Source organism: Poecile atricapillus, chromosome 23 (genome assembly GCF_030490865.1).
Source record: "Poecile atricapillus isolate bPoeAtr1 chromosome 23, bPoeAtr1.hap1, whole genome shotgun sequence".
NCBI classification, from domain to species: Eukaryota; Metazoa; Chordata; class Aves; order Passeriformes; family Paridae; genus Poecile; species Poecile atricapillus.
In genome coordinates this window covers 1,251,615-1,466,155 of record NC_081271.1, presented here as the reverse complement: position 1 = coordinate 1,466,155, position 214,541 = coordinate 1,251,615, and the positions used below count along the sequence as shown (strand labels likewise).

The 214,541-nt window shown below is 53.2% G+C and overlaps 12 protein-coding genes and 2 long non-coding RNA genes across 21 annotated transcripts; 8 read left to right on the top strand and 6 right to left on the bottom strand.

The window, feature by feature from the left end:
* Window positions 1-26,154: 26,154 nt before the first annotated feature.
* OPTC (opticin) lies at window positions 26,155-32,159 on the bottom strand. Its single transcript, XM_058856046.1, has 6 exons — window positions 31,938-32,159; window positions 31,469-31,607; window positions 29,271-29,429; window positions 28,052-28,254; window positions 26,828-26,923; window positions 26,155-26,439 (listed from the first exon to the last, which is right to left on the bottom strand). The coding sequence occupies exons 1-6, from the start codon at window positions 32,157-32,159 to the stop codon at window positions 26,269-26,271; spliced, it is 990 nt and encodes a 329-aa protein (XP_058712029.1). The 3' UTR covers window positions 26,155-26,268.
* Window positions 32,160-36,906: 4,747 nt separating this feature from the next.
* PRELP (proline and arginine rich end leucine rich repeat protein) lies at window positions 36,907-45,661 on the bottom strand. Its single transcript, XM_058856038.1, has 3 exons — window positions 45,504-45,661; window positions 39,749-40,700; window positions 36,907-38,780 (listed from the first exon to the last, which is right to left on the bottom strand). Exons 2-3 carry the CDS (start codon window positions 40,683-40,685, stop codon window positions 38,602-38,604), a joined length of 1,116 nt encoding a protein of 371 aa, XP_058712021.1. The 5' UTR covers window positions 40,686-40,700; window positions 45,504-45,661; the 3' UTR covers window positions 36,907-38,601.
* Window positions 45,662-57,406: 11,745 nt separating this feature from the next.
* FMOD (fibromodulin) lies at window positions 57,407-74,632 on the top strand. 3 transcript variants are annotated; one of them, XM_058856112.1, is made up of 3 exons: window positions 57,407-57,461; window positions 70,314-71,324; window positions 73,324-74,632. In XM_058856112.1, exons 2-3 carry the CDS (start codon window positions 70,328-70,330, stop codon window positions 73,473-73,475), a joined length of 1,149 nt encoding a protein of 382 aa, XP_058712095.1. In that variant the 5' UTR covers window positions 57,407-57,461; window positions 70,314-70,327; the 3' UTR covers window positions 73,476-74,632. The 3 variants fall into 3 exon arrangements, with proteins under 3 accessions (XP_058712095.1, XP_058712094.1, XP_058712093.1); XM_058856111.1 differs by lacking the exon at window positions 57,407-57,461 and adding an exon at window positions 57,534-58,824; XM_058856110.1 differs by lacking the exon at window positions 57,407-57,461 and adding an exon at window positions 67,207-67,335 and having other exon boundaries at window positions 73,324-74,631.
* LOC131587836 (uncharacterized) lies at window positions 58,835-63,260 on the top strand. The gene is made up of 2 exons (XM_058856113.1): window positions 58,835-59,673; window positions 60,006-63,260. Exon 2 carries the CDS (start codon window positions 62,186-62,188, stop codon window positions 63,101-63,103), a length of 918 nt encoding a protein of 305 aa, XP_058712096.1. The 5' UTR covers window positions 58,835-59,673; window positions 60,006-62,185; the 3' UTR covers window positions 63,104-63,260.
* A 6,956-nt stretch (window positions 74,633-81,588) lies between the features above and the next one.
* BTG2 (BTG anti-proliferation factor 2) lies at window positions 81,589-87,527 on the bottom strand. Its single transcript, XM_058856003.1, has 2 exons — window positions 87,290-87,527; window positions 81,589-84,029 (listed from the first exon to the last, which is right to left on the bottom strand). Exons 1-2 carry the CDS (start codon window positions 87,447-87,449, stop codon window positions 83,692-83,694), a joined length of 498 nt encoding a protein of 165 aa, XP_058711986.1. The 5' UTR covers window positions 87,450-87,527; the 3' UTR covers window positions 81,589-83,691.
* LOC131587771 (uncharacterized) lies at window positions 85,027-87,296 on the top strand. Of its 2 annotated transcripts, none has more exons than XM_058856002.1 (2): window positions 85,027-87,123; window positions 87,206-87,296. In XM_058856002.1, the coding sequence occupies exon 1, from the start codon at window positions 85,911-85,913 to the stop codon at window positions 86,865-86,867; it is 957 nt and encodes a 318-aa protein (XP_058711985.1). In that variant the 5' UTR covers window positions 85,027-85,910; the 3' UTR covers window positions 86,868-87,123; window positions 87,206-87,296. The 2 variants fall into 2 exon arrangements, with proteins under 2 accessions (XP_058711985.1, XP_058711984.1); XM_058856001.1 differs by having other exon boundaries at window positions 87,165-87,276.
* Window positions 87,528-99,678: 12,151 nt separating the features above from the next.
* Window positions 99,679-114,741, top strand: LOC131587781 (acidic mammalian chitinase-like). Of its 5 annotated transcripts, none has more exons than XM_058856012.1 (11): window positions 99,685-99,789; window positions 101,178-102,403; window positions 112,482-112,683; window positions 112,896-112,952; window positions 113,055-113,220; window positions 113,310-113,434; window positions 113,583-113,688; window positions 113,769-113,954; window positions 114,055-114,174; window positions 114,263-114,404; window positions 114,545-114,741. In XM_058856012.1, the coding sequence occupies exons 2-10, from the start codon at window positions 102,133-102,135 to the stop codon at window positions 114,395-114,397; spliced, it is 1,368 nt and encodes a 455-aa protein (XP_058711995.1). In that variant the 5' UTR covers window positions 99,685-99,789; window positions 101,178-102,132; the 3' UTR covers window positions 114,398-114,404; window positions 114,545-114,741. The 5 variants fall into 5 exon arrangements, 2 of the variants coding, with proteins under 2 accessions (XP_058711995.1, XP_058711996.1); XM_058856013.1 differs by lacking the exons at window positions 99,685-99,789; window positions 101,178-102,403 and adding exons at window positions 111,517-111,615; window positions 112,088-112,117; XR_009279425.1 differs by lacking the exons at window positions 112,482-112,683; window positions 112,896-112,952; window positions 113,055-113,220; ... (4 more) ...; window positions 114,263-114,404; window positions 114,545-114,741 and adding exons at window positions 102,667-102,842; window positions 103,271-103,456 and having other exon boundaries at window positions 99,691-99,789.
* LOC131587782 (acidic mammalian chitinase-like) lies at window positions 103,544-107,035 on the bottom strand. Its single transcript, XM_058856014.1, has 11 exons — window positions 106,935-107,035; window positions 106,433-106,462; window positions 105,867-106,068; window positions 105,668-105,724; window positions 105,404-105,569; window positions 105,190-105,314; window positions 104,927-105,050; window positions 104,632-104,817; window positions 104,278-104,397; window positions 104,048-104,189; window positions 103,544-103,779 (listed from the first exon to the last, which is right to left on the bottom strand). Exons 1-11 carry the CDS (start codon window positions 106,957-106,959, stop codon window positions 103,544-103,546), a joined length of 1,413 nt encoding a protein of 470 aa, XP_058711997.1. The 5' UTR covers window positions 106,960-107,035.
* Window positions 114,742-115,045: 304 nt separating the features above from the next.
* On the top strand, window positions 115,046-117,439 carry CIMAP3 (ciliary microtubule associated protein 3). The gene is made up of 6 exons (XM_058856015.1): window positions 115,046-115,186; window positions 115,480-115,622; window positions 115,877-115,975; window positions 116,118-116,251; window positions 116,664-116,790; window positions 117,331-117,439. Exons 1-6 carry the CDS (start codon window positions 115,162-115,164, stop codon window positions 117,397-117,399), a joined length of 597 nt encoding a protein of 198 aa, XP_058711998.1. The 5' UTR covers window positions 115,046-115,161; the 3' UTR covers window positions 117,400-117,439.
* A 1,983-nt stretch (window positions 117,440-119,422) lies between these two features.
* On the bottom strand, window positions 119,423-126,054 carry TAF8 (TATA-box binding protein associated factor 8). The gene is made up of 8 exons (XM_058856117.1): window positions 125,994-126,054; window positions 124,782-124,938; window positions 124,054-124,152; window positions 123,729-123,791; window positions 123,237-123,361; window positions 122,295-122,442; window positions 121,587-121,729; window positions 119,423-121,085 (listed from the first exon to the last, which is right to left on the bottom strand). Exons 1-8 carry the CDS (start codon window positions 126,051-126,053, stop codon window positions 120,942-120,944), a joined length of 939 nt encoding a protein of 312 aa, XP_058712100.1. The 5' UTR covers window position 126,054; the 3' UTR covers window positions 119,423-120,941.
* A 2,520-nt stretch (window positions 126,055-128,574) lies between these two features.
* LOC131587568 (uncharacterized) lies at window positions 128,575-189,718 on the top strand. Its single transcript, XM_058855568.1, has 78 exons — window positions 128,575-128,686; window positions 131,709-131,888; window positions 132,907-133,086; window positions 133,449-133,631; window positions 134,116-134,304; window positions 135,306-135,485; window positions 136,125-136,324; window positions 136,581-136,727; window positions 137,498-137,549; window positions 138,787-138,969; window positions 139,813-140,004; window positions 140,661-140,760; window positions 142,643-142,725; window positions 143,193-143,387; window positions 144,445-144,504; window positions 144,607-144,735; window positions 144,819-145,028; window positions 145,282-145,369; window positions 146,026-146,110; window positions 148,046-148,295; window positions 151,207-151,398; window positions 151,907-152,098; window positions 152,309-152,405; window positions 152,574-152,659; window positions 152,923-153,117; window positions 154,051-154,110; window positions 154,210-154,236; window positions 154,343-154,406; window positions 154,566-154,676; window positions 154,898-155,089; window positions 155,325-155,420; window positions 155,684-155,779; window positions 156,585-156,795; window positions 159,282-159,561; window positions 160,274-160,453; window positions 160,998-161,180; window positions 161,312-161,491; window positions 161,632-161,814; window positions 162,309-162,491; window positions 162,623-162,802; window positions 162,943-163,125; window positions 163,376-163,594; window positions 164,704-164,811; window positions 165,252-165,446; window positions 165,801-165,980; window positions 166,075-166,266; window positions 166,382-166,481; window positions 166,646-166,731; window positions 167,242-167,592; window positions 167,893-168,075; window positions 168,423-168,602; window positions 168,695-168,877; window positions 169,010-169,192; window positions 170,055-170,249; window positions 170,794-170,976; window positions 171,180-171,371; window positions 171,609-171,708; window positions 172,231-172,316; window positions 173,243-173,422; window positions 173,841-173,888; window positions 174,097-174,279; window positions 174,516-174,698; window positions 174,898-175,077; window positions 175,496-175,525; window positions 175,671-175,746; window positions 176,002-176,081; window positions 178,029-178,298; window positions 179,072-179,263; window positions 179,474-179,570; window positions 180,178-180,263; window positions 180,603-180,809; window positions 181,325-181,519; window positions 182,053-182,241; window positions 182,749-182,940; window positions 183,757-183,783; window positions 184,459-184,525; window positions 185,996-186,093; window positions 187,889-189,718. The coding sequence occupies exons 1-77, from the start codon at window positions 128,617-128,619 to the stop codon at window positions 186,084-186,086; spliced, it is 11,616 nt and encodes a 3,871-aa protein (XP_058711551.1). The 5' UTR covers window positions 128,575-128,616; the 3' UTR covers window positions 186,087-186,093; window positions 187,889-189,718.
* Window positions 189,719-194,311: 4,593 nt separating this feature from the next.
* LOC131587757 (uncharacterized) lies at window positions 194,312-204,490 on the bottom strand. Its single transcript, XR_009279418.1, has 3 exons — window positions 202,870-204,490; window positions 200,264-200,369; window positions 194,312-195,368 (listed from the first exon to the last, which is right to left on the bottom strand). It is a non-coding gene; the product is annotated as an uncharacterized LOC131587757 (long non-coding RNA).
* Window positions 200,951-202,863, top strand: LOC131587756 (involucrin-like). The gene is made up of 2 exons (XM_058855986.1): window positions 200,951-202,275; window positions 202,361-202,863. Exons 1-2 carry the CDS (start codon window positions 201,183-201,185, stop codon window positions 202,411-202,413), a joined length of 1,146 nt encoding a protein of 381 aa, XP_058711969.1. The 5' UTR covers window positions 200,951-201,182; the 3' UTR covers window positions 202,414-202,863.
* Window positions 202,959-205,651, top strand: LOC131587758 (uncharacterized). The gene is made up of 2 exons (XR_009279419.1): window positions 202,959-203,094; window positions 204,498-205,651. It is a non-coding gene; the product is annotated as an uncharacterized LOC131587758 (long non-coding RNA).
* Window positions 205,652-214,541: the final 8,890 nt, after the last annotated feature.

Below are 214,541 nucleotides of genomic sequence, written 5' to 3'. Positions count from 1 at the left end.
TGGTGACCTGCGGCAAAATTTGGGTTTTTTTGTGGGGTTATGGCGGTTTTGGGGTGTGACCCACCCTGGGTGCAGCTGTCCCCTCACGGGACAGCATCACTTTGGGGTCACTGTCACCCTGAGAGCCACGAGGGTCCAGCACGACCACCCCCCCCAATCCCAGATCCCACCTTTTTTATTTTTCACCCCCTTTTTTATTTTTACAGGAACCCGCATCAAATTCCTCATGGAATCCTTCCCAAAGCACGGGAACGCGGTGGCCTCGGGGCCAGCGGGGCTGGGAGGGGGCACCTTAAATCCCCTCCCCGAGGCCCAGTTTGGGCTCGCAGCGGTTCCAGTTAAACCAGTGGAACGCCCGTGCGGGCACAGCCCCTCATTAGCGCTCCCGGACGGATTTTTCCCCCCTCGAGGGCCCGCACCTCCAGAATTCCACATTCCCGAGCGCTCCCCGGCCGCCGTGGGGCTGCACAGGAGCCGGGCTTGGAAACAGAACCCGACCCTGGGAATTCCTCTTTGCCATTTTCCAGCAAAATCCCTCCCTCAGCTCACCGGGATGGACATTCCCGCTCAGCTGAGCTGATCCAGGGTTTTTTTTGGGAGCAGGGAATGTTGTTTGAAGTCACCTGAGTGACATCAGAGCTGCCCAGGTTGGGTTTGATTCCATCTCCGCGTCCTTTGGAGCACGATCTGGCCCAGACCTTTGCTTTAAGAAGAGGGAAATGCCCTGGACTGGGAATTCCACCTCAATTCCTCCTTGGCATCTTCCTGGGGAGTTCACAGGGTTATTCCTCCTGAAAATAAAATATTTCAGGGCTGGAGATTCTCGTGACGAGACAAACATTGAGTCTCAAAAAACAACCCCTGACCTCTTCCTCTGGACGGCTCCGCGCTTCCCCGACACAAAAAAAAACGGGATAAAACACACGGATTTTATCCCTCCAGCAAAATCAGCCAGCCCTGACCAGACTGGTTCCCCGTGAGCGCAGAACAGCTTGGAAAAGAGGTGTTGGAGCAGCTGGCAGGCGCCACTTCCAACGGGCCGGGATGCAAAACTGCTATTGAGACATAATGGCCTTTTCCAACAGGTTCTGGGAGCTTGGAAGGAATCTCTGACCATCTGGATTCGGGCTCCTGGAAGGAAATCAGCCTTCCTGCCTCAGGGAAGCCGTGTGAGCAGGGCAGTGCCGGGGATTTGCAGCCTCCTCGGGCTCCTGGGTTTGGGTTGAAACGGAGGAAAAGCAGGTTGGAGGGAGCAGCCAAAATCCGTGTGGGAAATGTGATTCCCACGCGGTGACGGGAGGCGATTCCAGCTCAGAGCCACGAGCGGCCCCGGAGCCTCTTCCAGGCCGTGTTTAAGGAGAAGCACATGGAGGGACATGGCCGAGCCAGCAGCGAGTTGCAGAGCGCAAAAATTCCTTCATGGAATATTTTGGGAGCCTTTGTGTGTCTCTGCTGGTGCCACCCCTGGTGCCACCCTCCCCGGGGTGGTGACAGAGGTGTCCCCACCCTGCGCCCGGAGCAGGAAGGAGAAGGATGATCCCCCCAGGGGAGTCCCTGCAGGGCTGTGCTGCGCCTTCCTCCTCCTCATCCTCCTCGGATCAGGGCTGGATTGGTATTTATTGTTATCTGTTGGTATTTATTGGTGTTTATTCCCTTTTCTTCACGGCTCTGGCCATGGATGCGGGGATCAAATCCCCTTTCCCAGCCGGGAACTCTCTCCTGGATGCAGGAGGGATTCCTGGCTGGATTCTCCTTGTTCCTTATCCTTGTTCCTTGCACCCAGAACCTGCTGCGGGCTCCCCTGGATCCCCACCACACCCCAAATAAAGAAATAAAAGTCCTCTCCCTTCCCATTCCATGGAAAATCAGCCAGACTCCCCCAGTGACCGGCAGCACCCGAGTTCTCCACCAGGGACCTAAATCCCGATGGGAATCTCTGCTTTTATCCCGATTTTTGCCACCTTCTTTCTTCTCCCAGCGCTTTTCTGGAAGGCAATGCCAGGCCTCGAGGAGACCCGGCAGCACCAAGGTAAAATAAATAACCCCAAAATAGAAAAAAAGTCTCCACCAGGCTCTTCCCTAAGAAAAAATAAAAATAATAAAAAAAAAATAAAAATCCCACTTCCCTGATGATTTCACTTTAAACCCAGCCTCTAATATTTGGATTAATTTGCCTTTAATGCCTCCCAGGCTGGGAACTTGTAGGTGGAGTTTTTTTAGCCCGAAAAATGAATTAAATCAGCCGAGTTGTATCAGCCAAGTTACAAACCCATCAAAACCCGGGGCCAGATCCTGATCTCATCCCCGGAGGGGGCGGAGGGGGTAAATCCAGCGCCGCTGGAAGACGCGGGGAAGGTTTTTTTTTTTGTCACGGAGCTCCGGATTGGACCCCCCGGGTTTCTCATGGAAACACTGAGTGACTTTTGAGCACAAGGCAGAGTCAGGCGTCTGTAAAATCTCTCTCCATTCAAGGGCTAAATATAGGGGGAGAGAGCGCCAGCGCTGTGGCTCGCGGTGCTCGGGGATAAATAAACCCTGGAAAAGCTCTGCCGGGAATGCCGGGGGTCCTGGGGGGGCTGCGGAGCTGGGGATGCTCCCGCAGCTGCGGGAAAAGGGATTTAAAGGATTTTTGGCTCCCTCTTTTCCCCTCTCCCTGCTCATCCCTGAGCTGCAGCACCCAGAGGTGCCCGTTCAAGGCTGGGATTCCTGCCTGGAATTCGGGATGCCGATGGGAAATGTCCCATCCCGGTCCCAGGAGCATCCGCAGCGATTCCCTGCTCTGCTCCCGGCTTTCCCCTCGCTCCAAAGCCTTTGGAGGCCTCAAAAAAAAAAATTCCGGCAGCCACGGAACTGCTAATTACCCATCACCGCACTAATGAACCTCTCCTAGCCCATTTCTGCTCCAAATTACTCCAACAGCCCCGTTAATTCCTAATTAAGCAGCTCCTTCATCAAGGGGCTTGACTGGAGAAAAGGCAGAGGAGGAATTTGGGGATTGGGAGGGATTTTTTCTTTATGGCTGTAACTGGATGATGGAATTGTTTGCTCACCTACGGAATTCATCCCTAAAGTGCCTGGGAGCCTTTTCCTTCCCCATCCCTGCACATTCCCGCTTGGAAGCACGGCAGGGTTGATAAATCTGTTATTAAACCCTCAAAATTCGCGACAGCTCAGGAGGAGCTGGGCTGCTCCTTCCCGAGCATCCCTGGGTGGAAATAAAGGGAATTTCCAGGATGCTGGATCCGTGCTTTTCCATGGATCCCTCCCGAGCAATTCCCAGGGAAACAACTCCAGGGAAAACCCCCCGAGATCCTCCTCTCCCTCCCTCCCGAAATGAACATTTTTCCCTCCAGTTCCGACCTCGTTTCATTCCTCACATCAAGGAGGAACCTCGTACTCGGTGTTTGCAGCGCGCTAACAGCTCGGGGACCTTGGTGGGCCCGAGGAAAGTCCCCGCTGCCGGCGGTGACAGCGCGGTGGGCGGTGCTGAAAGGGAGGGGAGCGAAGTGACAGAGAGGGAAAAACGCTCTGCCCGTCACTCCCGAGCTGTCAGCCCCGAGCTGGCGAGGCGGGGGAGCTCCCCAGACCCACTTTGGGGCCGCTCTTCCCTCCAGGGAAAGGTGCTGGAAGAGCTGGAGATGCCCTCGGTGCCACCTGGATGCCCCACGGAGCGCGGGGCTGGAATCCCGGGATGCGACAGCAAGGGCAGGGATGACCCCAGCCGGGCCACTTTTGTCCCCTGCACAGAGTTGTGGGGTCGGGAGCGGCTTCCCCAGAGGAGCAGATTCCCAAGACGCTCCCGAAATCCAAAATTTGGAGGCCAAAGCAGCGGTGAAAACCCCAGGGAGGGGCAGCTCCTCGTGGTGTCCCAGCAAAGCCACACGGAGCCTCCAGACGTTCCTGTCCTCCAGGATCCTCCGGATTCCTGCTTCTGGAAAGGTCGATTTTCCCCCCAACCCCACCTTCAGGTGCTTGGGGGACGCTGGGTGACAATAATGGGACATCACCGGCGTTGGTGCCACAGGGCAGCACCCAAAAGAGGAGTGAAATATCCAAAAGAGGAGTGAAATACCCAAAAGAGGGGTGAAATACCCAAAAAAGGGGTGAAATATCCAAAAGAGGAGTGAAATACCCAAAAGAGGAGTGAAATACCCAAAAGAGGAGTGAAATACCCAAAAGAGGAGTGAAATACCCCAAAGAGGGGTGAAATACCCCAAAGAGGGGTGAAATACCCAAAAGAGGAGTGAAATACCATAAAAAGGGGTGAAATACCCAAAAAAAGGAGCAAAATACCCTAAAAATGAGTGAAATAAACTAAAAAGGAGTTGAATACCCTAAAAAGGAGTGAAATAAACTAAAAAGGAGCTAAATACCCTAAAAAGGAAGGAAATACCCTAAAAAGGAAGGAAATACCCTAAAAAGGAGTGAAATAAACTAAAAAGGAGTGAAATAAACTAAAAAGGAATGAAATACCCAAAAAAGGTGTGAAAATGTGTGGAAAAATCTCGGGTGCAAAGGTGACCTCTTCCATCAAAACAGGGAGAAAGAGGGAAGAGGGGAAAACCAGACATCTTCCCAAATCCATCCCTGGAAAAACCAACCAGGAGCGGCTCCTTTATTGGAATAATCCCCATCAATAATGCATCGCTGAGGAGCTGCAGATGAACGCAATTAAAAGAAAAAAAAAAAAAAAGCAGCGCATTCCCCGAGCAAAAAAAAATAAAAAAATGAAATTATTCCTCGCAGCTTCCCCGAGATTTATGGAAATGAAGCGGTTCCTGGAGCTCGGCAGAGCCGGGGAGCCCGGGTGGAAGGCAGTGGGGGGAAAAAAAAAAGGCAGGAAAAAAATGAAAAATGGAAAAAAATGTAGGGATTTATAAATATTTTACAGGCGAGGAGGAGTGGGGAGCCATGGATATAGATGGGACTGCGGGCGGCTGTGGTGGGAGGAAGGAATTAATCACAAAAACGGAGGAGAAACTTTCCTCCAGGAGCACGTGGCGGCACCCACGGCTCCCGAGGGAAAAGTTTGGGGTTTGCTCTGGGAGGTTCAGGATTCCACCGTCCTGGAGAGGTTCTCCATCCTGGCCTGGGATTCTGGGGACACTTCGGGCTGCAGGAATCACCTCGGATGTGGGGTCTGGCACAGGGTCTGGCACAGATGTCCCCTCCCTCCCTCCCTCCCTCCCTCCTCCGGTGCCAGTGTCGCGCATCAGCGGTGACGCCAGCAGCTCCTGTCCCCGCTGGCTGCTGAGACAGCCGATCCCAGCTCCCGGCTCTGACGTGGGAATCTTCCTTTCCAGTGCCACCCAGCTGCTTTTCCCGGATTTTTCCCCCCCTCCTCGGCGCAGGAGGTGACAGGCGGTGATGGAGCACCGGGAGGCCCCGGGCCTGGCACCGGGAGGCCTCCCCAGGAGTAATTAAGCTAATGAGGGCCACGGGCTGGGCTGGCAGCGTCCCTGGCAGCTGGCGGTGAACCCGGGTCAGCAGTGACACATCTCATCCATAAAGGATGGCGATGGATGAGCTCCCGGGAAAAAATCCAAGCAAGGAAGGGCAGGAGGGGAGGGAGAATCTGTCCCCAAAGCCCGGGAAGGGGACGCTGCAGCCCGGGGGATGGGGGTGAAGGGGCTCTGCAGGATTGGGGGGTGAAGGGGCAAAGATCCGGGGTGGGTGTTGGAGGTGGGGATGGAAATTTGAGTTCAGGTGTGCTCCGGGATCCAAACCTGAGTCTGGGTGTGCTCCCAGAGCCAAAACCCTGTCCAGGTGTGCTCCAGGATCCAAACCTGAGTCTGGGTGTGCTCCCAGAGCCAAAACCCTGTCCAGGTGTGCTCCAGGATCCAAACCTGAGTCCAGGTGTGCTCCAGGATCCAAACCTGAGTCCAGGTTTGGGATCAGCTCCACTGGCTGATCCCAGAGGACATTTGGTGATGGAAGCGCTCCTGGGATGCTGTGCAGGGGGATGGGAAAGGGCAGCTGGGCCGATCGGGATGGGAGAGCCTGGAGCCTCTTCCAGGGGGCTCCAGGAGAGCTGGGATGAGGACTGGAGGGACTGGAATGGGATATTGGGAAGGAATTCCTCCCTGTGAGGGTGGGGAGGGGCTGGGATGGAATTCCCAGAGCAGCTGCGGCTGTCCCTGGATCCCTGGAAGTGCCCAAGGCCAGGCTGGAGCATCCTGGGACGGTGGGAGGTGTCCCTGCCATGGCAGGGGTGGCTCTGGGCGATCTTTCCCGTCCATTCCCGGATTCCAAGGGCCGGTGCAGCATTCCCCAGGTGGGGAATCTCTGGGATCCCCGGATCTCCTGGGTTTGCAGGGAGGGACCCACAAGGGGCAGCGCGGCCTCCGGGGAGCCGCAGCCTCCGCGCCCCTCCCGCGGCTCACGGAGCCGGTTCTGCTCCGCAGAGATGGAATTGGCTGCGGATCCCAACCCTGGGAACAGACTCTCCTTCCAGGCAGGAGCTGTGGGCAGCGCCGCGAGCAGACGGGGAGGAGGAGCAGCAGCAGCAGGAGGAGGAGGAGGAGGAGGAGGAGGAGGAGGAGGAGGAGGAGGAGGAGGAGGAGAAGGCTTCGTGCGGTCCCTCGGGGCACCACGGCAGCAGGTGCGGGCTCAGCTCTGCCCAGCAAAGCCCGGCAGGGAGGAACCCAGGCAGGCAGCAGGGGCAGGAGGCAGAGATTCCCTGTGGGAATGGGGCTGGGAGGGATTGAACCCCCCAGCGCTGCCCGGCTCGCAGCCCCTGTCCTTTGTGATGAGTATCCTTCCTCCCATTCTTCCCGAAATCCCAGCCGGGATTGGGATCGAGGCTTTCCAGCACAGATCCTGGAGGAGACCGAGCAGCCGCAGCTCGGAGGATCAGTGTCAGGCCTGGGGACACATCAGTGTCTGGTGTGGGGACACATCAGTGTCCAGTGTGGGGACACATCCGTGTCTGGTGTGGGGACACATCAGTGTCCAGCCTGGGGTCACATCAGTGTCCAGCCTGGGGACACATCAGTGTCCGGGCTGGGGACACATCAGTGTCCAGTGTGGGGTCACATCAGTGTCCAGCCTGGGGACACATCAGTGTCCGGTGTGGGGTCACATCAGTGTCTGGGCTGGGGACACATCAGTGTCCAGTGTGGGGACACATCAGTGTCCAGTGTGGGGACACATCAGTGTCCAGCCTGAGGTCACATCAGTGTCCAGTGTGGGGTCACATCAGTGTCCGGGCTGGGGTCACATCAGTGTCCAGTGTGGGGACACATCAGTGTCCAGTGTGGGGACACATCAGTGTCCAGTGTGGGGACACATCAGTGTCCAGCCTGGGGACACATCAGTGTCCGGCCTGGGGTCACATCAGTGTCCAGCCTGGGGTCACATCATCTGCTCTCTGTCCCAGCAGCCCCGCAGTGCCGGGAGCCAGGATCCTCATTCCAGCGGTGTTTTCGGAGGGAAGGGGAGCCTGGGGAAGGTCCCGAGGTCCCGAGGCTCTCATCCTCCCTCCCTCCCTGGCAGGAGCCGCTCTCAGGAAGGAGAAGTTCGCTCCTTCCCTCTCGCTCGCACTCAGATTTTCCAGTGACCCAGCGCTGATGGAAACTCGGCCTCTCTCTGGCCCTTCCTTCTCCAGGGTGTTCGGGGGTTGGTTTATTTTAATTTCCAGCTGTTCCCCCAGCCCTGGCTGAGCCTTGGAGGACAAAGCATCGCCTCTGGCACAGTGTGGGGCTCATCATCCAAAAGGGACAGCCCTGTCCCCCCCAGGTGACACTCTGATAACACAGCGGGAAATTCAGATGTTTGAGCGTATTTTGGGGGTCTGGAGGCAGCTGTAAAAACGTTCCCACCCATGGAGAGCCTCGCTGGAGTTCCCCAGCAGAGCTGGGCACCCCTCAGCTCCCGGCCACCTTCACCACTCCTTTCCTGGCAGCAAAACCACTCCAGCGAGGCTGGAACCCTGCTGGATTCTGGCTGGATCCCTGCAGGATCCCTGCTGGATTCTGGCTGGATCCCTGCTGGATTCCTGCTGGATCCCTGCTGGATCCCTGCTGCATCCCTGCTGGATCCCGGCTGGATCCTGCCCGATTCCCAGCCAGCCTCGCTGTCACAAACCCCTGGTGACATCTCCGGCTCGAGCAGGGGTTTAATCAACTCCTCAATTAATCATTAGAGAGCCGCAGGTTGGAATCCGCAGCCCGCGCTCCAGCTCGGGCACCGCCAGCCAAAGAGAGCTCTCCCAGCCCTCATTCCCTAAATCTGCTCCTAATTAGGAGTGGACTATCCCCGCAATTAATTTCTGGAGTTGTTCATTAGCGCCTGGATACCCAGGTCTGTTTGGGAGAGGAGGCAGCAGGGTAATTAATCAGGTTAACTAATGAGGGGAGCGTCCAGCCCCGTGGCAAAGTCCCCGTACCTGGCCGGGGGACAGCTGGTGGCTTCCAGTGGAAAGTTGGCTTTGGGACAAGCGGGATTTGGGCATTTTTTCCCGGCTCTGGCGGTGCTGCGGAGCCGCTGCTCGTGGGCGCTGGCAGCCCCAGGGGCTGTGGCTTGGCGTGACACCCGTGTCCCCGCTCGCCCCGTGTCCCCGCCTGCCCGCTCCTTGTCACCGAGCCCCGAGGGAGCCGCGGCTGGAGCTGGGGGCTCTGATTCTCTGATTCTCTGATTCTCTGATTCTCTGATTCCTCCCCACGAGCTTTTGGGACACCAGGATCCCGTTTCCCTCATTTTTTCCCCCCCCCACGATTTTTCCCCTGTGCCCTGGGAAATCCACCCAGGGAAGGACAGGGAATGTTCCCCACCCCGTGGCACCGCCACCACGCTCGGGGCAAACTCAGGAGGAGCTCAACCCTTTCCCAAACCTCCTTAAATCCATCTGAGCGCTCCCGTGCCTCAGTTTCCCACCCCCGCAGGCTGCACGAGGCTCGGGGCACCCGCTGAGCCCGAAAGCGCCGGGTGCTATAATTAGGATTTAGGGAAGTGAGAGTCTTTCTGTGCCTCAGCATTTTCATTTTCCCTCAGCGTGGAAAAAAAAAAGAAATAACACCCCCCACACACCCAGACCCCCCCAGGAAATCACCGGTGAAATCATCTGGGTGAAGTGAAGGGTCATTCCCAAGGGTTTGGAGCAGCTTCCAGAAGGTCAGGGGGGCTCTCGGGGCTGTTTTGGCAGCAGTTTGAGCAGGATTGGGCTGGTTTGGGGAGGCACAAAGCTCCTGCTTTTGCCAGGTCGTGGTGAGGGTCCCAAAAAACCGCGAGGGTTTTGCTGCTGAGGCGATCTCAAATAGAGATATCGGGGGAAAGGGAAAAATTTAGGAAAAAGTTAGGGGGAAAAAATGGGGGAAAACCGGTGTGAAGTGAGGGAGGGGCAGAGCAGCGTTCTGGGCTGATGGCTGGTGAAGTTACACGAAAAACTGGAGCAGAGCAGAGCCTGGAAGGCAGATCAATGCAAACAGCACGAGGAGAAACTGGGACGCGGCTCCTAAGCCGGAATGTTTATGGCTGGATGGCAGCGGGGCCGCCGTGACTCACGCTGGCATCGGCCAACTGGTCCCAGCTCTCCCGGGGACTGGTGCGGCTCCAGGCTGCGTGATCAGACCCCAGGGATGCGCTCTGTGACGGGACCCCGCTCTCAGAGGGGACAGAGTTCCGCCTGAGCCGGCGCCATCCTCACAAAATCCCGTTTTCCCAGCAATATCCAGATTTTCCAGCCGGGTTGGGGGTTCAGAAATTTCCCTGGGGCAGGAGGGCCCTGCAGGCCATCCCTGAATCCCGCGGCAGCTGCCAAGGAGGGATTTCCTGCCCTCCTGAGGAGGGTGAGGATAACCCTGGAGGGCTCGGAGAGGGAGAAATCCCCTAAAGATCCCTGGGGCAGGAGGATGGGGGAAGTGAGAGGGATAAACGAGAGGAAATCCATGGATAACGGCACAGCTGGGCATGGACAGGCAGGAGAGGGCAGTGATGGATTTGGAGGGTGCCACAGGACGGGCAGAAGGTGCCAATGTCCCCGAAGAGCCGAGGATAATGACAATTGTCGCGCATTCACAGTGATAATTGTCAACATGTTAATTGTTGGCGATAATAAGCGATAATCATGAGTTGGGGTAATTAACAAACTCCGGGGTTCAGGGAATAAAGTCGGTCCAGACCTTCCCGCTGCTTCCGCTGGCCCGGGGCCACTGCCAGCCTTGGGGCCACCACGACATCATCCTGCTTTGCCAGCAGTGGCCGTGCCAGGCTGCTCGGGATGCCACGGAGCGCCGGGGGTGGCAGCGTCTCCAGTGGCGCTCCGTGCCCTGCTCGGGTGTCACCCGTGTGTCCCCCCAGGAGATCCCGCTGGGAATGGGGATTTAAGGACATCCTCTCCCCATTCCTGCCTCTCTGGAGTTCCGGAGCTCGCCCAGCCCGGCTGTGACCGTGCCCTGACCGAGGAGCAGCCAGGCTGGGGCAGAATCTGTCCCAAAACTCCGCTCCAGAGCCCAAAGTGATCCCGGGGGATTTCTCCTCCCTTTCCTCCACTTCAGTTTCCCGCTGTGGCTGCTCCTCCTGGGATCCCTGAGAGAAGGGGGAACACCCACCCATCACTCCCCTCCTCCAGCGGGACCCCCCAGTTGTCCCCCGCCACCCGGAGCCCCCCAAATCCAGCCTCTTGCGCCTCTTGGCAGCAGGTGCCCGCTCCTCCCGGATTAATCCCGCTCCCCGCCACGGGCCAAGGGCTCCGACAGGAATAAACACATCCCAAATGCCTTTCCATAAGGGGAGCGAACCTGCTGGCCGAGGTGCCGCTGTCCCGGCTCCTTTCCAGCCCGGCGGTCACCGCGGGCCAGCCAGGGAGAGGCTGCGGCGAAAATCCCGCATTTTGGGATGTGCCCGAAGCCACCCCACGGCAGCACCTCCGCTGCTCACCCCAAACCCGGGAAGGACGCGCTGGGGACAGCCCTGAACGCGGAGGGGCTGTTAATTAATGAATGAGTGTTAATTAGCGCTAAGGGAGGGGAGGAACTGGCAGTGCCCCCACTGCAGGAGCACCCCGGCCCCACGGTGAGGACAAGGCAGGGGGTGGCTGTGCCCTCCGCGGGTGTCACCGCGGGTCCCGGGTGCCACCTCACCCATCAGCCGGGATTCCCCTGCTCCCAGCAGCTTTTCCCAATCCCGTCTGTTTTCCCATCCCGCCGCGGAGATGGCTCCTTATATAAACCCTGCTAAGTAGGGCGGCCTTTTCTGTCCCCTGCTGCCATCGCTGCTGCTGGCTCCGGGTCACCGCGCTGTCCCCTCTGCCCGCCTGGCACCGGCGCTGGAGCGGGGCTGCCCTAGCGCCCAGACCCATGGATTTGGGGTGGCAGCGGAGACAGGATGAATTTGGGGTAGCAGTGGGGACAGGATGGATTTGGGGTGTTTTTGGGGACAGGATGGATTTGGGGTGGTTTGGGGGACAGGATGGATTTGGGGTGGCAGTGGGGACAGGATGGATTTTGGGGTGTTTTTGGGGACAAGATGGATTTGGGGTGGTTTTGGGGACAGGATGGATTTGGGGTGGCAGTGGGGACAGGATGGATTTGGGGTGGCAGCGGAGACAGGATGGATTTGGGGTGTTTTTGGGGACAAGATGGATTTGGGGTAGCAGTGGGGACAGGATGGATTTGGGTGGTTTTGAGGACAGGATGGATTTGGGGTGGCAGTGGGGTCAGGATGGATTTGGGGTGGTTTTGAGGACAGGATGGATTTGGGGTGGCAGTGGGGTCAGGATGGATTTGGGGTGGCAGTGGGGTCAGGATGGATTTGGGGTGGCAGTGGGGACAGGATGGATTTGGGGTGGCTTTGGGGACAGGATGGATTTGGGATGGCAGTGGGGTCAGGATGGATTTGGGGTGGTTTTGAGGACAGGATGGATTTGGGGTGGCAGTGGGGTCAGGATGGATTTGGGGTGGTTTTGAGGACAGGATGGATTTGGGGTGGCAGTGGGGTCAGGATGGATTTGGAGTCACTCCAGGTTCATCCAATGGGACCCTGGAGAGCCCTGGCGTGGCTTTGGGGCAGGAATATGGGATTGGGAATTCAGCGGAGTGGCTGAGCCCATGCTGTGCCCTCCCCTGGCAGGGGACAGGGGACCCTGAGCAGGACTTGGTGACACTGCCACACTTGGCTACCTTTTGACTGTCTGTACTCAGCAAGGAGGGTCCCACCCCCAGACATCTCCCTGCCCCATAACATCCCAAATTCCCGATCTTTTATGCTCCCTGTGCCCTCCCCGCTGCCCCCAGCCCTGTCACACATCCCTGCCACCAGCAGCTCGAAGCAGGGTAAATTTTTGATGAAGCAGGGATTAAATATTCGTGGCTGCCGCTGGAGCTTTCAATAATTCAGCAGGGAAGGGCAGGCGAGGCCGGGGCGGCTGCGGCCGCGTGGCACCGGAGGACACGGCGGCCACGTGGAGCAGGGATGTGCCGGGATGGGCTGGGAATCCTGGGCAGAGGGAAAAACCTCCAGGAATGGAGCTGCTTCTCTGGAAATCCATTGGAATTCCCTGGAAGGCTCAGGCAGGGAGAGAGAGGTGACCGGAGCCAGGGGAGCCTGGCTGGGATGGAGGGAGTGCTGGGACACGCTGCAGATCCAATCTGCTCCCTGATTTCCATCCTCACCCGCTTCCCTCTGTGCCTTGGATTTGCTGCTGAGGCTGTGGAGTTGGTGCCAGAGAGACCAAATCCCGAGGTTTGGTTGGAGTGGGAACTGGGGACACTGGGAACTGGGGACAGCGGGAACTGGGGATACTGGGAGCTGGGACACTGGGAGCTGGGGACACTGGGAATTGGGGATACTGGGAATTGGGACACCGGGACCTGGGGACACTGGGATCTGGGGACACCAGGAACTAGGGATACTGGGAGCTGGGACACTGGGAATTTGCGACACTGGGAATTGGGACACTGGGATCTGGGGACACCAGGAACTGGGGATACTGGGAGCTGGGACACTGGGAATTGGGACATCGGGAGATGGGGACATGGGAGCTGGAACGCTGGGAGTTGGGATGCTGGGAACTGGGGACACCGGGAACTGGGGTCACCGGGAACTGGGGACACTGGGAACTGGGGATACTGGGATCTGGGACACTGGGAATTGGGACACTGGGAACTGGGGACACTGGGAACTAGGGATACTGGGATCTGGGGACATGGGAGCCGGGACTCTGGGAGCCCGCAGACAGGAGCACAAAACTTTCTTCCCTCTGAAGAAAGGGAGGCCGGGATCAGCCCGTCTCTCCCGTTGCTGTGGCAACCCGCAAGCATCCATCGGGAGAATCACACAGGGCCCTCATCCTGCTCCACCCGGGACCGGCTTTTCCCTGCCCCATCCCTTCCCAGCAATTCCAGGGTGTCAAATCCCGCTGGGAACTCCAGGAGAGGCCAAGGAGTGTCCCAAACACTCTCCTGTTGCTGGGAGAGCCAGGGAAACGCTCCTGGGGGACAGGGATGCTCTTTCCATTTCCATTTTTAATGTGAGGGGTTTCCACCCCCCCGTCACTCTGCAGGAACTTGGCGGCATCGCCGTGGTGGGAATGAAAATCCATTTCCAGCACTTGATTATTTTTATTAATAATAATTTTAAAAATTGGCTGGAAAAGGTGTTGCTGACCTTGGCACAAGGAGTGTGCAGGGATTCAGCGCCGGGTGGGGTAAATGGGATTTTTGGCCTCATCCCAAGTCACCAGCTCCTCCTGGAGCCGGTCATTAATCCCAGGAAGTGCCCTGTGATAGGGTCAGTGAGGATTTATGAATCCGGGCTCCCATCCCCACCATCCTGGGCCAAATCCTGAAGTGATTCCAGGCAGAGCTTGGCTGAGGGAGGCGCGGGGCCCGGCTGGGGCTGAGCGGGCTGTGGGTGCTGGGGGATGCAGGAATTGTTGGGATGTGGGGAGGGATTTGGGTTCTGCAGGATTTGGATCCTGTGGAATTTGGGTTCTGCAGGATGTTTATGCCATGGGATTTGGGTTCTGCAGGATGTGGATCCTGTGGGATTTGGGTTCTGCAGGATTTGGATCCCATGGGATTTGGGTTCTGCAGGATTTGGATCCCATGGGATTTGGACACTGCAGGATTTTGATCCCGTGGGATTTGGGTTCTGCAGGATTTGGATCCCACGGGATTTGGGTCCTGCAGGATGTGGATTCTGTGGAATTTGGACACTGCAGGATGTGGATCCCGTGGGATTTGGGTTCTGCAGGATTTGGATCCCGTGGGATTTGGACACTGCAGGATGTGGATCCCATGGGATTTGGATGCTGCAGGATGTGGATCCCATGGGATTTGGGTTCTGCAGGATGTTTATGCCATGGGATTTGGGTTCTGCAGGATGTGGATCCCATGGGATTTGGACACTGCAGGATGTGGATCCTGTGGGTTTGGGAGCTGCAGGATTTGGGTGCTACAGGATGTGGGTGCTGCGGGCACTGGCGAGGCCAGTGGATAATCACCCCTGCTGGATCCAAGGATAACATTTCCTTGTGGATTTGGACCATTCCAGAGCCAGGAAAACCCCTGTGGGGGGATCACACCCCTGAGCAGTGCAGCACAGCACCCCAAAAACACGGACCCGCCTGGAAAACCCTCACAGCTTCCCAAATTCCCCTCATCCCTGCAAGGAATCCTCTGCATTCCCTCGGTTCTCCCCCTCCCATCACCTTTATCCCACAGTTTTTCCCAGCTGGAAAAGGCAGCCCCTCCTTTTCCCTGCTCCTGCCCAGCTCTTTTCCACGATCCCGCTCCTTAAAAGCGAAATAAACCCCATTTATCACCGTAACGATTTTAATTTCCCGGCTCTCCGGTGATTTATGGAGCTGCTTCCCGGAGCTGATGAAAGTTCAGGAATGGGCTGGGGGTGGCGAGGGACACTCAGGGACACCGTGGGCTCCTGGAGAGTCCCGTGGCAGCACGAGCCGGGAAAAGGCTTAAAATAAACCGGGGTTGAGAGGGAAGGGGCATTCCGCCATCCCACAGCACGGAATCAACCCTGGATGCGGGAAAATCACGGGATGTGGGAGCAGCCGGTGCCACCCGGACTGTCCCCTGGGGTTGGCGGTGTCACCCGGCCCCGCTGGCGCTCGGGGCGGCGGTGACAAAGCGACCTCAGAAAATCGGAGGGGTTTGAGGCCAGAAATCCAGGTGGGAACCGCTCCAAGGAATGCGACCCTGCCCTGGGCGTCCCCATCATGGCCAGAGGGGATGTGGGGCTTAAAAACCAGCGGGATTTGGGTCAGGGAATCCCGGCGGCTCCGTGCCACTCCCCTCAGCCTCCTGGGCCACTGGGAACCTTTGGAAAAGCCCCTTTGGAGACAATTCCCAACCCAGACCCTTCCCAGTATTCCCGTCCCCAGATCCAGCTGCCTGGATCTTTTCGCCTGCATTCATTTGCTCACATCTCTCTCTTTTTCTTTATTTTATTCCCCTTTTATTCCTTATTTTATTCCTCTTTCCCCCCTCATTTTATTCCTCTATTTTCCCTTATTTTATTCCCTTTTTTCCCCTCATTTTATTCCCCTTTTTTCCCTCATTTTATTCCCCTTTTCCCCTTATTTTATTCCCCTTTCCCCCCTTATTTTATTCCCCTTTCCCCCCTCATTTTATTCCACTTTTTCCCCTTATTTTATTTCCCTTTCCCCCCTTATTTTATTCCCCTTTTCCCCCTCATTCTATTCCCCCTTTTTCCTTATTTTATTCCCCTTTTTCCCCCTGTTTGTCCCAAGTCGCAGCTCGATTTCAGGAGTTACAGAATTTCGGGATCGAAGGCATCTCCCGGGAATCTCCGTGTCCCCAGGGAGGGTGACTCCCAGAGGAGGGGGGTGGATTTTCATCCCTCAGCATTCCCACTTTTACCCCCGCAAACCAAGGGCGGAGATTTCGGCTGTGGATGTCCCAGCCAGGACGCGTCCCTGTGGAATTTGGGGCCATCCCCATCCCCCAGCGCTCCCGAGATGCCCCCAGGGGATTTTGGGATCTGATGTTGGGAATTCTTGGGGAATTGCCACCTCTGGAGCATCCCGCTGCTCCTGTCACCCCTTTTAAGGCCGTCGCTGCTGTCCCCATGGAGCAGGGCTGGGAGCGGCTCCAGGAGAGGCTGGAATTGTGTTCCCGTTGCTCCGGGATATCCAGGATTGTGCCTTTCCCTGCCAGCTTCCAGCCGGGATCGCCCCTCCCGAGCACCTCTAGCTGTCCCCGGTCAAGCCAAAGATGCCCCAGAGCAAAGATCCCCAAAAAATCCGTGTCCAAACATCCCTTCCCCTCTCCCTGGGTGCTCCCAGAAAATTCCCAGCTGGAAAAGCAGCGCCTGATCCCATTTCTCCTCGGGCAGGGTGTTCCCACAACCCCAATTCCTGGAATTCTGAGGCTGCGCGAGGACCTTCGGAATTTAAACCACATCTCCACCTCTTCGGCCCTGTCTCTTCCAAAAAAAATCCCTTAAATCCCTGGATTTCAAGGTCTCTGATGCCCGGGCTCCAGCGTTGGGATCCGGGATGGCTCCCAGCGTCCCTGGGATCCTAAACCCACCAATATTTGCCACCATTTGTTCTCCATCCCCTCACCCCTCCCATCCCAAAGAACTCAGGAATCTCCTCCCATTTAAATCCACAAATTCCCTGATTTTTCCCCCCCAAAAAATCAGCTTTGCCGATTTTGGGGAATTTTTTTTAACTTTTTATTTTTTATTTTTTTTTGAGGAAGGGTTGGTTCCTTCCCTCTCCCTCTCTCCCTGTTCCTGCTGGGGATGGAAAGTTTTGCTCCAGCTCACCCTTGTGACTGGAAAAAGAGCCAGAGCAGCCACGGAACAAGGGGATGGTTCTTCTTTCCCGATTTTTTTTTTTTTTTCTTTTTTTTTTTTCCGTGGCAAAGTTCTCGGGGAAAGAGGTTTTGCAAGGAGGCAAAAGGGAGTGAAATCCCTGGGGAGATCCCTGGAAAAAAACAAAGCAGGATCCAGAAAGGATGAGGATGAAAATGTGGAGGGGATTTAGGGGGGAAAAGGGTTTGGGATGGGGACAGAACGGTCACGGAGAGGAGCAGGATCCCAGAGCCGCTGCCTTTCCCAGGAAAATCTGGGAATGTGTTTGGGAATGATCTCAGGGGTTTGGTGAAATTCCTGGAAGGGTTGGAGGAATCCCTGGGGGTTTGGTTGTGGAAATGGGGCAGGGAATGGGATGGGATCCATGGGATGGGATGGGATCCATGGGATGGGATTTGGGATGGGATTTGGGATGGGATCAATGGGATGGGATGGGATTTGGGGTGGATGGGATTTGGGGTGGATGGGATGGGATTTGGGATGGGATGGGATCCATGGGATGGGATGGGATGGGATCCATGGGATGGGATCAATGGGATTTGGGATGGGATGGGATGGAATGGGATGGGATGGGATTTGGGATGGGATTTGGGATGGGATGGGATTTGGGATGGGATGGGATTTGGGGTGGATGGGATTTGGGGTGGATGGGATGGGATTTGGGATGGGATGGGATTTGGGATGGGATGGGATCCATGGGATGGGATGGGATGGGATCCATGGGATGGGATCAATGGGATTTGGGATGGGATGGGATGGAATGGGATGGGATGGGATTTGGGATGGGATTTGGGATGGGATGGGATTTGGGATGGGATGGGATTTGGGGTGGATGGGATTTGGGGTGGATGGGATGGGATTTGGGATGGGATGGGATTTGGGATGGGATGGGATCCATGGGATGGGATGGGATGGGATCCATGGGATGGGATCAATGGGATGGGATGGGATGGGATTTGGGGTGGATGGGATGGGATTTGGGATGGGATGGGATTTGGGATGGGATGGGATCCATGGGATGGGATCAATGGGATTTGGGATGGGATGGGATGGAAAACTCTCCTGGAAAAGGAAGGGGAGGGAAAAAGGGACATAGCTGGAAAATCCCAGAGCCCAGGATGGAAGGAGTTAATCCCAGCCTGCCTGAGATCCTCCCCAGCCATTCCCAGCAGGATTTCAGCCCCTTCCAAGGGGATTTTGCAACACCCAGAGCAAAATGAGAAAGTAATTTTGGGAGCTGAGGAAAGGATTCTGCTCCATTATGGAAGTACTCACCCGGGATCTTCTGGAAATTTGGGAAGATTTCCCTTCCCCAAAAACCCCTAAAAAATCCACTGGAAAGCAGGAATCTGTGGAAATCAATGTTTTTTCCTCATAAATATTGTGGGGTTTCAGCAAATCCCCATTTTCCAGAAATAAGCCAATTTGGTTTTCTATTCCAATCACTAAAATCTGGTTTCCCCTGGATCTGTTCTCATTCCCACTGTTTGATTTTCCCCCCAAAAGTTCCTGGCCTTCCTTGAGCTTTATCAGGCCATTCCCAATTTCTGAAAGCACTTCCAGCACTTCCAGTTGCAAAATTTTGGGATTCAAGGTGTTTTTTTTTGTAGTTGGAGGCTCCTGAGGAAAACCCTGGAGGAACAAAACCATCCCTCTCCAGACCCCGCAGCTCCTACTTGATTTAAGGAAAAATTCACATTTTATTTCAGGAAAAAAATTCCCTATTTTTCACCTGAAAAGTTCTGGCACCATTCCATACCCCCAGCTCCATCTGCTCCCAGTGCAGGGAAGAGCAGGAAGAGCTCAGATCGATGGGACCACGATTATTAATTGATTTTGATTTTTTTTCCTCACTTAATGGCACCAGAGATCCCCTCCCTCCTGTTCCTGCCACTCTCAATCCCTGCAGGAAAAATCGGGATGGGCCAGAGCAGGAATTTCCCCCCATAATCTCAATTTTTCCCATTTTCTTCCTGTTTTAGGGCGGGATAAACAAATCCCATGAATCTCAACCCCTCTCCACGTGGAGACAGCATCCAGCACATTCCCAAATTCCCATTAATTTGGGATTCCAAGCCAAATTTCCCAAAGCGTGGCTCTGCTGATGGCAAACGGGGAGAGCGGGATGCGGTCGAAGCTGATCCATGGCGCCGCCATCGTTTCTCCCCCTAACGGGGATTTCATCCCAATTCCCGGAATTTATTGATTTGGATTTCATCAGGGATGTGGGACTGCGCCAACACGGCCGCGGTGACAAGGACAAAACCCAGCGGGGGGGACAGCCCCGGGTGACATCGGGGGTGGCAGAGAGGGACACGCCCAAGGCTGAACTTCCCTCAAATCCTGGGATCAGCACCAGCTCCTGATGGAATTTTTTTGGGGGGAAAAAATGGCTTTAATTGTGGAGATAATTGTGGGGAGTGCCAGCCAGGGATCCATCAGAAGTTCCTTGTTCGTGGAGTCCTTCCCAAAATCCATCCCTCTCCCAAAAAACCAGCACCTGCAGGAATCACTTCTGGCAGCTTAAACGCCAAATAAATCGATTTAAAGAGAAATAAATCCAGGTGCAGGAGGTGCTGGAGCGGCACATTCCCGGCCTTTCCCGCTCCAGCAGGAATTCAGCGGGATCGATCCAGCCGGGGATCAATAACTCATGAGCACAGACATCGATTTCCCGGCATTTCCTCCGGGGGTTGGAGCCGTGTGAGCTGAATCCGGGCACGGCCGGGCGGGGAAGGGCAGGATGGGCCATTCCAGGGATTCTCCAAACCATTCCAAGGGTTCTCCAAACCATTCCAGGGATTCTCCAAACCATTCCAGGGATTCTCCAAACCATTCCAAGGATTCATCAAACCATTCCAGGGATCCATCAAACCATTCCAGGGATTCTTCAAACCATTCCAGGGATTCTCTGAACCGTTCCAGGGATCCTTCAAACCATTCCAGGGATTCTCCAAATCATTCCAGGGATCCTCCAAACCATTCCAGGGATTCTTTGAACTATTCCAGGGATTCATCAAACTATTCCAGGGATTCTCCAAACCATTCCAGGGATTCTCCAAACCATTCCAGGGATTCTTCAAACCATTCCAGGGATTCTCCAAACCATTCCAGGGATTCTTCAAACCATTCCAGGGATTCTCCAAACCATTCCAGGGATTCTCCAAACCATTCCAGGGATTCTCCGAACCGTTCCAGGGATTCTTCAAACCATTCCAGGGGTTCTTCAAACCATTCCAGGGATCCATCAAACCATTCCAGGGATCCATCAAACCATTCCAGGGATCCTCCAAACCATTCCAGGGGTTCTTCAAACCATTCCAGGGATTCTTCAAACTATTCCAGGGATCCTTCAAACCATTCCAGGGATCCATCAAACTATTCCAGCGATTCATCAAATTATTCCAAGGATTCATCAAACTATTCCAGGGATTCTTCAAACCATTCCAAGGGTTCTCCAATTCATTCCAGGGATTCTTCAAACCATTCCAGGGATTTATCGAACCATTCCAGGGATTCTTCAAACCATTCCAGGGATTCTTCAAGCCATTCCAGGGATTCTCCAAACTATTCCAAGGATTCATCAAACTATTCCAGGGATTCTTCAAACCATTCCAGGGATCCTTCAAACTATTCCAAAGGTTCTCTGAGCCATTCCAAGGGTTCTCTGAGCCATTTCAAGGGTCTTTTAGCCATTCCAAGGGTTCTCTGAGCCATTCCAAGGGTTCTCTGAGCCATTCCAAGGGTTCCCCAAACCATTCCAAGGATCTTCCAGGTCTAATTAGCCTCTTGTCAAAGCCAGCTAACGAGCTGCTGGAGCTCGGCTCATCCCACTTTTCCTTCTCCAAGAGGTGTCCCAGTGTCCATCCGTGGTGTCCCCTTGTCCCCTTTGGCAAACCCCGGAGCCTCTGGATGAGGACAGGCTGGGGTAGTTTAGAGTCACTGATTTCCATTTCCACACACCAAATAATGTGGTGGTTTTTAGCAATAGCTAAAAAATCACCAGAATATTTACTCATCTCTCTCTGTGAGGCTGGGATTGGGAGAAGGGCAAAAAAAGGGCTCAAAACTTAAAAAGAATAAAGAAAATTTATTAACAGAACTACAAGAAACCAGAATAAAACTTCCAGAAACCTTTTCTCCCCTCCCACCCAACCTTTCCCTTGTCCAGCTGACAGCACAAGGACAAAACCTGGGATGTTAAATCAGCCCCAGCTACCCAAGAGTCTTTCCACCGGTCTTTGTAGTGAGAGAGGAGCTTTCTCTTGTCGTTCCATGGAGAGTTTCCCACAAGAAAAAACAGTTTCCTCGTGGTTTTTCATTCCCATGATGGCAGCAGCCAGGAAAAAATCTCTGCCATGGGGTTCTCCTCACATTTCACACCGCGCTGAGGTGCGTCCGTGAATCCATGGGGTGTAATTTTAAGGATGACACCGGGAGGGAGGGGACACGAGGAGGAGGAGGAGGAGGAGGAGGAAGGAGTGATCCCTGGGATGTGCTGTGATGCTCACCCAGCTCCTCAGGGATGCTTAATGAAGATAAAAACCCCGCATCACCTCACGGCCCCGAGCCCGCAGGGACAGCGACAACGGGGCCACGGCGCCATCACCAGCGGCCACAACAAGCGGGTCACACATTCCCAGGGGATAAAATCAATGTCCTGCAGGGCCCGGATGGAAAGATGCAGGAATTCCAATCCCCTCACCCTGCTCTGGGTGCACAAAGGAACATCATCCTCCCCCCCAAAAAAAAACCAAACAGGGAAAGAGGAATTCTCGGGGCTGGCAGTGATCCCCAAATCCTCACAGGGCAGGGCCAGGAAAAGCCGAACCTCCCGGTGCAGCTGGAAGCAGCGGGGAGGGAAAGGCAGGAATAATTCCTCGAGCAGCAATTTGGGCTCAGCGTTCCCACAATTTTCCCTGTGGGGAAGCCTTTTCCCGAGGCCTGGAGAAAACAGATTTCTCCTCAGCTGAACGCCAGGTCCTTTCCCTGCAATCCTCCAACTCCAGCATTTCTCTGATCATAAATTAGCGATCCTTGCACTCGGCTCGCTCGGAGCTGTTTCTCTCTTCCCCCTCTCCAGGTTTTCCACATCCTACAGAGAGGGAAGATCCAGGCTCCGCGTGGTTATTTTAAAAGACGCCCATCAATCAGAGCTCCCCTCCTCCCGTCCGGATCCTCGGCTCCCCGACACGCTGCTGCCCCCCAGACCCCTCCTGAGCACAGCATCCCCCCCAAAACCAACCCAAATCCCGCTTGGAAGAGCTCGGATTCACCTCAAAAATTAAAAAAAAAAAAAATAAAAATTAAAAAATCTAAAAGCAAAAAATGGGGGAACGCTGAATTCCCGGTTGGGGAGGGCCTCGTGCCCATCAGGATGCTGGATGTGCTCCTTGGAAAAGCCGGGATTGAGGCATGGAAGAGCCATTCCCACCGGCGTTCTCCTCCATTTCGTCATTTCTCCACCATCAGATGGGAAAGGATCCCCCTGGGAATGGGAGCTGGAGAGAATTTTCCCTGCTCCAGGACTCCCTGGGGTGGGATCCAGGAGCTCTTGGGTTGGGAGCAGCAGCAGGGTGGGAGAACATTCTGGATTTTGGGGAGCCGCGCTGCTGTCACCCCCCAAGGAGGTGACAGTGCCACTCCTGGCTGCCACAGGGCCACCACCTCCCCCTCCCGGGCATCCTCTGTCCCATCCCTCATCCCTGGATCCCCTTCCCACAAATCCAGGCCCCTCGGAGCCGTTCCCTGCGCAGGAACCGGGTTCATCCAAGGCCCCCCTTCCCGGGAATTCACGCTTCCCATCCCGGAGCCTTTCCCAGGCTTTCTCAGGGCTCCTGTTGACAGGACCTAACGAGTCGCTGCTAAAAATAGCGGTGTCGTGGTCACATCTCCCACCCCGGAGCCGCTCCGGGCTCGGGATCCCAATCCAAGAGAAAGCCAGGAAAGCCCCGGGATGCTGCAGGAACCCCCAGTCCCTTGGGAGTGCTGCAGGGAGGGGGCTGAGCCGGAGAAATCTGAATTTCTACTGATTATTTTTACACAATTCGAGGGGGAGGGGGATGTGAAATAAAAAAAAAACAACAAGGAATGTGTTTGCTGCCTTTTGCTGCGTTTTGCTGTGTTTTGCTGTGTTTTTCCCTCTTTTTTTTTTTTTTTTTTTTTTTTTTTTTTTTGGGGGGTTTATTGTTTGCTTGTTTTTCCAGTGGTGAAGGGGAAAACGAGGAGAAGAAAAGCTGAGGCTGTTCCCCCCATCCTGTTCCCATTCCCATTCCCATTGTTGAGTTTCCCCGGAGGGACCCCAGAGCTGTCCACACCTCAGGGATAATTCATGGGCCGCCCTTTCATCCCCAGCTCCCACCTAATCAATCCCAGCCCTGGGATATTCTGGGGGGAAAAAAGGGAAAATGTCCGGAATTGGAGCAGCACCATCAATAATCAGAATAATTTCTTAATTCCCAGGGGGAGTTAATGACTCCAGCAGCGACCCCAAAATCCCCATTGGGATTGAGGCAGGAAAATGAGGTTTTGGTCATTCTGGAGGATCTTCCCAGCTTTTCCTGGAGGCTGAAAATTCCATCCTCGTTCCCTGATTCCTGTTTCACATCCCTGAGCCCGCCCTGGCTGAGGAGCTGCAGAGGGACACAGGGGACAGCTCTGTCCCTGCGTGGTGGCCAAAGGACACCGGCTGCTCCCGCTGGGGGGAAAAGGGAGCGGAAATTTGGGTGAGGAACGGGAATTGGGAATGTTGGACTTGGAAACTCCTGGGCAGAAGAGGACGGAGGGAACTCCTGGACACACAAAAGGTCCCCCGGGGGCGTCACAGAGTCCCCAAGGGTGTCACACTGTCCCCGGGGGTGTCACACGCTGTCCCTGGGGTTGTCACTCGCTGTCCCAGCTCCTCCGAGCCCCCCAGGGGCAGGGCCGTGCTGGTGCCGCATCCCCCGGGAGCCCGAGAGGGAGCGGGTCCCGCTCTCCGGGGCTCGGGAAATGTGAAGAATTCCCGGTCTGTGCTTGGGTGCCGGGGCTGGGAGCGGAGCGGGGCGGGCGGGATGGAGGAGGAGGAGGAGGAGGAGGAGGAGGAGGAGGAGGAGGAGGAGGAAGAGGAGGAGGAGGAGGAAGAGGAGGAGGAGGAGGAGGAGGGGGAGAGGGCCCATATGGAGCGGGCGGGAGCTGCAGGATGCGGAGCTGGCGGGGCTCGGGAGCGCTGCGAGCCCGCGCTGCCACAGCCCAGCGATCAATATGTGACAATATGCGACAATCCAGCCCCGCCGGGGGAAGGTGACCTTGAGCAGCACAGCGAGGAGGGAGGCAGAGCCAGGAATTCCACACGGGAATGCTCCCGGGAGAGGGAGGAGGGATGGAGGGGAGGACAGGGATGCACCGGGGGAGGGCTCTGTGCCCTCCTGGCTGCTCCAGGACAGGGTCCCGGGGCTCGAGGACAGCAAGGGGACAGCCCCTGCCCGCTGGAGTGGCAGGAGGGGGTGGCCGTTCCCAGCGGGGACACGAGGGCGAGATCAATAACTGCCCCAATAATCAATAACCAGCCACTCCTGGGGTCCCGCCAGGGTCCCTCCTCCCTGGGGTGACAGGGACACCAAAGCCACCCAAGGCACCCGCCCTGAATCTCAGCTCTGCCCCAGCAGAGCCCCCCAGAGCCGCTCCCTACTCTCGGAAAAATTGGGATTTCTGTAAATGCCATCCCCTCCTGCCGCAGCCCAGCCTCCTCTGAACCTTCCCCGCTAATTCCCGGGCTATTCCCAATCCCGGCGGGCATTCCCGGGAGACCCAAAGCCGCCAGCAGGGAGAGCGCGGTCCGGAGGGAAGGTCCGGCATTCCCGACACTCTGCCTTTGCCCTCTAGCGGGACGAAGGCGAAGGACCTGGCTGGGAAAATTCGGCCAGTTCCATCCTGCTGGAGCCTGATTTGCAGAAATCCCAACTTTTCCAAAAGAAATGAGTAGCTCTGAGGGGGATTTGCTGGAGGAGAGATGAGGTTTGGGGGCGTTGTGTTGCTTTGGGCGGCTTTGGGGTCCCCTCACCCCCAGGGAGGAGGGAACAGGATGGGACAGGGGCGTTCCCACCTTTTCCAGAGCTCTGAAGGGGTAGAAGTGGGGCTGGATTTGGGGATTTGGGGGCTCCATCCCATGGGAACAGCGGGATAAAGGCTGGTGGGAAGGTGTTGGAAGGGTGGATGGGGATGGAGGAGGATGCGGGGACAGAGCTGAGCTGTCTCAGGGGTGACACAACAACAGCGGCAACAAATCCCGTAACTTTGGATAAAACAGCTCCAAATTCCCATTTCCCAAGGATTTTGGGTCAACAATCCATGCCTGAGCTGGGTTTTGCATGGAAAAATAAAGGTGCCGCGCTCCTCTCCGTGCTGCGCCACGGGCTCCGGGTCCCCATGGATGAGGGAGGAGCTGGATCCTCTTCCCAGGTTTTCTCCAGCCGCCTTCGGATGCCTCCCCGGGCTCCGAGGATGTGGGCTGAGCTCCGTGGTTTCAGTTCAGGGGTTTGGATTCTCCGGGGATGTGTCATCCCCCTCGCGGTGTTCCTTACACGTGGATAAAAATATAGGGGATGAATACATCGCATCGAAAATATCCCACACCACTGGGCAGCTCCTCTCGGCTGCTGGAAGCTGGGATGATCCCAGAGATTTTAACTCCATCCCAGTGATTTTCCTGCTGCTCCTGGCGGGGCTGTTGGACGTGAGGATTTCCAGGTTTCTCCGTGGTTTCAAATCCATGGATTCTGTTCTAAATCCAGGGATACCCTCCCAAATCCAGGGATGCTCTCCCAAATCCAGGGATGCCCTCCCAAAATCCAGGGGTGCCCTCCCAAATCCAGGGGTGCCCTCCCAAATCCAGGGGTGCTGGAGATCCCACCCAATGCCAGGACAGCTCCCAGTCCCTGTTCCCGGGACTGCAGTGAGTCTGGGATGAGGGGATGGAGGATTCCCGTTTCCCTGTGCAGGGATTTCCTGTTTTATCCTCTCTGGGAGCACACAGGGACTGTCCAGCTGTGCCCAGAGGTCACATCTGGATGTGAAACACCCCCTGGAGCAGCACAGCTGGACCTGGGGAAGGATCACACCTGAGATGGCCGGAGTGTCACCTCCCTGGAGCAACGCCAGGACACCCTGAACAGGATCTCAGGATCTTCCCGAGGCTCTGGGAGGGAATGGAGGGAGAAACAGGACTCAGGGAAATCCCATCTTTGCAAATTCAAGCCAATTTGGGTCTGGCTGAGGACTTCACTCTCACTACCAAGAACAAGACTTTGTGTGCACTTAAAAATCTTCATTTTATTTTTATTTCATTACTCCCCGCTGCATTTGCCCCAGCACCGAGCTCACCCTGGGGTGAGACACCCCCACGTTATCCACATTTCCCAGGGAGCAGCGGGGGCCGAGCGCTCTGGGACGGGATCTGGGAATATTTTCCTGCATTTCCAGCTCGGGGGCTCAGGAGAAGCGCCCGGTGGGCAGGCGGGGCAGGCAGAAGAAGGCGTTGGGGAAGAGGCTGAGGTTGATGGGGTTCCCGTCCAGGCGGATGTCCTCGAGCGCCCGGCGGATCTGGCCCTGGTCCTGGCTGTCACAGAACGTGTCCTCGTGCATCGTCTGGATGTTGTTGTTCTGGAACATGGAAAGGGGCGAGGACGAGTCAGAGGGAGCAGGAGCAGGAGCAGGACAATGAGGATGAGGAGCAGAACCAGCACCAGGACTAGGACCCCAATCAGGATCAGGACCATGAGGATGAGGAGGAGGAGAAGGAGGAGGAGGAGAGGATGGAGAAGGCGGGATCTGCTAAACTCAGATAAATCTCATCCCACTTGGAGATGCAGGGAAAGGGACAAATCTGAGTCAAAGGGATGAGGAGGAAGAGCAGTTCCAGGCCTAGGCCCAGGATCAGGATCAGGGCCAGTACCAGGACAAGGAAGAGGAGGATGAGGAGGGGGAGGAGGAGGATGAGGAGGATGAGGAGGGCTGGGCTCCGCTCAGGCACAGACAAACCCCGTCCCACCTGGAGGTGCAGTGAGCGCAGGCTCTCGGGAAGGGGCACCGGGATAAAATCCAGCTGGTTATCGGAGAGATGGAGGAACTGCAGCTGCTTCAGATCCTGTGGGGAGAGGGCAGAGATGAACCTGCTAAGGATGAACCCCGAGAGATGAACCCTGAGAGATGAACCCCAAGAGATGAACCCCGAGAGATGAACCCTGAGAGATGAACCCCAAGAGGTGAACCCCAATAGACACAAACCCCTAGAGATGAACCAATGAACCTCCCTAGAGATGAACCCTCCTAGACATGAAGCCCCCTAGAGATGGAACCCATTAGAGATGAACCCCTAAAGGTGAACCCCAAGAGAAATGAACTCCTAGAGATGAACCTCTTAGGGGTGAAGCCCCTAGAGATGGACCAATGAACCTCCTAGAGCTGACCCATCTCGAGCTGACCTCTCTTGAGCTGACCCCCTAGGGCTGACCCCTCTAGAGCTGATCCCTTTAGAACTGAACCCCCAGATCTGACCCCTCTAGAGATGAAACAATGAACCCCCCAGAGATGAACCAATGAACCCCCAAGAGCTGACCCCTCTAGACCTGACCCCTCTAGACCTGACCCCACAGACCTAACCCCATAGACCTGACCCCTCCAGACCTGACCCCCTAGAGCTGACCCCGTAGACCTGACCCCATAGACCTGACCCCCCAGAGCTGACCCCATAGACCTGACCCCCCTAGACCTGACCCCCCTAGACCTGATCCTGTAGACCTGACCCCATAGACCTGTCCCCGTAGACCTGACCCCTCCAGACCTGACCCCCTAGAGCTGACCCCGTAGACCTGACCCCCCAGAGCTGACCCCATAGACCTGACCCCATAGACCTGACCCCCAGAGCTGACCCCATAGACCTGACCCCATAGACCCGACCCCATAGACCTGACCCCATAGACCTGACCCCTTTAGACCTGACCCCATAGACCTGACCCCCCAGAGCTGACCCCCCAGAGCTGACCCCATAGACCTGACCCCATAGACCTGACCCCCCAGAGCTGACCCCATAGACCTGACCCCATAGACCTGACCCCTCTAGATTTGACCCCCCAGAGCTGACCCCCCAGAGCTGACCCCCCAGAGCTGACCCCATAGACCTGACTCCCCAGAGCTGACCCCCCAGAGCTGACCCCCCATCTCCCACCCCTGTGCACCCCCAGTGTCCCCCGGTCCTGGCGGTTGCCGGACGCACACGGAAGGCCTCGGGGCGCAGCCCGGCGCTGGGGATGCGGTTGAGGCGAGCGTCCAGGCGGACGATGCTGCGGGGCAGCTCGGGCAGCGCTGTCAGGCGGTTCTCGGGCAGCAGCAGCTCCTGCAGGCTGGGCAGCAGCCGGAACGCGTCCACGTCCGCCCACGAGATGGAATTGCTGCTCAGGTCGATGCGCTTCAGCTTCTCTGAGGGGAGCAGGGAAAGAGGGATAAAGCCAGGGCCGTTTATTCCCCTCATTCCCCGTCCAAATCCTGTTCATTTCCCTCCTCCCAAAGATGATTTTTATGCATTTTTCATATATTTGTAGCTCTGTAGGCTGATATTATCCAGCTCCTTAACCAACTCTGGAATTTTTTCCACCCTCTCTCTCAGGTTCTGGAACAATAAGCTGACCTTCCAAACATGTCACTGAAATGTTCAATAATACTGAATTATATTCATATATATTTATATATATATAAATAAAATATATTTTTAATGTAATATTATATTATTGTAATATTATATTATATTATATCAATGTGATATTATATTATATTATATTATATTATATTATATTATATTATATTATATTATATCAATGTGATATTATATTATATTATATTATATTATATTATATTATATTATATTATATTATATTATATTATATTATATTATATTATATTATATTATATTATATTATATTATATTATATTATATTATATTATATTATATTATATTTATTCTATATTATTAGATGTTTATATTTAAATTATTTATATATAAAAAGAATATATATGATAATATGTACGGTATATATAATATTATATATATTTTATATATATAAAATATATATTTGAATATATCTATTCAATAATACTGAATAATATTCAACAAACAATATTCCTGAGATATTGTTTGGTGTTATTCCAAGGAGGGGACCTACAATAAGAAAGTGGGGCAGGATGGAGTTGATGAGAGACTGGAATGACCGAATCCTATTGCATGCACCTATTAAACATCCCAACCAATTAACCTGATAAAACAGCAGAAATTCAAATGCACTGTCAGACAGGTAATAATTAACCTGATAAAACTGCAGAAACCCAATCCCAGCTGTGCCCATCACCACCAACTTCCCATCAAATCCTGATTTTTAACTGCTCTACCCTAACTCTGCCGGGAGGGATTTTTCCTGTGGGTGCCGCTGATCCCAACGCACCGAGGCCGGAGAAGTCCCGGGCACGGATGGCGGCGATGCGGTTGAAGCGGGCGTACAGGTACGCGGTGTCCGGGGGCAGCGCCGGGATCTGCTCCAGGTCGGCGTCGTCGCAGTACACCGAGGTGCCGAGGCACAGGCACAGCAGGCAGCTGGGCAGCCCTGGGGGTGCAGAGACAGCCTGGGCGTGGAAACCACCCCTGAGCCCATAAAATACCCCACAACAGCGGGATCTTCCCACCCTGCCATGGGGACATGGATCTGTGACCCCCAGAGCTGTCACAGCCCCCTGACCCCATAAAATACCCCACAACAGTGGGATGTGTCCACCCTGCCATGGGGACACGGATCTGTGACCCCCAGAGCTGTCACAACCCCCCGACCCCATAAAATACCCCGCAACAGTGGGATCTGCCCACCCTCCTGTGGAATTGTGATCCCCAGAGTTGTCACAGCCCCCCGACCCCATAAAATACCCCACAACAGTGGGATGTGTCCACCCTGACATGGGGACACGGATCTGTGACCCCCAGAGCTGTCACAACCCCCCGACCCCATAAAATACCCCACAACAGCGGGATCTGCCCACCCTGCCATGGGGACATGGATCTGTGACCCCCAGAGCTGTCACAGCCCCCTGACCCCATAAAATACCCCACAACAGCGGGATCTGCTCACCCTGCTGTGGGTCTGTGACCCCCAGAGCTGTCACAGCCCCCTGACCCCATAAAATACCCCACAACAGTGGGATGTGCCCACCCTGCCATGGGGACACAGACTTTGTGACCCCCAGAGCTGTCACAGCCTCCTGACCCCATAAAATACCCCACAACAGTGGGATCTGCCCACCCTGCCATGGGGACATGGATCTGTGACCCCCAGAGCTGTCATAGCCCTCTGACCCCATAAAACACCCCACAACAGTGGGATGTGTCCACCCTGCTGTGGGTCGGTGATCCCCAGAGCTGTCACAGCCTCCTGACCCCATAAAATACCCCACAACAGCAGGATGTGCCCACCCTCCTGTGGGTCGGTGATCCCCAGAGCTGTCACAGCCTCCTGACCCCATAAAATACCCCACAACAGTGGGATGTGTCCACCCTGCCATGGGGACACGGATCTGTGACCCCCAGAGCTGTCACAACCCCCCGACCCCATAAAACACCCCACAACAGTGGGATGTGTCCACCCTGCCATGGGGACATGGATCTGTGACCCCCAGAGCTGTCACAACCCCCCGACCCCATAAAATACCCCACAACAGTGGGATCTGCCCACCCTCCTGTGGATTTGTGATCCCCAGAGCTGTCACAGCCCCCCGACCCCATAAAACACCCCACAACAGTGGGATTTTCCCACCCTGCTGTGGGTTTGTGACCCCCAGAGCTGTCACAGCCCCCTGACCCCATAAAATACCCCACAACAGCGGGATCTGCTCACCCTGCTGTGGGTCTGTGACCCCCAGAGCTGTCACAACCTCCTGACCCCATAAAATACCCCACAACAGCGGGATCTGCCCACCATCACCCAGGCAAGGGCCAGAAACTCCCAGCCAAAAATTCCTGTTCATAAACGAAGTGCCCAAATCCCTCCTGCAGGAGGAGGGGAGATCAAAGCCCCCAAATTCAGCTTTTTACACCCAAATCTCTCCTGGCCCCCTTCCATTTTCCCACTGGAGGAAGCAGAACTCAAGAAAATTATTTTGGATCAAGAAAAATCTGTCCCAGCCGCCCCAAAGGCCCCAGCATGGGGGGCAGGAGGGGTAAAACCGAGCCCAACCCCTGGACCTGATCCCCCTCCTCTCCCCCAGCTCCATCCCGGTCCCCCCCAGCTTCCCCATCCCTTCCAGGGGGGGTTCAAAACAGCTCAGCACCGATTTCCTTTCTCCTCCCACTTAATTTGTCCCGGTCTGGAGCGACAGAAAAGGGATAAAGATATTTATCCTCGCTCCAGGATTTTAATTGTCGCTAATTTAATTGCCACTGTGGCAAAGCCTCTGCTCATTAAAGCATCGCTGCTTTGCTGGAGTTGGTTTTTTCCCAGAAATTTCTCTCTCTGTCGCCCTCCTGCCTCGCTGTGTGAGCAGACTCAACCCCAAAACCCTGCAAAGAGCTGCTGGCAGCACAAGAATTCCCTTTTTTTTTCCCCAAAAAACTCCACCCCTGTGACGTGGGGATTCATCCCGAGGGAACGCAACTCACCCTGCCCGGGGATGGGCGCTGGGGGCGCGGGGCCAGCGCCGCTCGGGGGCTGCGGTTTTGGGGTTCCAGCTGTGGTTTCACCCAGCTCTGGGTGGGTTTTGGGGTCCTTGGGGCGAGGAGCCAAGGTGCCAACCTCGATCTGCAAACACAGCTGGGTGTGAGGGTGGGTGACGTCCCGCCCCGGGGTCACAGGTTGGGGTTAGGAATTCCTTCTTGGAAAGCTCTCCAAGCTCTCCAAGGAGCCCTCCTGGCCCAGAGGGATGAAGGAATCCTCACATCCAGGCGCTGGCAGGGGGACAACGAGCTGGCAGAGGTTTGGCTCGGGTAAAACCTTCCCCAGCACCGGGAGAGCTGCCAGGGCTGCTGCTGCTGCTGCCAGAGGCTGCTCGGTCCTGCGGTGCCACATCCATCCCTGGCACCAAATCCCTGTCCCGGGATGCACCCAGGGGCTCTCCTGCGTCCTCCTCACCTTCGGGACAAGGTCCCCGTAGTCGTAGAGCTCCTCGTAGTTGCTCAGGTCCAGGATCTCCCCGTAGTTATCCAAGGTCAGGTCGTAGTTGTCCAAATCCGGGTTTTCATAGAGGGTCAGGTCAGCCTTGGGCTTCTCCGCCTTCCTCCTCTCCTTGGCTGGGACAGCCCAAAGTGTCCCCAGGCACAGGCTGGCCACTCCCAGCCAGCCCAGGGGACACATCCTGCGCCCGGCCAGGGACACCGCGCCGAGGGATGGGGTCTGGAACGGGCACCGAGAGCTGGATGGATGCGGGGGGGACAGGGAACCCCCAGCCCGGGGGGACAGACAGCCCCCAGCCCCGGGGAGGGACAGACAGCCCCCAGCCCCGGGGGGGACAGACAGCCCCCATCCCCGGGGAGGAACAGACAGCCCCCAGCCCCACAGGGGACAGACAGCCCCCAGCCCCGGGGATGGACAGACAGCCCCCAGCCCCCCAGGGGACAGACAGCCCCCAGCCCCCCAGGGGACAGACAGCCCCCAGCCCCACAGGGGACAGACAGCCCCCAGCCCCGGGGGGGACAGACAGCCCCCATCCCCGGGGGGGACAGACAGCCCCCAGCCCCGGGAGGGACAGACAGCCCCCAGCCCCGGGGAGGGACAGACAGCCCCCAGCCCCACAGGGGACAGACAGCCCCCAGCCCGGGGGGACAGACAGCCCCCAGCCCGGGGGGACAGACAGCCCCCAGCCCCACAGGGGACAGACAGCCCCCAGCCCCGGGGACGTTCGGTGACCCTTTTCAGCCCATTTCACACTCGGCTGTGCAGGAGAGGCCCTGCCGGTGTTTCCCGGCTTTCCCAGCCCCGGGGAGTGCGGAGGGGTCGGGGGGTGATGAGGGGGTCGGGGAGTGAGGAGGGGGTCGGGGGGTGATGAGGGGGTCGGGGCACTCGTGGCGATGGGTGGAACCGGTCCCTGGCCCAGCAGCAGCCGAGGGGAACCAGCCCCTCCCTGGAACTGCTGCTCCCCCCTTCTGCTCCCACATCCAGGTCTCGGAATCCCGGGATTCTGCTTCTCCAACATCCTGGGGAACCAGAGGCCGCAGGATCCGTGCGGGGAGCCCCCCAATCCTCGCAGCTCCACATCCAGACCCTCCAGGGCCCATTCCCACAGAATTCCCTCACTCGGGGCTTCCCTCCCATGGGACACCCACGGCAGAGTAGGGGGAGGCTCCCATCCCCTTCAGCCTCTCCCAGCCCAAATCCCAAACCCCAAATCCCAAATCCACCACCCAGCCCAGAGGTTTTTCACTCCGTCCTGAGGATGCTGCTCCCAAATTCTTGCTGTTTTCCCCCAGATCCGCCCATTCCCAGTGCGCTGAGCCCCCCGGCACCCCCCAAACCCTCCCAATCCCCAGCTACCCCAGCCCGGGGGGCTCTGGAGGAACCAAAGGGAGCCGGCACCGACGTACCCTCTGTCCTTCCTCCTCCTCCTCCTCCTCGGTGTGGAGAGCCCCGCTCGGTGGCAGGGGCTGGGGGAGATGCTGGGGAAGGGCTGCCGGGCTTTTAAAGCACGGACAGGAGGAGGAGGAGGAGGAGGAGGAGGAGGAGGAGGAGGGGGGCTGCTCTGGGGGTCCGGCCGAGGGGACAGGCAGGATGCGGCCAATCAAACCGGCGGTCCCCTGCTGCGACCTTCCATTGTCGCCAGGGCCAGCCGGCCCCGGTGGTGGCTCTGCTCCAGCCCGGGCTGGGGCTCAGAGGGGCGGCAGAGGAGGGGGACGAGCGCTGATGGCTCCCTGGTGTCCCCAGGGGCAGGGGGACACGGCTCTGGGCAGGGGGACAAAGCCAGAGAGCGACCCCGGGCTGGATCCGGCCCCGGGGACACCCCAAAGCACCAGGGGGACCCCAATGACCGGCCCAGGGTTTGGGGGGCTGCACAGACCCCCCACCCCCGGCCAGGGCTCATCTCGAGGGGCCACCCCCCTCCTGGGGGATGTCACCGCGGGGCTGGGACACCCCAGGAGGGGCAGAGCCAGCACGGCAGCCCCTCCTGGGCAGCCTCGTGCCCACCCACGGCCGCGAAAATGTTCCTGTCGCCAGCGGCGCATCGCCCCCCACGCACCACCCACCCTCCCGGAGCACCCATCTGCTCGAGGGGCGGCCGGGGACACCCCCGCAGCCCCCCCAGCCCCCCGTGGGCACCGGCGGCATCCGCAGCGCCCCCAGCCCACTCCGTGCTCCCCCCCAGCCCCGGCCAGGACAGCCCCGCTCAGCACGGAGCGGCCGCTAATCTTCATTAAGCCCCTCATTAGGCGGCTCGGTGGCCACCGTGACGGAGGCGATGTGGCAGCTCGGGGGGCGACAGCGCTGCCAGGGGAAAGGGGCTGGGCCAGGGTCCCCAGGACAGCGGAGTCCCCAGGGCTGAAGGGTCCCCGAGGGGTGAAGGGTCCCCAGGACAGCGGGGTCCCCCAGGACAGTGGGGTCCCCAGGGCTGAAGGGTCCCCGAGGGGTGAAGGGTCCCCAGGACTGCAGAGTCCCCCAGGACAGTGGGGTCCCCAGGACTGCAGGGTCCCCAGGGTTATGGGGTCTTTGGGGTCTTTGCTTTTCTGTGCTGGCCCCGTGGATGATGTCCTGTCCTTGTCCCCACAAGCAGCAGCCTCCCCTTGTCCCCCCTCAGCGTTCCCTGCATGGTCGGTGTCCCCTGGAAGGTCCCCGCGCCTGTCACCGTCCCAAAAGTCCCTGAGCGCCCAGCATCCCCCAAAGGGTGGGTGCCGAGCCTCTCAGAGCGAGGGGTCCCTGCTCGGCACCCACAAATGGGGTTGGGGCGTCACCAGCTGCGAGGGGGGATTGACCGGAGCCAGAATTCCCCCTGATCCCAACCCCTGGGGGATCCAGAACCTTTCCAGCACTGGGAACAGCAGCTGAGGAGCCCCCACCCCGCTAATGTGGGGTTAACCCCACTAATCCCAGCCTTCCCCGTCACCCCACAGGAGCAGCTTCCCAAACTCTCAGCCCCAATCCCGAGTTGGGGTACCGAGGGTTTGCAGGGAGCAGGTTTGGGGTGCTCAGATCCCGTGGGAGAAGGGTCTGACATCCTGAGGGAGGGAAAAAAGCCCCGCCGCGAGTGGGGGATTCACGCTCCGGTTACGAAACACCGGGGCTGGGAGGGGCGGCCCCACAGCCGCACCCAAAGCCGCTCAGCCCCTCCCGGCAGCATCCCCACGCCTCATCCCACATCCTCACACCTTCCCCCGCAGCCGTCCTCCCTCTCCACTCGGGATTCGCGTGGGGGCAGCGGCAGCAGGAGCGGCTTTGGGGACGCTGAGGGGACGCGCAGGAGGAGAAGCCGCTGCCGCCACCCACCCGGCTCGTGTGGGAACACGCGCAGCCCGAGCCCGGATCCCCGCGGCTGCCGGGGCTGGGAGAGCGCCGTGGAGGTGGGATGTGACCCCAGGGATGGGGCCCTGCATCCCAGATTTTACAGGGAAGGGTGTGGACGCTGGGACGGGGCTGTGGATGCAGGATTTTGGGATGTTATCCCAGGGATGTGTCCCTGCATCCTAGATTTTACAGGGAAGGATGTGAATGCTGGAACGGGGATGTTATCCCATGGATGTGGATGCTGGGATGGAGCTGTTATCCCGTGGATGTGGATGCAGGATTTTGGGATGTTATCCCGTGGATGTGGATGCAGGATTTTGGGATGTTATCCCATGGATGTGGCTGCAGGATTTTGGGATGTTATCCCGTGGATGTGGATGCAGGATTTTGGGATGTTATCCTGTGGATGTGGATGCAGGATTTTGGGATGTTATCCCATAGATGTGGCTGCAGGATTTTGGGATGTTATCCCATGGATGTGGATGCAGGATTTTGGGATGTTATCCCATGGATGTGGATGCAGGATTTTGGGATGTTATCCCATAGATGTGGCTGCAGGATTTTGGGATGTTATCCCATGGATGTGGATGCAGGATTTTGGGATGTTATCCCATAGATGTGGATACAGGATTTTGGGATGTTATCCTGTGGATGTGGATGCAGGATTTTGGGATGTTATCCCGTGGATGTGGCTGCAGGATTTTGGGATGTTATCCCATGGATGTGGCTGCAGGATTTTGGGATGTTATCCTGTGGATGTGGATGCAGGATTTTGGGATGTTATCCCACGGATGTGGATGCAGGATTTTGGGATGTTATCCCATGGGTGTGGATGCAGGATTTTGGGATGTTATCCCATGGATGTGGCTGCAGGATTTTGGGATGTTATCCTCTGGATGTGGATGCAGGATTTTGGGATGTTGTCCCGTGGATGTGGATGCAGGATTTTGGGATGTTATCCCATGGATGTGGATGCAGGATTTTGGGATGTTATCCCATGGATGTGGATGCAGGATTTTGGGATGTTATCCCATGGATGTGGCTGCAGGATTTTGGGATGTTATCCCGTAGAGCCCTGTGACGGGTCCTGGCAGCTGCTGGGGCTGGGAGAGCGGCTTTGGAGATTTCCACGCTGCTCCCACCGGGAAAATCCCCCCGGGGAGGTTTGTAGGGATTCCCCTGGTGCCACGGGAGCAGCTCATGGCTGTCACCTGTCCCGACGCTCAGTGTCACCTTCTGCCGGGGTGACAGCAGCGTGTGACACTGCCTTTGACTCCAGGGCTGAGAGCCCAACCCCTCAAACCCTGGTTTGGGGTCAAGACACCTTAAATCCCACTCCATCACCACCTTCCACCCCCCCAGGCTGCTCCAGCCTGGCCCCAGACACTTCCAGGGATCCAAGGACAGCCACGGATTCTCTGGGAATTCCATCCCAGCCCCTCTCCACCCTCCCAGCCGAGAATTCCTTCCCAAATTCAGCATCACTGCAGCCAAAACCCCAAACCCACCAGCCCCCAAAAATATTGGGAGAGCTGTCCCCAGGCAAGGAAATTTTGCTGCTGGACGAAGCAGCGCCTGAGGAAGGCGAGGATGGATCAGGGAGAGCTCGGGGTCCCTTGTGAATGATTTTATTTCCACTGCTGCAGGGAGTGGGAGTGCAAATCCCATAAAGTTGCCGGGTTGGGAGGCACACGTGGCTCTAGGAATATCTGTACATTCTACCAGTCTATATACACATCAGATATAAATATAGATAAATCCTATTTATCGAGGGCTCCGTCCGGGTTTAGGGCTGGAACCTGTCCCACCCAACTGCAGGGAGAGCTGGAAAAGGGATTTGATAGTCGGGAAAAACCTCCTTAATTAGCAGGAGGTTTTAATTAAGGGGGAAAGGGGAGCATCCCTGTGCCATCCGCAGGGAGAAGGACACGGTGCCCGTCCGTGGCCATCCCGGGAAGGGTCAGTTCTGCTGGCTGGACACAAAGGAGCTTTCTTTGGTTTATTTAATGCTCGTTGCAGTGGGATTTTGATTTTTTTTCTTTTTTTCCCTCTCTAATGCTCGGCCTTTAAATCCAAATCCTGAGACTCAGGAAGAAGAGAAGAAAATAATCCCCCCTAAACCCGGACACCCTATAAATGCAGGTACAGCTATGGAAGGGGGAAGCGATACATGTGAGGACGAGGAAGAGAAGGGATAAAAATAGCTCTTCCAAAGGATAATTCTTCCCTTTTCTTTCCCCTTCCTTTTATTTCTAATTAAAAAAAAAAAAAAAGAAAGGGCAAAACCCAGTCATGTGTGATTGGCTCCAGAGAGAAACTGAGCCGTGGATGTGGCCCTGAATCCTCAGATCTCAGAGGGAAGAGTGAAGGATTTTGGGATGGGGCTGTGACCCCATGGATGTGTCCCTGCATCCTCCGATTTTACAGGGAGGGATTCAGGATTTGGGGATGGGGCTGTGACCCCATGGATGTGGCCCTATATCCCAGATTTCACAGGGAAGGATTCAGGATGCTGGGATGGGGCTGTGACCCCATGGATGTGGCCCTATATCCCAGATTTCACAGGGAAGGATTCAGGATGCTGGGATGGGGCTGTGGCCCCATGGATGTGGCCCTATATCCCAGATTTCACAGGGAAAGGTGCAGGATTTGGGGATGGGGCTGTGACCCCATGGATCGGTGCTGGGATGGGGGATTTGAAGCCGGGAAGGGGCGGGTCTTTCCCAGGGGATGTGGGGAGGTGCGGCCCACGCAGGGCGCAGGATCCAGGGGCAGGACACCCTCCCTGCTCCATCCCGGCAAATCCACAGCTCCAGGAGGGATTTAGATCCTCCTCCTCCAAGGAAATGTGGAGACAAAGCTCTCCAGAAGGGCCCAGGTGACAGGAGTGTCCCCATCCCCTGGCACGGCCAGATCGACCATCCTCGCTCCACTTCCACGGATCCCACCCAGCCCAGCCTCCAAAATCCAGCGGGAATCATTCCCCAGGAACAGGGACACGCTCCAAGCCCAGCTCCTCCAGCAGCTCCATCCAGAGCGAACCCGACGCGCCCAGAACTCTGCTGGGTGCCAAGGGACGGACGGAGCCGGCTCGGGGGCTCGGGGACAAGGACAGGAGCTGGGGTGGCAGCCGGGACACGGCGCTGTCCTGCAGAGAGCGGTCCCCAAGGCTGTGCCTGCAGGGGAGGAGAGGGAGGAGCGGGGAGAGGGATGCGGAGGGAGAGGGGGGAGAGGGAGGAGAGAGGGTCCCACGTGTCAAACGCCGCCGGGGGGTGAAATGTCCGAGCAAAGCCGGGCCTGGGAGAGGCTAAAACACCACGGACTGCAGCAGGCGGAAACACAGCATCAGGTCCAGAGGGATGGGCGGCTTCAGGAGGTTCCCGTCCAGCCGCAGGTAGCGGAGCCGCGGGACGCTGTCCAGGTCGGAGGGAGAGAAATCCTGGATGGACACCAGCGAGGTGGGGCAGATCTGCGTGCCGTTGATTTCTGTGGGGAGAGGAGGAAGAGCGGGATGCAGGTTAGGGAAAAGGGAATGTGGGAAGGAGGAAAAAGAGGGTTTGGGAAAAGGGAATGTGGACAGGAGGAAAAGCGGGATGTAGGTTAGGGAAAAGGGAATGTAGGAAGGAGGAAAAAGAAGGTTTGGGAAAAGGGAATGTGGACAGGAGGAAGAGCGGGATGTAGGCTATGGAAAAGGCAATGTGGGCAGGAGGAAGAACAGGATGCAGGTTAGGGAAAAGGGAATGTGGACAGGGGTAAGAATGGGACGTAGGTTAGGGAAAAAGGAATGTGGGAAGGAGGAAAAAGAGGATTTGGGAAAAGGGAATGTGGACAGGAGGGATAGAGGGATGTGGGTTAGGGAAAAGGGAATGTGGACAGGAGGAAGAATAGAGGGATGCAGGTTAGGGAAAAGGGAATGTGGGAAGGAGGAAAAAGAGGGTTTGGGAAAAGGGAATGTGGACAGGAGGAAAAGCGGGATGTAGGCTATGGAAAAGGGAATGTGGGCAGGAGGAAGAACAGGATGCAGGTTAGGGAAAAGGGAATGTGGGAAGGAGGAACAGGGGGTTAGGGAAAAGGGAATGTGGACAGGAGGAAAAGCGGGATGTAGGTTAGGGAAAAGGGAATGTGGACAGGAGGAAGAACAGGATGCAGGTTAGGGAAAAGGGAATGTGGGAAGGAGGAAAAAGAGGATTTGGGAAAAGGGAATGTGGACAGGAGGAAGAGCAGGATGTAGGTTAGGGAAAGGGGAATGTGGGCAGGAGGAAGAACGGGTTAGGGAAAGGGGAATGTGGACGGGAGGAAGAATAGAGGGATGCAGGTTAGGGAAAAGGGGATGTGGACAGGAGGGATAGAGGGATGTAGGTTAGGGAAAGGGAATGTGGACAGGAGGGATAGAGGGATGTAGGTTAGGGAAAAGGGGATGTGGACACGTGCCCCAGCCAGCCCCTGGGACTCACTCTCGATGGAGTTGTTGTTCAGGTAGAGGTGCTCCAGCTTGGAGCTGATGAAGGGCACGTTGGTGAGCTTGTTGTGGGCCAGGTGCAGCACCAGCAGGTTGGTGAGGTTGAAGGAATTTTTGGGCAGCCCCTTATCCGAGATCTGGTTGTAGTTGAGCCGGATGAAGGCCAGGTTGGGAAACTCCTTGAAATAATCGCTGGGGATGTCCTCAATGTTGTTCCTGTCCAGGAAGAGCTGGTGGATGGCGCTGGGCACGCCGGGGGGCATCTTCCTCAGGATGTTGTGGGCCAGGTTGAGCTGCATGAGGTTCTTGAGCCCCTTGAAGGTGTTCTTGTTGAAGACACCATCGCTCAGCTTGTTGTGGTGCAGGTCCAGCAGCACCAGGTTCTCCAGCTTGTTGAAAACACCGCTGGGGATCTTGGAGATCTGGTTCCTGCTGAGCCGCAGCTGCTCCAGGTTGGGCGGCAGGAAGGCGGGCACCTCCTTCAGCTGGTTCCTCTCCATGTAGAGGAAGATGAGGTTTTCCAGCTTCTCCAGCACCTTCCTGTCCACCTTGCGGATGCGGTTGTTGTCCAGGTTGACCCATTTGAGGCCGGTGGCGTTGCGGAAGGACTCCTCGGGCAGGTCGGCGATGAAGTTGTTCTGCAGGTACAGGTAGTGGATGCGGGGCGGGATCACCGGCACCGTGCGCAGGTTGCGGCTGTCGCAGTACAGCGCCGACGGGAAGTCCGGAGGGCAGTAGCATTCCCGGGGGCAGTCGGGGAAGATGGACGGGGGGCCCGGAGGGAGGGGAGGGGGCAGCTCGGTGGGCTCGGCCGGCTCCTCGAAGGGCGCGGGTGGCCGGGTGGGTCTGCGCGGGGGTTTCCGCCGCTGCCCGCCGGCCGCCGGCACCAGAGCGAGCACGAGGGGGAGAAGGAAGGCCAGGGCCACCTTCATGGTCCAGGTGTTTTCCTGCGGGGACACAAGGAGAGGGGGCTCACCAGGCTTTTCCCAGCGGGATTCATCACCCGGGCAGGATCAGAGCTGAGCCGGATGCCGGGCAAGGCAGAGGGAGGGTGGGAAGGAGCACGGAGAGAGGGGAGAGGGAGGAAGATGAGGAAAACCAGAGGAAGAAGGGAAATGGAAGTGAAAGTGAAAAAGGGAAAGTGCTGCTGAGATGGGAGAAGCCTTTGGTGCCCCTGGGGCTGCTGGTGCCAATTTTGGAGGGAAATCCGGCACTTCCAGCTCTCCCATCCAGCACAGCAGAGTGCGATTCGCTGCCCACCCTCCTTTTCCAGCCCATTTCCAGCTCTCCTCACACATGGAACCCCCAATTTCCATCATCCCTGGAGAGGGAAAAGCCTCCACCCAACGTGGAGCAGGCCACACCAACCCCCAGCAGGATCCACATCCCACCCTGGATGTGCCACCCTCTTCCAGCCCCACCTCTGCCAGCCCCAGCTCCCTTCAGAGCGATCCCACACTTTCCTGGGGCTCCCAGGAATTGATTTTCTCCAGGAAAAGATCCCGTTTTCGCCCCCCCCTGCAGGCCCAGCCTGTTCCTCCCGGCTCCATCTGGCTCTGGTTAACCCCGCACGCCTCCCGAGCCGGCTGCTTTCCATCAGGGCTCTGGCATCTCGCTGGGGGAAGGGAGGAGCAGCGAAGGAGCCAGCGGAGCCCGGAGCTGCCGGATCCTGAGCCCAGCAGAGCTGCAGCAGGTCCTGGCTGGGGATGGATGTGATCCTGTCCCCGCATTCTGGATTCAGTGTCTGGAAAACGGGAAAATGGGATCTGCCGTTTGTGCAGTGCCCTTCCCATTCCTCCAGCATCCCGCTCCTTCCCCGGACACAGCACATGGATCTTCATCCATGTTGTTCCAGAGCTTTCCAGGGGGTCCCAGAACTTTCCATGGGGTCCCAGAGCTTTCCAGGGGGTCCCAGAACTTTCCAGGGGGTTCCTCTGCTCCAGAACCTGGATTTTAGCCCCCACAAGCACCCAAGGGAGTATTGGGGGCTGAGAATATTCCAGCTGGGAGATGATATTCCAGCTGGGAGGTGATCTTCCATCCAGGACACAACATTCCAGCTGGGACACGCTGTGATCCAGGTGTTGGACCCACTCAGGCCACCCAGCAATGTCCCAGCAGGGTGGGGGCCAGGGCAGCGCTGTCACCCCGCTGAGGCTGCCCTGTCACCTCCACGTGAGGATTTGACATCCCAGATGTTTGGGGACTCGGCACAGAGCGGGAACAGCCACCAGAGCCAGGAATCCCGGCTGGAGAGTGACAAAATCCTGTGGAATTTTGTCACTCGGCTCCAGTGGCGGGAGGCCGACCCCGCCCCACATCCGTGTGGGGACTGTCCCAGCTCGGTGGCACTGCCACCACCCTTCCCCGGGGCGGGTCCTGGGGAAAGCAGGACCCACTTCCAAGCAAACTGCAGGAAAGCGGTGACATTCCCCAAAAAACAGGGATGCGACGAGCCCGAGGCCACCACAAGCGTCACAATCGCCTCCGAGCCGCTGGGAGATTCCAAGCCAGCTCCCCCTGGATCTGGAAAAGCTGGAAATCTGTTCTCCATCCAGCCGGATTTACTGGCGTGAATGCTGGGAGCAGAATTCCCGATCCCCCTGATCCGACCGGAGCCCCAGCACGGCCCCTGCCCTGCCAACCTCCCCTCCCGAGCTTTCCCCTCGCTCCCGAAGGACGGGACAGCTCCGATTCCAGCTGCCCACAAGGAATCCGTGCCACTGGAACAAAGTTAAGTCATGGAGCAACGGAGGAATTCAGGAAACCGACGGCCTGGCATGGAAAAAAGGCTCAATTCATGGATAAAACCAGTCCTGACACCTCCGGAGCCGCTGAGCTCGGCTTGGCTGCAAGACCAAGGCACCCAACAGGTCCCGGGGTTTTTCCCAGAAGGAGCCAGCTGCTCCTTCAGCCGTCCCAGTCAGAACGGACAATAAAAGAAAATAAATTAAAAATCGCCGCAGCAGCTGGAAATTCCAGCCCCGAACGCCGCTGGGGTTTGCTTTGCTCATAGTTTCTCTTCCCTGCATCCCAGTAACCCCCAGCTCCCAGCGGAGCTGGCTGCCAGCCCCGGGATGGGAGCCAAGGGCAGGGAGAAGCCGCCACCCCGGGCGAGTGGGAGCGGCACAAAGGTCGCCCCGGTGCGGGGGATTCGTCACGGGCTGAAGCCCCCGCGCTGTCCCTCGGGTGCCTCCTGCAGCGGTGAGGGGAGAGGGAGCAGCTGGACGCGGATATTTGTCCAAGATCCCGCTCCCGCAGAGGGATAAAGGGAATTTGAACTCTGGGAGAGGCAGGAAAAGCTTGGATGGCTGGAGTAGGGCCCCTTTCCAGCCCGTTGTTAGCTCCTCTCGTACATTCCCGCAATTCCCAGCATCCCTGGTGGGGGAAAAGCCTCCTTCCAGCCTGGGAGCGGGAATGTCGGAGCAGAACAAGGAGAGCAAGATAAAAATAACCACGAGGATCGGGCAAAGCTCCTTCCTTGGCCTCCCTGGCGTCCAACCCCGCTCGTGTCTCTGCGAGAGCCTGGCCCAACGCGGAGCTCGTTATCCAGCGGCTCTGGAGCGCTGGGAATCGTGGAAAAGGGGGAGGGCAGCCAGGCTGTCACCCGGGCGTCGCCGGAGTCCCTTGGGAAGCGCAGCCCTGATGCAACAACCCCGCGGTTCTCGCCCTTTCCCAGCGAGCAGCGGAGCCGGGCTGGAGCCGGGACTCGGTCCTGCCGCATTCCCGCTGGGAAAGGCGCTGTGTCCATGCAGGGATGGGGGACACCCGCCAGGGCTCAGCCAGGACAGGGCGACAACAGCACGGGGCTCCTGATCCAAAGGTTCATCCCGTCCTGTGCTCCCGGGTTCCCTCAGTCCCGGGGATCCTTCCCAAGGGTTCATCCCTTCCTCTGTTCCCGGGTTCCCTCAGTTCCCGGGATCATTCCCGAGGGTTCATCCCATCCTCTGTTCCCGGGTTCCCTCAGTCCCCGGGATCATTCCCGAGGGTTCATCCCGTCCTCTGTTCCCTCATTCCCCGGGATCCATCCCGAGGGTTCATCCCGTCCTCTGTTCCCTCATTCCCGCGGCAGCGCCCGTGGGAAGGCGGCCCTGGCAGGGAGCACCTTCCCGCTGCTTTCTGGGTGTCAGCAATTCCTCCCTCCCTGCGTGTCCCGACCCTTCCCAGCGCCGCTCCCGGCTGGGATCCGGCTGCCACACGCACTGGGAATGGCTGGACAGGGACAAAAGCGGATCCTGGCAGGAGCCGCTGCCAAAGCGCCGCCGGCCCGGACCCCACACACGCCCCGCTCCCCCCTCCAGCCGCCGCCTCGCCCCGCTCCGCTTCTCCCTCAGGCTGGGAAGCGGCTCCGAAGCCTCATTCCCTCCTCTCCAGCCTCTTCCAAGGGCAGGAGAAACCTCCCAAGGCTGCGCTTTGATCTCTTCCCGGCTGGAAGCGCGGATCCCTCATTCCCCGGGGATACCATTCCCACATTCCGGCTGTCCCGGGAAAGGCGCTGCGCTTCCCGGGAGGCAGCTCTGGGATGCTCTGGGCGCCACAGGAGGCAGGGCCGGGATCGCGGGATCCCAGGATCCCAGGATCGCGGGATCCCAGGGAAGTTTCCAAGCCCTCGCGTGCCGCGCTCCAGGGGGATGAATTCCCATGTTTCCCTTTGGAGCTGCTTTTCCCTAAACCTCTCCATCCGGCGGGGAAGGGCAGCTTTGGGATGAGCCTCTTCCAAGCAACAAAACCCGTTTTTTCTGGGATTTCGGTGAACATCGCTTCCCTCTCCTTCCTCCCATCGTCTCCTGGCGGAGCGGGGACAAAGAACCGGCTCCGAACGGGACCCCCGCGGGGGGCGCGGGGAGGGGGCTGCACCTCCCCGCCCACCTGGAGCTGAGCTGGCTCCGGGCAGGAAAAGTGGGATTACGAGTCCTGGGAATGTGCGGTGCGATCCAGGCAGGAAAACAGGGCTTTACCACCTACATTTTGGGCAGAAAAGCAGCCCGTTGGAGGCGGCCCTGGAGTTGTCGGGCTGCTCGCTCCCACCTCGCTCGGGTCCCTTCCGAAATTCCTTGTTCCCAATCCGGCACGGGGAGATGGGATCAGCCACCCAGAGCCCCCCCAAAGCCCGGTCCGGCTGCTCAGCCCCTGTTCCGGACAGAACAAGGTGCCTCGATGTCCCCGAAGGCTCCTGGTGGCGTTCCTGGCTCCGGAGGGGTCCCTCCTCCTCCTCTCTCCCTTTCCTCGCTTGTTTTCCCTCCCGCTCTCCAGGGCGGAGGATTGTCCTGGCCACGGCCGGGGCTCTGCGACCCCCGCGGCTCCCCCAATTCCGACCCCCTCCACCCCCAGTTTGGGCTCTGCAGCCCCCGCGGCCCCCCCAGTTTGGCTGCAGAGACAAAGATCCTGGGGTTGGGGGTGTGGGGGACACACAGAGGGCACCTCAGTGTCCCCCAAAACGCGCCTGGCAGTGGCCGCAGCGCTGTCACACCCCCGGGGCTTCCCTGTGACCCCACAGCCCCCCAAATCCCCCCCTCCTCCATCCCGCGGCGAGAGAAACTCCTGGAACCGGAGCAGAGGGAAAGAACAAAGACTCCAGAGCGCTGCAGGACAGAAGAACCAAGAGGAGAGGGGGGAAAAAGAGGAAGAGCAGATGTTTTTGGGGATGGAAGGGAGGCTGGAGAGGGCAGGAGCATCGTGGAGTCCTGGCTGGGAGGTTCAGGCAAGGTGAGAAGAGCCTGGGTGGGGGGAAACACCTGCCCAGAGCTTACCTGTGTGCACCTCTCCCTCCTCCTGCCTCCTATTAATCCCCAAGACAAGTTTCTCTCTGGCTTCTCTCTCCCTCCTCCTCCACCTCCTCCTCCTCCTCCACCGCCTCCTCCTCCTCTTCCTCCTCCTCCTCCCCGCTCCGCCACGAGCGAGCCCGGCCGGGGCGCGGGGGTTTTGTTGCTGGGAGCGGTGGGAGCGAGGGGGGCGGAGGACTGGGAGCACTGGGAGGGAGGGCTGGGAGGGAGGACTGGGAGGGCTGGGAGGGGGGGCTGGGAGCACTGGGAGGGAGGGCTGGGGGCACTGGGAGCACTGGGAGGGAGGGCTGGGAGCACTGGGAGCACTGGGAAGGAGGGCTGGGAGCACTGGGGGCACTGGGAGCACTGGGGGGGAGGGCTGGGAGCACTGGGGGCACTGGGATGGAGCACTGGGTGCACTGGGAGCACTGGGAGCACTGGGAGGGAGCACTGGGAGGGAGCACTGGGGGCACTGGGAGCACTGGGAGTACTGGGAGCACTGGGAAGGAGGGCTGGGAGCGCTGGGAGCACTGGAAGCACTGGGGGCACTGGGAAGGAGAACTGGGAGCACTGGGAAGGAGGGCTGGGAGCACTGGGAGCACTGGGAGCACTGGGAAGGAGAACTGGGAGCACTGGGAAGGAGAACTGGGAGCACTGGGAAGGAGAACTGGGAGCACTGGGAAGGAGGGCTGGGAGCACTGGGAAGGAGAACTGGGAGCACTGGGAAGGAGAACTGGGAGCACTGGGAGGGAGCACTGGGAGCACTGGGAAGGAGCACTGGGGGCACTGGGAAGGAGCACTGGGAGCACTGGGAAGGAGGGCCGGGAGCGAGGCACGGTGACAACAATCACGTCTTTCTCTGGCACCGAGCGCGGCGGGCTCGGCGCACACGCGGATCTGGCGCTCGGCAACAATTCCTCCTCCTCCTCCTCCTCTTCCTCCTCCTCCCGCTGCTGCTGCTGCTGCGGAGGCAGCTCCTTGTTTCAAAACAAAGCTAATTAATCACAGAATAAGCCCTGCCCGCGCCGCCGGCTCCGCTTTCCCAGGAGCGGGCTGGAGTTTTCCAGCGGGTGGGTGTCCCCTGCCGCCACCCCCAGGGACTCCCGGCTGTCCCCACATCCCGATTTCCCGGCCCCGGGCAGATGGAACCTGAAGGATGGGACGCAGGTCTTGGTTTGCTGCCAGCTGGGGATGAGCTTTAGTTTAAACCCTGGTGGCGCTTGGTGTAGACGGGGAGGGGGTGACACGGTGGTGGCACGAGCTGAGTGTCCCCTGCCCTGCAGCCGTTGGATTTTCCTGGCTGGAAAACCGCACCGCACCGAGGGGACACGGCCAGGAAGGCTCGGGGGAGACGTTCCTGCTCCAAAAAGGACATTTTTGTCCACGAGAGGATCAGAGGAACCAGGGATGTGTTGCACGTTCAGAGCTCTGAGAGGTCTCGGGGGTGGGGGCACCCTCCCACAGCCATCCCGATCCCGGAATCTCTGGGATTTGGGGTCCAGGACCCCCTCCTTCCCTCCTCATCATCCCCCTCTCTCCATCTGCAGCAGAACCGGGAAACCTGAGCTGCTCTGGCTCCTCGAAATCCCAACCCCGGCCCTGCCAGGGGCTGCTCCTACAATTCCACACTGGGCTGGCAGCGAAACCGGAGCTTTTCCCAAAATTCCCACTCTCTGAACCGCCCCGTTTTGCCTTAAATGTTTTTATTCCCAACACGGGGCTTTTGTTTTTTACCCCCAGAACCGGGGGATTGCTCCTTGCGGGGTGCCTGGAGCAGGATGATCCCACAGCCTCTCCTGGATCCTGGAATTCCAGCCAGGAAAAGGCATCGAGAGGACCCACGGAGGAATTCCAGGCTATTTAAAGAAAAAGTCGGGATGGAGACTCGAGTTTGCCAGCTGGAAAAGGACCGGGATCAATAGGGAAAGGAGATGCTGTTTGGAAGGAAATGGTGCTTGAATTTGATACTAATTCCTTTAAAAACTGGTCCAAAAATCCCCAAATCCGTGGAGATTCCATGGATTTTTTATTTTTTATTTTTAATTTTTTTCCTGCTAATTTACAGCTGCTCAGCCGGGCACGGAAAGGGAGAAACTGAGGCACCAAACGGGGCAGCTCCTCGCACGCCAGGCATGGAAAGGTGTCACATCCCAGACCTTTTCCATGCTCTGCCCGACCTCCGGAGCTGCTCCCACCCCAGGAAAGCTCCAAATTCGGGAGGCTCCGACCCCTCCCAGCGGCTGCTCTCAGCCAGGGGACTTTGTTTGTTGAATTTTCTCCCTGCAGGAATTCTTTCCCCGCCACGGCCAAGTTTCGGTTCCACCTTCAAAGGCGCCCATTTACATTTTTCAAACCTCGGACGTGGCTCCGGCCACCGTTTTTTCCCTGTCTGGAGCAAAATCTGGCCCCGTTCTCGCAGGGAAAGGAGGTGCTGGGGGTGGCTGTGGTGTCCCCAAGCTTGGGGACGTTGCAGTTCTGGTGGCCCTGACGGGGATTTCCAGCCATGCTGGAGGTTGATCCCCTTTTCCCACAGGGATTTGGAGCCAAACCCCTCCTGGGTCTGGCAGAGGTGGGAGAGGGAATGTCCGGAGTGTGGAAATGCCGGGGGATGGGGCCAGGACAGCGGGGACAGCCGGGGGGACCAAGGACAGGAGGAGGGACAGAGGTGGGAATGGGAACATGGAGGAATTTGGATCCTGGTGGATCCCAGTGTGTCCCTCCGGGAATGGGGAGTCCTGGTCACTCTGGACATGTTCTGGTCACTCTGGACATGTTCTGGTCACTCTGGACATGTTCTGGTCACTCTGGACATTCTCTGGTCACTCTGGACATGTTCTGGTCACTCTGGACATTCTCTGGTCACTCTGGCCATGTTCTGGTCACTCTGGACACTCCCTGGTCACTCTGGACACTCCCTGGTCACTCTGAACATGTTCTGGTCACTCTGGACATTCCCTGGTCACTCTGGACATGCCCTGGTCACTCTGACCATTCTCTGGTCACTCTGGACATGTTCTGGTCACTCTGGAAATTATCTGGTCACTCTGGACATTCCCTGGTCACTCTGGACATCCCCTGGTCACTCTGGCCATGCCCTGATCACTCTGACCATCCCCTGGTCACTCTGGACACTCCCTGGTCACTCTGGACACTCCCTGGTCACTCTGGATATGCTCTGGTCACTCTGGACATGTTCTGGTCACTCTGGCCATGCCCTGGTCACTCTGGCCATGTTCTGGTCACTCTGGATATGTTCTGGTCACTCTGGCCATTCTCTGGTCACTCTGGCCATGTTCTGGTCACTCTGGATATGTTCTGGTCACTCTGGACATGTTCTGGTCACTCTGACCATTCCCTGGTCACTCTGGCCATGCTCTGGTCACTCTGGACATGTTCTGGTCACTCTGACCATTCCTTGGTCACTCTGGCCATGTTCTGGTCACTCTGGCCATGTTCTGGTCACTCCAGCCATGTTCTGGTCACTCTGGCCATGTTCTTGTCACTCTGGCCATCCCAAGTTTAGGAAAGCCGGACAAGAGGCAGCAGAGTTGCAGGGCAGGGTGGGAGCAGGGAATTCCCATCACAACCTGTGACTCCATCATTCCAGCTGGGAATTTTATTGGATTAAAAATGTTGCTTTGGCCCCAGGGAGATGATTCCTGGTGTTATCCCTGTCCCAAACCAAGCCTCCACTCAGTGTCATGAAGATCTTCCTGGATCTTTCCGAGGGCCAGATCTTCAAAATTCCCTTTGGAGAGCTCAAAAAAAAAAAAAAAGTATTTCAGAAAAGCAGTGAGAAAAAAAAAACAAAAAAAACCCAAACCAAACCAAACCAAAAAAAATCAGCCAAAACACCAGGAAAAACTGGAAAATGTCAAATTTGGAGAGTTTGGCAGCAAAACCTCCGAGCCTCAGAAGGGAAGGGAGGGCAGGGATCACCCCAAAAGGACGTCTGGCAGTTTGGGATGGCTCCATTCCCGCAGGATGCGGTGGGAAGGGGCCGTGCCGCCCTTCCCGGGGCTCTGCCGGGCGTTCCCGGTGGTGCCAGGCTGGAAAATCCCGGTCAGCTTCCCCCAGAGGCCGCGGGGAGCGGGGCAGAGGCTCCTGCCCAGCCCCGGCAGCCCCCGCACGGCAGGGCCGGGACGGCGTCACCGGGAACCCGGGAGAAGCTCTTGGCTCCGGGAAAAGCTCTGGAGCTGGGAGTGAGCGAAGGGGAAAAGAATTCCGGGATGTAAGGCACGGATGGGGCCGTGGGGAGCCCCGTGAAGGGAGGGGAACAAATCCCTTCCCACCTTTCCATCCCCAAAACCGCCGGGAATGGGGGGTGGAAGGCGATGGAGCAAATCCGGCTCCAGAGGCGCTGGGATTTGGGAATTCAGCTCGGGCTCGGAGTCACTTTGGTTATCCCAGCACAGGGATCCACACAGAGGAGGAGGAGGAGGAATTCTGGGCAGATTCCAGCCATCCCAAATATCCATCCCTTCTTCCCTGGCCTCTCCATGAATCTCTGAGCATCCCTGAGCCTGGAGCAGATCCCTGAGCCTGGAGCAGATCCCTGAGCCCGGGGCAGGATTCCCGAGCCTGGGGCAGGATTCCCGAGCCCAGGGCAGATCCCTGAGTCCGGGGCAGGATTCCCAAGCCTGGAGTAGATCCCTCAGCCTGGAGAAGATCCCTGAAGCAGGAGCAGATCCCTGAGCCCAGGGCAGGATCCCCGAGCCTGGAGCAGATCCCTGAGCCTGGAGCAGAACCCTGGGCCCAGGGCAGGATCCTCGAGCCTGGAACAGATCCCTGAGCCTGGAGCAGAACCCTGAGCCCAGAGCAGGATCCCTGAGGATCAGGACGTGCAGTTTCCCAGCACAGCTGGCCTGAGGCCGGGCCAGGCTGCACAGAACAAGCTCTGCTCACTTCCAAGCGGGAAAAGCAGCCAAAGGAGCTGATCCCGGTCCCGGCCAGGTGTTTAAAGGAAAGAGGGAAAACAAGGAATAGCCCTGGATGGAGCTCAGCTGCTGCTCTGGGTGTTAAATCCATGGGCAGATCTCCCGGGAGAAGAGGCTGGGAGTGCGAGCCAGGGAGTCGTGGGGACAGGGGAGGGCTGGGAATGGGAGGGGAAGGTTTGGGAATGAGCCCTTCCTGAATCCCAAATCCCTGTGAACCCCAGCCCCTCCTGAACCCCAAACCCATCCCCACCGCCCCCGTGGCCGCTTTAAGCGCAGGGCGGGATCCGGAGCTCAGCAAAGCTCGCATTTCTGCCGGATTAAATCATCCCGCTCGCGGCTCCCAGGGACACGAGGCCAGAATCCCGAGCTTTTTCCTCATTTTTATCCCTGCAAAGCCGAGCAGCTGCTCTGGAGCTCCTGGAGAGGGGACGGGGACATCGGGGCCACCGTGCTGGGGCTCTCCCCTGGGATCCTTCCTTCCTTTGGAATTCCCTTTATTCAGGCTTTGCCTGAAAACGGAGCAACACTTTCGGGGGGACAGGATTTGGCCAAATATCCTGAAATCCCTAAGAATTCCAGTGAAATCTCATCCTTAAAAGCATCCTCCATACCCCACCAAGGGCTTTACTGAATTCCAGCATCTCTGTATCCCCGAATTCCCACACCCCTGTATTCCTGCATTCCCTGTATCCCTGCATCCCCGAATTCCCACATCCCTGTATTCCTACATTCCCTGTATTCCTGTATCCCCGCATTCCCGCTCCCTCCGGCCCCTCCCGCGGCTCCATCCCTCTCCCGGGGCTCCATCCCTCTCCCGGTGCTCCATCCCTCTCCCGGGGCTCCTTCCCGCTCTCCCTGCACATTCCGGACCCTCCTCTCCCCCCTCTTTAATAACGCCTTTAATTCTCTTAATTACTGCCGTTAATCACCGCAGCTCCTGCCCCTCCCAGCGGGTTCCAGCTCCCACCCAAGGGAGCCGAGGCCGGCGCTGGAGCCTCCGCAATCCTGGATCCCTGCCCTTCCCAGGACATCCATCACTCCCTGCTCGCAGCTCAAGCCTGCGGCATTCCTAGAGGAAAAAAAAAACAAACCGGGATTTATTCCCCACAAAGCCACGGAATCCCTGAGTTCCGTGCCTGTCCCTCGGATTCCGAGGGTGCCAGGGTGTCCCCGCAGGTGACAAACGGGGACCAGGGCAATTAATCACGGCAAAATCAGAATTTAAAGCACTCCTGAGGCAGCAGAATTCCCAGGTTTTATTCCCAGGTTGCATTCCCAGGTTCCTACGAGGCACCGGGGCAGCAGCAACGACTTCGCCGCCTTTAATCAAATCCCTTCATTAGGTTGTTTAATTAGCGAGGGAGCTCTGGGAGCGCTCCCAGAAGGAATTTCTGGCAGGGCAATTAAAGCCCAATTAACCCAGCTTTAATCTTGTGGATCCCACTTCAACCTTCCCCGTTTCCCCCTTGAAATCTTTCCCGGTGACCCTCGGCCGCCCCACGCCAGGGGACGCTTCCCTGGAAGTGCCCGAAGGGTTGGGAATGATCCAGGCACCCCCTGGAGCATCCCAGTATTGCCCCGCTTCTCCCATTCCAGGGAATTCCTGCAGCTGATCCTGCAGGGATTGGGAAGTGCTGAGCCCCGCCGGGTTTGTGGGGAGCAGGAAAAGGATCAGGGGAAGACGGGAAAGGCTCCTCATCCCAAAAAACCCCAAATTAATTTGGGTTTGCCCAGCAGGGAGCAGGTTCCGTATTCCAGCTTCCACCAGGAGCTGCAGCTGATTAATTCCATGATTTTTATTTATTTCCCACCTCTTTGCACCCCAGCACGGTGACAACAACCCGGGAGCGGGGACTGTGACCCACCCTCCACCCCCGAGGTGGCCCCGGGGCTGGGCTGGGAGCCCTGGGACAGCACCAGGAACATTTTTATCCCGGGAATTGCAATCCCAGCTGGCACCCGCGGGATCGCGAGGCTGCGGCCAGACACCGGGGTCAGCTCGGGGGGCTCCTGCCAGCGCCGGGTTTGGGCAGAGCTCAGCCCTCTCCGAGCTGCCAAAATCCTTGGAAAAGCTGGGATTAGAGCTGACAGAGCCCCTTCCCGAAAAAGGGGGACCTCTCTCAGCTTTGCCGCTGTTCCAGGGTCCCTTCCAGATGGATTTGCTTCTCATTTTACGAACTTCTGGGCCTTCGTGCTTTCTGCGGGTTTTTCTAACCCCTCTGTCCTCTCTGGAATTTGCAAATCCTCCCGGTTCTGGGGATAAACGCCCGGTTCGGGGGATAAACACCCGGTTCTGGGGATAAATACACGGTTCCCGGGACAACGGCAGGGCCCGGCTCCCGTCCAGGCTGTCCCGGAGCTGCCCCTGCCCCGACACCTCCTCCCTGCCTCCTCCTCCTCCTCCTCCTCCCTCCCTCCCCGTCCCCGTGACGGCTCCAGTGAAAGGAATCTGGAAAGCTCCCGGCTGTTCCCAAATGTCAGGTGGAGGTGGAGGCGCAGGAAGTGTTTTCATCCCCGAGGCATCCGCGCCGCTGCTTCCAGATGCTCCGGGAGCTGCTCCCGCGGCCTCCCAGGATCAATCCCTCCTGCCTGGGGATGCTCCAAGCCCTTTCCCGCAGCTCCCAGAGCGGTGAAAGGGATGGAGCAGCTGGAAAAGCATCGCAGGTTCCCGTTCCTTGGAAAAGCACCCAAGGCTGCCCGGAACAAGGAATGTTCTGGGAGGGAAGGGGCGGCACCAGCAGCCTGGATGGATGGAAATCTGCAGCCAGGTCCCTCTGGAAAGGGGATCCAGAGGGGCTGTGGGGCTGGGGGAGGAAAGGAGAGGAGAAGGGAGAAGGCAGCAGGTGCCCCCTGGTTATTTTCCAGCACTGGGGCTTTGCTGGAGCTGGAGGAATCCACCCCGCTGGAAGAGCCTTGTTTTTGTCGGAGGAAATGAGACGGCGCTGCTTTAAAAGGAAATCAAAACACATCGAATGAAGAGACAGCGGGACACAGGCCTGGAAAAAAGCGGAGCCGTCCAAACGTGTCTCGCCAGCAGCCCGGACACTGCCAGGAGCCCGGCGGCTGCACGGCCACGGTGCCCTCAGCCAGGCCCAGATCCCAACAGGAATATCCCAAAGATCTCCGTCCATAGGGATTCACCTCCCTCCCTGCTCCTCTGTGCCCCTTCTGCCCTGGGGGGGTGGCAGGGAGTGCTGGGGGAGATGGAGGGAGGGAGGGATGATGGATGATGGATGATGGATGGATGATGGATGGATGGATGATGGATGATGGATGGATGATGGATGGATGATGGATGGATGGATGATGGATGGATGATGGATGATGGATGATGGATGGATGGTGGATGATGGATGATGGATGGATGGATGGATGGATGGATGGATGGATGATGGATGATGGATGATGGATGGATGGATGGATGATGGATGATGGATGGATGGATGATGGATGGATGATGGATGATGGATGGATGATGGATGGATGATGGATGATGGATGATGGATGGATGGATGGATGGATGATGGATGGACGGATGATGGATGATGGATGATGGATGATGGATGATGGATGATGGATGGATGATGGATGGATGGATGGATGATGGATGATGGATGGATGGATGGATGGATGATGGATGATGGATGATGGATGACGGATGGATGATGGATGAATAATGGATGGATGATGGATGGATGATGGATGATGGATGGATGGATGGATGGATGGATGGATGGATGGATGGATGATGGATGGATGATGGATGATGGATGATGGATGGATGATGGATGATGGATGATGGATGGATGATGGATGATGGATGGATGATGGATGATGGATGGATGATGGATGATGGATGGATGGATGATGGATGATGGATGGATGATGGATGGATGATGGATGGATGGATGGATGGATGGATGGATGGATGGATGGATGGATGATGGATGATGGATGGATGATGGATGGATGGATGATGGATGGATGATGGATGGATGGATGGATGGATGATGGATGATGGATGGATGGATGGATGGATGATGGATGGATGGATGATGGATGGATGATGGATGATGGATGGACGATGGATGGATGATGGATGATGGATGGATGATGGATGGATGGATGGATGGATGATGGATGGATGATGGATGACGGATGGCTGATGGATGATGGATGATGGATGGATGGATGGATGGATGATGGATGGATGGATGGATGGATGATGGATGATGGATGGATGATGGATGGATGGATGGATGGATGGATGATGGATGGATGATGGATGATGGATGGATGGATGATGGATGATGGATGGATGGATGGGTGGATGATGGATGGATGATGGATGATGGATGGATGATGGATGGATGATGGATGGATGATGGATGGATGATGGATGATGGATGATGGATGGATGATGGATGGATGATGGATGGATGATGGATGGATGATGGATGATGGATGGATGATGGATGATGGATGGATGATGGATGGATGGATGATGGATGGATGATGGATGGATGGATGATGGATGGATGATGGATGATGGATGATGGATGGATGATGGATGGATGATGGATGGATGATGGATGATGGATGATGGATGGATGATGGATGATGGATGGATGGATGATGGATGGATGATGGATGATGGATGGATGATGGATGGATGGATGATGGATGGATGATGGATGGATGGATGATGGATGATGGATGATGGATGGATGGATGATGGATGATGGATGATGGATGGATGGATGGATGATGGATGATGGATGATGGATGGATGATGGATGGATGGATGATGGATGGATGATGGATGGATGATGGATGATGGATGGATGATGGATGGATGATGGATGATGGATGATGGATGGATGATGGATGGATGATGGATGATGGATGGATGATGGATGGATGGATGATGGATGGATGACGGATGATGGATGATGGATGGATGATGGATGATGGATGGATGGATGGATGGATGGATGGATGGATGGATGGATGGATGGATGAGTGACCACATCAGCAGACCCAGCTCCAAGGAAAATCACTGATGCTCCCCACCCAACTTCCCTGATATTTCCAGCAAGGAACAATTCCGTACCTGCCTGGAGCTCTGGCTCTTGGAAGCTCCCCCAGGGCTCTGTGGTTTCCTGCAGGATTGGGAATGCCCATGGATACAGCCCAGCAGGGAAAGCTGGACGTGTCTGAGCCCTCCTGGGGCAGGAACCAAACTCCTCCCGGGGCTGAGGAAGCTGAAGCTGGAGCAAGAGAAGGAACCAAAGGAGGTTTCCATGATCCAGCCCTGGCTGTCCCTGGGAGCTGCACCCCAGGCTCCAGGACACAGGAGGGGCTGGGAGCTGGAATTTCAGCCTGGAATTCCCTAAAATCCTGGGCTGTGCTGTGCCTTTGTTATTCCTGTGCCCATTCCTACATTCCAGCATCCACCTCCAGCAGCACTGAGAGTGGAGGAAACCTTTGAAGGTTCTCCTCAGAGGCGACCTGCTGGGATTTCTGGAGCTGCAGAGCTCCCAGACAACCTCGCTTGGAAGCGTTTAATTGGGAGGGATGGGCAGGAACGAGGAGGGACCCCGGGAAAGGGAGGGAAAGGCTGGATAAGAGCTGGACGCACAGGGATTTGGGATTTTGGGTTGTCCCAGTGATGCTCCAGCACCGCAAATCCCCCGGGATCATGTTCAGGAAGAGTTGGGAGAAGGAGGGCAGGAAGAGAAACCTGGAAGGAGATTCCAAATAATTCCCTCAGCCGTTTTCCCAACAAAAAGCTCCTTCAGCCGCTCGCGAGTGGCCACAGCCAAGGGCAACATTTGCGCCCCTGGAGCTGCAGGAAACGCGGAGATTTTCCAGCACATTCCCTGCCCTGCTCGGGAGGAGAGGCAGCGACCGGGGGCTGCTGGGACTGGGAAAAGCTTTCCCTGGATCAGCGGGATCAGTGCCAGCTCCAAAAGCCACCCCGTAAAGATCTGGGAGGTGTTTTCCAAGAGAATGGGATTCTTTCTCCTGGCTCTGGAACAACCCCGGAATCCCACGGGACATCCCCGCCGGGAGTGGGGGCACGGCTGGGGGTCCCCACCCTGGGGCCCACTACGAGGAGAGTGTGAAATCTGCTTCCCGAATCCTGCAGGGCCCTGGCAGAGCTGGAATTGGGGTGCCCGGGGGGTCCCCCGGCACCCATGGATCTGGGGGGACAGCGGGGTCCCCCATGCACCGGCCACGTCACTGCGCGGCTGCTTCCTGGCCGAGGGGGCGCGTAATTAGTACCAGACCTCGTTAGGCTGTTCGCTAATTAACCCCGAGTCTCTGCATGGGCTCCTCATGGATTTGGGGGGGGCAGAGCCAAGGAAAATGCTGGGAAACCCCCCCGGGATCATCCCTGGCACCATCCAGGGGTGAAACTTTTATGGAGTCCAAGGGAAAAACCCCTCCCCCCCCTCCCGAGCGGCAGCGAGAGGAGAATCCAAAATCCTGCCAGGATTTTGGGGGGGTGACGATTCCCAATCCAACACCCCGGTGTTTGCTCCTGGCTCCCAGTTAAACACCCCTGGATGGAGACATTTACCCAGGATCTCCCGGTATTGCACAGCCGCGGCCGGGAAAGGTCGGGAAAAGCAAAACGCCGCTGTGATTTCCCAGAGGAGAAGCTCGAGGATCCTGCGGGGCTTTCCTCGGGCAGCTCCACAGCAAAGGGGAATTTTCCTCCTTTAAAACACCCGGAGGAAAAAAAAAAAAACCAACCCAAAAACATCGCCAGAGGGAAGGAGGGGGATGCTTTTCTGGAATATCCCGGAGCCATCAGCGGGGCTGGGATGCTCCTGGAGCATCGCCGGGAGCCGCTGGCATCATCCCCATCCATCCCCATCCCTCGGCAGCCCTCGGGGGCGTTCCGTGAGAGGATTAATTAAATTCTACACCCGGCGCGGGGCTGGGTGTGATGGTGAATTATTCATCCCTCCAATAACGCGGCTGATTTATTAATGAAAAGGTCAGGCTCGCTGGAAGCGGAGAATCGTTGGAAAAGCGCTTTGGGATTGGGAGGATTCGCTGCTGGAGCGGGCGGCGGGGACGGGGGTGAGGCGGTGGGAGCTGCGCTGTTCCTCGCAGCCCGAATCATCGCGGAGCCGCACGTTCCGCTGGAAAAGTGGGAATATCGGGGAGAGGGAGAGGGAGGAGAGAGAGGAGCCGCTGCCTCCTCCCGGCGGGAGAACCTGGGGAGCCGAGCAGACCCAGAGCTTCCACATCAGCAGGGAAGCGATCCCTCCCCGCGGCGCCGGCAGGGAGCAGCGGGAGCTCCCAGATTCCATCAGGAATTAGGGAAATCCCGGGAACAGGAGAGGTTTTCCCTGAGGTTATTCCTGGGGGCTCGCAGCCCACCCACCGCTGAGCCCCGCGGTTGGGTTGGCTCCGATTTGGGCGCCCCCTTCCCTTTCCTCGGCTTTCCAGAGGGAGAAAATCAGCCAGGGTGGCCTTTCCTGGGAATTCTAGGAACATTCCCAGCTTTTTCACACCCCAGAGTTGTCCCGTGGCCCTGACGCGGAGCTGTGTCCGCGGAGGGACAGCAAAGGGAGCGCTCAGAGCATCCCAAATCCAGGTTCTGTCCTTCCCTCATTCCCAGGACAGCAAAAGGAGGGCTCAGAGCATCCCAAATCCAGGTTCAGCCCTTCCCTCATTCCCGAGACAGCAAAGAGAGCGCTCAGAGCATCCCAAATCCAGGGTCTGTCCTCCCCTCATTCCCGAGACAGCAAAGGGAGCGCTCAGAGCATCCCAAATCCAGAGCCACGGCCCGGCTCCAGCCCTTCCCGCATTCCCGGCGCAGCTGGGGCCGCGTGTCTGGCTCCGAGGGTTCCCTCCGGCTTTGAAGGGAGAGATAAAACCGAGCCCGGGAGCCAGGGAGCAGCTCCCGGACACAATGTGCTCCATTGTGCAATTCCAGAGGGAAGGATGGAGAGGGGGAAAGGGGGGAGACACCCCCCGAGGGGCTCTGGGGGCTGGGCAGGAGCCGAGGCACAAACCCTGAGCAGGTGGAGGGGTCAAGGCCGCCTTGGTGCAGCTCTTTTGGGGGAGAAAAGGGATTTTTCCAGATGTTTCTGCAGGTGGGATGAGGCCGGGAAGAGGCTGCGGGAAGGGATTTGCCATGGATCCCTTGGAGGGGACACTCACACAGAGCCAGCGGGGCCGGAGAGGGGGCTCAGCCCCACAAAAGGCTTTTCCCAGCCCCCGAGGGCAGCGGGAGCCAGCGGGGCGAGCCGAGAGCCGTCCCCGCTCCGATGAGCCCTGGGAGAGGCGGAAATCCAGGGAAAACAGGGCTGGAATTTAACAAAAGCCAAATCCTGCTGACACAAAACGGGGTGTGAGCGGAGCGCGGCTGATCCCGGGATGGAGGATGAGGGATGAGGGAGCAGAGCTGTGCCCGCCTGTGGCTGAGGGCAGGGGGCAGGGGGATGTTCCTCTGGGATAATCCCACCCTGTGCCACCCTCAGAGGGGACCCGGCCGCGGGGACAGCCCCGCAGAAGGGGCTGAACCCCGGCCTGGCCGCCCCCCATCGCCCCCTCCTCTCCTGCTCCATCTCCCGAGCAGCTTCCAGCTCCTCATCTCCCTCTTTTCCACCCGGCAGGGACGAGCCCCGGCCACCGCAGAGCTCTGCCCGCTGTGACACCCCCTCGCAGCCCCCCAGAGCCTCCTCCCGGAGCTGGAGGTGCTGGCAGCAGCTCAGCCGGCAGCGGGGGTTGTTTTCCCCCCGCCGGCAGCCGGGAGATTTCCGAGCATCCGCATCCAGGGAAGGATCCGCTTTGATCAGCGCTAATTATTGCTCACGGGCTGACAGCCCCCGCCCCGGCTCTGCGGCACCCGGGCCGCCCCCAGCCCGGCTGCGGAGCCCACGGAGCCCCGCTCCAGCCTCTCCCAGCTCCCACCTTCCCAGGGAATAATCCCACAAATCCCAGAGCCCACCCCCGGCCCGGCTGTGGAGCCCAAGGACCCCCAGGAGCCCATCCCAGCTCCCACCTTCCCAGGGAATAATCCCACAAATCCCAGAGTTCACCCCCGGCCCGGCTGCTCCCGGCTCCGTGGGGCTTTGGGAATGAAGGGATGATCCCACATATCCCAGTTCCCACTCCCGGCCTGTCTGCAGAGCCCACGGACCCCCAAGAGCCCATCCCAGCTCCCACCTTCCCAGGGAATGATCCCACAAATCCCAGTTCCCACTCCCAGCCCGGCTGGGGAGCCCACGGACCCCCAGGAGCCCATCCCAGCTTTGCAGGGATCCAGGGAATGACCCCACAAATCCCAGTTCCCAATCCCAGCCCGGCTGGGGAGCCCACGGACCCCCAAGAGCCCATCCCAGCTCCACCGGGTCCAGGGAATGATCCCACAAATCCTAAAAGCCACCCCCGCTCCGGCTGTGGCTGCCCACAGAGCCCAAATCCAGCCTCTCCCAGCTCCACGGGGCCCAAGGAATGATCCCACAAATCCCAGTTCCCACTCACAGCCTGTCTGCAGAGCCCACGGACCCCCAAGAGCCCATCTCAGCTCCACCGGGTCCAGGGAATGATCCCACAAATCCCAGCTCCCACTCTCCAGGGGGGAAAGGGGAGCAGGGCCGCACCCCAGAGCCCGGGATGTGGCACAGAGGGACCCCCAAACCCCAGCGGACGCATCCACCCCTTCCCAGACGCTCTTTTCATCCCCAAAATCGCTGCCAGGACCCCCCAGTCCCCCCCAAATCCTCAGTTCAGCTGCACAGCAGCAGCAGCAGCGCCGCCCACGCCCGGCTCCTTCCTCCTCCTGTTTATCTCCAAGGAGTTTTATTTTTTTTTTACATTTATTTTCTTTTCTTCTTCAAACATCCCCCAAATCCTCTGCCTTTCTCCCTGAGGACTGCTCGGGAGAAGCTGGAGCAGGGCGGGGAGGGCAGAGGTGGCCGCGGTGCCCCGGAGAGGCTCCGGGATTGGGAATTTTTGGGGTGCCAGGTGGCAGGAGCAGGCAGGAATGCTGATGGCTTTCCCAGGCAGCTGATGTTTCTCTTTTCCCTTTATTTTTCTGGGTTTTTTTTTGTTTCTTTTTTGTTCATATTTTAGATGCTTTGCAGAGACAAACAGCCCATTTGGGAGGGCAGCTCCGGGCCATGAACTTCCCGGAGCCGGGGGAATGCAGGATCCAGGAAGGGCAGCTGATAATTAATTAACCTCTATACGGAATTAATTTATCCTACATGGATTTACGTTTGTCCTATATGGATTTACATTTGTCCTACAGGGATTTTATTTGTCTTATATGGATTTATTTCTCCTAGATGGATTTATTTGTCCTAGATGGATTTATTTGTCCTAGAGGGATTTTATTTGTCTTATATGGATTTATTTTTCCTACATGGATTAATTTGTCCTAAGAGGGATTTTATTTGTCCTATAGGAATTAATATTTATCCTATAGGGATTTTATTTGTCCTATAGGGATTTACCTATGTCCTATAGGGTTTTTATTCATCCTATAGGTATTTATTTGTCCTGTAGAAATTTCTATTTGTCCTATAGGGATTTTATTAGTTTTATATGGATTAATTTTTCCTAGATGGATTTATTTCTCCTAGAGGGATTTTATTTGTCTTAGAGGGATTTTATTTCTCTTATAGGGATTTTATTTGTCCTGTAAGTATTTGTTTGTCCCACAGGGATTTCTATTTGTCCTATAGGGATTTAATTTGTCCTATAGGGATTTTATTTGTCCTATAAAGATTAAATTTGTCCTATAGGGATTTAATTTGCCCTGGATGGATTTATTTGTCCCACAGGGATTTATTTCTCCTATAGGGATTTTCCTTCCTGTGCTCCCACGAGGGACAGGGAGGTGCTGCCACGTCCCAGCCAGGGATGGAGCTCAAGGTTGGGACATCCATCCCAGGGATGGGATGGGATCAGCACCCCAATCCTGCTGGGATGAGATCAGCATCCAGATCCTGATGGGATGGGATCAGCACCCCAGTCCTGCCGGGATGGGATGGGATCAGCATCCCAACCCTGCTGGGGTTGTCCCTGGCACTCCTGGAGAAGCTCCACAGCCCTGGACACATCCACATCCCAACCCCGGGCACCGGGAAGGGATTTGTGATCCCAGATGGGACTCGGTGCAGCTCCCTCCCGTCCTCCCGGCGGGATTTGCCCCTGGATAATTCCCGGCAGGCTCCTTTGGAAAGCCCAGAGCTCCCAGATGTGTTTGGCTGCGTCTCCATGGATGTGTCGGAGCAGTCCAGGGACAGGAGGGAACTTCAGGACGAGGAAACGCTTCAGAGTTTCCAGCTCTGCTCCAAATTAATCCCTTAACCTTTTCCAAGCCCTTTTTTCCAGTGGCTGCGAGGAGCTCTGACCGTCCTTGTGCCGAGCCAGCCTCTCCCGGCACAGCCTGGGAGCGGGGATTTAGGGAATCCAGAGCCTGGGATTTGCAGGGAAGGGGATGGAGCCCACACACAGAGGCCAGAGGGGATCCAGAGGCGCTTCCGTGGGGCTGGGAATTTGGGATGAGGACAAAGATTCCATGGGGCTGGGAATTTGTGATGGGGCCAAGAATTCCATGGGGCTGGGAGTTTGGGATGGGGCAAGGATTCCATGGGGCTGTGAGTTTGGGATGGGCTGCAAGAATTCCATGGGGCTGGGAGTTTGGGATGGGGCCAAGAATTCCATGGGGCTGGGAATTTGGGATGGGGCAAGGATTCCATGGGGCTGGGAGTTTGGGATGAGGACAAGAATTCCATGGGGCTGGGAGTTTGGGGTAGGTTTCAAGGATTCCATGAGGCTGGGAGATGTCAGGACCGAGCCCACCCCACAATAACCCGCAGACCCAGAGACACCAGGCAGGAATCACGTGAGATTCCAAGCCTGGAATCACGGCAGGATGGGGGAAACGCTGGCCCAGCCTTTCCCAGCCTTTCCCAGCATTTCCCAGCATTTCCTGGCCTTTCCCAGCATTTCCCAGCATTTCCCGGCCTTTCCCAGCCTTTCCCAGCCTTTCCCAGCCTTTCCCAGCATTTCCCGGCCTTTCCCAGCCTTTCCCAGCCTTTCCCAGCCTTTTCCAGCATTTCCCAGCCTTTCCCAGCCTTTCCCAGCATTTCCCAGCATTTCCCAGCATTTCCCAGCCTTTCCCAGCCTTTCCCAGCCTTTCCCAGCCTTTCCCAGCCTTTCCCAGCCTTTCCCAGCCTTTCCCAGCATTTCCCAGCCTTTCCCAGCATTTCCCAGGAAGGGACAGTGCGGGATTTGCTGTCCCCCCTCAGCACGGTCAGCTCGCCCCATGCCAGGGAAGCTGTGGAGCAGCTCCCATGGAAATCTGGTGATTCCAGGAGCTCCGGGAGCAGCCGGCGCTGCCAGGCGGGACCGGAGCAGCCTCGCTCAGAGTTTCCAGCAGCTTCGGCTGTTGCTCCGTCTCCGGGTGACCGAGTCCCTCCAGATTCCCTCAAATCTCCATCCAAGAATGTTGTTTGGGCTGAAGAATGCGTGGCTTGGGAAGGAGAAAAGGGAAAAGGGAGGCTCGGGGTGAGCGGGGAGGTCGAGGCAGGGTTGGCTCGGCTCTGCCCCGCTGACCTTCCCGCCCCTGCCAGATGTGGGGCCGGGTCCTTCCACCCCAAAGGGATCCCGTGATCCCTGAATCCCTCGGGATTCCCTTTCCCTGCCCTTCTGCCCGCTCCTGTGGCGGCCCTGGGGGCGCAGAGCCCTCGGAGCAGGAGCGGCAGCGCCCGGGGGGATGAGAATCCACAGGGATTCCCCAAACAGAGAATTCCAAGGGGACCTGCAGAGAATTCCCCCAGGGAATGTCTGGAGGAAGAGGAGGAAGAGGCAAAGAGGAGGAAGAGGAGGAAGAGGAGGAAGAGGAGGAAGAGGAGGAAGAGGAGGAAGAGGAGGAAGAGGAGGAAGAGGAGGAAGAGGAGGAAGAGGAGGAAGAGGAGGAAGAGGAGGAAGAGGAGGAAGAGGAGGAAGAGGAGGAAGAGGAGGAAGAGGAGGGTTCCCTGCATGGATGAACAATCCAGAGGTACCTGGAGAGAGGAAGAGGAGGAAGAGGATGAAAATGAGGATTCCCTGCATGGATGGAGCAGTGCAGAGCCCCAGAAGTTTCCCTGCATTTCACCGAGTCTGGAGAGAGCCAGGAGCAGCAGGAAAAGGAATTCCAGGTTGCAAACACCCAGGAAAGCCACACAAACCTGGGAGCCGCTCCGGAAATTCCAGAGCCTTGGAGCACAGAAGGGTCTGGGGTCGTGGTTTCACTGCTCCCTCCCCACTCAGGTGATGCCCAAAGCTTTCCCCACACCTGCCTGAGCAAGGCTGGAGGTGCCAGCGGATTCCTTGGCTCCTCTTTGGGAATCTCGAGACTGGAATCTCATAAAAAACAGTTGGGAGCTGCAAATCCTCAGGGATTTGCCTTTAGGGACGAGGTCCGGGGGGGACCCGCAGGACACACACGTTCAATCCCTGGAATTGGTGACTCCCTCCTGGGATAGGAACACCAGGGAAAAACAGGAGTGGGAGCACAGCAAGGCTGAAACTCCTTGGAAGTGTGGAAGGAGCAGAAATTTCCATGAATAAAAAACCAGGAAGCTGCCGAAGGAGCCGAGAGTGACAGCGGCTGTGGCTGGATGCTCCGGGTGGGTTTAATCCTCCCTCCCTCCATCCAGGCAGGATTCAGCCTCGGCAGGAGCAGCAGGGAAATGTTTTGTTGCTTTGTTTTGTTGGGAAGCATCCAGTCCCTGCATCCTGATAAATCCGTGTCCATCCGTGGGGAAGCTCCCAGCTCCCGGCACTGGCGGCTTAAAGGCAAAGCCGGGCCAGACTCGGTGCTTCCAGATACGAAGCTCCAAGGGATTTGATGAAAACAGCTGGAAAAAATCCATCCCAAACAATCCCTGCTCGGTTTGGGTTGGAAAACCAAAGCAAACCAGGATGAGACGCAGACTGGGATCATGGAATGACCGCTCCGGATGGGATTGCACAGTGATAATGGACTGCGGGATTCCAGGAATCCAGGACAGCACATTCCCGGCTCCTGTCACCAGCTCCAGGCTTCCTCCGAGCAGCCAGCAGCAGGGAATTGCTGGTTTTGGGGGGAAAAACGTGGAAAAATTTCATGGAAGTCACTTGGGAAGCGTGAGAAGCTGGGAGGAAAGGAGAGGGAGCAACGAGGTCCTATCAACATCATCCTCGTGCCAGGGGAGCCCTGCCAGGAACTCAGGGACACGGGGGAGAACTGGAGCATGAGATTCCAGCCTTGGATGGAGAAAAAAGGGGAAAAGCCTCGTGGGGTTCTTTAGCTGGAAAATTCTCACTTCCCTGAGATAATCCCAGTCTGGTGGGGATGATTGGACAGAAAGTTCTGGATCCTGTGGGGAACACACGGACTGGGCTCCAGCACTGGAATCACGCTGATATTCCCTGGTTTGGGCTGGAAAAGGGGATGGGACAGCAGGGATGGCACCACTCGGAGCAGGGAGGGCTCCTCAGCACTCCCAGGGCACCACTGGAAGCCACCACAGAACATTCCTGCTCCAAAGGGAGCAGATCCCAGATCCTTTAAACTTCCAGAGGCTGGAGAGGCTGGAATTCCTTATCCAGCCTAGCTGGGGGCTGTCTGCTTCTCCAGAAAAGCCTCCAGGCCCGAAATCCTTGGAGCTGTTGGCCAGAGGTGCTCCAACACCAGCAGATGGTCCTGGCTGCCACTGCCCTCGCACCAATTCCTCGGGAATTCAGCTCCCTGGGGGTAGGATCCATCCTCTCCATCCTCTCCATCATCCCAAAGCCTCCAGCCCCTCCCTTCCACGTGGGATTCTTTCTCCAGCTGCCACCACAACGCTCAGAGGGGAGGAAAAAAATCCCCCCACGTCCCTTCCCTGGGGTTTTCCTCCCTTTCCCTGCCCTCTTTTTCCACTTTCCCCACATTCCCCCCTCGTTGCAGACGGGCTGTGCTTTCCAGGCGCATTTCCCTTCCCAAATATTCGGGATTTCTGGCCGAGTCCCCGGTGTACAGCGTGTCCCTCCAACACCGAACTCCCCGCACATCCCTGCTCCTCCTCCTCCTCCTCCTGTTCCCGGCGGGAGCGCCCAGGATCCTTGCCGGGCTCCCCCGGGGAGGATGTTTGGGCTGGGAATTTTCTATGGAAAAGAAGGAGAAATGGAGCCCCGAGGGGGGAGCTGGCACCTGCTGAGCTCGGCTAAATAATTCCAGGCTCCTGGGAGGATCCGGGAGCGCGGCTGGAGCTGGGCGAGGGACGCTCAGGGCTCCTCCTTTCCTTTCCTTGTGGGAGGAAATGCTTGGAGAGGCCGGGAAGAGCCGGCTCCAAAGTGCTCCGGGAGCCAGGATGGGGATGAGGGGACAGGGATGGGGGAAATGGCACTGGGATGAGCCTTGGGACACTGGGATGAGCCTTGGGACACTGGGATGAGCCCCAAATTCTCTTCACAACCCTCAGGATGCGCTCCCTGTCCTTATCCCCCCATTCCTACCCTGGCTGAGCCTCGGGGGGATGGATGAGACCCCCAAAATCCTGGGGGATGGATGAGATCCCAAATTACAGGGGATGGATGAGATCCCCAAAATCCTGGGGGATGGATGAGATCCCCAAAATCCCAGGGGATGGATGAGATCCCAAATTCCAGGGGATGGATAAAACCCCCCAATCCCAAGGGATGGATGAGATCCCTCAATTCCAGGGGATGGATGAGATCCCAAATTCCAGGGGATGGGTAAAACCCCCCAATCCCAAGGGATGGATGAGATCCCCAAAATCCCAGGGGATGGGTGAGATCCCAAATTCCAAGGGATGGATGAGATCCCAGATTCCAGGGTATGAGTGAGATCCCAGATTCCAGGGGATGGATGAGATCCCCAAAATCCTGGGGGATGGATGGGATCCCAAATTCCAAGGGATGGATGGGATCCCCAATTCCAGGGGATGGATGAGATCCCCAAAATCCCAGGGGATGGGTGAAATCCCCAATTCCAGGGGATGGATGAGATCCCAAATTCCAGGGGATGGATGAGATCCCCAAAATCCTGGGGGATGGATGGGATCCCAAATTCCAAGGGATGGATGAGATCCCAGATTCCAGGGTATGAGTGAGATCCCAGATTCCAGGGGATGGATGAGATCCCCAAAATCTCAGGGGGAAGGATGGGACCCCCCCAGTCCCATGTGGATTTTCCCAGCCTGCAGAAATGCCAGCTTGGCATCCCTGCGCTGCCAAAATTCAGAGACAAATTCCCGCTGTCACAGTGGCCCCTTTGGTAGGGAATTTATTTACCTTGGATGCTGCTGCCTTATCGTTCATGGAAATGTTTATCCCAAATATTTAACGGCAGCACTGCACAAACCGAGGCTTCCTGGGGAACAGTCGGAGCAGGGCCGACGTCTCCCCTCCTGGTAGTGCAAAAATTCAGGATAATTCCTTGTTTTCCCCAAAAAATCCTGTCCTCAGCACCTCCAAAACCCGATATTCCCTGATCTGGCCAAAGGCCTCCTCAGGGCTCCCTGATGAGAAACGCAGCCCTGAAAAACAACATCCCAATCCCGCTAAATCGTTAACCAGAGGGAGCCTGGAAAGTGCCAACACTCCTGAGAGAAAAGACGGGAGAGAGAGAGAGAGGGAGAGGGAGGAAAGAAATCGCAGGTTATTTATAACGCCAGGCAGCACCAGGGGCTCTCCAGTCTCTCCTGCAAAGCTGCGGCTGGGAGGTCACTCCCCGAAATCCCCGTGCCCTGCCAGCGCAGGATTTGCTCCGGGATCTGGGGCGGGCACCCGGCGCTGCGGCTCGGGAGCGACCCTCCCATGCTGCCGGTGCCACGGCACAGCCCGCAGCAGCCTTTGCACAGGAGCAGCGCACCCCGGTGAGTCCGGGACTTCTTTTCCTTCTTTTATTATTATTATTATTATTTATTTGCGGGGTGGGTTTTTGGTTTTTTTTTTTTTGTTTTTTTTTTTTTTTTTTTGTATTTTTTTTTGTTTGAAGCCTGATTTCCATCCCCGCGCCCCGGCAGCGCCAGAGGTGGCACAGCTGGAGAGACGGAGCTGCCAGGGAGGCGCTTCCCCTCCTGCCCACCTCTCCTGGTGCCGTCTCCCTTCCCACCCACTTCTCCTGGTGCCCATCTCTCCTGCTGCCCAATTCCTCTCTCCTGCCCACTTCTCCTGGTGCCATCTCCCTTCCCACCCACTTTTCCTGCTGCTCTCCCCTCCTGCCCACTTCTCCTGGTGTCCCTCTCCCCTCCTGCCCACTTCTCCTGGTGTCCCTCTCCCCTCCTGCCCACTTCTCCTGGTGTCCCTCTCCCCTCCTGCCCACTTCTCCTGGCGTCCCTCTCCCCTCCTGCCCACTTCTCCTGGTGTCCCTCTCCCCTCCTGCCCACTTCTCCTGGCGTCCCTCTCCCCTCCTGCCCACTTCTCCTGGTGTCCCTCTCCCCTCCTGCCCACTTCTGATCTCCCTCTCCCCTCCTGCCCACTTCTCCTTTCCCTCTTTTCCTGCTGCTCCTCTCCCATCCCACCCATCTCCCGGTCCCAGCTCCCCTCTTGTCCATCTCCCGCCCCTCTGTCACATCCATGCCCGCTTTTCTGGGATCTGGACGCGCTTCCCGATGTCCATCCAGGCTGGGCAGTGCTTCCCACCCCATCCCATCCATGGATCCCATGGATCCCATCCCATGGGTCCCATCCCATGGATCCCACCCCATCCCATGGATCCCATCCCATGGATCCCATCCCATGGATCCCATCCCACCCCATCCCATGGATCCCATCCCACGGATCCCATCCCATGGATCCCATCCCATGGATCCCACACCATGGATCCCACACCATCCCATGGATCCCACCCCATCCCATGGATCCCATCCCATCCATGGATCCCATCCCATGGATCCCATGGATCCCATCTCATGGATCCCATCCCATCCCATCCCGGTTCCATGCCCACAATCCTCACCCCAAATCCTTGGAATGAGGAGCTGACCCCATTGCAGCCCCCGGCACAGGACAGGGACACCAGGAGGGGACAGGGACACCAGGAGGGGACAGGGACACCAGGGTCCCACCCCACAGCCAGCGACAAAGCCCCCAGTGAGGGGAGGAGAACCCCACAAGCAGTGGGGGCACACTGGGGACAGATTTTGGGGTCACCAGCGGGTTGAAGGGGGGCACTGGGAAAGGGGAAGACACGCCAGGGATGGGTCCTGATCCCAGGGATGGGTCCTGATCCCAGGGATGGGGTTTTTACCCCCAGAGATGGGGTTTGCCCCCAGGGATGGGGTTTTTTTCCCTCAGGAATGGGGTTTTTCCCCCCAAGGATGGGTTTTTTACCCCCAGGGATGGGGTTTTGCCCCAAAGGGGCCCCCGAGAAGGGGCTGCCAAGAGGGTGGAGACGCTGCAGGCTCTGGTATGAGAGCAGGCACAGAGCCCTGGAGCAGGAGGAGGAGGAGGAGGAGAAACTCCTCTGCCCCTGCCAAGCTCTCCGTGGCACCCAGCATCCCTCAGGATCCCATCCCGAGCACACGGAGTGGGAAACAAGGAAAAAAGGAGGAATCCAGGCCTTGCCAAGCCTGCCCCAATCCCTCTTTTCTCCCGTGCCAGGCTGGCAGGGCAGGGCACTCCGTGCCCTCTGTGTGTGCCCAGCCGGGTGTCCCCTCCCCGCTGCAGGTGGGGACACGGCCAGGAGCCACCAGGTGACCTCAGGGCCACCCCTGGCACGACAAAAAGGGGACACTGGTCCCTGCTGGTCGCTGCTGTCCCTGCCGGAGCAGAGCTGGCACTGACACCCTCCCAGCCACGTAGGATCCTCTCCCGCTCCCAGCAGCGAAATTCCTGGAGGGATTTCAAGCTGCCTGGCTGCAGGAACACCCCGTGAGCTCGTTTATCCCGGGATGAGGAGTCAGGATGACTCCAGAGCTGGAATCCTCCCGCTGCAGCCCCACCTGGGCATGGCAGGGGAGCAGGGATGGGTTTGCCTCATTCCCTGCTCTCCTCTGGATCCGTCAGCAGGAGATGGCCCCTCTCTCCCCGGGCACACCCAGGGTGCTGCCCCTTCCCGTGCCTGGGGAAATGGAAGCTTGGGAGAGGTTTCAGCTCCAAAATCAGGCAGAATTTGTTTACCGGGATCTGCATCCTGCGTTTCTGTGGGGGAAGGGAGAGCTGGATGAAACCCACAGCGATTCCTGTCACCAGCGAGCGGAGCATAAATAGCTCCTTCAAAAGGCGCCTCGAGCTCCTTCAAAAGACGCCTCGAGCTCCCAAAATCACCCTGATCTGGCAGCTTCCCTTCTCAGCCAGAGAATTCAAATCCCTCCTCCAAGGGAATCCAAATTCCTTCTCCTCCTTCCCACACGGAGCCGACCCCAGGCACCTCGTGTGACCTCACACAAACCCCTGTGTCCCCAGCCTCCATCCCCTGCAATCGAAATTTCCTCAGAAATTAGGATGGAATTAGCCAGAAATCAGGATCTCACAAGAACATCTCCAGTGGCGTGGAGATGCCTCCTAAATTTCCAGTGGGATGGAGATTCCTCCCAAATTTCTACTGGGATGGAGATTCCTCACAAATCTCCACTGGGATGGAGATTCCTCCCAAATCTCCACTGGTTCCTCACAAATCTCCACTGGTTCCTCCCAGATCTCCACCAGGGAGGGAGGTTTCTCCCACATCTCCACTGGGCTGGAGTTTTCTCCAAGGTGAAAAGGGGGAAGATCAGATGACTCCACACAGGGGAAGTGTCCAGAGCCGGGGATTTTTGGGTGGGATTCCCTCATCTCCTACTTCTCCAGCTCTGCCACCATCTCCCCAGCCTGGCCCAGCTCATCCTCCCCCGGCTTTGTCCCCTGGCAGGTCCCTGCAGCGCCATGCCTTGGGCCACCACCCTCATCCTCATCCTGGCCGGGCTCTGCAGCTCGGCCCTGGGCCAGTACAACGAGGAGGAGGACCTGGCGTGGCTCCAGTACTACCTGCGGCAGTCCCGCGTCTCCTCCTACAACTACGTGCCCTACTACGAGGAGGAGAGCCCCGCGTACGCCTACTCCTACCCCTCCGCCACCGACAGCGAGCCCGAGCCCGAGCCGGAGCCGCAGCAAGCCGCGCCCTGGCGGTGTCCCCAGGAGTGTGACTGTCCCCCCAACTTCTCCTCGGCCATGTACTGTGACACGCGGAACCTGCGGTACCTCCCGTTCGTGCCCTCGCGGATGAAATACGTCTATTTCCAGAATAACCTGATCACCTCCATCCAGGAGGGAGCCTTCGACAACGCCACGGAGCTGGAGTGGCTGGCGCTGCACAACAACCAGATCAGCAGCGAAAAGATGGGGAAAAGGGTTTTTGGGAAGCTGCAGCGCCTGGAGAGGCTCTACATGAACAACAACAACCTGACCAGGCTGCCCGCGCCGCTGCCGCGCTCGCTGCGCGAGCTCCACCTCTCCTACAACCACATCTCCAAGGTGCCTTCCAACGCTCTGGAGGGGCTGGAGAACCTCACGGCGCTGTACCTCAGCCACAACTTCATCTTCGAGCTGGGTGCCTCCCTCAAGGGGCTCAAGTCGTTGATCCTGGCCGACCTGAGCTACAACAACCTCAGGAAGGTCCCCGACGGGCTCCCGGCGTCCCTGGAGCAGCTGTACCTGGAGTACAACTACATCAACGCCATCCCCGACGATTATTTCCAGGTGTCCCCCAGGCTGCTCTACGTGAGGATGTCCCACAACAGCCTGACCAACCAAGGGCTCTCCAGCAACACCTTCAACAGCAGCAGCATCCTGGAGCTGGACCTCTCCTACAACCGGCTCCAGAAGATCCCGCGGGTCAACACCAACCTGGAGAACCTCTACCTGCAGGGGAACCAGATCAACGGTGAGCAGCGGTGAAAAACCCCCCGGGAAACGGCCTGGGGTGGTGGTTTGAGCAGGGATTTGGGATTTGTGAGGGTTCTGGGCAGCCCTGAGCAAGGCAGGGGTGGGAGATGTCCTGTCCCAGCCCGGGGTGCTCCTGTGGGATCCCTGCGCTGGATTTGGGGGGATTTCTCAGGAGCCTGAGCATCTCCTGGGGTTGGAGATGGTGGAAAGCAGGGGATGAACCATCTGGGGAGGGGTCTGTGGGGTCAGGAGGGGTCACGGTAGTGGGGCCACAGAGCTGGGGGGTCCCCACAGCCACGCTGGGGACACAGAACACCCTGGGCAGGGCCAGCACAGGGGACAGGGACATTCCCCAGGGCCAGCACAGGGGACAGGGACATTCCCCAGGGCCAGCACAGGGGACAGGGACATTCCCCAGGGCCAGCACAGGGACATCCCCCGATACCCAGAGCCAACCCCTCTGTCCCCTCCACAGCCCCATCCGTGTCCCCAAAGCCCCCCACGTGTCCCAGCCTGCAGCTGAGGGGTTTGTCCTTCCCTTGGGAGCTCTCAGCGCTCCGATCCCGATCTCCTGCCAGGCCTGACGTTCCCTCCTCTCCATACACAAATAAATAAAGGGAACAGATTGTTCTGGGGCTGCTATTTATAAAAACGGGCTGGAAAAATAAACCCCCGAAAAAAAGCTCCTGGAAAAAGCCGGCCTTGATCCCCTCACCTGCCAGGACCTGGGGGCAGGACTGAGCTGGAATGGAGAGGTTGGGATGGGGATGGGAATGAGGATGGGGATGGGGATGGGGATGGGGATGGGGATGGGGATGGGGATGGGGATGGAGATGGAGATGGAGATGGAGATGGAGATGGAGATGGAGATGGAGATGGAGATGGAGATGGAGATGGAGATGGAGATGGAGATGGAGATGGTGATGGTGATGGAGATGGAGATGGAGATGGGGGTGTTAGTGCAGCCATCAGCTGTTGCAGGGAAAACACAGAACCCCGCAGCGGGGAGCTGCCAGCAGCACAGACACGGGAACAGATTCCCAAATGTTTGCTTTCCAAAGCCGGAGCTGCCGCCGTCTGCCCACAAACGCCGCGGAGCCACCGCCAGCTCCTCCTCCTCCTCCTCCTCCTCCTCCTCCTCCTCCTCCTCCTCCTCCTCCTCCTCTGCGGGTCCCGCTGACCTTCACAGCACCCCCAGGAGCAGGGATGCTGCTCCAGGAGCTCGGCTCCAACCCCTTTGGAGCATCCAGACCGCGGTGGTGCCGCTCCGCCCCACCGAGGGTCCCCTCTGTGGCTGCAGCCCCCCCAAATCCCAGCCTGGCTCCCCCAGCATCCCGCTGCCTTTTCCAGCAGCAGCCCGGCCTGGAGCTCTGCTGCCCTCTAGGCTCAAATCCTGCACGGAAAAGAAAGAAAAAAAAAGTATTTTGGAGTTTGTTCCATCTCCCGCTCCCAAACGCAGCCGGGGCCGGGATGGAATTTCCCTGCCCGGCGCTGGCAGCAGAGGAGCGGGGAGGGGACGGCTGGGATGGGGACAGGGACATCCCTGCTCCTGGACACGCTGGCCGGGGGTCCTACGGCGGCCAGGGGGGTCGGGGGATGGAGGCTGCAGCCCAGGAAGCCTCCAAGAGAGGCAAATCCTGATGGAAAGCAACGTTTTCTGTCCGACTCCACCCTCCTAGCGCTCCATCCAGGCCGGGCAGGGAAGTTTCCAAACCCTGGGATAGGCACAAACCCTCCTCCTCCTCCTGGCTGTGGCCAGGAGCACCAGGAACCCTTTTAGCTTGCGAGGCTGAGTCCAAATCCGCAGGAAAAATCAGCGAATTTGGGCTGCTCCCATCTTTTTTTGCCCCGTCTGCCTCCACATGAAGCGACTCTCGGAGGTCGATCCCTCGGACAGAGAATTTCCCACTAAAAGGGAAGGTTTCCCACTAAAAGGGAAGGTTTCCCACTAAAAGGGAGGCTGCGGGAGATTCAGCTTCATCTCCTCTCCTTCCCAGAGTTCTCCATCAGCAGTTTCTGCTCCGTGGTGGATGTCATGAACTACTCCCGGCTCCAGGTGCTGCGGCTCGACGGCAACGAGATCAAGAGGAACGCGGTGCCCCCGGACGCGCCGCTGTGCCTGCGCCGGGCCACCGTCATCGAGATCTGACCCGGCCCTGCCACCCTCAGGACTCGTGTCCCTCATTCCCAGGGATTCCCTCCTTCCCGCTTTTCCATCCGACTCGGCTTGGCAGCAGCGCAATCACAGCGCGCTCCCGGTTTTCCCCAAATTCTCCCTTTTTCCGCCCAGATCCCAGCTCGGAGCCCTCTCGGAGCCCGCCACGGAGCGCTGTGCCCGCTGTGGCACCCCAGGATTGGGGTGGGACGCAGCAGGGATGGGGCTCATCCCACCTTGGAAATCCGGGAATCCCAGTCCCGATCCCAAAAGCGGATCTGAACCCCCTGGGCCAGCGGTCCCTGGAGCATCCAAGGGGTCGGGAGCTGCAGGAGTGAAGGGTTAAAGATCTCCAGGCTGGAGGGTCCCTCAGTGTGGGATGGGGAGGAGCAAATCCATCCTTTCCCTTTCTTTTTTCCCCCCTTTTCCATCAACCTGCTCCAGAATTAACGGAGAGAAACCCTAAAGGAGAGAAACCTTCCCTGGGGTCAGAGGGAAACCCCCCGAGGAACAGCCTGGGCATGGGGGGGGTCCCAAATCTTCCTCCCAAACGCCTGGATCAGGGCAGGATGAGGAAAATCCTGGTGCTGTCACTCCCCCCCGCCCGGAGCTGTCCTGGAAAATCCTGGAGTTGTCACCCCTGGAGTTGTCACCCCCAGCTGCCTGGGCACCCCTCCCTGAGCTCCCTCCCTGCCCAGGCCCCCGGGGTACCCCAATCAAACCCCCAAAACTAATCACAGAGCCACCTCGGAATTCACCAAAAAATCCCAAAATCCCCAACTGGGACCCTCAGCCGGCTGAGTTTGAGGAGGGAAGGGGCAGCTGAGCTTTGGGGGTGACCTGTCCAGGCGGTCACCCGCGCCCTCCGCGTTGTTCCTGCATGCAAAACATTAAAAAAAACCACCCCAAAATCCCATCATTTCACCAGCATGAACTGTCAACCCCCAAACCATCAATAAAACCCTTCCAGTACCTGCAGCCAGCGCGTCCCGGGAGCCCTCCGAGCCCTGCAGCCTCTCCTCTTCTCCAGGATGGTTTTCCAGCCATAATCCAGGCTGGAATTGCCGTCTAGTGGCTGTCCCGGGCATGGCACGGAGCTCTCCCGAGGAGCTGCTGCTCCACCGCATTTCCCGGGGAAATAGCGGGGAAAATATCCATGGAAAGGGGTCAGGGGGAGTGGGAGGGATCGCGGCACCCACGGGGATTTTTTTCCGGGTGTTTTCCTGGTCCCGCAGTCTCCGGCCCTGAGGATTTTTAACGGCTCAGCTGGGGGATGTTTAAAAAAATAAGGATGAAAAATCGGAATTTCACATGGAGGGGAGCAGAAAGTGCTGGGAGCAGCCAGGGAAGCAGAGGCTGCAGGATTCTGTGGGATGTGGGAGCTGGGATTCCCAAAAACCCCAATCCCTGGTCAGGGGCAGCCCCAAAGCTCCAGGCGAGGCTCCTGCAGGAGAGGCAGGAAGATCGCGCTCCATCCCGATCCTTCCCCACATCTCAGGGTGGCACAGGGACATCCCGACCTCATCCCGACCTCCCAAACCTCATCCCAGAGATCCAAACCCTCCCGGGGTCACCTGGATGGGATGCAGGAGTTGGGATTCCAAAAAAACCGCAATCCCTGGCCGGGACCAGCCCCAAAGCTCCAGCCAGAAATCCCAGCCAGGATAGGCTGGAAAATCCCACTCCATCCCCTTGGGGCACCCCTTCCCCATCCCAGGGTGGCACAGGGACATTCTCATCCTCATCCCAGCCCCCCAAACCCTCCCGGAGGCACCAGGACAGGCTTTGGGATCCCAGCACACCGCAGGGATGGCGCTGGCTGTCCCCGAGGGTCCCCTCCAGGCTGTCCCTGCCCCAGGGGAATTTCCTGCCCCAGGAATTCGGGAGCTGCTCCCAGGGGCAGGATTTGCTGGATCCCATCTCCTCTCATCCCCGGCTTGGGGGGATGATCCACACTCCTTCCCAAATCCCTGCAAAGCCAAAGGGGCTGAGGAGGGGATTTAGGGAACACAAATCCCAAAACTTCCGAGGGATCTGGGAAGGACGGTCCAGAGGGGGCAACCAAAGGAGTCGGGGAGGTTTTTGGGAGCCCAAATCCCATCATTTCTGAGGGATCTGGGAAGGACGGTCCAGAGGGAACAACCAGAGGAGTTGGGAAGGTTTTAGGGAGCCCAAATCCCATCATTTCAGAGGGAAAAGCTCCTGAGCTCCTCCAGCAGCTGCTGGAGCCGGGCAGGGCCGGGGATTCCTGGTTCCCAGCAGCTGGGGGGAAGGGGAGGGGGCAGAGGGTCAGGGCACCCCCCCTGCCCCGCTTCCCCCCCTCCCCAAAATCCAGGGACAGCCCCCATTGGTCCCGCAGGCGCCCAATCTCTGCCTTGTTGTGGTGGGAACAGCAGGGAACGGGGGCTTGGCTCCCCCTCCTCACCCCCTTCCTCCTCCTCCTGTTGCCGGGAGGAGCTGCGGGGTCCGGGGGGCCCCTGGATCCCACCGAGGAGGAGGAGGAGGAGGAGGAGGAGGGGAGAGTGCAGGGCTTTGTCCAGACCCACAGAGCAGGAAAAAGGAGGGGGAAACCCCAAACCAACCCAAAGAACCCCCCTGGAGGGGTTTTGGGGGCACTGCTGCAGGGGGCACCGGCAGCTGCAGCCCCCCAAAATCCCAGCGGGGCTCTGGGGTTCTCCCAAGGATTCTCCTGGGATGCCAAAACCCAGCAGCTCCCACTGGGGACCAGCAGGATTTCTCCAGGACCCCCCAGGTTTTTCCCTGAAAACCCCGAATTCCACCTCCACTCCTTTCCACATTTTCCCTTCCCAATTCTCCTCATCCCCTCGCTTTTTTTTCTTCTTTCTTTTTTTTTCCCTCCCCTTTTGCAGCCTCCCTCCCTCAGCTCCAACACTTCCCAGACTGTTTGTAAACATTCCCTTTAGGATGTTTCCCTCAGGAAACGCAAATTTCTGGTGGAAAACAACCCCTCCAAATATTTCCTTTCGGAGAAGCGCAAAAAAAAAAAAAAGAACACAAAAAAATCCTCAAAACCAAAATAAAAAGCAGCGAGGCAGCGGGTGCTGGGCTCATCCCAGCGCTTCCAGAGGGATCCAGGATGGGAAAAACCCTCTCCAGGAATGGGGACAGGAGCTGGGGACAGGTCCCAGAGTGGTGGTGGCACTCAGGGAGGTGTCACCGGTGTCACACCCTCGATTGCTCGATTCTTCTCGGATTTAACCCAAAACTGGCCGGAGGAGGCTCGGGGACAAAGGGAGAAGGGGTGGGCAGCTCCCGCCGCCGCAATTAAAGATGATAATTAATAATAATCAACTGTCGGGGTCTGGCCGCAGCAGCTGGGAAGAGATAAGGAAAAAATAGGAAAATTCCCGGGAGGGGGAATCCCACCCCTGGAATGGGCTGAGGATCGGGGGGATGAGGGCTCCTGATCCCACAGCTCCAAAATGCGGCTGGAATTTGGGATTTGGGGGGGTTTGGGGTCTCTCCACCCGCTCCCCTCAGATCCCAAACACTTTTTGGGGACCATGGGGTGCGTCCTGCTCCCCGCGCACCCCGCGGGCGGCGTTTTGGGAACGGGAGGCAGAGATTTGGGCAGGAAATTCCCGATCTGTTCAGCTCCCATTCTTGCGTCCCCCTTTTGTTCCCCCGGCCATCTGTCCCGCTCGCCCCACGCTCCCTCTGCACGTGCCATAAATATCAAACCGGGCTTTGTCTCGGCCCCAAAAGGCAGCGTGGGCCCCCCTAAACCCCCTTAAAGCTGCTGGGGGCCGCGGGAGGGGTCTCTGGTTTGGGGGGCACGGGCTCAGCATCGCCCTTCTCCCCCCTCCTGCTGCCCCAGGAGGTTTTGGGGTGGTTCTGACACCAGGGGGTCCGTGAGAACGGCCTTGGGATGCGGCTGAAGCCCATTTAAAAAGGGAGAAATGGGAATTCTCAGCCCGAATGTCGGGGCAGAGCTTCACTCTACACCCCAAGATCTGCTGGTGGCCCAGAGGGGAATTTGTGGGGTAGATCCTCTGTGGGATCTCCCCCCAAAAGGGGAGCAGAACTCCCAAAAAATCCAACAAATCTGCCATAAATCGAGGCAAAAGCCCTCCCAGAGACAGGGGATTTGGTTTCGAGGCAGGAGGGACAATCTCTGGGAAGGGGGGATGAGTTTGGAGGGAGCCCCTCTGCCGCGTCTCATCCCAATCCAGGTTTTTAATCCCAATAAAGCGGCACCGGAGCCAGGCGGGGCAGCTGCTCCGCTCCAGCCTCGCCCTTCCCTGTTTTATCCGGTGCCACGACGGGAACAGCTCCCGGCTCAAAGGGCATTGTCCGGGGGAAAGGAGCCTCGCCCTCCGGGAGCCGCAGGCTCGGGGATGTTGTTCCCTCCAGGCCGGTCCCGGTGACATTTCCTCGATGTCCCTGTCGGGACGGGCACGGTGACATTTCCTCGATGTCCCCTCTCGGGCCAGTCCCAGTGACATTTCCTCGATGTCCCCTCTCGGGACGGGCACGGTGACATTTCCTCGATGTCCCTCTCGGGCCAGTCCCAGTGACATTTCCTCGATGTCCCTCTCGGGCCAGTCCCAGTGACATTTCCTCGATGTCCCTCTCGGGAGGTCCGGCGGTCACACGGGGGTTGTGTCCCCAAGGGGAGCTGCCCCATCCCCGCTGTGCCAGGCACAGGGATCCCCACGGGGATCTTCGGGTGCCCCAAAACATCCCCAACGCCATCCTGGGGTCACCCCAAATCCTCCTCCCTTTGCCTGGTCAGAGCTGGCCAGGCTGGCAGGGATTTTTTAGGGATGCTCCGGAGTTTTAGGGCAGAAGGGACACAGAGCACCTCAAATGGCACCTGTGGAGTTTGGATGTGGCCCACGGGACCCTCTTGGGTGTCACCAGCGTGGGACATGGCAGAGGGGGGAGCTCCATGAGCCCTCTGGTGCTTCCAGAGGTGGGAATGTTCTCCATGGGACACGCTGGGCTCACCCCAGGGGAAGGAGAGGCCGAGGAGAGCAGCGGCTCCAAGCCCTGGACAAACCCCGGCAGCTGCTGGGGGGGCCGGGCCGGGACTGCCCCGGGCTCTGCGTTCCCATCCCAGACACGGCTCCAGGGAAAGGGAACTGCCCCAGACAGGGAACGCAGCCTCCGGCTGTCCCTCCCCATCCCACTGCTCCGGGCTCTGCCAGGGATGGGGACACGGCTCCTCTGGGGACAGGGGACACGGCTCCCCTTGGGGACAGGGGACACGGCATTCCTTGGGGACAGGGGACACAGCTTCCCTTGGGAATAGAGACACAGCTTCCCTTGGGGACAGGGGATGCAGCATTCCTTGGGACAGGGGACACAGAATTCCTTGGGGGACAGGGGATACAGCATTTCCTGGGAACAGGGGATACGATGTCCCTTTGAGATGTGGGAATGATGTCCCTTGAGATCGGGGACACGGAATTCCTTTGAGATGCGGGAACCGCCTCCCTTGGGGACAGAGCCCCGGGGTGCCGCTGTCCCTCCGAGGCCACCCAACACCGGCAGCTCCGCCACCTCCCGGGGCTGAGCACGGGATGCGAGCCCTCAACAATTCCCGTTTTAAATGAAGATTAAATTAAGATTAAATTCAGATTCAAAGCCCTGCGCACCCCCGGGCCCGGCGGGCTCTGCCCTGCCCCGGCTCCCAGCCCTTCCCTGACGAACAAAAGGTGCAAAGTTCAGCGGGGTGTGAAAGGAGAAACAAAACCGCGGCCCCGGCGCTGCCCCCGCCCCCGCAGACAGATGGGGACAGTCGGGGAATTGTCGCTTGTCCCCGCACGGCACCAACAAATCCCCTTTATCCCCCAAGGGGCAGAAATGGGAGCGTTGGAGCTGGCCCAGGCGGGAGCAGCTGCTGCGGAGGGGCCGGGATGGGGATGGGATCCATGGGATGGGGATGGGATCCATGGGATGGGATCCATGGGATGGGGATGGGATCCATGGGATGGGATCCATGGGATGGGAATGGGATCCATGGGATGGGAATGGGATGGGGTGGGATGGGATGGAAATGGGGTGGGATCCATGGGATCCATGGGATGGGAATGGGATCCATGGGATCCATGGGATGGGGATGGAATCCATGTGATGGGAAGGGGATGGGGATGAGAATGGGGTGGGATGGGATCCATGGGATCCACAGGATGGGGATGGGATCCATGGGATGGGATGGGATGGGATGGGATGGGATGGGATGGGATGGGATGGGATGGGATGGGATGGGATGGGGATGGGGATGGGATCCATGGGATGGGATCCATGGGATGGTGTGGGATGTGATGGGATCCATGGGATGGGAATGGGGTGATATGGGGATGGGGTTGGGGTGTCCCTGTCCCAATTCCAACTTGTCCCCATTCCAGGTGGATTTTGTTGCCTCCAGTCTTTGCTGAGCACTCCAGGGGTATCCACATCCCCCACATTCCCTGAGGGAATTCCGTGGATCCCAGAAAGGCTGGAAAGGGCTGGCAGGGATGAAACCCCGAGCTCACGCAGCTCCCAGCCCAGGAACCGCCATCCTACCAGCACAAAAACAACGGGGAAATTAAAAATAGCACCTCCGTCAGCGCCCCAGCGGCAGGGAGGGCTCGGCCTCCCAACCCTCCCCACCTAAATCCGTATTTTTATCCGGCCTGGGAGCGACCCAAATTTCAGCAGCAGCCCCAAATGCCAGCCACGGGTCAGGGCACGCCGGGCTGGCCTGGGAACGGGCTGGGAGCCCGGAATGCAGCTCCGGGCTGGAGATGGGAAGGCAGAGGGAGGAAAAGGCTGGAGGAGCCTCTGGAGCCGCGGATTCCTCCTGGTGAGTCCGCAGGTGAGCGGTGCCCAGCCCTGCCCCGGCAGCAGCGATAATTTGGGTGTGTTGGTGGCAACTGAGGGGGAAATAAATGAGGAGAGGCTTTGAGGCAGCGCCCAAATCCACCCACAAATGGTTGGGAGGAGGGGAGGAGCTGCTGGGTGCCCTGCAGGGGGAGAGGGGACTCAGGGCTGTGCCCCCCCAGGGTATCCCCACTCACACAGAGCCTGGCAGCTCAATCAAACCCTCCTAAATTCCATAAAAAATGGAGTTTTGGGTCAAAATAAACACAAGCTGAGCCAAGGCCTTTAAGGGAAGTTTGGTGGTAGAGGGAAGCGTGGCAGGGAGCTTGGCAGGTCAATCAAACCCTCCTGAATTCCATAAAAAATGGAGTTTTGGGTTCAAGATAAGCCCAAGCTGGTTGAGTCAAGGTTTTTAAAGTTCTGGTGGCAGGGAGGGGTCCCCAGCCTGGGAAGGGGCGACAGCTCCGAGTTTTTTCAGCCCCTCCAGAACAGGATCGGCCGTGACTCAGCCCCGGCTGCTTCAGTGGTGATGACACCGAGCATCCTCCCCATCCCCATCCCCATCCCCATCCCTGCCCCAAGATTCCAGCCCCGAGCTGATCCCTCACCCTCCTGCAAGGACAGAACGGCCAGGGAAGCTTCACCGGGAGCCACCCTTAATCCCCCACTTCCCAAAATTCCCATCAAATATTCCCAGGATTGGGGAGGGGAGATCCAGCAGGGTTTTAAACACCGGGCAGGACACGAGATTTCCACGCTGAGTCCCGAGGAGGAGGAGGAGGAGGAGGAGGAAGGGCAGGACACCCACAGCCTCTCCTGAGTCATTCCCAGCCGGAATTCCTGGAGTTTGGAGGGCCAGGAAGTTTTTTTGCTGGAGCTGGGTGACGCAGCCGGAAATCTGCAGTCACCCCCACAACATTCCCAGGGCGGGGTTTGGGCTGAAATCCCAAATCCCAAATCCCAAATCTCCTCCCTGAGCTCCCAGGAATGAGGCAGGCCGGGTTACAATGCTACATTTTTATTAAAGTAACAAAAAAAAGCACGGGGGGGGTCTGTACACTCCGGGTATAAAACGCTACTGTACATCAGGAACCAGCTGCTCCCTCCTCCAATTCCTCACAGAATTCCCACCATTTTCACCCAAAAAAAAAAAAAAAGGGAAAAAAAACAAAAAGGGGAAAAAAAGGAAAAAAAAAAAAGGGGGAAAAAAGGGAAAAAAAAAAAAAAAAAGCAGGTCCCGTTCAACAGTCCAGCTTGGTTAAAAATAAAAATAAAATATTAATAATGACAGAAACCCCCTCAAAGACACTGTCTCAAAATCCACATCACATCAGGCTTGGAGGCAAAAGGCAGCAAGAGCACGGGAATTCACAGCTTTTGTGTCACCAGCTACGAGAGAGAAGTGGATTCTACCCAAATTTGGTTGGTTTTGAGGCTTTAAAAAACAAAACAAAATAAAAAAGACACCTTGGAGACGAGGCTCCTCCACCCCCGGGGTGAGGAGAGCGAGGCTGTTTTGGTTCTGGGGTGTTCCTTTGGTGGGAAACTCCTGGAAAATTCCTCTGGGGAGAAGGAGGGAATAAAAGAATAAAACTTGGAGGCTGCTTTGATCCTGCCCGAATTCTGCTCCTCCTGGGGCAGCTCCCAGGGTGGGCTCTCCACATCAGGCAGCTTCAAGTGAGGAATCCCAACAAAAAAAGCAGAGATGACTTTTCCTGGAAAAGGAAATTTGCTTTTTTTTGGTCGTTGCCAGGCACTCCCCTGTGGGTGAGGTCACCTATTGCACAAGAAAAGCCCCCCCAGTGCTTCAGTTCCGCTTTGCTGACGTGAGAAATTCGAGTGAAAAGGGAAGTGATGCAAGCCCAGACTCTGCTCTGATCTCCTCAGGCACAAACAGCGACCTGACACTTAAAAAAGAATAAAGGATTTGAGGATCGAGGCTGATTTTCCAGTTCTGGACTTGATGGAGCTTGCAAAAAAAAAATAAAAAAATCTGAATTTTCCAAGTCAAGGCTGGGTTGCTGGGCTGGATTATTTAATGTATTAAAGCTGGGAGCTTCCTTCCTCTCCCACAGCACCCAGGATTTGGAAATATATTGCACAAATGTCTGAGAACTTGAACAACTCTGCCTTTGCCACGTCAGGAAAAGGGGAAGTTTCAGCTGAGAGGAAAATCCAGGAAGTTTTGCTACAACCGAGCACATCCACGCCCCAATCCTCCCCCAGGATCCCTGGGGAGCAGCAGGGGGTGGGAAAGAGGCAGTGGATGTGGGATATCCCAGGAAAGGCTCCTTCCCAGCAGGCTGGTGGAGTTCAGGGCCTTTAGCCCCTCTAAATTCGGGGTTTAAAGGCCAAATCCCCAAAAAAACAGCTGGGCAGAGCCTTTCTGAATGCTGGGAGCACACAGGAAAGGGGCAGAGCACAGGAGCAGGAATTAAACTGCACCAAAAGCTCTGTCCCAAAGAGATGGGACCCAAATCCCTTTCCCAAGGGGGCAGGGGAAGTGCTGGGGCTTCAAAAAGCAACATCAGGACCCCAAAACATCCCACAGAGAGCGGGGAGAGCCCCCCAAAAACTCCAGGTTTGAGGAGAAAAGGCAGCAAAAAGGGGGTGTCAGACACCGAGCTCGGCAGGACAAGGGACAGGGGACACGAGGCAGCCCTGGGGACACGGAGAGGTCACCAGGGCTGAGCCCCTCGGAGCAGCAATGTCCCCTCAGTGCCACCACGAGCCACCCTGGGGACACCACCAGGGCATCTCTGCCGAGCTCCACACCCCAGTGAGCCCATCCAGGGGGTGGGAGAGGGGCAGAGCACACCCAGGAGGGGCACCCTGGTGTCCCCAAGCTCAGCCAGCCCCGAGGTGACACCAAATCCCAGCACAGAGAGGTCAGGCCAGCAGCTCCAGCACCACTGGAGATGCAGGAACAGCCCTGGAAAGCAGGGTGGGGACGAGGTGACATCTCAGCCACTTCCCAGCCTGGCTTCACCCCCTCATCCCCCACTCCGAGATGCTCCAAGGTGAGCAAAGCCATCCCCAAAACTGCCATCCAACACTTCATTAGGTAGATCTCAGCTTCACAATAATAATAATAATAATTATTATTAAAAAAAAAAGAAAACTCACAAGCTTGCAACAGCTTTAGAAAAGGCACCTGGGGCGCCGCCTCGGCTCAGAGCGACACCCGATATTTTAATTTTGGATTTTCTGGAGGGTTTTTTTTAAAAAATATAAATAGCTCTTCATCTTAAAAATAGATCCTCAGCTTGAGGTATTACAGTAGCCTGTGTCTTGGCAGTGTAAGGACAAGGAGGAGATTTTTTTTTTTTTTGTTTTGTCGTGTTTTTTTGGGGTTTTGTTTGGTTTTTTTTTTGTTTTTTTAGCTGGAGACAGTCATGATGTAATTTTTGGAAGGGCTGGCACGGCCCAGCATCATCTGGTTCTTGCAGGTGAGCATCCCTCCGTAGGAGCTGGGGGGTTTGGTGGCCTCGTACAAAACGCAGATGGATCCGTCCTCTCCGATGCGATAGGAGACCTCGTAGGGATCCACCCAGAGCGTCAGCTCGCTGGGCAGGAGCTGGTAGAGCTGGGGGAGGCTCAGTCCGATCTGCCTCGCTGCCTTGCTGATGATGGGGTCCATCCTGTGGTTGATGCGGATGCAGCGGTAGCCGGAGCCTTTGAAGGGTTTTTCGGGGAACCAGTGGTGTTTGTAGTGCTCTGGGAGGGAATGGGGGACGGCATTGTTAGAGATTTTATATTTATAGATAAATATTTGTATTATATATATTATAATATATTATATTTATATATTATTATTTATATATTATTATTTATATATTATTATTTATAATATATATAATATATAATATAATATAATATATAATATAATAATATTATATTAAATATATAAATAAATATTAAAAATAATATTAAATATTGAGTTTTATTAATTTATTATATTAATAAAATTTTATTTTATTAATATAATTAAATTTTATTAAATTATATATATAATTAAATTTTATATATATAATATATATTATATATTATATATAATTAAATTTTATTAAATAATATTAAATATTATATATAAAATAATAATATAATAGATAATATAATATAATAGATAATATAATATAATAGATAATATAATATAATAGATAATATAATATATTATATTTATTTATTAGATATAAATAAAATATATTTTATTTATATATATTTATTTATATATAATATTATATATTTTATTTATATATAATATTATATAAAATATATAATATATATATTTTATAATATATTTTATATTGTTGGCTTTTTTCAAATATTAAAATGAATGTTATGTGGATAAGAATGAGAAATTTTTGTTGTGTTAATATGGTTTTCTTTATTTCTGTTATTGATGAAATTTAGAAATAAATTATTATATTTAATAATAAATATAATATTATTAATATATATTATGTATTATATATATTAATAATATATTAAGAATATACAGAATATAATATATATTATATAATATAATAAAATAAATAATATATTATATATTATTAATAATTAATTATATTAACAATTATAATTAATAATATTAATATAATATATCAATAATATATAATATAATGTATATAATATAATAAATAATATATATTATATATATTATATATATTATTATTAATACATTATTATACACTATTACAATAAAAGTGGTATATATATAATAATACATATATTTTAGGCCATGGCATAGTATTAAAATAAAAATTGCTTTTGTTTGTATAAACCAAAGACTGAGGGAAAAAAAAAAAATAGCTGGAGAACTCCTGCATTTGTAAAATATCTTATCCAGATGAAGACAGCAGTGAGCAGAACTCTGGGGGAGCGGGAATTTATTGCATTTCTGGTATCAGGGAATGTAAATCTCGATGGAACCAAGAGGATTGATCTATTGGGAAGGGGGCAAGAGAAAACTAAAGAGAAGAACCCCAAAGATCCACAGAAGAATGTCTGAATATGCGTGAGAATTTATGGATATGGATGAGAATTTATGGATATGAATGAGAATTTATGGATATGGATGAGAATTTATGGATATGGATGAGAATTTATGGATATGTAGCAGGGTTCTGTTTTTAAGGGACAATCCTTTGTCAGTGAGGTGAATGCAGAGACACCCGGCCATATCTGTATACTTTATTTTTTTTCTCCTAATTGTTTTTTTTATTAAACTTTTAAACTCTATAAAAATGATGTGAACCTCGTTTTTCACAGCAGTGAGCGGGGGGTAGCTCGGGAATGGATCTTTCCCGGGTGGGAAGTGGAGTTTAGGGCATTTAGCCACTATGGAATTTCAGGTTTAAAGGTGAAATCCTACCCAACGCCCTGTGGAGGGTTTGTCAGGAGATCAGTGGTGTCTGCAGGGCTCTGGGAGGGAACAGAAGCGAGCAGGGATATCCCTCAGGCAGATATCCCTCATTTGGGATTTAAACCCCACCAAATTTAGGGTTTAAAGGCCAAATCCCAACCACCGCCAGGGCAGAGCGTCCCTGAACGCCGGCAGCAGGAATTAAACCACACAAAAAGTTCTGTAGCGAGGAGATGGGACCCGAATCCCTCTCCCAGAGGGGATGGGGAGGTGCTGCCAGCCCTCATCCCGCTCCCGAGGCTGCTGGAACCGAGTGCATCCCAAAAATCCGCGGCAGGACAACGCCAGGGGCTGCCCGGGGCAGATACGGTATCGGACACCCCAAAGCTGCCCCACGGCACCCGAGCTCGGGAGAACTTTGGGGCTCCTTATCACAAAGCGGCCACCCCTCCCTGCGGCTGATAACAGCCCCGGGATGGGAGGGACCCCCCAAAAACCCGCCGGGGGGAGAGCCAGGCCCCGCTGGCACCGGGATGGAGCTCGGGATCACCCCTGGGGTCTGCAGGGCCACACTGAAGCTGCCAGGACCCCGCGGGGACACCCGGGGACACAAAGGGACAGACAGGGAGCTGGCACAGCCCCGAGGTGGGAGCGAGCCCGGGGGACACTGCGGAGCAGCGGGGGGACACCAAGGAGGGACAGCCGGAGGGGACACCAGGTCCTGGAAGGGACACGGGGAGCACCAAGGAGGGACACCAGGTCCCGGGAGTGATACTGGTGGGGACACCAGGTCCTGGAAGGGACACGGGGAGCACCAAGGAGGGACACCAGGTCCCGGGAGTGATACTGGTGGGGACACCAGGTCCTGGAAGGGACACGGGGAGCACCAAGGAGGGACACCAGGTCCCGGGAGTGATACTGGAGGGGACAGCAGGTCCTGGAAGGGACACGGGGAGCACCAAGGAGGGACACCAGGTCCCGGGAGTGATACTGGAGGGGACACCAGGTCCCGGGAGCGAAACGGGAGGGGACACCAGGTCCTGGAAGGGGCACGGAGGGTAACAAGGAGGGACACCAGGTCCCATGAGCGACACGGGAGAGGACACCAGGTCCCGGGAGCGACACTGTTGGGAACAGCAGGTCCTATAAGGGACACGGAGGGCACTCGGGAGGGACACCAGGTCCCATGAGCGACACGGGAGGGGACAGCACGTCCTGGAAGGGACACGGAGGGCACTCGGGAGGGACACCAGGTCCCGGGATCAAGACGGGAGCGACACCAGGTCCTCGGACCAACAGCGAGGGACACTTGAGAGGGACAGCAGGTCCTGGAAGGAGCACAGAGGGCATCTGAAAGGACACCAGGTCCTCGGATCACCATGGGGGGCACTCGAAGGGACACCAGGTCCTGGAAGGCACACGGGGGGCACTCGGGAGGGACACCAGGTCCTGGAAGGCACACTGGGGGCACTCGGGAGGGACACCAGGTCCTGGAAGGCACACGGGGGGCACTCGGGAGGGACACCAGTGGGCGCCTGGTCCCGAGGGCTACAAGAAGAGTCCGGCCACCAGCGGGCTCCTGTCGCCACGCTTCTCCTCGCCCAAAGCTCACCTGTGAGCGCCTCCCGCAGCGCCCCGCTGAAGACCTGTAGCTGCTGCTCGCTGACGCAGCCCCGCGTCCGCAGCAGGCCGGACACGAAGCCCACGGCGGCGGCGATCTCGGGCACCATGTCGGCCCGGGGGCCGCGGCGGTGGCTGTGGCGGTGGCTCATCCCGGCGGGGACGGGGGGACACCCGCGACCTCTCGGCGGCTCCGCGGCGCTCGCTCTGCGCCCCCGCCTGCGCGCACGCTTTATATGGAGCGGATGGGAGTGACGTCACGGCGCGGCCGCCGCCTTCCATTGGCTGGGCCGTATGCAAATGAGGGAATGCAAATGAGGGAATGCTAATAGCGGCTGAGCTCAGCGCGGTGACGTCACAGCGCGCGCGCGGGGGGGGGGCGGTTACCGGGGGAGGTTCGGGGTGACCTGGGGGGGGACAGGGACAGATGGACACAGGGACAGGGACATGGGGACACAGGGACAGGGGGACACAGGGACAGATGGACACAGGGACAGGGACATGGGGACACAGGGACATGGGGACACAGGGACAGGGACAGATGGACACAGGGACAGGGGGACACAGGGACAGGGGGACACAGGGACAGATGGACACAGGGACATGGAGACACAGGGACAGGGACATGGGGACACAGGGACAGGGGGACAGGGACAGATGGACACAGGGACAGGGGGACACAGGGACAGGGACATGGGGACACAGGGACAGATGGACACAGGGACAGATGGACACAGGGACAGGAGGACAGGGACAGGGGGACAGGGACAGATGGACACAGGGACATGGAGACACAGGGACAGGGGGACAGGGACAGATGGACACAGGGACATGGAGACACAGGGACAGGGGGACAGGGACAGATGGACACAGGGACATGGAGACAGGGACAGGGACATGAAGACACAGGGACAGGGGGACAGGGACAGATGGACACCGGGACAGGGACACCTCTCACCATCCCAGGCTGCTCCAGCCTGGCCTTGGGCACTGCCAGGGATCCAGAGGCAGCCACAGCTTCTCTGGGAATTCCATCCCAGCCCCTCCCCACCCTCACAGGGGGGAATTCCTGCCCCTTATCCAACCTGAACTTTCCCTCTTTCAGTTTGAAGCCATTGCCCCTTGTCCTGTCACTCCATCCCTCGTCCCAAGTCCCTCCCCAGCTCTCCTGGAAGAGGATCCAAGCTCTCCCATCCAGATCAGCCCTTTGCCACCCCCCTGGAATCCCCCCGCACAGGGGGCTCTTCCCACCAGTGTTTCCATCCCCAAATGTCCCTCCTCCAGACACAGCCCCGGATCCGTCCGTGTCCCTCAGGCAAGGCCAGTCCCTTGGCAGAGATCCCTGGAGAAGGGAGAACCTTCCAAGAGTGTCACACAAGAGGGGTGACAGTGGCACAGCCACCCTGCCTGGGCAGCGCTGGAGGTCAGGGCTGGCACCTCCCAGCCAAAATCCAGGCTGGAGGAAGAGCGGGATGCAGGAGGAGGACGTGTCCCCACCCCGGGGAATCAGGGAGGACAAGCCAAGGCAAGCAGGGATGGAGCAGAACACGGAGTCTCCAGGTGCTTCCAGCCAGCCCAGCGGGAGGGAGAGGAGAAGCCCTGATGCTGTGGGAGATGAAGGAGCACCTGGAAGCCACCACAAGCCCGGAGCTGGCCCAGCTGGCCCTGCCACGCTGCCCAGAGAGCTCCTGCTGAAACTGGCCCCGAGCTAAAGAGCAGTGGGAGGCCGAACTCTTCGCTTTGATCAAGCATGAGAGAGTTCCTATCAGCGCAGGACGGGATCCTGGATGAATATTCCCGGGCAGAGCACCGGGATTGTTCCAAGCCATCGCCTGGCAGCCTCCTCCAGCACCGGGGGAGGACCTAAAGCCACAGCTCTGCTCTGATCCCCAGGAAAACGCCCTCTCCTCCCGTGGCTGGGGCCTCATTTGGCATCTCCACAAGCGCTGGGAGCAGCTGGAATGAGCCAGGGCAGGGAAGGAGCTCCGGAGCTTTGGTTGCCCGCGGAGCTGCCCCGTGGCCGTTCCCACAGAGCTGCTCCCGGTGCTGGCGCAGCATTCCCGGAGCAGGAGGAGCTGGGGCTGCTGGCACAGGACCTGCCAGCACATCCCACCTCTCTGGGGCTCCTCCCGAGCCCCTCGGGGTCCTGTCCCACCGGGAAATGATCCTGGAATTGCTGACCCCTGGGGTCCTGTCCCATGGGAAATGATCACGGACTTGCCCAGCGAGGGGCGGCATCGCCCACTCCTACCCCCAAAAGTGGGGATGGCATTGAGGTTTTCCAGCACCTCCTTCTCCAGGTCTCAAATTCCCAATGATTCCCAGGATTCTGGGGTCTAATAGGATTTTTTGAGGCTTTTTGCTGGCAGCCTGCAGCTGGTTTTATTCCCACGCTGCACTCGGGATTTCACGTGTTAACAACCCCCACCAAGGGCTGTGCAGACCCTGGAACAGGAATTGGGAATGAGACAGGAATCAGGGGAAGGAAAATGGCTCTGGAAAAGGGGAATTCAACAGCTCCAGCCCAAGCAGGGCTCTGCACTGACCCCATTTCATGCCCTGGGCAGCTCTGAAGCGCAGCAGGCCCAGGGCAGGGTCAGGTTTGCGAGGAGACGCAGCCGAGGGGTCCCCAAATCCTCCCCATCTGCTGCCCCATTCATCCCCAGAGCAGAAGAAATCAGGCAAATCTCTTGCCACAAACCAGATTTGCCTTTGTAAGCCTTGAAATAAACCCAAGGATTAAAGTCTAAGGACTTCTTTTCTTTTTTTTAATTTTTTTTTTTCTTCCCAAGTCAGCACCACACATGAAAGAGGCCTGGGAGCCCAGCGTGCTGCAGGGGGAGGGGGTTGGATATTCCAGAGGCCCCTGGAAGAGGCTGGATAAACATCCAGCGTGTCCATGCAAGGCTCCAGAGCTTTGAACACACCTGTGCTGCCGTGCTTGGGGCGTGTGGATCAGCGGGAAAAATGGGAACACAGCAAATCCACCCCGGTGGGGAACATCCCTGAGCAAAAACAGCTGGAAAAACCGAATTAAAAAGTGACCCCATGAGTTTTGGTTTTGACTGAGCTGAGCTTGGCCATCCCAGCTGGGAGCAGGGCTGGTTTCTGCCAGCCTAAGGAATATCGGGATGGAATCCTCCAGCCCTGAGTCACTGGATTGGTGCAGCAGGACTCCTGCAGCCTGGCCTAGAATAGCTCTAATAACCAGGGCTATTAATTGGCCATTAGGGGCTAACTGTGCTCATTAGGCGCTGATGAGGATGAGCCAGCCTGACCCAGCAGGTTCCCCTGGTCCCCCCAGGATGGGGGAAATGGTGGCACCATTCCCCAAATTCACAACTCCCATTTGATTTATTCCTGGTCGCCCCCTTCGCTCCCCATTCCCAGCGTGTTCATCTGCTGGGATGTGGCTCCCAAATCAGCTTGGCCCCGTTAAACCCTTCCAATAGGAGATTTCCTGTGCAGCTCAAGGCCCTCTAAGCGGGTTATGCGTCCCTAATTTCTGGCCCTGGGGTTTTTCAGGCAGAGCTTGAGGCTTAGAGCAGCCTTTCAAAGCACTCGGAGGAGTTACAGAGCAAAGAAACCATCAGAAAATAAAATTCGGTTTAAAAAGAGAACTGAGTTTGAGGCTGTTCTGGCTGGGTTGGTTTTCCACCCTGCATTTAGCTGAGAGCATTTCGATTTCAATTTTAAAAAAAAAACAACCAAACAAAAAACCAACCCAAACTCAATAAATTTCTGCCCAGGGATTGGCCAGGCTGGGGCTGGAACTGGTCTGACAGGAACCAGGAGTTCAGATAACCAAACCCTCCTGTTTATCCAAATGAGGCTCCAAACCAGTCGAGCTGGAAATTTAACAATTAAAAAAAAAAAAAAAAAAAAAAAGGAACATTTGGCATTCAATCAAGGGTTAAAACCCGAGCTGCTCACAGGGACTGAGGCTTTGCAAGTCAGCAGCTCGGGGTGTTTTATGTTCACCTAAGAGGCAGCAGTTCCCACGCCACACTTGGACTCACTGTGGGGTTTTTTTGGGGTGACGACACCCTGAAGTCTGCAGTTTATAGGGCACGAGGCACCAAAACCCCAATTCCAATCTGTCCTGGAGACCCAGCAGAGCCAACTGCCCATTGGCTCTGTCCCAGGCAGGAAAACAACCCCAGAATTAAGAATTAACATCCAAATCCTGCTCATCAGCCACGTCGCTGAATCAGCTCCCCCAGCCGGGTCCCTGTGATATGTGGAATAAAAAGGAACTCTATAACTCACAGAATAATTCATTTATTCAGCACTGAGGTTCATGGGGATATCTCTTCTAAAGGCATGCACAATTTTTAGGTTTGATTTTTTCTTTTTATCTTTTACAAACTAGAGTTACACAATACTCTTAATACATATTAATTTCTTAACCTTGCTCATCTTCATATTACAATTAGCTCTATGCCCTTTTCAGTCTTTTGACCACTTTTTGGGACTTTAAATCTTTTCTTTTGGGTTTAGGGTCTGAGGAATCTCCTTTATCTTGTGGTGCTTTTGTCTTTGCATCTTGTTTGTGTATTTTAGCTCTTTATCTTATTTTGCAGTTTGACTCTTTTCTTGTTTTTGTGGATCTGGGTGTCAGGGTATTTTTTAATTAAGCATTTCTTTATGTTTATTCCTTAATTCTTAATTTCTTTGTTTCACCTGCAGCCACCCCAAGCTTTGGGAAGGATTTGAAGGTTATTTTGGCCAATTTAAACTTCTCGAAGTTTAGAGGGAGGGAAAAAAAAAAATCGCTGGGAACTGTCGAGAGCTGAAAAAATAATGGATGTATTGGCCTGGTTTAAATCTCATTCTGTGGCTGTGGCAGAGGAGGGACAGACAAATGTGTGGACAGTGGCAGCAGCCACCTGCTTGGTGACACCAGTTAAGCACAATCAGTGGGAATTTAAGGGGAAAAAAGCCCAGGGGTAAAGCGGGTTTAAGATGTTTAATCCCAGCTGTAATTGGTAACCCGGGTGTGACCCCAGGAACGGGCTCGGTAAACAACAAGGCAGGGTTTAAAGCCCAGCCTACACTTTAGGCCTTTCAAAATGGGGTTGTGAAATGAGGGAACCGTGTGAAATTGGGGGAGAAGGCGGGACAGGGACACCGTGTCCCCCAGCACGTCTGGTTCCCGGCATCCCAGGGAATTCCAGGGCTTTATCAGCCCCCAGCTCTGCTCCTCCACCCTGCTTTTGGAGGCTTTTGGCAGCCCCACGCTTGGTTTGTCGCCTGTAAATCCTCCTGGGGACCTGGGGATGTGTGGACAGGACATGCCAGGACACATTTGGGGCATGTCCAGGCAGCTTCCCTCATCCTATAAAGGAGCTTTAAATATTCCCCTGGGCTCCCGGCTGGATTTGTGTGGCTGGGGGCTGGATTTCCACACAGCATTTCCACACAGGAGATTTGGGACTGCAAAAAATCCCTCCCTCTGCTCCAATTCCCTTCCTCTGTGCCCCGTTCCCTCCTCTCCGACCCACTGCCAATGTTCCATCTGTTCTGGAGTATTTTGGGAAGCAAACATCGCTTTTTCTGCACCCTCCCGAGGCCTCTGGGTTTTGTTTTCCGCCGCTGCTGAACTCTCAGGGCGCTCACGGGGGTTTCTGCGCGGCCTCAGCTTCCTGCTGACGTCGTGTTGGGCAAGAAGAATTGGGTGAGATCTCGACATTTTTGGAGAGGAAACCTCGGCCTTGCGTTCCTCCCGAAGCTGCCTCGGTGGGGAAGGTGTGGAGATGAGCTCAGAGATGGTTTCCTGTTCTTTTGAGCTGGGTTTCTTGCTCGTTTTCCACATCCTCCCTTGCCAGCGCCTCCACCCAGCCCTGTCCTTGGCACAGGGGACAGAGGGGACACCGAGCAGAGGTGTTTGCACAGCCAGCTCCAGGGAAAGCTGGCAGCTGGGAAACCTGGAGCAGCCCTGTTGGTTTAGGAGATAAAAGCGCTCCCAAGCCCTGGGAACAGAGCAGGGATGGAGGTGAGACGTGCCCTGGCTCTGCCCCACCCCAAACCCCGTGGCCTCGACGATAAAATCTCCCCCAGCCCAGGGTAAACAGCACGTGGGGGCACAGCTGGGCACAGGCAAATTGCCCCTCGGTAATTCCTCCTTATCGGGGTGTGGCTGCCCAGCCAGGCCTTGCTCTTTCCCCTCTGGAAACTCCTGGGATAAACACGGACTCCAGTCAAAACAGCCGCTCCCTCCCGCGCTCACCTGGGGACAGGTGAAGCCACCGCTGGGAGTGACACGAAGCCCGAGACAGGGACAGGAATCCGTGAGGAATTCGGGGCCAACGCGGGTTCAGAATGGAGAAAAGCGAGCCTGGGAGACGCCAAGTCCTGTTTGAAGCCAAAGAAACAATCAGGATGCAGAGCTGGTGGAATGAGAGAGCAAGATTCCTCTGTCTCCCTGAGTTTTTCAGGTCAAACCTCCCTCCTTGGGTTTATCTCACACCTTTCCTTCTAAGGCAGGCTGGAGGGGTGGATTGAAGGATTTCTCCCTTCCCTGCTGACACACAGCTATGAAAAAGGGATTTTTCTTTTCTTAGAAATGAGAAGTTAAAAAAAAAAAAGAAAATAAAAACGAAAAAAAAACCCCAAACCTCTTCGGCCAAAACCACAAGATGGGAATTTATTTTTATTTTTTTTTTTATTTTAAGGTGCTGAGAATGTGCCTGAGCTGCCAAAGTGCAGCTCAGCCAGGCTGGGAAGAGCTGCCAAGGCAGCACATTGCCCGAAATCTGCATTTCTCTGCCCGTTTCTTTGCTTGGGGAGCACGAAGAGAGGGGAACGTGTGGTGCAGCTCCATGGAAACCCCAATCCCCGGCACAAAAACAAGGCCAAGAGCACCAAAGCCTCTGTGGCTGCAGCAGCTGGGAAGGGAATTTCCTGACCCTGCTCAGAGCCGCCGGCTGGGCTTGAATGTGTTTTTTAAAAGGTTGTGAAAAGCAGTTTATTCTCCCTGTTTTGGAGGGGGAGAGCGGGAGACGGGCACCGATTAAAGGGGGTTTGATTGGGGCAGCACAAAGCTGAGCTGCTCCACAGGTCTGGGGGGTTTTGTGGGATCCACAGTGTCCATATGGGATTTTTTTGGGATGTTCTGTGCTTTCCCACAAGGCTGAAGGGATCAAGGCAGTCCCAGGTGTAGCAGGTGCTGATAAGAAGGCTCCAGATTCCAGATTTGGGCCAGTTCATGGCAAACTGACCTATCCAGGGCTGATTCCAGACCTCATTCCCTCCCCAGGTTCAGGATCTGTCCAGATGGATCCACCTTCCCCTTCTCTCCCTGCCCACCAGCTCCTTCCTTACTCCACTTTATTTTCTTCATGCATTTATTTAATTTTATTTAATGCACCCGTTCCCTGTCCATCCCTCTTTCCCAAATTCCTTTATACAATATTTTTAGTGCTGGAGCAGCTCCTCAGGAAGGATTTTTTATGTGGTTCAGCTCAGAGCTGGGCCTGGGTTTGGTATTTGGGATATCTGGAATGGCTTTTTCTTATTGTTTGGGACACTCTTCACTATTTCATCTTTTATTTAAAATAAATAAAATAAATTAATTAATTAGATAAATAACATGAAATAACATCAACCCAAATGCACTTTGCAAATTGAATAATAAGAGAAGCCCCATTTCAGCCTGGCCAGCCCAGAAACTTCTTTTTCCTGGGTCTGTGACACTTCCCCATGCAAAGCCACCCCTCAGCTCAGTTTTTCCCTTTGCCTAAATATTCTGGGATTGCATATGGAAGGTGTTGTGGGGCTGAGCAGCAGCAGGATTGTGCAAGGAACGGTTTTATCTGATTCCAAAATGAAGAGTGGAGGCCCAAAGCTCTGCCCAAGCCACCCCCTCCAAATCCAGGGTAGACTTTTCTCCTGGGGACGGTCCATGGGAGGGAAGGGACACTGGGAGAAGCTCCTGGGAGATCTTCTCAGGCTACACCCACAAATCCTGAAAGAGGCCACGGCTTCCCAGGGCTCCCCGGCCCTGCAAGCAGCAATTAGGGCACAAAGGGAGCCCGGCTGAAGCTGGGAAACACCCAGGCCCAGCTTAAATCCGGGTGGTGCCTCTTCCCAAGCTGATCCCTGCTCCAGGAGATCCCTCCTGGCTTCCTCTGCGGGCTTGCTCCAGGCTCTTCCCAGGGATTCCTCGCCCTTCCCTGGCAAAGCTGGAGGGTTGGGTTTGTTGGGCAGGAACCACATGGATTCACCTTCCTGAGCTTTGGAAAACTCCTTGGAGAAATCCACAGCTCCACCATGTCCTCCCAAAGCTGCTCTGCTGGGAATTCTGAGAGCTGGATGAGCACCGGAGCAAGGACAGGCTGAGCATCACCCTCCAAATGTTTCTGTTTATCTTAAAGACCCTGAGGAGGAAGCTGATGTGGTTTTCTCCCCAAAATCCCACAGGAAAGTTCTGTCACTCAAGAAAATCCGTGAGGCTGGAGCGGGAATGTGGCCTTGGAGCTGGAGCTGGGTGTGAGCAGCCAGGGAGGGAGTTGGGAAGTTGTTAAAGGAGGTGTCATTTACCCAAAAATCTGGGGTTGGATCACATTTGGAGCCCAAATTTCGGGTCAGAGCCACAGGGATCCCTCCCAGGAGCAGCACGTCCACTCCCTGTTGGATTTCAGTGTTCCCAAGGCTTTGGCAGAGGCTCTGGGGGCATTTTTTCCATCCCAAGATGTGCAGCCAGGCTGAAATCCCTTATCCCAGTGACAATCCTCTCATTTTCCTTGGAAAACTCGCTCCACGGGGCTGCTCCAGCTCCATGGCTGCTGAAACACAGCGATCCTCATTTTCCTGGGGCATTTGGAGTTTCACTTCCTACTCTGGAAGCACCTGGGGACTCAGGAAGCTGGAAAAGTGAAATTTTGAGGAGGAGAAGGAGTTGGGAACGTGAGGCCTGGAAAGAGGCTGAGCCTGGCAAGGTCAAACATTGCACAAGAGGAGAAGGGAGGGGGAAATCCATTTTCCCTGGAGCAACAAACCATGGGAAAGCACAGCCCAGGCCTGTTTCCCTCTGATCCCTGCTGAGGAGCTGTTCCCAGTTGGGATCAGGGATGCTGGAGATGGGAATGGCCCAGAGGAGGAAGGAAAATCCCCCATAAATCCCCCGTAAAGTGCTCCAAGGCTCTCCCCTCCCTCCCCAGGATAACCAGATCGGCCTCACGGCCGTGCCCTTGGAACCTGCGGAGGCTGGAAGAGTAAACAGAGCTTAAAAGGGTCTCAGATTCCAACCTCCCACTCCCTCCTCCTCCTCCTCTTCCTCAGGAGAGCTCCTCAGCCGCTCGCTCAAGGCCCGAGGCAAACGAAGGCCTCAGGAGCAGAAAAAACAGCTAAAAATATCTCCCACCCCCTCACCCTGCCGGATCCAGAGCCCAGGAGGGTTTTCCTTGGCCTCTGGCCACGTTTGTCAGCCATAAATGGGATTGTTTTTATTATTTTTTTTATTATTTTTTTCCCCCTCTTTCCGACAAGGCCTCGCTGTGCTCCAAGAGCTCTGCTCCATCAGGAATTCCAGCTCCGAGCTCCCCAAATCTTGCCCCGTTCGAGGCTTTTCTTGCCCCACTGTGAGGGGTGAGGCTCGAATTCAGGGAAGGTTGTGGCTGAGGAAAAAAAGTTGGGAATGGGAATTGCTCCTGCAATTCCACAGGAAGGCCTGAAATGCAGGAGTCAGCTGAGGGAAGAAGGGAATAAGGAATAATCCCAAATTTCCCTTTGGGCTGGTGATGTTTTGGAGTAGAGGAGAGGGTAGAGTAAAAAACAGAGGGATTTTAAGGATTTTTGAAGCCATGAAATTCCCTGATTTTCCCTGGATGTGGAGCAGAGGGTGATGCTCAGAACTCCCTCAGCCCAGGGCTGAGTCCCCCTGCTCCAAGCACAGCCAGAAAGGCTTTTCCTCCCTCCTGATGGAATTTTTCCCAATCCAGCCTGGGGATTTTGCCCTTCCCAGTGCTCAGGTGACTCTGGATCAGGTGCTGACGTTCAGTGACAGCCAGAGGAGAGCTCAGATTTCTCTGGGTGAGGCCGGAGCTGCTCCAGATTTAGAGCTGGGATCAGGATCTGAGTGGTCCCAGGAATTTTGCTGCTGAGCCGAGGTCACTCCTCAGGCAGGGAAGGGACAAAATGCCTTGGAGGAACCTGGAAAAGGCTGGGAAAAACTTTTTTCCGAGGTTTTTTTGGAGCTGCCTTTTGTCTCCCAAGAGCAGGATCTGCAGAGCTGGCAGATCCTTCTGCTGCAAACAAAACACATCAGGGAGGTTTTTCACATTTTTTTGGGGAAGGTTTCTCAGGGGAAGGCTGGAATTTCTCACCCAAAGTGAGGGAAGGAGAACAAAATGATCCTCAGATTGTTCCCTGTGGGGTGACAGCTCTGAGCCCATTTCTTCTCTAGCGTGTCCCACCTGAGCCTGGATCTTTCCTACTCATTCCTCAGGTTTAATTTGCCTCAGAGCTGAAACAAGAGAAAATTCCTTTATTTTTTTAGTAAGAAAGAAAGGAAAAACTGGAAAATTGGAGTTGTTCTCCTCCAGTTCTATCCCAACAGCAGCAGCACAACAACGTCCACTTCAAAGGTGTCACCTGAGCCACACCTGAGCTGAGACCTCAAGCAGGAAAATCATCAGCAGGGCCACCTTGGGCTCTCAAAATGCCCCTGGGGATGCTAAAAATTGCCCCCAATTACTCTGTGGGCTGCTAAAATTCAGCATAATTGCCTTAATTACACCTAATGGCACTTGGGCTATGCAAAGAAAGGCAGCACACGTGGGATAAAAAAGGCTCTGACCACATCTGGCCCAAGGTGAGAAGCTCCTGCTGGCCCCACTCGGCCTCCTGCTCCTTCCCCTGCCCAGCAGGTTCCCAGCTCCCAGATAAAATGAAAGCCCTGGGTGTGATCCTCACTTTTGGGTCTCTCCAGGTTGGGATAAAGGGATTTTCCAGCCAGGCAGCGTCTCCCAGTGTCCCTGTCCTTCAGCTGGGGCTGTCCCAGCTCAGCCAACTCCACCTCCTGGCTCTCTAATCTAAATTTTCCCTGCTGATTTCTTTCTTTTCCACTGATTTCTTTATTTACTTCTGATTTATTCATTTTTAAGAGCAGGGCCTGCCTTATCTCCCTGCCACCCACATGAAAGGAGGGACTTTGCAGCCAGGTCAGGGCGTGTGTGCAGGGAAAGGTGTTTCACTGTGGATTTGGGGTTTTCCCAGGAGCTGAGGAGGAGTCAGGTGGGGATTTGTCTGGCTTAGAGGCTTGTTGGAAAGTGTTCAGATTGCCAAATATTTGTGCTTTTGTGTAAAATTTATTTGGGATAAGACACCACTGCCAGCTCTGGGCTTATCCCCCATTTTTTTTCTATCCCCCTTTTTTATCCCTTCTTTTCCATCCTGTTTTATTCCCCCTTTATTTTTACCCCCCCCCTTTATTTTTAGCCCCCTTTTTTTGTTCCCCTCTTTTTTATTCTACTTTTTTATCCCCCTCTTTTTTTATCCCCCTTTTTTTATCCCCCATTTATTTTTTATCCCCATTAATTTTTATTCCTGTTTATTTTTTATCCCTTTTTAATCCCCATTTATTTTTACCCCCCTTTTTATCCCCCTTTATTTTTTATCCCTTTTTAATCCCCATTTATTTTTACCCCCCTTTTTATCCCCCTTTATTTTTTATCCCTTTTTTAATCCCCATTTATTTTTACCCCCCTTTTTATCCCCCTTTATTTTTTATCCCTTTTTTAATCCCCCTTTTTTAGCTCCCTTTATTTTTTACCTCCCTTTTTTATCCCCCTTTTTTTAACCCTCCTTTTTTTAACCCTCCTTTTTTCAACCCCCCTTTTTTAACCCTCTTTTTTTATTAATCCCCTTTTCCCAGACATTTGAAACCCCCAATTCTCCTTTGCTCCTCCACCTCTTTCCCTCCACAAACCTTTTGAACCTCCCAAAAGCTCCCCAGTTCTGCCTCAGGACTCGAAGCTCCCAAATTCTGTGGGAGCCAAAAGATCTTTTCCCTTTCCAAAGGGGCCACAGCTGCTTTGGAGAGGCTGCAATGAGGGGAAAAAACAAATTTCAAAAGGACTCCGGCGAAGAATTCCACCCTCAGCAGCGAAACAACGCTTCCTAAAGAGAAAGGAAAACATTGTGCTGGAGCAGAGAGGGGGGAAAAAAAAAAACCCTGGAGTGTTTATCACTGGAGTGCTGAATTCCTGACAGAGCCCAGCTGTTCCCAAATCCCTTTGCTCCCAAAAAAGGGTCGCGCTTCCCTTGCCGGAGCCTGACGTGGTCCTGTGAACGTCAGCGGGAGCAGCGGGAAGCTCCAAAACAAGTGACGTGGGAACCCAACCCTCCCACGAAGGGCACTGGAGCACAGCCACGCTTCCAAAGATGGAGATCCCAGCAGGATTCCGGCACTGGGAGAGCCTCTGGAGCCCCGGGAGATCTCCATTCTGCTGGAGATCCTCCTGGTTTTGTGGGGCTTGGAAGCAGAGTGAGGTGAGAGGAACATCCAGGAAGAGGGGCTGGATCCAGCTTGGAAGTGAGGAAGGAGCGGGAGAGATTCAATTCAAATTTTTCATCTAAAAGATCCAAATCCAATCTTTCCTGGCAGAAAATAGGGAATTGTCAGCGGGAAAACAGGTCCTGTTCTGTGTCCCAGATATGGATGGGACCAGGGTGTGTTTGTTTTCCTGTGGGTGAAATAAAGGACCAGGAAATAGAAGAGAAATCCTTTCCCTGGGTCTAATCCATGAGGGAAAATGTTGGCTCTCCCAAGAAATTATTATACAAAAATTCCCACTTCTTCCTGCCCCTCCCCAGCCCTGGGAGCCTCCCTGGGTGCTCCCAGAGCAGCCCCACAGTGGAAACCAGGAATTTCAGATGAATCCCAGGGCAATTCCCTCTCTCTGGCTTCCCCACTCCCGGATTCCCACACCCGGATCCCGCTGCTCCCAGCACAGCCCGGGGTGCCGGCGGTGCTTGGGAATTTCTTTGAGGAATTTCACTTTTATTCCTTTCAACTCCTGGCCCTGCTGGGGTTTTCATTCCTGGATCAAATATTCCAGGGTGGTTTTGTAATGAATCTGCTCCAGGTGACCCCAGGATTCCCAGACTGGGTTGGGAGGGACCCAAAAGTCCTGGGACAGGAAGCTCCTGGATCCATGAGCTCACGGAAGGAAAGGCTCTTCCAGAGAGCCTCTGGATCATTTCCAGATCCTTCTCCAGCTCCATTCCCTTGAGGAGCCCAACACTGAACACAGGATCGGAATTTCTTGGCCCTGTGAACTCCTCACACCCTCAAAAGCCATAATCCTCCAACCATCCCCCTCAAAATATTCCCAATTTCCGGCTCCATTCCTTTATTTTCAGCCAAGTTTTTAGGCTCTCCCTGCTCTGCTGACCTAGCCACTGGTGAGGGAACGGGATATTCTGTCCCAAAAAACCTTGAGGGGGATAAAAGGGTAGGACATTAAGCCAAATCCAGCAAGATTTGGAAGGAAAATGTTTTCTTATTTCGAACCAAGGCTGAGTGGCTGACACAGCGTGGGGACAGAGATAATGGCCCTGCCCAAATTAAGGTCACATTAAACCCCGCTCAGGAAAGTTGAACTGGGGGCTCAGCCTGACTCCAGAGCTATTTTAAGCCCGGGGAGGTTGAAGGGCACCTGCTCCAGCAGGGAATGTTTTATTTAAAGGCTATTTGGTTGCTCAAGCCGGGCCCTAAATATTATTAAATTATCCAAAATCCTTAATTTTAACATAGCAAGAATTTGTCAATGGGAATGAGAGGAGTTCACACCCTGGGCTGGGGGGATGTGATGATGATCCACAGCCGTTTTTAGACCCTTTTATTTTATTTTCCTGTTTGTTTTTCTTTTTTGCAGCGTTGGAAACGCGGGATCAGCTGGGTTGTCTCAGCAACAGTTGCCTCGATGTCGCTGTAAATGTTTAATGGGAAGCTGAGCCACCTTCCCTGCCCAGATGGCTCCGGTTCTGGAGCTGGGGAACACGGATTAACGGGGAACAGGCAGATGTTGCCTCACCAGAAGGGTTTAAGCTGTAATTAGATGAGCTGGGACGGGGCTGTGGGGGCAGAGCATCCTCGGAAGGGTTCAGGGGGACACAGGAGGAGCTTCCAAGGTCCTGGTGAGGTCTGAACCTCCAAAAATCCCGGGATGAAATGCAGAGTGCCGTCCCCAAATCCCTGTGCTGGCGGATGGATTAACCCCCAGCTCTCCCAGTTTGTCCCAGCTCCCAGTCCAGGGCATCCCTGGCAGATGATGGGAATTGTCAGGATGGGAAACGGGTCCTGTTCCGTGCTGGGAGCTGCCGTGTGGAATCCTGGCTGGAAGCACCTCAGGATCTGCCTGGTTCTGATGTTTTTTCCCCCCAAAATAACAGCTGATATTAATTCAGGCTGGGAGATGCGTTACCAATCCTAAATGGATTTTGGGAGATTACACACTTTAATAAATCCAATTTTTAAGAGATCAAGCTATATATAAAAAATAATAAAAGAATTGATGCAACATAAGGCCCATAAAAAAAAATAAAATAAAGGAAAATCCAGTGAAAAGAAGCTCCAATTATCCATAAAATATTTCCTGAGACAAAACAACACCCATGTGCCTGCTCATTCATATAAATCCAGCATTTCTGGAGTTCTTTTTCCCACCTCTGCTGTGCATGGAGACGTTTATATGCAGGGAAGGGATTTGGGAATCTGTCTGAAGGCCTGGAAAGGCAGGAAATAACATTGGGATTGATTTGGGGATAGGTGGAAGGATCTGCAGCCCATTCCCAGGAGCTCCCTGGAGTTCAGCACCTGCGGGGAAGTCGATGCTGAGCTCCAGGGAATGTCAGGGAGATGCCAGCAGAGCAGAGCCAGGGTTATTTGGGGAACAGGACGGTCAGAAATCGAGCTGGAGCCGTTTCACAATGCCAGAGAGGCTCGAGATTTGTTTACAGAGCCCGATGACAGCGGCTCAGCGCCGAGGGAAAATGAGGAATGATGCAAGACGGCAGGAATGGACAATGGGAGACGGCAGCATGGAATCCTCATGGAAAAAAACTCTTCTGAGTGCTCATAAAACATCCCTGGGGACAAGAGGTGAGCAAACGACCCTGGAGGAGAGGCAGGGGGGAATGGCTGCGGCGTTTCGTAATCGGGGTGAGTCAGAGTTGGTATTTCTGGGAATGAGGGAGGCAGGAATCTCCCCCGGGAGCAGGGGAGGGCTGGTGGCTGAAAGTCAGCGCTTGATTCTTCCATGAGCTGTGGAGAGAAGGGAAATGGAATGCCAGGGGAAGATGGGAGCAGTGGAATGAGGAGCTGGGATTGGGGGAAACAACTTGAAAATGGAGCTCTTTCCACAGAGCTGGGAGAGAGGAGCTTTCCGGGCTGTTCCAAACAGCAGGAATGACCTGAACTTCATGGATCTCCTGACCAAGGCCTTTGGGAGTTCTGACCAAGACGTGTTTCCTTTGAGAGGAGGGAATTTGAAGATTTTTAAAACTTTCTTGCCATGAATCTGACCCAAACCAGCTGCCAGGTATTTGCTGTGCATGGAGAGAGTGTGTGGAGGTGGAATCCCCATCCCTGGAGGTGTCCAAGGAGCTCCTGGAGGTGTCCAAGGTCCCTCCCTGTGAGGGTGGGAAAACCCAGGAATAGAATTCCAGAGAAGCTGTGGCTGGCCCTGGATCCATGGAAGTGTCCAAGGCCAGGTTGGAGCACCCTGGGATAGTGGGAAGTGTCCCTGCCCATGGCAGGGGTGGAATGGGATGAGGTTTAAGGTCCCTTCTAACCCAACCCAGTCGGGGATTCTATGATTCCACATCTCCCACAGGCTTTACAACCCTGGAGAAACAATCTGCCTTTAACCTGGCTTTTTTTACCTATGGCAAGGACAAACTGCTCCATTTCCATAAAAAACTGCTACAAAATTCCTCTTCACCTCCAATCTCGATTTGTGATTAACAGCTCAGCTCTCTGGCCTGCAACCGCTTTTCCTCTCCAAATGTTGCCGGAAGACTCCTGGAAAATCCCTCCACGCCTGGGAAGAAGAGCAGGCAACATTGACACCTGCTGTCGGGAATTTTAATAGCCACACACTCCAGCAGAGCCAAGAGCATGAAAACAGCCAATAAAAACCCAAGCTGAAACAAGGAGGATTGCTTGAGGAAAGCTTTATTTAATCATCATTATTGCACACAATTAAATCCGACGGATGGATTGGCTGGAAAAGGGTTGGGATCACTGGGGCCAGTTGCAGCAGCTGCAGAGGGGGTCGAAGACCAGCCCTGGCTCGCAGCTCTGCGCGATGCCCTGGCCGTTCACGCAGTTGTAGAAGTTCCTGTTGTTCTCGGGGTCCGCGTAGATCCCGTTGGGTTTCCCGGCGCAGAAGCCGGAGCCGCCGCTGCCGCCGCTGGTGGTGGTGGTGGTGGGAGCCTCGGTGATGGGAGGCAGGGGCTCAGCAGGGGGAACGCAGTCTGGAATTCAAGAATTCAAGTAGGAAAAGGTTTATTTTCATGTTCCTGGTGTTTCATCCCTCCCACGCCTCGGTAGGAAGTTTGGGAGTCTCCATGACGGAGCTGCTCCCGCTGGAGGTGGTGGGAGCCTCGGTGATGGAGGCTCAGCGGGGGGAACGCAGTCTGGAATTCGGGAAAGGGTTGGAAGTGTTTCATCCCTCCCACACCTCCATAGGAATTTTGGGAGTCTCCACCAAGGAGCTGCTCCCGCTCTCCTGGAGCCACTCACCGCCGTTCTGCAGCCCCAGGCCCTTCTTCAGGGTGGAGATCAGGGGGTATTTGCCCTCGTGGCAGAAGGTGCCAGTGAAGTCATCCATGTCCAGGGCCCACACCATGGCACCTCCAAAGTTGTTCTTCTTCAGCCAGTCCACCTGTGGGGAGGAAAATCCCGGTGAGCCCCAGGAACTGATCCCACAGGAGATTCCAGTCTCATCCCAGCACAGCCCCACTGCCCCAGACCTTGAGGCCGAAGCTCTTGACGTTGTCGTAGCCGACCCATTCGCTGCCCTTGTAGGCGTAGGGAACATCCTGGGGTTCATCCCAAGCCTGGGTGGCTCCAGAGCTCAGGAGACTGCAGATCTAAGGAGAAGGAAGCAGGAATGTTATCCACAAAAAGGGAAAAGCCCAGGCTCTACCCTTGCCTTGTCTTGATCTTCTGGTTTTGTGCTGCTTCCCTGTTCCCTGAGTACACAGCTCCTTCCTAGCGATTCCATGGATAGCTTTGTGTCTGAACCATGCAGAAAACTCCGTGGGAGCTTCCTGAAAAATTCCTTCAAATGATTTGGGAACGGAATGTGATGGGAACATCCATACCTCGTAGTAAGCCAGAGTTCCAGCCTCCCTGGTGTAGGGTCCAGCGGGGCCAGGGCCGGATGCTGGAGCTCCAACGGAGGTGTCAGATGGGTTCTGCAGGGTGAAGCTCTTTCCGTAGGTTGGGAATCCCACCAGGAGCTTCTCAGCTGGGGCACCATTGCTCTTCCAATAATTCATGGCGTATTCCTGCAAAAAACCAGTCCTGCTTGAGTCTCTGTAGGATGAATTCCTCAAAATCTCCTCGGGGCAGCCACCAAGGGTCTGAGACCTGTGAGTGTCCCACAGAAACACTCACAACGTTGAAGTATTTGTAGTCGCCAGTGTCAGCAGGGCCGGCGAACAGGGGGCTGTTCTCGCCAGTGTTCCTCTCCCAGGATCCGTGGAAGTCGTAGGTCATCACGTGGATGTAATCCAGGTACCTGCAGGAACGGGGGCTGTGTCCTCACCTGAGGCACCGGAGCTGAGGCTGCCCATGGGGCTCCCTCAGGGGTTCTTTCACTTCAGCACTCCCAGGAAACCCCTCAAATCCCACCAGTGACCCCAGACTTTGCCACTCACTTGCCAATCTCAGCAATCTCATAGCCAGCCTGGATGGTGGAAAGTCCAGCAGCAACAGCGGCGGTGACCATGAGGCGGGGCTGGTTGGTCTGTTTGGCTTCCTTCTCAAAAGCTTCCAGCAGTTCCTGAGGGATCCAAGGGACAGCGATCACCTGGGGGCTCTGGGATGGGGCTTTGCAGCCACCCAGGGCTCACAGGCCAGAGCCAAGCCCACCTTAACCAGGACGGTGAAGAGAGCCTTGTCCTGGGCGGGGCTGCCCCTGGAGCCGGGGTATTCCCAGTCCAGGTCCAGCCCATCAAACTGATACTGGCGCAGGAATTTGATGACGGAGTTGATGAAGGTCTGGCGGTTCTGGGGTGTGGAGACCATGGTGGTGAACCTGGGCAAGCAGAGCAGGAGAGAGGTGGGGTTTCCATGCAGCACCATCCTCCTCTCATTCTTTTTCCATGTTTAGGGTAGGACATGGTTTGAACTCACTTCTGTGTGCCGAAATTCCATCCTCCAATGGCCAGCAGGGTCTTCAGATCTTTGTTCCTGCAGGGGAAGAGGCAGGAGCCAGAGTTATTGCATGTCCAGAGCCACTGTCCTCAAGCTCAGAGGATGGGACTGTCCCCCTGCCCAGCCCTGCCCAGCCCCAGAGGGAGCAGCAGCCCTGCCCGAGGCTCCCGGCACTCACTGGTTCTTGAGGCCATTGAAGGACCTGTACAAGGTCTCATCGTTCCACTCGTAGGTGGTGATCTCGTTGTTGTTCATGCCGGCGAAGGCGTAGATCAGGTGGTTGCACAAGCAGGGGTCGACATTTTCGGGGGTGTACTTACCCAGGCCAGGCCGGTACTGGGCCCAGTTGGTGAAGTAACAGGTCAGCACATAGGCAGTGCCTGCGGGGAGACACCGGCCATGGAGGGGCCTGCAGTGCCCTGGGCACAGCCCGGCCCCTCGGGCACAGCATCCCCGCGCTGCTGCCGGGCCAGGCCGGGCCACGGCTCCCTGCCTGGGCCAGGAGCTCAGGGCAAGGCCGGCGGGGCTGGGGATCCCTCGCTCCCTGCCGGGCTCCCCACCACCGCCCCGGGCTCGGCGCCTTCCTCCTCTGGCCCTGCCGAGGCCTCGGTCCCGGAGCCTCCGGTGCCCTTCAGCTCCTGCCCCGGGCTCGCTGCCCCAGACGGGCCCTTCCTGCCCGGGAGGCAGCGCGGGGGCAGCGAGCAGCTCCTGCAGGAACAGCTGCTCTGGGGGACCAGCACCTACCGAGATGGGCGTTCAGCAGCAGCGCCAGGCCTGCCAGGGCACAAGGAAACAACACTGGGGTCACTGCTCGCTCTTAGAAATGCAAAGCTCTCCTGCAACACTCTGCTCCCAAGCTGGGGCAGGTGAGCTTTTCTACAGAAGAGGCTAAAATTTGTCCAAGCATTTCCAGTAAAATTTGACAAATTATTTCAGGCAATAGCATAGAAAAGAACCCAAAGAGATGCCAAAGCAGTCATTTGATTTTCAGATTCAAGTTTGAAAGCACATTCCATTTTCAGTCTGGAATGAACTCTGTCCATGTTCAAAGCACAAGAGATCCCCAACTGCAGCAGCACCAAAGAAGAGAAATCTCCCTCCCCAAAGGAAATTGTGAAACCTGTGACAGAGAAGAGAGAGCAGCAGTTCTATCCCCCCACCCCCCTGCACCAGCAGCAGAGTGAGGTGCCAGAGCCTCCAGCCCTGGCCAGGAGGGCAGAGAGCTCCAGTTTGCAGCGGCACTCACCGGTGAGCAGAGTGAGCTTGGCCATCTTGGACCAGACTGATGTGCTCAGCCTCTCTCGCTCTTTTATACCCTGCTCCTCTCTGCTGCCAATGGGGAACAGCAATGGACAAATATTACGAAACTTGGCAGGGAGCCGTGTTACCAAATGTGACTCCAGGACAATGGGGCTGAGCACCCAGCTGGAGGGGTCACTGCTGTGGGGCCGTGCCAAATCCGGGTGCTGCAAGGGCAGATAATGAACGGGATTAGATTGCTTTGATTGTTCCAGGTGTTGTTTCCATGTTTGTGTCACCTCTGGCGGCCCCACAGGCACCGATGGCTGAAGTGTGTGACCTTGAGCCCTTCCCCAGGGGGTGGCACTGCCAAAGCCGAGCTTTGGGCTTTGCCAGGCTTGGGTGTCCTTGGTGGGACCGTCCCCAGGCAGGGCTGAGCGGGGCAGTGGCGCCAGCACTGGGAATGTTGGAGGCTGTGGGATCTGGGCTGGGACAAAGGGACCTTGGTGGGCTGAGCTGTGCCTTGCCCTCCCAGCTGAGGTGGGCTCACATCAGGGAAGCAGTGGAAGTTTCTTTATTTCTTGGAGGTTAAACTCTACAAGGGACACTCCCAAAGATGGGGCAGGTGGATTTCCCTCTGACATTTATCCCCATCTCTTCCTGCTCAGCTCTTTCCCAAACAGACACAACCGTGTTGCTGAGCGTTCCCGTTTTTCCTAATGTGAATCTCCATTGGTGAAATGCCTCAAAATATTCTTCCCACATTTTTATTTTCATCCTCTGTCCAGGTGGTGACTCCAAGCTCTCGCCCTGTGTCAGGATACCGGGGATTTCTTCCTTTTTTCCTGCTCAGGAGGGGGGACACGGCTGTGTCCCTGCACTGGGATGTTTAATTCCTTTTGGGATGATGTGAAGGTGACTTTCCAGGAGGTCACCCAGCCTTGGATGTATGGAAGCCTGGAAAACAGGCTGGTATCAGATGCTGGCTGAGCTGCAGATTAAAACGTGCCAGCCTTTGGGGTTTGGTGCAGGCACAGGGTGGGATACGGCTGATAACAGGACAACATCCTCAAGGAGTATTTTTCCAATGTTTTTCTTGGTTGATAAAGTCCCAGGGTACAAATTCAACCAGGATAGATCTGGAAAATCCCACCCTCAGTGACCTCTGGAACGTTTTCAGCTCTGTTATCCATGAAGGTGTTTTGGTGTGGTAAGGAGAGCGTTTGGGGCAGGCTCAAGGACATTGATTTGTCTTCATGTTGGGGTAACAAACTCAGATCCAGGAGTTTTCTTTCAGGACTTTTCCTTCTGGACTTTTCCAACCCTTTTGCTTTTATGAAAGTGGTTTGCCATGGGTTCCCTGGGGGTGGTGGGAGTTAAAAAAGGGCACGAGAATTGGTCCTTGCTGAAAGAATTCCAATTTAAAAGAGCAGACAGTCACCTTCCAACTATTCCAGTGTTGGGTTGCAGAGAGATTCCACCACTCTGAGCTTTTCCTGCTGCATCTTCCCTCTGAAACTCTCATCCCACTGATTCCATGGCTGTTGGGATGGAGCCTGTCTGTCCTTCTGCTCTTTCCTGACGGCTCATGGAGATCAGATCCTGATATTCCTGTTGTGCCCAGCTCAGCAGTGCCCAGGTGCTCCTTCCAGGATGATTCCTTTAAACTTTCTCCTCCTTTTTGTCCTGGAGGTTTGGCAGATTCAGGGATGGCACCTGCACAGCCAGAGGTGTTTCTGACAGGAAAAATCCCCAAAACCTGCTGTTTTTCCCTAAATCTTCATCCATTCCAGCCCTGCTGACCTCGCTGTGTCTGAGCCATCCCTTCAGGAAGGGTGTTTGGCTCTCCCTGCCCTGGCTGGCGAGGTCCCCATGGAAAACTCCACGGGGACAAACGGAAAGGTCACTGGAATGTTGCCGTGTCCTTTGGAAAACACTGGCCTGTCCCTAATGGGGACACAGAGATGCAGATCCCGGGCTCCTGGAACAGGGACAGTGGGGCTGGCTGCTCCCAGAGGGATTTGTGCCCATGGCAGGCAGGTGGATGAGTCCTCGGGATAGCCGAGATCCAGCCTGGGATTCCCACATGGAGCAAAGGCACCGCTGGGTTTGGATGTGAGGAGCTGGATGAGTTTGCCAAGGAAAACTTCAGGAAAGCCAGGACTGCTTTGGGGCACGTCTGGTGCTCCTCACTGCAGGACGTGACAACAACCACAGGGACAATCTGCCCCAGGATGATTTGATTTTTGGGAATAAAAATAAAAATTTTTTGGAATTTTCCTGTGGGGATTTATTAAAAAAATAAGTCTGTATATTTATTTATCTGATTATTTTTTATCTTCATATACATATTTATTTCTTTTTATTTATATGCACAAACATAATTATTTCTATACATGTTTATTTCTATTTCTCTGCCCGTGGATATTTCTATTTATCTGCATATATTTATTTACTTCTATTTATCTGCATATATATATTTATATTTATCTGCATGTATATATTTATTTCTATTTGTCTGCATATCCATATGAATTTATTTAAATTTATGCATATCCATATATATTTATTTAAATGTATGCATACCCCTATCTATTTAATTAAATTTATCCATACCCACATATATTTATTTAAATTTATCCATATCTATACATATTTATGGCCTATACCATCTGAGCCACCAGGCCCTGGGCTCAGGGCTGGGATTTCCCTGCCTGTGGCTGAGGGCTCCAGGATTCCTCTGGAGATGGATCCGTGTTTCCCTGTGTGTCACAGCCAGGAGCACCTCAGAGCTTCCAGCATTCCCAGCTCCCTCCCTGCTCCTGGAAGAAACCATCCACGGAGAGCAGATCCAAGGTGGGGCAGCTGAGCTGGGAGATTCCCGAGGGATTTTCCTGCAGATCCAAGGTGGGGCAGCTGATCTGGGAGGTTCCCGAGGGATTTTCCTGCAGATCCAAGGTGGGGCAGCTGAGCTGGGAGATTCCCGAGGGATTTTCCTGCAGGTCCCAGGAGCTGAGCTGGATGCTGGCTGTGCCCCAGGGACGGGTCCCCAAGGGTGGCTGCGGCACCTGGAGGGATCTGTGGGGCTGGAATGCTGCACCTGGGATGGGAACTGGGAATCTGTGGTGGGAACAGCCTCTGGCTCTGCTGCTTTTCTTCCCTGTGGGAACGCCTGGGTTGCTGCTGCTGCTGTCACAAAGCTCTGCCTGTTCTGTGGTGGCTTTTCCAGGGAATATCTGAGGCTCCTTTCCAGACAGGTAAAAGCAGAAGCCGCTTGTTGGCGTTTTGAAGACTCCAAGTCTGCAATTCCACCCTCAGGCTGCTGGATTGGGACAGGACTGGACTTTTGGGGCTCCAGGACACATGAGGAGTCTGTGGTGGGTTGGGACGTGCTCAGCCAAACCATTCCTGAAGGGAGGAATTCCTACAGCGACCTCTGAGCCAGAGCAGCAGGGCTGGGGAGTTCTGAGCCCAGCCAGGAGGGCAGAGAGCTCCAGTTTGCAGCGGCACTCAGCAGTGAGCAGAGTGAGCTTGGCCATCTTGGACCAGACTGATGTGCTCAGCCTCTCTCCCACTTTGATATCCTTCCTCATTCTCCTTCCAGTCTGACATCAACAGCGATGCACAAATATTATGAAATTGGCAAAGATTCCCGTCACCAAACCGACTCCAGGACAATGGGCCTGAGCACCCAGCTGGAGGTGTCACCGCTGTGGGGCCGTGCCAAAGCTGGGTGCTGCAAGGGCAGATAAAAAATGGAATTCTATTTCTTTGATTGTTCAGATGTTGATTTTAACAACAGCTTTGTGTTCCTGCTGGTGACTGCGCAGGGACCGATGGCTGAAGTGTGACCTTGTGCTGTCCTTGAGTCCCTCCAGAGATGCAGGCACTACCAAAGCACAGCTGTGGCACAAGGGATTGGTCTCCTTGGGTTGATGGAAACAAAGTGAATCAGAATCAGCTTCCGCTGCGTTGTCCTCCCACTTGTTCTTGTGACCATGGGTGTCAGGAGATCAGGGAAAGAAGATGACAAAAACAACCCTTCTTATGGAAAAGTTTTTCTTTATCAGGTGGAGAATGACTCAGTGAAAAACAATCTGGTTCTTCTTTGGTGCTGGGATTCCTCCTGTCTGCTTCCCTGACGTGAGCCCACCTCAGCTGGGAGGGCAAGGCACAGCTCAGACCACCAAGGTCCCTCTGTCCCAGCCCAGATCCCACAGCCTCCAACATTCCCAGTGCTGGCGCCACTGCCCCACTCAGCCCTGCCTGGGGACGGTCCCACCAAGGACACCCGAGCCTGGCAAAGCCCAAAGCTCAGCTTTGGCAGTGCCACCCCCTGGGGAAGGGCTCAAGGTCACACACTTCAGCCATCGGTGCCTGTGGGGCTGCCAGAGGTGACACAAACATGGAAACAACACTTGGAACAATCAAAGCAATCTAATCCCGTTCATTATCTGCCCTTGCAGAACCCGGATTTGGCACGGCCCCACAGCAGTGACACCTCCAGCTGGGTGCTCAGCCCCATTGTCCTGGTGTCAGTTTGGGGATGGGGATCTTTGCCAATTTCATAATATTTGTCCATTGCTGTTGATGTGAGACGGGCAGCAGAGAGGAGCAGGGTATAAAAGAGCGAGAGAGGCTGAGCACATCAGTCTGGTCCAAGATGGCCAAGCTCACTCTGCTCACCGGTGAGTGCTGCTGCAAACTGGAGCTCTCTGCCCTCCTGGCCAGGGCTGGAGGCTCTGGCACCTCACTCTGCTGCTGGTGCAGGGGGGTGGGGGGATAGAACTGCTGCTCTCTCTTCTCTGTCACAGGTTTCACAATTTCCTTTGGGGAGGGAGATTTCTCTTCTTTGGTGCTGCTGCAGTTGGGGATCTCTTGTGCTTTGAACACGGACAGAGTTCATTGCAGGCTGCAAATGGAATGTGCTTTCAAACTTGAATCTGAAAATGAAATGACTGCTTTGGCATCTCTTTGGGTTCTTTTCTATGCTATTGCCTGAAATAATTTGTCAAATTTTACCGGAAATGCTTGGACAAATTTTAGCCTCTTCTGTAGAAAAGCTCACCTGCCTTGGCTTGGGAGCAGAGTGTTGCAGGAGAGCTTTGCATTTCTAAGAGCGAGCAGTGACCCCAGTGTTGTTTCCTTGTGCCCTGGCAGGCCTGGCGCTGCTGCTGAACGCCCATCTCGGTAGGTGCTGGTCCCCCAGAGCAGCTGTTCCTGCAGGAGCTGCTCGCTGCCCCCGCGCTGCCTCCCGGGCAGGAAGGGCCCGTCTGGGGCAGCGAGCCCGGGGCAGGAGCTGAAGGGCACCGGAGGCTCCGGGACCGAGGCCTCGGCAGGGCCAGAGGAGGAAGGCGCCGAGCCCGGGGCGGTGGTGGGGAGCCCGGCAGGGAGCGAGGGATCCCCAGCCCCGCCGGCCTTGCCCTGAGCTCCTGGCCCAGGCAGGGAGCCGTGGCCCGGCCTGGCCCGGCAGCAGCGCGGGGATGCTGTGCCCGAGGGGCCGGGCTGTGCCCAGGGCACTGCAGGCCCCTCCATGGCCGGTGTCTCCCCGCAGGCACTGCCTATGTGCTGACCTGTTACTTCACCAACTGGGCCCAGTACCGGCCTGGTGAGGGCAGATACACCCCTGAGAACATCGACCCCAACCTGTGCAGCCACCTGATCTATGCCTTTGCTGGCATGAACAACAACGAGATCACCACCTATGAGTGGAACGATGAGACCCTGTACAGGTCCTTCAATGGCCTCAAGAACCAGTGAGTGCCGGGAGCCTCGGGCAGGGCTGCTGCTCCCTCTGGGGCTGGGCAGGGCTGGGCAGGGGGACAGTCCCATCCTCTGAGCTTGGGGACAGTGGCTCTGGGTGTTGCCCATGTGCTTTTGGCCTTTCCCACCAAAAGCACCCGAGCTGCAAAGGCCACAGTGACACCAAACGCTTGGGGTCACTCTGGTTCCTGTCCCTTCCTTGCAGGAACAGCAACCTGAAGACTCTGCTGGCCATTGGAGGATGGAATTTCGGCACCGAGAAGTGAGTTCAAGTCAGCTCTCTCCAATAATGAGTGTCAGGAAAGGGAGGGAAAGGATGAAGGGACTCGATTCCAGCCCCAACCCTGTTTTGTTGCTTGCCCAGGTTCACCACCATGGTCTCCACACCCCAGAACCGCCAGACCTTCATCAACTCCGTGGTCAGATTCCTGCGCCAGTACGGATTTGATGGGCTGGACCTGGACTGGGAATACCCCGGCTCCAGGGGCAGCCCTGCCCAGGACAAGGCTCTCTTCACCGTCCTGGTTAAGGTGGGCTTGACTCTGGCCTGTGAGCCCTGGGTGGCTGCAAAGCCCCATCCCAGAGCCCCCAGGTGATCGCTGTCCCTTGGCTCCCTCAGGAACTGCTGGCAGCCTTCGAGCAGGAGGCCAGGCAGACCAACCGGCCCCGGCTCATGGTCACCGCCGCTGTGGCCGGAGGACTTTCCACCATCCAGGCTGGCTACGAGATTGCTGAGCTGGGCAAGTGAGTGGCAAAGCCTGGGGTCCCTGGTGCACAGAGCCCCTGAGGGAGCCCTGTGTGCAGGAGGAGCGGCCATGGCCGGGGCTCTGGGGGTGAGCGGGCAGCCTCAGCTCCGGTGCCTCAGGTGAGGACACAGCCCCTGCTCCTGCAGGTACCTGGATTACATCCACGTGATGACCTACGACTTCCACGGGCCCTGGGATGGCTCTGCAGGCGAGAACAGCCCCCTGTTCAGCAGCGGCAGCACCCTCAGTGTTGTGAGTGCCTTTAGGGAGCCCAGGGCTTCTCTTCCCACAGCACATCCCGGCCCGTGCCTGAACCGTTCTGGCTTTTCCAGGAATATGCCATGAACTACTGGAAGAACAACGGTGCCCCAGCTCAGAAGCTCCTGGTGGGATTCCCAACCTATGGGAAAACCTTCACCCTGCAGAACCCATCCAACACCGCCATCGGAGCCCCAACCTCCGGGCCTGGCCCCGCGGGACCCTACACCAGGGAGGCCGGGCTCTTGGCTTACTACGAGGTGTGTGTGGAACTCATCCCTGGCACTGCAAGGGCAGCCCGGATACTGCTGGATATTTCCAGAGCAGAATTCCTAACCTGGCTCACATTTTTTTTCCCAGATCTGCACCTTCCTGAGCTCTGGAGCCACCCAGGCTTGGGATGCCCCTGAGGATGTTCCCTACGCCTACAAGGGCAGCGAATGGGTCGGCTACGACAACGTCAAGAGCTTCAGCCTCAAGGTCTGGGGCAGCGGGGCTGTGCTGGGACAAGGCTGGAGCCTCCTGTGGGATCAGTTCCTGGGGCTCACCGGGATTTTCCTCCATACAGGTGGACTGGCTGAAGCAGAACAACTTTGGAGGTGCCATGGTGTGGACCATCGACCTGGATGACTTCACTGGCACCTTCTGCCACGAGGGCAAATACCCCCTGATCTCCACCCTGAAGAAGGGCCTGGGGCTGTGAATGTGCCGTGAGTGATGCAGGGAGGGACACGGGGTTTGTGCCCCAAAGGCCGCGGTGCTGGGAATGCCGTGGGGCCGTGGAAGGGGGGCAGGGAGGAGGTGGCATTACATCTTCCCTTCCCCAAGGAAAATCCTGCTTTCTTTTCAGGCTGCAAGAGCTCTGCACGGCGCAGTCCTCACATCCCTGCAGCTGCTGGAGGTGCAGGTGGCAGTGGGAGTGCAGGAGGAGCTGCAGTGCCGATGGTGGGGACTGGCCATGGAGATCCTGACCCCGTTCCAGCCCAGTGATCCCTCTGATCCCATTGCACACAAAAATGAGAATGATTAAATAAAGCTTTACGCAAAACCAACCACTTCCTGCTTCAACTCTTTTTGTCCTTTATATTTTGTTGCTTCCTGATTCTCTCAGGATGTTGACACTTTTGCTTGGGGAAGGGTTTGGACTTCATCCAAGCCAGGGATTTTTTCCTGCCATGCCCTGGCAGCCACTTGGAAACCAAAAGAGGAACTGTTGTCCCATCTCCAGGGAACTGTTGTCACACCTCCAAGGAACTGTTGCCACATCTCCAGGGAACTGCTGTCACATCCTCAAGTCTACGACATCACAACCTCAGGCTGCTCCCCGAGGCCAGCCCAGCACATTCCACAGGGAAATGCCAAATCCTCGGCTTTTCCCAGCCCCCTGCCCGTGCTTCCATCCCCCTGCTCCGCGGCTGTAGCAACTGAGCACGCAATTCCCATCCCAGGAAGCTCTGGCAGGGCAGGATGGCAGCAGGGCACAACCCAAAAGGTGAGAGCTGGCTGAGGTGGGGGCACCCAGGGGGGCTGTGTTTTCTTCTCCTTCACTTCCCCCATGGCATCAGCTTCCCCAGCGATCTCAGATCCCAATTCCCTGCTCGGGCTGGGGAAAATCAGCCCTTTGTGGCTTCGGACAGGCAGAGCCCTCCCAAATATCCAGGGCTGAGGGAGGTTCCCACCTGGGAGATGAATGCAGAAAGCAGCACATGATCACTCTTTTCTCTCTTTTCTGTCTTTTTTTCTTGTTTATCCCACTGGTGGCATTTCCCTGTGCCTGTCCCCCAGCTGTGGACAAGCACATCTCCTTTGGGACAACCCAAGACCGGAAAATGTTCCCCTACTACTTTGCCCCAGACAGGCTGGGAATCGAGATGCCAGGGATGCGGGGAAGCCCTTTCCTGGGGCCAGGCTGTTACCTGGGGCCAGAGGTGAGCTGTTCTTTCATCTCGGGGCTCCTTTAGAGAAGGCACAGGAGTGATAGAGCCACACTTGCCCTGCAAACCCACTGCAGGATGTCCCACATCCACCTGGAAAAACGAATTATCTCCTTTCCCACCCGAGGCTCTGCAATAGTGAGGAATTAAGGGAATTATTAGGAATAACTTTTGCTGCTCAGATAATCCTGCCCAGCAAACGGGGGCCTTTAAAATGTCAATAAATCATTTTGGCTTTCAAACTCCAGTCAAACATCCTCAAATCTTCCATAAGCACCCGACCCATGAGCAGCAGGGGGTACGTGATGGGAGCCAGGACAGCCCCGCGCTTCCAGTGGAAGACTCAGGTAAGGAGAGGGCCAAAAAAGAGGGGAAAAGCAGCCAAAATATTCCCCCAGCAAGGCTGTGACGCCCACCTGGCTGCTGCTCTGAGAATGTGGGAATTTTTGGCATGAAATGCTCCATCCTGAGGGGTTTTTGTCCCTGCAGACGGTGACGCCTGGCCCTGCTGCGTACCAGCCCTTCCTGGGGGAAGAGAGGAGGTGCCAGCCTGCCCGTGTTCCCTTTTCCTCCAGCAGCCCACGATTCCCAACCAGGCTTCTGGATAAGGATTTGTTCCCTGGGTAATTTAAATCTTGTTCTCACAATGAGCAGGAGTCCTGGCAGGGAGAAATGTACAAATGGGAGATGGGGATGGAGTTCCCTGTAAAGCATCTGATCTCCAAAAAAAGCTTTTTATCTCCAAAAAGAAATATTTTATCTCCAAAAAGCTCCCCCTGCTTTAGGCTTTAGCTTAGAACAATGACTGAGACACCACAGCATGGAATTCCCATGGATCTTTCCCTGCTGGAAACAAAACCTGCTTCAAAGCCCAGGCCAAGCCTCTTGATGCTGTCTCACATCTTCCTTTTCTGAGGCATTATTGTTGCTATTAAGGAATAATTGCATTTTCCATGACCACAGAGATAAATTCTGGAATCACAAACTCCAAAACCAGCTCCAAAAATTGAGATATCTGCTGCCTGTTTCCTTTAGGCCTGGAAATTACAACATAGATCAGCCTATAGGCAGAAAAGTCACTTGGCCGATGAAGTTTGGGGCTCCAGATTGGGCTGCAGTGCCAGCACTACCCCGGAGGATGGTGAAGATGCAGGTCCAGAAGGTAAGGATGGCGATGAGGGGATGTTATTCCTTGCTCAAAGCATCTGAGACAGCAAATTTCCTTTTCACTTCATATTTTCATTGTTTTGTTTTCCTTTCCTGCTTCTGAGGGAGGAAATTTCTTTTTTATTTCCCATTTCCTCCATGTTTTGTTATCCTTTCCTACCTCAGTGCTTCTGAGAGAAAAAATTTCCTTTTCACTTCCCATTTTCACTGTTCTGTTGTCCTCTGCTGCTCCTGAGAGAGGAAATTTCCTTTTTACTTCACATTTTGCACGATTTTTTGGTATTTTTCCCTGCTCTGGTCACGATATACAAAGTGATTTTCTCTCAGAAAATGCCTGTTTGCAAAACCCTTCAAACCTTTTATTCAGAAATTTCCTCTGGAAGTTTCCACACCCAAAGGGAGCAAAGTGGGGTCTCCACTGTCTCGTGTGGCTCTGCCGGAAAGAAAATCTCATTTAAAGCACAGATTTAGGTCTCACCCCTTCATTTTCTGGAGCATTTTCGTTGTTATTAATGAAAAGTTGTGGTTTTTTTAGATGACTGTGGATAAAAATTTCCGGAAAAATCAGGGCAGAGAGGCCTACCTGAAGTTGTACCAGAGCTGAAGAGCCACAACCTCCTTCCTCTGGAGACACTCACCTGTACCACCAGGTTTAATAAATCAAATATTTTAAATGTTTTAAATGAGTTCTGCTCAGCTGTAGCAAAAACAGCTCAATATTTTCAACCCCGTGCTCAGTACAAGTGCAAAACCAGCCCCATTCCAGGCACTTGAGAAGAAAGTTAACTCTAGAATTTGTTTTAAAGTAGTTTGAAGATGTTTTAAAATATTTTAATATGTTTTAAATGTATTGAAGGTATTATGTATTTAATGTATTGAAATAAATGTATTGAAGATGAAATATAAACTAATGAACTGAAATAAAATCAAAATTAAAGTACAATAAGTTGAAAAAATCCTAATAAACTAAAATAATAAAATAAAGTAAAGTAATAGCCAAAAAGAATCTTTTCAAACCCAGGCATTTCCTTCCCAGAGTCTGGAATAGGGCTGTATTTTGGATTTGTGCTGAACTCAAGGTCAATAATATTGGGATATTTTGGTTAATATTGGGGTATTTTGGTTAACATTGGAATATTTTGGTTAACACTGGGATATTTTTTTGGTCATTGCTGGTCAGGGCTTGCACAGAGCCGGGGCCTTTCCTGCCTTTCCTGAGGGAGAAGTTGGGAAGTTGTGAGGGACACACAAACAGACCCAAAAGATATTCCAGATCATGGTTGGGGTATAAAATGAGGGGGAAAGGGAGGAATTGGGTGATATTTGGACAAGTCACAGGCTCCACTCCATGATTTTCCAGTCATTCCATGATGAATTCCATGCTGAAGGCCTTGGATGAGGCCTTGCTCTACTGGAGGCCCCTGTGGGAAGCAGGGATTAAACTCTTTGTTTTCCTTTGCTTTCCCTATTAAATCATCTCAACCCATCAATTTTCCAGCTTTTCCCCTCACAAATCTCTCCCAAATCCTGCTGGGGGAAAAAAAAAATAAAAATTGAACTTCTTGATCCCACAGGAAAACAAATCTCTCCATGATCCCTTTGGATGAGAAGCGAGCGCCTGAGGGGTTTGAAAACCTTGGAAAAAACCTTGAAAAAAACCTTGAAAACCACCCCCCCTCAGCTCATCACCCCTTTTTCCATGGATTTCCTCACTTTTCCCTCAAAATCCAGCCCTTCCTGAGGCAGGCAAGGAGCCAAACAGGCACAGCCAAAGGGCAGCTCCTCCATTTCCTCAGCGCCGGGAATGAGCGTTCCCATTTTCCCCTCAGATTTTCCTGGCGCTCGCCCCCCGCTTTCCCCTCACATCCAGTCCTCCACAACCTGAGGAAAAATGAGGAATATTCAGGTGGTTTTTGTACCCTCAGAGAGTTTTTAATGTCTTTGTGCCCAAAATAACAGCCTGAGGGGAAGGCCTGTCCCAGCCAGGCCTCACCAGGTGCATTTTTGCATTTTTGCATTTTGGCTCTTTCCCTGCTGAAACAAAAATATTCTCAATTGCAGAACAACAACAATAAAGTGCTTGAAGTGAGAATCTGGCCACAAAAATAACCGTGGCCTGAAACAGAAAGTTCCTGCTGTTGTGGCAGCTGTTTCCCCCTCAGACTTTTGATTTCTGTGTTTCCAAACCCTCCCACACATGGATGTGTCTGATCCCAATCCCAGAGAGAGCTTGGAGAGACAAAATCCCTCTGGCTGTCATTCCAGCTCCACTCCTCTTCCAATTTTCTGCTTTTTTTTTAACCTGTTTATCTAGCAAATTTCACCTGCAGCACAATTTTAGCCAGAAAACCAAAATTTATTTGTCCAATTCCCACTTTCAGGAGCTCTCCCAGCGCGACTTTTTGTGTCACAACTGTTCCTTTTTGGTCCAAGGTTTTGAAGCAAGATTTGGCTTCCTGGAATTTTTCTTGTCCTAAAAATTGGAGTTTTTACGCTGTTTAAAGCTTTATTTTTGTATTCCTGGCTGATACTGTGGTTCACCTCCACCTAATTCTTTCTAACCAGAAAAAAAAATGATGTGTGAGGCATTTTCCCACTCCTGAAATGTGAAGGACTCTGTTTTGCTCATAGGAGATAAAATTTCTTTTATTATGAACATAAAAACTACAATTTTCATTCCACTTTTTTTTTTTTTTTTTTCCCCTACCCAGCAAGGGATTTTTCTCCTTGCAGAAAAAAAAAAAAAAAAGTTAAAAAAAGATAAAACTTTTGGATATATACAAACATATACAGGGTGTGTCTGTACATTTGTCATTCTGTACAAGCAAGGCACCAGCAGAAGTGACAGTGGCACACACAGAGGGGGTTTTGAGATTTAATTTCAGATTTTTTGGCAGGAGATCATTGAAAAAAAAAATAACTTGTTTTTGTTTTCATCCTCCCTGGGTGATGGGGGAAGAGGGAGGATTCTTTTAACCGCATGGAGGTGAACTTGGAATTCTTGGGAGATTGGATCAAACCACAGGAGCCTTTTCTCTTGGATAATAACCCAGATTTTGCCTAAGAAAACGCTGAAGGAAAATGAAAGCACAGCCCTCCAGAACCAGCCAATAATGACAACACATATAAAAATAAAGGGAATAAAAAGGTGAAATAAAGCAGGGGAAAAAAAAACAACTTTTGGTGATAAAAGCAGAAATAAAGCAGGGAAAAATCCCAACTTTTGGTGATAAAAACAAAAATAAAGCAGGGAAAAAACCCAACTTTTGGTGATAAAAGCACTGCTGCCGTCAGTGCAGCTTTGTTCCATTTTCCAGCTTCCAAAGCAACTGGGGAAGGAGGGAACTCTCCAAGGATTTGAGCTGTGTGGAAAACAACAATGAACTGCAAAGGAGCCCGAAGCAGCTGTGACAGGAAAATCATCTCAGGGGTGACACCACCACACTTGGAAGGTTTGGAGTCCTCAGCACAGCTGCAAAATGAGGATGAAATATCCTTGGAGCTCTGGATTTGCACTTCACTCCGTTACCAGCACACCAAAAACCTTCAGGTTATAAAAGAAAAGGTTTGTTTGCTTTTACCTGCCAAGAATGCGAAAGGAGGAACCTCCCTGGGAGGTTTCTTTGCTAATACACATTCCTTGGATTTAAGGGTTGATGGAAGTTCTTTTTCCAGCCTGCCAGGCACCAACACACCAATGTGTTCTGCTGGGAAGTGGGAGCAGGAAAATCCTTGTGTCCTCCAAATCCAAATCCAAATGCAACCCTGTGTCCCTCAGCTCCTGTGTCCTCCAAATCCAAATCCAAATCCAAATCCAAATCCAAATCCAAATGCAAATCCAAATGCAAATCCAACCCTGTGTCCCTCAGCTCCTGTGTCCTCCAAATCCAAGCTCTGTGTCCCTCCAAACCCTGGGTCCCCCAGCTCTTCAGAAAAGAAATCCTCCCCAGAATGGAAACCAAAGTCCCCCAGACAATTCCCAGGCAGTTTTCCTGGAGCACTGCAGTGAGCAGAGGGGAGAGGGAGCACGGGAAGGCAGGGTGGGAGCAGAGTTCACCATGCAGAGAGCTCCTTCCTCAGCTGGACTGCCTCTCCTGACCCCCCTGTGCGTTTCTTGGAGCAGCCAAAGGAATTTCAGGTCCCCCCTCACTTCTTCCTGCGGATTTTGGGTTTCTTCACGGGCCGCAGGTAGGGATTGTCGATCACGTTCTCCTCCCCGTTCCTGCTGCCTGCCAGGGAGCTGTTCTGCTGCAGCACTGAGGTGTTCTCCTTCTCAGGTCCTGCATCGTCCTGGCACAGCCAAAAACAACAAGAAAAAAACAAAGTCAGGCTTAGAAATCCTTCTGCCCACAGAATCTGTGGCTGCTCCATCCCTGGAAGTGTCTGAGGCTGGGCTGGAACAGGCTGGGATAGGGGAAGGTGTCCCTGCCCATGGGACAAGATTTTTATGGTCCCTCCCACCCCAAATCATTCCAGGATTCCGAGTTCAAACCCCAGAACCTGTGGGCAGGAGGGATAATCAGCAGCCAAGCACACAAGGAGCTGCACTGAAGGCCAGGCCTCCTGGTTTCTAAGACAGGAAAATCCCTTGGGCAACTGTGGGATCCAAGGAGAAACCTCTGAAATTCAGGATTTACTGAAAGCTCCCGCTCCAGCCTCGTTCTGCACTGAACTCTGCAGGGAGCTGAAGCAGCAGGACAATGTTCAGCTCCATTTCCCATTTCCCAGGAGGCAGAGCCAGCATTCCAAGCTGCAGGAATGGCCCCCAGGAGCCCCCCAGGGTGGCCCTACCGTGCTCATGTGCAGCGGGAGGTTCTCGGTGTCCGTCTGCTCGTCCTGCTCCGAGGAATCCGTCTCCTCCATCTGCTGCATTTCCAGCTCGGAGGGGAGCAGAGCTGTCAGGTAGGGCACAGTGAAAGGCCTGGCAGCAATCACTGGGATCAGGGGAAAGAGGAGACACAGTCAGGAAGCTGGGAGAAATCCCCTCAGAAATTAAGGACAAAGTTACAGAGATCAAACAATTTGCTGGTTCTGGGTTTGGACACATTTCCTGCTGTTCCCAAGGATCAGAAAGGAAATCCTGATCCCTCAAAGATCTCTACTTCCCAATTCTCTGAATCTCTCTACATTTCCAGCCAAGGACACAGCCATGTTTCAACACAGAAATTCCTTCCTGAGCTCCACCACAAAATCCCAATTATCTGGGAAGTTGGGTTCCTCTTAAATGAAGCTGTGCTGCCAGCGAGCCTTGGGAAAGTGGGAATTCTCATCACACAGAGAAGAGACAGGAAAATTTCCAGCAGCAGGAAAATGTCAGGGAGAAGAAATTCCTTGGTGAGGTCACAGGGGTGGAGCCAGCATTGGGATGAGATTTGGATTTAGGCTTTCTCCATCAGGAGAAAAAAAGGGAGCCTTGGGGAGTTTAGGACCTGCTTTCTGCTTTTCCTCCCCATTTTAGCTCCCCAAACCCTAAAGGGATCCAAAATTAAAATCACTGACATGGGAATGTGCTGACATCATCCTTGAAGAGGCTCTGGGTCTCTCCTGTCTTGGCCATGAAGCGTGTGAGGGCCCTTTCCACGTCCCTCCGCTGGGAAGCCGCCTTTTCCCGCAGCACCTGGTAGTCGGACACCGGCTCCCGGTAGGTCTGGAAGGGAAGGAAAGGGATGGAGCAGCTCCACTTCCAAAATTCCCAGGGGTGGAGGAGCTGCAGGCTCTGCTCTTCAGGATCCACAGGTGCCCAGCAGGCAGAAATCCAGGGATTATGTGCTGGGAGGGACCAGGGATCCCAAACTTGGAATGCTCTGGATGAAGGTAATGGGATAGGGCAGGGAGTGGATAATGGGAGGGACCAGGGATCCTGAACTGGGAATGCTCTGGATGAAGGTAATGGGATAGGGCAGGGAGTGGATAATGGGAGGGATCAGGGATCCCGAACTGGGAATGCTCTGGATGAAGGTAATGGGATAGGGCAGGGAGTGGATAATGGGAGGGATCAGGGATCCTGAACTGGGAATGCTCTGGATGCAGGTAATGGGATAGGGCAGGGAGTGGATAATGGGAGGGACCAGGGATCCTGAACTGGGAAGAGTCTGGGAGCAGGTAATAGGAAGGATCCCATCCCAATGGATGTCCATAATCCACAAACAAGGAATATTCAAAGCCAGGAAAAACTATAATTTGGATAAATATTTGGATAAATAGCACCAGCACTGCAGTAAATAAACACCACTCCTGGACTTCAAACCAGCACAAAAATCAGACAGAAATCCAGGGATTCTGGCTGATTTCTGAATGGCAAGGGATGTCCACAATCCACAAAGAAGGAAAGCATTAAGCCAGGAGAAATATTTTGGATAAATGGCAGCAGCACTGCAGTAAAACCATCCCACTCCTGGAATTCAAACAGATCCCAAACAGAATAAAAATGTTTTCACTCACTGGGGTCTTGATGTACGTGTGAGGATCTGGGAACTCCGGGAAATGGCCGGGAATGTGGGGTGGATGGGGCTTGTTCTGCCCAGCTGTCAGGGCTTTGGGGGTCACGGGTTGGTTTGTCACCGGAGCTGCAGAGGGAAAAGGTGGGAATCAGGGAAAAGGTGGGAATCTTCCTGCCCAGCATCCCCCCAAAGCTGTGACCCCATCCCTGACCCCATCCAAGGCAAGGAGCACATCCCATGACCTTGGGATTGGCATCCCAGAGGGGAAAAGGATCCTTTGACCCTCCCTGTCCTGCAAACAAAACCACCCTGAGGCTTCTCCCGAGTGACCGAGGTCCCTTCACCTCCGGTGGTGCCACTACAGGAGCCCCCAATTCCTGGAATTCCTGGGATTATCCCACAGAAAGCTCATCAGGAGCTCTCTGAAAGGCAGCAGAGAGGAATTCCAGGTGACTCCCAGCTCCCAGCACAGCAGGAGAGGCTCCCCACGTACGGGCAGTGATCACCATCCTCTGGGAACGCTTGGCATAGGCAGGAAGAGTTTCCACATTGAATCCTGGAACACAAAAGAGAACAGGAATCACTCCAGGAGTTCATCCTGTCAAAATTCCCCTCTCTCCAGAATTTTTCCAGGTAAAACAAGAATGGGATGGGCCAGGGATTCTGAATGGGAAGGGTCTGGGAGCAGATAATGGGAATGATCATGGAAAACCATGTGCTGTGCGTGCCCACAGCAGCAGGCAAAGCCCAAATCCCAGATTTTGGGGGCAGATTTCCCAATCCAATGGTGGAAAGAGTGGGAAGAGAGAGCTGCTGACCCATTTCCACGAGGGTCACCACGATGTCCGAGAGCGTGGGCTGGGTCCTGGCTGTGTGCTCGCAGTAGGACTTGGCACTCCTCCCAATTTCCGAAATATCTGCGGGATAAAACCACCACGGATTTCATTCTCACATTGGCCACGGCTGTATCAGATACAGGGATGGGAATTTTGAACAAATTTAGCAAGGAATGAAAAACAGCCCCTGGAATGGGGCATTTTGCAGGATGAGGGGTTTAAAATTAAAGCGTGGGGATGCTAAGGAGTAAAGAATCAGTGTTTGCCACTGAGGCAAAAGGCAAATCCGCATCTAAAACATGAAAAAAAAGCCCAGAAATTATCATTTCTTGCTTTCAGAACAATCTGGAGGTGAGGTTTTCATCAACACCCACAGGGGAAGGAGCAGAGCTGCTCCAAGAGGGACTTCACAAAGGAAATATCTGGAATTTTGTTATTTCTCTGGAATTTCGTTGTTTCTCTGGAATTTCGTTGTTTCTCTGGAATTTTGTCATTTCTCTTTATTCCAGCAATATGTGGAGCTCCTGGGAGCACCCAATGAGCAATCACTGAATAAAAAAATATAAGGATTTCTGAGCTGGGATAAACCCACAGAAATCAGTGCTGTGCTCCAGCCACCAACCCAACCCTCTTTTAATACCACAAAACCGGGATCAAACCCCTCTGGAATGGGGGGGGGAATCCCTGGATGAGCCCTCAGGGGCACTCACAGCTCTGGATCATCTCGGTGAGCGTCTCCACCGCGGCTTTCTCGGCGCTCTCGAAGCCGGCCTCGGTCAGCAGCGAGCTGACCACCACCTGCAGCGTCCGGCGCCGCGCCAGGTGGTAATTGTCCGCAGGGGTGCCCGCCTGCTTGCTGCCCGCCCGCTGGAATTCCGGGAATGGGGAATTCCGTTAGGAGACGGGGAGAGGAGTGTTTGTACCGCCAGGAGAGGTGAGCAAGCAGGGCTGGCCCCAGAGCGGCTGGAAGGGACACGGGAGAGGGATGGGATGGGATCCATGGGATGGGATCCATGGGATGGGATGGGATCCATGGGATGGGATCCATGGGATGGGATGGGATCCATGGGATGGGATGGGATGGGATCCATAGGATGGGATCCATGGGATGGGATGGGATCCATGGGATGGGATGGGATCCATGGGATGGGATCCATTGGATGTCATCCATGGGATGGGATGGGATGGGATGGGATGGGATCCATTGGATGTGATCCATAGGATGGGACGGGATCCATTGGATGTGATCCATGGGATGGGATGGGATCCACTGGATGTGATCCATAGGATGGGACGGGATCCATTGGATGTGATCCATGGGATGGGATGGGATGGGATCCATTGGATGTGATCCATGGGATGGGATGGGAAGAGGCAGGGTGTGGGAGCCGGTGGAATGGTCTGGGAGCAGGGGATTGGGAAGGGTCACAGAGCAGGAACACGGGTACACACACACACCTGCATCCTATACACACATACCCACATGGGCACCTGTGTGTACATATTTATATTTATATTTATATTTATATTTATATTTACATTTATAATTATATTTATATTTATATTTACATTCATATTCATATTTATATTTATATGAATATACACATAGATGTACACACCCGTCCTTATAGAACCTCCCCTGACACTTTTGGGACGCGGCCCCTTTAAGGACCCGCCCCCTCACGCCCCGCCCCGCTCCCCGCCAGCCAATCCGAGCGCCCCATCCTCAGCCAATCAAACCCCGCCTCCCCGCAGGCCCTCCAGCCAATCAGCGCCTCCGTCTCTCCACCCGCCGCCTCCGCGCTCCGGGGCCTGACCGGAGCCTCCTCCGCGCCCCGCAGGGATCGGGCGCTGCCGCCCCGCCCGGCCCCGCCCGGGACCCGCCCTCACGGCCCCGCGCCCCGGGGATTTGGTGCCGTTACCGTGCCGGAGCCGCCGGACGCTGTGTCAGCCATCTTGGAGCCATATGGAGCTGTGCGCATGCGCCAGGTGCGGAGGGGCGGTGGGCGGGAGCGCGGGGCATGGCGGGAGTTGTAGTGCGGGTGGAGCCAAGCGCGGAGCATTGTGGGAGTTGTAGTGCGGAGGAGGGGCAACATCTGGATCCGCCCCCCCATCCCACCTCCCCTGCACATCTGGATCCCGAGGGGGTGGAAGGAGATGAGATTCATGGTCCCGTCCATCCCAAACCGTTCTGGGGTTCCACAGGACACAGGGACCGCCAGGATTCTGCCAAGTTGGCAAAGTCTCCATCGCCATCCTGAGTTATCCCTGGAGCTCGTTCATTTTGGGATGTCCTTGAGCCAGGGATGAATCTGTGCCTGCTCCACTGATTAACTCTCTTTTCTTGCTGATTAGGCTCAAAAGTGGACAAACACCCGACCTCAAAGAACTTCCTGATTTGAGATAATTTATATATTTATGATTTATCCCACATTTCGCAACGAACCCAACTCAAACCTCCTGTCACGGCACTGCGTTCCCACTTAGAAATAATTTACTAAAACCCCTCAAAAACACTTGGGGACAGCTCCCAAAACCATTTGTCCCCACCCACGGGTGTAAGTACCACCAGCTGCCCCATTTTCGTGTTTCTTGCCCCATTTTTCCTGTTCTTTCCCCATTTTTCCTGTTTTTTCCCCATTTATAGCCGTTTGCTCCAGCTTCACAGGGGTGGTTGCTTGGTCACCCCTCACTGGACTCTCACTCTGCCTTTGTTTTGGTTCTTTCAAAGAAGAAGCGTGATGTGTGTGAGAGGATTCTTCGAAACAAAGCAGCTTTCCAGTGTGGAATTCCTCTGTCAGAACTGAAAACCCTGCTGGAAGTTCAGAAACTCCACCTGGAGATCCAGAAACTTGAAAAGGAGCTAAAAATCGCCACCAGGAGCTGACTGGTGGCACTGGCATTGCAAGAAGCATCCTCTGTGTGCTGGATCATGATGCTGACTGAGGATTTTTGATGACTTTGTCATTTGTGCTAATGATGAAGTGGCCAGGACAAAATTTATCAATCAGCCACAGGTTTGGTCACATGAGGAGTCGATGAGTTGTGAGTTAATTTTTAGGTTCAGTTTGTAGATCACTTTATGCCTTTTAAAGCTTCACATTTCGATCTGTTTAGCTGGCAGGGCACAGCTAGGGAGGAACGGAGTGGAAAGTGAATTTTGGTGGTACAAAAAGGCATGAAGGTGGTGAGAGCCACTCACTCTCCAGTCCATCCCAGTGGGAACATTCCCTCATTAGTGGGAACAACCCCTTCACTGCCTAATTACCTTTCTCATGGCCAAGAAAAACTCAAATCCTCTGTCCTAGCAAAGCAAAAATTCCAGTTTTCCTTCCCAAGCATGGGCCCATGGCAGTGCCACAAGGACAAATAACAGAATAACCAATAAATGTTGGTTTTTAACCATCCAGTGAAAGGGAAGCTCTGTGCAGGTCATTTGTCTTGTGATGGGAGCAAAGATCATAATAAACATGAAATTGTAATGAAAGCTCTGTCTGGGTTTTAATAATCTGTCCTATCTCTGGTAAAGGGAAGTGTTTACGTGATACAGGAAGTAGTAATATAGAAATATTAATAATATATAATATAAACATAAAATATAATGTATAAAATATAAAATATAAAATATAATGTATAGAATATAAAATATAAAATATGAAGTATAAAATATAAAGTAGAAAGTACAAAATATAAAGTTTAAAATATAAAATATAAAGTATAAAATATAAAGTAGAAAGTATAAAATATAAAGTTTAAAATATAAAATATAAAGTATAAAATATAAAATATAAAGTTTAAAATATAAAATATAAAGTATAAAATATAAAGTAGAAAGTATAAAATATAAAATTTAAAATATAAAATATAAAGTATAAAGTAAAAAATATAAAATATAAAACATGAAATACAAAGTATAAATATAAACTATAAAGTAAAAAACATAAAATATAAAGTATAAAGTATAAAGTATAAAGTATAAACTATAAACTATAAAATATAAAATATAAAACAAAATATAAAATATAAAATATAAAGTATAAAGTAAAAAATAAAAAATATAAAATATAAAATGTAAAATATAAAATATAAAATATAAAATATAAAATATAAAATATAAAATATAAAATATAAAATATAAAATATAAAACAAAATATAAAATATAAAATATAAAATATAAAATAATATAAGTATAAAGAGATAAATATTAATAATATAGAAAGTGTCTCTAATAAACAGGTTTATTTACAGTGTATGTAAAGGAACAGCTCAATTAGCTGCTGCTCCATGAGTGCAGGGGATGTGAGGGATTTTCCCTGGGTGGAAATGAGCTTCAGACGAGGCCAGGCCATAAAACACCTTTATTTATTATTTTATTATTTATTTTATTACTTATTTATTGTATTTATTTATCAGCCCAGCTGGGGATCTCAGGGCTGGGGGTGGCGTCAGTGGCGTGTCTGGCCTGTCCCCAACTTCCCGCTGCTTTTTTCCGTTCCCTGGTGACTCTGGAGACAGAGGATCTGCTCTGTCTCCTGTCCCTCAGCATGTCCCCAACCCTGGGACAGCTCCTGGCACTGATGGCTCTGCTGCTGCTGCAGCCACCAGGGACTCGGGGTGAGTTCTCCCTTCTCCTGGGGCTCCTGGGGCTCTGCTCTCCTTCCACCAGGGCTTTGGGAAGAGTTGAGGGACTCAGGGTGAGTTCTCCCATCTCCTGGGGCTCTGCTCTCCTTCCACCGGGGCTTTGGGAAGAGCTCAGGGACTCAGGGTGAGTTCTCCCCTCTCCTGGGGCTCCTGGGGCTCTGCTCCTCTTCCACCGGGGCTTTGGGAAGAGCTCAGGGACTCAGGGTGAGTCCTCCCCTCTCCTGGGGCTCCTGGGGCTCTGCTCTCCTTCCACCGGGGCTTTGGGAAGAGCTCAGGGACTCAGGGTGAGTTCTCCCCTCTCCTGGGGCTCTGCTCTCCTTCCACCGGGGCTTTGGGAAGAGCTCAGGGACTCGGGGTGAGTTCTCCCTTCTCCTGGGGCTCTGCTTTCCTTCCACCAGGGCTTTGGGAAGAGCTCAGGGACTCAGGGTGAGTTCTCCCCTCTCCTGGGGCTCTGCTCTCCCTCCACCAGGGCTTTGGGAAGAGTTCAGGGACTCAGGGTGAGTTCTCCTCTCTCCTGGGGCTCCTGGGGCTCTGCTCTCCCTCCACCGGGGCTTTGGGAAGAGTTGAGGGACTCGGGGTGAGTTCTCCCCTCTCCTGGGGCTCCTGGGGCTCTGCTCTCCTTCCACCAGGGCTTTGGGAAGAGTTCAGGGACTCAGGGTGAGTGTTCTCCCCTCTCCTGGGGCTCCTGGGGCTCTGCTTTCCTTCCACCGGGGCTTTGAGAAGAGCTGACTGAGCCTTGCAGTGCCTGAAGGGCTCCAGGAGGGCTGGAGAGGGGATTTTCACCAGGAATGGGGAGGGGGGGAAAGAGGACTGGGTGTAAGGTGAATTAGGGCAGGTTTGGATGGGATTTTGGGCAGGAATCGTTCCCTGGCAGGGTGGGCAGGCCCTGGCACAGGTGCCCAGAGCAGCCCTGGATCCCTGGAAGTGTCCAAGGTCAGGTTGGATGGGGTTTGGAGCACCTGGGACAGTGGGAGGTGTCCCTGCCATGGCTGGGGTGGCTCTGGCTGGGTTTAATGTCCCTTCCATGATTCTCTGAGCGATTCTGTGATGCCTCAGCCTCCAGATGTGCTCAGGGCAGCTGGGGCATGGCCAGGATCCCCCAGCTGACCTCAGAACAGGAGAAGTGCAAATCTGCTGAGTAATGGATGTCTCTGGGAAGGGAAATAAACACCAGTTTCTGTCTGGAAGTTGGGGTCTTGGTTAAACCAAAAACTTTCCAGAAACTTCTCCAGGGTGCACAGCCTGCCCCAGCTTCTCCCTGCACCAGCATTGCCTCACACTGCCTTCATTCTTAATATTTATTTCTTTTACTTCTGATGCTTCTCAGCTCATTTCCCAAAGCCAAACGCTACTAATGAGGTGCCAATAATTAATCTGGGGCCCCGAGGAGAAGCAAACAAGATCTTTCCCAAGATATTTTCCATGGGGATTGCACCAAAGGCAGCATCGGTGGCCCTGCCCTGGCACGGTGCAGGTGTGGGACGCTGCAGCACCTGGATGTGAGCCAGGATGTTCAAACTTGTTTTTAACTCCGTCTTGGTGACCTGCCAGGCATGAAGAAATCCCAGTTAGAGCTGCTGGAGTTCTGTTTTCTCTGTTATTTGTGATGAGCCCCCAGATATTTCTCATGGCAGATGTGGAAAGAGGAGTTTTCTGTTGGGACACACGTGCAGGTGTGCCAGAGGTGGTGCAGGTGTGGCCAGAGGTGGTGCAGGTGTGGCCAGAGGTGGTGCAGGTGTGCCAGAGGTGGTGCAGGTGTGCCCAGAGCATCTTTTCTTGCACGGCTGGAGGGGGCTGCTGCACCCCAGAGTCACCCACGGGGGCTGGGTCACTGCACTGCTCCAAGGAGAGGGCAGAGAAGGGGTTTGATGGTGCAGGAAGGAAACCCTGCAGGTTCAGGATGTTTATTTGTTGGAAAGGCAGAAGCAGAAAGGAATTATAGATATGACTCCCTAGCCAGAGAGGCTAAGGAAGAAATACAAATGAAAGAACGGTCTGAATAATTAAAAAATACCGGTCTGGTATGCCAGAACACATTTTTCCCCCCAATAAAACTGAGACCCCTCTCCCCAGCATTATAAGGAAAAGTCAAAAGTACCCTGAGATAACTAAAAATAAGCAAAAGCAGTGATTTCTATAGGTCACACACTAAATGTTACTGTATTAGTACACTTAGAAAGATTGGTTGGTGAAGGAATAGAATATTCAATGTATAGATTATATAAACAATTGTAAAGGAGAGCTCACTCTTCCTCTTTTTCTGGCTCTCTCACTTCTGTTCTGTTACTCTCTTTATTAGCAATCTTAACTCATGTATTCATGTTCTACCCCTTTTTCTAATGTTCCCTCTGAGCCTGCTTTGAGCTTCATCTGTTGGATCTTAGCAAGGCTCTCTCACCCATGTCCTGAAATAAATTCCTAACATCTGACTCGACTATGGAGAGGCCTCTGCTGTGTCCCAGACTGTTGCTCTATTGGGAATGGTGAGAAGAATGACACAGACTCTCCTGGGAGTCAATCAGGAGAATTTCTCCCTGGTTTATTACCTCAGGTCTTTTTTTTTTTTATAGATGTGAAAAGTACAGAAAATAAACTCTTACTGGTTAGTAAACTAACACATCATCATCATTGGTCAGTGGGGTTCAGCACCCCTCGACCTTCTCCTGCAAGAAAACAAGGAACAAACAACACCTGCAAGGCTGTTCTCTATCTCTGAGGATTGTTTTAATTCCTCCCCATCATTTCCCAGGCCACTTTCTCAGGCAAGACTGTGAAAGTTATGTGGACTGCAATTTCCACAGGCACCACAGTTAGCATCCATACCAGACCATCCACACCCCGAGGAATATCTTACATTTATTCACCCCCAAAGCCTCAGTCTCTGCAGCCACCACGCAGCTCTGTCTCCTCTCAGCCCCATCCAGAGCCGCTGTCACTGCTCGCTGCGGTGCCAGAACACCCCCAAAAATCCATTTTGTGTTTTGGTGCTCCGCAGGGGCTCAGTGTCCCATCCCCGACATCGCGAACGGGCAGCTGATCTCTGCTCAGAACTTCACCTGGGGCAGCACGGCCACTCTGCGCTGCCAGCCCGGCTTTGTGCCGCTGGGCGCTGCCAGCACCGTGCGCTGCACACCCGGCGGCCGCTGGTACCCACGGGTGCCCTCCTGCGTGCCAGGTGAGCTCACACCCCCCTCCTGGCCTCTGCCACCTGCTGCTCCCCGAGAAGGAGCGGGCTCAGAGGGTGGGAGCCAGCGGGAGCGCTGCTGGCTGCCAGGATTCCCTCTGGGATCGCCCTGGGGAGCGTGGCAGGGCTGTCCCCTCCTGCAGGGGACACCCAGCAGGGACCAAAGTGAGCGAGAATAAAGATTCTCACCCGGTTCATGTCCTCAGGTGAATTTTCCCCACTGTTTTTCCCATTCCCTTCACTCCACACACTCCACAGCCCCACTCAGGGGTGCTGCTGTCCCTCACTTATTTTTGGGGGGTTTTCCATCAAAGAAAAGCTGCCGGTGCTGGGGGTCTGTGATGTCCCCAGGGCAGTGCTGAGGGTCTGTGATGTCCCCAGGACAGTGCTGGGGGTCTGTGATGTCCCCAGGGCAGTGCTGGGGGTCTGTGATGTCCCCAGGACAGTGCTGGGGGTCTGTGATGTCCCCAGGGCAGTGTCCCCTGCTCTGTGTCCCCATCTCTGTCCCCAGGCCAGTGCTGGGGGTCTGTGATGTCCCTTGCTCTGTGTCCCTTGCTCTGTGTCCCCATCTCTGTCCCCAGGGCAGTGCTGGGGGTCTGTGATGTCCCCAGGACAGTGCTGAGGCTCTGTGATGTCCCCAGGGCAGTGTCCCCTGCTCTGTGTCCCCATCTCTGTCCCCAGGGCAGTGCTGGGGGTCTGTGATGTCCCTTGCTCTGTGTCCCTTGCTCTGTGTCCCCATCTCTGTCCCCAGGGCAGTGTCCCCTACTCTGCGTCCCCATCTCTGTCCCCAGGGCAGTGTCCCCTACTCTGTGTCTCTTGCTCTGTGTCCCCATCTCTGTCCCCAGGGCAGTGCTGGGGGTCTGTAATGTCCCTTGCTCTGTGTCCCTTGCTCTGTGTCCCCTGCTCTGTCCCCAGGGCAGTGTCCCCAGCTCTGTGTCCCCATCTCTGTCCCCAGGGCAGTGTCCCCAGCTCTGTGTCCCCTACTCTGTGTCCCCATCTCTGTCCCCAGGGCAGTGTCCCCACCCTCCCCCTGTGGAATTCGCCGATCTCCAGCCCCGCCGCGAGTTCCCGGTTGGGAGCACCGTGAGCTACTCCTGCAGGCTCGGCTTCTCCCCGATCCCCGGCGTGTCCCCAACCATCACCTGTCTCCAGAACTTCACGTGGTCCTCGGTGCCCCGGCTGTGCCAGAGTGAGTCCATCGCTTCCTTCGCTTTCCCAAATCCAGCGGGATTTCTCCGGCTCTCCCTGGCAGTAATTTTGCTGCTCAAAGGGTGGCGCAGCTGGAAAGGAAAAGCTGCAGCTCCCCTCGGTTATTTAGCGGCTCCAAGGAGGATTCAGGGAGGCAGGGCCATCCCCTCAGCACAGTTTCTGGCTGACCGCGGGGTTCTCACATCCTTCTGCACCTTAGGAGAAATGGAGAAATGGTTGTCAGCCTGTAATTCCCATCCCCGAGCCCGCCAGCTCCGCTCAGAGGTGTCCTGGCTCGGTGAAGCCGCATTGCTGGGGATCCCTCGGTGCAAATCTCTCCTCTCTGATGCTGCTGTTCCCCAGGGGTGCAGTGTCCCAGCCCGATCATCCCCCACGGCAGAGAGACCAGCCCCAGGAGAGCCTCCTACACCTTCGGGCAGCAGGTGGAGTTCCAGTGTGAGCCTGGCTTCGCGCTCAGGGGCAGCGAGAGGGTTCAGTGCCTGGCAGAGGGGATGTGGAGACCCCCCGTGCCCTACTGCGACAGGGGTGAGTGGGGACAGCGGCAGCGGGGCTGCCAATTCCATCCCTGGGGAGAAAATCCTGTCGGGTGTGAGGTGTGAGGTGTGAGGTGTGAGGAGAAGGTGCCCAACCCACAGCACTGAAGGCTTCAGCATTTCCATCTCCCACCGAAACTGGGATGGATGAAAGGTGCTGGTTAATGGGGCTCGCAGCCGCTTCTCCAAGGGTTCCTCAGCGGGTTTTGGATGCTCTCTGTTCCCTGACCGTGCTTAGGAGCAGGATGGTTTCTCCTGGAAAAGAGGAGGGGATAAGGAAGGGGCTGAGGGATGGCTGCACCTCAGTGGGTCACGCTGGCAACGCTGGCACAGCCAAAGCTGGCCAGGGCCAGGAGGACCGCGAGGAGCAGCTCTGGCAGAGCACGGGGAGCCTCTGGTGTCACCCCCTGCGTTCTGCCTCCCCATGGATGAGGAGAACCTGAGGATGAGGAGAACTTTGCCTTTACCTCACCCAGTGTGCGACCCCCCTCCCAAAATCGCCAGCGGGCAGCACTCTGCCCTGGGGGTCAAGCAGTTCCCCTACGGCTTTGAGGTCAAGTACAGCTGCGCAGAGGGGCTGTCCCTCATCGGGAACGAGTCCATCTACTGCACCTCCGAGGATGGAGAGAGGCTGGTGTGGAGCGGAGCTGCCCCGGAGTGCAGGCGTGAGTGTGGGATCGGGGTGTGGGATCGGGGTGGGATCAGGGTGGGATCGGGGTGGGATCGGGGTGGGATCAGTGTGGGATCAGGGTGGGATCAGTGTGGGATCGGGGTGTGGGATCGGGGTGGGATCAGTGTGGGATCGGGGTATGGGATCGGGGTGGGATCAGCGTGGGATCAGCGTGGGATCAGTGTGGGATCAGGGTGGGATCAATGTGGGATCAGTGTGGGATCAGGGTGGGATCAGTGTGGGATCAGAGTGTGGGATCAGGGTGGGATCAGGGTGGGATCAGGGTAGGATCAGGGTGGGATCAGTGTGGGATCAGGGTGGGATCAGGGTGGGATCAGTGTGGGATTGGGGTGGGATCAGTGTAGGATCAGTGTGGGATCGGGGTGGGATTGGGGTGTGGGATCAGTGTGGGATCAGGGTGGGATCAGTGTGGGATCAGTGTGGGATCGGGGTGGGATCAGTGTAGGATCAGGGTATGGGATCAGGGTGTGGGATCAGGGTGTGGGATCAGGGTGTGGGATCAGGGTGTGGGATCGGGGTGTGGGATCAGAGTGTGGGATCAGTGTGGGATTGGGGTGTGGGATCAGAGTGTGGGATCAGAGTGTGGGATCAGGGTATGGGACAGGTTATGGGATCAGGGTATAGGATCAAGGTGTGGGATCAGGGTATGGGATCAGGGTATGGGATAGGTTATGGGATCAGGGTATAGGATCAAGGTGTGGGATCAGGGTATGGGATAGGTTATGGGATCAGGGTATAGGATCAAGGTGTGGGATCGGGGTGAGCCAGGCCCTGGGGGCAGTGTTCGAGCTCAGAACAATGGGTTAAAGCGAGCAGGGCTGCCTGGAGATGCTGCTTCCTTCACCGGAGCGGGATCATCCACCGGGAAGTGCCAGACTCTGCTTCTCCCAGCCGGGGCCATCAGGGGGTGGGGAGGAGCAGCTCTGCCCAGGTTCTGCTGTCCCCAGAGCCCATTCTCTCTGCTCTGTCCTGCAGTGATCCGGTGCCCCAAGCCCGTGGTGGAGAGGGCGAGGATGACCCCACAGACCTTCACCTTTCCCTACGGGCTGCTCCTGCACTTCTCCTGTGATGAAGGCTTCGGGCTGCGCGGTGCTGCCCAGAGCCAGTGCCTGGCTGATGGCACCTGGGGCCCTCCCCTGCCCACCTGCCAGCCAGGTCAGGGACATTCCCTCCTCCGTCTGTTCCTTCATTTTCAATGTGCTGTTTTCAACATTTCTTTCCAGTTCCGTGTCCCAAACCCCCAGGGCAGGAGTATGTAGTGATTCACTAACAAACTGTGGTATAGGGTGCATGAAACTTCACCTTTCTCCTGCAGCTGTGATGGGAATTTAGGGGTGCTTCCAAAATCTCCCTGCTCAGCCTCAGTGCTCCGGGGCAGAGCAGAGGGCTTGGGGTGCAGCATTGCCTGGCTCTGTCTGTCCTTGGGGCTTTCCCCTCTTTGCAGAAGAAACAACCTTCCCAAAGCTGCTGTTTTCCAGGTAACAGTGGAGTTTTTATCGACAGCTGTGTGTAAAGGAGGCCCTGACACAGGTCAGGAGTTCACTGACTTTCCTTTACTGCCAAATGCCCACCCCCATGGTGGGGATGCCTGGATTGTGACACTCTCAGCAAACAGCAAACCCATAACAAGCTCCCAGCGCCTCTCAGGGGCTGCTCTGACCTTCACCTCGTGAATAGAAGGATTCCTTGATTTCACAGCTCCACAATTTTAAGTTCTTCTGCACTGGCTCAGCCTTCCTAAACTTCTTTCTGACCTCGGGCTGAGCCGCCTTCTGCCGTGGGTTTTGCTTTCAGTGCTGTGTCCAGAACCACGAGTGCTCTACGGAAGGCTGAGAAGCCCTTTGGGTGGTGAGAGGTGGTACCAGAGCAATGAAACTGTCACCTTCGAGTGCCTGCCTGGCTACCAGCTCCTAGACAATGCAAGGATGCCTTTGGGAGACGCTGGCACAGCCACGTGTTTGCCTGATGGCAGCTGGACACCGCTGCCCAAGTGTGTGAGTAACACAAAACTGCACAATGGTTTGGGTTGGAGCCTTGAAGATCACCCAGTTCCACCCCCTGCCGTGGTTCAGCCTTTCCCTGCCTGGTTTCTGACATGAAATCTGCTTAAACTTCTCAAAGGCTTTTCATTTCTGGTCCTGAGGAGGATGCAGCCCCTGCTGGGACAGGGCAGCCTCGGAGGGGGTGGCTCTGCCTCTGCTGCAGCCCATCCTCACAGGCTCCTCTGGGGTTTGTTTTCCTTTTTGACAGGTGAAAGAAGATGATGCTGATGTGTGCCAAGAGGTTCATTATATTAAATCAACCTTTGAATGCGGTGTGCCTGTAGAAGAGCTGAAAACTCTGCTGGAAATACAGAAACTGTTCCTGGAGATTAAAAAACTCCAGGTGGAACTCGAAAACTGAAATGAAACTGGATCCCTGCAACACTCACCCTTCCTTTGGTGAACTCACAGTTTGTGCAGTCACAGCATCTCTAAGAGGGCTCTGGGTGATTTTATGGTTTATGTTTGCATGCCTGGAGTCAGAAAAATAAACACCAGGGCATGGGAGGCTGCTTTTGCTGTGCTGGATGCCAGGGCAGGGAGTGGGTTTTGCTCTAACCTACAAGCTTGATTTGCTCTTTAACTAACAAATTGTTCCACATTTCACATCAGGAAGCATAGAAAGATTAAATGTAGCTTCAAAAAAAAAAAACAAAAAGCTGTCTTAACTGTGGTAAGCTGAGGCAAATGGGAGTGAAGTCCAGAAAAGCTGAGGTGAGTCCAGAGCTGGCTCTGAGCTCTGTGCTTGTGCTGCCATGGTCCAGCTGGGGTTTGGGTTTGCACTCTGCTGGAAACAGCAGTGCAATAAATATTAAATGATTTCTGTTCCTCTGGGTTAGGGCAGTTCACAAGAAGTGTTGTAAAGGCTGCTGTTACCTCATCCCTGGGTTTAAACAGGGAACAGGTTCCTGATATCCGAGCTGGTGGCATCTTCCACATCCCCATTTCTGGTGAGCAAATGCCAAGGCCAGGTGCTGGGATTGAGCCAAGAGCAGAGAATCAGGCAGCTCATTCCTGTTCCTCATAAATGCTGATCTGACCCCGTGGCTCTGCTGCTGTGGTGATTCCTGGGGGTTTATCCAGGGGGGGAGGTGGGAGCTGTCATGTTGGCTGTAAATTGGGCAGGTTTCCAGCGGGATCCAGTGGTTTTGGGGGAAAGCTGAGCCCTGGCAGCTGGGTGAGTCCTGGGCTGCTCGGGGAGAGTGGGTGGGAGAAGCAGAAGCCTTCGCCTCCTGCATGAGCATCACTGCCAGATGTGTGCTTTTAGAAGTTATAAAAATCACTTTGTTTGGTGCCAGAGCCTACACAACAGCCAGGGAATTGGGGGTGTCTCTGATTTTGCACAGAAAAGGTGTTTGGGGGTGCATCCCATGCTCCTGCAGCTCCAGGTGAGGAGCTCTGCCACGAGAGGTGCTGCCAGAGCTGCTCCCCGTCCTGGGGTGACACCTGGGTCCCCTCCACCCTGAGCTCACCTGGGACTGCAGACTGGGGCTTCATCTCCCTCTGCAGGGCTTGACACCCACAAAGTGTGAACAAAACCTGGGTGTTGCAGCCTGAGGGTGTTCGAGCAGCCCTGGCTGATGTCAGGGTGAACGAGGACACAGATGTGGCTGCTCACACCCGTTCTTCATTACCAGTGACTCAGGCAATGAAAGAACAGCAAACGAGAAGGAAAAATGCTTTTATTTGCTTCACTGCCTCTGCTGACAGCAGATCCGTGGTGTGTTACCTGCCAGCAAATAACTGAGGAGGTGTTTTCCTACCCTGGAGGCTGCTTGGGGCTGGAACGGGGTCTTTTCTCCTCTGGGAGTGTAGTTGTGGAAAAACTGTGTTGGTCAGTGCTCAGTGCCAGCCTGACGGGGCAGGAGGACCAGGAGGATCTCCCCGAGCCTGGGAGTGACAGTTGTCCCCACCCTGGCTGCTCTCCGTGTTCCTGACGGAGATTTCAGCTCCGTGGGTGTCCTGGGAAGGTTTCCATGGCTCCAGAGGCTTGGTGGAGCCCGCAGTGCATCCCCTCCCAGCCCTGACACAGCCCTGGAGGCAGCGGGGCTGGGCTGAGGAGCGCAGGAATTGCTGCAATGAGGGCTGGAGCAGCAGGACAAGGGGGACACCCTGAACCCCAGAGCTGCAGGATGGGCTCTGGACACCCTGTGCTGCTCCTGGCCCTGCTGGGGCTCCTCAGCATCGCTGCGGCTCGTGGTGAGTACGGGGCCGTGGGAAGGAGCCGGGGCACCTGCCCGGATCCCAGCTGGCTGCTCAGGGGCTGGGCTGGTGATGCCACCCCCAGCCCGGGGACTGAGCCGAGGCTCGGTGCTGTCCCTGACCCAGCCCTGGCTGGAGCCCTTCCCAGGGGAGCCCTGGGCCATTCCAGCCCCGCTCTGGTTCCTCACCTGAGGCACCTTCTCCTTCCACAGGTGACTGCGGGCCGCCTCCTGCCATGACCCACTCCAGGCCCTCCAGCAGCTCCAGCAGCTTCCCGGTGGGCTCCAGGGTGACTTTCACCTGTGCCGAGGGAGCCCGCAGGATCCCGGGGCTGCCGGACACCTCGGAATGTCTGCCCGGCAACATCTGGTCCAGGCTGCCGGAGCCCTGCGGCCGTAAATAATTCATCCTTTTTATCTGCGGCATGGCCCCGGGCTAACACCCCTGTCCTGGGGACAATCCCACTGTCCCTGTCCCTGTCCCTGGGGACAAACCCACTGTCCCTGTCCCTGTCCCTGTCCTGGGGACAATCCCACTGTCCCTGTCCCTGTCCCTGTCCTGGGGACAATCCCACTGTCCCTGTCCCTGTCCTGGGGACAAACCCTCTGTGCTGTCCCTGTCCTGGGGCAAACCCACTGTCCCTGCCCTGGGGACAAACCCACTGTCCCTGCCCTGGGGATAAACCTACTGTCCTTGTGCCTGAGACAAACCCACTGTTCCTGTCCCTGTCCCGGGGACAAATCCACTGTCCCTGTCCCTGTCCTGGGGACAAACCCACTGTTCCTGCCCCTGTCCCGGGGACAAATCCACTGTTCCTGCCCCTGTCCCGGGGACAAATCCACTGTCCCTGTCCCTGTCCCTGTCCCTGGGACAAACCCACTGTCCTGCACTGCTGCCCCTCAGAGCCGCTGGTGGCCACAGGAGCTGGGACAGGGGTCAGTCAGGGGCTGGGACAGGACAGGGTTCAGTCAGGGAAAACTGAACAGGACAGGACAGGGGTCAGTCCCGTGCCCCCCAACCTGTCCATGTGCTCCCCATGTCCTGCCAACCCCTTCCCCGAGCTCCTACACCCCTCCATCCCCGCTCTGACACCTGCAGCAGGTTGGCATCGCCCCAAGGAGCCTGAATTAACCTGCCACGAGCACCAGGAGCCCTCCAGGAGCGCTCCCGTGATCCCAGGGAGTATTTGGCCCCGTCCTGGTGGGCAGCTCTGTCAGAGCAGCTTTCCTTGGCTGCAGGGAGCTGCTCTGCCCCAACTCGGCTGAGGTTTGCTGCCCTGTCCAAGGAGGATGAGACCAGGAATTTCTTCCCCGTTGGCACCAACGTGAGCTACGTCTGCCGGCCTGGCTACGAGAACAGCTCGGAGAGTTCCCCCTCCAGCACCTGCCTCGAGAACCTGACGTGGTCACAGCCCCCTGAGCTGTGCAGGAGTGAGTATTGCTGCCCCCACACCCCAAAAAAGCATCCCTGGCTGCTCCCAGCCTGCATCCCGAAATGCAGCCTGGTCATCATCATCATCCATCCATCATCATCATCCTTTAACACAAAATCGGGTGGATATTCCTTGTCTTTCCTACCTAACACTGAACAGCAAGAGTTTCAGTGATGTTTTTTATTTGGTTTGTTTTTTTTTTTTCCTGCTGGTCTGCTTTGATTTTCATGCTAGGGAATGTTGGACTTGGTGATCTCAGAGGTCTTTTCTACCTTCTTATGGTCCTGAAGAATTTCCAGTGGGACACAGCACACGCAGGGGACAAATCCCAATTTGCTGTTCCAGCACTGAACTTCAACACAGAGGCCAAACATTCTCTTGGTGACACCCATGGAATGTTAGGGCTGCTGATGTGACAGGAATGGTTTTTTCACAGTCGAGCAATCGATTTTCACAGTGATGTGACCCAATCCACTGCTGTGGAAACCCCTCTGTGAATCTGGAGCATTTTGGGATCCCCACCTTCCCCCACAGCTGACCCTGGCTCCTGCCAGCCTGGCTGTGATGCCCATGGAATAAAATACTCTGGAACCTTTGGGAAAAGCCTCCAAGCCTGCGTCTCAGGTCTCATTCAGCCTTTTTTGTGTCCCCCAGGGAGGTCCTGCGGCGCCCTGGGAGCGCTGCCCGGGGTGAGGACGGGGCCCATCACAGCCCTGGAGCTGGGAGCACGAGTGGATGTGTCCTGTGAGGATGGGTGAGTGCTGGCACACAGCTGCAGGGTGGCACACAGCTCCAGGATGACACACAGCTCCAGGGTGGCACACAGCTGCAGGGTGGCACACAGCTGCAGGGTGGCACACAGCTCCAGGGTGGCACACAGCTCCAGGGTGACACACAGCTGCAGGGTGACACACAGCTGCAGGGTGGCACACAGCTCCAGGGTGACACACAGCTGCAGGGTGACACACAGCTGCAGGGTGGCACACAGCTGCAGGGTGGCACACAGCTGCAGGGTGGCACACACTCCAGGGTGGCACACACTCCAGGGTGGCACACAGCTCCAGGGTGGCACACACTCCAGGGTGGCACACACTCCAGGGTGACACACAGCTCCAGGGTGGCACACAGCTGCAGGGTGGCACACACTCCAGGGTGGCACACACTCCAGGGTGGCACACACTCCAGGGTGGCACACAGCTGCAGGGTGACACACAGCTCCAGGCAGGACACCAGGGCCAGGATTCAGGGCCACCTCTTCCTCCAAGAGCCACCCAGAGGAGCTCTAAGCATCCATCCCAACCAGAGCAGTTGTACTCTCAGCTGATCACTCCAGACTTCCATACAAGTTATTTAAAATATTTCAGCTTAAAATAGTTGAGATATATTGAACAAAACAGGGTTTTACACTGGAATTTTTAAAATCCAGCTGGGAAAGTGCAGTGAAGCACAATTTCCACAGTCAGGAGCTGACTCATGGCTGCTGCCTGCTTTCAGTCAGATGCAGAGGACAGGAATTTGTATCTCCAGCTGCTGTTCCTCCCTCCCTCCCTGCAGGAATCAGCTGCCATCACCTGGCTTGTGCTTGTCCACGTTTAACAGAGGGGGTTTCCCTCTCCCTTGGGATGTGACTGGAGGAGAGGACAGCGTGTCCCGCCCTGCTGGGCTGCAGCTAAACTTTGGAAATCTGCAGCAGGGTGGAGGGATGATGCTGCTCCTGTAAATTACATCAGATATCATCCACCATGTCCAGAGGGGTTTTGCACAGAATGGGGAAGGTGACAGCTGTCAGGACAAGATCCATGAGCTTCCAGCCAGCCAGGGCAGAAAACACTTGAATTAAATGTGGCTCGATCCCTGCTCCCCCTCTGCTCTACGTGGAGGCTCCACCCGAATCCCAGAATCCCAGACTGGTTTGGGTTGGAAGAGACCTTAAAACCCATCCAGTGCCATGGACAGGGACACCTCCCCCTGTCCCAGGTGGCTCCAGGCCCCGTCCAACCTGGCCTTGGACACTCACAGGGATGGGAAATGTGCAAGGTCTCTGGGGAAAGCAGTTTATCAGCTGAGGAGGTGCCCCAGCAATGTGCTGCCAGCCTGGTTTTCTGACAAAACTTCAGCAAAACGGCTGCACCTGGCACCCCAAAGCAGGTGTTGGGCAGGAGGTGGCACTGGGGGACACTGGGGGACACTGGGGGACACTGGGGAGCCCGTCAGTGATCCCAGTGAGCAGCAGCCGGGGCTGAGCCCAGCCTTTGGAGGTGCTGTGTGTGCTCAGCACGGAGCCTGTCCCTCGTCACCTCATCCCCGAGGGGACAGCAGCGTGGGAAAGGCCCTGGCTGGGGACAGAGCCAGTCCCAGCACTGCTGTGGGCCAGGAGCAGGCAGGAATTGAGTCCCTGATTCAGCAAATCCGTGTGGGAATCCAGCCCTGCCTGCCATTCCCGGAGAGCTCCAAATTCTCCCTTCCCTGCCGTGGGAAATGCAGAGTCAGAGCAGGGAATCACCTCAAACAGATGAGCACAGACCCTGGCAGGAGTTCTCCTGTTAACCAGCATCTCTGCTTGTTTGGAGCTGGTCATGGTGGGAAATATTCCCAGGTTTTGGACAGTTACAGTGATTTTCTCTCGTGTTTTTTAGGTACAAATTAGTCGGGAATAATTTCATCCAGTGCCAGCTGAAAGGAAACAATGTTGAATGGAGCGAACTTCCAACTTGTGAATGTGAGATTCATCTTTAATCATGAGATTAAACCTTTCTACTTCACTCCAGCAGATCCTGCATCCCAATTCCAGCCCAAACCTCTCTTGGGATTGTTTTTGTTGATACTCTGTGGCTGATCTGTCCCCAAGAGCTGAGAAATCCCCATTCTGCTGCTGGCACCATTTCAGCAGCTTTGCTCCCACAAAATCAACATTTCTGTCAGGACTGAAGGTGATGGGGTGAGATTTCCAGGAATCCTGAGCATGGAAAATTGCTGTTTATTTGCTGTGGCCGTGCTGGGAGAGGGAGAAAGGTGTGGGAAGAGAAACTTTGGGGCCAAACGAGAGGGAACTGGGACAGGCAGCTTCACCCATCCGGTGCTGCTCACCTTCACTGCCCAAAGTTTATCTGCAAGAGCCTTAGGAAGACTCAAATTTTATAGAATTTATTAAACTTTTAGCCAACACATTGTCCTCCTCTCCTGCAGTAATTACCTGCTCTCCACCTCCTCCCATCAGCCATGGCAGACACGATGGGGAAGGCGTTGAAATTTTTGCTTTTAACTCCACGGTGACCTACAGCTGTGACCCCGAGTTCCAGCTGCTCGGGAATGGGAGCATCCGATGTCAGAGCAGGGACAGAACCAGCGGGGTCTGGAGCGGTGCCGTGCCCGAGTGCAAAGGTGGCTTCATCTGAGTGCACTGTTTGATACCATTATTTGTTATTTATTATTTATTATTTATTATTTATTATTTATTATTTATTATTTATTGATTATTATTTATTAATATAATATTAATATTATATTAATTATATTAATATATAATTATATTAATTATATTAATTATGTTAATATAATTATATTAATTATATTCTATAATTAATATTATATTAATATAATTATATATTAATATAACTATATATTATATTACTATATAATTATATTAATTATATTAATATAATATTAGTATTATAATTCTATAATTATAATTATAATTAATGTTATTTATATTATTAATTATTAAATATTATTAATTATTGATTATTAATTATTAATTATTAATTATTTATTTTTAGTTTTATTATTTATTATTTATTATTTACTATTTACTATTTAGTATTAACTATTTACTATTCATTCTTTATTATTTACAATTCATTCTTTATTATTTACTATTAACTATTTACTATTTACCATTAACTATTTACTATTTACTATTTACTATTTACTATTTGTTATTTACTATTTATTATTTACTATTTACAATTTATTCTTTATTCTTTACTATTTACTATTTATTGATTATTATTTATTATTTACAATTTATTATTTACTACTTACTGTTTATTCTTTACTATTTACTATTTATTGATGATTATTTATTATTTACTATTTACCATTTACTATTTACTATTTATTGATGATTATTTATTATTTACTATTTATCATTTACTATTTACTATTTATTGATGATTATTTATTATTTACTATTTATCATTTACTATTTACTATTTCTTGATGATTATTTATTATTTACTATTTACTATTTATTGATTATTATTTATTATTTACTATTTATCATTTACTATTTACTATTTATTATGAGTTTGGTATTTAGGACAAATCAGCATAAAACATTGTGGGTCTGAAATGCAGGAGGAAATATAAGGAATTTTGAAGGGGAAAAGGCAGCGCTGGAGCCGAGTGCTCCGAGCAATGATCCCTCTCTGTCCCCTAGAGAGAAGCTCAGCTGTCAAACTTGGAGCAAAAGGCACAGAGAGCAGAGCTCCTCCCAAAAGTGAGTTAAAATAACTCCACATTGAACCAAATCCCTTTTATTTTTCTCCTTTATCGCTTTTCTACCAAAATGAATTTCACCCCGTGAATTTCTGTTCCTCAGCTCCCCAGGGAAATGGAATCCAACCCTCCAGGAAGGGTCTCAGGTGGGAGATGAAGCTCAGCCTCTATAAAAAGGCGCTCCAAAACACCATCTCCTCCTCCCAGCCTTCCTCTTCCTTCAGGAAACCAGGTCAGTCCTGGAGGGGCATCACTGGCACTTCCTCCCACCCCTAAAACCCCGAGTTTTCATTTTTCCCCCCTCTTTCTCTCCAGTGAGCAGGAACTGGGCTGCCTCAGGGTTCAGATTTGTTCTGCCTTTGTACAAATCCCCAAAATCCTATTCTGGGGCCAGCAAGGGAGCCGTGTGTCCTCCGAAGCACCTGGGGATCCTTCCCCCACCTGGCTGCTTTCAGAAGTTAAAACAATCCAAATTTCCATCATTTTGTGGAAGTGAGTGGGTTTTTCCTAATGTTCTTGTCTTCTGTAAGTTTTCTCTGTTTAATTTATATTTTTTTGCTGGTTGGGGCATCTGGTTCATAGCTCAGCTTTGACTGCACTGATCTCCTGTTATCTTAAAAAGCTTTTCTTTGTCTGGAATACATTTTAATTTACCAATTATTTCCTTGCCCTCACATTATCACAGAATTATTTTTTTTTAACTCATTTTTTGGGCATTTTGAAAAGCAAGAGAGAATTTTTTACCTTGAAGTGCTGATGCCAACCTTGTTGCACACAGGGAGGTTGTGCACAGCCAGGAGAAGCTGGACATGGTGGAAATTCTGGTCCTCCAAATTCCCCACCCGCTGCAAAGGAGGATTTTATCCGTGAAAAGGGTGAGTGTTGGCTTTGTGGGCACTGCTGGGACCCACAATTGTGTCACTGTAGGTGAGGAAGACACAGCCTCCACTGGAGGATCTCAACACCCAACTGGGGGATGCTGGAAGGTTTTTCTCTGGTGTCAGGGTCAAGCTGAGTTTTGTCTTTTGGGTCAAAACCAGAAAATCTTTTACCGCTCCTGATCTGTTCCAAAAGTGCCCCATGCACTGGTCACACTTCTCAGGACTCTTACACCTTGCTTTAAGATAAAGAATGACCTAAATCAGGTCTGTCCCACCTATAAAATGTAATTTTTTAATGATGATGTTTCAGCATTCCAAGAAAAGGATTGAAAATTACTCCTGCAAGCACTGGCAGGTTTCCATATCTGCTCCTCCCATCTGGGTTTTCCTTTCAGGATTTCCTTCCAGCATCCCCACTCCAGCCGTGATTCCTGCTGATCCCACCAGAATTTCCGAGCCTGCGTTGTCCCAGAAACCCCCGGAGCTCCTGCAGAAGTTGCTCCACAGCCCAGTTTTGCCCCGCCCAGCCTGATGCTGTGTTTCCAGGGCCGCAGGTTTTCTGCTCTCGGGAAACACCACAACAAACCCTAAACACAGCCCCGGGCTCCCTGGGGAGCTGAGCTGCTCCCGTAACTTCCCAGGAATTCCTGGCTGCAGCGGATCCAGCTGTGGATCCAGCTGCTGGCGGGGCTGAAAAGCAAAGCACGGACTTCCCTGTCCTGCAGAGTTTGAGCTCATTTATTTTAGGAAACCAAGGTACTTCGGATCTTACATTGTTTGATCTTTATATCTTGAGAGGTTTAAGCCCTTTCTTTAGCAAAATCTGCTTCTTGTACCAGCCCAAAGCTCCTCGAAGTTTTATTTCTACTCCAGGAAGATAAAGCCATGTGTGGGCTGGGCACCTCTGATCTCCTAAGGTAAAGGAGCCACTTCTGCTTTCCAGAGGGAGGGAGGCAGCTCAGTCCTGCTGTGAGCACATCAACCATTCACAGACACAGAATTACAACTCCTAAATATCCTCCCCACCCTGCAAATCTCCAACTCCTAAATATCCACCCTGCAACAGAGGGATGGGGAAAGTCATGTGTGTTCTTTCGGCTGCCTACCCCAATTTTGTCCTGTAAAGAGCTGAAACTCCCAAAGCCTTTCTGGGTTTTTATTTCTATTTAGTGATAAATGGTAATTCTTTATAAAGGGCAGTGTGTGAATTCAATTCCCTGCTGTTTTCTCGTCATATTTCATTCTCTTTTTCCAAGAAGCAATCAGCTTTAAGGTATATCCTGGCAATGCTCAGATTCCACGTTCAGTCTCTATCACTCTGAACATTCATTTTCTAAATGCCATCCATGGCAAGTTAAAGTGGATTATATATTTTTTAAAAAAAGCAGTAAAAGAGGAAAGCAAACCCATGCAGGGCTGTGTTTCTGGGAAGTGGTCTGGAAAAGGCAGCTGGAGTCACACCTCCCTTAACCCAACTCAGCCACCCCAGGACTGAGCCCTGCTGCCCCTGAGCTGTGTCTCGGCCCAGGCAGAGCCAGGGCTCAGCCCCAGGAGGTTTTGGCAGCTGAGGCAGAGTTTGTGTGGAAATCCTGGAGCAGCTCCAGCAGCTCCAGCGCTGTTTTTGCTGGCAGGTTTTGCCGGACACCTCCCGCTGTCCCAGCCCTGCAGCAGCTCTGCTCAGGCTGCTCTCCTGTGCTGCCAGCAGCTGCTCGGGCTGATTTCTGCGCTGCAGGGAGGGATGGCAGAGCCAGATAAAGCCGGGGGCCCCCGGCGGGCACAGAGCCGCTATCGTGGGGCTCAGCTGCCGCTCGGTTCCTGGGAAAAACAGGGCAGAAATGTGGGTGCAGCAGGGGCAGGGCTGAGCCTGTGCCCGGGCACGGGATGCAGATGCCTCCTGCTCTCTCCTGAAGCAGAAAACAGCCTGGCTGAAGGGTTCAGCCCGTGAGCCAGAGCATCTCACCGAGCTGCAGCTCTTGGTTCTGTGGGGAACCACTCCCTGCGGAGGCTCGGCAGGATGAGGAGCCTTTGCCAAAAACCTTTCAGCATCTTCCTGCCCCGTGCCAAGGTCACTGCCCTGAGCTAATACAGGAGAATTCCCCTGAATTCAAAGGTAGGGTTTTTTCCTGTTAACAGATTCCTTTTGCCTTATGCAGCCATCATCCCCCTCAGGCCAGTGAGCTGTAGAAGTGGAGCCAGGGTATCTCCATGGAATTTGTCACCGTGTTTACAAGTGTTCCAAAGGAATGCGTTATCCAAGGTGCTGGATTCCTCCCTTAGGAAAACACCTCTGCGTCCCAGGGCAAACGCCTTTGTAACATCTGCTCGGAGCTTAAATTGTATGGGAAAGGAAAATAAAGTGGAAATTAAAAAATAAATAAAAAAAAAAAGTAAAAGGGATAAGTTGGAGCTTCTCAGTGGAATCATCGCTGTTTCCTGGATAACAAAGGGAAGCAGGAAGGTGCAGGTCGGCAGCTGCTGGCTGCCCCTTCCTCGGACTGGGACATTCCCCGTCCTGCCCTTTTTGGTTCGGGTCTTTTCCTTCGGGCCTTGGCAGCTTTGGAGGGAGGGGAGCCTTTCCTGGGAGGCTCAGAGTGACGCTGAGAAGGCGAGGCTGAGGCAGGGGGTGTCAGGGGATGATGCCAGGGCTCACTGGCGGAACAGGCACCGCTCACCCCGGGTGTTCCACACCCAACCCAGCTCCCACCGCACTCGCGGATTTCGTCAGAGCCTTCCCGGAGCTGGGCTGAGCTGAACTGGACGGGAGGGGCAGGCGGGGGCTCCGTGGAGCTCGAACTGGCCCTGCGGGAGTGGCTGCGCTGTCCGGGCAGTGCCGGGGCAACCACGATGGGCTCCGGCTGCCGCTGCTCGCTCCTGCCGCTGCTGCTGCTGCTGGTGCTGCCTGTGGTGTGGGGTGAGCCCCTGGGGACGGGAGGGGTGGGGTGGGCGGGGAGCCTGGCACCCTGGGGTGGGTGTTCCGTGGGTGCGGGGGGGTTCTCCATGGGAAAGTGCGTAATCCACAGCAGTGTGCGTTATTCACAGCAGTGTGTGCTCCGTGTGTTATCCACAGCAGTGTGTGCTCCGTGTGTTATCCATGGCAGTGTGTGTTATCCACAGCAGTGTGTGTTATCCACAGCAGTGTGTGTTATCCACAGCAGTGTGTGTTATCCACAGCAGTGTGTGTTATCCATGGCAGTGTGTGTTATCCATGGCAGTGTGCATTATCCACAGCAGTGTGTGTTATCCACAGCAGTGTGTGTTATCCACAGCAGTGTGTGTTATCCACAGCAGTGTGTGTTATCCACAGCAGTGTGTGTTATCCACAGCAGTGTGTGTTATCCACGGCAGTGTGTGTTATCCATGGCAGTGTGTGTTATCCATGGCAGTGTGTGTTATCCATGGCAGTGTGTGTTATCCACAGCAGTGTGTGTTATCCACAGCAGTGTGTGTTATCCATGGCAGTGTGTGTTATCCACAGCAGTGTGTGTTATCCACGGCAGTGTGTGTTATCCACAGCAGTGTGTGTTATCCACGGCAGTGTGTGTTATCCACAGCAGTGTGTGTTATCCACGGCAGTGTGTGTTATCCACAGCAGTGTGTATTATCCACGGCAGTGTGTGTTATCCACAGCAGTGTGTGTTATCCATGGCAGTGTGTGTTATTCATGGCAGTGTGTGTTATCCATGGCAGTGTGTGTTATCCATGGCAGTGTGTGTTATCCATGGCAGTGTGTGTTATCCACAGCAGTGTGTGTTATCCACAGCAGTGTGTGTTATCCACGGCAGTGTGTGTTATCCACGGCAGTGTGTGTTATCCACGGCAGTGTGTGTTATCCACAGCAGTGTGTGTTATCCACAGCAGTGTGTGTTATCCACAGCAGTGTGTATTATCCACGGCAGTGTGTGTTATCCACAGCAGTGTGTGTTATCCATGGCAGTGTGTGTTATTCATGGCAGTGTGTGTTATCCATGGCAGTGTGTGTTATCCATGGCAGTGTGTGTTATCCATAGGAGTGTGTGTTATCCATAGGAGTGTGTGTTATCCACAGCAGTGTGTGTTATCCACAGCAGTGTGTGTTATCCATGGCAGTGTGTGTTATCCACAGCAGTGTGTGTTATCCATGGCAGTGTGTGTTATCCACAGCAGTGTGTGTTATCCATGGCAGTGTGTGTTATCCATGGCAGTGTGTGTTATCCACAGCAGTGTGTGTTATCCACAGCAGTGTGTGTTATCCATGGCAGTGTGTGTTATCCATGGCAGTGTGTGTTATCCATGGCAGTGTGTGTTATCCACAGCAGTGTGTGTTATCCACAGCAGTGTGTGTTATCCATGGCAGTGTGTGTTATCCACGGCAGTGTGTGTTATCCACAGCAGTGTGTGTTATCCATGGCAGTGTGTGTTATCCATGGCAGTGTGTGTTATCCACAGCAGTGTGTGTTATCCATGGCAGTGTGTGTTATCCATGGCAGTGTGTGTTATCCACAGCAGTGTGTGTTATCCATGGCAGTGTGTGTTACCCATGGCAGTGTGTGTTATCCATGGCAGTGTGTGTTATCCACGGCAGTGTGTGTTATCCACAGCAGTGTGTGTTATCCATGGCAGTGTGTGTTATCCACAGCAGTGTGTGTTATCCATGGCAGTGTGTGTTATCCACAGCAGTGTGTGTTATCCACAGCAGTGTGTGTTACCCACAGCAGTGTGTGTTATCCATGGCAGTGTGTGTTATCCACAGCAGTGTGTGTTATCCACAGCAGTGTGTGTTATCCACAGCAGTGTGTGTTATCCATGGCAGTGTGTGTTATCCACAGCAGTGTGTGTTATCCACAGCAGTGTGTGTTATCCATGGCAGTGTGTGTTATCCATGGCAGTGTGTGTTATCCATGGCAGTGTGTGTTATCCACAGCAGTGTGTGTTATCCATGGCAGTGTGTTATCCACAGCAGTGTGTGTTATCCATGGCAGTGTGTGTTATCCATGGCAGTGTGTGTTATCCATGGCAGTGTGTGTTATCCACAGCAGTGTGTGTTATCCATGGCAGTGTGTGTTATCCACGGCAGTGTGTGTTATCCACAGCAGTGTGTGTTATCCATGGCAGTGTGTGTTATCCATGGCAGTGTGTGTTATCCATAGGAGTGTGTGTTATCCATGGCAGTGTGTGTTATCCACAGCAGTGTGTGTTATCCACAGCAGTGTGTGTTATCCACAGCAGTGTGTGTTATCCATGGCAGTGTGTGTTATCCACAGCAGTGTGTGTTATCCATGGCATTGTGTGTTATCCATGGCAGTGTGTGTTATCCACAGCAGTGTGTGTTATCCACAGCAGTGTGTGTTATCCACAGCAGTGTGTGTTATCCATGGCAGTGTGTGTTATCCACAGCAGTGTGTGTTATCCACAGCAGTGTGTGTTATCCATAGGAGTGTGTGTTATCCATAGGAGTGTGTGTTATCCACAGCAGTGTGTGTTATCCACAGCAGTGTGTGTTATCCACGGCAGTGTGTGTTATCCATGGCAGTGTGTGTTATCCATGGCAGTGTGTGTTATCCATGGCAGTGTGTGTTATCCACAGCAGTGTGTGTTATCCACAGCAGTGTGTGTTATCCACAGCAGTGTGTGTTATCCATGGCAGTGTGTGTTATCCATGGCAGTGTGTGTTATCCATGGCAGTGTGTGCTCCGTGTCTGTGCCCCACATCCCTGTCCCTGCGTGTGCTCCCTGTGTGTGCCCTGCTCCCTGTGCCACCCTTTCCCCCAGGCTCTGGTTGTGCCCTTTCTGTGTCCAAAAGCAGCAGAGGGAGCCCTGCTGAATCCCCGTTTATTTTCCCACAGCGGACTGCGGGCCGCTGCCAAATATCAGCCACGCCGAGCCCCAGGGGGACACCAAAGAGCAGCAGAGCTTCAGTGTGGGCTCCACCGTGACCTTCAGCTGTGTCCCGGGTTACACCAAGCGCCCCTTTCTCTCCGACACCATCCAGTGCCTGAGCAACTCCCGCTGGTCCAGCCTGCCAGAGTTCTGTGGCCGTGAGTGTTTCCCTTTCTCTGACCCAAGGAGGGTGTGGGCTGCTTGTGGAAACATTCACAGCTTTGGCAGTCGCTGCCTCAGGGCTTTCCTCATCAACAGGATGAAGTGGTTGGGCCACTTCTCTTGCTGCCCCTTTTTCCTACACTCCACCAAGGCTGTTGCCATGGGCTGGCACTTGAGTGTTGATAAAAAACAGAGGAACGGCTTGGGAAGCACATGGGAAAGGGGAAGGACTGCAGGGGCAGAGCACTGAGTGACCAAAGGGTTAATCATGGAGGGAGGTTTGGCTTTGGGGATTTGGAAACTTCTCCAGTGAGAAGCGGCTGCACTTTCCCACCTCAGACAATTCCCCGGTGGATGTGGCCAGGGAGGAGGGCACTGTCTGGAGTATCCATGTTCTTAGTGAGGCTCGTGCATTATCCCTCAGATTTATATTTATAGTTGAAAGCAAAATATTGTTATTTTTGCTGTGTAACCGGACATTTTGGTTGTCCCTGTGCTGATCAGGCAGCTGTCCCAGGCCACCAGTTGTGAAATTTGCTTCGATATCACCAGAAGATCAAAGGCAGAATTTTTACGCCGTTAATACCACGGTGAGGTACATTTGTCGCCCAACTCATGAAAACACCACAGACCAGCCCCCCACCAGCACCTGTTTGGACAACTTAACGTGGACAGAAGTTCCTGAACTGTGTCAGAGTGAGTGTCTCCACGTCATTTCATCTTCTCCAAGACTCCATTCCAAGTGCCAATACATCTGTATTTTTAAATTGTTCTTTTCTAAGTACATTTAACATGAAATCATGCCTGATTTGACATTGCCACACTGCCATGAAAACTGAGTCTGTGGGGTTTTTCATTTCATTTTCAGTCTCATATTGTCCTAAGGACAATCTTACTCTTTTTTAGAGAAATCTTGTGGTATTCCAGCCAATCCAGAACATGGCCAAGTTATGGCAAAAGATCATGAGCTGGGAGCAACAGCCAATGTGGTTTGTGACCGTGGGTGAGTGTGAAGCCACTGCCCACTGCATCCCAGTTGCCTGATCAGGGTCACTGGGGAATGAACTGGGACATGGGGCTCTGCCCATACAGAGTCCTGAGCACCTCTGTGGTGACACAGCCTTGGTTGGTGACAACAAGCGGATTTTGGGCTGTGCCTTTGGCCCCACAGGTACAGATTGGAGGGAGCGTCACCTTCCATCAGGTGTTCCCTGCAGGAAGGCAAAGCTGTCTGGAGTCCTCTTCCAGCTTGTCAGGGTGAGTGAAGTTGTGCAGTGCTCAACTGGAACAACCAAATATTCCAGAAAAACCAAATATTCCAACTCAGAACACTGAATTTTTGGTTTGCTTCACTAAGTGAAGTCAGGCCAGCATCTCTGCAAGGGAAGAGCTGCTGTCACAAGGCAGGACATCACTGGTTCCTCCTGCCTGTGAAGGCCTGACAGGAACAGTGTCCCCCCCCAGGCTGCTGAGAGCATCCCAGGGGTCACCTCCTGAGTTCTTTCCTCTGTCTCCCACAGTGATTTCCTGTCCCCCTCCTCCAGCCATTGCTCACGGGCAGCACAGTGGGAACAGCTCGCAGGAGTTTGTGTTCGGCTCCATCACAACCTACACGTGTGAGCCGGGGCTGGAGCTGGTGGGACAGGACACCCTGCGCTGCACCACGGACAGCGGGGACAGCGGCGCCTGGAGCGGGGCCCCTCCCACCTGCCGGGGTGAGCATCATCCCCTCCTCACAATCATCCCTCCTCACAATCATCCCCTCCTCACAATCATCCCCTCCTCACAATCATCCCCTCCTCACAATCATCCCCTCCTCACAATCATCCCCTCCTCACAATCATCCCCTCCTCACAATCATCCCTCCTCACAATCATCCCTCCTCACAATCATCCCTCCTCACAATCATCCCCTCCTCACAATCATCCCCTCGTCACAGTCATCCCCTCCTCACAATCATCCCCTCCTCACAATCATCCCCTCCTCACAATCATCCCTCCTCACAATCATCCCTCCTCACAATCATCCCTCCTCACAATCATCCCCTCCTCACAATCATCCCCTCGTCACAGTCATCCCCTCCTCACAATCATCCCCTCCTCACAATCATCCCCTCCTCACAATCATCCCTCCTCACAATCATCCCCTCCTCACAATCATCCCCTCCTCACAATCATCCCTCCTCACAATCATCCCCTTCCCCAGCACTCTGCCCTTGCTGGGCTGATAATTGCTCCTAATTCCATCCTGCACGGGCATTCCATAGGGTTTGTTTCCAGGGGAGCAGCATCTGCTCTGCAAGGTGCCAGGCTCTGCTGAGGAACACCGGGAGCAGAGCCAGACATGGTTTTACGTTTTCCCTTCAAGAGGAACAGGCAGAAATGTAATGAACAGTGTGTGAAATGTGTCAGTGACTGCAGAGCTGGTGGAGGGAACTGAGAAGGGATTTATGTCATGTGTCCAACAACACCCAGGCAATAAATCCAGGTGGAACAGCAGAATCCCCTCTGCCCTCTGCCACAACCTGAGCTGCACATGTCACCTGCCCATGGGATGTTTACTCCTCTCTGAACTATTTTATATATTATGTACAAGTTCAGCACCAGCTAAAATAACATTTTGAGCGCTTTTCCTTTGTCTCTCACTAGTTAAAACCACAGCAGAGACAAACCAAACCAAAGCCTCAGAAGAGAATCCTTACTGGCTGGGTAAGAGCCCCATTACTTAGAAGTCCTGTTAATTGCTGTAATTGCATCACATTTTGGGCTTCATATTTTTAACATCCATTTCATTATTCTCCTCCCCAGCAAGCATCCTCATTCCAAGTTGCATTGGTAAGTAGCTTAAAATCCAAAATGTATTTTCCTACCCCAAAGCTGTTTGCTGTTAAAGGCCTGAAGTTAAAGGTTGATTTCATTCTCCCTTTCCCTTCTTTGTCAGTTCCCCCAGTAGTCCTTGGACTTCTTGCTGGGGTCATCATGAGCCGGAAAGAGAGTGAAAAGCAGTAAGTGATTGTCCCTTGTAAATTGTGACTTTCCCGTGGGATAAGTGGATTTTTCTTTTCAAGCCCTCTACCTTCAGGATATTTGCATGGTTAGCAGGATTTTTCCATGTTGCTAAGTTTCTTTTTATTCTAAAAATTTCCTCCTTTCTGTCTCTTCAGCTCTTATAATGTGAATTTACAAAAGCGTGAGATGAAGGGAAGGGATGCAGCCACGCACCTGGAGGTTACAGATGAGAAGAAGCAGCCCAAGCCCTGGAATTCCTATTTTTGGTAGGTTTGCTCATTCACCTGCCCAAAAACTGGTGCCAGACCTCTGCCTATAGCCAGGGGTGTCACTGCTGCTGAGCTCAGCTGTGCAGAACACCTTGGAGCAGGTTTTGACTTTCCCACACCACGATGAACACGCTGCTGTCCCGAGGGTGTTTCACAGCAGGGTTTGGGCTTTGCTGGCTGCTCTCTGGATGGATTTCCCTCGTCTCTCTCATCCACAGTCACACAGGGAACTGCCACGTGTGCCCCAGCTGTGAGGAGCAGCTCCACAGTGACCTGGCCCCTCTCTCAGAGCCCACACGCCCCGGCTGCACCGTCTGCCAGGACTGGCTGAGCTCCCAGCCCCAAAAACCCCGCACCTACTCGGTCCCCAGCATCAGTGATGGGGACAGGCAGAGCCCAGCAGGCACCAGGTACAGCCCCCAACAGGAGCTCGCTCCTGCTCCCCTCCACACGCCCCTGGGAGGCAAAACAATGGCAAAGGGGGAGGAAACATCTTTATGTGGATAAAGTGAGTTTTGCAGCTGGAATTCCTGTGGTTCCTGTTTTAGCAGGAGCAAGGATTTGATATTTAGGGAACAGTGGCTGTTTCAGCAGCTGGTGTTTTTGGAAAGCCACACACTCAGGTTGTCCTCTCTCTGTGTTCAGCTCTCCTGCCAAAGCTGGGGATGTGCTGAGGGGAAATGGCACAGAAGAAGCTGCTCCGTGGTGGAGTGAGGCAGAGCAGCCCAGGGACCACCAAAGGTCAGTCTTCCACCTAAAAATACCCAAAAGCCACAGTGGACCTGGACAAAAATCAGCAAATTTCATATCAGGGTAGAACTGTGTTTATCAGAGAATCCCAGAATGGTTTGGGGTGGAAGGGACCTTAAAACTCATCTCATTCCCAGCCCCTGCCATAGGCAGAGACACCTTCCACTATCCCAGGTTGTTCCAAGCCCCAGAAATGTGGCCTGGAAGGCAGATCCATGCTCTCAGTGCAGATCCTGAGTGGTTCTTCTCCACAGTGAGCACATCTGTCCCATCTGTGAGAGCTGGCTCCGTGCCCACACTGGCCAGGGTGGCAGCAGGGCTGTGACACCGGGGGACTGGCAGGACAAGGGGTGAGTGTGGCCAGGGCAGGCAGCTCCTCTCAGCACTGCAGTGTGTGCCCAGTGCCCTCCAAACTGACAGCTCACTGCTTCACTTGAAACGAGAATAGGTGGGAGCTGGTTGCTCCTAGCCCTGTGTTAGGGTAGGAGTGTGGTGCCATCAAGCAGAGATGTGAAAATGGGAGAGGTTTATTCAGATAATAAAAACACAGTGGGGTTTCTGTGGGTGTCTCTGGAGCAGCCTGTGCTCCTCAGCTGTGCTCACCTGGCTCAGCCTCGTGTTCTTTGGAGCTCTGCTTTTAAGAACCCTGCAGTGGGAGCCTCTTTTCACCCATTGCCCAGTGCTTTTCCCTCCTGTGCCTGTGGGTCATTTGCTCGTGGCGAGGAGGTTTTGGGCCAGAGCAGTGATAAGGTAAAACTGCTCAGTTTATTTATTTATCTCCTGACCCTCGCCCATGCAAGGCTGGTGCTCTCTCAGGCCAGCAAAGCTTCCTTAACAGTCAAATTCTTATGAAAAAAAAGATAAACACGGTTTGGCATGTGCATCTGCTTGCTTTGGCTTCAGCAAGTGTGAACTCCTCTCTGCTGCGTTTGTTTCGGGGTTTTTCCATTTATTCCTGTGAGTGCCTGTGCCACTGGCTGCGAGCCCCAATCCTGAGGGAGCTGGCCCAGTTCTTCATCCTCGAATCGCTGCTTATTTCAATTTAAAAAGGGAAGTTGTGAAGGAAAGCAGCTTTTGTGGGTGCTGGAGCCTGGGCAGGGTGGTTTGGAGAGGGGCAGGTCCTGTCAGGACTCACCCTCACCTCTCTCCCCACAGCCCAGAGCGCCCCGTCTGCCCTCCCTGCATGGACTGGCAGCTGCTGTCCCTTGTCCACGGGGACACAGGCAGCAGCCCCGTGTGTCCCCTGGCCGGGGGGGACACCCTGAGCCACCTGGTCCCTGTGCAGAGCCCCGGCTGCCACATCTGTCCCGTGTGCTCGGTGCCCAGCCACGCTCACCTGTGCAGCCCCCGCGCCCGGCGGCCGCAGGTAGGAGCCGAACGGGACCCCCCAAACACCCCGAGCTCCCCGGGGAGGGGAGGGGAGGGGGCTCCACAAACCCTCCCCAGCCCCAGGGGCTCCCCCTGACCCCCTCCTGTTCCCCTCTGCAGGATAAACCCGGCAGCTGAGGAGGGAGGGGAGCTCCAGCCCCGATCCCTGGCGCTGGCAGGGGTTCGGTTCTCAGTGCAATAAAAGGACCTGAAATCAAAACTCCGACTCCACCTGAGCTGGCAACGAAGCAGAAAAAACACTTTTATGCCCACTTTTAATGCCCATTTTTTTGTTTATTTTTCTGTGAACAAAGTATTTTTGCAGCTCTTAAAGCAAGATGTTAAAAAGTCAGTAAACGTTTCTTTGAGCTGGGAAAAGAATTTCCCCTTTGCACAATCTTACGAGATTTATTTGTACTTCTTAAACTGCTTTTTATTTTTAACTGAGGTTCTTGTCCTAGTGTGCAGATGAAAGTGCAAAATTTACAGTATTTATAGTAAAACTGTTTTATAAATAAAAGGAATGTAAAATAAGGAATATCGGTATCCTGGCTCTGGGGTTAATTTCGTATTTGATTACTAATTAAATTAACTAATAATTGATAAATAATAAACTAATTAATTAGATTAATTTAATTTAATTTAAAATAATTAAAATAAAAATGAAAATAATTAATTATAAATTTATATATAAATTATATATATAAATATAATATAAATATATAATACATAATACATAATACATAATACATAATACATAATACATAATATATAATATAAATATATAATACATAATACATAATACATAATATATAATATATAATATATAATATATAATTATATATTATATTATATTATATTATATTATATTATATTATATTATATTATATTATATTATATTATATTATATTATATTATATTATATTAATTTATAATTATATAAAAATATAATTATATATAAAAATTTATAATTATATAAATAATTATAATTTATAATTTATAATTTAAATATAATTATAATTCTATTCTATTCTATTCTATTCTATTCTATTCTAAATATTATTATATTTAATATATAATTATATTTTATATATTATATTTTATATATTATAATATATAAATATAAATATAAATATAAATATAAATATAAATATAAATATAAATATAAATATAAATATAAATATAAATATAAATATAAATATAAATAAATATATAAATAAATAAATATCTATATATATATAAAAATAAGATATATATATATAATATATACATCTGCTCAGACCGGCAGATTTCCTGTTTAGAAGGGAAACACCACTGCTTGGTGGAATTTTGTCTGGCTAAACTTGACTCACTCAGACTTTAAACTGCTGGGAAAGCAAAACATTGAGGTTTGGGGTTTTGTCTGCTGCAGAGGTAAATCACCCATCTGGGAGCTTCTCATGACGCACACTTGGGAACAGGAACCATCCAAAATGTGTCTACTACAGACCTTTGGTTTCTCCATTTCCCCCAGTGCCTTCCTGCTGGCAGGAACGAGCCTTTAATAAGAGGGGAACCCACAAATCACCATTTCCATCCACACATCAGCCTTGTTCCAAACAAACCCCCAAGTTCTCCCTTCCCAGCAGAGCACTGTCCTGTCCAGCTGTCACAGCCTTGCAGAACAAGCACTTTGCTGGTTATTTTTATTTCTCTCTTACTGGAAGCCATGTGAGAGACTAAATGGACTAAATACAACCTAAGCCTCGCAGCTCTGGGTTGTGTTTGGGTTTGCTATTTTAATCCCAGCACATTTATTCCTACTGTGTAGTCCAAAGTGATTTTTTTTTTTTTCAATTGATTTAATATGTGATTTGGGGATCAGCTTGGAATTATCTCCCCACAATCCAATGAAAGGAATTGCAAATGCTGAAACATTATTTACAGGTGTGATCACCAAAATTTACCATTGCAGAGGTTTTACTGCATTTGTAATAAATTCAACATAATTTTTCTTTATAATCTGAGTGCAAACGACCAAGTGCAATTCCAAAGGGTGAATGTTGGATTTGTAGGGATTGGAATCTCTCTGTCAATAAAAGAGATAAAAGCAGTTTGTGTCTCGCTGCCTGTTTCAGGCTCAGAAAGTGTCACCTATGTGAGGTGGGGAGCTGGAGCTGCTGGGGCTGCTCCTTCACCAAAAAGTCCTGTCTGGGGTCTTTATTCTTGCTGCCAGTGGTGAGGGATGAGCCCAGGGTGGGATCAGAGGGATTTGTGTCCACAGCTGCTCTGGTTTTTATGGGAGGAGGGAATGCCCCACTCTGCCACCTGGGCAGGTGAATTGTGCCACGTCCCTCAGGTGCCACCACCATCACCTGGGGCTCTGGGACAGAGCTGGGACACTTCCCCTGAGGATGCTCTGCACCGTGGGCACAGCTCCAGCACCTCTGCCTGCACCCAGCCCTTTTCCACCCCTCCTTCCACATCCTCCCCTGCCAAAAACAGCAACAGCGGCAGCCTGAGGCACCTGCGGCCTCCCCGGGGGTGCTGGCTGTGCCTGGATGTGCCGGGGAGCCCACAGTTCCTGTCTCACAGTCCTGGGAAGTCCCCCAGCAGCGTCTCCTTCCTCCCACGGGGGCACTGGGGGGAACTGGGGGGGAACTGGGGTGCCCATATCTGCCCTGCACCCCGGAGCCGCCGGCAGTGCCGGGGATGGTGCCCACCTTCACCCTCTGCCTGCTGGGCAGCACCGCTCTGCTCCTCAGCACCGCGCCCGGGGCTCGAGGTAAGGCAGAGCAGCAGCTCTGCTCCCCTGGGGCCTTCCTCCCACATCCCTCCTCCTCCTCATCGCTGCTCCTCTCCTCGCTGATCCCAGCGGAGGGAAATGGGAGCCCTGCGCTGGTCCCGGGTGGAGCTCGGCATCGCGGAGCCTCCGAGCTCTCCTGCGGATGGCAGAGACCCTCTGGGGTGATCAGAGCCGCAGCCGGGACCCCCAGGCGGGGCTGGGCACCCCCAGAGAGCCCCCGGCCCAGCCCTGTGCTCCTGCCAGCACCCATCCTGGGGTGCTCCTGGCAGCACCGATCCTGGGGTGCTCCTGCCAGCCCCGATCCTGCCGTCCTCTGCCAGCACCGATCCTGGGGTGCTCTGCCAGCCCCGATCCTGGGGTGCTCCTGGCAGCCCCGATCCTGGGGTGCTCCTGGCAGCCCCCGGCCCATCCCTGTGCTCCTGCCAGCCCCGATCCTGGGCTGCTCCTGCCAGCACCGATCCTGGGGTGCTCCTGGCAGCCCCGATCCTGGGGTGCTCTGCCAGCACCGATCCTGCCGTGCTCTGGCTCAGTCCCGGGCTGCTGCCGGGGATTTGTCACCAAAGGTGGCAGAGGGGCCCCCCAGGGGCACAGGGAGGGTCCTGCGGCCCCAGGGACCCCCACCCCAGCTGCACCGACACCATCCCGGCAGGAACCTGTGCAGGCGAACATTTCCTTTCTCTCCCTTTGCCAGCTGCCCTGTGCCCGTTCCCACGCGTCCAGCACGGGACGGTGTCCCCTCGTCGCTATTCCTACAGGACATGGGACACGGTGACCTTCTCCTGCAGCCCGGGGTACGCTCTGCGAGGCTCCCGCAGCAGCACCTGCGGAGCTGGCTCCAGGTGGAACCCCCCTCCTCCAGAGTGCAGGAAAGGTGAGAATCCCAGCGGGGTGAAAGCTCCCTCTTGTGTCCTCACACATTCGGGGGAAAGGCAAAGCCGGCGTGGATCTGTCCCGGCTTCCCTGCTCCAAGCAGAGCCGCCAGCTTGGCTGGCAGAGACAGAAACAGCTCCGGTGGAACACGCTGGGATGGCACGGGGGGATGGCTGTGCCCTGGCTGGGGTTCCGAGAGGGATGGGGAGAAGAGAACCCCGTGAGATGACAGGATCTGAATCCCGGGGGGATTTCTGACTCTCTGGGCAGATGTGGGGCATTTCACCTTCACTATGGAATGGGAAGTAATGGTAATTATTCACTGCTTCCATGTCAGTGTGGTTCCCTGCCAAATCCTGTGATGCACCTGCAGTCCTGTCGGGGCTGTCATCGCTGCCAGGAATTTCTGGCAGGTGCAGCTGCACTTTTAGTGAATTTAAGCCTCGATCCAGCAAATGGCACACAGAGCAGAATTCAGGATATCACCCTGGCAGCACACAAAGCAGCAAAGAGCAGAGCCACAGGCCGTTCCCTTCCCTCTGCAGAGATGAGCTGTCCTCGGCCACCGAACATCGCCAATGGGCTGCACAGCGGCCACTCCTGGGCCAGCTTTCCCCGGGGAGTGACCGTGTCCTACAGCTGCAGCGAGGGCTTTCAGCTGCTCGGGAATGCCTCCATCACCTGCACGGACTCCGGGCTCTGGAGCCGGCCCCTGCCCCGCTGTGAAGGTGTGTGGGTGCCTCGCTCCCGGCTGCCGGCTGTCCCGTGCCATCAGAGCAGCCGGCTCACGGCAGGAGGGGGCTCTGGGTGTGCAGGGTGCAGCTCACGCAGTGACATTAAAAGGACTCTGTTCCCACAGCCATCGGCTGCCAGGTACCCGAGGTGCAGAACGGGAACGTCTACAACCCCCAGAGCACCTACAGAGCTGGAGAGACTCTGCTGTTTGACTGCGATGCTGGATACAGCTCAGAGGACACGACTGAGGCTCGCTGCCAGCCCGGGGGCACCTGGGACCCGCCGCTCCTTGTCTGCCAGAGGGGTGAGTGCGGCTCTGCCCAGGAGCAGGGGCTGCAGCACGAACCGGGGCTCAGGCAGGGATTTAACCCAGCAGCGCAGCATCTGCTGTCCCCTCGTTCCCTGCTCTGTCCCTGAGTTAAATTTCTCATCTCCCTCTCGCAGTCCGACCGTGCCCGATGCCTCCGGAGGTCGCCAATGGAAAGCACAACGGGCAGGACAAAGCGTTTTTCACGGCTGGGATGTCTGTGAGGTACAGCTGCCATGCCGGCTATTACCTGGTTGGAAATGCCGCTGTGTCTTGCAGAGCATCGGGGAACTGGAGCCAGCCCAGCCCTCGCTGTGAAGGTGAGTCCGGGCTCGGTGCCCTCGGGGACAAACACAGAGTGACTCTGGGCACAGGGGACACCCTCACCAAGTCCACTGAGACCTTCAGTGAGAGACTGAATTCCATTTTAATGAAATATATGGGTTTATAATGTGCAAAGAGCAAGTTAAGATCCCCGAACCCCGAGCCAGCCCCCTCCTCCCTGAGCTCCAGTCACAGCCTGGCTCCAGCGCATCCACGGACGGTGACGGTGCTGAGACCAGGCACGGCCATGGGGGGGACATCGCTTTTAGGGGGACCCCAGCTGAGTTTAAACGAATCATTTCAATACTCTTTGTCCAAAAAATCGGAGGAGAGACAGGACACCCAAAGGCTGCTGCAGGATGCAGCTGGCAGGACCTGGGGCTCCACACCTCTGTCCCCCCAAAGTCTGACATGCTGGAGGGTGGGGCTGAGCTGCCTCTCCAAAATCACCTCTGCCAAGTTCTCATGAGGTTTTCCCGTCGCTCTGCAGAGATAAGCTGTCCTCGGCCACCGAGCATCGCCAATGGGCTGCACAGCGGCCACTCCTGGGCCAGCTTTCCCCGGGGAGTGACCGTGTCCTACAGCTGCAGCGAGGGCTTTCAGCTGCTCGGGAATGCCTCCATCACCTGCACGGACTCCGGGCTCTGGAGCCGGCCCCTGCCCCGCTGTGAAGGTGTGTGGGTGCCTCGCTCCCGGCTGCCGGGTGTCCCGTGCGATCAGAGCAGCCGGCTCACGGCAGGAGGGGGCTCTGGGTGTGCACGGTGCAGCTCACGCAGTGACATTAAAAGGACTCTGTTCCCACAGCCATCGGCTGCCAGGTACCCGAGGTGCAGAACGGGAACGTCTACAACCCCCAGAGCACCTACAGAGCCGGAGAGACTCTGCTGTTTGACTGCGATGCTGGATACAGCTCAGAGGACACGGCTGAGGCTCGCTGCCAGCCCGGGGGCACCTGGGACCCGCCGCTCCTTGTCTGCCAGAGGGGTGAGTGCGGCTCTGCCCAGGAGTAGGGACTGCAGCAGGAACGGGGGCTCCGGCAGGGATTTAACCCAGCAGCGCAGCATCTGCTGTCCCCTCGTTCCCTGCTCTGTCGCCGAGTTAAATTTCCCATCTCGCTCTCGCAGTCCGGCCGTGCCCGATGCCTCCGGAGGTCGCCAATGGAAAGCACAACGGGCAGGACAAAGCGTTTTTCACGGCTGGGATGTCTGTGAGGTACAGCTGCCATGCCGGCTATTACCTGGTTGGAAATGCCGCTGTGTCTTGCAGAGCATCGGGGAACTGGAGCCAGCCCAGCCCTCGCTGTGAAGGTGAGTCCGGGCTCGGTGCCCTCGGGGACAAACACAGAGTGACTCTGGGCACAGGGGACACCGTTCCCAGTGCAAACAGATCCTCCAGAAGGGTTAATTCCATGTAAAACGTATCATGGAATCCATTAACGCCAAGCCTTCCTGCGGCTGGGGAGGTTTGTGTGGACATCACGCTGATTTTGTTGTTGCAACATCAACAGCCTGTGGATTTGTGTTTTCTTTTGCTCCTCCTGCCCACCCTCATTTCCAGGGACCGTCTGCATCAGTCCAATCGTAGCCAACGGAAGGCAAATTGCTGGCCACGGACTCCTCTCTGCGCCCGGGCAAACGGTGACATTTCAGTGCCACGATGGTTACAGGCTGCGGGGCAGTGCCAGCGTGTCCTGCCAGGAGGATGGCAGCTGGCAGCCCCCTGCACCTGTGTGTGACACAGCACTGCCTCACCAGGACACCTTCAGCAGCTCTCCAGGTACACAACAACCTCGGGCTATGCTGATATTTCATATCCCCTAATCCTGTTTAAAAAATGTTGTTAACCCATTTGAGGGGAAGATCTAAGAAATATGAACCTAAGCCTCTGCAACCCTTTGGGAATATGTGTTTGTTTATTAATTTGTTTATTTATATTAATCAAAATAAACATTTTTGCAAGGCAAGCCTGACCCCTTTCCTCCTAGCAGTGCTCTTTGTGTGCTTGCCCCCGCTGTGCCTGTCCTGCCCGGTTCTCATGTCTCTTTTCTCTCTCAATAGGTGCTTGTGGTGCTCCCACAAGGTTTCAGTTTGCTGAGCTAAATGAGGAGCATAGAAATGCCATTGATTTTTCTGTTGGGAAGACTGTGCAATACACTTGCCGCCCTGGATATGCTAAAGTCCCAGGAATGTCACCTACTGTTACATGCCTTGAGAGCGGAGTGTGGTCAGAAGCACTAGAGTTCTGTAAAAGTGAATAGATCCTTGATTTGGTGTCTGTTGGTGCAGGAGGAACAGCTCCCAGGCTCTGTCCGTGCTGCCAAAACCTTGATGTTATTCTGAATGTGTGACTAGTAAAGCCATGTAACCCTTTGCTGTTGGAAACCAGTGTTGGGGGGAACTGGGAATGCGGGCAGGGGACTGGAGGAGTAATTCCATATTTCGTACTGTGGTGTAGAGAGACAGGAGCCTAAAATAAGGGTGTTTTCCTTTCCCAGGGAAACAGTGCAGTCATCCTGGTGAGCCTGTGAATGGCAAGATTATTTCCCTGACAGATCTCCAGATTGGATCTACGGTGGTTTACAGCTGTGAGGAGGGGTAAGTCCTGCTTTGGAGATGGATTAGGTGAGTGAACTAATCTGAACCTTCATTCACTCCCAGCAAATGGATTCTGCAGAGAAGCCCCAGTGCAGGGTTCCCTACAGAGCACGAGGTGCTCACTGTTGTGCCTAAACACTAAAGTATATCTGTATTTATAGAGATACAGCCTATAAATACCGGGAAATGGGTGGGGAAGAGCAAGGAAGGAACCTCCCTGCAGGGCCACGGCTCTGCTGCCAGCAGGGCTGGGGAGGAGCAGCAGCTGCAGCTGCAGAGGCTTGGGATGAATGACCAATCCTTCCACCACCAGGCACAGGTTGATTGGACAGTCCAGCAGACGCTGTCAGATCTCTGGGGCACGCGTTGCATGGAGCGGTGACGTTCCCCTCTGTCAGCGTAAGTAGCTCACGGCTCTGAGGGTTTGCACGGATCTGGGAAATGTTTTCCAGCAGAGACTGCCACTTTCTCTGCTGATCAAGTAGTGTGGCTGATCTCACACGGAGAGAGAAACGTTTGCTGGTAGATTCTGGGGTTTTAAAGCATTTCCCAGGCTCTCCTAGGTGTGACACACAGGTGACAAACAGACTGTGCCTGATGCACGTCTTGGCACCAGGATTTTACACCAGTGATGCAAAATAAGCATTTGATTCCTTATTTCTTAAGAAGCAGGAAATGCAAAGCATGCAGGTGTTTCCTCCTCAGAACTTTGATTACTGCCCCGCTTTCCACCTGCCAACAAGGATTTCCATCTTTAGAACCAGCTTTTTGTGTCCCACAGACTGAGGGATTTCAGGTGCTGCCGTTGAACTGAGAATCCTCGTTCTGCACCTCTGCAGGCATCCCTTGTGAGCCACCTCCAGACATCCCCAACGGGAAGCACTCGGGCCGGCTGCTGAGCGAGTTCCTCTACGGCACCTCGGTGACCTACAGCTGTGACCCCGGCTTCCCTCTGCACGGGGAGCCCTCCATCCACTGCACCACCCGCGACGGCAGCAGCGGCGTGTGGAGCGAGCCCCTGCCGGCCTGTGGAGGTGGGGCTGGGCTGCCCAAGCTGCAGGGACCCCCAGAAATCCCCCAGAAATCCTCCCAGAGCTGCTGGTCCCTGTTGGGAATGACTGGGAAACTCTGGCCAGCTGGAACTCTTGCCCCAGCGTTTTCAAGGGCTGAGGCCAGGCAGAGTGGGGGAGGCTGCAGGGTCACCCCACTGCCCCAGGATCCCCTTTCCCCTTGGAGATGTTTGATATCGCAGGATGCAGGCACAACATCGTCTCTAAGAAAATGATTTTCAGGCTTTTATCTTAAAATTGCAGCTCTTGGTGGCTTCACAGCCACACAGCTCTGCCTGAGGACCCGTTCTGAGCACCTGCACCTCTTTTCTTTTCCAGTGGCGAGTTGTCCGGTCCCACGGATCCAGAATGGGAGGATCGTGGCTCCCAGGTCTGCCTACGCACACAGGGACACGGTGACATTTGAATGTGACCCAGGCTACGCCATTCGTGGCCACAGAGAGCTCCAGTGCCAACCAAACAACACCTGGGAGCCGCCTGTGCCGGTCTGCGAGCCGGGCAAGTGTCCCACCAGGGCATTAACCTTCCCCTGCTCTCCCAAATCCACCTTTTCTGGCTCTTTAACAGCCAGGCTGGCTCTGTCTCCCCGCAGCTGGCTGCAGAGCCCCTGCCAGGCTGGAGTTTGCCGAGCTGAAGGAGCCCTACAGGAATCAGGAGGTGTTTCCTGAGGGGAGCAGGGTGGAATACGTGTGCCAGCCTGGCTACACCCAGCTCCCGGGGGTCTCGCCAACCATCACCTGCCTCAGGAACCAGACGTGGTCTGCAGCGCTGCAGTTCTGTCAAAGTACGTTCTACAAGTGCTGGAAAGCTGAAGTGTGAGGCTTGGCTGGTTTTCCATGTTCTCCCAGCTCTGTGGGTCTCTGTGGTGAGGAGGCTGAGGAGGCTGTGCTCCCTTCCAGGGCAGCAGTGTCCCAGCCCAGGGGACCCAGAGAATGGCAGAGCTGTTGTCCTCACAGATCTCCTCCTCGGCTCCAGAATTAATTACACTTGTGACAAAGGGTGAGTCTTGCCCTGCTGAGAGGGAAGGGGATTTTCAGCTTTGCACAACCCAGTTCCCAAGTCAGAACTCTTGCCTGCCACTTGCAAGGGTTGTAAAGGAATCTCAAGGCAAGAGATTTTTTTTCTTTCACTGTTAAATTAATGAATCCTTCTGTGTGGTCCAGGTACAAGCTGGTGGGAGGCTCCCAGAGAATTTGTGAGGTCTCTGGCACAGGTGTCTCGTGGAGTGGGGATCCTCCTGTCTGCCAGCGTAAGTAGGCCACCACAGCAGGCCCTTGGTTTACAAGATAAAGTGGAACTTCTTTCAAGCCAAAAGTTTTGTTGCAAAAGATTTCTCAAGTCACTGAATGTGTAAAATATTTCCTTTTTCTTTCCATTTTGTTTTGGATCTGCTTCTGAAAATGGTTTCAAAGGTCTTTTATTTCTTCTGGTCCAAACTGGGAGGAAACATTAATATTTTAAACTCCCAGTTGGTGGGTAAGTATTCCTCACTGGCCAGTCTCTCTCGCTGTGTCACTGGTTATGGAAAATGAGGTAAGAATTGTCCCATCACCTCCAGACACGGCCAGCAAGGAAGTGACTCACAGGAGGGGACAGATTTTCCTTCCCACGTGTGTTTTCTTTCCATGCCAAGTTTGTTCCTGGAGCACTGGGGTCATTGTGTCACTGCTGAGGTGGTTTCCTCTCCATCATCGCCCTTCCTGGGCAGAGAGGGTGTGCCCTCCTTCCCCTTGTGACCGTGCCCCTGTGCTGCCCACAGGCATCACCTGCGCTCCCCCTCCGGCCATCCCGCACGGGACACACAGCGGGGGCTCCAGGGACACCTTCACCTTCGGGGACGTGGTCACCTACAGCTGCAGCTCGGGGCTGGCCCTGGCTGGAGACGCCTCCCTGTCCTGCAGCTCTGCGGACGGGCAGCGCGGCTCGTGGAGCGGGGCAGTGCCACGGTGCCAAGGTACGGCTCGGGGTGTGCCCACAGCCAGCTCTGCCTGTCCCCCTGCCCATGGGGACACGAGTGATTTTATTTCTTCACAGCAGTTCATGTCAGTGTTCAGAACGACTCAGAGCATTTACAACTTTTCAAATCATTTTTCTACGCATAAAATGTTTATTTGAGTAGCGCTTTGGTATAACAGCGTTTTCTTTTTGATGCTGATGGGGAAGTACTGTTATTGCTTCAGTTTTCATTACAACTTAATTTGATTTATTACTTCTGAAAATGCTCTAAAAACCAGGATGTTGTTCCCTGATGGAGAAAAGAGCTAAGGAGAGCTTCTGGAAAAGTTACATATCACCTTGTGCTGACTGATTGCACTTGTGTTGTCTCCCTCCTTTGCTTTCAGAAGGTTGGGTTTTTGGAGGTTTTCTTGCCCTGTCCCTATTTCTCATCTCCTTTTGTTGTCCCTGGCAGAGGTGAGGTGTCCTGCTCCCCCCAGCATTGCCAATGGGCAGCACAGTGGCAGCCCTGGGGCCAGGCACAGCCCGGGCTCCGAGGTGCTGTACACCTGTGCCGAGGGTTATTCCCTGCTCGGGAACGCTTCCATCCGCTGCACTGCCAGGGGAACCTGGAGCCGGCCCCAGCCCCGCTGCCAAGGTGTGTTTGTGGGATTTCTGTGTGTTTGTGGGATTTCTGCCTGGCCCTGGGCTCCTTCCCCTTTCTTGGTTTAATCACTGCAACCAAATCCCCAGGGAGAGGCAGGGACCAGAGGTGCCACGGGCAGGAGCAGCCCCATGTGCCTCTGTGGGTTTCCCTTTCTGTTCCTGCTGAGCACAAACGCTCAGGAACAGCTGAATAACGATATTTTGTGTAAGAACAAGAGTCAGTAGTGTTGAAATGCCCGTGACAGTGATGGCCAGGCCCAGCAGCAGGTGCTGTCCCTCCACAGCAAGGAGAGGTTTCACATCCCCAGCTCTTCACCTCCTCGTGCTCTTCCCTTCCAGCAACCGGCTGCACCAAGCCGGAGATTGAGAACGGAAAAGCAACTGGGTTGGAGACCACCTACAAGCTGAAGGACATCATTTTCTTCGAATGCAACTTTGGTTATGCCTTGAAGGGCTCTCAAGAGTCTCAGTGCCAGTTTGGGGGCAAGTGGCACCCTCCTGTCCCCACCTGTGAGAAGCGTAAGTGCAAATGAGGGCCAGGGTGGTGGCTGATTTCTGAGCCTCTGTGTAGCCAGCTCTTGGCTAGCTGGGACTGTTCCTCCTCCCTGCAGTGCTGCCGTGTCCTCCCCCTCCAATTATCAGAAACGGCCAGCACGACAGCAAGGGTGTGACAGAGTTCATCCCTGGCACGTCAGTGAAGTACAACTGTGAGCCGGGGTACGCCCTCACCGGGAAAACCACGGTGTCCTGTTTGCCATCGGGAGTCTGGAGCATCCCTTACCCCCGCTGTGAAGGTGAGCTGGAAATGCTGGTACCCCCAGCAGGAAGGGTGAGCACCCCTGAACTGAACTGTGACCTCGCAAACAAAGGGGGAACCTCAGCTCTGGCTGCTCCCCAGCCCCAGCTCTGCTGCTTTTCCCCCCCAGTGATCACCTGCAGCAGCCCCAGCATCAAGAACGGAGAGGTGGCCGAGGGCAGAAGGGCTGTGTACCACCCTGGGGACAATGTCACCTTCCAGTGCCAGCCAGGCTTCGTGCTGAGGGGCAGCCGTGGGGCCAAGTGCCAGCCTGACAGCCGCTGGGTGCCTGCTGTCCCCACCTGCCAGCCAGGTGAGCCAGCTGGGACGGGCTTTGTGTGGTACCAGTGCTCCAGCTCTGGGTAAAACCCTAAACATCTGCTCTCTGCTCCTGCCCTGGCAGTGCTGCTCTGCCCTTTGCCCCCTGCCATCACCCACGCCACGCTGAGCTGGGTGTGAGCCTCACCAGCGGCAGCTCTGTCAGCCACAGCTGCCAGCTCCTCCCTGCTCAGGGACCCCTCGGTCCTGTGCAGGCCTGGGACAACTGGAGCCTTCCCTACCCACACTGTGCAGCTGGGGCTGGCTCAGCATCCATCCTGTGCCAGGCTCAAAATCCATCCCGTGCCAGGCTCAGCATCCATCCTGTGCCAGGCTCAGAATCTATCCCGTGCCAGGCTCAAAATCCATCCCGTGCCAGGCTCAGCATCCATCCCGTGCCAGGCTCAGCATCCATCCCGTGCCAGGCTCAGCATCCATCCTGTGCCAGGCTCACCCTGGATCAGGCAGACCTGCCAAGCTGCAGGATTGCCCGGTGTAGGGAGAGCCACACGCAGGAGCTGCGCTCTGGTGGTGCTGGGAGTAATCTGGTGGCACTGCTCAAGTTTCCCAAAAGCAGACAGGCTTGGGTGTTCTAATGCTGAAATTAAAGATTTCTGCACTCTACAGCCCAGAGTCGTGTGAAGGCACCACACTGGCCAAACTATTTTTTGGGCATTGTTTTATCCTATTTTTTTTTAAGACCACATAAATTAGGTGCCATGCTGAGTGTTATTTGATTCAGACAAATGTCAGACTACACAGAAGATGCTTTTATAAATTGGGGTTTAACAGTGCTTATCATGCACCTGTTTCTCTTTAGCTAAAGACATATTTCTCATGCCCATTTTGGTTTTTAGCGGCCGATTGTGGCACACCACCACCGCTGCTATTTGCTGAGCTAAGTGAGGAGTATGAAAATCAGACTGTGTTTCCTGTTGGGATGACTGTGAACTACACCTGTCGGCCTGGATACATGGAACAGCCACAGATATCACCAACTATCACATGTCTTGAAAATCTAACGTGGTCTGAAGCCAAGGAGTTTTGCAAAAGTAAGTTTTGGAGCTGCTTCTAATTTGTTTAAGTTGTTGTGTGCTTGAAGCCTTGTAATTTCTCCTTTACCACTCCCTCCTTTGGAAGGTTTGGGCAGACTCCTGAAAATAGGGATTCTTTTCCAATGGCACTCAGTTTAAGAAGCTTAAAATCAGCTCATCCCACCCTCTGCCATGAGCAGGGACACCTCCCACTGTCCCAGGCTGCTCCCAGCCCTGTCCAGCCTGGCCTTGGGCACTGCCAGGGGTCCAGGGGCAGCCCCAGCCTCTCTGGGCACCTTTGCCAGGGCTTCCCCACCCTGAGAGGGAGGAATTCCTTCCCAATATCCCATCTAACCCTGCCCTCTGGGTTAAACCACTCCTGTCATTCCATCCCTTGTCCCAAATCCCTCTCCAGCTCTCTTGGAGGCTCTTCAGGCATTGGAAGAGGCTCTGAGTTCTCCCTGGAGCCTTTTCCTCAGGCTGAACAACCCCAGCTTCCCCAGCCTGGCCCGGAATCACGACCCTGCCTTTTTCTCAGTTTCCTTTTGTCCTCTCTCTTTAGTTCTGCAATGCCCTTCACCTCCAAATATTGACAAAGGAAAGCACAACAGCCATGACGTGGAGGTTTTTCCCTCTGGGATGGTTGTGAACTACAGCTGTGACCCTGGCTACAGCCTCCTGGGAGAGGCATCCATCCACTGCACCGACTCTGGCAACTGGAGCCTCCCTCTCCCTCAGTGTGCAGGTACACTGTGGCTCTAAGCTTGGAGTTGTGGAAGTTTCTGCCTGTAGGACTCATCCTCACTCTTCCCAAAATTCTCAATCCTTTACCCTCCTCTTTTTTTACCCATACTGCACAACGATTTTAAGCTCGACATACTCAAAATACATTTGAAAACAACTTCTGTAGCTGACATCCCCATTTCTCCCTGTTTTCTCCCCTGCTAGGTGGCTGTGGTGCACCTCCAAACCTCACCTTTGCTGAGCTAAGCAGGGAATACAGAAATCAGCTGGAATTTGCTGTTGGGGACACCGTGCGCTACAGCTGCCGGCCGGGACACTCGAGACGCCCCGGAGTGCCCCAAACTCTGACTTGCCTCCAAAACCGCACGTGGTCTGAAGCCCTAGAGTTCTGCAAAAGTGAATAGCTCCATCCATTTGGTGTTGGTTGTTGGAAATTGTCTGGTTTGTGGGGTTTTTAGAGGAATTTTGAAGGAAAGGTTGATACATGGCTTTACTAGTCACAAGGTCTGGGCCGCTTTGGGCCTTTTTGAAATCACTTCATTGGTGGCAGCACTCGGACAGAACCTTAAGAAACCTCCTCGTGTGTTCCACAGCTCGAGAGAGGAGTTTAAACCCAGCCTTGTTCTTTCCCAGGGAAGCAATGTAAACACCCAGAGTCCCCCAGGCACGGCAGAGTTGTTGTTCTGACAGATCTCCTTTTCGGGTCAACCGTGAGCCACACGTGTGACCAAGGGTGAGTCCCACGCTGCCTCTGCTGACTCTGACTTTGCTGTTGGGTAAAGGATCAGAGCCCACTCCTCTGCACAGCTGTTCTCCCACAGAAGGTCTGAACTGGAATTTTGGCTCCAATTTCACCGTAGTTGCCTTCTCCAGAAAGGGAGAATTGTCTCATTTTCCCCTCCTGTGCTCAATAGATTAATTTGCAAACAAGTTTCAGTTTCCCTTCTCAGATGGCCTCGAGCAGGAGCTGAGAGTGGGAGAAGCCCATGATACAAGGAGGCTCCAGCCCTTTGGAAATCAGTTGGGTCCTGATTTATCACCTGACCAATTTAACCCAGAGTTTTTGGGGCCAGTGCTGCTCCTCTTGGATCTGAGAAGAAGGAACTTGGTGTCCTTCATTCCCTCGTGTCAAACCAGCAGAGAGACCTTGGCGATCAGCTGGAACCAGGAGGCTGCAGAAGGAAACCTCAGGGGAGGGCAAAATTCAAGCTGAAGGATTTGGTATGAGCTGATATTTGTCTCTCTGAACCTCCAGGTACAGACTGGTTGGACAGTCCCACAGGAGATGTGAGATTTTGGGAAGAGATGTTGTCTGGACCGGTCTGCCTCCCACCTGTCAGAGTAAGTAGGTCACCACTAGATCGGGGCCAGAATTGCCATATAAAGTCCTTAAAATTAAAGAGCATTTCCTTTAAATAAATAGAATTAAAGGAATAAGACTATTAAAGCATAATACTCCTCTGGGATAGGGTTCTTTTATGCTTGCATGTTTGGTTTCTTCTAAAAATCTTCCAGATGTAAGCTTTTGATCTGTCACAGCAGTGCAGACTGAAGAGCTGTGAGATGCCTGCGGGGACTTGTCCCCTTTTGTTTCACAACCATAAATAAGAAATCAAGTAAAAAATGTTTTGTAGTAGAAGAGTGGTATTTTGAGTACGATTGAAATGGAATTTTCCAAATCCTGTACTGTTACCCAAAGCACAAAGATGTTTTGCAAGGGTTGATCATTGCAATTAGTCTTTTCTCCAGATGGAATTGCTTTGGAAGGCAATGAGGTTGGGATAGTAAAGCATTCATGAGAATGACAGTACTGACAGATTTCTACCCCATTTCATGTATTTATTAGAATATATTCACACTATTCTGTTTACAGCCACAAAACTATGATTATATATATGATGCTCTGGTACCCTTAAGGTACCTAAAAGAACTAAAACCTCTCAGTTCTTGGAATTATCTTATCTGAGTCTCTGAGTCCTACATGTGAAACTCCTCTGAGCACACTGAGACTTTAGGATGTGCTCATTACACATGGTTTTGTATTATCTAAATATGGATTCTTATCTAAATATGGATTTCTTAACCCCAAATATGTAACCCTAAATATGGATTTCTTAACCCCAAATATGTAACCCTAAATATGGATTTCTTACCCTAAATATGTAACCCTAAAATGGATTTTTTAACCCCAAATATGGATTTTTTAACCCCAAATATGGATTTCTTAACCCCAAATATGTAACCCTAAATCTGGATTTCTCTCTCAGGGGTGGTGTGCCCAGCCCCACAGATCCAGAATGGGAGGGCGGCTGTCCCCAAGTCCCGCTACACCTACAGGGACTCTGTCACCTTCAAGTGCCACCGAGGCTTCACCCTGCGAGGCCACCACACGTCCCAGTGCCAGGGTGACAGGAGGTGGCACCCACCTGTACCTGTCTGTGAGCGGGGTAAGAATCAGCTCTCGGGGATTGCACATTGCTCCTGACTTCTCCTGCCCACTCACTGAAACCAAAGGTGGTTTTATTTCTCCTGTTTGCTCCAACTAATTTAAGGAGAACCCAGAATTTTTTCCTTTCATTTTGTGCCTCTCTTCACACACAGGAGATCAGCCAGGGCTTGGGTAATGCTGTAAGTATTGGCATGATTTGTGCTTTCTCACACTGCTTGTTGCAATCCATAATCTATAATCTCCCCATTCCCTGGAAGAGAGGAATTTGGTAGCTGGAATTTGTACACTGACTATCAGAGAGCAGTGAATTTTTTCCTGGAAATGTAACACTGAGGAATTACTGGTAAATGAAGGTAAATTTGTGCATTTTATTTGCTTTTAAACTCTTGTTTTTCAACTCTTAATGCTGCATTTAGATGGAGCGGCAGCACCTTACCACCAGCCTGGTACCACAACAAAGCCAGGTAGGTCTTTTACCTGAAGATTTGATTCATTAATCACTAACTCCTCTTCCCAACCTGTCCTGCTCTTTTGAGGCAACTTTGCAGAGGTTTGTGCAGGGCTGTTGGAGTCAGTGCTGTGGGAGGGAGCGTTCAGCCTTCCCCAGCTGCTCAGAAGTTTTCCCTCTTGGCTCTCTGAGCTCTGTTTTGATCTGCACATTTCTGTTTTCAGTGCTGCACTGCTCCAAGCCTGCAGATATCACCCACGGGTCTTTCCATGGCCCAGCAAAAGCAGCTTTTACTCCGGGAACATCTGTAAACTACACCTGTGAGCCTGGCTTTTCTCTGCTGGGGACAGCATCCATTTATTGCACAGCATCTGGAGCCTGGAGCCATCCCCCTCCCGTCTGTCAAGGTGTGTTTTGGGTAACAAAGGACATTTAACAAGTTTTGCCTTAGGGGAAGGTTTCTAGAAGGTCTAGATCTGAGTACAGAATGTGTGATAAGAACAATCTGAGGTTTTCAGCCTTTCCGAAGCCTGAGTGCAGGGGAAGGAATTCACAGGGAACAGTGGAGGCTGCAGAGGGACAGAGCCTCGGTCACTCCCTGGCCACCCTTCAGCATCCTGTCTGTCTCTCCCTGATTTTCCAGCCGGGAAGTGTCTGCAGCCTCCAAACATCACCAATGGGAGGCTCAAAGGCAACACCTCTGCCAGCTTTCCCTCCGGAGCCTCTGTATCCTACAGCTGCAATCCTGGTTATTCACTGCTTGGGAATGCTTCCATCACCTGCACCGTGTCGGGAGCCTGGAGCCAGCCTCTCCCGCAGTGTAAAGGTGAGTCTGAGCTTCCCTGGCTGCTCGGAATTCCGCCTGGACTGAGGCACTTCCCAGTTCTGCAGCCACGAATAAAGGAATTACCTTGCGGAATGAGAATTAATCCCTGCTTCCACTTCAAGTCCTAAACAACCCACAGCTGTGTTTCTCGTATTTTGTGTTCCCTCTAATGTCCTCTTTGTACTGCTTGCCATTTCAGAGATCAGATGTGAATTCCCGGATGTCCAAGGTGTTAAAAAAGCCATTAAAGGAAATACTTATCGCTCTGGGACTAACATCACTCTGGAATGTGATGAAGGTTACGTGCTGGAAGGAATCAGCCACACCCAGTGCCAAGAGGATTTCAGCTGGGACCCTCCTGTGCCAGCCTGTAAACTGAGTAAGTGTAAAGGAAGCAAAGATCAAACAGAGGCATGCAAATGTATTTTAAACATGCAAATGGCTGTATTTTTTAAAAAAGGAAATACACCAGGAAATATTCCAAAGGGAAGGGTGTGGTTTTAAGCAATCTGCTGTTGTAGGTCTTAGCAGTGAGACACTGGCATGGGGAAGCTGTGGCTGCTCCTGAACACCTGGAAGTGTCCAAGGCCAGGCTGGACAGGGCTTGGAGCAACCTGGGATAGTGGAAAGTGTCCTGCTCATGGCAGGGCGGTGGAACCAGATGAACTTTAAGAGATCCCTTCAACCCAAACCATCCTATGATTCTAAAAGGTTTATTGGTATTGATTAAGGACAGTTGAGAAATGTTGTATTTTGGTAGAACAGTTTGCTGATTTTCATTTTTCCCTTCCCTCCAGCATCCTCCCACTCCAGTTCTGTTGGCCTAGGTAAGCAGCTTATGAACATTTTTGTCCCCAGCTCAGTGGCCTCAGTGGCACAGCCTCCCTCTGCTTACTTGGCAGATACACCCAGTTGTGCATTTTGTGTACTTTACAACACACAGTGAGGATAACCCGGGTTCTTCTCCCTCAGGAGTGGCGGCTGCAGCAGTTCTGCTGCTCCTGGGGGCAGGCGTTGTCTGGAAAATAATCTCCAAGCAGAAGGAAGGGTAAGGCAGCTCTGGATGTTTATTCCTGCCCCTCGGTGCCAAGTCCCAAGTTTTGTACACTTGATACACTTGAAATATTTACCTCAGTGTGTCCAGGCCTTGTCATTTTGTACCCTCAGCTCAGGCTTGAGAATGATGCAGCCTGGAATCCATGAATTGATTGTGTCATTTTATTTCAGGCCTCTCTTTTTTAAAGGAAACCAAACCCAGTGTTCTTTTACGAGGCAATTCATAGTTTCCCTCTTTTCCATGTAGCTATTATCGTACCTATGAGAACTACAATTACAGAACCCCCCTGACCCCAGCAACTGAGCACAAAGATTTGTGTCTGCCATAGGAGGTAAGGATTTACACTCCTCAGCACAAAACACCTGCTGGAGCTGCAATAACAATATTGTCACTTGTTTACATTGCTGACTGCATTTCCTCCTTGGATAAATACTTTCCTAATACAATCATTCAAGTAGAAACCTCTTTCCCTCTCATCTTCTGATAGTATATTTTCTTTTCCTGAATGGAAGATGTTTTAAATATATTGAGGTTTTAAAGCATCCTATTTTTCTTTCGGACACTGCCCTCAAAGCATGTCCTTCCTTCATCCACAATCTGGATGTCAGACATCCAGACCAGTCCTTGCTTCTGACTTAAAGCTGCTTTTAACTTGTACAGATTATGAAAAAACTGGAAAACTGTCTCAGCCGCAGTAGACTCAGAAAAGGACGCTGAACTTGGTTTCTGGGGGTTTTTATTGCTTTCACACTTGCTACAGTGGTATTTTTACTTAAAAGTGAATTTACTTTCTGGGTCTATTGCAGCCAACAGTGAATTTTCACTGTTAGCACCACTTCAACCTACAAAGTGGGACACGCAAACAATATCAGTTGGGTGATTTCTTTGAAACAAAGCATTTCCCAGAAATTCCCTCCTCCCTCTGTGGGTGGTGATGGAATCTCTACAAATCAGTAGAAAAACAGGAAAGCTCTGATTTCAACAGCAGGATATCATCTCCCCTAGGCTGGGCATTTGTGCTGCTGCTAACCAGGCACCGGGCTGGGAGGAAACGCTGCTTACATGGAGACTGGAATTCTGTGCCCAAAAAAGGATATTTTACTGTAAATCTTTAATGTTCTTCTGCTCTCAGTAGTTACTGTAAGGATTTAACGAGGCTCAGACTGCAGGTGCTGCCTCGGAGGGAATTCTGTGCGCTGCTCCTGATGAAGAATATTTCCTTTATCCCCAAAAAACTGGATAACCAAGAAGATAAACCTGAGCTTTGGTAGAGAGAAACATAACTCCCATTCCCTGTCTCCCTGCACCCACCAAATGTTTTGTTTTTTAACACCTGGGCAAGGTGTTAATTAATTAATGTCTTAATTACAGCTGCTTTTACATCTTTATTTCCTTCCAGCAATGCTTATGTGCAGCGTTCCTCTAGCAATGCTTAACCTAATAAAAGCTGATGATGACAATTCTGCGTCTTCTTTTAGATCTTTAAGTCTTTTCTGTTTTGTTTTTGGGTTTTTTTTATTATCTTTTTTTGGCTGTTCTATTTCTATTTTATCAAAGAGTTGGATCTCCTCGTACCCAGGGCTGTAATGCGCTGAGGGCGGTGTAAAATGTGGAATATGTCCACATATTCCAAGATTACTTTAAACCAGGGCAATCTGTGGTGGAAAAATCTTTATGTACTTTCAATCTTAATCCATGAAAAGGGAGACCAAAGAGTGGAGCAAGTGCATCTCCGAAAGAATTAGCTTTAATGATGAAGGAAATCATAGTGCTGCTGCATGCATTTGGCAAAATACTCAAGGCCCGTGCACTCTTCAGCCGAACAGTGATTATTACACTAATAAAAATCACACCTTGGGGTCAAACAGAGCCTTCCCCGAGCATGCGTTGAGCTGGGATTGCGCCATTAGTATTGAAATAAACTCATTACACCAGCCGTGCCTGGAAACGCTGTTTGAGAGTAGCGGGGAGCGCGGCCGGGCAGCAGCGGCGAGTCCCGGTGACCACGGGGCCGGGTGTCCCAGCAGCGTCCCCCGGGATCGGCGGCTGAGGGAGCCCTGAGGGAGCCGCGGCTGAGGGAAGTGCTGAGGGAGCCCCGGAGGGAGCCCTGGCTGAGGGAGGCGCTGAGGGAGCCCCTGAGGGAGCCCCTGAGGGAGCACCGGCTGAGGGAGCCCCTGAGGGAGCCGCGGCCATGGCGGCCCCGCGCTGAGGGAGGCGCTGAGGGAGCCCCTGAGGGAGCCGCGGCTGAAGAAGGCCCTGAGGGAGCCCCTGAGGGAGCGGCGGCCATGGCGGCCCCGCGCTGAGGGAGCCCCTGAGGGAGCGGCGGCCATGGCGGCGCCGCGCTGAGGGCGGGCCGTGTGGGCGGCCCCACGCATGCGCACCCGGCCCCGCGCTGCGTCTCCGCCGCCGCCGCCGCCGGGAGGGAGCGGAGCGGCCGCAGCCGCGGTCCCGCTGCGGGATGGGGCAGCTCCCGGTGCCGCTCCCGCTGCCGGTGCTGCTGCCCGCGCTGCTGCTGTGGCAGCTCGGCGGAGCCCGGGCTGAGGGTGAGCAGGGGCCGCTCGCTCTTTGGCGCCGGGGGCGGGCGGGCGGTGCCGCTGGGGAAGGGGCGCTCGGAGCGGCGGGCGCGGCGCGGAGCCCCCTGAGGGGCCGCGGGCGGGAGCAGCCGGGAGGAGGGATGGGGATCATGGGGGTCTGTGGGGATCGTGCCCTGCTCCCCGCTCCCTGAGGTGCCCTCGGGGCCTGCCGGGGGGGCGAGGGGAGGCAGGAAGGAAATGGCTGTAGGGCGGTGGTGGAAGCACGGGGGTTTGGGCGGTGGCGCCGGGTTTGGATCGCAGAACCGCGGGGCTGGGATGGAGCTCCGGGCCCATCCCGTCCCACCCCTGCCCTGGGCAGGGACACCTGTGCTGAAACCTCTGTCCAGCCCGGCCTGGGAGCTGATTTTAAGCACCACTTTCTTTTTCCCTCACGGACAGTGAGCTCTGTGAGTGGGGCTGGTTTGTTTTTCAGGCAGCAAACGAGATGGGTGTACACTGAGTTAAGTCGTGTGTTTAACTACAGAAAGAGGCAAACAAACAAAATCTAGGGTCTGGAAGGAAGTGCATTGTCTGGGTAGAATGACTAAAGAGCTCGAGGAAACAATGCCCTACACACGTGTGGAGCTGGACGCTGGGTGCACTTAAAACCTAAACTAAAAATTTGGAAACTACTTCAATACATCTTTAAACGCTCTTGAATGCTTCATTCTCCTGTTCTGCACCTCGGTGCGTTTCTCTCCTTGTTGCTAAGGCGCTGTGTTGCTTTTTCCTTCCTCTCCCAGGCTCGTGTCCCAGGCCAGAGCGGCTGCAGTATGCAGAGCTCAGCCAGAGCTCCATGGAAATGCAGGATTTTCCAGTTGGAAGCCAAATCTCCTTTATTTGCCGCCCAGGATACATCAGGGTCATGAACATGTCACTCACCTGGACGTGTGGTGATGATTTGCAGTGGTCACCCAAGGGTGTGTTCTGTACAGGTAATTTTTTTTGTCCCCCCCCCCTCTTTTTCCCCGCTGATATTTAACATTTTCACTTGGTTTGCAAGTGGGAATTGGGGTTTTGCTGTATTTTAAACGAAGCTTGGAAAATGCTGGTGTGGGTAAGAGCAATAAGTGGTGAAGATTTTGTCTTTGTATGTAACTACAAAAATGTAGATTTTTTTTTCTTTTTTTTTTTTAATTCCCCAGAGAGAAAATGTCCATACCCAGGAGACTTGGCAAATGGTTATTTTGATCCAGCAGATCTTACATTTGGTTCAAAATTGACATTTTCTTGTAACGAAGGGTAAGTGTTTTGGTGAAGTTAATGAATCCTTTTTCTTTTTTCTTTATGTTTACACCAGATTTGAACCAAACCCAAATTTTCTGTTCTAGTTCTGACCTAAAATCCGAATTCTACCTGTAGCAAATGAAATTACAGCTAAATTTAATTTGATTCCCTGGTTTAATTATTCTTTGCATCAACCCTAAGCTTTCTAGTGAGATTTTGCAGAACTTGAGTGTTACCTCCAGTGACTTCTTTTAATGCTCCTGTGGCAGAGGGAGTAAATATATATTAATCAACTTTCATTATTGAATAATTAAATCAAAAACACTAAGTAGGTTTTTTTCTCCTTGAGTATTGGTAATTTTAGGACTTTAATATTAGAGGGTATTTCTGAAAATGGTGAGACTTCCACAGTTCCTTAGTGATGTCTCTTTTGTTTCTCTTCTGCTTTCAAAGTGGGACTGTCAGCAAAATAAACAAGATTCTGCTGTCATTACAACAAAACCTCGGTGTGTTATGTCCCCTTAAGGACAGAACAGAATTAATTACAAGAACCAATTTTTTGGTGCTTGTTGGAGAAATGAGAAATTTAAGTTTCACTTCTTGAAAATTTTTACCTGTTCAGATACAGATTACAGGGTAGTGAAGAGATTTCCTGTGATATCAAGGATGAAGGTGTTGGCTGGAGTGCAGCTCTGCCTTCCTGTGAAAGTAAGTAAATTACTGCTGGGTCTGATTTCCTATTCAGGGGGGTAATTAATTTACAAACAGCTCTACCACCAACTTTCCAGTATAAAAAATGATGGGAAAACAGGAATGATTTTTTTTTCTTAACTACTTGGCTTGTGCCTGAGGAATGACCACTGAAAGATGTCAGTTTTTGTGGTAATCATCTCATATTAAAATCAACCTCATGTTGAAACTGGGGCTCTGTGGTGTGATTTGGGGTAACTGTGTCAGATTTAGAACGAAATGACCTTTAAATCAAGGCTTGCTCTTTGAGATGAACCAGCTAACCCAGCAAAACCAATTTTTGTGCTTTATTTACAGCAATCCCTTGTGAGCCACCACCCAAAATAGCCAACGGGGTCTACGAGGAAAGGGCCAGCTACGTGTACCAGAGCTCAGTGACCTACAGGTGTCGGGATGTTCCCAAGGGCAGCGATCCCTTCTCCCTCATTGGCAATGCCACGATCCACTGCACATCTGATGAACACTCCAACGGAGTTTGGAGCGGGCCACCTCCAGAATGTCGAGGTTGTTGGGGTTTTTAATGCTTTACTGCAGTGTCTGTCCCTTTCTTTGGAAGCAGGATGGAGTTTTGCCTCTAGGAAAGAAGGAACAAAAGCTCTGGGACAAAGTTTGGGACAGTTCCAGTGGAGGTCACATCAGCGTGGTGGATATTGATGGAATTTTGAGACAGAATATGACTAAAATTTAAGTTAAAGCTTGAAAAATAACTGTGTGAGTGTCTTGTTGGTTGAAGTGACAGGGCCAAAGCTGGGAGACCACAAATCCCACAGAAAAATTGTGTCAAGGGCAGGGATGTGGGGGTTGGATTAGGAAGAATCCTTTTCCTAAAAACACAGCCACTGTGGAAGTGCAGGAATCAATGTTTTTACAAAGGTTCTTCTCCAAAAAAAGTGGTGGAAGTTGGCACACAGGGAAAGGATGTTGTGTTTGGTGCAATGTTTGTGTTAACAAATGTTTCCAAGCTTTTGTTTTCATTTATTGACAAATGCTGGTGTTAACAAATGTTTGGCCTCTTTCAGTGGTCAAATGTGAAGACCCCAGAGTTAAAAATGGGAGAAAAATATCTGGATTTGGAAATTCCTACAGTTACAAGGACTCAGTTGTGTTTGAGTGTGAACAAGGCTATTCCATGTTTGGAGCAGGGGTAATTACCTGTGAAGAAAATAGCAACTGGGTTCCTCCAAAACCAACTTGTGAGAAAAGTAAGATTTTCTGTAAGATTCTCTTTTCTCTTGTGTGTTGAAAGTGTTTTAGCTAAAACAGAGCATGATGGTGTTCTAGTGATTTCATGGGTGAAGGCAGAAGGAAAAGTGTGGAATGCAGGAGAAAATATTTGATCCAGAGAAGTAGGAATATGCACAGTGAGGAAAGCTGTAGTATCCTTCTGGAGTAGTGGAAATCTTTGTGTGTCTTTTTCTAGGCAGCTCTTCAGCTCCTACTTTGTAGAAATGATTCTAGAGCTCGGAGGAATAATGAACCAGCATGGATTTCTGAGCTGCCACATCATAGACTTGTGTTACCTTAATGAATACCTACATTTATTCATTTTTATGATGATTACGATCATTTTTGTGATGTTTAAATTTTCTGCAGGGAATATTTGTATTTAAAGTTGGGGTAAAGTTAAACTTCTGACATGTGCTGAGCTGCTTTTCTTACATGAAAGCAAGTTGTATTTGTGGAATGAGTGACTGAATTATGAAGTAAACTGAATTCTCACTAAACTTGTTCTATGTTCTTGTGGCAGCTCCTGCAGAGGTGTGTCCTGCCCCGGAGGTCCCCAATGGGCTCCTGGTTCCAGTCAAGGCTGATTATGACAAAGGAGAGTCTGTGCAGATCCAGTGCAACCCTGGCTGCTCCTTCCCTGACGGCTCTGCAGAGGTGACAGTGACCTGTGGAGAGCAGAGGTCCTGGGGTGCTTTACAGCACTGTGCCTGTGAGTGAAATCGCTGAAATCAGGAGCAGACTGACAAGTTTGAAATGTCTGATGTAGAAATACATTTATTTATGATTTCTTTATGATTTCTTTATGATTTCTTCATGATATTTTATTATTATTTTATTATTTTTATTATTTTTTATGATTATTTTATGATTTCTAATGATTTCTAATGATTAAGATTTTTTATGATTAATTTATGATTTTTATGATTCTTTTATGATTTGTGATTTTCAGTGATTTTCAGTGATTTTCAGTGATTTTCAGTGATTCTTTAATGATTTCTAATGATTTCTAATGATTCTTTAATGATTCTTTCTGTAATGATTTTTTTGTGATTTTTTGTGACTTTTTAAATGATTTTTTAAATGATTTTTTAACGATTTTTAAAATTAATTAAATTAAATTAAATTTAAATTAATTAAATTTAAATTTAATTAAATTTTTTTAATGATTTTTTTTTTTTTAACAATTTTTTTTTTCCTCCCCCCCTTTTCTTTCCAGGCAAGTCTGAAGGCTCTGGTTCCACACCAGTCATAAATTATGGGAGAGTGACAGCTGGACAAAAATCTTCCTATTCTGTGGGGGATTTCATCACCATCGAGTGTTACACGGGGTACACCTTGCAGGGGGAGCCTCGGATTCAGTACACTGGAGACAACCAGTGGGTGCCAGCAGTGCCAACCTGCCAGCTCAGTAAGTGCAGGCTGCAAAAACTCCCACCAGGGTGAAAAAACACCCTTTTGGTAACCAGGAGAAGTCGTTTAGTGCAGCTTCCTTCTTTATTTTGGTGTGGAAAATAAGGTTTTTGTTATTGGCCAGGAGGAAAAACTCCCATCAGCTTCCAGTGGTCTCAGCTTCCTTAGCTCTCAGTCCTTTGGTATTCAGGAGAAATAGTTTAGTGCAGCTTCCTTCTTTATTTTGATGTGGAAAATAAGGTTTTTGTTATTGGCCAGGAGGAAAAACTCCCATCAGCCTCCAGCTGTTTCAGCTTCCTTAGCTCTCAAAGCTAATCTTAAAAGTGCAGAATTTAATATATAACATAAACCAGGCTTTTGGGGATACCAGTATCATAAAGGACATTCCACCCCTTCAAGCTGTGAACACCTACCTAAAAATTATCAGTAATATTCAGTATACAACTTCACTAAAACAATAAAACTACTGAATTGACAAAAAGAAAAAAAATAATCACTAATTTCCACCCCTAGACTTTTTACCATCACTCTATATAAACTTAAGGCAATCATGCTTTGCTCTTAATTAATCTTTTATCTCACAGCTTCAGTTCAAAAACTGGGCAGAAACACCATTTTATATTTAAATATTATTTAAAATATTAATTAAAATGTTAATATTCTAAGTTAAATGTGTTTTATTATTTAAATTAGTCTGCTTCAAGGATTGTGTTGCTAGAAGTACCTTGAAATAGGTCTGTGAATATTTTTATAATAATGTTTGAGTAAGAAGCACCTGTGTTTCTCTTGTGACACTGATTCCTTCTGTTTTTAGGTGGATATATTATAGCCATCATCTGTGGTAAGTATTTTCTAACACCTTAAAAAAAATACAATACAAATTTATTTTTTTTAATGTGAAAATCCATGCTGCATGATTCAAAAAAAAGATTGCTTAGCCATTACAGTTTAATTTAGTGTGAAATGTGTATTTTCTCATGTGGTGAGGCCACATTTCAAAGGCAGTTTGCAGCAACTTGGCCACTTTGATAAATTTCAGGGCTTTTTAAAATGACCTTAAATGAAATTTAAATTTAATTTATTTTTTTTTTAATTACTGGGGGTGTGAGTAAATAACTGCCAGCAAGCAGAAGTGTTCAGTCTATCCTCTGTCCTTGCTTTTGTTATCCAGATTTGTATAAACTTGTAAAATGTTGCCTCAGGGCCTTGCCATTCCTGTTTTTTGTGTTTCTGAGCTGGTGAGGTTTTGTCATCTTGGTGGTCACTGCTTTTGAGCCGAGCTATCTTGCAGAATTTTGAGTAAAGAATCAATTTAAATGCAAATTAAATATTTACATGGCTCATTCCATAAATAAATTGGGCTGTGGGTTTTTTTTTGGGGGGAGTGGAGGTGGGATAGACCTGTAGGTGAAAACAAAGCTATTTCTGCAAAGTTTTTTGATGCTTTTTTTGTGGGCTGGAGATGATCTTTATCCCTCTAAGGCTTTTTTTAAATTTATTTTAATTCTTCCTGAAGTGATTGTGGTAGTTGTGGCGCTCCTGGCTGCCTTCTGGATCTACAAGGAATTCTTCTCACAAAATGGGTGAGTAAAACTTCCTTTTTATCAACACTGCAGATTTCCAAACGACTGAGCCAAAGCTGTGCTGATGTTTGAAGCTTCTTGAGCTTCTTGTGCCCTTTCTTTTTCAAATGTCTGATTTTGTGTGAGCTCCTCCCAGCAGCTGACGGAAGCTAAATCCGAATTCCACTTTGGTTTTGGTTCTGCTGTTCAGCTAAGCTGCTAATTAACACTTGCACTAATTTCAGGGGAGAAAAACCCCCATTCTTAAGCAGTGTCCACTTGCCAAGGAAGGTTTTTTTTTTTGTTCACCTGTTTCAATCATGTCAGTTTATCTCCTAAAGCCAGGGGGAGTCTTGATTGTGTGGGCTTGTGCTGCCAGAAGGTTTTCAGGTTTTTCTTCTCCTCCTTGCAGCCCCAGTGTTGGTGTCCCTGTGCTAAAGATTTGCAAAATCAACTGTAAAATATTAGATTTGTGGGCAAGCAATTAGTGTTCAGCTTTTAATGAGACATGTAGGGTGTTTTAAACTTTATCTTCAGAACAACTGGGGTTTATGTGTGGATTTTCACGGAGGGGCAGGAGATTTAAATTCCTCTTTGTGCATTGCTTTTTGCTGTGATATCTGATTTTATCTTCTGGAAAAAAAAAACCTTTTTGTCAGAGAAATTTTTTGTGAAATGCAAAACACTGCCAGTCCAGGGCAGCTTAGGTGGTGTACACAGAATGTCAGGAGAAGCATCTCATCTAAACAGCATTGTCCTTTTCCAGAATCTTTTGGGATTTATCTGCAGTGCATGAAACAAAGGAAAGGATGCTTTAAATGAAGCAAATCAGAGGGAATATTCCTGTGGTTTGTATTTGTAATGAAGGATACAGAGAGGAGCTGGGAGAGCCCTGGAGGTGGTTTATATCCAGTCAGGTTTTGCCTTAATGTCTTTTAAAAGGCAATGCAGCATCAACCCAAGGCCAGAGTGTGCTGCTGAGCAATTTGGTGCTTTTGAGCCACTGCTTTTATCCTGTACTTGGATATTCTGCAGCTTGGATGGGGCAGAGAGGAGCTCCTGGCAGTTCAGGGCAGCACTTGCTGCCTTCATCCGTGGAGAGACTTCTCAGGGCGTAGAAAGCAGGAGGGATCTAAAGCAGCACCATCAAAAATTAATGACTGTGACATTCCTGAATGTCTGACAGCTTGAAAAGCCTTATTGTGCCCAGTGCTTCCCTTCATCTTCCTCTCTGTGAACATCTGACTGTTAAATCTCTTTCTTGTCTGAAAACCCTGATCTAACCTCTTATTAAGGCCTCCCTCTCCCTGTTTAGCATTCTGAGTTCTGATGCAGCTGAGCCTTTGTGAGCTGTTGTGCTTCCAGCCCCTGCTCCTCGCTGGTTTGTAGCCTCCAAAATGACAGCAAATCTTTCCTTGGCCTCTCTTTGTTGTGTGTTTAAATTTAAATTAAGGACATTCAATCGGCCCTTTCTCTCCCTCTGCTGTTCAGCTCGTACACAGTTGATGAGAGTTGCAAGGAAACTTGTATTTTAAAAGCTAATGTTCCAGCTGAGATGGAAGGAACTGCACAAATGAATTAAAGAAAAGGTATAATTTTCCACTTCATTTGGGCTTTTTGCAATGCAGCTTAAGTGTCTTTTTTTATTGTGGCTTGCTTGGAATTTCAGGAGTGTGGAATCCATCTAGCTGGGAACCTTGGCTTCCTGTAGGAAAGAATATCCTAACCTTTCATTCATTTTGGGAAAACAGGATATAATAGATAAGGAACTTCCATTTAGCAGTGTCAGTAAGAGGTTCCAGTGATTGTAAATCACATTTCTTGGTGTTGTGTTTGAAGAACAAGTAGCATAATGCCTACAATACTCAGCACCCATCCCAGTGGTGCATTACTTTTCTTAATTAATAGTTTAATTCCCTGTTATTAGAAGCTAAAAACTTTTAAAAACCTTTAAAAACCTTAAAAACCTTTAAAAACCTTTAAAGCTGGGCACTAAAACTCTAAAGGTAATTGTGCATCCCTTCAGAGAAAACCAGATCACATCTCTCACAAATACAGATTCATCTGCGTTTTTGCTTTCTAAAAGAGAAGAATGAAGGGCCTAGCAAGATCTTTTGAAACCTTCTTGTGAAAAGGTGATTTCCTTTTCAGATTCAGAGTTTGTTTACCCTGAAAAGGATGAAAATACAGTTGCTTGTGTGCAGCTGATGTCCTCTCCTGCATTTTAACTGAATGCTCAGTCTGGTGAGGTGCCTGATGAGTGTTGGGGTTCCTCCTGCACTTGTGTGGGGTCAAATGAGCTCTTCCAAAACCTGGCTCTTCAAAGCTTGTTTGAACAGAACACTTTGCAGGCAGGACAGCTCAGTTTGATTGTTCCTTGCCACTATTTTTTCATTACTATCTCAGCAGAGCTGGAACTACAAATATCTTTTAAACCAGCATCTTTTTTTTTTGTTGCTTTTCTCCATTGCACACATTCTGAGGAGGTGATGGGTTCTCTTATCCCAGCTTCATGCAAAGGTCTTTTCATGTGCATAGTCTTGATTTTATTGACTTGTAAAGTGAATTTTCAGTGTTTTTGGTGAGTTTTTATATGAAGATTAATCTTGGTGTTTATTCCAAAATAATGTATAGATTAAGGAATGTCATCTTCACTCTGAAGAAAAATGTTTCTAATTCAGATAGGATCTGGTTTCTGGGTTAATTTTGCTTGGTTTTGGAGGGAAAAAAGGAATCAGGAGATAGACTAGAACAGAATTCTTCATTCCAATCTTACCTTTGTGCATGATAAAAGAAATTACTGGTCTGGTGTGTCAAACCACTGGTAATTCTGGAGATTTTCTTATGGAATATGGAACTCCTTAGAGACTTGGAGACTGAGGTTTGGTATGGGGTGGGTTTATTGTTAAAGCAAAACAGGACATACATAAGAATGTCATTGTGAATTTTAATTCTTGTGTGTTTAAGTATTGTAAGGTTGCTGTTAGTGGACTGCAGAATGGAAATCCACACAAAATAATATTTCATCTCTGGTTAGAAAATAAGTAGTGAGCAACACACTGAAATTAAAATGAATTTCAGGGTGCTACAGGAATCCTGTAGCTGTTCTGGTGTTCATTTTTTGGTAATATCAGTCATCACTTGAAATGATCCCTTTGGATCAAAGGCTCTGCTACTCCTTGGGTCATTCCTGACACTTCAGTGGCTGAATGAAGCTAAAATCTCCTCAGCCCAGCAGCTGCTTGGTAAAGAGAGGCTGAGGAGTGACCCAGTTTGTGGCTTCACCTGTGGCTTTAATGATAAAACTAAGGATGTGCTTTCAGTGTAAATGTGAAACCTCTTGCAATGCAAAACCTCTGATTTGACTTGTTTTTTTGTTTGTAGGAAACGTGACAGCACTCCCAGTTCTGCCGAATATAAGATGTGTAACCCATGACTGACTTTTTTTTGGGGGGGTGGGAGGGACTTTGTGGTGGAATATCCCTGTCAGAGCTGGAAAATGATTGATTGCCCTTGCACTGAGTTGCTGTCCATGAGTTCCTTGTGCTGTGTCTTGCCCTGCTGATGAACTGGAGGAGGAGATGCTTGATAGGATAAAAAGTGTGTGTGCTTATAGATAACCACAGACAGATCCTGCTTTGCCCTCGTTGTCTCTCTGTGAGCTGGGGACAGGGAATAGCTGCAGCATGCCAGAGTCTGGGAATGCTGCAATTTCACTGCCCAGCCCTGCTGCCTTCAGTGCTGCCCCTTGCCTTACAGAAAATGTCCAATATTCTCCTCTCCTGCAGGGCTCTGCTCCCTCAAACCTGGTTGTCCTTCCCATCCCTTTTTGCAGTTGAGGTGGTGTAAATGGTTCTGTTGTTTTTCTGAAATGGGCTGTTGCTCCTTCCCTGAAGGATCTGGTGCCCTTGTAGACCGTGTCTTTTTATCATTATTAAGATCTTATATACTCTACCTCTTTGTCTGCCAAAGCTGGTTGCTGTGTATATAATGAATTAAAGTGTGCCTTGAAATCAGAGTTTTATAGCTTTTCCTTTGCTTTAAAGAAGGAAAAAAGCCATATATATATATATATATATATATATTTCTGATTCTTTGCTATAATCCCCCAAAGACTGCAGTGGATTTGTTGGAACTGAAAGCTGAAGGATTCTGTAGCAAAGGCATCCCCTGCCTGTTGACAGGAGGTCCTGAATGAAAGGAACTGCTGAGAGCTCAGTGGTGGCTGTGTCCTGCCATGAGCACAGTGGAAGTTCCTTGGGGTTCTTGATTTTAGTGAGCCTTGATGTCAGTTCTGGAGATCTTCTGTTGCATTCAAGGATAGAAACAGGTGCTGTGTGATCCACCTTGCCTTTTTTTTACTTGAAATCACATATTGCACATTTCTAACCTCTGCTACAGACTGGGATGTTAAATCAAGCTCTGAAAAGCTGGATTTAGCATCAGATTCCTGTTTGGAAGCAGAGGCTTTTCCCTGTCGCTCACTTTCCATGTTAAAGGCAAACCAGACCAGTTCAACTGTGTGAGTGCTGGTAAATGTGGTGGTCTCTTGTTTTGCTATTTGTTCATCAAATGTTTTAGTCCAGATTCTGACTCCAGGAGCTCCCACCACGGTGTTTGTCATTAGCAGAGACCCACTGCTACTTCTAACTCCTCAGCAAACCCTAAATCTTAACTAGAGCAGGTCTTTAGCTTCATGAATCTCACTATCAGCATTCAGGCAGCTTCTAATTTTCACAGAAAACCCAAACAGCCTCACTTCAGATGCCTGAGGCTGCATTGAAACTGCTCTGGCTTGTCTGTGTCTGCTTGGCACTGCTCTCCCTGTCATCAACAGATTGTTGGAGTGGCACAGAACTGTTGAGGGCTTTTTGGGACAATCCCAGCAGTCTCATTGTTAGAGTTGATAATAGGCTGTGGTTGTTAGAAAGGGGCTTTGGCTCTGCAGGAGGATTTGCTGTTGGTGGCCTGGCTGATATCTCAGTTTGAGAGGTGTTTGCAAACACTGGGATGTGTGACTGGGGCTGAGTGTGCTGGTGGTCAGGAGCTCAGCTTGCTTTGTGTGGCATCTGCAATGTGCTGAAATACACTGGAATGTACTTTGTTGGGAAGTGAAATCACTGTAAAAAGCGGCCTTTTTTTACTCTTCTTTCTGGATGTAAAGATTAGCGATGATTTGTAATATTCCAAATAAAAATGTTAAATTATTTAGCAGTAAGTGTTTGTCTTTCATTCATCATTGTGCTGAGCAGCTCTTTTCCCGTTGCTATCCAGATGATTTTTCATATCCCAAACATCAGGTGGAAACTGCTGAGATTGAAGTTTGCAGTGGAGTTCCCCAGTGGTAGTGTAGGGGATGGGTTTTAATTTGCTGAGCACCTTTTGGAGTTTCCTTGTAGAATTGGAGAGAATTTCCCAAAACCTCCAAAATTTTGACTCCTGAAAAAATTGGTTGATGGAGAAGAGGAAGTTTTATCTTGGGGCTGCTTTGGTGGAACACTTGAAGCAAAGGCCAGAGGATGTTTTGTCCCTTTTGTCCAGTGTGTGACAAATGCAGTCCTTAGGGAATACAGCTCTGGGTTTAGGGGACCTGTGAAAGGGAGTGGATTTAGGAATTGTGCGAGTTTCACACTCAAAATGTACTGGATTTCCATGTGTGGAGTCTCCCTGATAGACTGAAGCCTTTCAGGGGATGGAATAGAAAAAAAAATCATTTTATCTGCCGTGTTTCTTTTCCAGTTTGTGGTTGTGATACTCCAAGTGAGTTGGTGTGGAAATGATGCCAGACAGCTTTACACTGTGGAGTTTGGGTTTGCAGTGAGCATTGCTGGGATAAGCAAAGTTTCCAGGGAAAAGTGTCCCTGCCCCTGGGCATGGCATGGGATGATCTTTAAGGTCCCTTCCCACCCAAACCATTCTGGGATTCTGCTCTGTGATTCTACGAATCTGAATTAAACACCACAAATTAATTTGGCCTAATTGTCATGAGTCCTGTGCTGTTTTTCTAAAACTCAGTGCTGCGTGAATTATTTCATTCTGGAGTCTGGAAATGATAATTAAAAGAGATGTGAACTCTGTGCTAAAGGAAAGGCTGCATGGAATAAAAATGTGGTGTTGCCATCTGCTGGTAACAGAGGAAGTGGGATTAACAAAACTGGTCCAGAGTTACCTGGTTTAAGGTTAAATAATGTGAAGTGACAGTGCTTGGTGGGTTCTCGGTGTCACACTTAAAATCAATATAAATTAAACCCTGCCCATGGCAGGGGTTGGAACTGGATGATTTTAAAGTCCCTTCCAAGCCAAACCATTCTGATTCTCTGAATCTCAATATTTCTGAGGGTGGTGAGAATGGAGCTGGGGGCTGAAATGAAGAGACTTGCAGCACTTGGGTGTTGTCCAGCAGGGAATCAAGTGATCTCTCTACCTGAGACAGAGCCCAGGAGCACAGAGCACACAATTTTATTTAAAAGGAAAAAATAAAGTATCTGTGTAAAGAACAGGTCAAGGCAAGCAAACAGCCCATGGAGTAGGAGTGGTCAGAAGGTTGGGTGGCTGTGTTGTCACACTCTGGCCCTGGCTTGCTTGAGTTGAAGAAGCTGAGTTATGTTTGAGGAGATGCTCCTCTGTGTCTGGAAGCATCCCATCCTCACTTGAAGGGACTGTCCTCTTTTTGTGCAGAATTCTCGGCCTGTGGGGGGATTTCAGGTCAGGGAACAGCAAAGCAGTGGTGTTTGAGAGGCCAGGTCATGCTCTGGATGGTGTTTGAGAGGCCAGGTCATGCTCTGGATGGTGTTTGAGAGGCCAGTTCGTGCTCTGGATGGTGTTTGAGAGGCCAGGTCACGCTCTGGATGGTGTTTGAGAGGCCAGCTCGTGCTCTGGATGGTGTTTGAGAGGCCAGGTCACACTCTGGATGGTGTTTGAGAGGCCAGGTCACGCTCTGGATGGTGTTTGAGAGGCCAGGTCACACTCTGGATGGTGTTTGAGAGGCCAGGTCATGCTCTGGATGGTGTTTGAGAGGCCAGGTCACGCTCTGGATGGTGTTTTGGGAGGCCAGGCCATGCTCTGAATCATGTTTGGGAGGCCAGCTCGTGCTCTGGATGTTTTTTTGTGACTTGGGGGGTGAGGGAAGGAAGTTTCCCATTACTGTTGCTTTTCCCCCTACATCATAACCGATTTCAAATGGTGCTAGACAAAAACTGAGACTCTGAACACCAAGAGAAATCGGTCAGCCTGTGTAAGAGATGTTTTCCTGGCTCAGAGAAGGATCCTCTTGTAGATGACAGCTATGCATTCATTAGAGGTGACTACTCAGTGCTCTGATCAAACCTTCATCCACACCAGGATCAGCTTTTCCATGTCTGGGAACACGCTGGACATCAGGGAGGGCAAAAAAAGAGTTCAGCTTCAGTTTTAGTGGCTGGGATGCAGGGCTGGAGAAGTGAAATATTGCTAGGAGGTACCAGCAGCAAGCTGGAAAGTGATTCTACAAAAAGGAGTGGGTTCTGTGCGTGCTGGAAAATGGTTCTGGAGAAAGGAGTGGGTTCTGTGGGTGCTGGAAAATGGTTCTGGAGAAAGGAGTGGGTTCTGTGAGTGCTGTGAGGCATCTTGATGATGCCCATGGCAGGGGCTTGGTACAGGATGATCTTTAAGGTCCTTTCCAACCCCAGCCAGTCTGGATTCTGGGACTGCTGGAGGCACTTCTGTGTTTGACTGCTGAGGTGAAATTGTTGGAGGGAATTTCTGTTTGCAGAGCTATGGAGTGAGAATCCTGTGGTGATGGAGTCCCCAAGCAGAGAGTGGAAATCCTTTTGCTCTGAGGCAAGAAATTAAGTGTTGATCGTGGTTTTTGGGTGCCTGTCAAGGTACAAGAGGTACCACGTTGGTTTTCATGCAACTTGTGGATCACTTTACTCTGGACAAGTTGAACTCATATCCACTGTTTATTAGGCAGAAGTACACGAGCAGGAGGCTGTGCTGCTGTGGCCCTGGCTTGGGAGGGTGCATACAGTGGTTGGAGAAGTCTCTAGAAATCAGATGATGTTACAAAGTGGATGGCTGGCAAAACAAAACAAAAAACAAAAAAAAAAAGACCTTTGGGAAAGGGGCTGCTTTGAGGAGCAGAGGATGTTGCTGAAGTGAGCAGGTGCTTGGTCTCCTCCCACGCTGTAATTCTTGCTCCTAGAACACTGATTTCAAATGGTGCTAGATACAAAGTGGGAAAATCTAAGCCACCATGTGAAACCAGCTTCCAGAGGAAGACACATCTTGTGCATGGCTGCAGGCTGAGGGAGAAAATCCTTCATCTCCACTGTACCTAGAGAAAAATTCATTTATTTAGTTTTATTAGACAGCAAGACAGTTACCTTGGGCTTAGCTACTTTATGGATAACGCTTTTTTTGTGGCATCTTGTGGATGGTTGAGGCTGGTGTAGGAGAAATGAAATTTATGTGGTGAGGAAAGCCCCCAGCCTGGCAGTGAGTGTTGTTTCCTGCCCTAGCCAGGTGGAATGCACTCAAGTTCTTCCCAGCAAGTGATGATTAAGGTTTTATTTCTTGCTAGTGCAGAGCATGATGCTGATGGGGTGAGTGTGGGAAGTTTGTGTGGTACAGGAACACTTTTTCCATTTCACTGCAGATGAAACCAGGCTATAAACCTCATTCTGTCCAAGACACAGAGAGTTCTGGCTTTGTGTCACTCACTGATCAGAGAGCACAGGACAGATCAGCTGCTTTTTGTGACAGGGAAAGGAAATGTGAGTGTCCTGATGGAACTTCCTCTATCAGCAATCCCTCTGCTTTAAATAAGCCAGGACTCACAGATTTTTGTGAGACAACTTTTACATTCTGCAGGCAGGATGAAAACAAATTGGATTGAAAGGCCTTTGAGTGTGGGTCAGAACAGAAAGGTTGATAAATTGAGGTGTAAGAGGTTCAGTGGAAGTTGTCGAGGAAGGGGAGTGTGAAAATGAGTGGCTGATGGTTCCTGGAACTGCAGCAGGGCTGAGCAGTGCACTTAACCTGGGAGCAGAGGGAATGGAGGGGGTGTTGAGAAGCCTCTGAACTGCTCCACACATGCATAATTCAGGAGCTATCAACCCTTGGATAAGTGTCTGACCTGTGCTGGAGCAGAGGCCGATGTGAAATGGAACAAAGCACAACTGGAGGCAGCAGTTTCACTTATGGATGGCCTGGGTTTTTGGCAACCCTGTGTATTCCTGTTGTAACCACATCCAAAACCCTGCTCCAGTGCCTCCATCCTAATGCACACTCCCAGGCAGCAGAGGGAAAGCTCAGAGACAGGAGCTCGTCCTTCCAAGAAAGAGGGGTGGAGGAAGGGGGAATAACTGGACTAGATTCCTGTGTCTGGATATTTACTGTCGTTTCTAAATCCATTATCTGGGGCAACAGGGTGAAAGACGAGTGGAAAGCAGGTTCCCTCCCCAGTGCCTGCCGTGCTGGCACAGTTATTGTGAGGCACCCTCTATTATCAGGTGAGAATTACTCCTGAAAAGCTGCACCAAGAGTTGCTGCTGAGGAGAGGCAGGTGCAGCACAGATCCCAGAACCTGAGAAACAGGCTCACAGTGAGGTTTGCTTTGCTTTGCTTTCTCCTTGCCTCAAGTGGGAAGCATTACACAGAAATCTTCATTAGGGTTTTGAAAAACAGTTGGAGGAAATGACACTTGATTTTGTTCTGCTGAAAATGGGAACTTGTGTTCAAAGTATGAGACTTAGAAGGACTGAACACCTCTGCACATCTTCCCCTCTGCAAAGGAGACCAGCCTTTCCAGAAATATCATGCAGCAGATGAAGACCAATGGCTCATTTATTATTTATAGTTTTGATAAAACCGGGTTTCACTTCAGCATAATTAAGATGCTGCTGCCCCTCCTCCAGGCTACCTGGAGTTTGTCCTGTTGCCTTCACAAGCTCCCCAGGAGGTGTCAGCCCTTCTTGGCAAGGTGCAGGTTTTGGGAAGGGTGCATCTGTCTGTGCTCTCCTTTCCAGGGCTCCCAGGGTGTCTGGGCAGGAGGGAGGAGCAGTTCAGGATGCTGAGATCCACAAAGCAGGAGCACAGGATGGTTTGGGTTGGAAGGGACCTTAAAGCTCACCCAGGGCCACCCCTGCCATGGGCAGGGACATCTCCTGCTGTCCCAGGCTGCTCCAGCCTGGCCTTGGGCACTGCCAGGGATGGGGCAGCCACAGCTTCCCTGGGAATTCCATCCCAGCCCCTCCCCACCCTCGCAGGGAAGGAAAGGAAGCAGTGCTGGTCTCAAACATTTGCTGTGTGGAGACCAGCAAATGCTGTCACCTGTCCTCGGCCTTGTCACAGTGGTCTGGAGTTCCCAGTACAGAGCAGTAGGGAAAGTACAATGTTATTCTGTGGTTTTCCTCCTGTTCAGATGTTTTAGTGGCAGTGCTGTTCTGTAGCTTCTTCCAGAGGAACAACTCAAAGCCTTTCATGGACTTCACACTGCTTTATACATTCCATAGGAGACAAAGACAAAAAGGGAATCCCTGGCTTCCCCGAGAAAGGGAATTTCCTCTTTACCCTGAGACTTTCAGTCTGCAGGAGCAAGGCAAGCCTGGATGCCACAGACCTGGTTTTTCACAACCTACACCTTCTGTATAGAAAGGCTTTTACAGAAAGCAAAACAGATCTCAGTGTGCATCATAAATGTTTTCCTCCATTTTCACATCACAGGGTGAAGGTTGTGGTTCATCGGGCTCTGGTCTCCCCTGGAGAAAATAATCCCTGTTTTACATGCTGAGAATCTGAGCTTGATGCATCATCCTCCCAGTGAAGGAATGAATCAGCCCAAGGCCAGGTGCAGGACAAGGGGTGTGACAGTACAAGTGGTGACCTGTAAGGGGAATGGAAATGAGTGAACTTCTAAGGTTTCAAAAAAAGCCTCCTCGGCGTGGGGAGCCTGTAACTGCATCTCTTTGTTGTGCAGGTCTGGTGCTGCGTGGGTCAGCTGTGGACAAATGTGCTCTGGCTTGCACTGGGAGCCAGTGTGGAGCCCTCGGTGTGTCAGCAGCAGTGCCTGGGGGCACACAGGGTGGGGGCTGCACTGCTTAGGAAAATTGATATTTGTGCCTAGGAGATGGCTTTGGAGATGCCACTGGCAGCAAAAAGGTACTTCCTTCACGAGTTTAAAGCATAAGGGAGATTTTTTTTTTTTTTTCTTTTATTAAGACCACAATAAAAACTCCACATTAGAATCCTGAATTGAACACAGCCTGTTCCTTCAGTCCTACTCTGGCAGCCTTACAGCTGCAGCACAAATGGAGTTAAAAGCCAGACACTCTGTGTCTGAAACCCCCCAAAACCCCAAGGCAGGCTGAACACTGGGACAGGATGGGGGTAAAAGCCTGTGGAGCTTTGTGTGCCATTGAACTGTGAGCAATGGGACGGTCAGGCTTGGTTTGAGTCACTGATTTCAATTCCTGTTGGGGGGAATCTGTCAGAGCACTCTGCAGTGTCTGTTTTAGCATGGTGACCATTAGAGGTGTGCTCAGATATTCCTGCTGTGGTTCCCCTGCCTGTGATCCCCCTCTGCTCAGCTGAAATTGCTTTCACTTGCCTGGAGTCACCCAGTTTTCCTCCACCTTTGCTCCCAGGAGAGTTCCTGGGCCAAGCCCCAGCCTGTTTGTGGGGCACAGGAACTGCTGAACCCCTGGATCCTATGGGGGGTTCCAGATTTCACAGGGAACAGTGGGGTGAAGCTGGGCAAACTCCCACAGGGGAAGAAAAGCTCTGCATTTACGTGGCTGAGGTCAGGGAAGGGCAGTAGGAACAAAAACTCCTCAGATTTAGTGAGCAGCACATTGCAAAACTCGCTCCACTCGAACAAATGATCCACCTAAGCAGCTGCAACCTGAAAGGCCATTTTCTGTTCCTAACTCCTGTACCTAAGCATCCCTTTAGAATGTAAAGTACTGATTGCAGGGCTGGAAAGCTCTCACAGGGAGATGATTGTTGTGATTTGTACAGTCAGTTCAGGAACACGGTGTTCCCCCAACACCACCGCTCCAGCTCCTCCAGGTAATGGCAAGGGAAGCCATATTTTCCTTTTGTGTCATTCAAGAGACAAAAGAATGTCCTGAGCCAGGGAGGAGCATAAGGAAACAAACCCAGCCAGATGTTCACTGAAGTATAACCTGCCTTGAAACCAGACAAACAAACAAACCTTGGGTTTAACACTACCTGCAGGACAAGGACCTGGCAAAACAGGCTGGAAAAAAGCACTGACCAAGCACTCCTGGCTGGCTCCCCCAAGCACACGAGCTGCTGGTCTGTCCCTATTCCCAGGATTTCCATCATCCCATCCCTGGAACACCACCGTGTGTCCAAGAAGTTTGGGAAGCCCTTAAGCTGGGTTCCCAAATGCAAACCCAGTGGCTGCTGTCGGACTCCTGAGCGCCGTGAGTGTTTGTGGGGGGAGCTGGAGAGATGAGCTTCCCTCAGAAATAGCTGTTCCTTGGAAAGCTGGAGGGCTGAATCACAGTGTGTTGGCTCGGTTCTTAGCAGACGAGCCATCACATCTGCCTCCCTGCAGGCGAGGAGGTGGCGCTGGCATGGGGATTGGCAGCCAGGCTCTGTCCCTTTGGAATGATGATGATGATGGGGAAGGTGAGCAGGGTCAGGCTGCCCAGGGCTGGGGGCTCTGGCTCTGCTCTCCCTGTGACCACAGAACATGCCCCAAGCTTTGGGGACTGAATAAGTTCTTTTGCTCAGAAGCATCAACCACTGAGCTGAGCCAGCCAGAGCCAGCCCAGAGCATTTCCATGGCTGGGCTTGTCCTGAGACAGCTGAAAATACCGGTGAGATGGGCAAATAGGAGCACCAGGGGAAAATGGGGAAACCTGGGAGGGGACAAGGCAGCTCCTGAGCTGAGCTATCTGAAACTGAAAGCACCTGAGAGACAGCCCTGGCTTGAGAGGCCCTGGGGAGCCTGCAGAGTCCACCTGATAGCTACAGAAATGCAAATATTCACAGAGGTTTTCTTCCTAGAACAGAGTGTGAGTCCTTAAATACACATTCCTAGCAGTCCAGAGGAAGTCTTGGGGGAAAAGGGGGTGAGGGAACTAGTGGAAAGTTTTTGGAGCCAGCAAGGAAACAAATGATGGATTTTAAAATTATTTCAGAGACACGGGATTTTTTTGGAGCTGCAGTTTTGGGCTCAGTGCCCCCCACTGCTGCAGTAATGTTAATTCTCAAGCCTCCCCTCCAGGTTCAGGCATGGGCACAGTTGCAAGAGAAGTAGATTGGGAGTTCCTGAACCAACTGGTTGCTGACCATGAGTCAGGGGAATGACCTTGCAGCAGACGGCTCGCGGTGCCGCTCTCGGAGCCGAGCCAGGATAAACGGCACTGGCATCTCTGAGTGCTGGTGGAACCATTTTGTGACATTCCAGCTTGGCCTTTTCTACTGCTGCCTTTGCACCGAAATCATTTGGGTGGGTGGGAATGGGATAGAGTATTCCCTTTTTTCCTCACAGCCTGGGCTTGGGACTGTCTGTAAACAGAGATAAAGAGGCTGTGGGCAGCTTCTATCTCTTGCCTTCATCCTTGTCCATTAAAATCAGCATTACAGATATTTAACCAAATTAAATCTTACTCTCCCCCCACCAGCCATACCCATATTAAACTGTAAGAAAACACCATGATAAAGTTTTAAAAATCCTAAGCAGCAGCACTGAATTTTCTGGATAGGTCTGGGAGAGATTTGTCGGAGGAGAGAGGGTAGAACACTTGGCATTTTGACGTTTTAATGAATGTTCCCAAATAAGAAAAGAAAAACATTTGCTTGTAGACTTTAAGCTTCTCACAGCACCAGAAAGCTCCTGACACAGAGCCCAATGCTGTATTTGTATAACATGGAAATGAACAGCAGCAGCAGCAGCAGCAGCGCTGCAGGCTCCGAGCCTGCTCTGTGAGCAGCAAAATGGCCAGGGGTGCTGGGGCTCATCCGAATTCCTTCATCATTTGGGGAGGTCACTAGGTGGATCTGATACCCCTGACCCTCCAGGTGTGGTTCAAACTCTAACATCAATGTGAAATGAATGTTTCTAACCATATTCAAGCTTGTGCCCCCATCAGCTCCACTCCCTAAAGCACCGACGGGAACCAACAGCAAAATTCGTCTGCGTCACAGATGTAACATGACCATCGGCAAAACAAGTGCAGGGGGAGATCACGGCTGTCTCGTCCCTCACAGAGCCTTCCTTCTCCAGCAGACAACAAGAGGTAATGCTTTCAAATTTATATTATGGGCATGTGAAATCCTACCCTTCCTTCCCCGAGTGCCACGGTCCCCGGAACGCCCGAGAAAACTGCGCGTGTTTTGTCGGCGTGGTACCGAACGCTGCGTCACGATGCTGCACCAGGGCCGAGGCAGAGCAAACCCCACTCCCCAGAGCAGGGAAACCCAGATACAGGAAAATGAATCAGCTCACACAGTGTCACACACACACAAGTGGCAGAAGGAGGGAGAAATCACAGCTTTCCCCAGTCCTTTTGCGGCACCGTGCAGAAAACGAGCCCGGAGCGGTTACCCAGGTACAGCTCACAGTGACAGTGGCACCCCTGTGCACACAGGCACTGCTGTCCTACAGAAATGTGCCATGTCCCCTTCTTAGCCTTGTTTCCTGCCAGTCCTGCAGATTTACCTGCTGCCAGTAACCTCAATTCCTGAGTAATGAGATTTACAGCTGAAGTTTAACATTGAAATAACTCCTCTTTTATCCGTCTCCTTACCCTCCCTGCGTTTGGGCGCAGTTAAACCATGGCTGTGGCCAAAACATGGTGGCAAAAGGAATCAAACCAAGTCCGTGCTGAACACACTCAGCAGCCAGTGGCACCTCCTTGAAAGCCATGAAACAGCACTAGCTTTCCAAAGTAAGGGCTTCTCCACCCCACAGCTCTGGTGGGGAAAACTGCAAAGAGCTGTCCACACAACCAACGCTCGGGAAAACAGACACAACCCACCCATCATCCACACAACCCAGCACCGTGCCTTAGTCCAGCTCCTGGCTGTACAAACCCCCCTCCACAGCTGCCTGGGACTGTTCTTGTGTGTGTGTGTGTGTGTATTTATGCCTGTCTGGCTGGCTGCAGGGACCACCTTCGTCGCTGCTGTTCCCGTTGTTCCCCTGCTCTGCGGATCTGGCGCTGCGGGAGGCGAGGATGCTCCGAGGGAGCCAGCTACAGCCAGCGGAGGCTCAGTGAGTCAGGAGGGGTTGTGATGACTGCAGTAAGAGGCTGAAATTCCCTATGGAATCTGGCAGCAAAGGAGGGGAAGGAGGAGAGATGGAGATGGGAAAGAGGGAAAGAAAGTGGGGAGTGGCACGTACAGTCTGTTGGGTTCTTCCCTGCACCGCACTGCCGGTGGAAATGGCGGCCCTGCGCAAAGGACGGAGTCGGGAAAAATCCGCAGCGCCTGCGGCCTTCGCGACCAAACCACCGAAATTCCGTCCATGGTGTGAATCCAGCCCTTCCCTCTCTCCCTGTCTCCCAGAGCACCCTGCAGAGGCCAGGCTGCAGCCCAGGCGATGGGGACGGCGGCCACGCAGTGCCCGAGCCGGTGCTGAGCCCAGCGGTTGTTGCTAAACAACCAACCCTGACTCTGGAGATGTCAGCCAGCGAGTAACAGAGATGAAAAACTCCTGCTAGCACATCCTGAAACTTGGGTAAGCCTCAGAATGATGAAAGGCTATGGAATAATGGTCCCTGTTGTATGAGAAAGCAAAGTTACCACTCCACTGCATAATCGGGAGACTTCCTCGGCCAGAAGGACCAAGCTCAAGGCTGGCTGTGTCCTCAGCACTTCCCGGCAGAGCTGCCATCTTCATTGCTGGTCGCTTTAAGAAGAGAGGTGAAAAAATAGTATAGTGAATGGTTAAGAGGGAAAAGTGTTCTCCACTTCCCCATCCTCTCTCTGGAGCTCTGCCCTCAGTCTCCCGTTTATCCTTAACCTTCCCAATCCTTCCGTCCGTGCCTTCTAACGCTGTTACTCCTTTGCAAACCTTTCCAGACCCATCACCGAGGGCAGTCTCCATCTCTCTGTGATGTTACAGAGCCCGTGGCAAACCCACACTTGTGCCAACAGGAGCTGAGTTTGGGTAAGAGTCATTTTCATTTCTTTAACTATTCCCACGACACAATTTCCAGGTGCAGTCCCTGCCCCAAGCAGCTCACAGTGCTGCCAACACTCCAGCACCTCACAAGGGAGGAGGAAGCAGGGAGAAAAGCCCCAAAGCCCGGTGCTGTCCCCCGCACCGAGAGCTGCAGCTCTGACACGTCATCGTCACGAATGGACGGCAGAACGAGACCTCCCGCGAGCGCCCACGGGCCAGGGGCTGCACCCAGCACAGGCAGCAGGGACCAGCTCCTGTCCTGCCCGAGGGACACCTGGAATCCCAGGATCCCAGGTGGGCACGGAGCGAGCGGCGGGCAGGGAGCAGGCAGGGAATGGGCAGGGAGCAGGCAGGGAACAGGCAGGGAATGGGCAGGGAGAACATGGGGAACGGGCAGGGAGCAGGCAGAGAAGGGCAGGCAGCAGGGAAACAGGGAACAGACAAGGAGCAGGCAGGGAATAGGGAGCAGGCAATGGCAGGGGGCAACCTGGTGCTCACACAGCTGCTCTGCTGACACCCGTGGGCAGGGAGCAGGTAATGAGCAGGCAGGGAACAGGGAGCAGGCAGGGAACAGGGAGCAGGCAGGGAACAGGGAGCAGGCAGGCAACAGGGAGCAGGCAGGCAACAGGGAGCAGGCAGGGAACAGGGAGCAGGCAGGGAACAGGGAGCAGGCAGGGAATAGGGAGCAGGCAGGGAACAGGGAGCAGGCAGGGAATAGGGAGCAGGCAGTGGCAGAGGGCAGCCCGGCGCTCACACGACCCCTGTGCTGACACTTGCAGGCAGGGAATGGGGAGCAGGGAATGGGGAGCAGGCAGTGGCAGTGGCAGTATCACGGGCAGTGTCCCTGTCACCGGCAGTGTCATGGGCAGTGTCCCTATCACGGGCAGTGTCCCTGTCACTATCACAGGCAGTGTCAGGAGCAGAAGGGGCAGTGTCCCTGTCCCTGTCAATGCCAGGCCAGCCCTGCTGACACCCGCGGGCAGGGAGCAGGGGCAGTGTCCCTGTCCCTGTCACAGGCAGTGTCACGGGCAGTGTCAGGAGCAGGAGAAGGGGCAGTGTCCCTGTCAGGAGCAGTGTCAGGGGCAGTGTCAGGAGCAGGAGAAGGGGCAGTGTCCCTGTCAGGAGCAGGAGAAGGAGCAGTGTCCCTGTCAGGAGCAGTGTCAGGGGCAGTGTCCCTGTCAGGAGCAGTGTCAGGAGCAGGAGAAGGGGCAGTGTCCCTGTCAGGAGCAGTGTCAGGGGCAGTGTCCCTGTCAGGAGCAGGAGAAGGGGCAGTGTCAGGAGCAGGAGAAGGGGCAGTGTCCCTGTCAGGAGCAGTGTCAGGAGCAGTGTCAGGGGCAGTGTCCCTGTCAGGAGCAGTGTCAGGAGCAGTGTCCCTGTCAGGAGCAGTGTCCGGGGCAGTGTCCCTGTCCCTGTCAGTGCCAGGCCAGCCCCCTGACACCGTGTGACGGCCAATGGGCTCTGGCGCTCCACCTGCCATCCCCGTTGCGCCCAATGGCGGCGCGGCCCCGGCGCTGCGCCCTCCCCGGCCAATGGGAGCCGGCGCTGGCTCTCGTTAATGATGCAGCAGTCCAGGGAAGACTATCACATGTGAGCTGGCCGCCTGCCAGCATGGAGACACCGAGAGAGCAAGGTAAACAACTTTCCAACGCCAAAATGATGACATTTAATCCCTAAATGCTCGCTTCCCGGCTCGACTCATCTTTAACCCCTTTCAGCTGGCGTGGAAGCGTCTGGAAGGCACTCGTCTACCTGTCCCCAGTGCTTTTAAAAACTGGACGACGTGCCCTGCAATGATCACTGCGTCACCGTTTGCCACTTTGCGAACTACGCAGTGACAGAGCTGCGAGCTCCGGATCTCGGGGCGCCCGTTAACCCCTGCACCGACCCCTCGCTGGCGTGCCAGCCCCCGGGGACACGGGGGGGGATAAAAAGCTCAGGCAAACCGGGAAAACAGCAGTCTTTGCAAAGTTGTCATCTCTCTCCCACGACTACTACCCTCCTCTGCAGTACAGCAATGCCGGCAGGAGTGACATTAGTACAACCTGTGCCGTCGCTCCATTGAGAAAACAGCTCTGACGCAGAACAGAGCAATCCTGCCCAGCCAAAATAATCATAAAGGCACTTTGGGATCCCAACTTAGGGACGCCGGGGGAAAGGGACGCCCTGCAAATAATCCGAATACGCGGCCGCAGCTCCAGCCCCATCCTGATCAAAGGGTACGTACGTGAGGGAGACGAACCGGACCGAGGAGCCGTGCCCGTGCACCGTCTGCGCAGTCCTCAGCCCTCCGCTCGCTCTGGAGCGCCGCAGAAGAGAAGCTTCCAGAAATTTCCTTCCCGTTAACCCTTTCGGTGTCTGCCCACTCTCCCTCCCCGTGGGATTAAGCGCGCAGGGTCTCCGGCATCGTCAATGGGCGAAGCCTCCTACGCCGAGCGAGCCCGAGTGCGAGGTACAAATGGCAGTGGATGGTGGCAGGAGCCCGGTCCGTGGTGTTGGTGCCACTTCTCTTCCTGGAGCCCTCTCTGCCTCTCTTGCTGCCTCTCTCCCCTCTTGCTGCAGCAGGGCTGTTGCTGGTAGACCTATCGACGGAGCTTGCTCTCTCACTCTCTCGCTGAGCTCTGTGACGCAGCTCTAAATTCTCCAGCCTGCTCCTTGTGTTATAAGAGCGGAACTGCAGCTTTCCAGGGAGCCCGTGCCAGCGGTGCCAGGGCCAGGCAGACCGGAGGGAACGTCACTCCTGGACTCTGCACCTTTTTTTGGCAATTATTCTGTTCCTCACCTCTGTTTCTGCGCTTCCTCCCCGGCTCTCAGCCTCGCATCTCCTTCTCTGCTTCTGAGTCATACTTACCAGGTTAACTCTTTTAGGATTGCTAGTCAGCAGTATAAATCTCCAGCGATAGCAGCTGAAACCACAGCCAACTTTTTTGGTGTTTTCTGCTTTAAAAAAGCCAAAGCAAATCTTGCTGGCTCTAAAAAACAAAAACACGTGCACACACACACACGTTGCAGTAGAGAGTTGGTGCTTTCTGATTAACTGTTTCGGTGACAGGAACCACTGCTTGACTTCCTGAAATAAAATATTTTAGGCCCAGGTCCTGCAAATCCTCAGCAGGCAGATCCCCTGAAGCACGAGGCAGCTTAAGAAGAGCTGCTGCTGTGAACAAATGCAGGACTTGTGGCCACGGGGCTACTGCTGGCCCCTGCTCTGCTGGCCACAGGACACAGATCTGAGCGTGGTTCAGCTGCTGGGCAGGTGCATGGTGTGAGATAAGGTGCTGAAAGTGCTGGAAAGCCAGAGGATCTTCTTAATCTGAGCAGCATTAATAAGTGTTATCACACACACGGATTCAAAACGCTTGGCGTAGGCAGGGGAACTAATAACCGCTCTCCTGGAGTCCCCAGAATCCAATAATCCCCGACAAAGACAGTCCACAGGCAGCTCTGCATTTCAGCACAGCAGGCATCATCCCCAGGCAAGCAGCCTTTTGCAGCTTCACTCTCTCTCCTCTCCTCTGCCCCCCAAATCCCTGGAATAACTCCGGTGCCTCCGGCCGGCCCCGGCACCCGGCAGGGGAAGCGGAGCTCTGCCGGCACCGGGAAGTGTGGAGGAGGATCCGTGGTAGGTGCAGCTCCTGGGAATCAGAGGAGCTGCTGGAGAGGCAGCAGTGTGAGGGAGTTGATGTGCACACAGGGAGCAGCGAGGAGCAGTCCGTCAGGAAACGGGGAATGCAGAGAGAGCCCTGCTCCACTCCTCCGTCTGCCATTTTAATTCTGACTCCAGAGCCGGCTGCCGGCGTTGGGTTTTTCACTACAACCAAAGCTGAAGTAACCACGATTTTTTTCTCCTCGCAGCGTCTGAAGAGCCTGAGCTATTTTGGGATTTGTCTGTACTACACTGAAAATGACACCTGTTACGCACAGACACAAATGAGAAAAATTACAAGTTCCTCTTCCAGGATCCTACAAAAAATGGGGTGAGATCCCGTGGGTCAGGGCGGGGTGAGCAGCACAGGCTCTGCTGTGGGGTGAAGGGGATGACCCCGATGAACTGAGCAAATAGCAGTACGAGAAATGTAAAAAGTCTGTAGTAGCTGATGCAAGGGGAAATCAAGCCTCCATGTGACCAGAAGAAGTAGTGCATGATCAACTAAATGCCACAATACATGGTTTCTTATGCAATCGAGCCCATGGGACTCCAGGCCTTACACATCCACTTTGTGGCCAAAGCTGCAGGGATTAACTCCTTCCTTAATGACTGGGATGGAGCTCAGGCTCCCGAAATGAGTCATCCCCCCGAAGCAGGCCGGGTTTTGCTGAGACACGGAGCTGCCTGTGCTGCTTTCAGTCCTCCCCGTTCTCCTGGGAGCCGATTTTCCGCGTTCCCACTTTTCCCCGGTGGTTTGCGCCGCGCCGTGCGGGCAGCAGAGGCCACCTGGAGATCCACGGAGCTCCAGAGCGAGATGAAACGCTGGGAGCCTCAGAAATGGGGCAGTTCACCGATGCTTTCAGCTCACACCGCTTCTGTCAGGCCTGCGGTGCGTTAAGAAGGTGAAACCAACTTTGATTTCTTTCAAATGACTCTTTCTGGTTGCTTTCAGGGGAAATGCAGCGTTTATTTGATGGTTTGCTTTCCTTTGAAAATCACCAGCCCTGGAATGTTTCTATCTTTACCTGTCTCTAGGTGCTTGCTGGTGACACTCAGGCTCCCAAGAGCTCAGAGCTGTGCTGCTCTGGGGAACAATCAACCCTGTAAGAAATCTTGGGGCAATGGAAAACTTCAGCCCTCAGAGCTGAGTGAAGAGGCCTAAAAACATAAAGTCATTTTCTGACACTCTTGGCCAGGATTTGGCATTTTCAGGTTCAAACATCTGTGACATTCCATATATTTCCATATAAAAATCTAGGCTGCTTTTGTGGTTTAACTGGAGCCCATTTCCATCTATTGCCGCTGGTTTGGGTTTGTTGTTTTTTTTTAGTTTTTTTTTTCTTTTCCTCACAGAGTTTAAAAGTAGGAGACAGAGCTTTGGTTTTGTAAGAACCAACTATGAGGGAGTAAAGTCCTGGGCTAGAAAGAAGGCTTGGAAAATAATGGTGAATAATGGATAATAATCCATGGCCGTGGTCTGAGACAGGGGAGATGGGTCTCACCATCGGAATGGCAGGGCAGGAATCTCTTCCAAAACTGGATGTGACCCCATGGCTGATCACAGCTGGGCTCTGAGTGCTTACTGTGCTGATTAATAAAATAAACAGTTTTTATAGTGCTGAACATTGTAACAAAATCTCAGGACTTGCAACTGAGCTGCTTCAGGCTGGATGTTTGGGGGAAATACCATTTTTTGAGGAGGGAGGGAGGGAGGGGATTGACCCTCCAGGCTGTCACTGGCAGTTCCATCAGCACCACGAAAGGGTCAGGGAGCAATTCCACAACTTCCAGAGGAAGCCTGAAGGTTCATCCTCAGTTCTCCAGCGTCTCCCGTGTGATTTTCTGCTGCCATGACCTGAACAGCAACAGCATATGGAGCCTGACACCCCCCAAATCTCACCCTCGTGCCCATCATTATTGCTGCTGGGGGTGATAAAATAACCTGAGGTTATTTTATTTAATTAACCCTTGGTGTTCTGAGTGCTGAAGGAAGCCCTCGTGGTCCTGCCAGGGAAGCCTTGGCTCAGCTTTGGGTTTAAATGCCATCGGCCACACCTTCCCCCAGCGCAGGAAGCACGATTGTTAAAATCAGGGCATGTTCCTGTTGAGCTGAAAGGCTGAGATAAATAATCCAAAGGCCTCGTTTATGCCAAGTGAATTCCTGCCCGGGCCGGAGCAAGTCCAGGCAGCTGTAAATCTGTAACCCCTCGACCTCGGCAGCCTCGCAAGGGGAGGCTTGGCACATCCCCTCGGGAGTGGCTGGGCACAAACGGAAGGAGCAAAGAATCGGGCAAAGGTGGACAGGGCAATGGAAAAGTTTCTTCACTTTACCGCCCCAGAGGCTTAAAAGCTGCTTTAAAACGCAGAATAGTCAGTTTTTTGAGTGCTGATGTGGGGTAGGGATACCTCATCCTTACAAAGGATCATCCCTCGCTGAGGGACAGAGTCACAGCAAATATTCAGGTTTGGGTTTTTTCCAAAAGGTTTATTGTTTTCCAGAGAAGCTTTAGTGAATTCCAGAGAAATGGCCAGTGAGTCCTTTCTTTACCAGCCCAGCAGAATCCCAGCATGGTTTGGGTTAGAAGGGACCTTAGAGCTCACCCAGTGCCACCCCTGCCATGGCAGGGACACCTCCCACTGCCCCAGGCTGCTCCAAACCCCATCCAGCCTGGCCTGGGACACTTCCAGGGATCCAGGGTCATCCCCAGCTGCTCTGGGCACCCTGTTCCATCTGGAACACCTTGCTGCTCTCCCTGGGGTCCCAAGCAAGCAGGAAGAAGAGCAGCAGGCAGGTGAAGAGCAATAAACCCCTTGGCAAACAGTTTTAAAGGCGGTTCCGTGCGTCTGTTTGGGTGTGCAGAGCTGACAGTCCCACAGGGAGCGGGCTGGGGGGTTCAGAGTTCCCCTCGGGAATTGTTCAGGGGAATTGTGTGGAGCAGCCGGAGCTGAGATCCAAAGCCGGCAGTGCCAGAGGTGCGGGATCCCTGCCGGGAGCTGTCGGGGATGTGTTGGCTCGGCTGTGCTGGCACTGGGGAGTCACATTGGCATTCTCGGTGCGAGCCCAGCCCGCGGCACAGAGCAGGCACCGAGCTGGGAGCCCGCAGGTGAAAACCTGCCCCTCCCTCTGCAAACCTGCCATTCTTCCTGTGCAGTCTAAGAAACCCAGCCGGGAGAGCCGGGATCCTTTTCCAAAAGGAACAGGAACATCGCAGCTGCTTCAGAGCCTCGCTGGACGGGCCGTGTCGGGGTCGGGCTGCGATGTTTGGGATGCCCGAGCCAGAGCAGAATTCCCGGCTGGCACAGGGACCCCTCACCCCCGGGACCCCCAGCGCTGGCAGCGGCTGCGGGGGCAGCTTTCGCTCGGCTCCCGATCCCAGGAGCCAACAAAAGGAATTATTTCAGCTATTAGCGGCTAAGAATAGCGGGGCGGGGGTGCTGAGGTGCCCGAGAGCGCAGCCGGAGGAGCGGGGATTGCAGGGGGAACAGCTCGGAGTCAGGAGCCAAAGCCGGGCAGAAGCGGCCCCGGGCTGCGCTTTGCTTCTCCATCCTCCTGCTTTTCCCTGCGGAGCATCTTCCCAATCTCTGCGGGAGGAAAAGCCCGCAGAGCCCCGCTGCTGCCCCCGGGTCCCGCTCTGCCACGGCCGGGGGGGATTTGGGAAAGGGAAACATTCCCAGCCCGGAGGAGTCCCTTGATGTCGGGCCAGCGCTGTTCCAGGGTGTTTTCCCAAGTGCTAATCTCCAAGTTCCCTTTGCAAATACCTCATAAAAGGTTAAAGACACGCAGGTATTTAAATGCGGGGTCAGTAAGTGGTGAGGTGCTCAGGGATGGGTTTAACACCTTGTCCTGCTGCTGTTTAACAAAAATCCTTTTGCTATCGCTGCGTGTTTTTATCCAAGAGAACTTGGAAGAGGCAATTTTCCTTCTGTGCTGTTTGTGCAGCGCAGGGTACAACACATTCCTGATCCATGACGAGGTTTCCAAACTCCATAGTAAAATGAATAATAATGATAGTAAACGTTGTATAACTTCTTTTTTGTTTTTTTGTTGTTTTTTTTTTTTCTTTAATACAACAACCTTTGTATTACTTCAGTGCTGGATTTTCCAGTTATTGTACGTGGGGGGGAAAAAAAGGTTTTTAAAAAAAGAAACAAAACAAAGAATAACAATGAAATAGGGAAAAAAAAAACCCAAACAAATAAATTCAAGGTTTGTAAGAAGAGAAAAATCAGTCCTGGGTGCCGCTGCAGAATGAGTCGAGCTGGACAGAATTAAACATCTCAGCTGGAGCGTGGACAGGGCAGCAGACAGGCTGCTAAAAATAGATTAATCCCAATTACAGCCACACTCCTGCTCTCCCCGGGTCCCGCTGCCCGGGGGCACAGGAGGCGCTGGGTGAGGAGGGGATGGGGACACTCAGTGCCCGTCCTGGCATTCCCGGGGGCGCGGGGGTGACAGTGAGGGGGACAGTGAGGGGGACAGTGGCACTGAGGGTGACAGCAGTGACAGTGAGGGGGACAGTGAGGGGGACAGTGGCACTGAGGGTGACAGCAGTGACAGTGAGGGTGACAGTGAGGGGGACAGTGACAGTGAGGGTTACAGAAGTGCCAGTGAGGGTGGCAGTGAGGGTGACAGCAGTGGCACTGAGGGTGACAGCAACGCCAGTGAGGGTGGCAGCAGTGCCAGTGAGGGTGGCAGCAGTGTCACTGAAGGTGACAGCAGTGTCACTGAAGGTGACAGTGTCACTGAGGGTGGCAGTGTCACTGAGGGTGGCAGCAGTGGCACTGAGGGTGGCAGCAGTGGCAGTGAGGGTGGCAGCAGTGTCACTGAAGGTGACAGCAGTGGCACTGAGGGTGACAGCAGTGTCACTGAGGGTGGCAGCAGTGGCAGTGAGGGTGACAGTGGCACTGAGGGTGAGAGCAGTGTCACTGAAGGTGACAGCAGTGGCACTGAAGGTGACAGTGGCACTGAGGGTGGCAGCAGTGTCACTGAGGGTGGCAGCAGTGTCACTGAGGGTGGCAGCAGTGTCAGTGAGGGTGACAGCAGTGTCACTGAAGGTGACAGTGTCACTGAGGGTGGCAGCAGTGGCAGTGAGGGTGACAGCAGTGTCACTGAAGGTGACAGCAGTGGCACTGAGGGTGGCAGCAGTGTCAGTGAGGGTGGCAGCAGTGGCACTGAAGGTGACAGTGGCACTGAGGGTGGCAGCAGTGTCAGTGAGGGTGGCAGCAGTGTCAGTGAGGGTGGCAGCAGTGTCACTGAAGGTGACAGTGGCACTGAGGGTGACAGCAGTGTCACTGAGGGTGGCAGCAGTGTCCCCAGTGCCACCCCTGCCTGCGGCTCCAGCTGCCCAGCGCGGCTCAGCTCCGCTCCCTGCCCCAAATCCGCTCTGTCCCCACCCAGACCCTGCCGGGCAGGGCTCCCGTGGCCTCTCTGTTTAAAGATTGAACCCTGGCCCTGCTCTGCCCGTGCCAGGCTCTGCCTGAACCCCCTGCCTGTGCCAGGAATCCCTCCTGCCTTCCCTTCCTCCTCCTGCTCCTCACCAGCAGCGCTGCAAAATGTTTAATGTGAAATAAACAGGTGAAAACCTCTGTTTTCCCAAGTCTGGTAAGTTTATTTGTCCCATCCAGTCCAGGAAACTCTGGCAAACAATATCCAAAGGGATGGATATTAATTACCAATTTAAATATTTAGCCAGAAAATGAATCCCTTCAGCTATAACAACTTAGTTTTGTTTAATCAGAAACCAGGAGAGAATACTCTGAGGTTTCTTTTAGTTTCTCTCACAGAAATTAAACTTAAGTATCTTGAATTTAGTTGAGGAGCAACTCCAGCAAGTACAGGGAGAACAGCATGGGTCATGTAAATGTCCAGCTGAGCCTGATGGGATTTAAATAAAATTTAAAAGCATTTTTAAATGCTTTATTTAAAAATCCAAGTCCTGGTGGATGGCAGACACAGCCCTGAGAGAGGCAGGATCGTGTCCAGGGCCTGCAGGTAGCTCTGAGTGGGGATAAGGGTTTGGATGTGCTGGGGAGCAGAAATATTTCTGCTTAGAGCTGACCAGAAAATATTCCAGTTCACATTTTTAGGGTTCATTTTCCCTTTGCACTGAAATGCAGATTCGGGATTTGGCTTTTTTTGGGTTTGTTTTTAATTCAGTGAGGAAGATTCAGTGCAGAGCAGTCGGTACCTGTGGGCTGCTGGGCTGGCAGAAGTTCTCCTGTTTGATTCCCCAAAGCACAGCCCCACAGAACCAGTCTCCTGTAGCCCAGCTGATACCAGAGCAGAGTTTTGGGGAGATTTGGGGAGGTTTTTGTCCCTTCTGCTGTCACCTCCCACCTCCCTGGAGCTGCACCCTGGGGACACAAAAACCTCCCATTGAAAGTTCCACCAACCTCATCATAACAAATCAACATTTTCCCATTGGGAAGCCAACAAACAGGGGAAGAAAAAAATCAGTTTTGGCATTCCCGAGCAGCTGGGCCAGGATCAGCTTGGAATGTCCAGGGATATTTCCCAGCTGGAGCTGGGAGTTACCCCATGGACGGGATGGCAGCGAGGGAACCACCAAAGGCAGCAGAGCTCAGAGGGAGGGAAAGGCAGAAGTGGAGATGGAGGAGGAGATGGAGAAGGAGATGGAGAAGAAGATGAGAAGGAGAAGGAGATGGAGAAGAAGATGAGAAGGAGATGGAGAAGGAGATGGAGAAGAAGATGAGAAGGAGATGGAGAAGAAGATGAAGAAGAAGATGAGAAGAAGATGGAGAAGGAGATGGAGAAGAAGATGGAGAAGAAGATGGAGAAGAAGATGGAGAAGAAGATGAGAAGGAGATGGAGAAGGAGATGGAGAAGGAGATGGAGAAGGAGATGAGAAGGAGATGGAGAAGAAGATGAAGAAGAAGATGAGAAGGAGATGGAGAAGAAGATGGAGAAGAAGATGGAGAAGGAGATGAAGAAGAAGATGAAGAAGAAGATGAAGAAGAAGATGGAGAAGGAGATGGAGAAGAAGATGGAGAAGAAGATGGAGAAGGAGATGAAGAAGAAGATGAGAAGGAGATGGAGAAGGAGATGGAGAAGGAGATGGAGAAGAAGATGGAGACCACTCAGGTTGGTTTGGGAAGGACCTGCTGCCTCCTAATAACCCAAAATCAACGCACCCAGCTCCCCATCTCCATGGAAACTCCTTCCTTCCAAGCACTTTGAACACAATTTGCTTCCTGTTGCTGAATTCTCTGCTGGTTTTGGAGCAGAGCAGTCGAAGATGAAGGAGAGAAGGTGGCAGCAGAGCTTCTGTCCCCTGCCAGGAGCCACCTGTGGCACCTTCACCGTGCAGGGGACAGGAAAAAGGAGCAGCCTCTGGTGCTCCCTGTGCAGGGTCCAGGTGAAAACCCCCCATAAACCCCAGCCCCAGCCTGACAGAGCCACACTGAGACACAGAGAGAGCCCAAAACAGGCATTAAATGGACCAGGAACACAGCACAGGACACTGAATAATTTATTCTTATTTTCTTGGTTTTTTGGATAATTTATTCTTATTTTCTTGGGAATTTTTTGGATAATTTATTCTTATTTTCTTGGGGTTTTTGGATAATTTATTCTTATTTTCTTGGGGTTTTTTGGATAATTTATTCTTATTTTCTTGGGGTTTTTGGATAATTTATTCTTACTTTCTTGGGTTTTTTTGGATAATTTATTCTTACTTTCTTGGGTTTTTTTGGATAATTTATTCTTATTTTCTTGGGTTTTTAATGACTGATAACGGGGCTGAGAACAGTTTTGCCATCCAGGCCCTGAGTGAGAGCAGGCAGAGGAAACCTAACCCGGGAAATATTGAAGTTCCAAAATTAAACCCTGGTTTAGGTAACCCTGGGGTCAGTTTGAACCAAAAATGGTTCAGGAGCTCTGATGGTCCCGTGGGGCCTTTCCAGCTGAGGATATTCCATGATTTAATGGGTTTTCCTCTTTAAAATAAGGAATAAAACTGTCTGCAGCCTCTACAGAAAGCAGTGAAATGTCCTTGCTGCCTCAGCCTGGCTAATTGCAAATATAACAACACACTAAAAATAAGGAAATTTAAATGCACAATATAAAAAAAGATCTTTATGGAGCTTCCCCCCTGCAGTGTCTTTAAAAAGCTTTATAAAAAGCCTTTTACCACATGGCTAAACACACCTTTATTTATTATTTTTTGAGAAAAGGGCATAAAAGAACTTAATCCAGACTAAATATTTAAGCAAACAGCAATTAACTAACAATGATGAATGGTAAACACTCCCAGTCCCACGCTAGAGCAGGACTTTAAAGCTCGTTTATCTAAGCTAAAGCTGCTCAAGGGGAAAAGCAAGTTTATTGAGTAAACTTTGTCTCAGGCACCTTGCTATTAAAGCAGTCCACAAACAGAACCTGCACCGTATATTCTGGGTGGAAAAATCAAAAAAAAAGCAAGGACAGAAGAGCATGGAAGTTAAATTAAAGGATCCTTTAATTTAAATTTATTATTATTATTATTATTATTATTATTATTATTATTATTATTATTATTATTATTATTATTGTTGTTGTTGTTGTTGTTGTTGTTGTTATTGTTATTATTGTTATTATTGTTATTATTGTTATTGTTATTATTGTTATCATTATCATTATCATTATCATTATTTTAATAATAATATCATTATCATTATTTTAATAATGTCATTATCATTATTATCATTATTATTATTTTAATAATATCATTATCATCATTATCATTATTATTTTAATAATAATGTCATCATTATTTAATAATATTATTATCATTATTATCATTATTATTATTTTAATAATTTCATTATCATTATCATTATTATCATTATTATTATTTGAATGCAACATAATTATGATATTATTGTCATTATCACTATTAACATTATGATAATTAGCATTACCACCATTATCACTATTGTTATTATTATTTCTAGTATCCCTAGTAATTATTATTCCTGTTGATATTTTTATAATAATGCATTTTCAGCATTTTTATGATTTTAGATCGTGCTCTGGAGAGGGAGGCCCGTGCCGGGGCTGCCGAGGGGGTCCCGAGAGAGGGGCAGGGAACGAGGAGGGGGAACGGGAGTGGGGGGCGAGAGGGGATGCGGGAGGAGAGGAGGGGATGGGGGAGGTGAGGAGGGGATGCGGGAGGTGAGGAGGGGATGGGGGCGGTGAGGAGGGGATGCGGGGGATGCGGGGGATGAGGAGGGGATGCGGGGGATGAGGAGGGGATGCGGGAGGTGAGGAGGGGATGCGGGAGGTGAGGAGGGGATGCGGGAGGTGAGGAGGGGATGGGGGCGGTGAGGAGGGGATGGGGGCGGTGAGGAGGGGGTGGGGGCGGTGAGGAGGGGATGGGGGCGGTGAGGAGGGGATGCGGGAGGTGAGGAGGGGATGCGGGGGATGAGGAGGGGATGCGGGAGGTGAGGAGGGGATGCGGGAGGTGAGGAGGGGATGGGGGCGGTGAGGAGGGGATGCGGGGGATGAGGAGGGGATGCGGATGGCGGGATGCGGGCAGGGGATGCGGGCAGGGGATGCGGGCAGGGGATGCGCGAGGATCTGAGCGGGATGTGCGGCGATGAGCGCGGGGATGCGCGCAGGATATGAGAGGGATGTGAGAGGGATGTGAGAGGGATCTGAGAGGGATATGAGAGGGATGTGAGGGATGTGCGGGGGATCTGAGCGGGATGTGCGCGGGGATGTGCGGGGGATGAGCGTGGGGATGTGCGCACGATGCGCGCAGGATGTGAGAGGGATGTGAGAGGGATCTGAGCGGGATGTGCGCGGGGATGTGCGGGGGATGAGCGCGGGGATGTGCGCACGATGCGCGCAGGATGTGAGAGGGGTGTGAGCGGGATGTGCGCAGGATGTGAGCGGGATGTGAGCGGGATGTGAACGGGATGTGCGCAGGATGTGAGCGGGGGATGAGCGCGGTGATGCAGCGCGATGTGAGCGGGGAATGAGCGCGGGGATGCAGCGCGATGTGAGCGGGGATGCAGCGGGGGCGCGGCGCGATGAGGGCGGGGGCGCGGCGGGACGAGCGCGGGGATGCGGCGGGACGAGCGCGGAGATCCAGCGGGACGTGCGCGCCATGTGCGCGGGGATGCAGCGGGACGTGCGCGGGATGTGCGCGGGGATGCAGCGCGACGTGCGCGGGATGAGCCCGGAGATCCAGCGGGATGTGCGCGGGATGTGCGCGGGGATTGAGCGCGATGTGCTCGGGATGTGCTCG

Bases quoted from the DNA above. Each gene is read 5' to 3' on its own strand.
- TAF8 (XM_058856117.1), bottom strand. From the start codon at position 126,053: ATGCGCACAGCTCCATATGGCTCCAAGATGGCTGACACAGCGTCCGGC. The intron at 122,443-123,236 runs GTGAGTGAAAAC...CTTCCCTTCCAG, and splicing joins ACACGTACATCAAGACCCCA to ACCTACCGGGAGCCGGTGTC. The intron at 121,086-121,586 runs GTAGGGCCACCC...TGGCTGTGCCAG, and splicing joins TCCCGCTGCACATGAGCACG to GACGATGCAGGACCTGAGAA.
- LOC131587756 (XM_058855986.1), top strand. From the start codon at position 201,183: ATGAGCAGGCAGGGAACAGGGAGCAGGCAGGGAACAGGGAGCAGGCAG. The intron at 202,276-202,360 runs GTAAACAACTTT...AACCCCTTTCAG, and splicing joins GGAGACACCGAGAGAGCAAG to CTGGCGTGGAAGCGTCTGGA.
- PRELP (XM_058856038.1), bottom strand. From the start codon at position 40,685: ATGAAGGTGGCCCTGGCCTTCCTTCTCCCCCTCGTGCTCGCTCTGGTG. The intron at 38,781-39,748 runs GTGAGTCCCAGG...CTCTCCCCACAG, and splicing joins GAACAACAACTCCATCGAGA to AAATCAACGGCACGCAGATC.
- LOC131587836 (XM_058856113.1), top strand. From the start codon at position 62,186: ATGGGGCTGGGAGTTTGGGATGAGGACAAGAATTCCATGGGGCTGGGA.
- LOC131587781 (XM_058856012.1), top strand. From the start codon at position 102,133: ATGCTGAGCTCCAGGGAATGTCAGGGAGATGCCAGCAGAGCAGAGCCA. The intron at 113,435-113,582 runs GTGAGTGGCAAA...CTGCTCCTGCAG, and splicing joins GAGATTGCTGAGCTGGGCAA to GTACCTGGATTACATCCACG. The intron at 114,175-114,262 runs GTCTGGGGCAGC...TCCTCCATACAG, and splicing joins TCAAGAGCTTCAGCCTCAAG to GTGGACTGGCTGAAGCAGAA.
- LOC131587782 (XM_058856014.1), bottom strand. From the start codon at position 106,959: ATGGCCAAGCTCACTCTGCTCACCG. The intron at 105,315-105,403 runs GTGGGCTTGGCT...TGGATCCCTCAG, and splicing joins TCTTCACCGTCCTGGTTAAG to GAACTGCTGGAAGCTTTTGA. The intron at 103,780-104,047 runs GTGAGTGGCTCC...CTTGAATTCCAG, and splicing joins CCTGGGGCTGCAGAACGGCG to ACTGCGTTCCCCCTGCTGAG.
- CIMAP3 (XM_058856015.1), top strand. From the start codon at position 115,162: ATGGCAGCAGGGCACAACCCAAAAG. The intron at 115,623-115,876 runs GTGAGCTGTTCT...TTCAAACTCCAG, and splicing joins GCTGTTACCTGGGGCCAGAG to TCAAACATCCTCAAATCTTC. The intron at 116,791-117,330 runs GTAAGGATGGCG...TGGTTTTTTTAG, and splicing joins TGAAGATGCAGGTCCAGAAG to ATGACTGTGGATAAAAATTT.
- BTG2 (XM_058856003.1), bottom strand. From the start codon at position 87,449: ATGAGCCACCGCCACAGCCACCGCCGCGGCCCCCGGGCCGACATGGTG. The intron at 84,030-87,289 runs GTGAGCTTTGGG...ATTCCCTCCCAG, and splicing joins GCTGCGGGAGGCGCTCACAG to AGCACTACAAACACCACTGG.
- FMOD (XM_058856112.1), top strand. From the start codon at position 70,328: ATGCCTTGGGCCACCACCCTCATCCTCATCCTGGCCGGGCTCTGCAGC. The intron at 71,325-73,323 runs GTGAGCAGCGGT...TCTCCTTCCCAG, and splicing joins GCAGGGGAACCAGATCAACG to AGTTCTCCATCAGCAGTTTC.
- LOC131587568 (XM_058855568.1), top strand. From the start codon at position 128,617: ATGTCCCCAACCCTGGGACAGCTCCTGGCACTGATGGCTCTGCTGCTG. The intron at 180,264-180,602 runs GTAAGTAAATTA...CTTTATTTACAG, and splicing joins AGCTCTGCCTTCCTGTGAAA to CAATCCCTTGTGAGCCACCA. The intron at 180,810-181,324 runs GTTGTTGGGGTT...GGCCTCTTTCAG, and splicing joins GCCACCTCCAGAATGTCGAG to TGGTCAAATGTGAAGACCCC.
- OPTC (XM_058856046.1), bottom strand. From the start codon at position 32,159: ATGTGTCCCCTGGGCTGGCTGGGAGTGGCCAGCCTGTGCCTGGGGACA. The intron at 31,608-31,937 runs GTGAGGAGGACG...CTGTGTTTGCAG, and splicing joins ACGGGGACCTTGTCCCGAAG to ATCGAGGTTGGCACCTTGGC. The intron at 28,255-29,270 runs GTGCGTTGGGAT...TGCTCCCCTCAG, and splicing joins CCGGGACTTCTCCGGCCTCG to AGAAGCTGAAGCGCATCGAC.
- LOC131587771 (XM_058856002.1), top strand. From the start codon at position 85,911: ATGGGACCCGAATCCCTCTCCCAGAGGGGATGGGGAGGTGCTGCCAGC.